Source organism: Ochotona princeps, chromosome 2, assembly GCF_030435755.1.
Source record: "Ochotona princeps isolate mOchPri1 chromosome 2, mOchPri1.hap1, whole genome shotgun sequence".
In the NCBI taxonomy this organism is placed as follows: Eukaryota; Metazoa; Chordata; class Mammalia; order Lagomorpha; family Ochotonidae; genus Ochotona; species Ochotona princeps.
Genome location: NC_080833.1, coordinates 42,721,933 through 42,984,601, shown reverse-complemented (window position 1 = coordinate 42,984,601; position 262,669 = coordinate 42,721,933). Strand labels below are relative to the sequence as shown.

The 262,669-nt window shown below is 50.8% G+C and overlaps 1 protein-coding gene across 1 annotated transcript; it reads left to right on the top strand.

Moving 5' to 3' along the window:
• The first annotated feature begins 20,495 nt into the window (after positions 1–20,495).
• Positions 20,496–231,373, top strand: GLIS1 (GLIS family zinc finger 1). The gene is made up of 11 exons (XM_058655511.1): positions 20,496–21,184; positions 22,112–22,371; positions 163,759–163,936; positions 167,448–168,330; positions 214,100–214,261; positions 216,707–216,817; positions 220,212–220,344; positions 224,417–224,573; positions 228,501–228,667; positions 229,172–229,339; positions 230,856–231,373. The coding sequence occupies exons 1-11, from the start codon at positions 20,850–20,852 to the stop codon at positions 231,011–231,013; spliced, it is 2,712 nt and encodes a 903-aa protein (XP_058511494.1). The 5' UTR covers positions 20,496–20,849; the 3' UTR covers positions 231,014–231,373.
• The last annotated feature ends 31,296 nt before the right edge of the window (positions 231,374–262,669 follow it).

The window sequence follows — 262,669 nt, the reverse complement described above, 5'->3', positions numbered from 1 at the left end:
AGTCAAAAATATTGACAGGTTAAGACACACATAATACGGGACTATTTATCTGGAGGTTATGACACTGATGTCCTGCTTCAGAGGGCTGAGGTTTAATTTCCAACTCCATTCTCACCTCCAGCTTCCTGCCTTGCGAGCCCTGGGAGATGGGGTGATGACTCAAGTAACTGGGTTGTTGCCACCCACATGGGAAAGCTGCAAAGCTTCTGGCTTCCAGCTGTTGTGTACATTTGGGAGCACTTTCAAAAAAGGATGATAAAATGAGGAAATTTATGAATGTAATTAGAATCCTGAAAGGAGAGGAAAATCCAATGAAGAGGTAATTTTGATGATTTAATAGAGAACTTAGAAAAACTGAGGTATAGATTTATAGTTCTGTGAACTTAAAACAGGTAAGTACAAGGAATGTATACTGACATATATCATAGTGAAATTGCAGAAAAACGAAGTCTTAAAAGTAGGTAGAGAGATTGATTCACAAAAGACCAAAATGAAAAAAAAAAAAACAATAATTAACCAACTTCTCAACAAAAACATTTGAATACAGTGGAGTGGAAAGTATGAATGTTCCCAAGTTTTGTTGTCTATTAACCTGGAATTCAGTATGAATCTTCAAAAGTGCAGGAAAATAAAGGCACTTTCAGACAAAAGCAAAGAGGTTTCATCACCAGGTCATGGTAAAATGAACTTAATTTTTAAAAAGATTTATTTTTTGGGCCTGGCGGTGTGGCCTAGTGGCTAAAGTCCTCGCCTTGAACACCCGGGATCCCATATGGGCGCCGGTTCTAATCCCGGCAGCTCTACTTCCCATCCAGCTCCCTGCTTGTGGCCTGGGAAAGCAGTCGAGGACGGCCCAAAGCCTTGGGACCCTGCACCCGCGTGGGAGACCCAGAAGAAGCTCCTGGCTCCTGACTTTGGATTGGAGCACCCCTGGCCATTGCAGCTGCTTGGGGAGTCAATCAACAGATGGAGGATCTTCCTCTCTGTTTCTCCTGCTTTCTGTATATCTGACTTTCCAATAAAAATAAATCTTTTTTTTAAAAGATTTATTAATTTTATTACAAAGTCAGATATACAGAGAAGGAGAGACAGAGAGGAAGATCTTCCATCCGATGATTCACTCCCCAAGCGACCGCAATGGCCGGTGCTGTGACGATCCGAAGCCGGGAGCCAGGAACCTCTTCTGGGTCTCCCACGCGGGTGCAGGGTCCTAAGGCTTTGGGCCGTCCTCGACTGCTTTCCCAGGCCACAAGCAGGCAGCTGGATGGGAAGTGGGGCTGGCAGAGTACGAACCAGCGCTCATATGGGATCTTGGGGCATGCAAGGTGAGGACTTTAGCCACTAGGCTTCCACCAGATCCAAAATGAGCTCAATTTTTTAAAAAGATTTATTTATTTTTATTGGAAAGGCAGATATACAGAGAGGAGGAGAGATGGAGAGGAAGAGCTTCCGTCTAATGATTTGCTCCCCAAGCGGCCGCACGCCTGGAGCTGAGCCAGTCTGAAGCCAGAAGCCACGAGCTCTTCCAGGTCTCCCACACAGGTGCAGGGTCCCAAGGCTTTGGGCCATCCTCGACTGCTTTCCCAGGCCACAAGCAGGGAGCTGGATGGGAAGCGGGGCCGTCGGGATTAGAACCGGCGCCCATATCTGCGTGCAAGGCAAGGACTTTCACCACTACACTATTGTGCCGGGCCCCCTGACTTAAACTTTAACAAGAGTTTTAAAAATAGAGTCGCATCTGCACCCGCATGGGAGACCCGGAAGAGCTTCTGGCTTCGCATTGGCTCAGCTCCAGCTGTTGCGGTCACTTGGGGAGTGAACCATTGGACGGAAGATCTTCCTCTCTGTCTCTTCTCTCTGTATATCTGCCTTTCCAATAAAAATAAATACATTCTTAAAAAAAATAGAATCCCATAGTACAACACAATAGTAGATAAATCAGGTTATTACTAAAAATGAGAAATATAAAACAAGACATAGTAAAATGTATATTTAAGGTAAAACATAACAGTAATTACATTAAACATAAATGTACAAAATGTCCCAACTTAAAAGCAAGGTTATCAAACAATAGAAAACAAAATCCAACTATTTGCTTTTTTCTTTTTTTTTTAAGATTCATGTATTTATTTGAAAGAGAGACATGCACACACAGTAGGAGAGAGAGATCTTCCATCTACTGGTTCACTCCCCAGATGGCCAGGCACAAGCCAGGAGCTGGGGGGTTCCTTCCACCTGGTCACCACCTATTGTTTCCCCAGGCCATTAACAGGGGGGTAGATTAAAGCAGAGCAGCTGGGACATGAACCAGCACCAGATGGAGTACCAGCATCACAGGTCGTGACTTAACTTGCTACACTACAGTGCTGGCCCATCAACTATTTGCTATTTACAAGAGATATGCCGAAAATAAATCAATAAGTAACAGCCTGATGTCGTGGCACAGTGGGTTGAGCCCCTACTTGGAATGCCAATATTCCGTATCAGAGTGCTAGTTCAAGTCCTGGCTCTCCCACTTCCAATCCACCTTTCTGCAGATAAGCATTGAAAGGCAGTGTATGATGGTCCAAATACTTGGATTCCTGCTATCAGTGTGGGAAACCCAGATGGCGATCCTTGTTCCTAATTTCATCCTGGTCCAGCTCTGGCTGCTGTGGACATTTGGAGAGTGACCCAGCAGATGGAAAATTTCTCTGTCTCTGTCACATTGCCTATCAAATGTGTGTGTGTGTGTGTGTGTGTGTGTGTGTGTGTGTATAGTCTCCCATGTGGGTAGCAGAGTCCCAAGCACTTGATCCATCTTCTGTTATCTTTCCCAGACTATTAGCAGGGTGCTATATCAAAAGTGGAACAGCTGGGACACAAACTGGCACCCATATGGGATGCCAGAGACAAGCCTTTCATTATTTTGAAGTGCCATTCTCCAGTAAGGCTTTATGCCTTTAAGGATACATATACTTTGTCAAAGTCTTACATAATTATAAAAGCTTTTTTTTTTTTTTTTTTTTTTTTTAGTACTTGTATGCTTATCATTTCCTGATGTTTTCCAGTAATACAGGCAGGGCTTAACCTATTGCAGCATAAATCTGATCCAATTTGTAAATTGATGTTTATGTTTTACTCTGCCTAATTTATGAACTAAAAATGTTCATGAATGAATAGGAATATTACATACTTGGGTTTCAGGCATCCGCAGGGGATTTTGCAATGTGTTCTCTCTCTGAACATACAAAGGTTCTGCTGCACCTTTTAGCATATATTAGAGAAAAAAAGAAAAGTTAAACACCAATGAATTAAGTATCACTTCGACAATCTAGAATGGGGTCTTTGCCATTTCTCTGCCCTCTCAAGACACGTGCCCCAGTGTCTGACCATCACCAGTTTGTTTGCTCTCTTTTTCCAGCAGTCCAGGAACTCTTTGGGTTCAGAAGTTAGATTTTATTCTTTACATAATCCCAGTGTGCAGCTGATATTTGAACAAGCTGAATTCATCAACAGCATCTTAGGGTTGTTGGAAACCAAGCGTCTAGGACTCAAGAGTTTGCTGAGCGAGGCAGGCAAGAAGCAGAGGGAGGCCAGCTGAGCTGGGATTGGTGCACAGCTCCGCTGCCGCTGCTGCTCCAACAGCCGCCAGGCTGCAGGGGGTGTCGTGGGCCAGGAGGCTGGCCCTCTCTGCTTAGGTGTCCCTGTTTGTTTACAAGAAAGTAGAAATTTGGATTTGATGTGAAATCTCCGTTTTGAAAGTAGTGGCAATGAATTAATTGAGAGTGAATGCCAAACTAAACGGCATGGTCCTCTGCCTGCCAGTGTGCAACCTTGCTTGGATTTCACACCTCAGGAGTAGGGAGGATGTTTTGTATCTCAATGTCCGGCTCAAGAGCAGCCTCTTCTGCCAAGCATATTTTTGCCTGAAAAAAAAAAAAAAGTTCCCGGCCGTTTTTCCTAATTAGATTTCTAGGTCCTATCTGTAAGGAGTTTGCAGGGCTTTTTCAAGCTTTTTTGTAGTCGGTTGTTTACCCCAGCTGAATCAGACATGTGCTCCCAGAGTTTTTTTTTTTTTCTTTTTTCTCCTCCTTTTGTTGTAACATTCTTAATGATGCATTCTGACTTTTTCACTCTATTTTCTACACATTTGTCACCACTTCTGCCTTTGGATCTTCATGCTGGAAAATCTGAGGCTTACATGGAAGATTGATTTTTAATGCCCCTTGCGTTGTTTTTCTGCTATAACATTTGCATGCAATTATGACATTTTAAAAATAGGAGACCAGGGGGTTTGCAAAAAGAATCTTCTGGGCGGATGAGCAAATGGAAAGGCCGGCCTTTAATTTTGTTAACATCCCAATTACATCGTGGTAACCCTTGTGAAGATTTCTGTCCCTTGTAATGCAACACCTGGTTTTTGTTCCAGGGACAGCGACCAAGCCTGGCTCACTCCACTGTTTCCCAATCATGGGAGTTGATTGGGAGGCTCATGGTTTCTGCTGGCCGGCAGAGGTCACTATTTCAAAGTTGTTAGAGGGAAAATTGTCTATAGTCCACAGCATCTCTTTTGTTAGGGGGTGGGTTCAGAGTTCTTAGTGCTGGTAGTTGTTTTTTGAATTTTCTGTACTTTCAAAATTTGCTACAAAATGAGCTATTTTTGTATATTGTAATGGACTGATGGCTTGGGTAGACTTAGTAGATAGTCACTTCAGGAATGTGAAGAGGCAGCATTTATCAAGCACCTACTGTGTGCTGGGCTCTGTGCTTCATACTCCATGTGTATTATTTTTAATAGGCATTTCCTGTTCAAGGTTGTTGTGAAGTTAACCAGAGGAGCCTTAGGGAAGGAAATGACCTGCCCAGGGTCACACCGTTGCTAGATATGAAGTCACCTATAGGTAGGTCAGGCTTTAAGACCAAGCTCTTAAGTTTCTTGAACATATTTTTTTTCCAAAGAAGGTATATTGTCAGAGAAGAATGTGTTTTTGGAGCAAAACCTTCTTTTTAAAAATGTTTTTAACTTATTGATTTTATTTGAAAGGCAGAGTTGCAAGGGAATGGGAACAGGGAGTGCAGAGACAGAGAGAAAGAGAGAAAGAGTTCCATCCACTGGTTCACTCCTCAGTTGGTCTCATTGACCAGGGCTGACCTGGGTTGAAGCCAGGATCAAGGAGCTTCTTCCAAATATCCCACTCTAGTGCAGGGGCTTGAGCACTTGGACCATCCTCTGTTACTTCCTCAGGTACATTAGCAGAGAGATGGATAGTAAATGGAGTAGCCAGGACTTGAACTTGTGCCCATATGGGATATTGGTGCTGCAGGTGACAACTTGATACACCATAACGCTGTGCCCTATCTTCATCTTTGAAATGGGAACTGTGGTGTTCTGTCAGCCTTTGCAGCTTGCTGCTTCTCCCATGAGACAAATGTCAGTATACAGTGTCTCCAAAAATACCCTGTCTAGTGAATAAAGTTTATAGAACTGACTGGAAGTCTCCTAACCTTGGAAAGAAATGGACTGTTTGTGAATGAAAAGATGAACAGATTTTAGTGGACTTTAATTCTGGGTAGATGTTTGGCATACACTCCCACATGCTCTTACAGGTGCCTGGTTCATGTCCTGGCTCCTCTGCTTCTGATCCAGCTTCCTGCATGTGTGCATCCTGGAAAGCAGTGGAAGATGGCCTGAGTGCTCAGACCCCTGACACTTCCATGGGAAACCCGGATGGAGCTCCTGGCTCCTGACTTTGATCTGGTACAGCCCTGGCTGTTGTGAACAATTTGGGGAATAAAATAGTGGATGGAAGATCTTCTCTCTCATTCTCTCTCCTTGCTTTCAAATAAAATGATCAACAACAAAAAAAGTTTTTAAATATTATATTTATTTTTATTGGAAAGTTAGATTTACAGAGAGAGAAAGATTTTCCGTCTCCTGGTTCACTCCCCAAGTGGTCGCAATGGCCAGAGCTGAGCTGATCTGAAGCCAGGAGACAGGAAACTCCTCCAGGTCCCCCATGCGGGTGCAGGTCGCAAGGCTTCGAGTCATCCTCCACCGCTTTCCCAGGCTACAGGCAGGGAGCTGGAAGAGAAGCAGAACAGCCAGGCCATGAAGTGGCACCCACGTGGGATCCTGGCGCATGCAAAGCGAGAACTTTAACCACGAGGCTATTGCACTAGGCCTAGCAAAAAAATATTTTCAAAAGAATCCCTAGGATTCTCCATGAATCTGGGAAACTCTGCCTGTGTCTATTCCTGGGTAGGAAGGGGTCACCTATCTAACATGAGAGCAGAAAGGAAAGGTTTTGTGGCTCTGGGCCTTCCACAGCACAATGTTGATTCTGAAGTCTCAAAGTTTGGCCTGGTGGACTTCTTCCCACTGTTATTTTTAAAAATGTGGGTGTTCTGTGAGTTAATGTTATCATGATGAAACTAGCTAATTTTTGTTGTTCACAAACTCAGAACATTCCCTAGGAACAGCAGTGGCTTCCATAGCAGTAGGGGTGCTGTGTGTGGAGCAGGTGACTATAAACCACTCCCTGTAGTTGGGTTTTCAAAGAGGCAATGCACTGTGGCTAAAAGGTTTCACAGTCAGGTGATGAGGCATTCGATCGGTGACTGCTTACTGAGCATCTTGTGTGTGCCATGCTGGGTGGTGTTGTGGGCCCAGGAGTAGCTGTCACCAAGGCAAATGAGTGTCCCATTCCAGCAAGTGGTGCTGGACCAGGACTCTGAGAGTACTGTGGGGATGGCAAGTGCTCCGAAGAACAGGTGCAGACGGAAGTGTGGACAATACCCTTGGGCAGCATAGTACCCCACATGAATGATGCTGGGTCAGAGGCCTGAATGCTGTAATGGAGAAAGGGTTGCAGCTCCCTGAAAGGAGAGAGTCCACAAGGCACAAGGACCACAGGGTAGACCTGAGACCTGCTAAGTTCAAGGGTATCAAGGTGTAGGTCAGCCAGGCACACAGGGGGAGGGGAAAGTACCATGAGGTCTAAGACATGGGCTGGGGTTTGGGGCTTGATCCATCAGGCCCGACAGGCAACTCCACTCACACTCTGAGTCAGCAATAGCCATTAGAAAGCCCTGAGCAACACGGGTTGACTGCTGTTACAAATTAAAGCTACCTGTTCCATAGGAAAGGGACTGGACGGTGGAGAGGGGGGAGCAGCAGACTGTGAGGAGGCTGCTACTGGTCACTGGCCCCTGGGTGAGACAGGGTGGCAGTTGAGACCCCAGCGGTAGCAGTGTGAGACATTGTACAAAGCATGTCAGAGATCAAATAACTCAAGACCAAGTTTTGAAAGATTCATTACCAGCTTATCCGTGAGCCTGGCTGTGCTCTTCCATTGCTGGGAACACTTCCTGTGTAGAGCTTCAGATGACTCAGTGTGTCTGAACAGCACTACACAGTTGACACGACGTTGGGTTGTATTGCAAGAGCTTATTTATTTTGTAAGAAACACTTCAATAAAGGTTGAATCATCAATGATTCCATTCCTTCTTCCACATATCCGGTGGCTTCAGCCTTGTTGACCTGTTTGTTTTTTGACCCATGAGATCAGTTCAGCCTAAGATCAAATCCACAGGCTACTTACTGAGCAGGTTGCACGCATTTGGGAAATGCTGCCTTTGAAGAGGTGACTAGGCAGCACAGAGGGGAATAAGGACTCTGAGGACCTTGTCTGCGGGCCGACCCAAGGAGCGGGAGCAGCAGGAGCCAAGCTGGAGTTTGGTTGGCAGGCCGCATGGGATGGAGGCTACTCAGAGACCCGGCATTCCTGGGGGAGGGGAGTGGCCAGCCAGGAAAGCACTCCAGGAGAAAGGGACAGTGTTAGGGCATGGCCCAGTTCAGCTGGAGTTGAAGTGAGGGGGCTCTGTGGAAAGACTGTGCTTGTTACGGTCAAGCAGACCTCCAGTTGAACCCCGCATCTGCCTGTGCTTAACTCTAAGCTCTGGAACCTCAGGTGAGTCCGTTGACTTCTGGCTCTCCTTTCTCTGGATCTGTAGGAGACAGCAATGCCCTCGTCATAGGATTACTGTCTAGACTGAATGTGTATAGCTGTGTGTTTCCTGCAGCGGTGGCACAGGGTGTGGCACTATGTGTCTCCGGGAGTCAGGGCCCCATCTCCAGCAGGTGTAACCAGGATTGTTCCTCACAATGCTTACAGTTCTCAAAACCTCACTGTCCTTACTGGCAGCAATTAATGTGCATTTTATATGAAGCCAATATGTTTTCCCAAGGACAGCAATTTGTGAAAACCAAGTGTGTGTAGAACAGCACTTGTGCAGTGATGAGCACAAGGAAGGTGTTATGTAGGGCCTGGTGATTGGGACTTCTCTGCTTCTGAAAGCCACCATTAAGGATGAGTGCCTTGGCCACCGGTGAGACATGCCAAACTCCAAAGCTCCCATCCTTTCAGACACCTGCTCTTGCTTCCCTGGACTCCTGTTGCCTGGGAGCCTCAGGTTTGTCTCCTAACTAAAGCTGCCTTCCAGCGTCCCAGCCACACCCATACTACCTGCCTTGGCAGCCAGTCCAGGCCCATGGGCACCTCCTTGAGACTTCTTTTTTTTTTTTTTTTAAGATTTATTTATTTTATTACAAAGTCAGATATACAGAGAAGGGGAGAGACAGAGAAGAAGATCCTCCGTGCGATGATTCACTCCCCAAGTGAGCACAACGGCTGGTGCTGCCCCGATCAGAAGCCAGGAACTAGGAACCTCTTCCGGGTCTCCCAGGAACCTCTTCCGGGTCTCCCACGTGAGTGCAGGGTCCCAAAGCTTTGGGCTGTCCTTGACTGCTTTCCCAGGCCACAAGCAGGGAGCTGGATGGGAAGTAGAGCTGCCACTTAGAATTAGAACCGACGCCCATATGGGATCCCAGGGTGTTCAAGGCGAGGACTTTAGCCATTAGGCCACGCGGCCGGGCCCCTCCTTGAGACTTCTACCTGTTCCTCTCCGGCACCTACTTTTGCCTCTTTCCTAGTCTGTTTTCTGCATGCTACCCAGATCGCTGCTTTCAGAACACATCTGATCATGTCAGTCTTGAACCTCAGCTCCTTGATTGCTATCAGGATTCAACCCTTTCCCCTCCCCACTGATGTGTGCCTTCCTCCCCACCCTCCCCTGGCAGGTATCTTGATTCCTGCAGTTTCAGAGCTCTTACATGTATGCTTCTTTGTAGCTGGAAAATGTTTCCTCAGCACCTCAGCCAGTACCTTCTCATGTCTTACATCCTAGCATAATCATCACCACCACCAGAAAGCCTTGCTTGACCCTGTAGATGGAGTCAGGACTGTAGTCCCCTCTCCACTTCACTTCCTCTCAAAGCACAGAGTGGGTCTCCCCTGATCTTACTTCTGTTTGCAGTAATGCCTGCACTTGTGCAGTGATGGAATACTCTGTGTCCACCACCAATGCGAGCTCCACAGGACTCTGCCGCCTGGGACAGTGCCCAGCATGTGATGGTATTCAGTCAGCTACAGTGGTCTGCAGACCTTTTAGGGACTGCTCCTTACATCTTAGCCACTGTCTGATGACTTCTGTGATTGTGGAGTTAGAGGAGAACTTGTCTTCCTTGCAGGAATCCTTTCATCTCCACTTTGTTAACCCATGCAGTCATTCATCAGTCATTTGCAGAGTAAGCACAGACACCAGGCCCTGTGCTCTTTACTGGGGCTACAGCAGGCAAGGATCAATTCCTGCTCAAGGGTACTCAGATGGCTGCAAGCAAAAGCAATGTGGTTGGGTCATTTAGGCCAGAAGTCTACTTGGGATGCATTGAGGAGAATGGGATGGATGGGCCACGCTTGAGGCAGGAGTGCTGGATGGGCAGCTGGTCCAGTGGTTCCGTCTGGACTTGAGGAGGCTTCCAGAAAGCTGTAGCTGTGACCGTGGACAGGAGCAGTGAGGCATATACTTAGGAGTGAGAATCAAAGGCCTGATATCTGATGGGGCAGGGCTAGGGAGAAAGGTATGTCATGTCACTTCTAAGGTCCAGGCAGGGCGGCATCATCACTCCTACCAGAAAATACATAGATTGAGTAGGGAAAAAGGAGGAGAGGCAGGGAATGAGCTTGACAGGTCTTGGCTTCCCTGGACATTTAACTTACCATTTCTAGAATGATTCTAACAACCTTTCTCTCTCTTGGTCTCTCTTTAAAACATATTTATCTATTTTTACTGGAAAATCAGATATACAGAGAGGAGCAAAGGCAGAGAGGAAGATCCTCTGTCTGCTGGTCCATCCCCCAGGCGACTGCAACAGCTGGAGCTGATCTGATCTGAAGTCAAGAGCCAGGAGCCTCCTCTGGGTCTCCCACGTGGCTGCAGGGTCCCAAGGTTTTGGGCTGTCTTCCATTGCTTCCCCAGGCCATAAGCAGGGCACCAAATGGGAAGCAGGGCTGCCGGGATACGAACGGATGCCCACATGGGATCTCGGTGCATGTAAGGCTAGGACCCTAACCACTAGGCTACTGCGCTGGGCTCTGACCAACCTCTTATGCAGAAGAGAATCCGTTGAGTTGACTCTTCTGTTTGTAGTGAGTGTACACACAATGACATTCACAATGTGTGTTAGGAGATACACACAGAGCCTTGTAAGTACACAAGTCCTTCATGCCTTGTAGTCAAACCCCACTTCCTGACCCTTCATCCCTGGCAGCCATGGACCAGTTTTCTCTGCAGTTTTGCCTGTTCTGAAACATTGTTAGTGGAATCATGCGGCAGGTAGGTTTTTGAGTCCAATTTCTATTCTTTATCACAATTTGAGATTTATCTGTGTTATTAATGTGTATCTGTAGGCAGTTTTTTTTCATTATTGATATCCCCTTGGGATTATCTTTGTTTACTCAGGCTGCCATGACAAAATACCATAGTTTGAATGGCTTAGACAACCAACGTTTATTTCTCGCAGTTCTGGAGCTAGGAAACCCGAGCTCAGGATGCTAGCTGACCTGGCATCCAGTGAGGACCCAGGTGGCCATCCTTTCACAGCAGGGAATGAGCAGCTGAATCTCCTCTCTGCCCTTGTAAGGAACCTGAGTCCTTGAGGGGCTCTGCCTTCAGGGCCCCCTCTAAAATCATCTGCCAAAAGCTCTGCTGCTTCATTCCACTGTTCTGAAGGCTCAGAATTTAGACGAACTACATAAACTGAATATGGGTCCTCTCAGAGAGATATTTGAATTTCCTATTTGAGGGGATTACACATAAAGCTGTTAAAAACTTTCACAAGCAGGTTCTTGCATAGATGTGGGTGTTAATTTCCATTGGGTGAATGCTGATATTGCTGGGTTGCCTGGTACTATGTTCAACTTTACAGAAAAAAAAAAAAGCAAATTCTTCCAAAGCACTTGTAACTTTTGACATTCGTACCAGATATGTTTCAGATTTTAAGTCGCTGCCCATCCTTGCCGACATTTGGTGTTGTAAGTATTCACTTAAGCTATTTTCTTAGGTGTTATATAGTGTCATTTCAGAATGCTTGCAATTTACTCTTTCTAGTGACTAACAATGTTGAGCATCTTCTCAAGTGCTTGTTTCCCATCTACATATTGTCTGTTCTAAAATGCTTCTTTATTTAGGGGCTGGCACTGTGGTGTAGTGGGTAAAGCTGTTGCCTGCAATGCCAGGATCGATATGGGTGCCAACTCATATCTCAGTTGCTCCACTTCCAATCCAGCTTCTTGCCAGTGGTCTGGGGAAGGCAGTGGAAGATCGTTCAAGTACTTAGGCCTTTGCCACCTACCTGGGAGATCAGAGAGAAGTTCCTGGCTCTTTGCTTTGGCCTTGTCCAGTCCCGACCATCATGGCCATTTGACGACTAAGCCAGCAGATGGAAGATTCTCTTTCTCATTTTGATGTTTAAATAAATAAGTAAATAAACAGGTTTTTTTTCCTTAAGGTTTGCTTTTTTACTTATGTTAGAAGGAGAGAGAGGGTCCATGTGCTGGTTCACTCCTCAGATTCCTACAACAGTGGCTGTGGTTGCACCCAGTCGAAGCCTAGAGAGTGGAACTCATCCAGTTTTCCCTTGTGGGTGGCAGGAACCCAAAGTCATCACTGCTGCTGCTGGAGTCTTCATTGGCAGGAAGTTGGATTCAGATCTCAAAGCTGGGAACTGAACCAGGAACTATTTTTTTCACTTTAAAATAATTTTGCTTATTATCTTCTTACTAAGTTGTAAGAGCTTTATGTATTCTGAATACAAGTCATCTATTGAGTATATTTGGGAGTTTTCAAAATTTTATGGAAATCGGGCCCGGCAGTGTGGCCTAGCGGCTAAAATTTTATGGAAATGTGTTATGGAAAATACACATAGATATGAAAAATTTTTGTGTGAAAATACACTTAGCTTTCAATTCTGTTTTTCCATGAAAATCTTAAAGCATCCTTGTATAACTGGAAAATATTATCCTCATGGTTTGCGGCTTGCCTTTTTATTTCTTAATAGTCAATGTTTTTGTAGAGCAAAACTAAAAATATTTTTGCTAAAGTCCAGTTTAGCAATTTTTAAAGTTTTATCAATTGTACTTTTGACAACATACTTAATTGTTCTTTGTCTTAGGTCTTAGATCATGAAGACTTTCTTCTAGAAGTTATGCTTTTTTTTTAAAGATTTATTTAATTTTGTTGGTAAGTCAGATATATATATAGAGAGAGAGAGGAGGAGAGACAGAGGAAGATCTTCCATCCGTTGATTCACCCCCTAAGCAGCCGCAATGGCCGGAGCTGCTCCAATCCAAAGTCAGGAGCCAGGAGCCTCTCCTGGGTCTCCCATGTGGGTACAGGGTCCTAAGACTTTGGGCCATTCTTGACTGCTTTCCCAGGCCACAAGCAGGGAGCTGGATGGGAAGTGGAGTAGCCGGGACATGAACTGGTGCCCATGTGAGATGCCAATTGAGCCACCGTGCTAGGCCCACCACACTGTCTTGATTGTTGTAGTTTCTTTTAAATTAATTTATTTTTATTGGAAAGGCCCTTAGTGAGAGAAGGAGACAGAAAGATCTGGAGGCATAGAAAGATCTTCCATCTTCTGGTTCACTCCCCAAGTGGCTGCGATGACTGGAGTTGAGCTTCTTCCAGGTCTCCCACACAGATGTAGGATCTCAAGGCTTTGGGCCTTCATCTACTGCTTTCTCAGGCCACAAACAGGGAGATGGATGAGAAAGTGGAGCAGCTGGGATACGAACCAGTGCCCATAGGGGATCCCAGCACATGCAAGGTGAGGGCTTTAGTCACTAGCCCACCACGTCATGCTCTTGGGAGCCATCTTCTGCTGTCTTCCCAAGTGAATTAGTAAAGAACTGTATCAGAAGACAGGCAGCCAGGATTCCAAATGGCACATGTGATATTCAAGTGGTAGCTTGACCTGAAGATTGATTTATTTCAAAGGGGTATGCTTGTGTTTAGGGGAGAGAGAGAGAGAGAGAGAGAGAGAGAGAGAGAGAGAGAGAAAGAGAGAGAGAATATTTATTGATATGTCACTTTCCAAATGGTTGCAACAGCAGGTCTGATTTAGCAAATTCATCACAGTCTCTCTGAAGGGTGATAGGGACCTAAGTATTCGGCCGTCATCTGATGCCTTCCCAGGAGCATTGTCAGGAAGTGGGGTAAGAAATGAAGTGGCTGAGACTGCATCCAGCACTCTAAAATGCCAATGTCCCAGGCTGTGGTTTAAACTGCCATATCATAGTGCTTTCCTCTCGAATGCTGTAGCTTGATAGTGAGTTTTAAAATCAGGTGATGAGTTCTCCAACTTCTTTCTTTCTCAGAATTGTTTTAGACATTCTAATTCTATTGTTTTTCAAAATAATTGGTAAAATTGGTCTGCTGAGTTCTATCAAAATTCCAGAATTTGGAGAAGACTGTGTGGAGGTAGTATGGCAGGAAGAGCCATCACCTGTGACACTGGCATTTCACATGGGCACTGGCTTAACTCGCAGTTGCTCCATGTCTGATCTAGCTCCCTGCTAATGTGCCTGAGAAGCAGCAGCAACTCTGCCTCTCAAACAAAGAAACAAATAAACTTTAAAAACAAAAGAATAAACTGGAATCTATAGATTAATTTGGAGTAAACCAACATCCTAACAATACGAAGTTTTCCAAACTATGAATATGGTATACCTTTTCACTTATTTAGGTCTTCTCTGATTTGCTGAATCATTTATATGTGGTTTTCAGTTTATAGACTCTGCAGATATTTTGTTTGATTTATATCCAAGTCGGTTATTTCTCAGGACTTTATAAATGATATTTAAAATTTTTAACTATTATTTATTGCTAAAGAGTACAATGAATTTTTGAATATTAAATGTGTGTCCTCTAAGCTCGATAAACTCATTCATTAGTCCTGGGAAATTTTTTGAGTGGATTCCACGAAATTTTCACATAGACAATCATATCATCAGACCATAAAGTTTTATTTCATCCTTTGCAGTCTGCATGCCTTTTATGTTATTTCTTGCCAGGACGTCCGTATGCTATCGAACATTCATGGTGCGAGTAGACATTCCTATCCTTAGAGAGGAAGCGTTCAGTCTGTGTTCTGAATTGGCAGTCCTCAAGGTTCTGTTTGTAAAGAAGCATGTTTGGTTTGTAAGATAGGTGTTTCATTAATAAATAGGCAATTAATTAATGATCTTCAGCATAGCTCACTATCTGGTTGATTTTACGTTTTCTACCCCTTCTTATTCCACTGTTTTACATGGCTGCCCCAAAAGCTTAAGTTTCTGAGAAACCAAACTCTTTTCCAGCAGCTGAGTCACGTTACATTCCCACAAACAATGTATGAACAATTCCAATTTCTTCACATCCTTTCCAACACTCATTTTTTTTCCTAATTACAGTCATCCTATTGGATCTGAAGTAAAATCTTACTGTGGTTTTGATTTGGATTTCCCTAATGACTAATAATGTTGAGCATCTTTTCATGTGCTTATTGGCCAGTTGTATATCTTTTTGGAAAAAAAAAGATTGTAATCCTTCTCTTTATAGGAACCATCATTCTTAATTTTTTTTTAGATTTATTTTATTTTTATTGGTAAGTCAGATAACAGAGAGGAGGCGAGACATACAGGAAGATCTTCTGTCCATTGATTCACTCCCCAGGTGGCTGTAATGGGTGGAGCTGCACCAATCCAAAGCCAGGAGCCTGGAGCCTCGTCTGGGTCTCCCATGTGAGTGCAGTGTCCCAAGGCTTTGGGCCAACCTTGACTGCCTTCCCAGGCCACAGACAGGGAGCTGGACGGAAAGTGGAGTACCTGGGATTAAAGTCGGTACCCATATGGAATCCTGGTGCATGCAAGGCGAGGACTTTAGCAGCTAGGCTACCACATCGGGCCCCATTCTTGATTTTTTTAAAGTATGTTTATTTTCATATATATGAAAAGTGGAGTGGCACAGACAGAGATCTTCCATTAGCGGCTTCACTCTCCCAAATGCTCACAGTAATCAGCACGTGGGTCAAAAGCAGAGGTCCAGAATTCTTCCTGGGTCTCCTGTATGGGTGGCAGGAGCTGAAGTCCTTGAATCATCATCTCTTCCTCCTAAGTGGCATTAGCAGAAAGCTGGATTAGAAGCACAGTGGCCTAGATTTGAACTGGCACTACAATATGGGATGATGGAACCTCCCACGCTGCAGCTTAAGACACTGTGCCACAATTCACACTTGCCCCCTTGTTAAAGAAGTGTGTTGGTTTGTGGTTTTGTTGTTGTTGTTGTTGAATCATAAGAATTTTTAATATAGTTTGCGTAGTAGACCTTTATTTGATATATTATTTTACATGTATTTCCTCCAGTTCTGAATGTTGTTGGATTACTCTCTTAATATGTTCCTTAATGCACAAAAGTTTTACCTTTTGATGAGGTCCAATTTAACTAGTTTTTTTGGTTGCTCATGCTTTATTCGTGTTGTTTTAAACATCTGCCAAGTCCAAGGTCGAGATAATTTTTCTTTATGTATTCTTGTAAGGGCTCAATGGTTCTGACTCTTACATTTAGGTTGTTAGTCTATTTTCAGTTGCTCTTTATATATGGTGTGAGACAGGGGCCTGCCCTGTCTTTTCCATCTCAGTACTATTTGTTGAAGAGATTATTCTTTATTCAATGACTGGACATGACATTCTTACTGAAAATAGGCCATAGGCATATGCGAGGCAAGATAATCCTGATTGTGGATAAGAAAGCTATGGTTCATCTACTCCATGGAATACTACTCAGCTATTAAAAAAAACAAAATGCAATTCTTTGTGGCCAAATGGGCCAAACTGGAAACCATAATGCTAAGGGAAATGAGCCAATCACAAAAGGTTAAATACCACATGTTTGCCTTAATTTAAGATGATATGATGTTATGTTTAACATGTTATATTTTGAATGTTATATGTTGTGTATAAACTAAAATTGAAGTGTAGGTGAGGTGGTCACAGAAGGTGGCTGGGAACTCGCATTTACTTTTAACATATTGGTTACTCATTACTATGTCAATTAATTCCATAATGATGTAAATTTTTGCTGATGGCATGTTGGAGCTTTCAATTGACTGGGATGATACTCTGCTAGCTCTGTCTTCAGACCAGAGAGGGTATACCTAAGAAGCCGTTGAACTTGACTGGACAATAAGATGCTGGACTCTATGTTTGGTATATGCTTGCAATGGGGGAATCTCAACTGAACTTGAGCTGTGGTTATGCAACAAGGTGGAGGAATCCACCATGGTGGGAGGGTTTGGGGAGGGGTGGGGGAGAACCCAAGTATCTATGTAACTGTGTCACATAATACAATGTAATTAATGAAGTTAAATAATAAATAATTAAAAAAAAAGATAATCCTGATTGTGAAAACTTTGAAAATAACTTAATTTTGAGCTTTTTTTTTTCAACTATAAAGTGAGCCTTATCACAGAGCTGTTATCAGGGTCACAGCCATGGTACCTGGCACAGCTTCCCCCAGTGATTGTCAACCCTTCCTCTGATGTGAGAAATAGAGGCTGTGAAGCATCCACCACCTCTACTCCCTCGTCATGTCTCCAAGAGAGGAGACAGAGATGGACATTTTTGTCTCAGCCATTTGCTGGGTGTATGCTTATATCCCTGCACAAAGATGGTAGGGAGGGGTCTTGTTGGGATAGGCAGCAACTTAGTTTAGAACTGCAGGCAAGCAAGTGAAGCTGTGGTCAATCTTTAATAATTCTCTATCAGTGCTTAGTAAACATTTACCAGTGTTGACTTTGGGTAAGACTCTAGTCTCTTCTGGGTCTGGGAGATACAAAGGAAGAGGCTGGCACTGCTTTCCAAGTGCTGTCAGTCTAGAGACGGAGAAGCAGTTCAACAGGCAGTTCCAGAATAGTGTAGGAATTCTGAGACAGAACGAAGCAGAGAGGGCTGTGAGAATGTACAGGAAGCCACTAATTCTAGCCCGAGGATTCAGAGAAGGCTTATGGAAAAAGTAACACTCAAACTGAATATTTATTATTCAGAGGAGAGAGCATGAGGAGGGAACAAGAGAGGAAAATGTGAGCATAGGAAACATATACGAAGCTACAAACGAATAATGTATGTTCTGGGTTCTAGATGAAAACTATTGAGTATGGCTGAGGGTGGGATGAGAAAGAATTGTTTGATGATGTAGGTGGGCACTGGGAGCTACTAAGGAGGGACATGCCATGTTCAGGTCTGTATTTCAGAGATTGACCAAAAAACTAATGTGGAAAATGGGTAACTGGGAAGCGAAGGAGGATGGTGGCATAGAAGAGAACTGAAAAGAAATGTGATGACGGGCAGAAAGGGTACTGCTAATTGGATTTTTAAAAAGATTTATTGTTTTTATTGGAAAGGCAGATTTACAGAGAGAAGGAAAGACAGAGGGAAAGATCCTCCATCTGCTGGTTTAGTCCCCAAGCGGCCACAACAGATGGAGCTGAGCCCATCTGAAGCCAGGAACTTCTTGCAGGTCTCCCACACGGGTGCAGAGTCCCAAGGCTTTGGGCCATCCTCCACTGCTTTCCCAGGCTGCAAGTGGGGAGCTAAATGGGAAGTGGAGCAGCTGGGACACAAACCAGCACCCATATGGGATCCTGGCGGATGCTAAGTGAGGATTTAGCCACTAGACTATTGCACTGGGCCTGCTGATTGGATTTATGACAAATCATATATGGGGGTGTGGGAGATAAGTCTCAGACTGGCTGACTTGGGGGACTTTGCCAAGGAGCCATTCACTCAGGTAAGGAGTAAGGAGAAACGTTAGAGAAGAAACAAATGGTGTTTGCTTTTGATGATGGATCCAGATAAGGTCACACAGTAGACAGACTGTATTTGGGTCTGGTGTGCAAAGGAGCATTTGAATTGTAATGTGGGTTACTCTGAAAGTACACAGCAGCATCTGGACTGGTAAAGGGACAAGAACGTTTGGTTTCACTTTGTCTTGTACTTAACAATTAAAACATGAGTGAATTTTGTGTAGAGACAAAGAAATATAATGAAAAAGTGGAGTCCATAATCCCACTGCTCCAATAACTTACCCTGCTGAAAGGCAGGGAAGATCATCCATAATGTTAAAAAAAAAAATACAAACAGTTCAGAAAAGGGTAAAAAAAGAAACTGCCAGACCTTCCCCTGGTCCTCTGCTCCCTTAACCACTGTTAACAATTCTTATTTCCTTCTAGGGATTCTGTTTATCCCCCAAAGGATGTGCCATCTGTAGTATTTAAGATGTCGACTAGGGCTGGCCATGTGGCACAATTTGCTAAACTTCTGCCTGTAATGCTGAAATTTGGACATGGGTCCAAATCTGAGTCTTGGCTGCTCTGCTTCTGATCCGACTCACTGCTAATGTGCCTGGGAAGGTAGTGGAAGATGACCCAGAGGCAGATGTGTCTACTCGGGAGACCCAGAGGAAGCTCTGGGCTCCTGGCTTTGGAGTCCTGGCTGCTGTGGCCATTTGAGGAATGAACTACTAGATGGAGGATGTCTCTCTGTCTTTTTTTCCTCTCTCTGCAACTCAGCCTTTCAAATAAGTAAGTAAGTAAATAAATAAATAAACAAATAAAAAAAGTCTATTAGATTGAGCAGACTAACCAACTGCCTTGCCAGCTTCATGAATCCATTGTCCTGGTGGGTAGACCTGTGCGCTCACTCAGGGAAAGCAGGGCTCTTGCAGCCCCAGGTCAGGTGTAAGTGCTGGCCCAGCAGTTGCTCAGCTGAAAGTCACTGGATGAGTTGTTGCTGCATTTGGAAATTTATAGAACCACCCCTGAAGGCCAAGGGCCTCATTCCACGACAATTTTCAGGGTCTGTACTACATGCTCAGTGCTCTCTCTCTTTCTCTCTCTCTCTCTCTCTCTCTCTCTCTCTCTCTCTCTCTCTCTCTCTCTCTCTCTCTGTTGCAGGAAGGCAAGGCAAGGAACTTGCCTTCTGGCCAAATATCTTATTTCTGGGGGGAGAAACAGGTGTGGAATGAGGTTATGATATGCCTCAAGTACATTGGCAGCAGAGTTAGCATTGGAACTACTGTGTGTGTGTGTGTGTGTGTGTGTGTGTGTGTGCTAGGGGGATGGGAATGTGGCACCTCGGTGTGTGTTGGAGGAGTGGGTGAGGTACTCTCACTCTTTACTATCTCTTCCTTACAGCCCTAGGAGTAGCACCCATCTGTACCTCCAAAGGCAAGACCTTCGGGATGTCTAGTGAGGTCCCTGGCGGAGCTAAGGCATGGTTGGTGGACTTGTGGCCTATTAAGAGGCAGCCAGGTTGGTACTGGAGGGACAGCCCTGGACCCGAGGCCAGGAAACCAGGTTCTGGTGCCAGCCTTGCGCCACCCCACCCCGCTGCTGCAGGCCAGTAACATCCTGTCTCCTCTGAATGTAAGCCAGCGTCTATGTGCAACTTCACTGGCCTTGCTAGCACGAAGGCTCTCTTATAAGACAGCATGTTTAATAAGTTATAGGAATAAGGTTGGATGTTTTTACTTCTAAAATGCTGTTTTCCCCTCCTTCCCCCTCCCCCAAGATTCAAGGCATGCCGCTTGGGTCTCTTTATTTGTGTAGAATCCTGTGTAGGAAGGGGCTTTGTATAGATTTTCAAAGCTGAGACCAAGGCCATAGAGCCCAGACCCCCGAGAGAAGCAGTCAGCAGGACCCTTTCCAGCCCAGCCCAGCAGCAAGCAGTACACGTGTGTGTGTGTGTGCACACGGGCGCAGATTCGGTGGTGCCAGGGCATCCTTCCCGAGCGCTGGGACCCCATTCCCACTGGACTCCTGAGGAAACAGGCTCAGACAGGGAAACTGGGCCGCTGGGCAGCCCTGCTGCCCTATGGGGTAGCACTGTGCTCAGGCCCCGCTGAGAACCCGCAGTCGGTGGCGTGGGTCCAGGCAGCAGAAGAACCGAGGACATGAGTAGTCTTCATGTCCCAGAGCTGTAAAGATCTCCGGGAGCTCGCTCAAAATCCAAGATGGTTGCCCCTTCTCCCCAGCCAGCTTTCGGCATCGAGTATCTGTCTTTCAGTTCAGGAGTTCTTGCGGCCCACTGGTCCTGGAACTTCGTCCGTGGAAGACACCTAGTACAAGAGCTAAATTCTACCTCAGAAATGGGCGGGCGGGGAGGCTCGGGCCCCTGCCCAGCGTTCCCGCCCATCCGCTAGGCAGCCCGTACGGGTCTCAGAGAGCGGAGCTGTACCGGCCGGCACACGTGCCCGCTGCCCCAGGCCTGCTCCCTCCGCGCCAACAGGAATATCGCCGCTTCGGGCTGACGGCGGAGAAACTTGGGAGTCCGCCACAGGGGACGGATCCCGCCTTGGACCGCTGGGGGAGGCCCTGGCGCCGCCGAGCTGAGCCCCGTTCGTGGGACATCCAGGAGAGCTCGCCCCGGCCGATGGTGGCCCGCGATTCGGGCCCGACGGTGGCTGGCAGCGCACGGCTCCGGCCGCCGGTCGCCTGTCAAATCCTCCGCGGGGCCCCGCGCAGGCCCCGCCCAGGTCCACTGCACGCGAGGAGGCCCCGCCCTCGCGCCGTGATTGGCCTCGGCGGGGCGGCCACAGGGAGCCAGTGGTCGGAGTCGCTGTCCGGCAGCCGTGGGCCCGCCCCGCCGCCCGGGGTGCTGCCCGCGGTACTCGGCTGTGGCGGCGGCGGCGCGGCGGGGGTTGCGGCGCCAGTGGAGGCGCGCCGGGCCGTGCGTCCCGCGAACTGTAGCGGCTGCGGCGAGGTGAGGTGAGAAGGGGCGCGGCTCGCGACTTGGGAGGGGGGACGGTGGCGCGCCGTGACCGAGGCGCGGGGCTGGCGTCCGTGGGACGCTCGTGTCGGGTTTGGACGGCGCTGGGCGCGCTGAAGGAGCTAGGCGAGTTTGGGGGTGGCGGGAGGCAGACTCTCGCTCCCTCAGAGGTGATGGAAGCCAGAGTTGCGGCGGAGGTGCGCGGGTGGCCGGCGCGGGGCTCGCGGGGTTCGCGCGGCCGAGCGGCGGGGCGGGTGAGTGGCGCGGCACGTGCGGCCGAGCGTCTGCGGGGGCGTGTGCCCTGCGTGGGAGCTGGCCTTTTCTGCGCCTCCCTGGACTTCTGCGGGTTGCGCGCGCCGGCGGGCTCCTTCGCTCGGATGTGCTGCGCTGGGCTTGTGAGTGTCTCGGGTGCGCGCCTTGCGTTCGCGTCTGGGAGTGAGCACGCATCTTCGGATTGCGGCTTTCGCGGTGTAGCGGTGTAGGGGAGTCGCAAGCCAATCTCGCCCGGGGTCCCCTGTATTACTATTCGGTCGGCGAGCTCAGCGTGCAGCCCGGCCCGTCGGGGGCCACCATCTCCGCGGCTTCGCCAGGGCCCTCCTTGCTCGGGGAACCCTCCTCACCGCCATCTCCCTGTCGCACTGGACGACGCTGGACAAGCGCCTTCCACGCTGCAGGCCTCAGTTTCGCTATTCGTCTGAAGAGGGCTAGGTCTGCGTTGGAGGACGCAGCGGCTTCGCGGGGATGTGCGGTGGCGGCGGCGGGTGACAGGGATTATCCGCGTGCCTGGGGAGGCAGGTGGGTTTGAACTGCTGTCGCAGTAGGCGCAGTGGTAGCTAAGCCCGGTCCAGGAGTCGTCGAGCGGGCGGTGACCTCCCCGGATCCGCTTCCCGCGTTCTGATGTGTCTGTGCTTGTCTCCCTGCCGCAGGAGCCCCGCGCGACCCCTCCGCTCCTGCGCCATGCATTGCGAGGTGGCCGAGGCACTCTCGGACAAGAGGCCCAAGGAGGCCCCCGGCGCGCACATGGCCTTTAGGGTGACCGCGAACGGCGGCGCCTGTGGGGATGGTGGCCCGCGGGATCTGTTGTCCCGGCAGCCTGCGCCACCGCCGCGTGCCCACGACCTCTTCCGGGCCCGGAGCCCCCGAGATTACGGCGCGTCCAAGGTCGCTGCCTCCACTGCCGGGAAGGGTGAGTCCGGCCCTGCCTGTGCGCCTGGCCTACGGGTGCAGGGAGATTCGGGCCGCAGGGCTTTGGGGGAAGTTGGTTCGGTGTTCATTTCTCTCTGGCCGTTTGGAACTTGCCTGTCAGTCTGCAACTGCCCTAGGAAGCAACTAATTTAAACTCAAGAAGCCTGTTCTGGGGAGAGGTGTGTGTGTATGGAGGGCTCAGATTACACAGTTTTGCTTCTGTATGTTTTTGATGAAAGTTGTGTCAAAATTTTATTACATATTCCAGTGAGTAACAACTCGTGTGTCAGGTCTCGCTTTCTGAGCTGCTGAAGGCCTACTTTGAAGTGTTTCAATCTTCTTAAATAACAAAAACCAGAGGTCCTTCCGCAGGAACTCCTATTACCTTTTGGGACCTTAGTTTCCCATTGTGTCAGGTGAGGAATTGATTATGACTATGGGATTCCTGATGGAACATTTTCTGACTCTGTCCCGCCTGGACCAAAGCTCTGACTTTAGAAATGAGTTTTCTGTTCTGGCTGCGGCATCTCAGGGGTTGGTCACCAGTTGTCTTGCGGAACCTACTTCTTCTACCCAGTGGGGCTGGAGCTCCGTTAGCCACAGGCCCCAGCACAGTTTAGGGGCGCAGGGTGGGCCATGCTGCAGGGGCTCTCATGAGTGTGTCCTCGTCCTGTTACTGTTAATGATTATGGAGTCATCATTTATACGTTCCATGCTGACAGATAATTAACCAGAAGGGGAGAAATTGTCAGGGTGCTACGCTTCTCGCTTTTCTCTCCTCTGGTAGAAACCAAGGCTTTTGGGGGGGTTAATTTACTCAGTTTTGGGAAGCTCTTGCTCCTCCCAGGCAGTTCTCAAGAAAATTTTTTGTTGTGTGGCTACCATTATTCCTTAGTGTTGGGCCAAGCTGTTGTTAGAAATGAGAAATGAGGATACCTTGTTGGTAGACAGCCCCCCGGCTCCCCAGTTCCAGCACTGGGGAGATGCAGAGAACCACAACGGTTTTTTTTCTTTGTTGTTGTTTTAAAGAAAACACCTGACTTTGTAAGATAGTTATTTCTTGTTGTTTTGTTTGAAATGTCATGCCTTTGTTCAAGAGATAGAGATCTTTTCAAGAAGCAAAGAAAGGACAGAAACTCCTGCAGTGTTCTTGCTGGGACACATGGTGGAAAGGATTGGCTGTGCCGCCTCCGCTGAGGCAGACCCGGTCCTGCCGTGCTCTGCGTTTAAGGCTGTCATTGTCCCCAGCAGACCTGATGAAGGACTCTCCCAAACACGGCCTTTGTTCCACGCTGCACCAGACCTGCGGAAGGGATGACTTTGGGGACTAGCTTCCCACTTCCCTTCCCCTGTACTGTAGTTATTTTTATCCCCATCTCCAACGCTCGTCTACAATAAGAGATCTTCAAAGTCAGGATTGTTTCTGGAGAAGGCAGAGAATAAAAGCATGGAACAAACCGCTGTTTCTTTGTATTTTAGCTGGGCTCCCTGGTTAAGCTGTTTTTTTCTTTTTTTGAAGATTTATTTATTTTTATTGGAAAGGCAGAAATACAGAGAGGAGGACAGAGAGAAAGATCTTCTGTCCACTGATTCACTCTCCAAGCAGCCACAATGGCTAGAGCTGCGCTGATCCAAAGACGGGGGCCAGGAGCCTCTTCCAGGTCTCCCACGCAGATGCAGGGTCCCAAAGCTTTGGGTTTTCCTCGACTGCTTCCCCAGGCCACAAGCAGGGAGCTGCCGGGATTGGAACCGGCGCTCATATTGTATCTTGGTGCATTCAAGGCGAGGACTTTAGCCACTAGGCTACCTTGCCGGGCCCCCTGGTTAAGCTTTGGCCAAGGGGTATTGAAACTGTTTCCTTCAGAATTGTGAGGCTGGCGATGAGGTGGGAGGGAGAAGTAAAGATGAGCAAACTAAGGCCTGAGAATGGGGAGGGTGGGATGTGTTGCAGGTCAGGGGTGCTGCAAAGCAGAGCTCTGGCATAAACTGCCTTGGGGAGAAGGCAATGGCTTAGGAACCTGGCTTGGCAAGGTCTCTGACCCAACCTTGATGTGACTGTGGATGGGGTCCTTGCAGTCAAGGCAGCGTGCACTGAGACAAAGCTGGTTTTCTCCTGCAGCGCTCTGAAAAATGGCACCTTCTTGCTGCTCTTGCCCCCACCAGACTGTTCCCTAAACTATGCAACCCTTTGAATGTTTGGTGTCTGACTCCGGGCTTATTGGAAACAGACAAATAGAAATACCAATTGAAAAATATTTATCGACTGTGCTGGATACTAGAAGACCTTGCCCACGATCATCCACAGGAACGTGGGTGGGGGAGGGAGTTAATTCATTCCTTTGGAGCCTGTGTTCCCTTGTTTGTCAGTTGATCCTAGACTTAGAAAGACCTCAAGAGCGTTGGGGATGAACAAGGGCGTTATGTGTGCCGTCAGTGCCTGGTGGTTCTTAGGATTGTTCTTGTCGGTGCTTGATGCCTTTGACCTGTGGTTTTTCATTTTCACAAGAGGTGTGGAAGGGTGACTGGAACAGGAGTTGGGGAGAATGCTTTAGATTCTAAAAAGACAGAAGGGGGTCACTTTGATTAACTTGTGGAAGGCACCACGTCAGGGTCAGTGATGCTTGCTTAGGGTTAGGAGAGAGAGGGAAAAAGGTTTGCTGTGTGGGATGTTGAAGGTGAAGGGAGTTGTTTGCGGTGCACTGGCAAGGGCAAGTTGAGAGGGGTGGCAGGTCAGGTCCTTTGTGGCTACCATTGGCCAGTGACCAGGGAGAAGTCAGTAGTGTTGTCTTACTTGGGGCCAGGTGGCAGATGATCTACCTCTGCCTTCTGCTTTTTAGATAGTCCCTGAACCGACGGAGTGAGTTCTTGAATCCAACAGTCTACCCGTGAATGTTTGGGCCCTGTGTGTTTCCAAACTGAAGTGAGAGGCACTGGGGATGGTTCGACGTCACGGACTAACATTGTCATCATTTACAATAAGAATCATGATCTGTTTATGGCAGGGGCCCATTTATCCAGATTCCAAACAGCTGGAAAGGCCAAATTGCCAGATGCTGCAGTTTTTTTTTTCCTTATTATTAAACACCCAACACTCTGCTTTTGTAAGTCCTGACAAGGAAAGAAGGTAAACATCTGGGCTTTATACGGGCCGGCAGCTCTGTGGCGATGGCCCCGCAACGCTTGCTCTACGCTCACAGGGTAGTGAGTGTGTGACCGTACACACCCAGCAACCGTGTCCTGCCCCCCTCGCGGGCTCCTCTGAGGAGGCGCCTAGAGACTGGCCGTGATGAGAGTGGTTCCTGTCGTATAGATCAAGGTGTGAAGGGTCAGGGATCTGCTCTGAGAGATGGATAGTAAATGGTAGTTTCCAAGGCTTCCGGCTCCAAGGACTTGGTACTGGCTCCACAATTTGTACCTTGCGCTTATAGCAGAGATCTTCTGAATATTCCCAGAGCGTTTAAAAACAGTTTTTCTGTTGGTGTTTTTCCTGTCCCAAACCTGTGGTAATTGGTAAATAGTATCTCTGCTGAAATCTTTGCCATTTGGCCAGTTGGTTCTGTTTGTCCTGAGTTCATAGACCAAGCCAGACAGTGACGTCACTGCTTCATTCACAGAGATTCACTGAATCCTTTCCATCATTTATCCCAAAGGTAGGTTGATCAGATAGGGTAAATAGGAACACTGCCATTCATAAAAGCAGTGGCTGTTTCGGTGGCTGTAGATACCAGAATATAGTCAAATCTTGTAACTGTTAAAAAAAAAAGCTGGTACTTCAACAACAACAACAACGGAAAGCAACTGTTGACTGTGTGGGCATCTGTCCACATGGAGAGTAAGGTGTGATGGTTTGGTGGTGTTACCTGGTACTGCTTCCCCTCAGGAAAAAGTCACAGTGATGTTCTAGAAGAGGCTTGGCAGAGGCCAGTGCATTTGTAATAGAAAGGTATGAGTTAGTTTTAAAGCATTTCCCTCCCTCCGGCTCTGGTGGGCAATTTGCTTGCATTTCATCCATTTTAAAGTGCTGGTCCTCTGATCCGGAAATAATCAGATCCAAATCTTTTTTTTTTTTTTTTTTTTTGTATTTGAGGTTTCCAATAAGGGGGAGAAAAACCTGCAGGCCAAATGCCGGGCTCCATGAAAGACAGACAAGTATGTGTGTGGCTATACAAATGAGACAGGAACATGTTGCATCTACACTCAGGAGAATTGTATATGAATCTGACACTTCTTTTATAGATGGGTAGCGGAAATATAATTCCCAAAGATTCCGTCAGAGGCTTGTGCGGCCAGAATGTCTCTTCTTTGCTGCCTCCTTAGCTCTCTAGAAGCTGCTGCAATTTGGGGGGTGACATGGAAAGGGGCAGCACATGCAATCGTCCCTTCATGGGGACCTTGTTGTTTTGCGGTAGCTTACCTGTGCTGTGCGGCTGGGTTCAGGCTCCAGGATCCTCTCAGCTGTGCAACCGTATGGATGGGCAGTGTTGCCTTGCCTGTGGTTTAAAAATGCAAATATCTTTAAATGCCATGGTTTTCTCACACTTCTCCTTCTGGAACAACCAGAGCCCACCCCATCTCGAGTTATTCATCTCCCTGCGTCTCATTTGCGTGAGAAGCTAAGTGAGCCAGCACACTTATTTTTACAGTGCGTTAAAATCCCATTACAAGCGTAAGTGCCCAATGAATCATTTAAAAAATATATTCTTATGTTCTTTGTTCTGAATGTTGCATAATTATCATCATTTTCTTTGGTTTTATTTCGTTAAGTTTGGCTAGCATCCTAGCAGACGGCAGGGGAAACCGAAGTCTGGAGGAGGGTTTTCAGTCCTTTTTTGGATAGAATTGAAAAAAAAAACCCAGCAAACAAATAAGCAAACTTTATTTGGAAGTTGACCAGCAACTATGGCTAACTGTGGCTTTTGCATAAAGAACATAATTTATTTCTCTTCCATCTCTCAGTTTTCTTGGAAGAGGATTCCTATTTTGAAGCTGTTTGTGGGGTATGTCAACAACCTCACCTTATGTAGATGATTATATTGAAAGTTAAATAGGAAGAATGTATGGTTTGTTATTTTCTTTTCCTAATATAGATTTGAGTCGCAATTAGTTTGGACCTAGAGGGTTGTGTTGTTTCTTTTGGTAGGTAGGGCACATTTTATTTTTGTGTTAAAAGAAACAAAGACATTTAGTTCCAGGGGGGAAGAAATGAAACAAACTCTGTCTTGGTCTTTGCAGCCTTCCCCCCCTGCACAGCTGTAATCCAGGGCTGCAGAAAGGACGGGCCTCCTGTCCTCAAAAAGTTGTGCTGCTGGGCTACACTGTGCTAATGACTCCAGCAGTTTAAAAAACAGACTTCTTGTTTATCAACAGTGTTGCCCAAATTAATAGTTTACAATGAAAAAAAAAAAAAAAAACCTGCTTGTAGCATTGGAAGCAAAGTCCGGGGACTGACAGCTGAGTTACTGAGTAAGGAAAGCAGAAAAGGGGGGGGAACGGCTTTGCGGCTGCTTTGGTCTCCCAAAGCCTTATTTATAAGAAACTGAAAGAAAACAGAGGGCTGGGCTGGGGGTGGAGAGAGCACAGCTTCACCCAGTGGGCTCGCAGTTGAAAGTCACTCAAAGCATCTGGTTTCTTCTTCCCCATCTTCTCCTTGAACTCCAAAGGGTTATTCCTTCAGAAGGTTTCCTGTGGATCGAGGCGGATTGTGCTAGCAATGCTGGCTGTGTTTTTCAAGTCAGCGTTTGAGTCAGATGTACCGAGAGAGAGGAGACCTTCAGTTTGTGCGCTGAATAACGCATTTCCTGTTCGGCCTGGATTTATTTGGTGGTTACAGCCGGGCCTGCCTGGAGCAAACATATGTGCCCACTGCAGGATTTTGATGCATGTGGACCATGCCTATTTGCTGGGAGCCTCGGTTTGCCATCTGTAAAGTGGGAAGCTGCTGGGTGGGCTGACCCTTCATCCCTTCCTGCTCTGAATCTCCAGGATTTCACACTCACTGAGCTGGGAAGGATCCAGGGTGTAGAAAGAGGCTGCCTTCGCCTCAGGCCATGTTATGGACTTGACCTTCCCCTTGGAATTGCCAAAGGTGAGCAGAAGGGATGGGAAGAGGGAGCCTCAGTGACCTTTGCAGACTACCACCTTCATGCCAGGCTGGACACTTGACTTCTGTCCAGTGGCCAGAGGAAGAAAGGAGGCATTATGCTGGTTGGGGGAACTGAGGCTTGGGGAGGGGGGCTGAGTGACTTGTACAGGATGGAGTGGGTTGTCTGAAGCAGAGCCTGCTGTTTGCTCGCAGGTCTGTTTGTTAGCTGAGGCAGGTTGGCCTGTGTAGACCATGTTGCTTTTGAAAGCCAGTCTCAAAATCCAAGCAACCGGGAGGGTATGAGTACAGCTCTGCCGGGCGCCGCCGGGTGGGCCTCAACCCCAGGGGAGGTGGCAGGGGTCACAGACAACCCAGACAGCTGTCTCCCGCAGCAGTCCCTCTTTCTGTCTTAGCTAACGGGACCAGCCGGCACTTTATGGGGAGGCTGCCTGGGTTCAGACCGTGTCCCCAGCTCTGCTGCTGAATTAGGGGAAGAGATTGGTTCTCAGCTTTGAGATGGAGCTTCGGGGAGCTGGCTAGAGGCAAGGGTCCTCCCCGGGCCCCACGCCAGGAGAAGCTGCTTCTCAGAAGCATGGCTCTCTGTCCTCACTGCTTACTGCAGGTTGTAGTCCCCCGCTTTGAACCTTCCTCCACGTTTGGGGAGATTCTTTGGCAAGGTCCAGGAGTGGCATCCTTTTTACTGCTTCTGAAGACCTCTGTAGGGTAAGAATGCCTCCTCTCCCCATCAGAATGCCCAGCTGTAAAATATATGCCTCCCCTGACCGCTAGCATGAGGGCTCTGGCTTCTACTTGACAGTTACTCGTTGTGAAGACCGTGGTGTAATGAAGAATGGTGGGAAGGGAGGATAGGCCAGGGTTCAGGTTGAACTTGAGAGTTTTGTGTCAAGTGGGTTTTTTGTGTTCAGTGATGATGAGCCAGATGACCCCTGAAGGAAACAAAGATATGCCCCTGGCCAGGTTGTGTCACACACATTTAGGAGAGCCTGTGTGTCCATGCTCAATGGAATCTTCCTCCTGCTGACCAGGAGGCTGCAGGAGTCTCTGCTCCAAGGTGTTTTTCCCATCGCGGGTGGACGCTGGGTCTGAGGAGACCCATGGCAAAGTGTGGAGGATGAGCCCCGTCGCAGCCTCTTCCTATTTGTGTCTTCTCAACAACCAGATTACTCTTTTGGATGTTGTTGCTTTTGTTTTTAAATAACAGGTTTGCTGGAAAAAAAGGTTTTAGCAAGAAACCAGGGAATACTATAAACCTGACTTTAAAAATACAGATCCCATTTGCTGTTGTAAGTCCTCCAGAGGGCCAGAGTTAGGGTTTATTTTGGAACGCTGCTGGACTCTATGAATTACTTCTCTGAGCGTTGGGTATTTAATACCTAGTAGAAGTTTGTAGAAGAGTTGATGATGTATTTTGCCGACTTTCCAACCCTGTAAATAAATTACACGTGCCGGCAGGGGCTGCCGGGATCCACTGTGTCAATTGAAGCTAAATTTTTATCCCAAACCACTTAATACTTTTGTCCAGCAAACAGAGAAAGTTCTTGAGTTTTGCTCAGCGGCTGGCACAGGAGCCAGCTGAGAGAGGCTGGGTTCGGGCCTCCGCGGATGCAGCGAGTTGTGTCACAGTTTTCGGTGCTTAAGTAGCTCCAGCCCTCTCAAGTGCAGCCTGCAAGGCAGAGAGTGATAATAGAATTTTAAGTGTATCGTAAAAATGAAACTCAATTGCTTGCACTCCCCAAACCTGTCTCACTACCCCCCCATCGCCCCATCTCTAGAGAAGACGGCTGTAATTGTGTGTTTAATCTTGAGACTGCCTGTGTATTTTATTTTATTTGAGTGCAAAGCCCAGGTAATAATGCTGGCATTTCCAGTGTGAAACAAAATAGGGTTTCTAATTTGGAGACGCTATTAAATATTTCATGGTTCAACCAAACTCAATTCTTTTTTCCTATAATAAGTTTAAATATTAATTCTCTGGAATGTCAGATGCCTAAAGCTAGGCATTTAGCGATGTGCAGTTTCAAGTATCTCGAAGAAGGTTTATGAAACAGGATATTTCACTGGGAGGGATGAGTAGTGTGTTTCAGAGATATCTGAATTCATAGCCATGTCTTCTGATTTACTTTTTAAAGGGAAAAGGTCATAAAATAAGTTGGTTTATGTGCTGAAGGATTAAGTGGCTTAGGCTGAAATAACAGCAGAGACTTAACTGTTTTTGCCCCCGTTATATTTTAACAATGCTTTTTGGGGAGGGAGGGAGGGTCATTTTCCCGCCTGCCTGTTTCCTCCCCCACAGTCCTACCCCCCCGAGCCAGATGGCTTTAATTCTAACCAAATCCCACGCTGAGGCCAATGATTGATCAAACAGTCATTTGTACTTACGTAGTACTCTTTGTGAGAGTATCTCAGCGCTGGAGCTCTTCGCTGGGACAGGCCCTTCATTGGGCCGTCAGATGCTTGATTTCAAACAGATCAAGGGGCTTGAGAGGCAGGGGTGCAAGGGTGTATGGAGAGCAAAACTCCAAGGCCTGAGTCCTCAGGGCGTCTTGTTTTATAACCACTCCGACAGCAGGCTGATTCAAGTTGGATGAATAGAATGACAAACATCTTTGCACAGTCCACAGTAGACGTTATACTTTCAGCGTGTGCTCCTGAAGGAGATAGCTGAATATGGTTGGGATCTGCTGCTTTTCAGGGCTGTTTTAGAGGGTCTTTGGTGTGGCAGTTAATGGGGAGATGCCTGCATCCCCATTTGGAGTGCCTGGGTTCAAGTCCCAGCTCTGCTTCTGGTTCCAGCTTCCTGCTGATGTATAACCTGGGAGGTGGCAGTAATGGTTGGAGCATTTGGGTCACTGTCACACACATGGGAGACATGAGAGTGAGTTCTGAGCTTCTGGCTTTGGCTTCATCAAGCCCCACTTTGTAGAAGTTTGTTTATTTATTTATTTATGTATTTATTTGTTTATTTATGTCAGTCAGATAGACAGGAGGAGAAACTGAGAGGAGGAGAGACAGAGAGAAAAATCTTCCGTCTGTTGATTCACTCTTGAAGTGGCTGTAACAGCCGGAGCCGAACCGATTCAAAGCCAGGAGCCTGGAGCCTCCTCCGGGTCTCCCACGCGGGTGCAGGTTCCCAAGGCTTTGGGCAGTCCTTCACTGCTTTTGTAGGCCACAGGCAGGGACACGAACCGGCGCCCATTTGGGATACCGTTGCATGCAAGTGAGGATTTTAGCTGCTAGGCTACTGTGCCGGGCCCATTTTAAAAAATTTATTTTGAAAGAGTGACAGGTGGTGGGGATATAGAGAGGAGGAAGATTGTCTGTTTGTTAGATTACTCCCTAAATGTCTTCATTTTTCAAGTCTGGGCCAAGTTGAAGCCTGGATCCAGGAATTCCACCCAGATCTTCCACATAGGCAGTAGGTGCCCAAGTACTTAGACCATCTTCTGCTGCTTTTCCAGGTGCAGTAGCAGGGAGCTGGATTGGAAATGGAGTGGCTGACTTAAACTGTGTTCATATGAAATGTGATTGTTGCAGGGGCAACTTAACCTCCTGTACCACAGCACTGACCCCCCTAATCCCAGCTGTTATGGACATTTGGGACATGATTAGAGCATGGGAGATCTCTATCTGTGTCTCTGTGACTTTCAGATAAATAACACTAAGTGCAGCTTGCAAAAACATACACTTTCCTGGAGACCCTGATTTATTTTATGGCTACCCCTGGGTACATGGTTTGAAATTCCTGAGAGGCTGGCATTGTGGCATAGCAGGTTAAGCTGGAGTCTGATGCTGGCATCCCATTTTCCTGCTGCTTCAAGTCTGTTGTTCCACTTCTGATCCAGCTCCTTGCTAATGCACTTGAGAAAGCAGTGCAAGATGGTACAAGTGCTTAGGTCCCTGCACCCACATGGGTGACCTTGATAAAGCTCTGGATCCTGGCTTTGGTCTGTCCCAACCCAAGCCTTTGTGGTCATCTGGGGAGTGAACCAGCAGATGAAAGATATGTGTGTGTGTGTGTGTGTGTGTGGGTCTCCCTCTGTAAGTCTGCCTTTCAAAAAACAAACAAACAAACAAACAAACAAAAAACCAAAAATCAACCGATAAAACTTTGCTGTAGTTTGTAGATTGACAACCAGCTGGCCAATGGGAGATACTTGAGTGATCTGCCTAGCGTTCAGGCTTTCGCTGCAAGTCTGCCTTACCTCTTGTTGGTGTTTACTTCGCTGCTTCTCTAGCAGCCACTGTTTCCTTTATTATATGCAACCTTAGACGAGGAGTTTTCTCGTTGTAAGTCTGTTTCTGGAAAGCTGTGAGCTTCTTGTTTGTCATTGTGCCTCCTTAAGTCTTTTTGGAACAAGGAAAGAAAATATATACATACTCAGATAATCCATCTTTGTCCTCTGGATTCCAGCAAAAGGTATGATGTGAAGTGTGTATGCAAGAGGCACCTTAGGGTGCTGACGGAAGCTGTGGACTCGGACCACCAGGTTTGAACTGTGGCTTCATGTACTGATGTAGGGTGAGTTATAGAGAGTTCTAGATTCTAATGTTTTTATTTCTTTTATTTTTTTTTAAAGAAGCACAGAGATGCTCACAGAGAAAAGAAAACTCTTCCACTCACTATTGTACTCCCCAGATACCCACAACAGCTGGGGCTATGCCAGGCTCAAGACAGGAGCCAGGAGCTGCTTCTGGGTCCCTGCTGTGAGCTGCAGGAATCTGAGTACTGCAGCCATCATCTTCTGCCTCCCAGAGTGTGTGTTAGCAGACAGCTGGATTGGAATTAGACCCAGGATTTGAGCGCAGATACTCCAGTATGGGATGGGATTGTCCCAAGTAGCATCTGAAATGCTGGGGCAAAAGTCTGCCCCTGGATCTGACTGTTCTTATCTGTAGAATGGGGATAATAAGAGTAATGATCTCAAAAGTCTATTATGAGGTTGGAATGAATTAAAACAAGTATGGATGAGGGTCTGGCATGGTAACCTAGCAGCTAAGGTCTTCGCCTTGCACACACCGGGATCCCATATGGGTGCCAGTTTGTGTTCTGGCGGTCCTGCTTCCCATCCAGCTCTCTGCTTGTGGCCTGGGAAAGCAGATGAGGATGGCCCAAAGCCTTGGGACTCTGCACCTGGACGCTCCTGGCTCCTGGCTTCAGATCACGTTGCAGCCATTTGAGGAGTGAATCAATGGATGGAGGATTTTCCTCTCTGTCTCTCCTCCTCTCTGTATCTCTTACTTTCATATATATATATATATATGGCAAGCATGGATGTTTAAAAAGAGAAAGGCACATGATAAGTGTGCAGTGTTGGAATTATAATAATGATTATTGTGACCACATGAACTTGGAGGGGTTTTCTCTCTCTCCACCATTCTGACTCTACTTGGTTGTTTTTTTTTTTTTTTTTTTTTTTTTATTACGTTGCATTATGTGACACAGTTTCATAGGCTCTGGGATTTCCCCATCCCCTCCCCGTGCCCTCCCCCTATGGTGGATTCCTCCGCCTTGTTGCAGTATTACAGTTCAAATTAAGTCGAGATTCTTTTGTTGCAAACATATACCAAGCATAGAGTCCAGCATCTTATTGTCCAGATAAATTCAACAGTTTCTTGGGGAGACCATCTCTGGTCTGAAGGCAGAGCTGGCAGAATATCGTCCCGATCAATTAGAAACCCCAGCACAGCATCAACAACAATTTACAGCATTATGGAATTAATTGACATGGTATTGAGTAATCAGTACGTTATAACAGTGCAAGTTCTTCACCACATCATGTGACTACTTCATTGACTCTACTTATTCTTTAAGAGGGTACTTACTTACCACCCTCCAGGAAGCCTTCTCTTTCTCTCCGTCCTTCCTTCTGCCATAGCACTGGTTGTACTATGGTGAATTTCTGTTTCCTTATGTATCTTTGAGTAAGGGGTAGGATGCCAGTCCCTGAACCCTGGCTCTTTGTGGATGTCCAACCAGATTGGGAATGGGGGCTAACCCAGGCCCTGCTCTCATGGAGCCTGGAACCTGGGAAGGAGGCACTGTTTGGTGGCCTTGTTTTCCCCATAAGATAGAGGTGATGGTGAGCTCTCGGTGTGTGGGGCACCGCAGTTAGTGCTTCTAGGGTCTTGCGTTCTGATACAGTCACATTCTATTGCTGTCACTGTCTTGGGGCTGTTCAAAATGAGGTCTTCTCATCTGTGTGGGCCTCCTTCCCCCCTGTCTTTCTGGGAAGAGCTAGCATTAGTTACAAATTTTTGGAGCGGCTGGAATGCAGACCAGGTAGAGGAGCCTGTAACTGCGCTGATGTGGCCAGCAGGTGGCCTCTTGACTGTGGTTTTAGGCGCTTTTTGCTTGAAACGCCTTTCAGGTGAAGCCCTAGGCTCTGTGGTGTCTCTCTCTCTCTCTCTCTCTCTTTCTTTTCCTCCTTCCCTCCCTCCCTCCCTTTCTCCCTTCCTTCCTTCCTTCTTTCCTCTCTTGTAAGATTATTTATTTTAATTGGACAGTAGATTCACAGAGAGAATGGCAAACAGAGAACGATCTTCCATCTGCTGCTTCACTCCCCAAGTGGCTGCAACAGCTAGAGCCGAGCTGATCTGAAGCTAGGAGACAGGAGCTTCCTCCATGTCTCCCACATGGATGCAGGATTCCAAGGCTTTGGGCTATCCTCTACTACTTTCCCAGGCCACAAGCAGGGAGTTGGGTGCGAAGTCGAGCAGCCAAGACATGAACTGGTGCCCGTATGGGATCCCAGCACATGCAAAGTGTGGACTTCAGCCACTAGGCTACTGCGCTAGGCCTTCTCTCTCTCCCTGTCTCTCTCTCTCTCTCTCTCTCTCTCTGTTTTAAGATCTGCCTATTTTTGTTTGAAAGGCAGAGCTACACAGAGAAAAGAAGAGACAAAGATCATCCATCTGCTGATTCACGCTGCAATGGCCAGAGCTGAGTCAATCTGAAACCAGGAGCCAGGAGCTTCTTCCGGGTCTCCTGTGGAGGTACAGGAGTCCAAGGACTTGGGCCATTCTCTGCTGCATTCCCAGGTCATAAGCAGGGAGCTGGATCATAGGTGGAGCAGCCAGGACTTGAACCAGCACCCATATGGTACACTGAGATTGCAGGTGGAGGATTAGCCAGTTATGCTGTCGCCTCCTTCATCTGTGGTTTTAAGAGCAGATAGTGTGTGTGTGTGTGTGTGTGTGATGAGCAGATGTATGATGGTCTACACATGTGACCCAGATTTCTCCAGATAGAGATGCTCGGACCATGCATTGGTTTGAGCTAGAGCCAGATGGTTGAGTGCTGGGGTAAAGATTAATGTCCATGTCTGAGATCTGCACTCTGGGACAGGCCAGTGCCTACGAACTATATGAGCTCCCTGGCCTCTCTGGATACTGACACGGGCTTTAAAACTATGAAGCTCTGCTCAAATCCTATTATTCCACCAAGCTCTATTTGGGCTGAGGAAAGAGTAAGGTTCTGAGAGGCTGTGTCACTTGTGCAGTGAGAACTGGATTTGGATTCTGGCTATAGCACTTGACCAGACCTTGGGCCAGTTCACTGAATTCTGAGTCTCTGTTTTCCTGGTTTGTGGAGACTAATCCTACTTTGGAGGGCTGGGACTGGGATTGAAATGAGAAAGCTATAGTGCATGCACAGCACAGGAATTAGCACAAAGTAAGGATGAAACAGATGCATGTTGGTGTTGGTTGATTTGGGTGGCAGAGCTGGGACTAAGTCCTAGAAATGATTGGCGGTTTCTGTTAGTGCCCTACACTGTGGTACCCTATTTTCCCATTCACGTTTCTTTCCTTTTTATTATAATTAGAGGAGTGAGAACTTTGGAGTCAGAAGAGGTTCACAATTCAGTGTTTGAAGTTACCGATCTGACTGGCTAGCATCTTGTTCTCACCAAAGGCTGGGGGATCGTGAGTAGTGGTTATTCCAGCGTGACCCAGAAGGGTCCTGAGCCTGCACAGCCCAAGCTGCTAGCATTTCTGTGTCCAGCCACATGGTGAGGAGGCCCAGACACACAGACCCTCCCGCCACCCTGGTTTGCTGGGTTGGGAGGTTCTCTGGCTTTTGTTGTCTTGCTGGATCACCTGGACTCTTCTGACGTTGCCTGGGGTGTGGTTCCTGCTGTGCTGCCCTCATTTCTGGTGCCTGTTTGTTGAGGGACAGGGGCTTCCCTGTGTAGCATGTTCTATGCATAGATGTCGTGTGAGGCCATTTAATTCTTTTTGAGAGGTGGACATTATTATCATCATTTTATCATGAGAAGCATCCAGCCCAACAGGCTCAGGGACCCAGCCAATGAGCTAGAGTTGACAGGTGGGAGCTGCGGGTCTGACTGCTCTTCTGCACATCTTACCACCTCCTAGTTGTTCCATCAGGGCCTGAGGTCAGACTGACTCCTTTGTCGCAGCTGAGAGTCTGCTTCCTCTGGACATATTTTTCATCGCCTTCCTCATCTTTTGGCTGCCCTGTTGCCCCTCTTTTCCCCCCAGGACTGTGGGCTCCTTGAAAGTAGGAATGTGATGAATGCATCTCTGAGTTGCTAATAGAGTATGGTGCAGCTGATGGAATGAGCGCAGGACCCCAGCAGGACTCATCTGTCCATTGCCAGCCAAAGGCACAGCTCCCTGGGGACAGTCTCCAGCATATTTTAGTCGAGTGACTCTCAATTTTGAGCCAGTTTCCCACTTGCAAAATGGTGAGCATGAACCTTTATGGACAATTGTTAGGAAAATATGGAATGAGAAGATGTCTGTGACAACTGTCCAGAAAGGTGAAAGGGCTGTACCCACGTTTGGTTGGTGGTTAGTTGGTTCTTCTGTTTATTAAATATCTGCTGTGTTCCAGGCATTGGGTTTTGACCCTGGGACTAACAGAGCCCTTGCTTGAACAAGTACCCTGGTGAGCAGGTGTTTGTGGGTTCCCTCCCAGGCTGACTGTGTCCCAGCCCTCCTCTGTGAGGTATCACCACCTTATCTTTGGCTCCTGACTCCTGCTGGACTCAGCCCAGGGACCTCAGACAGACTTCCTGAACTTTGGTCTGCTCCCTTGTAAGGCTAGGGGAAGATGAGGGACGTAGGGTTGGGAGAGGGCTCTGATGATGGACAGTTGTTGGGGCTCTGAGGATGGGGGGAGTGGCTCAGCACAGGACATTGGTGGTGGAGAATACAGGTGAGTTGGTCTGTGGCTGGGGACTGTCCTGGCCAGCCTCTTTCCTATACTTGTTGCCAGTTCCCACTTGTTTAATCTTTCTTCTTGGCGTTGATGTCCTCTCATTGTCTTGGGTGACATAAGACAAGAGCTAGTTCTCAGGATCTCTCCTTTCTATGCCTGTTCTGCCCATTCCCATTCTCTCATTGACTCTAGCTGCTGTATACTTAGAACGTTGAAATGGGGGCCCGGTGCAGTAGCCCAGTGACTAAATCCTTGCCTTGCATGCGCTGGTATCCCATATGGGCACTGGTTTGTGTCCTGGCTGCTCCACTTCACATCTGGCTTCCTGCCTGTGGCCTGGGAAAGTAGCAGTCAAGGACAGCCTAAAACTTTGGGACCCTGCACCCATGTGGGAGACCCCTGGGGAAGCTCCTAGCTCCTGGCTGCTGGCTTCAGATCGGCTTAGCTTTGGCTGTTGCAACCACTTGGGTAGTGAACCAGCAGACAGAAGATCTTTCTGTTTGTTCTTCTCTCTGTAAATCTACCTTTCCAATAAAAATAAATAAATCTTTAAAAAAGATAAGAACATTTAAGTGCTAATTTGCTAGGGAAATATGGGGCCAGTCTATGGGAAATTGTTTGATTTTGGGGGCCATGGGGCTGTTTGGGGGGGTTCTTCCTTTTCTCTTCTGTCTTGCAGCATCCTACAGCTAGCATTTTGGGAGCACTGCCAGGAACAGGGTCAGTCACCTTGCTTTTGTTTTTGAGGATCATCTTGTTCAACCTTAAAGCTACCCTGTGGATGTGGAAGTGTTCTTCCGTAAGTACACATAGGGCCATTTAAACAGAAATTTAACTGTAATTAAAGCTTAAAAATCCTGACTCTGAGTCTTACCAGCTGTGTTTCAAATGCAGACACCCAGGGCCAGTGACTGCCCCGTTGGAAAGAACCGACAGGGAACTGACATGATCTGTTGTTACGGGAAGTTGTACTGCACAGTGGTAGTCTAGAATATCCTCCTTTTTCTTCTCTTTTAAAGATTGATTTTATTTTTATTTGAAAGGCAAAGTTAAAGAGACAGGAGAGACAAAGAGATTTTCCACCTGCGGTTCACTCCCCAAATGGCTGCAACTGGTAGAGTTGGAAGTCAGGCGCTTCTTCTGGGTCTCCCATGTAGGTGAAAGGACTCGAGGACTAAGTCAACTCCATTGCCTTGGCCAGCAGGGAGCTGGATCGGGAGTAGAGCCACCAGTACTGAAACCAATGCTTATGTGGAATTTTAGCATCAGAGATGCTTAGCCGACTATGCCACCATGCCAGCTGTGAGAATGTCCTTTAAATGTAGTCATTTCTTCCTCCCATTTCCAGTGGCCCTGTCAGTTGCTCTATGTCTTGGGAAGCACGTGGTTGAGAGAGCAGGCATCTGGATGTATTAAGCTTTGAGGTGGGGCTGGCCTGGCAGTTGTCAGCCTGGCAGTCCTTTGGGGGATACAGATCTGAGCCCTAGGGTTTTGGTGTCAGGGGTTCTCAGGACTGCACTGATAAGAAGGGTCACAGCGGGCTTCCTTGAGAGGTTTTGTGTGGGTTCTACTTATCCCACAGGGAAGCAACCCAGGGCGTGTGGAGGGTTCCTGAAAACCCGTCCCTGGGGCCGGGAGCTCATGTGGGGCTTCCTGACTAATGGCTGAGTAGAGGCTTATTCTGCAGATTTCTGACTTCCAACAAATGACTTGGTCCTGCTTTCTTTGGGAGGTGATGAATCCTTTCAAGATAATTTAATTCATGGGCCCAGCACGGTAGCTTAGTAGCTAAATTCTCATGTTGCATGCTCCAGAATCCCATAGGGACACAGGTTTGTGTTGTGGCAGCCCCTCTTCCCATCCAGCTTGTGGCCTGGGAAAGAAGTTGAGGACAGCCCAAAGCCTTGGGACCCTGTGTCCATGTGGGAGACCAGCTCAGCTCTAGCTGTTGCAGTCACTTGGGGAGTGAATCAGTGGACAAATGATCTTCTTCTCTGTCTGTCCTCCTGTTTGTATATCTGACATTCCAATAAAAAAAAGATATTTCAGTCATTAATTTTTACCACTTAGGTAACGACTATAATACTACTTCCTGTAGAGCATTTGGAAAAGAACAGAAAGATTGAAGTAAAGTCCAGTGGTTACCACTGCTTCCATTTTGATATATTCATTCATTCTTTTTTTCTGTGCTTACCTGTATTATATATATATATATACACATATATATTTCTATTTATATATTATCTGTATATTTGTTTCCATACCATTGAGGTGGTTTTGAACATGAAGCATTTATGCATATTTTAAACCTGACATTCTAATGTAGTAAATCTTCTCCATGTTATTAAAATTCTTTGAAAATAGTGAAAAAAATCTTGAATTTGATCAAATTTGTTAAAATATTTTGATTCAGTGACATTCCGGTGAGTAGCTACCTGCAGCCGCCTGCATTTACATCTCTGACCAGACTGGAGAGCAGTAGCACTTACTACACATTGCACGCAGGTCTTTTGGAGTTGCATGCATTTTTATAGCCGTGGCATTTGTGAATCCCTTACCTAGTTTGAAAGTGAACCTGACATCTAGTTATCATCTTAGTTTACATTTCCTTGATGATGAGCATGGGGGAACCTGTATGGGATGTGTGAATTCACAGTTCTCATCTCCTCCTCTGCAAGTTGGGTGTTGATGTTGAGTTCTGAATATTTTACTTGTAGAATTGAAAAAATTGAGATCTTCACAAATGCTCTTGTTTATAGAGTATTGATTCTTTAAAACTCATCATATTTGTTGCTAATATTTTTATGAGTTTGCTGTTTGAACAAGGCTTGTGTGCCGAGTTCAAAATTAAAAATGAAAAGATTTTGCACGGTTGTATTTGCAAAGTTGTTCTTCATCACTTCCTTGGTTGTTTTTCTGTTTGTCATTCTCCAAGTCCCTCTGTTTGCTGTAATGGTTAGTGGCCTGTTTTCATTCATACTCTAGAATGTGGATTTAAAAGTCTAATGGGATAAGCTTTGACAGAGCCCTTTCCTGTCCCAGTGGCCTGGCCTCCTGAGGGGCAGCTGCTGAGACGCCCACCTCTAGGGGGCACCGTGGCTGTGGACTTGCTGCCTTCAGCTTGCTTAGTTGCTCTCTTTCTTGCATTTCCTTCATCCATTTCAAAATCAAATGTTTTTTACTTTGAAAAAAATGAAAGAAGTAGTAGCCACGCCTTCCACATGCTTCCTTCCATGGCCCAGTTCTACTGTCAGCGCGTCATAATTCCTTTAATTCTCCCAACAACTCCATAAAGGAGTCCCTGCTACTATCCCTGAGGAAGAGCCAGACTCCCGGGAGGAGAGTTATGTGTATCCTAGGTCACACAGCTGCTGTTCACAGCCTTGATTGGGCCTCTCTGGATGCCATGTCCATGGCTGCTTCTAGGGGAATGAATGGTCCTCACAGCTCCTGCCTGCTGATTAGGATGGATGAGGATTTAGTTCTTCAACTCTTTTCCTGCTCCTTTTAGCCACTTGCTTCACGCCTGCCTCCCTCCATCCCTCAGATCCTGGTCGCCCTGGAATCCCAGTTCTCAGGTTAAAACCAGTGCCCAGCTGGGGACTGTGTGCACCCGGTTGGCTGTGTGGGACTGGTTCTGGGTCCAGGCTGAGAGGCAGGAGCCCAGAGGGAGGCCTGCCTGGAGCAGGTTGCTCTGAGACATGCTGCTCATGCCTGGGTGGGGGGGGGGGGGGTTGAAATGCATCCTCCCTGCACAGTTCAAGTGTGAGAGCTTGCACTAATCTAAGAGGGCTTTTCAGAGAGCAGGCACAGCCCCTGTAGCTGCTGGAGGGAGCCACTGGAGATATGACAGTCAGAAGACCGGGTCAGAGCCCTTGCAGTAGACACAGCGAACTTCCTGCCAACTGTAGGGCAGAGCTTGTCTGCCAAGGGACTTGCAGGGCAGTGGCTTCCAGACCCACCTGGCCATAAGGGCTTCTTTCTCTGCTTGGGTGCATTGGGGGTAGGAAGTGCTGCCAGCCTAGCTGATTCTCCCCTCCCCGAGGAATTTACAGAATGGGGCCTGGAGAGCAGAGTGGGCACTGAGCATCCAAACCCCAGAACCCTGTTATGGCATGGATAGCAAGAGGGCACAGGGACCTTACCTTCACCTTGCTGCAGAGTTCCCCAGTCCTGGCAGGCCCCAGCTGCACGGAGGGAAGGAGCCTGAGTGTAAATGAAGCTTGGAGTTGAGATTATTAATCTGGATGGGACATCTTAATTACTACACTGAGACTGTTCTTGGGACTCCGAGTTCTTGGGACTAAAAGATGTTTTATGACCCAGGAATGATCCAGAGTTAAGAGAACTTCCAGACTTCAGGACACTGCCTGGGTGGGCAGTGGGGATAGTGAACAAATCTACAGATTGGTTTTTAAAAGGACCATAGGGGGTGGAGGGATGGTAAAGTGGTCTGGAGAGTCATTTTTGCAAAATAATGGTTATGCTGGAATTTGGTGTTGGACCAAGTCATGCATGATGGCAAAGTCTCCTTTTTGGTATGATTTTTTATTTTCCTGAGACTAAATATGATTGCTGCCCTCATGCACTTGTTTTTACAGTATGGGTGTCTCACTGTGGCTTCTAATTATGCCACCAGTGTGTTGAATGCCTTTCAGTCAATTTCCCAAATGCTGCCTTTCGATCTATTGGGAGTACTTCTGTGCACAGCTACCCCTGGGACCAACCTTTGAAACTATCCTATAGCCTGATTCACCTTGTTTCACAAGCAGTGAGTGGCTTCGGCGGAAAAGGATGCTGCCTTGTGGTTCTCAGAATTTTTTTTTCCAAAGGCTAGACAACTAGCAGTTCTGTAGCTAGGAACTGAAGCCCAGAGCCTGCCACTGGGCTGTCCAGGGCAGACCCCACCAGGCCTAGCCAACAGCTGGCCTGGCTGCTGCTACTGGGGCTGTGGCTGACTTCTCTGATTTGACTCATGCCAGAGTAGATCTGTACGATTCCCCCTGAAGTGGATACTTCTACTCAGCAGAGCCTAGGTCATGTGACTGCTCATGCCTTAGCTGCAGGAAAGGCTGGGGACAGGTACATTTTTATTGAGCACCTACTATGAGTCAGGCATTCCTCTAGATATTGGGGAAACAAGCAAATAGGCAAAAATATGTGTGTTCACAACCAAATGGTCCAGAGCAACGCAGGGAGGCAGGAACTCCATCCTGATCTCCCTACAGATGGCAGGTGCCCATGCTCTAAGCTCATTGTCTTCTGTTTTCCAGATACATTAGCAGAAAGCTGGATCAGCAGCACTTACACAGGCTGTCGACAGCGTGAGCTATGGCTTACTGCACTGCCTCACAGTCCTGGTTGATGTCTAATTTTCTTATTTTTTCTTGAATGTCTATCTCTTCATCTCTTCTGAAAATTTCCTTTGCTTTATCTCACATTTTATTTTTTATTCTAGATATTTTAGTTTGAAAAAGTACTTCGTTGGTGTCTAATTATTGTTTTTACTGCATTCTCCCTCAAAAACTTTTTTAAATTTATTTTTTTATTAAAAAGTCAGATTTACAGAGAGAAGGAGAGACAGGAAGATCTTCTGTCCACTGGTTCACTCTCCAAGTGGCTGCAACAGCTGGAGCTGAACTGATCCAAAGCCAGGAGCCTGGAGCCTCTTTCAGGTCTCCCACATGGATGCAGGGTCCCAAGGCTTTGGGATGTCCTCAACTTCTTTCCTAGGCCACAAGCAGGTATCTGGAAGGGAAGTGGAGTAGCAGATATGAACTGGTACTCATATGGGATCCTAGCACAAGCAAGACGAGGACTTTAGCCACTAAGCTACTGTGTTGGGCCCTCCTTAAAAAACTTTTTTTTGAGGGGTTTTATCTTTTATTTATTTAAAAGGCAGAAAAAGAGAAAGATTGCCTACCTGCTGGTTTATTCCATAAATGCCTGCCACAACCAGGGCTGAGTCAGGCTGAAGCCAGGAGTCAGGAATTCAATCCAGGTCTCCCTGGTGGGTGGCAGTGCCCCAAGTGCCTGAACCTTCATCTGCCGCTTCCCAGGGTGTGCACAGGGGAAAGCTGGAATTAGGAGTGGAGCCAGGGACTGTTCCGACTGGTGCAAGCAAAAATTAGAGTGGGTGAGGGTTGGTTGGGCTTTGCCGCAGCATCGGTTGGCAGAGGCTTAATCTGTCAATTAAACTCCAGACCCACCTGGAGAGTGCATAATCCGGGAGTGGGAGTGGCCTAGTAGGGAGATAGTGGGCACCTCCCTCTTGGGTTACCGCTCCCACTGGAGAGCACGAAAACCAGGACTGGGGCAGGGTTGCTAGACAGAAAGGCACATGTGTGTGTGTGGACTGGGTAGTAGGGTTGGTTGGATTGAACTAGGCTTCAATGCCCATTTACATGTATGAGAGCTCAATGGGATGTGGGACAGACTGAACAAGCTTGCGGTACATACTGGCAAGCATGGGAACCAGGATAGGGAGCAGGTCTGGTGGGAGTTGCCCCAACTAGGCTGCAGCTCCCACTGGCTTGTGGGAGAGCTGAGTATGAAGTGGGCAGGATCGAGCTGGACTACAACACCCATTGGTTTGTGTGGAAGACAGAGCTGGATAAAGAACTGACCCAGCAATTGCAACGACCGTCATGTGCATAAGCTGATTGGGGCGACGGACTGTACCGACCCTGTACTGGGCAAGCACACACAAGAATCAGGTCTGTGATCACCTTAGATGAAGTTTCTTTGGAGATCGCTCCAACTGAACTGGTGATCTCAGAACCCCAACTATAAAGAGACTGTGTCAGCTAGTGGATGCTGAATAGATTTCATCGTGCTTGGAATGGTGAGATTGGCAGCAGTTCAGGCTGTTGAACTATCAAAACTGCTTGAGCAGGACCCTCGCATCATGCCTTACATTGGGGACCTGGGATGGGTGGGAGGCTGGATGGGGCTTCTCCCTTTGTTTCTTTCCTGACCCCAGATACAGGGGAAAAAGGTGATGATATTAGTGTGGAAACAATGGTCTTACCCACTTTCCTGTAGCACTTGACCCTTTGTACCCTAATCAACTATGTAAGATTATAAAAAAAAAAAGTGGAGCCAGGGGCCCTGCCTATAGTCCAGTGGCTAAATCCTTGCCTTGTATCCATTAAGATTCCACATGGGCACTGGTGTGTATCTTGGCTGCTCCATTTCCCATCCAGCCCCCTGCTTGTGGCCTGCGAAGACTGTAGAAGACAGCCCAAAGCTTTGGGTCCCTGTGCCTGTGTGGGAGACCCAGAAGAAGCTCCCGGCTCCTAGCTTCAGATGAGCTCTGCTTCAGCCATTTCGGCCATTTAGGAAGTGATTCAGCAGACAGAATATCTTCCTCTCTGTATATCTACCTTTCTGATAAAAATAAATAAATCTCTTAAAAAAAAGATTCATTTATTTTTATTGCAAAGTCAGGTATACAGAGAGGAGGAGAGACAGAGAGGAAGATCTTCCGTCCGATGATTCACTCCCCAATGGCTGGAGCTGCACCTATCTGCAGCCAGGAGCCAGGAGCTTCTTCCGGGTCTCGCACATGGATGCAGGGTTCCAAGGCTTTGGGCTGTCCTCAGCTGCCCTCCAAGGTCCAAGGCAGAGAGCTGGATGGGAAGCAGGGCTGCCAGGATTAGAACCAGTGCCCATGTGGGATCCTGGCACGTTCAAGGCGAGGACTTCAGCTGCTGTCCCAGGCCAAATCTTTTTTTAAAAAGGAGTTTGCACCTAGGCACTCTGATGTAGGATGTAGTCATCCCAAGTGACCGCATCGCTCCTGTGCCCAGTGTCTGAAGCTTCTTTCCGTGTTCCAGTTGTGGTGTGAATGGCCTGACTTGTCTGACCTACCTGTGAAGATCATTAGAATTTTTAGCCAGAACTTTCCTTTCCCCTCTCCCTTTGCTTGTGTTTCCCTTTTTTGCCTCCTGTCTGCTGACACTCTGTGTTGCCCTTCCCAGCCAAGGGTTTTGTTCATGTGCGAGAAGTAGGTCTGTGACCTTATGAGGACTAGTCACCCTGCTTTCCCTTCTGCAGCCTGAAGTCCAACATTATAAGTACTTCCTTCCTCTGGACCCTTGGGCCCTGGCCCCCGCTGTTCTCTCTGTTGGGCCCTACCCTGGTGAAAGCCAAGCTGTTTGCACATGCCCATGGAGTGGAGCTGAAGGAAACACACTGTCCCCCTAATGGCCTGGTCTGCACCTGGGGTCTTGGAGCTCCAGAGGCACATGCCAGGCCTGGCCTCCCACTCTCCTGCCAGGTGTCAGCACAGGCCAACCTGTTAGCCTTGTCCTGGGACAGTTGGCTTCTTCAGTGACCTCCTGCAGTGTGCGTTTGGCCCTCTGCTGGGGGCATTCTCCTTCCGCAGCCTGCCAACAAAGCCAGCCTTCCTACCTCAGTCCCCCCCGCCCTACGACTGCTCCATGTCTCTGCTTCAGCATGCAGTCTCTCACCCCTGTTCTGTGCCCTCACCTGTCCACAGATAGTCTTGCCAAGGTAGCCTGTGGGCCTCCTAGCCTGTGTGGCTGCCTGCCTCTCCTCTGTCCTCATGGCAGCATTTGAGACAGCGCCCCCGCTTGGTCGCTCTGGCTGACCCCCTGCACTTTCCGCTTTATCCATGTGTCTGCCTCCTGGTGGCCTCTGGCAGCAGTCCTGACCCTGAACAGTTTGCATCTCCACTGCCACCTGGCTTATGCCAATCCTGCACCTCTCTTCTAGTCAGTGCAGGAGCCTCCTTGTTGGCCTTGCTTGCCTCTCTGCTCCAGTATGTACCCAGTAGCTGGTGTGAGTGCTATTTAAAATGTCAGTCAGGGTGTATGTGTGTGTGTAGCGGTTAAGGTGCTGTTTGGCATGTCTGTATCCCATATTAGAATTCCTGGAATTAAGTCCCAGCTCTGCTCCTGCTAATGTGCACCCTAGGAGGCAGCAAATAATGGCTCAAGTAGTTAGGTCCTTGCCACCCATGTGGAAGATCCAAATTGAGTTCTGGCATTTCGCTTTGGACTGGCCCAGTCCCCAGCTGTTGGCAGGGACTCGGGGAGTGAACCAGCAGTCCGAAGATCTGTCTGTCTGTCTCTCTACCTTTGAAATAAATAAACAGTGGCAGTTGTGCCACATTGTTTCTCCCTTTCTTGTCCCCTACCCTGTTCTGCAGGGCAGCTGGATGTCCACTCTTGTATGCTGCCTTCCCTACTGTCCCTGGGCCAAAGCTGACCCTCCGTGAGCTTAGTAAACCCATCCCCTTTGCACGGCCTGTTCCCTCGGCCTGGCATGATTGTCCAGCTCCCCTTCCCATGCTAGACTCAGTGTGGCCTTCCAGAGAGGCCCTTTCTAACCAAATGGCCCCTTGTATGATTTTGCTCTGTGGTTTTTTTTTTTAATCCCAGTGTTTGTTATTACTCAGAATTTCCTTGAGATTCACCCTTCACTCTCAAGAATGAAAACTCCATGAGCAGCAGCAGCTGGCTGTGACCCAACGCAGTGTCTGCAGCAGTCTGCTCTGTCCATAAGCTTTCGTTTTGCTGCTGTCCAAAGCTGGTACAGTAGAAATGGGGAGAGGGAGGGTGCAGAAGCCACAATCACTGTGGTCCTGGATTCTCACAGTATTCATGGCAGGGGCTGCTCCCGAGGCTCACTTGTTCTGTGAAGTAGGGATGGTAACCCATTCTGGGTTCCAGGGTGGCTCATGGGGCTGGGAAAGGACTTGAGCAAATTCTTCTAATGAAGAGTATGTTTGTGTAAGCCCTTTCGCCATGCAAATGTGGGGAAGCTACTGCGTGCTGCAATCTGCGTTGTTCTCACCTTTGCATGGCTGGCATAGTCTTCTCTCCAGTACTTGGGCGAGCCTTTTTGCCAGGCAGGTGATGTAGCTGAGTGCCGGAGACTTGCTCCGGCTGACTGAGAGCTTGCAAAGGATGCGTGGATCAGTGAGATGATAAGAAGAAGAGATAAGACACGGACCACTATGGCTTGATGCTCATAATGGACAACTCAGAAAAGCTGCCTTCTTTATTTATACACAAATCATCACAAGCTTTTGCACAATATCCAATTGTTTCATTTTTACATCATGATTAAGAGAATACAAAAAACAATCCTAAGGAAAACATTTTCAACAATCATTATTTATTGAAACCTGCAGTCACCTGGCTAAAGCCAGGAACTCCACAGATGGCAGTGCATGTGGTTACATAGTGACAAATGATTTACTTATACTTAAAATCAATTTTTACTAAACACAAGCAAACTAATATTGCTTAGAATATTAAGAGTACAGAATTAAAAGATCATAAAAGGATCTTATAAAAGCATATAACATAGATTCTTTGCTAAATCTTATAATCAAGTCATACATTAATTACCGTCACCTTCACCTAGTGCTGATTCAATTGTTTTTTGTTCTTTTGTTGAAGGGCAGTGAAAGGAATCAAGGCAGCTCAGCCAATCTACAGAGGGCCTTTACAAAAAACTTCCTTTTATCTATATAAACTGTTTTCTTTCCCTAAACAAAAGTGCTAATATAAGATTGAGATTTTAAGCCATTTTGAGGGGGTTCACATTTGTTTCCCTTTAGAAGATGCCCCATATACTTTTGCTTTCTGTGGTGAGAAACTAGAATGCGTCATATCATGTGTTGTAACAGTTCGAGGTATATGGTAAACAAACTCTTTGTACCTGCATGATTGCCATCAGTTGCAAGATATTATCAAGCAATTTCTTAAGGAAAATATTACTTATACTAGGGCAAATTCCAGGACAAAAGTGGGCACATAACAGGATATTTGGAAACATAGTGGGCTCAATTGTACCATTGTATACTTTAGCTGTGTGTCATAGCCTTACATCGCTAAAGATGTTTTTATCATAACATGATTGATCAATTTGAAGTGTCATACCAGTTATAGGAATCACTTCACATTAGCAGAAAAACAACAACAACACCCTCAGGAGAATTCTGTGAAACATCAGAGAGGTGATTGAGTGTCCATACAATGGGCTGAGGCAGCAATGAGGTGACCAGAGACGTTCCGCCGGGCCTTGCCTCGCTGCTAGAAACTCCTCGTAGCCTTGCTAACCAAGGAGCAGTGCTCATCACACACCCATGCCATCCGACCCAACTGCATGGCTCCCCACAGCTGAGTAAGGATTTTCTGCAGTTCTTGGAGCTGGTGCCACTTCTGGCTCAGTCTCCAGCTAGCTCCGGGGTCTCCTTTGTCTTTAGAGCAAGGGTGGTAAAGTAGAAGTTGCTGTTGCTGGTTTCTTGCTTTTATTTGGTAACTTTACGGGGGCGGGGAGGGCTGGATAGTGAAGGGAATGGGAAAAGGACTTAGGAACTGTCCTTGTTCATCACATACCCAAGCCTGGAGTGCAGCTGGTAGGCAGGGCATGAAGAGGCAGCAAGATATCAGGGGACAAGGTATCTTCTTTTTTAAAAGAGCTTGAAAAAACCCACTATTTCTCAAATGCCCTTGATGGTAAGAACTGACCCACAGCTGAACTGGGGGGGCAGGAACTTAATTCAGGTCCCCCACTGTCACCACTGCCTCCCAGAATCTGCATTAGCAGGCATTTGCAGCCAGGAGCCAGAGTAAAGACTCGAACCCAGATTCCTTGATGTGGAACATAGGCATCTTCACCACCAGGCCAACCTTGCAGGGTGTCCTTTTGTTGAATTCCCACTGAATCCACTAGAATCTTAGGAGGACTCGGTTGGTCTTAGGCATTATTTGATTAATTTGGAAGGTAGAGTTACAGAGAGAGGGGGAGATCTCTCATTCTTGTTCACAATAGTTGGGGCAGGACCAGGCCGAAGACAGGAACTTGGAGTCTCCCACTTGGGTGCAGCGGTCATCCCCCACTGCTTTCCCAGGTGCATTAGCAGGGAGCTGGATGGGAAGTGGAGCAGAGAGGAGTCAGCCCAGCTGCTCATATGGCAGGCTGGCATTGTAGGTGACAGTTCAGCTTGTTAGGCCAGAGCACCAGCGCCACTGCCTGTGACTTTTTACAATTGTGGGGTGTGGGAAGGGGGTCCTTTCACTCTGCTCTGTGTGCAGAGTCCTGTGCTGGACTGTTCTCTCCAGGGGCTTCTGGTCAGGGTATGGACTCAAGCTGCTCTCTGTGGCCAGTGCTGCAGTGGGTGCTGATCTGCTGTACATGGAGGCCCCAGGACCTCTGTGAATCGTGTTGTGAGCTCAGGCTACTCAGCAGTGGGGTGGCCAGGGGCCCTTGAGTAGATGGTGAACAGGAAGAAATGCCTTCAAGGGCGTGGTCCCTGGCTCAGCAGCATCTGTCACCCGGGAGCTTGTTAGGATTGCCCAATCTCAGCCTCACCCCAGACTAGCGGCCTCAGAGTCTGCGGTTTAACAAGACCCCCAGGTGATTGGTGTGCACATCAAAGGATGAGCAGCACTGCTCTAGGCAACGGACTGTTTATCCCAAGGCTGGTGGGGGTGGCGCGCTGCTGTGTTGGGTAACCAGGAGGAATTTGGTATTGCAGGAGCAGAGATGTGGCTGAAATGAGACTTGGAAGGAAGACTGGACTCAAAACTGTGCTGGGCTTTGAAGGATCTAGAGAGAATGAGAACGGGGCTGCTTTGTGGTACCTGCAACCTTGCGGGCTGCCAGATCTGCTGTGGCCCTTAGGGGTCCTCAGTCTGTCCCTTCCCAGTAGATGCACAGGGAAACTGAAGCCCAGAGACACTAGTTACTTGCTTAAGGCCACACAGCGTATCAAATGAAGGATGAAGCTTAAAATCGTAGCGCTCTGACTCCACAGTCGGTGCTCTTAGGGAACTGTTTGTGATAAGGAAGATTGCTAGTTTTGGGGAAGACATTTAGACTGGGCCTTTAAGATACCTGCATCCCCACCAGTGCTTGCTTCCTGCTTTTGTAGGAGGCAGCAGGTGGTCTCAAGTAACTGGGTGCCTGCCATCCACAGAGATCCTGGCTTCAGCCGGACCCTGCCCTCAGCGTTGCAGGCATTTGGAGGTGAACCGGCAGATGGGAACACTCTGTCTCAATAATAAAGGAAGAAAAAAGAACGACTGCTGCTTTTCAAGTGATTTCTGTTGGGCTAATGAGAGAGCTGATTTCCCCAGTGGTGATCTTCGTTTTACCAGACAAGAAACTAAGGTTTCAACAGGTAAAATCACCTGCCTAGGGAGCAAGGAGACATAGAGCTGGGCTCTGAATCATGTGTGACTGACTCTGGGTTCTCACCCGCCCCCTGGTCTCAGCCCACCTGCAGGAAAGGCAGACCGCAGTAATCTTTGACCTGGAGGCCGTGGGAAGCTACCAGAAGTCTGTGAGTGGGGAAGGACATGGCTAGGCCGGTTGGGGAGGGTCGTTCTGCTGCAGCCACCTTTCTCCTGTCTGTGTGGCCTTAGAGGAGCAGCTTGCTCCCCCTTCGCTGCCTCATCTGTTGGGGGTTCCCGCAGAGGCTCTTGAAGGTGCATTCCAAGTCTGACTTTGTGTATGCTGTGCTGTGACTAGGGAAGTACTGTTGGGTAGCTGGGCCCGTTTTTCTCTTGTCCAGAGATCAGGTGGGAGTAGTTTCAGGCCTGGGCTGGGGGCTAATGGCTGTGTGCAGTCAGAGAAAGGTAGCTTAAGGAAGTTAGAAGGGGTAGCAATTGTGTGTTAAGTTGGGGGGGGCACTGATTAACCTCTCCAGCTCGGCCACCAGGACTGGCTCCACCCCACATATGATTCTGATTAGGGGGCCCGTGTAAAAGTTACCTAAACACCACTCTAATTACTCTGTTTAGGAACATTCACATGCGTGGGAGGGTGCCTGGCACTGGCTTCCCACATGTGCTGGGAGTCTGTGGGAGGCATACATTTTGCTCGAGCGTAACAAGGAACTGTGTTGGGGCTGGGGGAGTTTGACTGTCCTCGGCGCCTGCTTGGGGAGGAGAGCGCTGGAAATCTGTACCCCCTGCGCAGTAGGTGTGATTGTCCCGTGAGGAGTGACACAGCCCCCAGAGGAGTTATCGATAGCATAGTGCACAGTCTGGCGTCAGCAAGACTGGTTCTGTCACCGTGTGACCTTGGGCAAGTCTCTTCACCTTCCTGAGCCTCGGCTTGCAGTGAAGACAAAATAAGCATCGTAGGCGACAATATGATGGGGGTGCCTAGGGCTGCTGGCTGCTGTCTCGCTCAGCCCAATTCTGTTGTGTGACATGGAAGAGGATGTGGGGCGGCTGCTTTGGTTTGCAGTCAGCAGGGAAGACACAGTCTGATGGGATGTATGGGATTCTGAGTCCCCCACTCCCTGCCACTTCCCAAGATGGAGAGGGATAGTGTTTGGGGGGCTTGGGAGGGCCTAGGGTAGCGCTTACTGTCCTTTGGAAGCTCTCATCCCAGCTGAATGGGTGGTCCTAATGGGGGATCTGCAGCTGGTGGATTGTGGTGTGTGGGCAGCATGTCATTTGCAGGAAGTTAGGGCATATGTAGAGGTCTCTAGTGACTTGTACTCCGCCCACCTGCTCTTCTGTCCCTGCCATCCTTGTGTATATCTGAGGGTGTGCCCATGTCCCTCCTGTCCACCCACCAGACTGGCCTCTTCAGCTGTAGAACTGTTCCCCATCCAGCCTCTTACCCATCAGACTGTCTTGTTTGTGTGAACGCCCACCTGTTTTCCCATCCATCCATCCAGGTACTCATTAGCCAGACGTTCACCAGCCCTACCTTGTGTCCTGCTCCTACACTGCAGTAGGACACATGGAAATGACTTGGAACTGCTCTCTCTGTGTGGGACCATTGGGTAGGGTGGCGTCCTATCTCTATGCCAAGGAGAGCCCCTCAATACCATGACCTTCCTTGAAAGATGAATTAGTTCTGAACGAGCCTGTCATTACCATCTGTCCAGCTACCTGTCCACTTACCCATCTGCCGTGCACCTGCCTATCTAACTCACGACTCATCTGTACAATCATAACCAGACACAGCACCATCGCACTCCCAGGAACCACTCAGTTGCCCTAGTACCCAGTCAGCTACCCAGCTAACCCCAGCTCATTCATTCATCTTCATCCCACCAACGGTTGTATTTTCCCTTCCAATTTTAGTATATGTGCTGCTGAAGTGAGACAGTGGTTGTATTTTTAAGGTTGCAGTGTATGAGGCTCTATTTCAGGTTTTGGCATACAAAATAGTCTTACAGATGATCTGATCAGTTAAGTCACTTGGACTTGATGTTTTCATAAAGGTTTATTGATTTATTTGAAAGGTGGAGTTATAGAGAAAAGGAGAAATGGAGGGAGAAAGATTTTCAAGTAGTGGTTCACCCTCTAGATGGCTGCAGTGACCAGTGCTGAGCCAGGTAGTCAGGAACTTCAGCTGGCTCTCCCGTGTGGGTCATCTGCTGTCTTTCCTAGGCCATCAGCAGGAAGCAGGATGGGAAGTGGAGTATCTGGGACTTGAGCTGGTGTTCATATGGGATGCCTCTGTCACAGGCAGAGGTTTTATTTGGTGTACCGTAACACTAGCCTCTGGACTTGATTTTACAAAGTCCCTTTCAGCATGCATGAGACAGGAGTCTTACTCTGACTTGTTCTCAACAAAGAGTTCCTGAGTACTTGTGGTGCACCTGATGCCTGTCTAGATGTGGGATGCTCTGATGAACAAGGCAGCTTGTGGAGTTTACATTTTAGTAGAGGAGACAGAAGAAAGTCAACAGATAAGTAAGACTGGGGGTGCCTCTGTATGCTGGATGTGAACTGGGCCCCCTGAGGGAGCTTCTGGTCTAGAGGGAGGCAAGACAGGTATGGGTCAAGATAAACTCCCAGGTTCTGTGCCTGTGTACTGTGACCCACACTGGATTTTTACTGATTAAAGGGCCAGCCATGGAGAACTTCGTGGAGAAGGGAACCAGGGTGGGCCTGGAAGAAAGCTGGCTCACAGAACTGGGGAGGCTACTGGGTTATATGGCAAAGGGACCTTCTGCTCCTGAGCTGCCTTCTCAGTGGTGGGGATTGAGTGCTGACCTCCTGCCAGTGTGCCCGCTCTGGGCCTCAGCTCCACAACCGCAAAATGAAGGGTTTGTGAAATCTAACACAGTGATGAATTGTGAAATCCCGTGGACCATGCCCTGATATCGGTGAACTTAATTAAGAGCATATTTTATAGTGGCATTCTTGAAAATTCCATTTTGAGTATAAATCTTTGTCACGATCCTGTGAGGAAGTGGCCCCATTTAACAGATGAGAAAACCGAGTCTTCTTTTTTTGAAATATATATATAAAGCAAAGTTACAGAGAAAGAAGGAGTGAGACGAAGAGGGAATGATATCTTCTGTAAGCTGGTTCAGTCCCCCCACATGGCTGCAAATGGCTGGGTCAGGCCCCCAAAAGGGGTCTGGCAGAAACTAGGAGCCAAGAGCTTCTTCCAGATCTCCCACATGGAGAGCACTTGGATCATCATCCATTGCTTTTCCAGGTATAGCAGTATAGAGATGGATTGGAAGTGGAGTGGCCAAGACTTGAACCGGTGCCTATATGGGATGCTGGTGCTGCAGACAGCAGCTTAACTCACTATGCTGGAGCACTAGTCCCATGAGTCTTCCTTCCTTTTCAAGCTGCTTGTCTCCTTTGCTTTTTTTTTCTGACTCCAGAGAGAGTCCCCTGGTGGGGGTGGGTCAATTTACTTGTCTAGAAGCACCAGCCAGAGAGGCACCGATGCCAGGGCTATGTCACCACTGTCTTTGTCTAGCTCCTCATTTAAGATGGTGAATGCTCATTTTGCCATGTCTTTTTTTAAAGGTTTAGTTTATTTTTATTAATTTGAAAGGCAGAATTAACAGAGAGAAAGAGGAAGAGGAAGAGAGATCTTCTGTGTTCACTCCCTAGATGACTGCAGAGGCCAGGGCTGGGCCAGGCTGAAGCCAGGAACCAGGAGCTTCTTCTAGGTCTCCTGTGTGGATTTAGGGGCTCAAACACTTGGTACATCTTCTGCTGCTTTTCCCAGGCCATTAGCAGGAAGTTGTACTAGAAGTGGAGCAGCTGGAGCACAAACTGAGGCCAGTACTGTAGCCAGTTGCCTTACCTGCTGCTATACCACAGTGCCAGCCCTCACTGATGTGTGTTTCTTTTTAAAAAACTAATTAATTTTTAAATTTATTTTTATGGTACTATTCCATAGGGTCTGGGATTGACCCCCTCAAATTCCCACCCCACTGACTGATTTTCCCCATCAGTCTGTTACTCAAGTGTGCCCTGACATTGCTGGTACAGACAATGTCAGACAATCTAGCAACCCATTGTTTAGATATGTCCAGCAGTTTCATTGGGCTGTTTTTCTTTTGTGGGAGAAAAATCAATACATGTTTAGTAGCAGAAACTCTGTAACAGAACATTCTGCCTTCCTGTTAAATGAGAGTCAAACCAGGTGATGGCAGCAGTGCTAAATGATGGAGCTGGGACACCAGATTGTCCCAGATTCCACCTCGTCTTTCCCCTGTTTATGTTTTAGGGCCCTGAAAGCAGCATGGGAGGGAAGAAGGGGGCTGTGGGGATTGGGGAAGGAGAGGAAGGGAAGAGGAGGCACCTATCATCCCACCCTCACCTGGGTCCCCCATCTGAGGACAAGGATTGTGGAGGGTGCCTCTTTTGCACAAGGAGCTGCATGGGTTTTGGGTTGTCTGCAGTAGGGCTGGCCGCCTGGACCAGCCAGGAGCGTGCTGTGATTGAGCAGGTGCTGCTGAGCAGACTTTTGTCGAAGGGGCTCCATGTGCACACTCGCACTTGTGCAGCGGCCGGGCCCCAGCCTCTCTATTCATTATGGGGATTCAGAAATGTTCCCGACTAGACCCCAAGTTCCCGCTCGTGAAACTCCACAGGTCAGAGGCCACACGTGTTTTGATTTTCTTATTTGAGGTATTATGTGTTCAAGGTAGATTTATGCTACAACCTTTGTTTATTGACTTGTACTTTTCCCTGTGAACCTGATGGAACATGACAGACGATATTTACAGGGCACGTGTTTCTGATTAAATCATGGGAGACATTAAAGCCTGAAAATGAAAGCTCCTTTGAAAGACCAGGTTCAGAGAGACGGAGGTAGTCCCTGGTGGGGCTGTGGCAGTGGAGTCACCCCCTCAGCTGGCAGCAGAAGATGCTGATGGTGACAGGCAGTCCCAGGCTGGGATGCGACCCCTGGTTACTTCTTCCCAGCCTGGGATTGAGTCTGTAAGGCATGTGAAAGTGAGAAGCGAGAGCTCTTCTTACTGTGAATCCTCTAGGGAAGAGGGAAGGCATCGCCCCCCCTTTTTTAGAGCACCTACTGTGTGCAGGGCTTTGACCTGAATGTTTTCATACAGAGCACCCCTGTGGACTGCTCCTGGAGGGGAAGTCACACTGGCATGGGGACAGGAAGTGACTGCAGGTCTGCAGGACACTGCTTGAATCCTTTCTCTGACCTTCACTGTTGATCTTTGCCAAGCTCCTGAGCCTCACTGAGGGACCTTGTCCCTTCATCTATAAAATGGGCTGAAAAACAACATCTCTGCCTTGAGGTGTACTCGGCTAGTGCTACTGTTATTAAACATGAACGAGGTCACTGCCTGAAAGAGGCTTGCAGCTAAATACAGACCTCCAGACTCTCAAGCCTTTCATACTCTTGCTTAGAATGCCCCCGTAGGTTGGAGCTCTGGCAGCTGATGGCCGGCAGGGGTGGCTTCCTTCAGACTTCCCGGGAGCAGAAATGGGAAAGCTCACTGGGCAGGATTAGCCTAATCGGGGGTCTTTCCGTAGAGGTCAATTAAAGGATTTGGAGAAATATAAAAAGTGGAAACAGCTTGGGATGGGTGGCTCCCCACCCCTCCTGCCCCTCCTTCCCTCTCTCCCTCCTTCTCCCTGTCTGCCTGCTGTTGCTGTAGAAGGAGTCGGGGGTGCTGCCCTTTCTGGACACATGGAGGCAGGTGACCTAAGAATTAATGAAAGCAAAAGTGGACCTTTTCATGTTTAAAATCTCTCTGTAGGGCTGTGAACTGACCTGTTGGCTGTTTTGTAGGAGCAGGGGTGGACAGTGGAGAGAGAAGCAGAGATTGTATCCCATTGCACTTCACAGATGGAAAAGCTTGTTTTTGGAAACATTAACTTCCTCTTGGAGAAGCTGGGGTGGGCATCACCTGCTGTTTCCCTGGAGACTTGACATTTGCTTTTTAAGCCAGGAACTTGTGGGGTGGTGGAGACAGAGTTAGCTAGGATTCATCCTTGAGCAGACTTCCCCCTCTGCCTGGGCATCAGGGCTCTCCTATGATACGTAGCCACTGTGGGTTTCAAGTGGGCCCAGTGGAGGTTTCAAACTGGGACCAAGACTAAGCTTCAGGTTTGGTGCTGCCCTGTATCTTGCTGACTGTGCTTACAGAGTGGTAAGGCCACTGAGCCTCTGAGGGTGTGATGAGCCCATTCAGCACCTCATTATACCAGTGGGGCTAGAATACCTTTGCAGTCTGGGCAGGCAGAATTCCTTCATTCCTTTTTCACCCAATGTCATGTGCTGGGAGAGAGGGTGAGTTGGACTCCCTCCGCCTCCAGCTACAAAATGGGGAGGGTAATCCCTCTGCTGCCTCCCCCGAGGCAGTACAAGTGGAAGCACTTACAAAGCACAGACTGCAAGATAACAGCAGTGGCCTCGGTGACCAAGGGTCACGGGGAAGTTTATAGACAACATGGGCCCTCCATAACCTCATGATACTCCGCTGGGCTGGGTGTTCTCCCACCACGAGGCGGTGCCCCAAGGGGAGGTGACTTGCTCAAGGGTTGGGAGCCACTGGGTCTGCAGAATCAGGTGCTAAATTGAGGTTTGTCCTGCTGCAGGTCAGGCATGCTCCAGGGTCAGGGAGACCTGGAACCACTGGAGACAGATGACTTACAAGGCAGGATACTCTTCAAGCTCCCTCTGTCCCATGTTGAGTTCCTTCTTCCCTGAAGTCTTTCTTTCTGCAGTTGCTTCCCCTTCCCACCTTCTTCACCGCAGTTTGTGCATTTGGACTTAAGGTGGCATGGCCATGTCCTGTGAGATTGAAAACTTTGCAAGAGCAAGGCAGGTGGGTATGCCTAATGTGTATGTACATGGACAAGGCATTTTCTCTGTGTGTGCCTTGACTTTCCCCATATGTAAAATGGAATTAATAATACTTGCTTTATTCCTGCCAAGAATTTGTTAAATAGGTTTAAAAATAGTGCTGATAGGGGATGCCATTGTGGCATAGCATGTCACCTAGCAGAGTGGCATCCCATATGGGTGCCAGTTTGTCTCAGCTGCTCCAGTTCTGATCCAGTCCATACTATTGGCCTGGGGAGAGCAGCAAAGGATGTCCCAAGTGTTTGGGCCTCTGTCACCCACCCTAGATGAAGCTCCTGACTCCTGGGTTTCAGCTGTCTGGGGCATGAACAAGCAGATGGAAAATCTCTCTCTCTCTGCCTCGCCCTCTCAAACTCTTTCAAATAAATCAGTGTATCTTAAAAAAAATTAGTGCTGATGGTAAATGGAAAGGAACCAGTTACAAGCACTCTTCTGCAGATCATTGCTGTTAAGTGTGGTCTTTGGGGTCCTGGATGCCACTGAGTGCACTGCAGCCTTGGCAGTGACAAGTCCTTTCTTCCCAGGAGGGAGTGGGCATTTTCTGAAGGCCTCTTGCTATTGTAAATGCACAAGTGACGCTGGGGGATAAGGTTGTTTCCTAAGTAGGTAATGCTGATTCTGAGAATACGCTAAATAAATCTCCCCGCCCCCCCCCCCATTGAAGAATGTTGCTCGGGGCTAGGCTTGATTAAAATCGGAAAATGTAAGAGGTTTAAATGTGTGCGGTTTTAGTTGTGGCAAGAGCAGGAGTGTTTTGCCCTGCTCTGCATCTCACTGACCAGACTTAGAGTCATGAGGTCCCTGAGGGTCCCAGGCAGCAGTAAGCACCTCCAGCACCGCGTGTCACTGGGAAAGGCCCTGGGGATCCCGGAGAGGCAGGATTCTGAGCTCCTTTCCCCATGCTTAGATTGCTGGGGAACTGTCTTTTACCCCCTCAGGATTCCTGAGTTCTGCCCCTCTATTCAGGGCGGAGCACTCAGGCTTTGGGTGCCAGGGCTGGAATGGGCAACCCTTTTTGTGTATCTCCTCCCTCCTCTCTGCTTCTCAGTCCTCATCTGTGGAATGGGGAGGAGTTGCTGCTTCAAAGGGTGGTGATTAAAAAGTGCATTAGTATAGTCAGAAGTGGTGTGGGCAGTGATGGGTATAGGACACATGGGTGGCCAGTGTTGGCTGCCATGAGGACATTGCCAGGAAAGGAGGTTACTTTTTTTTTTTAACCTGTGACACATACGCATCTTCGGAAAGTTACCTGCTTGTGCAGGTGAGGAGCACTGGGTGTGGGTGCAGGTCAGACCCCAGGTACGGCTGACTTTGAAGCAACAGTCTACTGGAACAGACAAGAGCTCTAAGGCAGCACTATGCAACAGGAGCACCCCAGAGAGGCGCTGCATGGTGGTGGTGCCATGGCCCCTGGGTAGGTGAGGACAGGATCTGAGGGCTGGGGAGGGGGTTGCAGGCTTCATCTTACGGCCCTGCAGACAGCATTAACCAGGGTTCTCCATCATTCAGTTCCCCAGGCAGATGGTCCCTTGCTGATACAGTTGTCCCTCATTCATTGGGCTGGTTTGAGTTTCAGGGCAGACTGCCAGCTGGCTGCAACTCCTGCCAGGAGAGCAGCACTCTGCACTCGGGCCTCACCAGGTGGGGTGACCACTGGGGATACCTGGGGCCTGGGTTGTGAGTGCAGGGCAGAGCTGTGAGAAGAAAGCACTGGCCCAGCAGCCAGAGGGCTTGAACTCTGCAGTCTGCCTCCCTGGTTGTTCTTCTGCAGCCAGGAAGCCCTGCCACACCCACCCCTGAGTCGGCCAGCAGCACGTAGCAGGGGAAGCCTGCTTCCTGGAAGCTGTGTGTCTGCCTTGCTCTCGGCATTCTGCGTATTAACTCCCACCCTGTTGAGTGTCTTCATCCCACCCTGCAGGCAAGGAGGGCAGCCTGGCGAGGGGAGCAGGGCTGAGCTTGGAGCCTGGCCTTGGACTCCTAGCCTCAGCCTTTCTCCACACTCCGGCACCTGCTGCCTTTGCTGGAGGGGAGCAGTGAGGCAGGGGGGATGCAGGTGGAGGTCAGCTGTGTGAGCAGGTGCAGGAAGGAAGGAACCTGGGCAGTCTGCCTTCCGAAAAGGCTTCTTCATCGCCAAGGAAGCCATACTTTCCAAGAGCAGTACTGGCTAAAGGTGGTGCAGTTCTTCACCTTTTCAAACACTGCATTTTCAGCAGCCTCCCTTCTGACCCAGGAGGCAGAACATCCTGATAGTTAAGAGCTAGGTCCCTGGAGCCAGACTCTAGTTTAAGATTGAGCCTTGATTATAGTGACTGCCTTTCTCTGTGCTTTCTTTTTCTTTCTTTCTTTTTTACAGTATTTATTTTTATGGAAAGGCAGATTTACAGAGAGGAGAGGAGAGGAGAGGAGAGGAGAGGAGAGGAGAGGAGAGGAGAGGAGAGGAGAGGAGAGGAGAGGAGAGGAGAGAGATGAGAGATGTTCTATCTGTGGTTCACTCCCCAAATGGCTGTAACAGCCAGAGCTGAGCCATTCTGAACCAGGAACTTCCTCTTGGTCTCCTATATGGGTACAAGGTCCCAAGGCTTTGGGCCATCCTTTGCTGCTTTCCCAGTCCATAAGCAGGGAGCTGGCTGGGAAGTGGAGCAGCTGGGTCACGAACCAGCACGCATATGGGATGTTGGTGCTTGTAGGACGAGGGTTAGCTAGTTGAACTATCTTCCTGGCCCCTCTGTGCTTTATTTCTGTATCCATAAAATGGGGCAATAGTGTGGCTTAAACACATCATGGTGCTGGCACATCACACTGTCTCAGTGAGATGGGAAGGAGGCAACTGAGATGGAAGCTGATCCTGGAAGCTCTCAGTTCTAGACTTCCTTTGCAAGGCAGAGACAAACTGACCTGAGTCAGGAGTTCTTGCTCTGCCTAACCCACATGAGATCCCACTCCACTGCAGTGGCTGTGATCCAAAAGGCAGACAGGAAGGGGAAGTGAGGCAGCTGCTGTGGAGAGTTGTCTCCTGGTTCCTCACAGTGGCAGCTGTCTAGTTACTCTTTGATCCGGCACCTGCATCCCAGGTGTGTGTCCACAAGAAATGAAAATGTGTCCACACAAAATCTGCACATGTTTATTAATAGCAGTATTCCTCATCATCGCCCTAAATTGAAAATCACCCCAGATGTCCATCAGCTGATAGACAAAATGTGGCATAGCCACTAAAATGAAACATTGTACAGCTATCAAAAGTAGCAAAATACTAACACATGGTGTTGAACCATAGGAACATAATACTATGTGAAAAAAGATAGTTACAGGGGCCTGGCATGCTAGCCTAGTGGCTAAAGTCTTCACCTTGCAGGCTCTGGGATCCTATATGGGTGCTGGTTTGTGTCCTGTCTGCTCCACTTCCCATCCAGCTCCCTGCTTGTGGGCTAGGAAATCAGTAGATGATGGCCAAAGCCTTGGGACCCTGCACCCGCGTGGGAGACCTGTAGGAGACTCCTGGCTTCGGATCGGCTCAGCTCTGGGTGTTGTGGCCATTTGGGGAGTGTATCAGTGGATGGAAGATCTTCCTCTCTGTTTCTCCTCCTCTTTGTATAACTAACTTTCCAATAAAAATAAATGTCTTTTAAAAAAGAAGAAGAGGGCCCGGCGGCGTGGCCTAGCGGCTAAAGTCCTCACCTTGAACGCGCCAGGATCCCATATGGGCGCCAGTTCTAATCCCGGCAGCTCCACTTCCCAACCAGCTCCCTGCTTGTGGCCTGGGAAAGCAGTCGAGGACAGCCCAAAGCTTTGGGACCCTGCACCCGCGTCGGAGACCCGGAAGAGGTTCTAGGTTCCTGGCTTCAGATCGGCACAGCACCGGCCTTTGCGGTCACTTGGGGAGTGAATCATCGGATGGAAGATCTTCCTCTCTGTCTCTCCTCCTCTCTGTATATCTGACTTTGTAATAAAATAGATAAATAAATATTAAAAAAAAGAAGACAATCACAGATAGTCACCTGTTCTGTGTTTTTATTTACATGTATTATCCTGAATAGGCAAATCTAGAGATCTACAGCAGATAAGCAGATCCCAGGGGCTGGAAATAGGTAGACAGGTGGAATGACTGTGATCAAGCATGGGGTTTTGGTAATAAAAAGTGTCCTGGAATTTCAGGAGTGGGAAACTCTTTTTTGGTCCAAGGGCTGTTTGAATATTTATGGTAGCATTTGCAGGCCTTACAGAGTTATCCACTTGAAAATTGACCTGCTATAGATTTATTAAATTTCAGGCCCTGCCTGCATTTGCCTCAGCAGGGCCCAACCAGATGATTTCATGGAGCTTCTGTGGATTGTGGCCTGAATGTTCCCCACCCCTGAATTAGATAATGGGGATGGGTATACAGCTTGTAGATGTGATAAAGCCACTATAAAGGCTATACTTCAAGAGGGTGAATTTTGAGGCAAATAGATGTATAAGAAAATCGTAAGTAAGAAAACAAAACTGGGCCTGGCAGCGTGGCCTAGCGGCTAGAGTCCTCGCCTTGAACGCGCCGGGATCCCATATGGGCGCCGGTTCTGATCCCGGCGGCTCCACTTCCCATCCAGCTCCCTGCTTGTGGCCTGGGAAAGCAGTCGAGGACGGCCCAGTGCATTGGGACCCTGCACCCACGTGGGAGACCTGGAAGAGGTTCCTGGTTCCCGGCATCGGATCGGCGCGCACTGGCCCATTGCGGCTCACTTGGGGGGTGAATCATTGGACGGAGGATCTTCCTCTCTGTCTCTCCTCCTCTCTGTATATCTGACTTTGTAATAAAATAAATCTTTAAAAAAAAAAGAAAACAGAACACCCCCAAAGCCCCTGCTTCTTCTGCCCCCTGCCCTTCCAGGACAGGCACCTTACCACTCTGCGTTCCGAGCCCTGGTAGGAGAGGCTGTCTCATCTTTGCTCAGGCTGGCTCTATCCCCTCCCATCCTGACTGCCTGTCTTGGGCTGGGATGTCAGCCAGCACTTGATAGGTGACATCATGGAAGAAACCCAGAGCTTCAGGGCCATAGAGCCTTGCCCTTCCATTCACACACCCTTCCCTCGGGTCTCTGCTTCCTTACCTGGAATGGGAGAGAGGATGAGGGGCATAGACTGTGGGGCAGGACTGATGGGGTCGGGGGAAATGAGGGCAGACAGTAACCCTGGGTAAGGGCCGGCAGTGTCATGAGCACAAGTACCTGACAGCTCTATGGTGCATGGCAGGTGTTCCAGAAGGTTGGGTCAGTGGGCAGGGCTAAGGCCCTGTCTGACCAGGTGGCTGGACTCTGTCATCCCCTGATAGAGGCAGATCAGGGTGGAATCCCAACTCTGGGTCAGGGACATCTGGGTGTGAATCTCAGCTCTCTTGCTTCTGGCTGAGCAATCTTTGCAGGTCACTCAACATCTCGGTGTTTTAGTGTCCTCTGTAGGAGGCAGCTGTAGTCGTCTTGCTGTGGGCTGAGCTATGTCCCTTCCCCAGTTCCCCTGTGGAAGCCCTAAACACAGTGATGGAGATGGACCCTTTGGGAGGTGATGAAGTCTAGATGATGTGAGGATGGGCGTTCCACCCCACCCCTTGATGGGATGCAGGTCCTCAAGAAGAGACACCGGAGAGCCTTCTCTATCCTCACCTCAGTCAGAAGGTGGTTGTTTACAAGCCGGGAAGGGTCCCCTCCTCCAGAACTCCACCCTGCTGGCACTTTGATCTTGGGCTTCCAGCCTTGGGCGCTAGGAGTGCTAAGGGAAAACACTTCTGTTGAAGCCGCCTAGTCTGTGGTATTCAACTGTGGCGGCCTGAGCAGACTGAGATAAGGCAACAGACTGCTGATGGGTGTGGCACAGGACACGGCCTGGGTCAGCACATCTGATGTCGCTACTGGTGTCTCCTTTGAACGTCATGATGCTCCACTTGAGCAAATCAGTTCACTTGCTGAGTCCATTTTGTCTTCAGCAAATGGGGCTCAGGTGCTACCCATGAAGGGATATGATGGGGGTCAGATGAGATCACATAGATCAGGAGGCTTGTGAACTGTGCAGTGGCGTGGTTGTGAAAGGGATGGAGCTGTCTGGGATGGAAGTGATGGCAGGAGATGAGGAACAGTGTGAGCAGCTCTGTGGTGGGCTATAGGTCCCCAGGGTACCCTGGCTGGGATGCTCTCTGCCTGGTTTCCTCAGGAAGTGGCTGTGTCCTGGCAGCAGCCATCAATCTACCTGTCCTCAGGTGGCAGAAACTGAATGGAGGTGCCTGACCCCACAGATGTCTCATACCAGGGTGTGTCAGCAGGCCAGGACCCCTGGTAGTGGTCCACGTACGAGGAAGAGAAGAGTGACTGTCTGAAGACAGCTCATTACCTATTGTTGAGGGTGGCCTGCTCACCTGGCCTTTCAACTTTAGCAGATCTTGAGAGCAGGAACCCTGGGTTATAGAGAAGCCTTATTGGCTGCAGCCAAAAGCTGCATCGGGACACTGACGTTAAAGTCTGACTCGGCTCCCACTGCAGCTGCCTGACATCAGGGCTGGCGGAAGTCTCTCTCCACACCTCTCCACCCCCAGGGAGATTGCTGCCGAGTGCTCCTTCTGTGTCACAGTCTGGAGTTGCTGCTGGGGGACCCTGCCCATTGCCACTGTTCCCAGCCTCAGTGCGGACATATTGTCCTGCAGCAGTGGGGAGGGATGTATTCCCCGGATGCATTTAAGGGATTTTGCTGGTCAGTTATTTAATTGTGACCTGTTTGTTTGCTGTCTGGTCTGGGCGGGTGGCGAGTCCTCGGAATGTCAGTCTGGGCGGTGTGGAAGGCTCCTCAGGACAGAAGGGGGTGGATGTTGGAAGTTGGGGAGGTTTCCAGCTGGCGTAGGGGATTTGTCCCCTCTCTGATAGGCCCTTGTAATCTTTATAGACAGGTGTTGGTTACAGGGGTTAGAACCTCTGGCTCTGAGCCCAGTCCCTTTGCTGGGGGGCTGTGAGACCTCAGCACATTGCTTCACCTCTCTGTGCTGCTGGGGCCTTGCCTATAAAGTTATAAATAGTGATGGCACTTACCGCGTCGTGCATGTTAGTGAGGACGCATGTAGAAGCATTGAGAGCAGTGCCTGGCAGAAACTGTGCTAAGTCCGTGGTAACTGCATGTGCCAGAGATGTGCCCGGTGGGTGGGGCCTCCCTACAGAGCAGTTTTTCCTTCCTCATCTGCTGTTGAGCTTCATCGGTGCATCCTGAGCCCTGAGCCTGGCCAAGCAGTTGGCTGAGGTAGAGCAGGTTCTGTGCCTGTTATAAGCCTTTGGTTAAGGCGTTCAGGACAGAAGAGGGTGGGATCTGGGTGGTGACACTGGACTGTGCTTTGGATGAAGAGAGGTCCCTTAGAGTGTGCAGCAACTAAGGAGGTGACACAGTACACAAGAAGTTAAAGTGGGGTCCTCAGGAGCTGTGAGTGCCGAACTTAGGTGGTCCCAACAGTCCCTGCTGGCGGGGGGAACCTTGGAAGGTTTTGGGGAATGTGAGCTGTCCCACTCCACACTGAAGCAAAGAAAAAAACTGCTTTCTTTAGCAAGATGCTCATGGTCTCACTCTGAGGATGTCTGCCACGAGACTGTTTCCCCACTGCCTGGGTGATGTCCTGCCTCCTCTGAGCTTCTTTCCCCATCTTAAGAAAGTTGTTGTGTTACAGTATGCGCTTGTTCACACAGTGAGTTTAGACTGTGAACACTAGGTCTGGTCAAAGGAGCATCCAGTTGAGTCTTCTGGGGATACCCTGTTGTGAATGTTCTGTTCCTGTCCGAAGAGGGGTATCCCAAGGTCAGAAGGGGAAACTTCTGGAGTTAGAGGGCTGGGGCTGTTGTTATGGCATAGTGGATAAAGCTACCACCCACAATGCTGGCATGCCATATGGGCACGGGTTTGAGACCTTGGTGCTGAGCTTCCGATCCAGCTTCCTGCTAATGCACCTGGTCAAGCAGTGAAAGATGGGCCAAATACTTGGGCCACTTCTCCCAGTGGGAGATCTGGAAGCAGCTCCAGTCTCTTGATTTCTGCCTGTTCCAGCTCTGGCCATTGCAGCTGTTTGGGAAGTGTACCAGCTGGTGGAAGACAGCTCTGTCTCTCTTCTTTTTGTGTAATGCTAACTTTCTTCTTCTTCCTTTTTAAAGATTTATTTATTTTTTATTGGAAAGGCAGATAAACAGGGAGGAGAGACAGAGAGGAAGATCTCCCATCCGATGACTCACTCCCCAAGTGAGCGCAACGGCCGGTTCTGTGCCGATCTGAAGCCAGGAGCCTCCTCTCGGTCTCCCACATGGGTGCAGGGTCCCAAAGTCTTGGGCTATCCCCGACTACATTCCCAGGCCACAAGCAGGGAGCTGGATGGGAAGCAGGGCTGCCGGGATTAGAACCAGCGCCCATATTTGATCCCAGCGCGTTCAAGGTGAGGACCTTAACCACTGTGCTATCATGCCAGGCCCATAATGCTAACTATCAAAAATGTATTTTAAATATTTATTTATTTGTGTTGAAAGTCAGATTTTTCAGAGAAGAGAGACAGAAAGATCTTCTGTCTGCTGGGTCACAATCCAAGTAGCTACTACAACCAGAGTTGAGTTGATCCAAAGCCAGGAGCCAGGAGCTTCTCCAGGGTCTCCCACGCGGGTGCAGGGTCCCAAAGCTTTGAGCCATCTTCTACTTCTTTCCCAGGCCACAAGCAGGGAGTTTGATGGAAAGTGGGGCAACTGGGGCGTGAATTCGCACCTATATGAGATCCTGGCATTTGCAAGATGATTTAGCCAGTAGGCTATTGTGCTAGGCCCAATATATGAGTTTTTAAAAGATTTATTAATATTTATTGGAAAGGCAGATTTATAGAAAGAGATAGCAATCTTCTGTGCACTGGCTCACTTCCCAAGTGGCTGCAATGGCCAGAACTGAGCCGATCCGAAGCCAGGAGCCAGGAGCTTCTTCCAGGTCACCCATGCAGGTGCAGGATTCCAAGGCTTTGGGCCGCCCTCTACTGCTTTCTCAGGTCACAAGCAAGAAGCTGGATGGAAAGTGAAGCAGCCAGGACACGAACTGGCACTCATATGGGATGTTGGTGCATAGAAGGTGAAGATTTAACTACTGATACATCATGCTGGGCCCATAAATGTATATATTTTTAAAAACACAGGATGGGGACCTGGTGTAGTAGCATAGTGGCTAAGGTCCTTACCTTGCTTGCGCCAGGATCTCATATGGCACCGGTTCCTATCCCAGCAGCCCTGCTTCCCATCTAGCTCCCTGCTTGTGGCCTGGGAAAGTAGTGGAGGACGGCCCAAAGCCTTGGGACTCTGCACTCGTTTGGGAGAACTGGAAGAGGCTCCTGGCTCTTGGCTCCTGGCTTCAGATCAGCTCAGCTCCAGCTGTTGACGGAAGATCTTCTCTGTCTCTTCTTCTTTCTGTAAATCTGACTTTTTAATCAAAATAAAATAAATCTTAAAAAAAAATGACAGGGTCAGGGAGTTCAGAGTGTTGCTCTGTTGCAGCTGTGGGAATCAGAGATGGATGAATGAAGGAGGGAGGCCTCAGGGCATCTGTCCAAAAGGGTGTCCAGGTGGCATGACCAGCTCTGATGATGACATTGAGGTGGGAAGACACCTAAACTGTATGAGGGGCAGCCCTGAGAGTTGCTGGCCAGACTGCAAGGCCACTGCAGGCAGGAGATAAAAAGAAGCTGGAAGGATTTGAATAGCAGCCCAAGACCTTGAAGTGTGGGAGGGGAACAGAGGAGGTGGGGTCTGGGTGATCTTGCAGTCTTAAAGCCTTTGCCACACTGTACAAAATGACACCTGATGTGCTACTACTGGAGTTCTTGATCTGTTAGCCTTCAGGTCTGAGGGCTACCGGGACCTATCTTGGGTGGAACCTGTAGGATACCACATTGTTGCAATTCACTGAGCCAGAAATGAGTTCACTCCCAGCTCAGTGCATGCGTAGTCTTGTCCCATAGCCTTTGTCTCCCTATACAAAATGGTGCCTAATTTGGCTTTAGTGGGTGGAGTGGGCTGTGAAATCCACCCTGTTCCTGCACTGCCCATCTGAGACCTGCTGCTCTATCTTTGCTCCTGTTCAAATCAAACAGACCAGCAGGACGGGCAGTTCTTTGGGTTCTCTCCTGAGCTCCAGGTGAACACATCTTCCTACCTTGTTGTTGGTGGAGTTCCAGCTGCTGGTGGAGTTCAAATTGCCATTCGCTGAACGCCACTGGGTATCAGTCACTGCTACAGCACACTGCTGTGTCTGCTGCTTTCCTGTGTCTGTCAGTCTCCAGGTGCCCCTGTGCTGTTGTTCTGTCCTCTCCTATTTCCTGGAATGCGTCCTCTCTGCTTCACACTGGCTAATGTTTCTCTGTTTAAATGTGTCGTTATCCCATTCCGCCATCTTGATTCTCTGGTCTGGGTGATCTTATTTCTCTGTAGACATAGGGGCCATGGATACTGTGTGGCTGAGGTTTAGTCAGGTCAATTTTTATACACTATGGCTCTTTGGAGAAGAGGGCAGAAAATCAAAGAGTCATCTTGGGAGAAGGGAATCTCGGAGGGGCCCAGGCCGGTGGGGGGAACTCCCTGCTTTTGCAGAAAGGTAACCTGTGATATGAAACCATCCTGAGAGACTGCTGCCTTAATGAAGGAGGCCTTATTTCTCCCCTGGTTTCTTTAAACCTTGGGTTTCAAGCAGCAATAGCTGCACATAATTTATTTCTCCTGGTGCTTGATCTGCGTTCCCAGGGGAAAGAGCAGGAAGGAATTAGTGAGCTCTATATTACAATTTAATTGCTTGAAGGAAAAATATTATTTTTTATTGTTAACCATTAGCTGCTTCTAGTTTTATTAAACTCAAGCCTGTGCCCAGCACTGCATTAGTCAGGGGAGCCTGCTGGCTCCCTGAGGGGAGGAAACCTGCTGGACTGTCCCACCTTGTAAATCCAGGCTGCCTGCTGGAATCCCAGCAGCCCCAGGGATTACTTGCATTTTCGGGTGCCTCTGTACTCAGAGTGCAGCCTGCAGGCCGTGGGTTCTCTGTCCGTTCTCTTGGTCAGAGGCCCAGGAGGGTGCAGGAGGACCCCTAGAGCAGAAAGGCTGGAGTCTCACAGATGAGTGACTTGGCTGCCTTCTCGGGTTTCTGTTTCACACATGGAGAGCTTTTGTTTCCAGGGATAGATGCTTGGGCTGCCCATGTATGTATGTCAACTGAGTATTCAGTTATCCAGCAGGTGCTCCATAAAGGTCAGTTTGTGGGTACCAGTGCTGAACACTTCCTCAGGGGCCATCTCCTCTTCGTTGTTTGGGTTCCAGGCTCTCAGCTTTTATCTACCAGAGCCTGACCTGGATTCACCCACATCCTGCCTACTTTGGGACCTCCAGGTACACAGGACCTGGGCAACAGGCCCAGGGATCCTGACCCATCTGCTGGGCTGGGCTGTCACTCCTTTAGTGTTTGATGCTTGTTGCATGCCTGGCACTTGACTGCAGGTAGCTTCCAACTTCATGAACTCTGCTGGGCAGGGCATCTGGGACGCCTCAGAGTGGGGCTCTGAGAGGACCGGTGGAGGGTGTGAGGCCATCCGCCTTGAGCTAGGTCTTCATCTGGGCCAGTCCTGAAGTGAGGTTCCTTGCCCTCTGCCCATCATGTATCTGGTCCTTTCCTTTCCGCCTGCAGTTGGTATCCCACATGTGCCCTTGGCCTAGTAGTCATCCTGTCCCTTTTACAGGTGGGAGCAGAGCTCATAGGGGACACGTGACCGTGACCCTTTCCCTCCAGTGGCTGCAGAGCTGAGAGCAGAGGAGCCTGGGGATGGGTACTCCCCTCCTTACCCTCGTAGACTGCTGGCTTGCATTGTTCCTTCATGTATGGAAGGCCTTTTATTTATTATTACTTTTATTCATTTGAGAGAAAGAGAATCAGAGAGCTCCCACCAACTAGTTCACTCCCCAAGTGCCCTGTAACTCAGAACTCAATCTGGGTTTCCCACATGGGTAGCATGGACCCAATTACCAGGGTAGGTACTGGAACCAGGCATAGAACTGGAACTCGAAGCCAAGCACTGCAGTATGGGATGTGGAATCTTCACTGAACTTAACTGTGACTCCAAACATGTGCCCCTGGAGGGCAGAAATGGGCCTGTTGTGGATTGTGATGTTTTTCTGGGCTGGACAGGGAAGTAATGAGTTGGCATGGTTTGGGGATGGCTTGCCCTGCAGCAGCTGCATCTCCCTTCCCCAGCGCCGCTGCATGTCCTTGGCTGCCTCTCTGCACCAGAACTATGTCTTGTACAGCACCTAACTTTCTGATGACCCTGCAGCCTCAGTTTACTGTGATTGTGAAATTTCACTCCTGCTGGTAAACACTTTGTGGTGTGTGCAGGTCTCTGCCCAGGGCCTGACTAACTCACTCCTTTCAACCCCAGGCACCTGTCTGAGCCCCTGAGGACCCACCCTGTGAGAGGCAGAACAGGGACTTGGTCAGCTCCTGCACAGCCTGGCTTTCCTCCTGGGTGATGCTGCTGCCTCATCAATGTCCCTGAACTGTGAACTTGTTATTGAGCCCAAGATGTCAGAATACTGAAGCTTTCTGGGCTGTCACCAATAAGAACACTGGGTCCCAGGCCACCCAGAAGGCAGAAGGGGAACAATCCAGGCTCATCTGGTATGTAGAGGTTTTTTTTTAAAGATTTATTTATTTATTTTTATTACAAAGTCAGATATACATAGAGGAGGAGAGACAGAGAGGAAGATCTTCCGCCTGATGATTCATTCCCCAAGTGACCACAACGGCTGCACTGATCCGAAGCCAGGAGCCAGGAACTTCTTTCTGGGTCTCCCATGCAGGTACAGGGTCCCAAGGCTTTGGGTCGTCCTCAACTGCTTTCCCAGGCCACAAGCAGAGAGCTGGTTGGGAAGTGGAGCTGCCGGGATTAGAACTGGTGCTCATATGGGATCCTGGTGTGTTCAAGGTGAGAACCTTAATCATTACACTTTTGCACCGGGCCCGAGTGTGAGTTTTAAATTGGAACCTGAGTCTAGAAGGCTAAGTGGGGAGGTGAGGAGAACAGCATGTTTAGAGCACCTACTGTGTATGGTCATCTCTCTGTGTCACCCCCTCCTCCCAGAACTCCTACCACACAACCTACAGGCACCCCACACTGTCTTTGTGCTGATACCCGGGCACTCTGCCCAGAGTGCCTGCTCCCTCCCTCTGGCTAACCTGTGCTAGTCTTTGAGACTCATTTCAAGGCTACCCTAGAAGCCCTACACTGACCTCCCCAGTCTGGCTCAGAGCCCCTTCTCCGAGTCCTGCCACACAGCACAGCTGGCCACCTGTATGTTAGTTGCCAGTTCAGCATCCTTCTCCCCCACCAGGCAGTATTTCTCAGGGCCTGGGAGCATGCTTGTTCTGTTATCAGGCCTGGCATGCGGCAGGTACTCCGGGAGGGCTTGCTTTGCTTGGTAGGTTATTACAGGTAAGACGGCGATGTGGTCTCCAGGTGAGGAGGCTGCCTGGCGTGAGAGTGGCTTCCTATGATGAGCTCCCTCCACTCCCCATGCCATGGATGACGCTGCTTTATGGTGCCCACACCCTTGGTGATCCTGATGTCTGGACTGATTGAGATCAGATTGCCTTCCTTCTCACTGAGCTCATGCTGCTGAGGAAATGGAAATTTAGATTTATGGGTGGGGGTGACAGGCTGGGTTGGGAAGGCTGATTCTGATGGGATGCTGTGGGACCAGCATTGGGTTGGGGAGGCTGAAGAAACATGCTAGAAGCAGACATAGTTGTTCTGGCCTCTGGCCCCAACACCTCGAATAGTTGGCAGATACTTGTCCCATGTCTGGGTGTCTAGAGGCTTTGCATGGTTCATGGCAGCAGGGAAGAGGGGTCAGCTTGGCCTGGCCTTTGGAGGCTAAGTTTTCCACAGTGGTTGCCTTTGGAGAAAGAGTCCCCAACCTACCCCTGTTACAGCCCAGGAAGCCTGAATTCAAGTCCTGGCTGGTCAGAAATGCCACTGCCCTGCTTGGCTTTGCTCCACTGTGAGAAGGGGCTTATAGGAGTCTGAGCAGGATTCCAGGGAGGATTCCATTGCTGAAGGGTTCCTGGAGCACACCATGAACCATGGTGGTCCCTGCTCTGCAAGTGGCACTGCACTCCTGGGGCTGCCATGTGGCCCAGGTGAAGCACTGTGCACACTAGTGTGCTGTGCACCTGGGAGGGGCTTGTCTGAGAAAAGAGGGAAGTGGACAGAGGGACAGAGATGGCTTTAGTGCTATTTCCTGGGGCAGGAGAAGAAAGGCCCTTGGCAGTTAACCCTGGGGCAGCCAGCCATAAGGGGCCAGTGAAGCCCAAGCACCTCCAAGCCAAGTCCAGGCGAGGAACTGGTGGGATCCAGGAACAGCTGCCAGGGGTTCTCTGGGTGGCAGTGCCTGTCCAGTGAGCTGCGTCTGCTTGGCTCTTGGGCAAAGGTATGGTTCTAGCCTGGCAGGGAGAAAGGAAGCACAAGGTGATATGATCATCAACTGAACCTGGAACCAAGGATAGTCCCAGGCAGGGTTGTCTGAGGGTTATTATCCTCTTGTGGGGGTGACGTGAATGTTACTGTCTGTAGGGCCTGTAGTAAGTGCTCTAATTGTTAGGTTGTTTTTACTGTTGTTGTAAGCTCTTTAAATGATAACTGCATTTTTTCCACACTCACCTCAAGCATTTTGCATCCTGCTTATTGTTTTACAGTGGGTACTTTTATCCTTCAGGCCGTGGGGAGCCATGAAGAGTTTTTAAGCATGAGTATGACATAGAACTGGTCTCCAGGATGATTAAACTGGCAATGGGCTTAAAGCCTCATATGTGGTGTGGTGAGCTCAGAAAAGAGTTTATTGTTTTATGGTATTTTTAAAAATAGCTTTTGCAAATCCTTTCCTCTTTAATTGGGGTAAAGAGAGGTTGGATAAGAATGACAACAGAGCTGTGTTAAGAATAAATGAGGCAGTTTGGGGTACCAGTTGTCTCCCAGGAAGAATTGCATAAGGGACTGCACTGGGGCCTAAGATTGCCAGACACCATCTCTAGGTCAGGCTGTGGGTGAGGAAACCCCCTTCTTCATGCCCCGTATCCCCACTCCGGCATGGGCCTTGAGAGCTGCTGCTGTGTTGGGACTGAAAGAACCAGCCTAGAAATCATTTTTGTGTCTTCAGAGAGGCAGGCACCTGGGGTGTCATGGATGTTGAATCCACCAATACTGTTGTGTGTGACTGGGATTGTGGTGGGGATAAAGATGGTTGGGTTGGCCATGAAAGGAATATAGAAGCCATTTAAAGAAAGGGAAGCCGTGCAGAGTTGAAGGGCTTTTGTTTAGCATGTGTAGAGCTCAGTGTATGTGGTTTGATGCTGGCTGCATGAATGCAGGGAGTGGCTGATGGAAAAGGCCTAGAAGTTCCTGGGAGGCCAGGAGACCCAGGCGTGAAGGGAATGGGAGTAGGGGGAGGATGGAAGAGGAGCTAGGTGTGGAGTGAAGTTCAGGGTTCTCAGCAGGGATCTCAGTTCCTCCCATGTGTTACAACTGGAATCCAGGGCCCAGGGGCTCTGAACTATCAGCAAAAGACTGGGTTTGGAACAGCACTGATTTGGACCTGTGCTGGTGGTAAAGGGGGCAATGAAACAGGCAGGGTTGGGCCATAACAGGAGTCTGTGGTGAGGGGCTGGGTCTAGGCCCTGGGAACATCATGTTGGATACAATTGGTGGACAGGGTCCTAATCTGGATGGAGGTGGGGAACCCTTGCCCAGGTAGGGGAGAGCTTTAGCAGAGTTTTGGAGAGCTTTGGGTAGAAGACAGTTGTGGGTAATGATAAAATTGAGGATGCATGGCAATCGTCTGCCTGGGCGGGGTCAGGAGAGGGAATGAGTCCGGGAACTAGACTGAAACTGAGAGGGTAGAAGCAGAAGTGCCCAGCCAGGAAAGCAGCGGGGGGCCAGTGTGAGTCTGACTACAGTGCATGGCAAGGGCCCTGTGGGAGCTTGCCTGGGGGCTGAGGTCAGAGCAGGACCAGGTGCGACCTTGCTGGCCTCTGCTGAGTTTCTTGAAAGCTTCGCTGGTGTGGGGACAGAGCCAGGCAGAGCCAGCATTATAGGTGGGGACAGAAAAGATGCCTGTTCCTTCACCCACTTGTCTGCTTATGAACTGCTAGGTAGGGTCAGGACTGGATAGGGCACGTTCACAGCTCCCTGCCTTGGCAGGCAGCAGACCTAAGCTAACAAACTTGGGACCATTTCTTCTTTTTTAAAAAATATTTATTTATTTATTTTTATTGGAAAGTCAGATATACAGAGAGGAGAGACAGAGAGGAAGATCTTCCGTCCAAGGATTCACTCCCCAAGCGACCGCAACGACCGGTGTTGCGCCGATCCGAAGCTGGGAACCAGGAACTTCTTCCGGATCTCCCACGCGGATGCAGGGTCCCAAAGCTTTGGGCCATCCTTGACTACATTCCCAGGCCACAGGAAGGGAGCGGGATGGGAAGCAGGGCTGCTGGGATTAGAACCGGCGCCCATATGAAATCCCGGCAATTCAAGGCGAGGACTTTAACCGCTAGGCTATTGCGCCAGGCCCAAACTTGGGGCCATTTCTTGATCTTTATGTTTCAATCACCCCAGCAGTCAGAGGGTGAACTAACCCACCCCAAGGGGTTGTCCTGAGGATTGAGTGTCTAAACATACGCAGAGCAGTTTGAGTGGCACCTGGTTTTTGTTATTCTTGTTTCAAGGTCCACACCCTTGGAGCATGTCCCTCTGCTAGTGCCTCTCCCTGCCTGGCAGGCCAGCTCAAATGAGTCCTCTTCTAACCCCTATATGTTTAGTTGTGAAAAGGGCCTGCAACTGGCCTTGTGGGTAGAGTGGGTTTTGCCATGGCCCATTAACCAGCATCCCATATCAGAGAGCTGGTTAGAGTTCCAGCTCCCTGGCTTCCCATCCACTCCCTGCTGATGCACCTGGGAAAGCAGCAGAGAATGGTCCAAGTACTGAGACACCCTGTTGGAATTAGAGGTTCCTGGCTTCAGCCTGGTCCCACTTTAGCCATTGTGGCCATTTACCTTCCCTCTGTCTGTCACCCTGCCTTTCAAATAAAGAAATATTTTACTTTAAAAGGGCTTAATGGGAGTGAAGGGGTGGCACAATGGCTTAATGGCTCAATCCTCACCTTGAAAGTGCCAGGATCCCATATGGGTACTGGTTTGTGTGCCGGCTGCTCTACTTCCTATCCTGCTCCCTACCCGTGGCCTGGGAGGGCAGTGGAAGATGGCCCAAACCTGTACCCACAAGGGACCCTGTACCCATGTGGGAGACCTGGAAGAAGCACCTAGCTGCTGGCTTCAGATAGGCTCTGTTCTGGCCATTGTGGTCATTTGTGGAGTGAACCAGTGGATGAAAGATTATTCTGTCTGTCTTTCTCTCCATAAATGTAATGTTTCTTTCCAAGAAAAATAAATAAATCTTAAATAAAAATAAAAGCCTTAATGGTCTCAGTCCCACCCACCTTGCTGGGTGACTAAGGGAAAGAGACCCTGAACAGAGCAGGATGCGTCAGCTGCCCTGCCGGTTCTCGCCTGTTCTGTCTTGTCCATCTCATGATGGAGAAGTCGAGGTTGGGAAATGCTTGCTGTGTTCGCGCCCTTCCTCTGTCAGGGGCCTGGCGGTCAGTGCAGGCAGAGGCCATTTGAGGTTTGGTTCTGGGAGGAGATTGCTATGTCTCCACAGGACTGACTGAATTTGTGTCCTGCAACGTGGGTCTTCAGAGAGGGAGGGACTTTGGGGAAGACCCCCTGTTCCCCTGGTGACATGGGTAATACTGGATCCCAGGAAGGTAAGTGTACCTGCTGTGGTTTTGTAGGTACGCCAGCCTGGTGTGCAGTGGGCGTTGGGGTAAGACCTCCCTTCCTGGTGCTTTCCTTTGCACACAGGCCGAGGTGGGGCTGTGCTATTTGAGTCCTGTCGTTCTGGACAGTGCTGGATGCCGGCAACTCTGTAATGAATCAGTTCAAGCCTCAGGGTCTCAAGGAGTGCTCAGCCGAGGCGCCTAGGCTGCGGGTATCAGATAACGGCCTCAGAGGCAATCGGGAGAGGAGCCAGTGCAGGCTGTGAGGAAGCTTCATCCTGGATGAGATGGGCTTGTGCTATCCTGGCAGGATGGGGACAGGTGTTTCATCCAGCAGGTGCAGCCCCCGGGTGCAAAGCAGTGGACAGATTGAGGCTCCTGGGCAAGGCTGAAGGGCATGTGTGTGTGTATGGGGGAGCAGACAAGCAGGTGAGGGCCAGGGCAGGACCCTGAATGCCGGGCTGAGCTCCTGGACTTCATCTGTAGGAGTTAGGAAATGCCTCCCAGTGCAGCCTGTGTGGCAGCACATCACTGACACCACCCACCTAGCCCGGTTGCCTTTCCTGGGAGCCCAGAGAGGTGCAAGTTTGTCCTCCATTATGTGGGAATTGGTGATGCTGGTGGCTAGGTGGTTTGAGGCTTCTCTTGGGCTTAATGCTGAGATTGAAGACTTGGGGAGCACTTGCCCTTCCAGTTTTCTCAGCCAGGAAGGTGAATGTGTAGTGCAGTTGTAGGGACAGCGTTACTGAGGATTCCCTACCTCTGTGACTACCAGCTTTGCATCCAGGACCACCACCCCTCCCAGCCAACCCCAGCCTGTGAAATATCTGCAGGGATGTAAGGGAGTGGCAGGAGGGGCAGGACTGCTAGCAGCTGCTCTCTTGTCCAGGCGAGTGGCCTTTGCTCCCCTCCTCTCTTGGTGGGAGTCCTTTCTCCTGTCCTATGCCCTCGGCAGATTGCCTGCCATGCTTTCCTATCACAGCCCTTCGCATCCACACCTTCCTTGGTCTGCCTTTTTCAGTTCCCTTTCCTGTACATTTCTTGGATCATCAGTCCCTGGCTTGCTGCTCCTGGTAGGATGAGATCAGGCTATGTATGGGAACCACCTCGGAACCGTATTTAGGATTTGCAGATCTTGGCTGTTACCAGGAACAAGCACACTTCTGAGACAAGAGGCTGTTCTCAGAGGGTGCAGGAACCCCCGTTTCCCTGCTCTAGGAGACCTGAGGGAAGTTTCCTCACGGTCTCTAGGGCATTTTTCTGGTGGAGTGTGGGGGAGCATGCTATGGGTGTGATGGCCCACCTACAGCACAGTAGGGCCTGCAGTGCCAGTGACGGGGTACTCTCTGAGCCCTGTGAACCGTGGGTCATGAGGATCCTTGGATGGATCCCGTGGCCCCAGGTCCTGTCACCACCTTCTTTGGAAAGGAGGTCATGCATTCACTGAGTCCAGCAGGTGTGTGCCAAGGTCTGCCAGCAAGCTACCGCCCCGCTCACTCACATCCCACCCCACAGAGGGTCTTTACTGCTGTCCTGGGTGGTGGGGGACCAACGGGTGCTGGGTTTATGGTGCCTGCAAACCAGCATCCTGCTTCTTCATGGACAGCCAGGAGCTCTGCTTGCTCTCCCCAGCTCCTCTTGGGTTTCCCTCTGTCCTCTCCCCATAAAAGTACAGATGCAGAGGACTTCCATGGGTCCACGTGGCTGGGTGTGCAGAGCCTTGATGCTCTGCCACGCTGCCTCTCCTACAGCAAGTGGGCACTCTATCCTATCCTTTGTCTATGCCCGTTCCCTCTGCCTTGGGTACCTCTCATTCTATTTTGCCTGAGTGCTTCCTACCAAGCTTTCACAATTCCGCTCAGATATTATCTCTATGAAGTCTGCCCTGAGGCTTCCTTTCCTCTGGTTGGGCCCGTGTGCTTACCAGGAAGGGAAATCCCACTTCTATGCCTTCCTCGTGTCTATCCGATGAGTGTTTACATGAATGGACCAGCTCTGAACTCGGGCTGGTCTCCGAGTGCGTCCTGCCTGCCCCGTGCAGGTGATCTCCAAGGAGGCAGAACAGAGTGCTTGGTTACCCTTACGTACACCAGCCGTGAAGCTGGCCTTGTCAGCTTGACCATCACCACTCTTATTTGGTCCCCCTGTGTGGCCTGCTGTGGGGTCTCACCTGGGAGGGAGCATGTAGCTGGTGCCTGTGCCATGCTCCTGCCAGCAGGTGCCTCTAGAGGCCTCAAGGTGCTCACAAAGTGAATTCTCAGTTGTTTGGCAAGACCAGTCACTCAGCAGAAATTTGAAAATGGCATTTCCTTGACACTCTGTGGGTGCTGTAGGCCTGCTTGTGAGGAACTTATGGTTACTGCAAGTGCAAGACCAGGACAGAGGAATGTGCTATGGAGGCTCGGGGAAGGAAGCTGTTGTCCCAGTCATGGGAAGCCTGTGAAGATTTCATGAAGGAGGGGGCACTTAACCTGGACGTTGAAGAAAAGGCACAGCTGGTGGTGAAAGGTAAGGAGAGCAGATAGGGTGGTGGGGGAGGTAGGTGCAGAAATGTGGAGCACACAGAGGCTGGTTTTGTGGTACAGCTGGTTGAACTGCAGCCTATGACACTGGTATTCCATATTGGATGGTTGGAATCCTGGCTGCTTCTCCTTCCCACTCTGTTCCTTGCTAGTGTGCCCCAGAAAGCAGTGGAAGATGTCCCAAGTGCTTGGATGCCTCTAACTGTGTGGGAGACCTAGATGGAGTTCCTGGGTCCTGGCTTCAGCCTTGCCCAGCCCCTGGGCCATTGTGGCCTTTTTGGGAGTGAACCAGCAGGTGAAGACCTCTATGTCTGTAATTCTGCCTTTAAGGTAAATGTGGAGCCCTGGGAACACCTGGCAGTCCCTGGTGAGGGCCCACTGACTGCCACCTAGCTGCCCAAGGCCCCTGAGCTCCTCCCTGCTCCCTGCCTTCTCTCCTCCCCTACCTCTGTGAAGTGCTTAGAGCCCTTTTGTAAGGACCAGCTGAAATAGGACTTGCATTCCTGGGCACAGAAGGGAGCAGAGGTAAAGAGGTATTTGCAGAGTCTGAGGAGAGTTTCCAGGAAAGCTTTCCTTGCCTGCTGCCCCTGACAGCTGGAGGGGGCTGGGGGACTGGCTCCATCCAGGCTGAGTGGTGGGGGGGCTTTGGCTGCTGCTAGAATAACCTCCCCACAGGGCTCTGTCTTCCTCTGTGACACAGCTGCCAACCCTCTGCCCCTACCCCTGCCCCTGTGCTCTGTTGTGGTGACAAACCTTTTCAAGGTAAAGCACCCACACTGGGGACCTCTATAATTGGAGCACTTACCTCCACTTACTGGGGACCTTGGGTCTGTGCTGACAACACCTGTGATTACTCCAGTGATCTGGGACTCCACTGGCCCCAACTTCTGCCTCCTTTGTGGCGAGGAGGTGCTGAGATGGTGCAGGGAGGACCCCAGGCAGGTGGGGGGTGATCCAGTGCCGGTACTTCTTAGCTGTGCTGAACACATCCTGAAGCTGGCAGAAAACACAAGGCTACTTCTGGGGCACCCTCTGGCAAGTTCCTTGACTCCAGGAAGTGTTGTGGGGGATCCAGCTCCAAAAGGACAGCCACAGGACTTTGGAGCTTCCAATTTTGGTGAAAACAGTGTTGGACGGCTGAGTCAGTGCTGGTTTCTCAGATTCTTCTTGAAATGGCTGGGAGTAAGTCATTCATTAAAGAACTTTGTGAGAAGGCCCCCGGTAGAGGTGGGAGGGAACCACTCCATACTCCCTGCTGCCCCCAGGGTTTGTCTGGGAGACCCAGGTGGGCAGGCATCCCCGTGCAGGGTGTGTAATGCCTTATGACTGGGAGCTGCTTCCTTTGCCCTTGCTGGTCTGGTTCTCCTGCCTGACTCTGGTTCCAGCTCCCCCTTTGCCTCTGTCCTAGGGAAATCTTCCCTTAGCTCCAGACAGTGCTCCAGGATTCCAGTCCAGGTTTTGTTCTTCACAGGCTGTGTGACCAACATCGACTCACTTGGCCTCTATGAGCCTGAGTGTCCTTACTGGAGTAGCTCTCGGGAGCTTCCTGCCCAAAGCTTTGGGATCCTTTGTGTGTAGAGGCCAGGAAAGCTTCTCATGCTCAGGAAATTTCGTCCTGTTGGCCTGCAGGATATGTTTGAGGCTCTCCAGCATGATGGAGGCTGTAGTGCACTCACTGCCTGGCCCTGCCTGCCACCAGGCCACCCTGAGCCTTTCCCATACCCAGCATGTTCTCCTGCTTCTGCTGTAGCACTCAGAACACAACACAGGGGTTCTCTCTTGGAACCCTTCGTAACTCTCTTTTAATTAATTTATTTGAAAAGGAGAGAGAGAGAGAGACAGACAGACAGAGAGAGGGAGAGGGAGGGAGGGAGGAAGGGAGGGAGAGAGAGAGAGAGAGAGAGAGAGAAAGAGAGAGAAAGAGAAAGAGAAAGAGAAAGAGAAAGAGAAAGAGAAACAAGGGAGAGAAAGATGTTCTATCTACTGGTTCATCCCCAGTGGCCTCTGCCATGGAACCTGTGTTCTTCAGGCATGGTAAGCTTCTTCCCCTCTGATCCTTCTAGGAGGGAAGAGACAATGTTGAGTGGATGAGAACGAAGCAGTGCCCTCCTCTGGGGGCCCGGGAGTCAGTGGAATGGGCAGCGCAGCTGAGCCAGGGAGGGCAGCAGCTGGACATGAGGAAGAGGCTGTGTGGTAACCCAGGAGTAGGCTGCCTCCAGAAGGGACTGCAAGCAAACCTGCCTGCCGAGCTTCCCCCTTCCCTGAGCCCCACAGTAAGCATTGCTGTCCTTCCTGGCCACACAGTGGGGAGAGACTGCCGGAAGGGGCTCCCAGTCTGGTGAGGGATGGAAGAATCAATGACCACAGGGGACAGCAGGCCACTACCTGGACCCTGGGAGTGAGAAAGCAAGGATGATGGGTGAGAGAAGGGAGTTAGGTGAGGGTGGGGCAGGGTGAGGCAGAGGGCAGGTTCTGACAGAACCCCAGCCCCAGGGTCCAGAGTGGGCGGGGCCTTGGATCTGTCTGGCAGGGGTCAGCAGGAGGCAGTTCCTGAGGCCCTAATCAGATCGAGCCTGTGGTGGGTGTGGAATTGGGAGGTGGGGTGAGAGGGAGGGTCCCCACAATCTGGGGTCCAGCCCCTGGGGAGGGAATGGGAAAGGACCTGCCTGTGTGAGAGTGGGTGATTGAACGTGAAGGAGGAGGACGAGCTGGAAGGGAAGTGACAGTTGTCTCAGGAAATAGCTTGTTGGAAGAAGGGGGAAGAAACACCAGGCCCTCAGCAGGGATCTCTGCAGCGCCGAGTAATTTTGGCTTCGGAGAGCTGGCCTGCTAATCAGATTGTAAAAATCAGGTACCGGGGTTTTTGCAGAAAATTAAGCAGATCAAAGCCAGGGTCGATTAGGCCCTGATTAAACATTGCCGAGAAGGGTCAGACTCATTACCGAAGAATGTACACAGGCCGGCAGCACTGACGGGGGATAATAACAGATCGCGCCGGCCGCGCAGACACCACGGCGCTCTGGGGACCCAGTGCTCCGCAGCGGCGGGCGGCCACAAGGAATGGCATGTCCGCGGGCCGCAATGGGAACGAAGGTGCGGGGGGCGGGGCAGCACGCGGGGTCAGCGGGGCTCTCGCCAGCTCTCCGCAAACTCCTGGGCGGGCAGCACAGCGCCCTGTCTATGACCCCTGCTCACACCTCCTTCAGCCCAGTCCAGGTCAGGTGTCTCCTCTGGGATGCTGCAGTTCCCATCTCTCAGGCTCCCAGCTGCAAGGCCTGGGAGGCAGGGAGCCTCTTCATGTCTTCTGGTTTCAGCTCAGGGACAGACATGGAGGTCAGGTGAAGTGGGGTTCCCATGAAGAGCAAGGTGGGACCAGACTCTAGTCCCCAGACTCAGTCCCCAGACTTCTGGGAGGTGATCCTGGGGGTGGAGACTGAAGTGCCAGGAGCCTGCAGGCCAGTCACCTCACCTACCTGCTGCCCAGCTGAGTAGGGACAGATGGCTCCACCAAGCTGGTACAGCGGCTGTGTGAAGGAGATTTGTGGGAGGGAAGAAGGGCCTTGACTTGACCTATGGGCACTGGGGAGCCACTGAAGGTTCTAGATTTGGGGAGGAGGAAGTAGCTACAGGAACTGAGCTGTGCTTCAGGAGGCAGGACAGGCACCTGCGTTTTCTCTAGTGAGAGCCAGTTGAGCATCAGCTGCCTTGACCTCTGCTTATCACTTCCCCTAGCAGTGTAAAATGCAACTTACCTGCAGAAGGCCCTAGAGAGGCCCTGACCGGCTCTGGCCACAGAGAGGCCACATCGGCTCAGGAGCCAGAGGGGACAGGGAGACCTCTAGAGGCCTTTGGGTTTTCCAGGCTTTCCTAGGGCGGGGCATGCTGAGATCTGAACTTGGTTTCTGCATTCCACAGCCATGCACATACACACACACACACACACATCCCTGTGTGGGTCCTGGGATGCTCTTAGGCTCTGGCTGACTGGGTCCCTCTAGTGAAGGGAGAAGGGGCTGGACCCCAGAGATATGGGAAGGGTCCACGCTGGCCCAGGAGGGTCCTGGGAGAGGATTGGGGATGCACAGGTTTGACTGGGAACTTTACTAAAGTTTAAAAGGAAGTAACTTAGAAGTCCTTAATTTCACGCTGGAGTGTGGCCCCTTTCTCTGCCCTGCTCCTCTCTCTTCCCCCAGGCTGTGGATGTTTAGTCTGGGGAGAGGGTTCTACTGTAAGTCCCAGCAGAGTGAGATGAATAAACTGAGCTTCCAGAAATTGCCCGTGCTCTGGCAGGGTCGTCCAGAGGGAACTGTGTACAAAGCTCCTGTCTAGTTCAAGTCTTCACAGGACCCAAGTCCCTTATGCAGCATCCCCGGCCAGTGAGCACGTGATGCGTGCTGCAGTGTCTCAGTCATAAGTGTTCACTGTCTCCCTGCCCCCACACCAGGTGCCACACTTTGGATTGTAGTACTCACTGCTGTCTCTGCTCCTGCCCTGTGTGTGCCCTGTGCATGCTGGAAACATGAGACACTAAGGATGGTTCTGGCGAGCAGTGTATTGGGATGGTGCTGAGTCGGGAGCATCTCATTGGATCTATGTGGTCAGTGGCACCCTCCTTATCCCATTCCCATGGCTAAGACCCGTTGAGGTAGAACACCCCATCCAGGTTCCCAGGGTGCTCTGCAGGAAGGCAGAGCAGCTGGGCCTGTACCTGAGACCCTTAGTTGCTCTGAGACCTGTGCTCCATGGCAAGTCAAGAGGCCTTGGCTAAGGGGTTTGGGCTCTGGTAAGTCTACCTGCATGGTTTATAATCACACCCACCTGATGGGAGGGCTCTCGTAAGAGTTCATGGGTGTTAGTGCTCAGATGGGTGCATAGCTGTGTGTGAATGTTCGTCACGTTTACCTGCAGCACAGGGAGGGGCGGGGAAGAGTGGGGAAGAGCAGTACCCTTCCACCTCGGTCTTTTTTAAGATTTTTTTTAAAGATGTATTTGTTTTTATTGGAAAGACAGATTTACAGAGAAAAGGAGAGAGAAGGTTCAGAAAGATCTTCTGTTGCTGATTCACTCCCCAAGTGGCCACAACAATTGGAGCTGAGCCAATCTGAAACCAAGGCCAAGAGTTTCTTTCAGGTCTCCCATGCAGGTGCAGGGTCCCAAGACCTTGAGCCATCCCTCCACTGCTTCACCAGGCAACAAACAGGGAGCTGGGTGGGAAGTGGAGCAGCCAGGACATGAGTTGGTGCCCATATGGGATCCTGGTGCATGCAAGATGAGGTCTTAGCCAATAGGCCATTATGTTGCCCTCATCCCCCTTTTTAAAGATCTATCTGTGGATCTCACAGAGAGAAGGAGGGATAGAGAAAGATCTTCCATTTGTTGGTTCACTTCCTTAATGGCACAGTGACTGGAGCTTAGCTGATCTGAAACCCGGAACCAAGAACTTCTTCTAGGTTTTCCACGTAGGCACAGGGTCCCAAGGACTTGGGTCATCCTCCTCTGCTTTCCCATGCCACAAGCAAGGAGCTGGATAGGAATTGGAGAGCCTGGACACAAATTGGCATCCACATGGGTCCTGGTACCTGTAGGGGGAAGATTAGCCAGTGCAGCCTTCGCCTCAGGGTCTTTGCAAGGCTTTTTCCTCAGCCCTGGAATGCTTTCATTCCCTCCATGCTCACCTAGTATTGTACTTCATGCCTCAGTCTGTGCCTGTCGGACAGCGGAGCCAACCCCGGCACTGGCATGTGCTCCCCAGGAACACCTCTTCATTCGCTTGTCAGTCTGATGCTAGCCCTCACTAAGTGCTAAGCACAGGCAGGTACTTCTGCTTTGCTCAGCACATTAGGTGCAGCTCTTTCTTTTTTCTCAGCCTCAGTCTTTCCATCTGTAAAGTGGCAGGGGATTTACTTCCTAGTTTGTGGTCTGATTTAGTGAGTTTTTGGTTAAACAACAGGTCTTCCTAGATTAACAGCAGGCCAAAGGGCCTCTGCTAATCAGTGTACCTCACCTCTGTCCCTGTGGTAACTGCTCAGGAAGAATCAGTTCAGGCGGGAGATAGACAAGTGATGCTAGCCACCTTGGGGAAGAGTTCCTGACTGCAGCCCCAGTGACGTGGGTTGCTGGGCCTTCTGCTTGTGTCCCAGCATCCCTTAGGCATCTATGTTGGAAGTAACCCAGGGGAGGAAGGCCCTGGGCTGGTGAGGGCCCTTCAAAGGGGACGTGGGACCTGTGCCAGAGTCGCCTTTCCTCATGCAGGGCAGCCCAGGGCCTGGTGCCAGGTGTCAGCTGTTGGTGCCTGTTGGGGCTCCCTGACCACCTGTGCAGGGCTGGTGGTGGCTCTGTCTGGAATGGTCCCTGCCGGCCACATGCTGGGAGTTTATTCCATGCAACCCAGTGATTTTAAGTGTCCTTTATTCTCCAAGAGCCCATGAATTAGTTGAAAGATTGAGAACACTTGCAAAATGTGCTAAGATGAAGTCTGCAAAGTGGGTATGGGAGGAAGGCCAGCAGAGAAGGGCCTGAGAGAAGGGACCAGTGACTGCCTGTGTCTATGTAGCTTATGCAGGAGGGAACGGTGTGGCATCAGAGCACAAGGTGTGGGTCCCAGCTGCTGCTTCTCCTGCCAGCAACAAGCCTGCTTTTGGGCCTGTTTGGGAGAATATGAGGTGGAGGTAACGTCCCTGGGGGCTGGTCGTCTCTGTACTTTAGGTCCCTGGAGCAGAGGGGAACCATGGCAAGGGTTTGTGGGATGAGTGGCCCCTACTACTGCCCTCCCTCATTAGTCTTAAAAAGGAAGCAACATCTGGAGCCAGGGAAGGTTCTGGAAGTCTATCCATTGCTTTGTTAACTCAGTGACTATGACAGTTCTTTCCTGGCTGCCTATGACTATACACATTCACCCAGCTGGCTATGTCCGTTTCGCTCAGTTTCTTGTGAATTTTCCCAATTCTCTGTCTTGGGCCCTCTGGCCAGCATATTCTACCCCATTTGGCATCATCCCTCAAGCCATGAGGCCAGAGGGGGCTGTTGCGACAGCCCAGATAGGAGATGGTTGGTCCTGAGGCTCTACCTCTAACTAGTTGTGCCTGCACGGGTTTTGCTGCCATCCTGGTTTTGCTGAGCAGTGCCAGAGAAGGGCTTGCCATGTGCCCCAACTCACATGCCTCACACTTGGAAGAGAACCCTGTCTCCTGGAGGTGTGTCACTCCCAAGGCAGTGGATGGGTACTGTCCCCCTCTTTAACTCAGTTTTACGTACTTGGAGGGTTGTGTGGGCACAAGGCTGGGAAGGGAATCTACATACTGACCTCTGACTCTGACGGGTCGTATAGGTTGAGAATTCCTTATCAGAAGTGGTTAGATCTAAAAGTATTTCAGCATTGAGGCTTTGGAATAGATGCATGTGCATAATGAGTTATCTTGGAATGGGGATCCAGGGTTAAACATGCAGTTCATGTAGGTTTCCCTTATACCTTATGCACTTAGCCTAAAGGTAATTTCATGTAATATCTGAAATGATTTTGTATGTGAAGCAAACCTTTCATGTTTGTGATGTCATGTCAGTGATTACTTGTGATTTGGATTTCAGGATTTTGGGTTAGAGACACTTGATGGGTGTTGGCAGTTAGACCTGAGGCCTAGGAAATGTTGATCCAGTCTGTCCAGGGTGGGGCACTCGGGCAGCAGCCACCGCAGGGTGGACGCATGGCATGTGACCGTGTTGGCGGATGTCTGCACCATCTTTTTTTTTGAAGATTTATTTATTTTTATTACGAAGTCAGATATACAGAGAGGAGGAGAGACAGAGAGGAAGATCTTTGTCTGATGATTCACTCCCCAAGTGACCGCAATGGCTGGTGCTGCGCCAATACGAAGCCAGGAACCAGGAACTTCTTTCTGGGTCTCCCACGTGGGTGTAGGGTCCCGAGGCTCTAGGCCGTCCTCGACTGCTTTCCCAGGCCACAAGCAGGGAGCTGGATGGGAAGTGGAGCTGCCGGGATTAGAACTGGCGCCTATATGGTATCCTGGTGCATTCAAGGCGAGGACTTTAGCTGCTGGGCCACGCCTCTGGGCCCAGTCTGCACCATGTTTAGAAATAGTTCTCCTGGGCTAAGCTCTGGTCCATAGTGTATGCCATCCCACCTGCTCATGTGGGCATAGCCTCTGATACTTCACTGCTGTTTAGGTTTTAGAGAGCACAGTAGCACCCAAGGGACTGATGGCTTTGGGTGTCACTTGCTCATCTCACTGCAGGTGTAGCAGGAGCAGTACACATAGACTCACCTGGACCTGCTCCCACCTGATTTTTCTTTTCTCTCCTTTTCATTTCTTCTTTTCCTATCCTATCTTCCTTCCTATCCTGTCTTCCTTCCTATCCTGTCTTCCTTCCTTCCTTCCTTCCTTCCTTCCTTCCTTCCTTCCTTCCTTCCTTCCTTCCTCTCCCCCATCTCTTTTAAAAAAGATATATTTATTTATTTGAAAGGCTGAGCCAGAGAAAGAGGAGAGGGAGAGATTTTCTAAGCACTTGGGTCATCTTTCATTGCATTCCAAGGCACGTTAGCAGGAAGCTGGATCCAAAGTGGAGCAGCCAGGACCAGAACTGGTTCTCAAATGGGATGATGGCTGAACAGGCAGAGGCTAAATGTGCTGTGCCATGGTGCTGGTCTGCCAGTTTGTTTTCTGATGTTAGCTTTAAAATCTCACCTGACGTTGCAGGATGGTAACCCCTCTGTGTCCATGTTGCTCATAGTTCGGGAGCACTTTATCTGCTGTTATTTCATTGAATGCTCTTAAAAGGGGATTTATTGTCTCTGTTTTGCCAGAGAATGAAGTGGCTCAGTGACATTCAGTGTCTTAGCCAAGGTGACCCAGAGTTGTCAGAGCAGAGGCCTGTGACTGGCCCCTCTTGCCTCAGTGTCCTTCTTGCCTCAGGCTGGCACTGGTGCTGTGGGTGGCAGGCTCCATGTTCAGGACATGAACAGCGTCTATTCTGTGCCAAAGAAAAGGGTTTGTGGAGGATGAGCTTTCTTTCTAAAATTTTGACATTAAAAAGTGTATCAGAAAGAGTGAGTCTTAACACTCTCGTAATACTGCCCAAATGCCCACAGTGGCTGGGTGGCAGGGACCAAAGCCAGCAGCCTGGAAGTCAGTCTCACAGGAGTAGCTGAGACCCAGTCTTCTTGAGCCATCACTGCTGCCTCCTGGGGGCCACATCAGCAGGAAGGCTGGAGGCTGGAGCTGCAGCTGGGGAGGAAACCCAGGACACAAACATCTCAACGGCTGGGCTCAATAGCATCTCATTAGTACTTACCTGGAGGTGGGGATCTACTTCATTTTGGTGGGCCCTGTGTGTTCTCTTCTGTGAAATCCCGAGGGATGGTGGTGGAGGTGCAAATCTCCCTCTTTGCCTGTTCTTCAAGTGCTGCATTTGATGTGAAAAAGGATTTGCCGCTTAGTAGCTGAGGCAGGAGAGATGAGCTGTGTCTGTGGAGTCTGTTTAGTAAGGCAAGGGGAGCCCTCTCTGAAGCTTTCACCCCGTGTGGAGGCTCAGTGTCCAGCGTGGGCCTGGGCACTGGACCCGGAGAATCCTGCCCTGTGGCTACTCTGGTCGTTCCTATGTACTCTAGGGTCTTGTCATCTTCTGTGTCTTACTCACTAAGTGAGAGTGCCCTGTGTCCAGTGAGTGGGGGCTCCTGTGTGATGGCTGATTAAGGACATAGAGTCACAACGGTGCAGAGGCTTGCCTAGGAGAACTGGCTTGGGTCTGGACTCTCATCATTGTGATGCAGCAGCTCGGCTCTGCCTCTCAGTAGCTGCCAGTGGGCTCCATGTTGATGCAGGAAGTGGTTTTCAGAGGCCAGATCTCTGCGAGGGGCTGGGCAACATGCTGGTGGGGACAGGATCTGGGTCTCTTGGGTCGTCACTGCCGCGTTCTTGGCCTGTCCTTTGGCCAAGCACGCCAGTGCTGCTACCCGGGCGGCAGGGGGCAGCGGGTCAGCCATTCAGCCTCACATCTGCTCTCGCTCCTGCTTTCATCTGAAACCAAACTCAGATCGTCCAGTAAACAAACAGTAAATCCAACAATACAGTCTTCTCCAAATGCCTTGTAGTTATTTTAAGGCTGTTGGGGGGTTTATTTTAATTGCAGGCCCAGCTCCCACAGTCATCCAAGCAGTTGCTGTGGGGGGGGGGAATGCTTGGCTACCATCACCCTCTTCTACCTCCTTGTGGACTCCTTCATCTCATCCCATGCCAGGAGCCCAGGTCTCCTGGGGGTACTGGAGGTTGAGAGGGAGACAGGAGGCTGCTTCCTCTTGTCCTGCACAGTTGGCATGAGCTCAGGGTGGGAGCTGGGCCCAGAGGGAAGGAGAAGCAGAAGGTGAGGGGTAATTTCTCAGGCTGTAGAGGGGTTGGGGCCTGGCTTTAGGTTTGCACCCTGAGAATTAGGACTGTGGGCTCACCCTGCTGGACAACAAAAATGGGCCAGTGGGCCTAGTGCGATAATTTAGTAGCTAAAGTCCTTGCCTTACACACACTGGGATCTCATATGGACACCGGTTCTAATCCTGGCAGCCCCGCTTCCCATCCAGCTCCCTACTTGTGGCCTGGGAAAGGAGTTAGAAGATGGCCCTAAGCCTTGGGACCCTGCACCCATGTGGGAGACTCAGAAGAGGTTCCTGGCTCCTGGCTCCTGACTTTGGATTGGCATAGCTCTGTCTATTCCTACCACTTGGGAAGTGAATCATTGGAAGATCTTCCTTTCTGTTTCTCCTCCTCTCTGTATATCTTTCTAATACAAATATAATAAGTATTTTTATAAAAAATGGATCAGAAAGTTGGATCTAAAGAAGCACAGATTGTGTGTAGGAAGGGACTCTGAGGACTATTTTATCCAGCTCTTCACTTTCCCAGGTAAGGAGACTTAGGCCCCAAGAGCGAGGAGTCTCTCCTCCCCACAATGGGTTTCTCTGCAGCTCTGCAGTCTCAGCCTTGGAGCTCCATGAAGGCAGGTGAGTGTTTATCCTCAGGCCACTGGCTGAGGTGCTGTGTCCTCAGCACATCTGTACAGCCCTCTCCTCAGTGGCATCTTATAGCTGCAGATGCCAGCCTTTCCTCCTATGTGTGAGTGCAGAAGGCTAGGGCTCAGCCCAGAGATCTAGCTTTCAGCATGGCACCAGGCATGTGCTCAAGCCTCACTACACCTCGGATTTTCTTTGGGTAGGATGCCCAGCTGTGCCCCTTTTGGAACAGTGCCTCCCAGCCTGCTTGAGAATGGAAGCCTCATCTTTGTTTTTGCAGCTGTTGGTGATACTGGGATCTCTCAGGGTCTGTGGCCTCCAGCAGGGCTGACAGAGTGAGGGAGCTGATGCGGAGTGCCTACTGACTGGGAAGTGTGGGCAAGACCAGGCTCACCTGCTCTGCACTGTCTGTACCCCATATGTTTTCCAAGATGATAGCAATGCCAAGAGAAGCCCTGTGCTTCAGGTCTACTTTCTATTATTGTTATTATTTTATAATACAGTTTCATATTCCCTTATCCCCTCCCCAGTTCCCTCCTCTCCAGTTCTTCTATATCATTACTAACATATAGTTCTTCATACTCAGTCATATGTCCATCATTGCGGGCATAGACAATGGCAGAGTCCAGAATCCTATTGTCAAGATATAGTAAACAGTTTCATTGTAAGTCCATCTTTGTCTGGAAGTAGAAATGCATACCACACTACATCCTCACATCTGAATGTTAGTCTCCATTTCGCAGCTACTGTACATCCCCTTAAATGAAAAGTCATGATTCAAAATCAACAATAGAAAGAAAAGAAGGAATTTACAATGCCATGAAGTTAAATGACATGTTCAGGTCTACTTTCTTTTCTTTTCCTTCTTTCTTTGTCTTCTTCCTTTCCTTCCCTTCCCCTTTCTCTTCTCCCCCCTTTTTTAAATTTTCCCCCTCCCTTCTTCCCTCTCTTCCTAACTTCCTTTTTTTTTTTTTTAATTGGAAAGACAGATTTACAGAGAGAAGAGACAGAAAGATCTTCTGTCCACTGGTTCATTTCCCAACTGACTGGAATGGCTGGAGCTGAACCAATCTAAAGCCAGGAGCCAGGAGCATCACATAGGTGCAGGGTCTTGAGACCTTGGGCTATCCGCCACTGCTTTCCCAGGCCACAAGCAGGGCTGGATGGAAAGTGGGGTAGCCAGGACACGAACTGGTGCCCATATGGGATCACGGCACGTGCAAGGTGAGGATTTTAGCCATTGGATTATCGTGCCAGACTCCAGGATGCTTTTTGAGTGACAGGAATTTAGGGGGTTTTGTTCTCACCATACCACTGGTGAGGCCGTCGTTATTTCTGTTTTGTATTTGAGATGAGGCTCAGGAGGGAGCATGAAGTGTGGTGGCCTCACAGCACGGAGTTGGGAGAAGGACTGGGTAGGCAGTTGCTGAGGTGGTGACAGTGACGCGAGAGGAGGCACAGCAGACCCCTGAGAGGACATGAGAGCCAGAGAGAACTGCGGGTGCCCACGCCCAGCCCGATGGAGTGGGGCCCAGGCCTTGGGAGGTGTCTCATCTGAGCCTCTCTATTTATTTGCACATCACTGATATTAACTAATTTGTTTAGCAGGAATGATCACGCTTTTCCTCCAGCTGTGCATTCCGAGGTGATGGCAGGCTGGAGCAGCGGTGATTTTAGAAACAGGCTTAGGTATCGGTGAGGCCAGGCTGCAGTCAGGCAGTCTCAGCCTGCCACTGCTGCTGTGTGGCTCTGGGGTGCCACCTGGGAGCACCACCCATTCTCCAGGGAGTCAGCCTGTTGGGCTTGGGCAGCTTTACTGGTTGGCAGTGCCCCAGCTCCTGCTATCAGTGATGGACCCATTTTAGTCTGCTGTGCAGGGGATAGCCTGGCGGGCATTTGCAGGGGTAGAGCTGGGTAAGGCAGGAGAACTGGGAAGACGAAAGCCAGTCTCTGCTTCTCAAATGTCATGACACATAGTCTTTGGGACCCTGCATAAAATATCTGACTGACATTCCCATTCTCCAGATAGGGCCCAGAGAGGCCAGAGGGTCTGCATGGCAGGTAATTGGGATTTGAAGGCACATCTGTCCAAAGCTTGACTCCTTCTGGTCTTTAGCAAGAGTGAGAGTTGTGATTTCAAGGGCGTATCTGACTGCCCCTGAAAGAGAGGGAGAGGGAGGAAAAGGGGCATTCTGGGAGGTCAAGGTGCAGACACAAGAAACTGGAAAATTGGGAAAACTGGGACACTTTCAGGGGGCAGGGCACAGACACAGGAAACTGGAAAATTGGGAGGCTTGGTTCAAGTGGAGTCACCTTGAGGAAGGCTGCTGTCACAAGGCTGGCAGTGGGTTTCTCACTGCATCCTTGCTGTGACCAGACCTTGCCAGGCACAGGGACCCACTGGACCCTCTGCTCAGGGCAGTAGAGAGGGCTGGGATCATCGGGAAGACTGGGACAGGGTTGGTGGGGCTGTGGTTACAGGTGCCCATGTGGGTTGCTGTGCCTGGGAGTGGGGGCAGGGCTGCAGTTATGCCCCAGTCAGGGAGGTTGGACAGGTGAAGGAGGATGCCCTTAGTCTGAAGGAGGGCGAGGACTCCATTGTGGGCATCTCTGCAGAGTCTCTCCTTGCTCCTCTTCCTCAAATGGAGCCATTGAGACCGACACCTTGGGGACCTGTGGAATGGGCTGTTGCCACTGCTAACTTCCCATAGACTTGACCGAAACCTCAAACCCCAAACCAGAGCAAATGGTGCTAATTTGCTGAATCCAAAACCTAGCTCAAGGATTTTTTTTCTTGAACCAAATCTGTGATTTTTTTTATTTGCCTTGAACATGAAGGACCATTCTGTTTAAGAAATCTGAAATCCTGCCCTACTTCCCTTTTTCCCTTCTCCTGGGTCTCCCCTGTCCTCCTCCATTTTGCTCCCCTCCCCTACCACTATGGCAGGAGACGTTTCCCTTGCTGTTTCCCACCCCCGTCCAGTTAATTAAAAAAAAAAAAAAAAGAAAAGAAACCTGAAATCCTAATTGTGCCTCTCCCCCCTCCTTCTACTCTGCCTGGGAATTCTTGGACAAGGTCCTGGTGGCTGCTGGCTCTAGACACGACTCTCTGGGCCAGGTAAAGAGAGGCAGTGATGATTAGGCATGGCTGTTTCATGGAGAGTCTATGGGAGGAGGTTTTGATGCAGAAGGTAGCAGGCCAGTAGGAGCCCTGATCAGAAGTAGCTAGAAGACCTGGGTGCGGATATGCACGTCAGCTATTCTATGTGTGTGTAAGAGCTGTGCCACTTTAAACCCTGCTAAAATAAGGAACAGCATTTCTCCTTGCCATTGAAGATGAGAAATCCCCTGGAAGTATCTCAGTGTGCCTCAGGACCAGATGATCCCAGCCTTCTGCACAGGGCCTGCTTTTCATCATCTCAGCCATTCCCCAGCAGACCTGGGATGGAGGTGGTACTCCCCCCAGCTGGTTTTGCTGAATCTGGGTTCGCTCCAAGTGGTACTGTGATTTACCCAGGTTGAGCCCTGTTTGGGGACTGAGCCTGGTACACACCCCAGCTTCAGGGTCAGAGAGGCAGTAAGGGCATGCGTGTGTGGAACCCTGACTTCAGCATCATCCCGTGCTACTTGGACTGTGTGTCCACAGGCAGGTCGCATAACCTCTCTTAGCTGCCCCTCTGAAAGCAGAGTAGGACTCCACGGGGTTGCGTTTCTTGTTATTTTTTCTTTTTAATGTTTGATAATGTTTACATAGATGACCAGGGTGGGAAGGGTCCAGGACTTGGGGAGTGTGAGTGAGATCATTGTTTCCAAATCTTCCCTCTCTTCCTCCTGTATCTGGGGGAAGGGGAGAAATTAGGGGGAAGCCATACCCAGCCTCCCCGCAGTCCCAGTACCTGGGAATGGGGAATGGCCACCTGATGCCATCGGGTTCCCGATGAGGGCTCTTCTCCGAGGGTTCTGCTCGAGTGGTTTAGGTAGTACTGAAATGGTGCTGATCTCGCTGATCCAAGGATGAGGAAACCCTTCCAAGGTCCATTGGCTGACATAATCCGCCTTAGAGTCACCATTCACCCAGATATTTGCTGTCAATGCTTGGCTGGGGTAGTTGACTAATTTCTTCAGTCTTCTTTCCTCTGCTGTGGTACTACATGTCCTCTGTAGGCCCTAATGGACTGCCTTATCCTCCATGTGCATCTGGGTATGCCGTCCACTGCTCCATCTGAGCCACTGAGGAGGCCCAGTTCTGACACATGTGTTCCACGGTCAGACCACAGCTCCTGCGATTCTCCCCATGGTTGGAGCTCTGAATCCAGTGGCTCAGCTGGGGGGGGTGCGGGGCAAGATCCTGAAAAAAGCCTCATCTTTAGTGATCCCAGACCTGGCTCTTAGTGTGCTTGCCAGTAGGGGGTCTGGCACTGTCCGTCACCCACTTCAACCTGTGCACACACTGGCAGTTGCAATTGCTGGGTCGGTTCTGTCTCCAATCCCATCTCTTACATAAATCAGTGGATATTGTGGCCTAGCCCAACCCTGCCCACCACACTCTCAACTCTCACATTCACTAGCGGGAACTGCATCCTAGTCGAGGCGACCTCCAGTAACCCCTGCCAGACCCACCCCTATCCTGGTTCCTATGCTTGCCAATATGTGCAGCAGACTGGCCCAGTCTGTCCCACATCCCATTCAGCTCTTGTATACATCATTGGGCATTGAAGCCTAGCTCAACCCAACCAACCCCACTATCCAGCCCACATTCATGCTGGTGAGTGCTCCTGTGTTTCTGGCCAGGCCTGCCCCAGCCCTGATTTTCATGCTCATTAGTGGGAGTTGCAGTCATCACAGAGGTGCCCACAGCTTCCCCAACAGGCCTAAAGTTTTCCTAATAGACCCTGGATCTTGCACTCATTAGATGATTCTGCAACCCTAGCATTTGTCAGCTAATGCTGTGGCAAACCTAAACTAGCCTACGTTTATTCTGGTTCATGCTTGCCCCAGTGGAAATAGTCGGTTAGTCCAGCTTGGCTCTCCCTTGAAACCAGCTCACATCCAGGCCAACTAGCAGGCCAACACCTGCAGGTGTTGTAGCTATGCCTGGCCTGGTCTGCTCCCAGTTCCAGTACTCGTGCTCACCAGTTGGAACAGAGGCCCAGCAGGAAAGCCCCCTGCAGCTCCCCATCTGGACTTACACTGCATCCGCCACCCCCCACCCCCCGGGTCTCATGTATGCTAATGGGTACTGCAGCCAAGTCTGACATGACCTGCCTCACTTCGGCATTAGCTGGCAGATGCCGTAGCCAGGCCCAGTCCAGCCTGCCCCCAGTTCTAGCTCATGCTGTTGGGTGTTGCAGCCCAACCAGCCCCCAGTGTGTGGCCTGATTCGGCCTATCATGCCAGTTGGTGTCATGGACTGGCCCAGACTGGCCTGCCCTGAGACCTGACCCATGCATATGCCAGTAGATACTATGACCTGGCCTAGTCTGGGTTGGTGCTAGCTGTGGTTCTTATGCCCTTCAGGGACTACATGATGACAAAGGAGTTCCCCAATCCCCTCTATCAGGTCAGGTCTCATTCTAATGACAGATCTCATGCACACCAGTGGGTCCTTGGCCCAGACTGACTTAGTCCACCTCCTTTCCTGGCAGGAACAGTGGCCCTGTCCAATTGGCTCATCCCGGTTCCAGTTCTTACTTTGGGTGTTATAGCCCAGCTACACCTGATCCAGCTCTCATGTGGTTCAGCAGGTGCCAAGACCTAGCCCAGCCTATCCTATACCCACTGGCTCTCATGAGCACCAGTGGGTTCTGGTATCTAGCCCAGTCTGGTGCATTCCAGACCCAGTTCACACTTGTGCCGAGGGGTATTGCAGTCATGTCCAGCCCAGAGCATCGCCCCTGTTCTGGCTGTTGCACTCACCAGTGGAAACCACAACACAGCCAGGACATCCCCTTAGCTCGCCTAATCAGTCCTGTTCCCAGCCACAGGTCTTGTGTGTGCTAGTGGTTGCTCTGACCCAACTTGGCATAGCCCACCACTTGTCTCAGTCTTTGGCATTGGATGCTGTATCCTGGCCTGACCTGTCCCGGCCCACCTCCAGTCCCAACTCTCATTGGCAGGTGCTGCAGCCTAGCCCTGCCCAGACTGCTCCCATCCTTGACTCATGCAAACCGTTAGGTGTAATAGCCTAGCCCAGCATGACTTGTGTTCTTGCCTGGCTCCTGCACATGCCAGAGAGGTAAGGTTGGTTTGGCCCTGCCCAGTCTGCCCCTCTCCAGAACCAACGTACACACTTGCCAACAAGTTTATCTACTTTGCCTGGTCTGACCAACACCCAGGCCTGAATCAAATGCTCAGCAAAGGGAAGTTTCCCAAGTTCCTCCACCATGCCCACTCTCAGACCCAGGTCTCACATGTGCTGGTGGGTACTAGGCTCTTATCCAGCATATTCTACACCCTCCATCCTGGCCTTTGTGAGGACGTTGTGGCCTGGCCCACCCCACACTGTTTTTTTTAGTGCATCTGGGGTGCTGCAGCCTGGACCTGCCCTGCCAGTTGCCACACCCAACACCCATGAGTGTTGGTGGGTTCCATGGTCATCCTGGCTCAGCCTGTCGCCACACCTCTCGCTGCCGCTGCTGCCCCCCCCCCCCCGCTGCCGCCCCAGCTCTTAAACAAACCAGTGGAAATTGAAGTTCCACAGGGGTGGACTCACATATCCCCCACAGAATCTGCCCCCAGACCTTTTTCTCTCGCATGCTGGTAGTATCATGGCCCAGCCTAACATTAACCTGTCCCCTGTTCCGATTCTCACTGGCAGGTGCTACAATCTAGCCCTGCTAGACAGTCCCCCAGCCCTAGTTTTAGTATGTGTCAGTTAGTGGTGGTTCACTGTGGTCTGTGCTAACTAGCCCAGCTGAGATCTCCCACGTGGGCAGGTACATTGGTCTGACCTATAAATGTCCTGCAGCTTCCCTGCTCCAAGCTGCTCGGTCTCAACCCCCTCACTTACTTGCAAGGCTTTGTCGATGGGATTCCCTCAGAAGTCATTCCTTACCTGCAGCATATTCCCTCAGTGGTCTGCCCTCCCATGCATCTTCTTACCCCCTTGCCTGATCAAACCATGCGCATGCACGTGGTCTGCCTGCCTGGACATGAGACCCTAGGTCTCCCTGCGCCCCCGCTGGAAGTATCCCCTAATTTCCTCTCAAGCCTGTATCCCCAGACTCCCACAAACAGGGCTGGGCCTTTGCACCCCATGGGCAGCCAGCTGCATTGTTTATTGCATTTCTTAGAATTAAAAAGTCTGGTATACCAGGGATACTCAGAGTCATTGATGAATGAGTGAAAGAACAAGCGCACACTGGAAAGTCAGGGCTGGGGAAGGAGGCTGTTTTGTGAGATTGTCCAGATCCTAACCTTGGACCCTAGTCAAGCAAAGCTGAGGGCCCAAGAGAACCAACTGTGTCAGGTGAAATGTGATGACTTCTAACCCTCACTTGAGGCCACTGGCTGAGAGTGGGTCAGGGATACTGACTAACTTAGCAGTACTGTAGAGGGTGGCCTGTGCCTGCTGTTCCTGGCTGGTGGGCAGGGAGGGTCCTGCAGGGTACTTCCTCTGGACATCTCCCTAGGAAACCGTGTGCCAGGCTTTGCTCTCCCCACACTGCTCAGGTGCCCAGGTGCCCTCTGGGCCTCTGTTTTTCTCTTCTGTGGAATGGAGTGTGTGGATTGCTGCCATCTCTCCTGAGGATAGCCAGCTCAACTTGAAGAGCATGAGCATTGACCCTGGTGTTTAACTGACATAATCACAGCCACACCACTGGGAGCTTTCTACATACCTACTGGGAGTCTCTTCATCCAGAGTGTGAGTGCTGAACAGTAGACCTGGGCTGTGTCTGTTACTGGATCCTTGCCAATGTCCTGCAGTGTGTGGAATGTGGGGCTCCTGGCTTGGGCTCTACTACCAACATCAACCAAGACTTGACAGGCCTGCAACTCACACATTTACATATATTCCTGTCCCTGTGGTAGACAAGTGGAGGCCAGGGCAGAGTCCTAGGGTAACCTGGACGGATGCAGGGACTCAGTCATTTCTGAAATGCTTCTGTGCAGGCCCACCTCCTGGGGTGTTGTTGTGCCCAGGGATTCTCTTTCTACTGAAACAGTTGATGTGAGACCTGAGTTTTTAGGTGCTACTTCTGCTGTTGAACTGTGTGCTGCCCTTGGGTGGTGCTGATCCCATCCTAATCTTAGCTGGTCTTAGCCACAGCTTCATGTATAGGAACTGGGCTGTGCCATCTTTCCTTTGTTCCTACCTTCATTCTCATGCTAGCCTTTACCATGTGCCGGGCACAATGTGCAAGTAGAGTTGGGGGGCATCTTTATTTGTATTCTAGAGAAAAATAGGCCTATGTGGTTCAACTCATCCATCATCCTTTTGTCCATCCAACAAATGCTCGCCAGTGGTTTTCATTCCCAGGCCCTGAGCTGAGTGCCTGAGAACAGGTTCTTTCCCTTGACTGGAAGACAGTCTCACTGTAGGAGGAGAAGTATGAGAAATTTGAGGAGTGGTGGGTGCCCAGAGGCAGGAGCTGTTGAGATGAGACTCAAGGAAGGCTCCCTGAAGGAGGTGACTTGCCTGAGACCACATGGCTGAAAATGTAAGAGTCAGAGCATGAAGCCAGGTCTTCCCTGCATGGGTCTGCCTCTCTGGAAAGCCCTTTGGCTCATTCTTTCAACACACCATAACTAAAAACATGAATTTATTTGTTTTTTCTCTCTCTGGGGTTGAGTTTTCCCTGGGCAAGTGGCTCCGATGTTAATCCAGGCTCTTTCAGAGCCATTTTATCATCATTATCTCTAAAGCATGCCAATGTTCCTCTAACAACAACAAAAGGCTATGGGGATGGTGTGGACAGGGGGTTAAGGACATATAGCACTTAGGGTCCCAAATTGAGTGTGAGCCCAGGGAGACAGGAGGCTCCTGAGGACCCAGACTGGAACGAGGTTTCCATGAGCACTGGCGCCACGATGGCCTTTATAGGCAGCAGACTGTGGGGAACAGGGAGTGCTTGCCAGCTCAGGGGATCACGCCCCTAACACTGCTGTGACCTGGCTGCGTGGGGGCTTGGGAGAACCTCGCCTTGTCTTGGCCTGGGTTCGGTGAGGAGCACTGAGAGCAGTCCCAGCAGAGAGCCTGTGCAGGGATTGCTTGCTGCCGTGGGCTGCTCGAGTGGGTGGTTATCATCCTGCCCGTGCAGCCAGCCACGAGCTGGATGCTGCAGAACTTAGAAAGTGGAGAGGAACCTGAGATTTGCATGGGGAGGTAGAAGGAGGGGGGCAGGTGGGACACCCTAAGGGCATGCCAGAGGAGTGCCAGAGGCCGCAGACAGACTTCACAGGGTTCTGCCAATGGCAAATCTCAAGGCCAAATTGAGCTTGACTGAGTAGAGAGGCCTTCATGATGGGCCAGCTCCTCCTTCTGTGGCTGGACACACACTTAGTTCCCTCCAAGGCTCGCAGTCCAATAATCTAACGTTAGGGGATGTTGTGACCACAGGAGAAGCACAGGGTAACAGCTCTGGACTCTGAGATAGGAGGAGATCAGGGAAGGCTTCATGAAGTTGGTGTTGTCAGAACCAGGCCTGCAAGGATGTGGAGGAGTTCATAGGAAGGTGAGAGGGCATTGCAGGCAGAGCTGGAGCAGGTAGATGGAATGGTTCTGTTTTGCAGGTTTTCAGGAGATAGTGTTAAGCTTGTTCAAGGCAGTGGTGGCCAGCCCTTTGCCTCATTCCTCCTTAGTGCTCCACATTCTAGGGATCACAGGGCCCCCAGGAAGGATTAGGGTGTGTCCTGGGCACCCTAATATGGTGGACATGTCTGGCCGGGTGGGTGCAGGGTAGCCTTGAGTTGGCTGCGGTCCCATTATACCTTGTACACGGGCCAGGTATAGCTGACCAGGCTGTAATTGACAGGAACCATTAGGAATTTCCTCTTACTGCGGTGGGGGGCAGTCTGAATAGACCCACATTTTGGTCTTGCTAAGGAGTGAGATATTTATTAAAGATCTGTTTGTTTTTATTTGAAAGGCAGGAGAAAGAGAGAGAGAGAGAGACAGATCTTGATCTTCCATCTTCTGGTTCATTCTGCAAAGGACCACAATGGCCAGAGCTGATCTGAAGCCAGGACCCTGGAGCTTCTTCCAGGTTTCATATGTGAGTGTAGGGGCTCAAGGACTTGGGCCATCTTTTGCTGCTTTCCTAGACACATTATCAGGGAGCTGGATCAGAAGTGGAGCAGCCAGAACTTAAACTGGAGCCCAAGTGGGATGCTGGCATGGCAGGTAGAGACCTAACCTACTAGGCCATGGCTTTGATAGCCTTGGAGCGAGATATGTAAAAAGCTAGAAGCTGAGAGGCAGGAGAAGGAGCTTGGGGGCTGAGTGGATCTTGCTTCAAATCTCTTGCCTTTGCCTCAGCAGGCTTTGCAAAGTGAAGCAAACCATTTCACTTTCCCAAGCCTCAATTTCCTCATCTCTAAAGATTTGTGAAGATGCATTATATTTAAAGTACATGCATTATATTTATTTATGTTTAAACATAAATGCATTCTAGTTTACATAGTTATAGAATAAAGATATATTCCATTTCCTACACCACACATGAAATTCTGTCTGTCTGCCTAAATGTTCCCCATGGAAGGTCTCCAGGCTGTCTCAGAATTCCTCTCTTGATAGGGCACTTGCTATTGTCAAAGATTGTTCTTTTTCTTCTTAATTAAAAATTTAAGGGAGCCAGCATAGTGGTGCAGTAGATTAAATCACAACCTGTAACACCAGCATCCATATGTATGTATGTATATATATACACACATATACATATATATACACACACACATATATATACACACATACACACACACACACACACACACACATATATATATATATATAGTTGTTGTTATTTAATTGGAAAGGCAGATTTGCAGAGAAAAGGAGAGGCACAGAGAAAGATCTTCCATCTACTACTTCACTCCTTGGCTGGAGCTGAAGTCAATCCGAAGCCAGGAGCCAGGAGCTTCTTCTGGGTCTCCCACATGGGTGCAGGGTCCCAAGAACTTGGGCCATCCTCTGGTGCTTTCCCAGGCCATAAGCAGAGAGCTGGATTGGAGGTAGAGCAGCTGGGACATGAACTGGCACCCATATGGGATGCTATCACTTGCAGGTGGAGGATTAGCCTGTGAGCCACCATACTGGCGTCTGAACTTTTACATTTAACAAAGAACCGGTAAACGCCTCCTATGGGTCAGGTGATATCCTGGGCGCTGAAGAGCATGGATGGAGCAGACCCTCTGGGAGGAACATGGCTGGGAGACAGACGTGTGAGCAAGTGCTATGGCTGTATCTGAAACCCTGCCCACAGGAGTTTACACACCTGCTGGAGTGCTGCTGGGAGATCACAGAGGCCCAGCCAGAGCAGTCTGAACCTCATCACAGAACTCTACATTTACTACGTTGGGACTTCTGGCTGGTGTCTGCAAGGGCTGAAGAAGGCATTCCCAGGGAAAGAACTGCTAAGATGTGGAATCTATATGTTGAATGAAGCACTTCCTGCACTCTAGGATTTGAAGCAGGAAGAGATGTGGGCCTCATCTCTGAATCAGTCACAGTCCTGTGGGGAAAGCCGCAAAGACATCTAGGATGACTTGTTAATAAATCAGTGGGATCCAGAAAGGTGGTATCTAGTTGAGGTTTGTGGGAGCAGCCTTGGTTTCTGGGGACATATTGTCCAAAAGGTTGTTGTTTGGAAGCCTCACACAGTCTGAGTTAGTCTGCTGGCCAGTGCTGTGTGACTTGGGGAAGTTGTCTGCCAGGGCTGGACCTTGCTTGGGGAACACTTGGGTTCCTGCCAGCTGAGCTGCTCTGGGCCCAAGCTGGTTTAATAGTGAATCCAGTGGATTGTTCAGCACTGCAATAGGAATCCTGCCTGGGCTATGGGTGCAGAACCACTTTTGTTTTATGCTTTGGGTCATTTAGATAAAGGCTGATAAAAAATCAGACCAGGAATCTGTGTGTGTTGCCATGGAGTCTATAGAGCTTCACCCACAACTAGTCTGACAAGATAGGGCTGGCTGGCCTTGGCTCGCTGCACCCTACCATGTCTGAACAATCTTCCAGAAGGTTGTCTTTGGACATGTGATCCATTCAGTAGATGATCCACTCCAGGGCCAGACTCGTGCTGGGAGGACATAGTGAGGAGTCCAAGCTGGCCCCTACTTTCAGGGAGCTCCTGGTATGTGGGGGGTTGGATGCATAACCAGGCAGTGACTCGGGTTGGAAGGCTGGGCCTGAGGAAGGCATGAGGGCTGTAGCACCAGCCACCCTGGCAATCTGTGAGGACTGTGTGGCCAGGAGTGGGTCTGGCGTGTTCTTTGTAGCACCACAGCACCTATTTATAAAGTGGTGTCTAGTCAGTGTTTGCTTGAGTTGTATCATTATAATTGAAACACCTGAAACAGACCACTTATGAATGAAGAGAGTTTAGTGTGATTCAAGGCTTTGGAAGTTGCCAGTCTAAGATCCAGTGGCCCTGTTGTCCTACACATGATGAAGTTTTAGGTGGAGGGGACATGCACAGAGGAAGCATTGCAGGGCTGACCTGGAAGTATAAGGCGGGGGAGCATGCTCACCTGTCTCCATGTGGGCTCTCTTTAGAGAGTCACCTTGATTCTATCATGGGGTTCTGCCCCCAACAAGCCTGCTCTGTCCCCAAGGGTACCACCTGCAGACACTGTAATAGGATCAAACTTCTTTACCTTGTAAGTACCACCATTGCATGACTTTGGGACTTAATGTCTGCATGTGTGAGAGCCAATTCCTGTTCAGACTGAAGCAGCATTTGTGAAATGAAAGGCTAGGAAGTGTTTAACCTAGTCTCAGTGTGCAGGTGGAGGGGGTCAAGTCATCCTTCAGCCTTACCTGGTGGGAAGAACTCTTTCCTCCCTCCTTCTCTCCCTGCCTTTCCCCCCTTCACTCGTTTCCCACCTCTTCTCTCACAGCACCTGCTGGGATCCAGGCCCTGTGCTGGTGGCTGGATCTACAAAGGGTGGTTCATGCCCACAAGGAGAACAACCCTTTCTTGCACCTCTGTGTCCATGCTGCTCACCTGCAAGCCCCTTCAGTCCGCCGCCAGGTCAAGAGGACATGCTCAGAGGAGGTGTAAAAAAGGGCTGAAGAAAGGGCTGCTTTAGGGCATAGCAAGTAGAGCTATAGCCTGTGATGCTGGCATCCCATGGGTGCCAGTTCATGTCCTGCTGTACTTCTGATTCAGCCCCCGGAAGATGGCTGGGGTGTTTGGGCCTGTGCCACCCATGTGGGAGACCTGGAAAAAGCTCCTGACTCCTGGCTGTGGCTTGGCACAGTGCTGGTTGTTGCAGCCATCTGAGAGAATGATCCAACAGATGGAAGATTCTCTCTCCCTTTCTCTAACTCTGAGGGCTGCAGAAACCCCGAGAAAGACCGAGTTTGTCATGGGAGATCCCTGGGTTATGCAGCCAGCTAAGTGACTTCCTCTGACCCATGCCACAGTTTCCTCATTCCTTTTTTTCACAATTTGTTTATTTGTATTGAAAAAGCAAATTCATAGAAAGAGGGAGAGGGCCTGACACGGTGGCCCAGCAGCTGAAGTCCTCGCCTTGAACATGCCGGGATCCCATATGGTCGCTGGTTCTAATTCCGGCAGCTCAATTTCTCATCTACCTCCCTGCTTGTGGCCTGGGAAAGCAGTTGAGGACGACCCAAAGCATTGGGACCCTGCACCTGTGTGGGAGACCTGGAAGAGGTTCCTGGCCCCTGGCTTTGGATTGGTGCAGCTCTGCCTGTTGCAGTTACTTGGGGAGTGAATCATCGGATGGAAGATCTTCCTCTCTGTCTCTCCTCTTCTCTGTATAGCTGACTTTACAGTAAAAATAAATAAACCTTAAAAAAAAAAAAGAAAGAGGGAGAGACAGAAAGATCCTAGCCACTGGTTATCTCCCCAAATAGCTACAATGGTCAGAGCTTAGCCACTCCAAAGCTAGGAACCAGGAGCTTCTTCCGGGTGTCCCACATGGGTACAGGATTCAAGGGTTTTGGGCTATTCTCCTTTGTTTTCCCAGGCCATAAGTAGGGAGCTGGATGGGAAGTGGAGCAGCTGAGAGAGGGACTGGTAGCCATATGGGATCCTGGCGCTTGGAAGCAGAGGATTAGCTTGTTGAGCCTCAGTGCTGGCCCCAGTTTCCTCATTGTTAATGAGGGGTGCCTCAGGGGCTTTTGGGAGGGTCAGAGGAGAGAGCAGGTAGGAGAATCCCTTGGAAAATAAGTGCAGTGTGCCTTTTGAAAGCTAGTGGGACCCTTTACTGGTCCTATTTTTATAATTGAGGGATCCCTAGAGCATTCATGGAATTCGCATATATGAAAAAACATGCATGGGTTACACAGTGTCTGCCCCCACATAACCTTTTCTTTTTTTTTTTTTAAGATTTATTCATTTTATTACAGCCAGATATACACAGAGGAGGAGAGACAGAGAGGAAGATCTTCCGTCCGATGATTCACTGCCCAAGTGAGCCGCAATGGGCCGATGCGCGCTGATCTGAAGCCGGGAACCTGGAACCTCTTCCGGGTCTCCCACGGGGGTGCAGGGTCCCAATGCATTGGGCCATCCTCAACTGCTTTCCCAGGCCACAAGCAGGGAGCTGGATGGGAAGTGGAGCTGCCGGGACTAGAACCGGTGCCCATATGGGATCCCGGCATGTTCAAGGCGAGGACTTTAGCCGCTAGGCCACGCTGCCGGGCCCATAACCTTATCTTTTCATTCCATTCTCCAGAAACTTTTGATGTGCCCTCATGTGTAGGGTGAGCAGTACAGTAAATGTTCCTCAGGTGTGTGAGGGGAAGGTGACATTTTTTGTGGATGAAGGCAGAACTGCCATGTGGGCCGAGACTGCAGAGGGGTGAGGTTACTGAGAATGGAGGTGTTGGATGAGTGGCAGGGTCTGATTTAATCTCTTCTGCCCTGCAGGTCTCCACACTGGCATGGACATCATCCAGTGGGGAGGCATGGGTTAACCAAATATTGAATCTCCAAGGTACCACTATATTGCTGTGAAGGGCTCAGAGTGTGCAATGATTTCCTTCATCCAGGACCTACTGGGCTTCAGCGCCTCTTTGTGCTGTTGTCTGGCAGTTTTGAAGAAAGGTTGAGCTTTTAAGTCTGCTGCATTTGGGTTTGGATCCTCAGAAGTGACTAGGATGAAGGGGGAAGGTGGGAGGAAAAGATGGGGTTGGAGAGGAGGCAGGCCTGTTTTTTTTTTAGCAATGGGTTATTCATTGTTTTAGTTTTCTTTCGTCATTTTATTGTGACATTCTCCGGTTTGCCTTTGGTTTCAGTAAGTGTTATTCCTCTTCTCTGTCAGCAGGACATCTTACAGTAACATTTGTAGGGCAAGTCTGGTAGAGACAAAGTCTACCTGTGTCACCTACTAGAATGCCAGCTCTGGGATTGCAGGGGCTATCTATTCTCAGGGTATAGTATGGTTCCTGGCACCTGGTAGATGCTTAATAACTTTGTGTTGAATGAATGTGAGTATAAAATGTGAGTATAAACTGCTTAGACCTTGGCCTGCAGGTAGAGAATGCTCAGGTGACTGCCCTTGGTATGTGCATGACATTGATGTGCAAGGGCTGTTGTCAGCTTCCCAAATCTGGAGAATCCATTTGTCCTTTTGGTAAATTGTTAAATGAGCACCACCGTATGTTAGGTATTGGACAACAGTCAGTAGCACACCACACTCCGACCCTGTCCTTCGGAGAGGAACCACCAGACAGGCTTCCAGAAGGAGGTGTGGAGGGACACTCCAGGCTTGGAGCCAGCAGGAACGGTGGGGTGTGAATAGTCACTATGGTAGATGGAGGGTGTGACTTGGCCTCTGCTGGTGCAGGGTTTAGGGTGTGGCCAATACACACTGCCTTCCCTTGGAATGGGTGCTGGGCAGACTCCTGACCTCTCTGGCCGGACACAGTGAAGAGCAGGTTCCAGCTGCCTCCCGGATCAGCTGGACTAGGAGCAGCTGGGGAAGGCGGCCTGCGTGGGGGCCGCCCAGCTCTTGTGCTGTTCCCCTCACTTCTTCAAGAGTTGTCTGGAGCCACATCAGAGGAGCCTTTCCCAATGTGCAAGCCATAAATCCTGGCTCCTTGTAAAGGCACCGCCTGGGGCCGCCTGGACCAGAGGGAGCCACAGCTCAGCCTCCCAGTGTGTTGTCCCTCTGACCCTGAGAGTCCTCCGTGGAGCTGGGGCAGCTGGTGCTTCTTGAGTTAGCCCTGTGCCAGAAATGGGCCAGTGACACTCATGTTTCCAGTGGTTCCATCAGCATTCCAGGAAGCAGCTGCTTGCCCTGCAGGACAGATGAGAAAACTGAGGCATATAGCAGTGAAGGCCGGAGGGGTGGAGACACATCATGCCGATGGCTCACCTCTGGACTAGAGAGGGACATTCCCAGCTAGTGGAGCAGGCAGAACCTGAGCTGTCCAGTGGCACTGTTGTCCTTGGGCTCTGTGTGTGTGTGTGTGTGTATGAGAGAGAGAGAGAGAGATTTGACAGTATATGAAAAGTCAAAGGGCACTGTCCGGTGCCAAGCAACCAGGAACCATCACTTGCTGCCTGTGCCCCTTCCCTGGTCCTAGAAGCTCCTAAGCCCCCACACGGGGTTTGATTAGGTTTGCTATAACCCGTGCTCACTGATGCCTTCCTATTAGAGACCTAGAGAAAAAACAGACAGGTCCCAGCCTTGAGTTACCTGACTGTGGGAGGCAGGTTAAGGAAACAGGCAAGATGTGTGGTGTTGTGACTTGCACACATACAGTGGTGGTAGGTTGTGGAGCAGAGTGGAGAGAGGGGAGAGGCATTTGGGAGGTGAAGAGGCAGTTTCTTGGCCCTGGGTTACCAGTGAATCAACGTTCAGACCCTGGTTCTGATATTTACCAGCTGTGTGACCTTGAACAGGTGCTTGCTTTTTCCGTTCCTCAGTTTTCCTCATCTGTAAAATGATAGGGTCCTGTGATATTTGCTTTACAGAGCAAGTGGAGATAGGTTCTGAAAGGGCTTAGAACAGCCTCAGCACATACAGGGTTATTCCAAATAGCTTGCAGAAAAATGGAATTAAGAGATAAATTTATTCTGGTTCAAAAACATTTGTAAATCTGAAGTGGATGTTTCATATAGCAGTTAAGACCAGTGACTCATATTGGAGTGTCTATGTTTGATACCTGGCTCTAATTTTGACTTCAGCTCCCTGCTAATGCACATCCTAGGAGGCAGTGGTGATGGCTCAAGTACCTGAGACCTTGGCAAGTAGGGGAAGCCCTGGATTGAGTTTCCAGCAGCTGGTCTGGGCCAACGATGGCTGGGGTGAATATTTGTGGAGTGAGCCATGGTTCGGAATGCTCTCTTTCTCTCTGTCTCTCAAATAAATTGTTTATCTAAAAATCCATGCATAGGTTTTCCATAATATACATTTTCCACAGACTGAAACCCCGTGTGTGCATGGATTTCAAAATCTGTTTGCATCAAAATGAATGTCTTTTAATTCCATCCTCTGCAAACTGAATCCCCCTCGTCATAGTGCTAGGGGAACCTTGACTCTGTCAGGGTTGGTGATTGATGATATGGGCGAGTGGAACTGGGGTGGAGTGCTCTGAGGGTGGGGAGGGGGACAGCTGTGGGGTGGTTGTGGAAGAATGACCAGTTCAGCCCGGCTGGGGTCTGAGGCACCCATGTGGCGTGTGGCAGCCGATGGAGTTGTAGAAGCCAGGGTTGGCCAGGCATCCCAGCCACCTCCATAGCAGAGGCTGATGGTCCCACACGTGATAGGTCAGTCTTCAGAATCCACAGGTTGATTCCTCTGGCCGCTTCGTGTCCCATGGCAGGAATTGGGCGCACAGTGTTCATCATCATCATGATAATGGCAGTGATAACAACTACCATTTGTGCCGGGGTTTACATGCTGCAGAGCGCGTTCCCATCCATTACCTCATTGAGAACACATGGTTCCAATAGGCGGCGGAGGATGCCTCTCTCTGGGGTCCTGTGGGGCCTGTCTCTGCAAGTCTGTTTCAAATAATAATGACGCTGCGCATTTTTATAGCGCTTTGTACTCTGCAGTGTGCCCTCCTGGCTGCACACTCGCTTGGCCCTTGCCCGGACTCCTGACGTGGCAATGCAACCAGGAGGGAGTGTGTATCCCTTTTCATCAGTGGAGATCGGAGATTGCCTGAGAAGCCCAGCACCTTGCCTGTATCTCCCTGTCCCTGAGGCTGAGATTGAGGGGGTTTTCATTGTTAAACTCAGCTTCATGATTACACACTTCCCTGGACAGGAAGCTCACTATCTGTGTTGAGTGGAGGCCTGTCATCCCCATCCACCACTCTCTGTCCCTCCCTACACTGGTGCTGACTCTGGCCTGGAGACTTTGGGACAGCATGTCGTCTCCCCTGTGTGCACCGGGCTGTCATGCATGTGATCAAGTGGTACCCAACTTATCCGCATCTTCAGTGTTTGTTCCACTGTCCCGTGTTCAGGTACATCCCTCAGGCTGCCCCAGAGAGCAGGCAGCCCAGAGACGACCAGTCATCAGCAGAAGGGGCCTTGGCGGCTGTCTGGAGGTCTGGGTTCTGCTTAACCCTAGCAAGCAGCCCCTTCTCTAGGCCTACTGGAAACATGGGTTTAAAGGTCCCTGGGAAGGCCAGCAAGCCAATCATTTCTTTCCCAGCCCCTCCCCTTTAAGACGATTGCAGTTACCTGGGCCTGCGTGGAATGGTCTAGAGAAGCCTGGTAAACTGGGTATTTGGGAGGGCCTCTATATTGGGCAGGTGTTCCTAATGAAAGTGCTTTAGGCCCTTTAGAAGATTTTGTTCAAAATGCACAACTGGGTGAACATGCTTGGCCTGCTTGTCTTGCGCTCTGCTTGTCATTCTACTCTGTACATGCTGCCCACCTCTGGAACCCCCAAAGAGCTGCGAACATGTCTCACTCACACCTTCTGTTGCTTGTGTCCTGTGACCCAAGTGGTGCACCTATGTATTCACATTGTTTAATCTGGCAGCCTTGTTGGGGGTCATTGCCCAAGCACCATTTAAGGGATGGACGGGGGAGGGACTCAAACCAGTGTCTACCCTTGCAGAGACTCCAGCTAATGGAGAGGCCTCAGCTGGGGGATGGTGCTGTGATTTGCAGAAATCCATTGCTCTCTTTGTAGTGTCTACTCTTCATTTCTATTAACCTGAGCCCCTTTGCAGTCCAGCTGGCCAAGATGAGAGGGAGGAATGTCCTTGCTGAGCTCTGACTCAGGAGTTCCAGTCTCCATGCAGCCTCTGGGCAACCCTTCCTTTCTTATCCAGGCCCACCAAGGTCTCCCTGTTCCCCATCCCAGGCCAGTCATGGAACTTTCTCCTTCCTCTATCCATGCTCAGCTTGGCGGTCCCTGCACATATGCTTGAGTGGGGTGTGGACCTTGGGCTGTAGTTTCTTTTCTGATACTTACTTGGGCATTTTTGGACAGTTACTGGGATAGTTGGGGAAGCTTCTGAAGGTGAAAGGCCTAGCACGCGGTCAGTGCAAAATGGACAACTGCTCCTTACTATACCCAAGAGAAACCAGCTGCTGCCTTGCTGGGAAGAGAGGATGGCTGGGGTTTGGGATGAAGTGAGCTCCAAAGACCTTGCCAGAGTTTTGCAAGATGCAGATGAGGCAGGTCATCCTTGGCATTTCCTAAGCAAGGCTGTACTGCCTTCTGGGATGTCCCCTGAGCTTGGGGTACTGAAAGAGGGGTGAAGTTTCTTGTGTGTTGGTGAAATAGCTCCTTGGCTTAGAGAATGTCTGGGAAGGGCTTGCCAATGTGGTGAGCTTTTAAGCCTATCTGGACCTTTGTGGTCAGATCACTGAAGTCCTCACTTTAAATAGAGAGGAGAGCCACCGCCACCGAGGGAGGGAGGTATCCCATGGCCATGGGGCAGAAGGACACAGGGCTGGGGCCTTTGTGTTTCGGGTGCCTGAATGGTTAAAGGTCAGTAGCTGACCTGGCCTCAGCCCTGATTCCATCCTGGGCTCTTTTGAGCGCTTGTTCTTAGGCATCCCCACGGAAACCTTTAAAGCTGGACCTTCTGACAGTGCGCTCCACAGGGGAATGGAGAGCTTAGGGCTCCAAGGGGGAGTGCTGCCTGTGGTGGTTGGAGGAGTGAGGCATGCCTCTGGAGACTTGGAACAAATCAGTGCAGAAGGCTGAGCATGTCCAGAGCCTCAGCTCAGCAGTACCCCTGGAGGTTGGAGGGGGCATGGCTCCTAGGGACCCAGAATGCCACCAGGGTGATCCTCCAGGTTGAGAGATATGGCAAGAGGAGGGTCCTGAATGGCTCAGGAGGGGTGTGGATGGAGGGTCCATGAAAGGAGCAGCCTAAAGCAGTAGCTACTTCACTGCATTAGGAAGTTGGAGCCAGGTTCTCCTGGGTACTTTGTATGGAAAGAGATAGGAGACAGGCTCCCAGGGTGTCTCAAACGAGGCAGACAGCCCCTCTTATGAGGGGTTAAGGACTGCAGCAGATAGGGAGGCTGCCAGGCTTCATGATGAGGCCCAGCACTGACTGATATTGGAGCAGTCACTGCCAGGCCAGATTCAAGAGATGGGGACATTTGTCAAGATAGGGGCAGTCTTCAAGCCACTTCCTTACATCCCATATCCTCACTGTCACTTGGAGGGCTCCGAGTGCTTCTGAGGACTGCGAGGTGGAATTGTACAGGTGTTGGATGTCAGCTCCTTGGGCAAGAACTGACACTGTGTAGCACAGCTTCAACTTTCTGACCTAATAGCACACATTTCAACTATTGGCCAATTACTCAAACCCAAGCTCTAGGATGTTCATGTACATCAAGGCCATCAAGAATTTAGGTACTGCATGTTCAAATCCTGTGTACATGCTGTGGTCCAGCCACCAGCCCATTCCAGTGTGTCCACCCAGGCTTCTGTTCTTCACCCAGCGTTGGCCACATGCTTGTGCTGGGTGCAGGATGGTGTTGGGAAGGTACTTGAGTTCAGCAGAGGAGAAGGATCCAGGAGCTATGTCTGCTGTGTCTCAGGTGTGGCAGGATAGCACCACCGTCCCTCGTCCCTCGTCCCTCGTCCCTCGTCCCTCTTTCTTCCAGCACCTCCCAGGTCCCTGCTGTTCTTGGGCTCCATGCACAGCTCTAGTCAGTCACATAAACCCAGAGCACAGGTAGATAGGTGGGCATGCACCTGCTGTTCCAGAAGTCTGCTCATGTGTCCTGCCCGCTAAGCCAGTCCACACAGCTGGACCTCCAGCCCCTTGGTGGGTTGGGTTTCAGGTGGGCATGCTCTCTGACCTTTCAGCAATGGCCGTACCTGTGCCAGGTTCACACCTTCTCTCCGAGTGCCAATACCAGCCGTTATCAGCCTCACACCCCATTCCTCGCCTTCACCGTCTCCCGCTAGCCCCCTCCGACCTCGTTCTCAACCACTGAAGGTTTAATTGTTGCAAATGGAATCCGTGTTCTACAGAAGTCCAATAAATCTGCAGTCTGTCTTCCTGGTAATCCATCACAGATTGCAAATCGCACGAGGAGAAGTCTGTAAGATATGTTCTTCATGTCTAGTATGTTGGGTTATTTTCATGTCTTGTGGTTTGAATTTGGCCACTGTCATTTTAGAGGAATTTCCTGCCATCTGCATCCAATTGAATTTTCTCACAGATTTGTGCTTGCTTGTAAATACTAGGGGCTGGCAGAAAGGGGAGCTTTGTTCCTGGTGACATCCCAGAAAACCTTACTGCGGCCTCACTGGCAGGGCCTGGCTGCAGAGGAGGTGCAGCTTCTTAGGCATTCTATTCTTCCCTGAAGGGGTGGTGTGGCCTTGTGTGCTCACACCGGCACTGCTTCCCTCTGCCTCTCATGAGGCATGTGTGTGTGCCTTTGCCCAGCTCTGGCTCTTTCTCTTGCTAGGAGCAAGAGGACAGTCAAGCTGAGAGCCAGCCTCTGTCCCCTGCATGTTCAGGGGCCAGGGATATATTCTGGGCTGATGTCTCTGGAGTGATGGAGCAAGGCACCCACTGGCCCTGGGCTTAGGTCTTACTCCCACTGTGACTCACTGTGTGATCTCAGACAAAGCCACTTGCTTCAGGGTGTCTGTGTCTGAAAGGAAATCCTGGGACTCCTGGTCCCCTGTCAGCAGCAGCCATGAGGACTATGCTAGGCGGCCAACAACTGGACTGCAATCATGAGGTTCCTGTGATCTGTTTGCTCTGCCAGGTCCTCTGCTGGACATGGGGACCAACAGGATGATACCTTCATCCCTGAGGACCTCGGAGCTGTGACCCAGTGTCACTAGGGATGGGGTCCATGGCCACCAGTGGCATGGGAGAAGAGGCATCTCTGGGGTAATGAAAATTCTATATGCTGGGAACTGTTCTATATGCTGTATTTGGTTTAATTTTGATTTTTATTATTTTTAGAGATTTACTTATATGAAAAAGCAGAGCCAAAGAGAGAGTAAAGGAGATCTTTCAATTGCTGGTTTATTCCCTAAATGCCTACAACAGCCAGGACTGGGGCAGGTCAAAGCCAGGAGCTAGGAACTTCATCTGGGTCTGCATGTGGCAGAGGCCCAGGTAATTGGACATCTTCCTCTGCTTTTCCAGGGATAGGACAGGTAGCTATATGAGAAGTGGTTCAGTTGAGGCATGAGCTGGCATTCCCATATGGGATACTGGATGAAAATATAGGTTTAACTCACTGTGCCATGTGCTGGCCCCACACTGCTTTTTAATGCATCAGTCCTCCCAAGGGGACCATTATGGAATATGTGCTCCTATTATCCCTCAGTGTATGGATGAGGAAAGTGAGGCACAGTGAGGTTCCTTGGGCAGTTAAGCTTATGAATAAGTACATTTTTCTTGATAGGAGATGAAAAAATGAATTGAATGCTGCTGGTCTAGAGCTGTAGTGGGCAAACTTCAGTGTGGAAAGGGTTAACATACAGGTGCCTACCCTACCCTTTCCTTGTGGGGCTAGAGGAAGTTTCAAACCAGGTGACTGGTGAGGAGAAAATGCCAGGCTACACTGCTCTGGAGGTTCAGGTGAGCCAGTTTTGACCTCATATTCTGCAACTGAAAAATGAGGACAGCTCCTTTGCCCAGTCAGCCTTTGGAGTGTGTGAGTGGCACACTGGGCCCTGCCTGTTCGGCTCACGGGCATGGCACCTGCTATCCACCTGCTTCTGCCTCGCGTTCTGCTGACTCATTCCCACGCCCACATAAGCAAGCCAGACTAGAAGCCAAAACAAACGTCTCACCCACGTCCCCTTCCGGAGACCGCCTCTTTCCCATCCCTTGAGTCAGAGTCGACTGTGATCTTTGTCCCACTTCTCTCTGCTGTTCTTCTCTAGACGTGCTTGGCTCTCACGCCCATGGCTGTGCTGATGGTGTCCCTGAGAGGGTGGTCTCCAAGGCCAGGGCTGTCTCTACTTCTCTGAGTGCCAGTGCCTTTGCACCAGGCTCACCCCGCTCCTGGGGGATACAGCCTCATCACTCTGTTCTCCCAACATCACACCTGTGTTTCTTCCCGGACCCCCCCCCCCCACTTCCTGTTTCTGCCTGCTCACTGACGTTTCTCACCCTCCTGACCATGCCCTCCAGCCTGAATCTCAGCCCCGTATGTCCAGCCAGGTGTTCCTGGGGGCTCAGGCATGTCCCTGTATGCACATGCCCAACTAGTAACCCCAGAGAGCAGGTGTTCAGAGCCAAGCTGAAGTTTCTGGCCCCAGTCCTGCTCCTCCCACCGTAACTGGCAGGATCATTTTGCTGTCCCCTCTTCTCTAACTGCGTCAGTTGCTTGTTGTCTCCCTTGGAAGACAGTGCTCCACAAAGCAGGCACTTTTTCTGTATAGTTCACTGCTCCATCTCCAGTACTTAGAACCCTGCCTGGCACGAAGGAGTAAGTGGAATGGAAGATGAGCGAGTGGATGGATGGATGGATGAGCATGCTAGGGTCTTTGGAGTATAGATGCCAGGCTCTCCTGTGCAGGTGACTGGCATTGTGGTTGTGCTGAGGGGTCTTGTGTGTGTGTTGATCTCAGACCCAAGCCAGGTGGCTTTGGCTCTGTCCTTCATGGAATGCCTCTTTTATCTGCCTCATGACAGTGCCCTGATGGGGGCCCCCTGGTGTACTTTAAATCCAGTGATCCCATCGCTCTCTGTTTCACAGAGCCTGTTCCTGGTGGAGAGCTTACCCCTAGGACTTTCCTTTCTTGCCTTGGCTGCTATTAGCAGGTAGGCAGGCTAGAGGCAGGGCTGGAGAGGGGTGAGGTGCATGGGATGGAGGGTAAAGCATGGTAGAAGGCCCAGGCTCCCCCCTGCCCACTCATGAACGGGTCACAGCTGGCTTCAGACCACACCTCCTTTCAACAGGGATGTCTTTTTCACCCTGCTGCTCTTGCTGGTTACAACTGTGTCTCCCTGGATAGAACATCTGCAGACACACCTGTGCCTGCGGGAAGCGAAGCATGCACAGGGGATTGGGGAGACAGACAGGCAGTGGGGCCAGGGGAAGGAAAGGGGTAAGGAGCAGTGGAGAAAGACAAGTCTGCAAAAAGCAAGTGATCAGATGGAGAGATGAGAGATGAGAGATGAGAGATGAGAGAGAGAGAGAGAGAGAGAGAAAGAGAAAGAGAAAGAGAAAGAGAAAGAGAAAGAGAAAGAGAAAGAGAAGGTGACAGAGCAGGGAGGATAGAGCCTTAGACAGAGGTCGCTGAGCTGTGATGCAGCTTGGTTTACAGACAATGCATTCAGGGGTCGTGAGAAGAGTGTGGGACTCTTGGGGCCAAAGCCACAAGCCACCTCCTTGGGAGGGGGAGGGCCTACCACCTCCAGATTTGGATTTTCATTCGCTCATTTGCCATTATCCATGTGTCCACCTGCCTGTCCTTCTTCTCTGGCCAGCATTTGCTGAGCTTCCATTCATGCTAAGCCCTGTGTCCCCAGCTGCCTTTCTTTTGCTCTCTGCTCCATTCAGCCCTGGTGGTGCAGAGGACCCACACTTGCCTGAGCCCTTGGGTCCACAGGCCTGCCTAGGGTGGGTAGGAGTAGCATCATGACATGTTGAGAGGCAGGAATGGAGAAGGAAATTGCAAGCTACCTGGTGTCTGGCACATCTCATTCTCTTTGTCAGTCTTGTCTGCAACCCAAGGAGACAGGAATTGCTTTTTTCTTGTCTACCTGCAGAAGAGGAAACAGAAACACCATGACAGTTAGTAACTTGCTGAGAGCTACTGCCAAGAGCTAAGAGCTGTCATGCCCCTGTTCCTCTTTGGTAGCTTTAGTTGTCATCCTAGAACTGGCCCGAGACTGTGGATCCCTGTGTGCCACCATGGACCTTAGTGTTAAGAGGGGGAGATGTGAGAGGCTTGTGTAGCCTGAGGAGCCAAATGGATGAGATCGGTAATGTCTCATTTATGAACGAGCTGAGTTCTGAGCTTGGCTCAGCCTAGCTGCCTCTGTGGACTCTGGGCCCTAGGCCTGGGGACAAGCACAGATAAAATGTGCATCCTGGGATGCATTGGGGGCTTCCACAGAGCCCTTGGCCATGTTGGCACAGCCTGGCCTGCCTAACTGCCCCTGTTACTTCTTTTCCTGGTAAATATCTGTTAGCCAGCCTAGGGTACCCCTCAGGAATGATAGGGGCTCTATCCAGGCCTCAATTTCCAACCTTTCCCTCCTGAGGTCCCACAGCCTGGGCACCTCCTGCTCTGAGAAACTGCTTTTCCACTGACGAGAGGGAGTGCCCCAGGGCAGAGCAGGCCCAACCTTGATGACTGCTGTCCCACAGGAACATACCAGGTTTCTATCTGCAGGGACACAGCAAATTCACGAACCATGCTATGGATGAAGACACTGAGATCCTCTATTAGGAAGTGGCCTGAGATTTAAACCAGCTCTGCCTGACTCCTACCCCTGCAGTCTTTTTCCTGGGCTAGCTGTCCCCCAGTGGAGATATCACCAATTGTTGCTGACCTCTTTTCTGGGAACCTTGATGCTTTGCCACTGTCGGATTCATGCTGCACCATCCCAGCTCTCAGGCGTCAGGTGGAGCCCAGGGCCTGTGTGGCCTGCTTGTCAACTGACTGTAGAATAATCCGAGGACAGTTCCTCACTCAGCAGTCCCTTGGTACCCCACAGCCCGCTGCCCCACCAGGACCCACTGAAGACGACATCACAGGGCTTCGGGTCTCATGTTTTACTGGGTCTGCATGCACCTCCTAGTTAGGTGTTTCTGGAGAGCAACATGGGAAGAATGTTTTTGGAAATGTTGTGGTTAACTTTGTATTTTTGTTGAGGGAGAGCTGGGAATAGGAACCCTTTTTAGTATCAGTTTGGAAAAAAAAAATACAGAGGCCTTCACGGCCAACTGCTTAATAGTTTTCATTGAATTAATTTTAAAATGAGAACCTTGTTTCCCTTATTTAATAGTAGAAAACGACTTCCACATTCTGCCCAATAACAGCCCCGGTTATGGGCCCTGCACAAACAATGCACACATTAAAGGCAACACTCTGCCCATATGTGGAATGAATAATTTTGTGCAAACTATTTATTATAAGCGCACGATGCACTTAAAACTTTTTTTAATTTTTATTTTTTACTGTCGTGGTGACAGATCCAGCCCAGAACTGGACTGTTAAATAGCTCAGACTTGGGCTCTTTCAGGCTATGAAAAAAGACTATGATTTCAGAAACACCACAGGACTGGAAGGAAATTGTTAACTCATTTGGTCCACCATCTCCAGTTCCCTGGGCCAGTGTTTGGATGCTTGAGAGAGGACAGCACAGTAGTTTTGGTAGAGGCTGTGTGAACTAGGCAGATACCAGCTCAAAAATAATTCTTAGGGGCCCAGCATGGTAGCCTAGTGGCTACTGTCTTTGCCTTGAACATGCCAGGATCCCATATGGGTGCCAGTTCTAATCCTGGCAGCCCTGTTTCCCCTTCCAGCTCCATGCTTGTGGCTTGGGAAAGCAGTCAAGGATGACCCAAAGCCTTGGGACCCTGCACCAGCACAGGAGACCCGAAAGAGGATCCTGGCTCCTGGCTCCTGGCTCCTGGCTTCAGATCGGCTCAGCACTGGCCGTTGCGGTCACTTGGGGAGTGAATCATCGGATGGAAAATCTTCCTCTCTGCCTCTCCTTCCCTCTGTATATCTGACTTTACAATAAAAATAAATAAATCTTTTTGAAAAATCATCTTTAGTAAGGGGATGCCAGTGGTGCGCAGGGTAGGATGCCAGCACCCGAGCACATCCTAGGTCTCCTGTGTGCTCATCTGTCCACTTCTCCATTCAGGACTCACCTGTCAGAGAGGATGGCTCCTTGTTCCAGATGTTAAAAAAAGTCAAGAAATCAGTAACTTATGCCAGCTGTAAACAAACAGTGCAGTATTTTTTTGTCTCCTAATCCCATGAGGTGGGCTGTGGTGTTCTGATCCTAGTGATCTCTTCCTGGAAGATTAGTCTTTTTAATGTATTTGTGTTTTTTAACTGGAATGCACAGAATTGGGTTGAATGCAGTTATGGTTTTGTGTCTTTGGTTCATTAATAAGCCTGTCATGTCTGTGTCTATCATCTCCAGCCCCCACTCGCTACTCAGTGTCAATGCAGTGACCCACCCAAAGCATGACTTTGAACTAGCGCCATGCATTTGCTCTCCCTTAGGTTGTCTCCTGGCCTATGTCTGGAGGTAACCACTTCACTGAATATTCTGGTTATTCTTTTTTTTTTTTCAGCTATCTCATCTTGAAAGTAAATACTTAAAAGGCAGAGAGAGAGAGAGAGAGAGTGCTAATGCCCATTTGCTGGCTTACTGCCCAAATGTTCACAGCAGCCAGGGCTGGGCCAGACTTAAACAAGGAGCCCTGAACTCCACTGGGTCTCCTGTGTGGGCTATCACCTGCTGCCTCTCAGAATACGTTAGCAGGAAACTGGATCTAAAGCAGAGCAGATAGAACTTGATACAGTACGTCAGAATCATAAGCAGCAAGTTGACCTACTGTGCTACCCACATCTGTCGCTGTCACTCTACTCTTAATTACACTTTATACTGAAGTACATCATGTATGTAAGCACGTGTGTAAGTTGCAAGTATACAGTTGATGAATATCACAGGTGAATGTAACTGTGAAACTAATACTTAGGTCAAGAAGTAGAATATGGGGGCTGATGTTGAACCACAACAGGTTAAGCCGCTACTTTGCAATGCTGGTATCCTATGTGGGTGCCAATTTGAGTCCTGGCTGTTATTACACTTCCAATCCACCTCCATGCTAATGGCCTGGGAAAACAACAGAAGATGACTCAAGTCTTTGGGCCCCTGTCAGCCTTGTGGGAAACCTAGAAAAAGCTCCTGGCTCCTGGTTTCAACCTGGCCCAGCTCCAACCACTGTAGCCATTTTGTAGTGACCTTGCAAATGCAATAGTTTACACACTCTCTTTCTGTAACTGTGCTTTTCAAATAAATAAATATATTTTTAAAAATAAGTAGAATATTGCCATCTTCCCAAAGAGACCCATTCTGTGTCTTCCTCCCCGGGGTAAGCAAGGTCTGTTTCCTTACACCACAGGTTGTGCAGTTTATATAGCTGGGATCATACAGAACAAGCTCTCTCATGTAGTACTGGTACCTACTCTATGATTATACAGTACTAAGTACTAGATCATACAGTACTGGACACTCTCAGTGCAGTGCCTAGCATGTTATGTAGCTGTGGTTCTTCCATTTCTACTGATGTACACCTTTAGCAATATTTCATTTTTCTGTGCCTCATTTTCTGTAGCCCTAATATAGGAATAGTAATAATAACTCCTTTGTGAGATTATGGGTAAAATGAAATGATAGAATTTAAAGTAACACCTGATGTATAAGAGAGCTGTTAACTATTACAGCTATCATTGATAGCTTTAGCAAAAGTTATAAATCTTTTCAGTAAAACAGCATAATTTCTTAAACATTAAACTGGTTGATCATATCACTTCCAGAGGATATTTAAACATCAATTTGGATTTTCAATGTGAAGAGTAGTTTGGTATTAAATTTTTCATTTCTGAAAATGTATTTCTTGTAGGTCTGTACACTTTTAGGGTTTGTCTTTTCCATGCTGGTGAACGGTGCTTTGTTTCCAGTTTTTGGTGGTTTTGGGCACTGTGACTGTGACACACACATACATCCTAGATATATATGTAGGAATCCCATTGCTGTAGGGCAAGGGAGTGCTCTCTTTCAGTGTGTGATGCCAAACACTTGTCCAAAGTGGTCCCATCGCTTTAGCTCCCACCTGTCAAGTTGGCAGAGTTGCCCTTGCTCACTGTCCTTGCTGCTTGGTTTAAATTTTGGCCATTTTGATGAGGTCTTCCTGTGGTTTCAGTTTGTACTTTTCTGATGACCAGTAATATTGAGCACTGTTTAAGTGGCTTTTTAAAAAAAATCTCAGTATTCTTGTTGAAGTACGCATTCAAGGCTTTAGAAAAAAAAAGTTGCATTGTCTGTCATTTCATGAGTAGAAGAGCTTTCTGGTTTCTTGCTCAATGCTTTTTGCTAGTTGGGCTACAGGGATCTCCCACCCTGTGACCATCTTGTCTTTTGGGGAGTAGAAGTTCTGAATTTTAAATCTTCACTTTTATGGTTAGTACCCTATGTCCTATTTAAGCAATCTTTGTCCACCTCGGGTTGGGATAATTGTCTCCTTATTTACTTCTTGAAACTCAGTTTTAAATTTCAGTTTTGGATCTGTAACTCATCTGGATTTGACTTTTATGCCAATTTATTTGGATTTGAGTTTTTGTAGGGATCAAACTTTTGTAGTACAGAAATTGGACTGAAGCAGCACCTTCTGTTGAAGGCTCTATCTTTTCTCTGTTTTTTGAAGGATCACTTCTGCCACAAATAATATAAATGAAGATGTTCATTTCTGAATTTTCTCTTCTGTTCCACCAGTTTATTTGTCCTGAAGTCTGTGGTTTTGAGACAGGGTCGGAACCTTGGTGTGACGGTCCCATCCTGTTCCTCAGGATCACCCCAGCTATTCTTGACTGTTTTCATTTTAATATAACATTTAGAAGCAGCCTGATAATTTCCACATACAAAAAGAACCTTCCGGGATTTAATGTGGAATAAACACAAAGATAATTTGGAGAGAGACATTTGAAACTTCCAAATCCTAGATGGGTTTGGAATTTTTGAATTCATCCTTAGCATCTTTTGACCTATGAATGTGATTTATTCCTTAGCCCACTGAGATTTCAAATTCTTCTCAGTAATGGTTTGTCCTGTGTGGGGCTTTCCCCACGTCTTATATTACGTTCATCCCTAGATGTTTCAAGTTATTCTGTTATACTAAAAATCTTCTCCTCTGTTTATTTCAGATAGATATACAGATGGTTTTTGAGTATTCACTTATTAATGGTAATCATTTGTTTCTGTATTCTCTTTGATTTCTGATGACCCTGTAAACCATAGCAGGTTTTTCTGTAATTTTTACTTATCTTGTTTTTGTAATCCGTATTTATGTACTAGGCCTAATTTTATTCTTACTTTACATCTTTTCTTTTTGAAATTATTTAAGAGACTGTGAGATAGAGACAAAGACAGGCCTGAACTCCCATCTCTGGTTAACTCCCCAAATGCTTACAACAGCTGGGTCTGGGCCAGGCCAGAGCCAGGAGCTGGGAACTTAATCTGGGTCTCCCTTGTGGATGGCAGGGACTCAGCCGCTTGAACCATCACCTGCTGTTTCCTAGGGTGCATATTATCAGTAAGATGAAATTGGGACAGAGCTGGGACTTGGACACAGTAATGTGATGTGGAATATGATCATCTTAACCTCCTTCTTAACTATAATGCCAGCTGTCCACCCCTTGGTTTATTTTTTTTTTAAGATCTATTTATTTTTATTGGAAAGGTGGATATACAGAGAGGAGGAGAGACAGAGAGGAAGATCTTCTGTCCGATGGTTCACTACCCAAGCAGCTACAACAGCTGGAGCTGAGCCAATCTGAAGTCAGGAGCCTCTTCCAGCTCTCCTGCGTGGGTGCAGGGTCCCAAAGCTTTGGGCTGTCTTCGACTGCTTCCCCAGGCCACAGGCAGGGAGCTGGATAGGAAGTGGGACTGCCGGGATTAGAACCGGCGCCCATATGGGATCCTGGTGCGTTCAAGGTGAGGACCTTAATCACTATGCTATCGCACCAGGCCCACCCCTTGGTATATAATTGTTTTAATCAAGTAAATGAAAGTAGTTTTCATCCTAAATATGCATGCCTAAACAATAAGTTGTTTGGTTTTAATTGACAGTGGACTTTCTTGCTTTCTTGCTTTGAGAGTCGTGTCCAGTTCATGCATTTTCCGTGCAGTGTCCATTGTGTGACTGTTGGCCAGTGTTTCCTAGTGCCATGGTGTATATACTTGCATGCATGTCCTGGTACACAGGTGCAAGGCTTTCCCTAGGATGTGGTTCTTGAATGTTGCCAGAGTATCCTGGGTACTCTCAAAATCGCTGAGAACTTCCAAAGACGTTTGCGCCTGAGGTGTGTTCAGGTTCCAAGTTCTTGGACCTTCCTCTCCTGTCTTTCCAGGCACACCAGCAGGGAGCTGGATCAGAAGCAGAGCAGCCAGGACTTGAACTATGTGTGATGCTGGTGTCTTAGGCAGCTCCCTCATGTACTGCTGATTTGCTCAGGACTAAGATGCAATGGGATCAAAAAACTTTTGATTGAATAAGAACTGAGTAAGAATCTGGAGAATTTGGGTCAGACAGATCCAGATTCAGATCCCTGCTCTGCTGCCTCCCGGATTCTGTGATCTGGGAAAGTTACTTAGCTGCTCCAGGCTTCATTTCTTTGAGTGCAGCGGTGTGAGCCACTTCCTTGGGGCCATCTCCATGACTCACAGTGAGGCAGCTCTGTCCCTCCTGCTGTTCCTGCTTGCTGCTGTGAAATGGCCTCTCAGACCCATCTTTACTTCTTTCCTCCTTATTTCCTTGCACTGCAGCCCAGCACACTGCTTCCTCACAGCTCCTGCCCCGTCCATTCCCTCTGCCTGGAATGCCACTCCCATGTGTCTGCCAGACCAGTTCTTCCCCTGTGGTCCATGATGTTCACCCCCAACACCCTATTCCAGGGTGCCACCCTGCCCCAGCCAGCACCTCTGAGCTCCGTGCTGTGCTAGAGTTTTTTCATAGGCCTTTCCACAATCTGATGCGGTATGTATTGTACTGGCTGATGGTGTTGGTTCTTTGTGACTTGTTTCCTGGCTGCCACATGCGCTGCAGGAAGCCAGGAATCTCACCTATTTTCTTTACTCTCTTCTCCCAAATGTGCACAGTGGCCTCTAGACCAGTGTAGGTGCTCAGCACAAGCTTCATTGCAGTCGGATGTGGGGATGTGATAAATGGGGATTTAGTCCGAAGCAAGGGGAGAGACTGGAGAGAGACAGAACAGGTGATGCCTTCTTAGCTGGGAGCTGCAGGGTTCTAGAATGATGACATCTGAGCAAAGACTGTATAGGGACGGTGCTGTGGAACAGGAGTCCAGGCAGCATCACTGCGGTGATACAGTAGAGCAGGACAGGGAGAAATAGATCAGCTGGCCATCATTGGGGTATTCTGGAGACATTTTCCAGTGTGTGTGAGTTGACTCCAAGACAGACCATTGGGCCCGGCAGCGTGGCCTAGCATCTAAAGTCCTCGTCTTGAACATGCCGGGATTCCATATGGGCCCTGGTTCTAATCCCCGCAGCTCCACTTCCCATCCAGCTCCCTGCTTGTGGCCTGGGAAAGCAGTGGAGGACGGCCCAAAGCCTTGGGACCCTGCACCCATGTGGGAGACCTGGAGGAAATTCCTGGCTCCTGTCTTCGCATTGGTGCAGCACCGGCCATTGCGGTCACTTGGGGAGTGAACCATTGGACAGAGGATTTGCCTCTCTGTCTCTCCTCTCTGTATATCTGACTGTGCAATAAAAAAAATAATTCTTAAAAAAAAAGACCACCATCCTCTCTCCCACCTTGTCCTTTCTTTTCAAGCATGTTAGCTTGGATAATTTTGCAATGGACAAGAAAAAGGGGCTTGTGATGGGAGTCTAGGGCTGGCTTCCAGCCACTGGATTACCAGCTGAGTATTCTCCCTCCAAGCCTCACTTTCCTCATCTGTGAGATGGGGACAGCATTTGTCCTTCCAGGCTTGTCTAAGGGCAACTATTTTTTTTAAATGAGGGTTTTTTAAAAATTATATTTTCTCTTTTTCTTTTTTAATCTTTTTAAATTTAAAAATCACAGTGGGGTGGACACACAGAGATCTTCCATCAGCTGCTTCACTTCCCAAATGCTCCCAAACAGCCAGGGCTGGGCCAGGCTGAAGCTAGAAGCTTGGAACTTAGCCCAAATCTTTTACCTGGGTGTCAGGGACCCAAGTACTTCGGCCCTCACCTGCTGCCTCCCAGGTTATGCATTAACAGGAAGCTGGAATCCAGAATGGAGCTGGGCCTGGAACCCAGGCCCTCTGGTACAGGATGTTCGCGACCCAAGGAGTGTCTTAACAGACACGCTTAATGCCTGCCTGCCCCTGGGGTGGGTTTGGAAGGTCCTTGTTCTACTTAGTGACAGCATCTGACAACTGAGGCAGGTGGGAGATCACTGGAGCAACCTGCCCCAGGGGTAGAGTAGTTCATAGTGCTGAGAACTGATCCATGCCTCATTGACGCCCTGTGTGACAGATCCTCAGTGACAGGTGTCATCTTTATGTTATCCATCATATTCACAGTGTGGAAAATGAAACAGGGAGTGAGGAGCTTGCCCAAGCCTTGTGGCTAGGAAGACTCAAACCCGCAGTCATTGTGTTATGCTGTACCCATGCACATTGGCACTGGACCTTCCTCACCCCTCTGTCCCTGTGAGGTCCGGACAGGGAACAGCTTGTCCAGACCATCCCGTCTATATGTCATGAAGTCTGGACTTGAACCCAAGTCTCCAGGTCCTTGTCCTTCAGGTCATATTCAGGGGCCTTGGCCACAGGGTTACTCAGAGGTCAAGAGCATCTGGACCCAGCCCTAGTCTTAATGGACAACTTCCTGTTGCTTCCAGGGTCTGTTCCCAGGGCTGCTGGAACACTGATGAAAGCTTGCAGGAAAGAAGAAACCTGAGCGTAAATCAGGTTTACAGCCGAGATAATGAACCATTTGCTGAGGCTGACTTCTTGTTTCTCTGGGTTCTTTACACATGAAGCCCTTTACCTTTGGTTCATGGCAGACTTTGGTGGCATCATATATCTGTCTGGGTTCCAGACAGGGCAAACAGGACCTGTAGGTCTGGGCTGGTCCTAGCACCCTTAGCTATCTAGTGACAATGATAGCACAAATTTCTAAACAGATTTGCTGGGCCCCTCTCCACTGCCAGGGCTGTGATGGACAGGTCACAGGTGTGTAAGCCACAGTTCCAGTGCCAGGGACTGGGGACAGGGCCCTGGTGGACCTGGTAGGATGTCAGAAGAGATGACACAGCATGTGAGATAAAAGAAGTGAGTGGGAGTAAAGCTTACAGGGCAAGGATGTTCCAGGCAGAAGGAATGGCATATGCAGACCGGAGAAAATGGGATGGGGACTTAGCTCATGTGAGGCTGGAGGAAGTGTTTTGCTGTATTGCATGCTGAGAAGGCTTTCTGAAAGAGATGGCATTTGACCTGGGTGTTATAAGATGGATAAGAATTCATCAGCACTGGGGGTGGGAAGAGTGATCTTTGCAAAGATCTGGGAGTGTGGACTCGTGGGGGTGAGTGTGGGTGAGGAGGAGCCATCCTAGCAGGGAGTTAGGAGGGGTGGATTGGGTCAGTGGCAGGGGTAGAAGGCCTCCCAGTGCGCTGCTGGCAGAGTCCTGCAGGGAGGGGACCCTCTTGCTGTCGCCTGGTATGTCCAGAGCAGTGTCTCTGCCACTCCCCCTCCGTCAAAGTGACACGGCTCCCCGATCCCAGCCTGCTGCATTGCTGGTGTTGGCAATGCCAGGGGCCCCTTGTCACCTCCCTTGCTCATTTGACTGCATTTACCTGCTTCATTTGAAAGGCACCAGGCCTGGGATGGGGAAGAGAAGCAGGGTAGTGTGTTGCTTGGTGATTGTGGAAGGACTGAGTGGACATGGCCTTGCCCTGAGATGGTCCCAACCCCAGTGGCAGACCTGAGTTGAGCCCCTGGCCCCTGGGCCTGGGTGGCTGCCTGGTGAGATGATCGGATGTGACTGGTCTCCCTGCTCAGAGCACTCAGGCTTGTTCACCACCTTACTTTGTCTGGTTCAGCTGGGCAGATGGTCTGCTCTTTCTCAAGAAGCTGGAGGAGAGGTGCACATAGGCCAGGAGGGATGGTAGAAGCATCAGCCTTACTCTACGACCATCCTGGCTTCATCCAGCACTTTATGGTCTTCACCACCCTGTTCATGTGCTGGCATTGCTGTTCATACGTCACTAAGCACCTTCATGCTCTCAGCCGGTACTCGGGCTCTTTGACATTGTAGGACCCCTAGGGTATTGTCCCCTGAAAGGCTGTCACTTCCCCTGAAGAGCTCCATGCCTGTGAAAGCACTGGTGCAGTCATCTACACTTGCCCAGCAGAAACATAAGGACAACATAACGGTGCTGAAGAGTGGTCAGGGAGGGTTTCCTGGAGGAGGTGAGCACTGGAGCAAACTTGCCTGCATGAGTGTTCCAAGGGAATAACTTTCAGACAGAGGGACTTGGCCTGGGCTAGGCTGGGAGGGCAGCCTTTGCGGCAGGACAGAGGTGGCATTATTTGTGGAAGGACAGTAAGAGTTTCCCAGGGCACTCCTGTTTTGTTGCTCACAGATCCCTTTTGGGCAAGGACTTGGGAGAGCAAGGCTTGCTCTTTTTTTAGCTGGATGGGCTGGACTGGGGACAAAAGCCTGGGCCTCCTCCCATCAGGTCTGGGTTGAGATCGCTGGGTTGATATCTCATCCTGCAAGTGAGAAGTGAGGTGGGAAAGCCCTGCAAAGGTGGGACCTGGGTTTGGGCTGCCATCAGGGGAGGTCTCTGGAGGTTCCCAAGGCAGGATTGCTGGGATTCTTGGGCTTGTGGGTTTAGACTTCCCTGAGTGCCAAGCAGAAGTAGGAACACTAGTGTCTGAGCTGCTCCAAAGAGAAACTGTTGACCAAATGCACTGGGGCCAGGGGAGCAAGAGAATGAGCAGGGCTTGAGTTGGGAGGTGTTTCTGATTGTCAAGAGGAGAGAAATGGAACGCTGAGGGTAGTTCCTGGGCAGAGAGGGCACTTAACCCCTTTAGGATGTTTGCTAGGAGCCCAAGCATGCTGGGTCACAGAGTTTGCTTCTCTTCTCAGAAAGCCTGCTTCCCCTCAGGTCTGTGCTTAAACACACTGTGGCTCCTGGGCTGCCTCCCACAGCACCAAGCACGGCATTGGGGTCAGACAGTTAGGGGTTTGAGTGTTGCACTGATACCTGCTGTGGAAGCTCCCCACACAGGAGCTGGATCCATGGGTGCGCCTGAGAATCCCAGTGCCTGGCCTTTCCATTTGTCCATCTGCTGGATGTTCTGTCACCGGAGCCTGTGCAGCCCAAGACTCCGTGGAGCCAGGAGGCCTGGATACTGTGGTTATGGAGTCCCAGCTGGGCTGCTGATTGTTCAGAAGAGCTGGGGGCTTCTTCAAAGGAGACTGCAGTCAATTAATGCAGAGTGGAATTCGAAAGGCCCAAATCCCTTTCTTCCCCCAAACTTCAAATCTGGTTTTCGTCAGTGGCTTTGAAAGCAAATACCAAGAGAACCCTTTTTTTCTTATTATTATTTTTTCCTTCTCTTTTCTCCCTTCCCTTCCTCTCATGCTCTTGTTTCTTAAGCTTTTATCCCTCTGCGGAGTCAGCTCTGCAGCCTGGGTTTGTGGTAACGAAGCAGGTGCCTGTTGGGATGTCACAGGCCACTGCTTTACCAGCACATCCCTGAGCCTCTCCGATTCTCCTGGTGGCTGCTGGGAAACCCAGTGGGACACTTTACCCTGGGGTTTCAAGTACCTATAGTGAGCCCCTTTGGTTCATTCTGTGGCCTCTGATGTCTGTGAAGGTGCCCTGCAGGAGACAGATGGGGAAACGCCGTCAGGCTCAGAGCTGTGTCTCTCGGTGCTCCCTGGTCACCAGTGTCTGCACCATCCTTCTGTTGAGTCACTGGCTCCTTCTTGCCACCCACACTTTGGGCCAGAGCCTGTGCAGGGTGAGCCTACATAGCAGTCCCCAGAGTAGACCACAAGTTTGCCAACCACAGGGAGAGTGACTGGGACTAAGAGAGTCCGGCAGCAGTAGGAGCTGGGTGAGGCCTCGATCTGGCCTTCAGACAAGCTGCCTGGAGGAGGTAGCAGTTGAACTACAAAATGGCAAGCAGAGGGGATGAGGAAAAGGTTCAGAGGGCAGAGAAAGGTTTAAGAGAGCAGAGGGCAGAGGCAGCCCAGACAGACTGTCCCAGTAGCAGTTGGCTGTGACTATGTCCTGAGTGTAGGACATGCTGTGTCCTGTGTGATGAGGAGTGGTCAGACACCAGGCTCTGTGTCTGTCTCTGTGTCCTGGTTCCTAAAGGGGAGTGTGGCCAGGCTATCTAGTGTGGTTTGGTCCCCAGGACAAGCTTGTTAGTGGTTTTTCTCATTTCCAATTTACACGTGAGGAAAAGACTCAGCAAGAGAAAAGACTTGCCCAAGGCCCGGCCCAGGTGCCTCTAGGGGCATGAGCACCTTCCATGAGCACACCCTGGGCTGGGTGCCCTGGTGGCTCCAAGAAGAGTCAGCAGTGAGAGTGCTCCAAACACCTGGGGACCCTCTGCACAGAGGTGTCTGCTACAGGCACTTGGGTAGGTCTCCAGCGTGCTTTCTCTGCAGGCTCAGGTCTGAAGACCCTTTGTCACCCCAGTGGGTCTCTCTGTGGCTTTGAAGACCTTTCTCTGCCTCCTAGCAGCTCTTGTCATTTGTAACATAGTTATCCTGCACTGCTGCCCAGGCCAGCTCAGACCTGGAGCTGCCTCTGTGTGGGTATGAGTGGTGTGTGTATGCATATGTGTGCATGAGAATGCTGTGTGTTTGTGGGATGTATACGTGTGTAGTGTGGTGAATGTATATGCACAAATGTGTGTGGTCTGAGTATATGGTGAATGTGAGTATATGAATGTAGTGTATGTGAGCATGTGTGTTTATGGAGTGTGTGGTCTGTGTATTTATGGTGTGTATATGAACATGTCCGGTGGGCTGTGTTATCAGTGTGTGTGTATGTGAGAGAGAGAGCATATATGTATGTGTGAGACTGTAGTGAAAGTGTATGTGGGAGCGTGTTTCTGATAAGTGTATGTAGTATATAGTCTATGGGAACGTAGACTGTGTGTGTGATGCGAACATGTGTTAAGAACATGCGTATGGTGAGAGTGTGCAAAAGCATGTTTATATGAATATGTGGTGAGTCTGTGTGTGAGAACACGTGTTTGTGTGGTAAGTATATAGTATGTGTGTGACTATGTGAATATGAGTGTATAGTGTGTGTGTGTATGAGTGTGTGTGTATACGACAAAAGTAAGATTGTGTCTGAATGCATATTTGAGTGTGCATGTGAGTGGAGTGTGAGTGTGAGTGTGTGAGTGATGCAGTCAGGTTAGGAGCAGCAGAGTGCCTCAGGGCAGAGGCTGGCGTTCAAAGCCTGGGTTGACTTTTTCAATTGCTTTGGGTGTGTTACTTATCTCTCCTTGCCTGTTTAATGGGCAGTAACGGGTCTCTTGCTCTGTGACTGGCTATTTTGGTCACAGGTTCAGTCTTCCCCAGCAGAGTGGAGGGACAGAGGCTCCAGAACTTCAGCCTTTCAGCTGCCAGCTGTCAGGTGAGAAGTGGAGACCCAGTAGGGAGCAGGTCAGGACATGAATCATGAAAGTGTGGAGAGACTGACCTGCTTGAGGCCTGGACTTGTGGCCTTTTATGGCCTTCCTATTTTTATATAATTGCTGCTCGGTTACAAAAAAAGGAGCCAGATCACTAGCATCCTTACTGGGTGTTCTTCTCGAAGGGTATTTGTGGATCCTTGGAAAGACGAGCTGGTATTTGTCCTGCCTTAGCCTGGCTGCCTGGGGAGCTGACTGAAGGAGGCTGACTTTGTGATGTTACCTCCTGCTTCCCAGGGAGTCTCAGGGCCACAGACTGCTTTGTGATTACGGCTTGCTCTTAGCAATCAGAGCAGTCAGTATTAACAGTGACAAGTTTATGGAGCAACTGAAATGTGCCGTGTAAGACCCATAGAGGTAGGGGGCCTGCAAAGAATTCCTGGGAAACACTGTTGTCTTTTGTTAATTAAAAAAAATGTTTATTTTCATTTGATTTGAAAGGCAGAGTGATAGAGGGTAAGAAGACACACACAGATAGAGAGAGCGTCTTCCTTCATTGGTTCGCTTCCCAGATGCCTGCAAGACCCAGGGCTGGGCCAGGCTGGATCAGGGAGCCAGGAACTCTATCTAGATCTCTCATATTGGTGGCAGGAACCCAGGTGCTTGAGCCATCACTGCTGCTTCCCAAGGCCTGTATCAGCAGGAATCTGGATGAAGCAGAACCAGAGCTTGAATAAGCCATTCTGACATGGGTTGCAGTGTTCTAAACGTTGTTCTTAGCTGCCAGGTCAGATGCCTGCCTTTCACATGGTCTTTTTTGGGGAAAAAATTTATTTTATTTGTTTGAAAGGCAGAGTTGCAGAGAGAGAACCAATTCACTCCCTAAATGTAGCTGCAAGGGGGTCTGAGCATTTGGTCCACCTTCAGCTGCTTTCCCAGGCACATTAGCAGAGAGCTGGGTCAGAAGTGGAACAGCTAGGATTTGAACAGGTAATCATATGGGATGTTGGCCTGCAGGTGGTGTCTTAACATACAATGCCACAGTGCTAGCCCCTGACGATGTCTTTTGATTCCATATTCCAAAAATGTTTTGCAGCCCCTCATGTGTTTTCATTTCACTTTCCCACATTGTGTTTGTTCAGCTGGTTGTCCCTGTTTCTGTTGAGGTACAAAGTGAAGATCAGGCAAGGTCGTACTTGGGATTTGAACCCAGGACCATTGGCAGCAAAACCTGGGTTTCTAACTACATCCCTACACCATAGTGTTCTCTATGGTGTAGCTGTGGGGACAGCAGGGCCCTGTGGGGAAAGGCAGCTGCAAGGACATAGTGCCTGCCCGCCGTGCTCATTCCTGGCGTCCCCAAACCCAGGGGTCTATAAATATTCACTGAGTAAACCTGGGGTTGCTGGCAGCCTGGGGTACAGGGCTGGAAAAAGAACCCCACCCTGTCTCGGAGGTAAGACAGGAAAGAAAATATTATCGTCACCCTCTGGTGGATCCAGCTCCAGGCGTCTGTCCGTCAAACTGTGAATCACCTGCGAGTCTGGTTTCACCGCAGCCGCAGAGGAGGACCAGGCTTCCAACCAAAATAACCGTCGCGCATCTGCTTGGAATTTATTGATTGATTTATGGGGCGCCTGTTGCCAGCCTGGGGAGATGGACAGGCCTCTGTTGAGATGGCTGCTGCCACCCTGTGGGCAGCAGGAGGGGGGACAGCTCTCGGGGTGGAAGTGGAGGCCCAAGGAGAGCACCTCGCATGAGGCTGGGACACTGTGGCCTGACCTGATGGCATCAGATTTAGTGCAACTGAGAGAGGCAGCTATGTAGCAAGGCCGCTGTGCCTGCTCCCTGCCAGCTCCTTCTGGATATGTCTTCCATGGGGCTCCCTCAGCCTGCTGCTGCAGAATGCAGCTACTAGTGGGTACATGCTGTGAGCTGCCTGGTACAGTTGGTCTCTAGAACAGCCCTGAGGAGGTGAGGTTTGACTTGCATTATCCCCATTTTACAGGTGTGTAAACTGAGGCTTTCAGGGACCAAGGACTTGCTCAAGGTCACACAATTACTCAGTGACAGATCCTGGGGCCTTGGATTCTCAGGCTTGTGCTGCCAATAACTGTGAAGCTGAAAGACTCAGGAAATCACCTGGCCCTGTCCAGCCCCTCTTCTATATTCCCTGCCCTGCAGCTGTGGATCTGAACGTCCAGGCCCTGAGAGGAGCAGTGATCTCCCTGAGACCTTCCAGACAGATGAGGCAGATGGAGACCTCAGCAGCCCTCTTCCCACTGTGATTTTCTGGCCTTACAGTCAGGCCCCACCTCTTTCTGTAGTCTCTGGCCACTCAGTTCCATTTCATGCCCACCTTTGGTTTCTGGTTTCATGCCTCCTCCTTCGGCTTCTGGGTGTGTGTGATGTAGGGTTGGGAAGGGGCTTGTTGATGGTGAGGGGAGCTGGTGGATGGGACAAGGACACAGGGCCCCTGCTTCCGGACTTGGGGGCCCCTCCCTTTCCCAAGAGACACCTTCCCTGCCCTTGCCTCCTTCTCTTCTCACAAGCACATGTGACCTCTGAGGATGAGACTTCATCCTCAGCACAGCATGGACCCTGTGCTGCTGCTGCTGCGTGGCAGTCGCCACCAGGCTATGCCTCCTTCTGCAGTCCTGGCTCTCTCCCTCAGGAGAGCGTATAGACTCTGGAAGCTGGCCCACAAGCCTGCAGTCTCCTGGACATGCCCAGCCAGGCCCCAAGCACTGGCTTCTCCAGCCAGCCAGGCCTGGGAAGGCATGCTGTTTCTCTGCTGTGTCCTCTGCACACACATACCTCTTCCAGGAGCACCTTTCTCTCCCTTACCACCTTACCGGGTGGTATATCCCACACAGTGGAGGCTCAGTGCAAGGTCTCTGCCAGGCATGCTGTGCTCACTTCCCCTAACTTGGATTGGCAGGATCCTTGCCACATTGGATGGGGAGTGTTGTTCTAGCACATCAGCCATGAGCCTGGGGATATTGAGGCTTGGCCAAAGCTATATATGAAAGCAGACAGTAAATGAAGCTCAATTTCACTCGGTTTCCCACGGAATCCACATGGTTTGATTTTTGCCATCCTCAAGATACTGTTCTGATTCTTGAACCCAGGGTTCTACAGGTGGGCTTTAAGGCAGGGGCAGTTTTATGAGTGTGTTCCAGGTTCCAGGTTCCAGGGGGAAGTGTCCACAGTTTCCAGGGCTGTAGCAGCAGCTTCTCTGATGTCATTGCTCTCTGTTGACCCTCACATTTCTGTACTGTACATCTTCTTAGCTGTTCATTTATTCACATCCTAACACATCACCCATTGTTGATGGCTCCAGTTAGGGACTCCCTACTCTTGGGCACTCCTCTCGTTGCAGGCTAGACAGATAGACACCTGTTTGCTCCAAGACCTCCTTAAGTCTCTCACAGTGTTGGGTCACCAGCGAGGGACTGACTCGCAGTGCCCACTGTGGAGCCAACACAGGAAAGCTACTGAGCTGCCCCAGAGACAGCATCTACCATCACTCAGCAACTGCCCTCTGGGCTTGGAGCTGAATTGGACACAAGGAGCTGAAGGAGGAACAGTGCAGCTCACAGGCTCACAGAGCAATCCAGGAGTGGTTGGTTCACCAGGAGCACAGCCTGTCAGGCAAGGAGTCAGAAACACTGTGGGTGGAGAGAGGCATTGGGCAGGCAGTACTAGGGCAGTCAATGAGTGGCTCCTAGGAGGCCTGGGAAGTGTCTGCTGAGTGACTGAGTGAGGGAGCAGGTGGGTTGGTGGACTGAGGACAGCTGAGACGGAGGTCAGGGTCTGACATAGGAGTGCCTGAGTGGGCAGGAATCAACAACCTGGGTGTTGCTATCAGCTTGTTTCAGTGCATTTTCTATTGCAGGAACAGAGTACCTGAGTCTGGGTGGTTTGTAGAGATTGGTTTTTGGCTCCTGGTTCTAAGTGGCCAAGTTTGGATGTCACATTTCATGAGGTTCTTTGTGCTGCTTCCAGGCATACGGAAGAAAGGGGGTTAAGCCCTGGAGAGAGCTTGCCTGCTCCCTCTGTTTGGGGAGCTCATTCCCCGAGACTCAGACACAGCCTGTAGGTCCCGCCTCCCACACGCTGTCCTTGTGAGAAAGTAGGGGAACAACCCTTGTTGTAAGTCCTTAATCTTGTGATTTCTTAGCTTTTCCATGCTGGCTAGCTCCTGCAGGAAAAGACCCAGTAGCAGTGACTTCCAGGGTTGAAGGGAAAGTTTGTAAAGTCTACCATCAACCAGGATGTGTGCTGTCAGTTCTTTCTGAGTATTCCGTACCACATTAAGGAAGTCTCTTTCTTTTCCAGGGTGACTAGCAGTTTTCTCAAATGCGGAGTGGGTGTTGAATTTTTATTTTTTAAAAAAGATTTATTTATTTTTATTGGAAAAGTAGATTTTGCAAAGAGAAGGAGAGACAAAGATCTTCCATCTGCTGATTCACTGTACAACAGCCTGAGCTGAGCCAATTTGAAGCCAGGAGCTTCCTCCAGGCATCCCTTGTGGGTGCAGGGTCCCAAGGCTTTGGGCCGTCCTCCACTGATTTACCAGAGAACCACAAAGAGGTGACCTGGACTGAAAGTGGAGCAGCCAGGGCACAAACTGGCACCCATGTGGGATGTTGGCACTTGCAGATGGAGGATTAGCCAGTTGAGACATTGTGCAAGTCTCTGAATTTTTATCAGATTTTTTTTTCTGTAGTTGTTGAGATGACCATATTACAATTGTTTGAAATTTAAGGTGGTGATTGCAATAAGTGGTTTTATAATGTTAAACCAACTTGAAATTCCTTGGATATTCCCAATCTGCTTGTGATGTAATTTTGCTGCTTACATACCACTGGATTCAATTTGTTAGTGTTTTATTTAGAATTTCATTATCTATGTTCATGAATGAAATAATTTGTCCCCTGTGAGGTTTAATATCACTGTTTTCCTAACCTTACATAAGTTAGGAAGTATTTCTTTTCCTAGAATCTGAAAGAATAGGTTTAAGATCAGAATTATTTATTCCTTAAATCTTACGTAGAAATCACTGGAAAAGTCTCCTGGACCTAGAGTATTATTTGTGGGAAAATTTTAAGCCATTGATTCAGTTATGTCTGTGGAGTAACTATTTGGGTTTTCTATTTCTTCTTTAATCTGTATTGGTAATTTCTATTTTTCCCCAAATATTTGCCCATTCTTTTCACTGTCCCAAAATCATTGGCACAGATTCTGACAAATTGCCTATGTTATCAAGTATCACCTCATTTTTCATTCCTGATACAGATTATTTGCACCTCTTCATGTTTTCCTGTGATCTTTCTTGTCAGTTTTTTACTTTTGCTTATGTTCTCAAAGCACCAACTTTAGACGGATTTATTGTGTTCTGCATAGTACATGTAGATTTCCTGTATTACTGGTTTGCATGTGCATCTTTGTAGTTTTTCTTTTCCTCTTAGTTTCTAAGATGAAATATCCCAAATAGAGTTTTAGATCCTAAATTTTTAATCCTTTTCTAACACATCCAAGACATTAAAGGCTGTGTGTTTTTCTCTAAATACCACTTTGGTGGTATCCAGTAAATTTTGATATCAGTTCAGAATATTTTCTGATTTCCATTGGTGCATGATGGGTTGGCTTTCTGTCGCTTAGCAAACACCAGAGAGAAGCTGCTCATGAAGGAAGGTTTTATTTCAGTTCATGGTTTTAAAGGCTCATAGTCCAAGAAAGGAGGGCCCTGCTGGTCTGGCATCTGACATGGGCAGTGAGTGGCACAGCAGGTGTGCACAGGGAGAACCCGAAGGAGCAGGATACGGAGACCCCACAGTGCCTTTCCTCCACATTTGTCGATCTCTCCAAATAAAGCCCCAGCTGATCACTTCTCTGAGGCCCCACCTTCAGACACCACCATTAGATTATATCTCCTTTTAATCCATTTACCATTAATACACATAAGACTGGTGGACCAAGCCCCTGAACTGTGGGCCTCTGGAGGACCCCAAAACAATACTCACACTGTGTAGCATGTGGTTAAGAGGTTTGTTTTTTGATTTTCAAACATGTAAGATCTGTAATGATCTTTTAAAAAATACATTAAAAATATTCATTTATTTTGGTTGACAGAGAAAGATGGAGAGACCCTCCATCCACTGGTTCACCCCAAAATGGCTACCCTGAAGTAGAGAGCCATGAGCTTCTTCTGAATCTCCCCCACAGGTGCAGGGGTCCAAGCACTTGAGCCATCCTCTCCTGCTTTCCCAGGCCATTGGCAAGGAGCTGGATTGAAAGTGGAGAAGCCAGGACCCAAACTGGTGACCCTATAAGATGCTGGTGCTGCAGGCAGAGGATTAGCTATCTATCCCTCCACACCAGCCCCTCTGACGATCTTTTTGATGTTATAGACATGATTTGGTCTATGTATTTCCTTCCTTTGCTGTGTGGTCCAGTAGGTGCTTTGGGCCCTTGTCTCATTTGCCCCAGGACACACTTGTTTCAGTGAGTCTCCGCTTTTCCTTGCTTCCGATTTTTGCACTCACCTGGATTCCTGCCACCAGCACACAGACCTGCTGTTGTCTCTGGCATCTCAGGAAGAATAAAGACCACCTCTCTGGATTCAGCATGCCCCTTTAGTCTTCTTCCCATTCGTCATAGCCTGGCTTTACCTGACAGCAGAGATTTTCATGGTCAGGTGTGGGTGGTTTCTTTAGGAGATGATCCCATGAGCAGGAAAGAGATGGAGAAGTGAGTGAAGAAGGGCAGGGGCAGTCAGTGCCTTCGACAGCTGCTGTGCCTCTGGAGGGGCCTTTGGGAAGTGCATCACAGAGCACTTTCCTCTTCCCCATGGGTCACAGGTGATTCCGTTGGAGACATCAAGCCCCACCCACTTTGGGCTTGGCCATGTGAGCTGAGTGGTGGGCAATGGTGTTGCAGTTGTCATGACCTGAGCACCTGAGGGAAGCCCATGGGAGCTGCCTGCAGCTGCAGCCGCAGGGATGGGAAAGGGCCACAAGAGGAATTCTTTCACTGTTGCCAGGTGAGAGAGCAAGCAGCCTGCGCTCAGGGGCTCAGGTTTCTCTCCTTCGACTTCCTAAAGACTGAGTTGCAAGCCCGAGCTCGTCCCTCACAGAGACTACTGTCATTGTCAGCAGCTGTGAGCACAGGTAATCATTGTCCACTCCCTCAAACTCTTCCTTCTGGCAGTTGCAAGATGCTTGCCATACTTAGCTTTCCTTCTTGCCTTGCTCCCTGGCCTCGAAGCATTGCCGAGCCCAAAGTTTAGTCCTTGGACCACGTTCTGTTAGTACTCTTTCATGGGCTTATCCTGAGTTACTGATGCCTCCATACTCATGGTACCTCCAGAATTCAGCCACTTCATCCTAGCTAGGTCTGCCTTTACCTCTTCTTGGTGCATCACTGTGACCTGTTAACCCACCATTCTCTGGCTCTGCCTCACCACCATCTGCTCAGTAGTCAGAGTGGTCCTATTGGGACCCTGTGCCATATCTGGAAGCATTTTGATGACAGTGCCTGGGGTTGTGTGCAGTACGGCCAGAGATGCTGCTGTCCATCTTCACTGTATGGGACAGCCCCCAGGACAAAGAACCACCCAGCCCCAAATGCAGTAGTGCTGAAGTCGGCAGACCCTGGGATGAAACAAAAATATGCTTTTTCCCCCCTTTAAAATTCACCCAGACTCTTTACTCTCTCAGATGTAGTAGTAAAGCAAAATCCATCCAGAGACCTGTCGCACCCTGCATGATACATGCCACCCCCTCTCTTAGTTCTCTGTAGCTCCTTCCTGTCCTCTGGTTCTCTCTACTCCACCTTGGTGGTTTCTTGTTGATCAAGAACATGAAGTAGACCTGCTGCTGCCTCAAGGTCTTGGTAGCTAGCCATCCCCTAGCTACTCCTCGGATACCTGGATGACTCAGTCCCACGGCTGCTTTAGGTGCTTGCCCTAGTGACACTTCTCCGTGGGGCCTTCCAGAACAGCCTATCTAAAAGTGCGTCCTTCCCTGAAAACTTCTCCCTCCCCTCATTTCACTTGTTCTCCTTTCTTGAGATTTTGTGTCATTCTTAAGTTCCCCCATTAGACGGTGAATTCCATCCAAGTAGAGATGATTCTTTTCTGGTTACCCCTCTGTTCCCTGTACCTAGAATAGTTCCTGGCACATAGATGCTCAGCCAAGGCATGGCGAATGAAGGATGTTGTATGAAGTGTTGAGTGCATACATGTGATGTATGTGATCATCGTTACTCTGTGCTGCTACTCAGAGAGGCAGTAGAAGCTCTGTCGTAAGAACCTAAAAAGAGTAACACAGATGGGGATAATTGTTTAGCTGGGAGAGAAAAAAAATAAAGCCAAGTCCTTACCTATGCTATCTTGCAAAATACATTCCAGATGGATTAAGGAGTTAAGTGTGAAAAATGAAGCCGTGCAAAAAATTAGAAGGTGTTATAGGGAAATGTTTATCTGCTGTCAGGCTGGAAGAGGACTAGCTTTATATAAAGGCCGTGGGAGTGATTGTAGCTGAAAGGGACTTGCTAGATGAAACTACTTGAGGACTTGGAATGTTTTTACCTATAAAATTTATAAATAACAAAAAGGCAGTAAAAAATTGGGATGAGTATTTACTATAAAGAGAGAATATGATATCCTTAATATATTTTTTGAAAGCTCCCACAAAATAACAAAAAAAAAATGCATAAAGGACAGGAACAGGCAGATGGCAGGAGCAGAACTGCAGATAGCCAAAAAAGTGTTTTCAAATATTTGTCTGCACGAGTAATGAAGTCTAAATAAGAACGAAGAATCATTGCCATCTCGCAGATGAGCTAGGATAAAGGAAATCCTCTCACTCATTGTTGGCCTGGCCAGCGAAGTTGGCTGTCGCAGTTGCTGGTGGGCGTGACTTCCAGGCCTCTCTTTCTGGAGGGCAGTTTGACAGTGTGTTCCCTGAGCCTGGAAAATATTCACCCCTTTGGCCCAGGAATTCATCTTCTTGGAAGTTGTCCTGGGGAAGCATTTGGAGATGCAGACAGTGATTTATGTGTAAGGCTGCGCATCCCAGCATTATTTATAGCAGCAAACACTTGGAGACAACTGAAGTCTGACAACAGGGAATAGCTAAGTAAATTATGGTGTAATTTGTGACAGAATACGACGCATCCATTCAAAAGAGTGTTTGGAGACTTCTGGTGATAGGGAAGTGCTTACAATTTGATCTTCAGTTTAACAAATGGGAAACAAATGTCAGAGTGGAGTAAGGAGCCAAATGTGTGTGTGCATACACAGGCTCAATCACATGCACAGGTGCAATAAAATAGATCAAAACCTAAGCAGTGTGGAAGATGGGATTCTGGCATTTTCTTTCCTGTGATCTTTGAAGCTTTTTCTTTGCTCCTCCCAGTTCTCCCTCCACAAATGGATGTGCATGGTTAGCCATGTCTCCCAGAAAGGAAAAGCCAAGGTGCACCTGTCAGGTCTTGCATGGCTTCCTTGAGGCTAATTGTGTGTGTGTGTGTATGTACCCGCAGGAATGATCCAGAAGCTTCTATAGGCTTTCCAGAACCCACTCATTCTGCAAATACTGAGTCCAGGGTGTGTACCCACCCACCCAAAGCTCAAGTTGCAATGTGGCAGACAAATAGTGAGCAGGTCTGAGAAGATGGAGGTGGCATGTGATTGATGCCTGTGCTGAGAGGAGAGTAAGGCAGACCCAGAACGGAAGGACAGGGTGTGGGAGGGCAGGGCCTCTTGCAGCAAGGGCAAGCTGGTGATAAAAGTGCCACCTTTGGAATGCCCAGGCATTGGACATTGGCAATGGCTGATTTATTGGCCATAACCAAGAAGGAGGTGATGTACAGTGGGTTGAAGAAGTGAAAATAGGCCAGTGTAACTGTATGTGGCAGAGGAAGGCAGAACTAGGTGCCCAGCACTGCCCTCTCCTTGCCTGCCTTTGTCTTTGGACCAAAGCCTATTCTCCAGATCATATCATACCATGCTTGCTCCTAGGGCACTATTCTGAGTCAGGCGGTGAGCTAGATGGACAGCTGGAGACAGGCTCAGGGACAGCTGGGGCCATCCAAGCTGCAGAGCAAGGCTGCTTCCTGTGGGGACCTGCTGCGGAGCTGGGAAGCATGAAGGAGATCTGGGAAGGCTTCCTGGAGAAAACGTTGGAATGGGCCTTGAAGGATGAGACTTGAATTAATCAGGTACAAGTGGGTAGAAAGGCATTTCAGGAACAGGAATAGCATAAAGCATGGGATGGGGAAGGGCCTCCATGCTGAGGTGTCATTAAGAAATTGGTTAATAGTGGTTGCCCTGGACCATGTGGTGATGGGCTTTGTGTGATTGTATTTATATACATGTGCATGTATATAGGCAGGAAGTCTGAGAGATCAGACCTAAGAGTCGGTTTGGCTAAGTTGTCTAGGACCTTGAGTGTACCAGGCTGAAGAGGTAGGACTTTATTTTGAAGAGTGGTGCTGGCCAAAGGCTGGGTGGAACTGGCACCAGGCTGGCAGCAGCAGGGTTCTCAAGGGCACTCAGGAAAGCCCATCTCAAACGGAGACACTGATTAGGGCATAAACTCATTTCTGTCATCTCGAGCATGTTTTTAAGAGTACACCGAGATCCAGTCCTGGTGTTAGTGAGCTCAGGAAATGACCACTAAAGACGTCCTAGCGGGAGAGCAGAGCAAGGCTGGAGGCCTGGTGGTAGGCAAGTGCACGGGTTGGTTAAGGGACTGGCTCTGCAGGGGCTTAGAGACTGGTCCAGCTTAGGGGCCCCTGCTGTCCTTGTTGCTCTGTGCTGTCAGGTAAATTATCCCTTTTTCCTAGTCCTCATGGGTGGAAAGAGCAAGGGCTTCAGAGTTATGGCCTGGGAGATACTGGAGTCCTCATCCATAAAATGGGCACAGTGTTGTAGTCATCTTCATCTGCGGCATTAAGATTTAAAGTGGGACAGGTCCTGTTAAGCCTGGTACCTGACACACAGCAGGTGCATACTTGGTGTTTGTTCTTAGGTCCCTTCTCCCCCACGTCCCTCCTGTTCTCTGGCTGATAACTCAGCTTCAGAAAGTCTCAGTGGATTTCCTAGTCAGGCGCACCGGCCTTGCATTCTGCTATCTCTTTGAGATAATAAATATGAACAAAACCGAAATCTATTATTAACTTCTTCTAGACTGTCTGTATGATTTATGGCTTCAAAGTGTCTCTAGTTAATCTGTCGAAAGGGATTTTAAATTTCATCTGTCTTCCCTGCTGGCAGCCTATCTACCTTGAATTCAGCTGTTTGACATGTCTAGTACCGGGGTCCCATTTAAAAAACATTTACAGTGGGCCCAAGGAAAAAAGCTTGGAGCCGGAGCGGCAAGCTGGAGGCTCAATTTGGCACATCTGCTTTGAATTCTATGCATCTCCACAAGTGCAAATAACTTGAAAGTTCGCCCAGGGAAGTGGTCTGCCGTGCCCACGAGGGCTGCCTTAGGTGACTTTAAAGGAGAAAGGGATAATTATTGAAAATGAATTGTCACTGAAATAGAAACCTCCCGATGGCTGGCCCAGCCATCTGCTGCTCACATGTGCACACCGCTTGGCCCCTCCCCCTCCCAAGTGGGGCCCCCAGCTCCAGGGTTTTTTTAACCTCTGCCTCCCAAGCTGTTCAGGTAAGGAATTGCCCAAGACTTAGGTCTGCTGGCGTGCAGACTGCACAGTCCCAGCTTATGGCTGTGGTTGTGGGCATAGACAGGCATAAACTGTGTAGTGCTCCTATCAGCAGACCACGTGGTAAGGGACTCTGCCTGTCAGGCCCTACAGAGAGAAACAGAGAGAGAATGAAAGTATGACTAGTGCTTTCAATGCCTTCCACAGTTGTCAAGGTGGAGAATCAGAGTGCATCACTTGTTTATTCAGGGAAGATGCCTTGACTCTGCATGTGAACTGGCTGCTGGTTAGGTGCTACACGCTAGGGTGTGTCTGTCTGGGCCCTTCGTCCAGCGTGGGAGAGATGCAGTGGGAGGGACTGCGGCGTGTGCACTTCCAGGGAGTGGGCAGTTCAGGAAGGTGGTATTGCATGTGTACCTGAAGCTGAGCCTCGCAGGGTTCATGCAGTGACAGGTTCGGTGGGCTCTTAATAGAAGCCACTAACCAGTCTGAGTTCCCGCATCTGGGAGGTGACCAAAACAGAGCAGGCTGAGCAGGAAACAGGGCTATCAGTGAAGAACAAGATGGTTGTGAGGCTTTGCGGAACTCTGAGGGAAGGGCCCGGGGGACACTGCAAGGGAGGGAGCACCAGCCCTGGACGTGAGTGCCACAGCAGGGGGTTCCCGAGGCAAGGGGCAGGGTGGGAAGTTGGGGCTGTCGAGGACAGGCCTGGCAGGAACTCCAGGGCAGGGTGCTGGGTGAAGGGGAGGCTGCCTCTTGGGGTAGTCCTGGGTTGTGCCTGCTGTTTGTTTATTTGACTTGTCTCTAACTGGATTAACGACCCCACTGGCTGCAGTAATGGGAACTTCAATATTTGGCCAGCATCTGGTCACGCTAAAAAGTGTGGGCTTGGAGTGGAGGAGGTTGGAACCTTGGCACCAAGCCCTGCTCCCCCTCCGCTGCCATCTCCAAGAGCAGCCCCAATTCCAGGCCTCGTGGTTCTAGGGGATAGTGCAGTTGTTTCTGGTGAGTGGTCCGAAGGCTCAGTCAGCGAGACGAAGTCAGTGCTCTGGCAATTCCTGGGCTGCTCAGCTGCAGCAGCAGGGGGCTGTTCCACCTAATGCAGGGGGCAGACACTAGCAGACCAGGGTGTGCTTCTCCAGGCAGTGTCCTGGTTGTGGTGTCCTGTGCTCATCATGGGATCAGCCCTCAGCCTGCACAGAGGGTTGGACCAGTGTGAATAGCAGTTTGGGAATCAAGCTGGGGTTTGACTTTTTTTTTTTTTGCACTGAGTTTTTCATTTTCTTATCTGCCAAGTAGAGGAAGCAACATTTAATGAGATTATGTCTCTAGCGTCAGGCCTAGATCCTGGCACATAATTAGAGATCACTTCACAGAGGCTGCATACTCCAGAGAAGGAGCCGTGAGTGGGATGGGTAGTGCCTTCTTGGATGGGAACTCAAGAATGTCAGCAGTAGATGGTGTAGCCAGCATTTGTTGAATGAGTCCTTGAGTCAGCTAACACATGAATGAATGAATGAATGTGTTCACTGGGATTTGGTTTATTTGAGGCCAGGTCATACAGTCTATGGTTTCATCTGGACAAAGAATGAAATCCAAGGTTATGGCTATAGCCCTTAGGCTCCTGATGCTCCAATTCCTGCTTCCTGGACTTGAAATGTTCAAAGCCCCCAGTGTCTCCTGCTGTTGCGTATTTCTGGGTGCTGGTCTTGCACTTGGGATGCTCTTCTTGCCCTGTTTTCTTGGCAAATAATCTTTCAGATTTAGTTCACTAATCATCATAAACTAAATGATTAAACCACTGCTTGGGATGACTGCATCCTACTTTGGAGTGCTGATTGGAGTTCCAGCTGCTCTACTTCCCATCCAGCTTCTTGCTAATGCCTCTGGGGAACAGCAGATGATTGCTCAAGTGTCTGAGTAGCTACCACCCACATGGGAGAGCTGACTTCTCACTCTCTTCCTGACTTCAGCCTGGCCCAGCCTTGTCTTTTGTAGGCATTGGGAAGATAGAGTGTGTGTGAGGGAGATGGGGGGGGGAAGGTGTGGCTAACTAGTAGATGGAACGTCTCTCTGTCACTCTGCCTTTCAAACAAATAAACAAATGCATAGTGATTTTCTTTCTGGAAAAAGAGATAATCTTCTCTGGGTTTGTTTTTATCTCTTTCCTGCCTCGAAGCAAGTAAAGAAGGTCAATATTAATGCAGCCAGGCCTGCCTACAGAGGGAGCTTCCAGGAGCTGGACTTGTGTTTTGTTTTACCTTTGGAGCTAGCTGCCAGGAATAGCGCCTTGCAGTGGGAGTTTGGTTTTGGAGGTTCAGGAGAGCTGAGGTGAGCATTTTTGCACCTTCTCGTGCACTGCACATCATCAGCATGTGCACACCTTCTTTGGAGATACGTCTGTTTGATTTTATAAATTCTGGTGAGAGTCTTGCTAGGTGTATATATAATGGAAATATTTCACCCATTCTCTGTTTTAACTTTTCAGTTTCTTAACAGTGTTTTTCAGTGGACAACAGTTTTTAATTTTGGCTCAGTCCAATTTTTTTTTTCTGTCTGAGAAATCTTTTCCTGTTTTAAGCTGTGCTCTCTTTGAGAAATTTTCTGTTTTTTGATTTTCAGTTTAGATCCATGATGTATATATGGTGTAAGAAAGGGATCAAGTTCAACTTTTGCATGTAGTCATTTAGTTTTTCCAAAATAATTTGTTGAAAAGATTTCTTTTTCTCATTTGATTGCCTTGGCACCATGTTAGGGTGGATTGATTTGTAGATTTCTTGTTTGCCCCATTGATTTATATGACTGTCCCTGCACCAACGTCAAGCTGTCTTGATTACTGAGCTCTCTAGAAAGTTCTTGAAATTAGTTATGAGTCCTCCTGCTTCCTCCTTTTCAATATTTTTGCTATTCCAGGTCCTTAATATTTTCACACATACTTTAGAATAAACCTACTAAACTTCACAGAAAAGGCTGCTGGTTTTTTTTTTTTTTGAGATTTTGTTCATTTACAGATAAATTTGAGTAGATATGCCTTCTTAACAACATGGAATTCCCTATCCACAAATGTGGGGTCTCTCCCTAATTAAATAGGACATCTTTATTTTTTCCTCAATAGTATTTACTATTTTGGGTGGGAGGTAAAGGTCTTGCATATTTTTTTTTTGTTAACTTCATTTCTTTTTTTTTTTTTTAAGATTTACTTTATTTTTATTACAAAGTCAGATATACTGAGAGGAGGAGAGATAGAGAGGAAGTGGAGCTGCCGGGATTAGAACCAGCGGCCATATGGGATCAAGGCAAGGACCTTAGCCACCAGGCCACGCCGCCAAGCCCGTTAACTTCATTTCTAAACATTTTATGTTTTTTTGCTGATGTTGTATGTTGCATTGCTTGTAAATTCTTGTCATTTCCTCTACTCTGTACAGCTATCATGGGTTTTTATAGATTGACCTTGTGTCCTATGACATTGCCCATTATTTGCTCTGTTTTGTCTCTGGAGGTTCCTTAGGACTTTCTGGGTAAGCAGGTGCAGCATCTGAGCCCAGAGTTTTCTTGCATCTTTTTCTAATCTCATTTCCTTTCCTACCCATTTACACTAGCTAGGACTTTCCATATAATCTTGAAGAGAAGTTGTGTGTGTGTGTGTGTGTGTGTGTGTGTGTGTGTGAGAGAGAGAGAGAGAGAGAGAGAGAGAGAGAGAGATTTTTACTTTGTTCCCAATCTTGTAGAAGAGCATCTGGCTTTTTGGCATTAAGCACAATATTGTAGTTTATTAATATGCTTCATAACATTGAAGATAACCCTTTGTTTTTCATATGTTGTGTCTGCATCCTTGAAACTGCTTAGAAGGTTCTTGCTTCTCATTATTTTTACTTTGTGAATGAACCTTATATTCAGAGCAAACTGCTTCAGACTCTTTTTATATATTCCTGGATTTTGTAAATATTTTTTAAAGGAAGATATCAAATGTGATACACATTAGCGCTCAATATGAAATTATCAAGAAAGAATTTTAAAAGCTGGTTTTAATCATAGAAAGTTCTGAAAAATGGATAAAGTCAGAAACAAAGGAAGAAGTAGCATAAGCACCATATCAGAGCTGCATGCTAATGGACAGGAATATGGTTAGTAACATTCTTGAGAAATTAACAGCGAAGTCCTTAGAAAAATTGGAAAAACAGAAAATGGCAAAAAAAAAAATAATAATGGTTTTTAAAGTGCATATTAATTCCCAGAGACTCTTCTGACAGATCGTCACAAATTTAGCCAGTTACAGCATAGAAACTTTAAAACAACTGATATTTATTCTCTGGAGGGCGAATGTCCTGAATCAAGGTGTTGGCAGTGCCATACTCCCTGGGGAGCCCTGGTGGAGCATCCGTTTCTGGCCTCTTCCCAGCCGCTGGTGAATGCAGACTTTCCTGAACTTGTGGCTGTGAAGCCCAGGCTCTTACTCCTCCTGGTTCTCATTGGGTATTGGGCCACTTCATGGTCCAGGGTAATCTTCTTTCAGAATCCTTAACTTCATCACACCTCCAAATAAGATTGTCTTCATGGCCTCTGGAGACCAGATGAGGATGTACTTTTTAGGGACCACTGTTTAACCTGCTACTCTATACAACTTCAAAATTTGCTATATGAAACATCAACATTTGATTACTGGACCAAATGAAATAAAATAAATAGTAAACACTGAATAAGAAGGCTAAGCCAACCCTTGATCCCTGATTTTGAGCAATTTAGTCTTTCTTAAAATGATGCCATGAACACAATGAAATGAACAACGTATTAACTAAACTAAAACCCTCTCCTCCAACATAAATTGTTGTCATCTTAATAAATGGTTAAAATAAACAAATTTTGGGTAACTGTTTATTTGGAAAATTTGGGAATGTAGCCATTTGGCACAGCAGTTTGTGGCTAATTGGCTTTTGATGAATTGGTCATTTGACATATTGAGTTTTGGCCAGCTGGCTCTTGGAGAATCGGTGTTCGTCAAGTTGGATTGCTTCCCACACGGGACTGGGGCTTGATGTCCGGGCTGGGTTCTGAGGCCCACATGGGCGCCAGGCAGACTGAGTGCTTGGTCTGAGATCCAGAGATCACTTTAGACCAGGCAGCAGATCCCAGAGGAGTTGGCCAACCCCCAGCCTTGGCCAACATGCATCCTCCTGAAAGCCTGCTCTCAGTAAGGCTGTGGGACACGAACAAGGACAGAAAGGAGAGTGACCCTTAAGTGACTGTGTGCCAGGCCCTGAGCCAGGTGCCCTCTGGGGGCATTATCTCATTGAATTTTCACATTGAGCTCACGTAACAAGGAGGGCAGTGGGGGCCCAGAAAGGTTAAGTTACCTGGCTAAGACCATACTAGTAGGTGAGAAGCAAAGTTCAGATTCCATGCCTGACCATCTCCCCCAGAAGCCTGTGCCCTTTGGTCAGAGGTTGTTTGCATCTTCCAGCACCTATTGGCCCTGTCTGCCATTCCTGCATCATTTCTAGGGGTCTGCATGCAATCTGATGGTGGTGTCCATTCCTACTTGTCCAGAGGAGGAAACTGGGTCAGCATCAGCTAGAGCAGAGACCAGGCAGGGCCTATTCCTCCCTGCTATGGTTCCATCCACCTCCAGCCTGGCTCCGGGATTTCTGTTCCTTTGGGTTCTTGTCTCTGTGAGTGGGGGGACAGCGCCTCCAGCCTCCCGCCGCCCATCCCCCAGCCTTCGTTGTTTATGTCCACATTAATGGGCCTTTGCAGGCTGGCCCAGCTGTGGAACAAGAGCCAGTGAGCCACCTGGAGCTGTGACTGCCGCAGAATGTTTACAGCGTGTGGAGCCGAAACGAAACAACATCCATCTTGTTGACTGGTCCCAAACACTGCGCTCATTCATGGCCAGGCTGCTGATGGGGTCCCCGTGCTTGGCATGGCGCTGCCACAGCTTAGCAGCCGCACACTGACAGCAAGATGAGGAGAAGAAGCATGCAAGTCTGGGAGAAGTCATGTCCTGTGCCCGGGTGGCCTGGTGGCCTTTATGTGGACATTGTTCCCCAGCCAGTGCGTGGTGGAGGTGCAGCGGCAGGCCTGTCTGAGGAAATGGTGCCACGGAAGTACAGGGACAGCCCTGGCCACGGGCCTTGGTGGGGACTGGGTGAGATCATCCATGTCAAGGTGAAGTGCCACATCATGGAGAATAGTGGCCTGGTAATCAGAGAGAGCTTTTCAACGGCCAGGCCTGGCTCGGATTTTGGCATGGCCCTCATCACTCCCTCCCTGTCCAGAAGGGTTAATGCTAACCTCTGCCCAGCAGAACTGACGGGACATACTTGGCACCCAAGTTGTCCCTGGAAATATCTGCCTCTCCCCCAGTGTCATAAGAATAGTGTGTGCTCTGGCCGCCTCTAGGAGACAGCAGTGAGGCACTGTGGTGTGACTGCCTGATGGGACTCTGTGGCTGGTGTGGCCTTGGACTCCTGCTCATGTGGTCTTGTCCCTGGGCCACTCTTGTGTGTGTAAACAAGAAGCTGAGATGAGATTGTTGTATGGCTGTTCATAGTCCTGATGATGGAAGGTGCTCCTCAGGCTGAGGGCAGGTCCTTTAGGCTGGCTTGGGTCCATGACCTGGAATGACCATCTCTGGCATTGGTCAGGAGATGGCATTTCAGCCTCCTGGGCTTTGCTCTCCCCATCTGTAAAGTGGGCCAGTTAAAGCCTATCTGGCAAGACTGTTCAGGGGCCTGGGTAAAACATTAAGTGCAGTGCTCTGCTCCCTGGGGGCAGACAATAACACCTGAACTACCTGGTAAGGGTGGCAGGAGAGGGCTTCCCAGCATTTCACAGAAGCAGCTAGCCACAAAGGAGAAGGTGGCAGGTCAGGGAGGGCCTCATGGCAGCAGTGACCATACTGGAGGAGGGACAAAGGAAGGCATGTTGTGCCCTCACCCATGGTGGTCCTGATGCATCACAGGCTCACTTTCTGTTGAGGAGTATGTGTTGCTTCTACAGACTGGGAGCCTCTGAGGACAGTGGTGCAGTGTGTGACTCACCTGTGTGTCCTGGTGCCCAGTCAGGGCTGGGATTACGGTAAGAACAGCTCAGGGGATTGCACAGTGCATGCTGTGGCCCATTCTGGTGAAAGTTGTGCAAAGGGGTATTTAGGCTAAGTCACACCATGAGAAATCCCAAGGGTTAAGGCCTGGAGCAGGGAGAGTGGGAGGCCCAGGACCAGCCCCTCTTCTGGGCAGGGAGCTCTTTGGCTGAGGACTTCTCAGTGCTGTCTGAGATTAGAAGAGAACTTGAACATGTGGAGACACCCCAGCATATCTCCTTTGTTTTACAGAAAAGGAAACCATGGCTCAGGGCTGAAATGCTGGGCTCTGCTTGCTGTCCGTGGGTCCTCTCCCTGACATCTTGACCTTAAGCTGGAGGAACAGGGCTGGGAGTGAATGTGGGTGCTGCTCATTTGCCTAGGCAGCTGGCTCCCTCCATGATGGAGGTGAAGTGTGGCCTCATTTGCAGGCTTCTCCTTGGTGGCAGTGACAGCAGTGGTGCCCCTGAAAGCACCACCCCTCATCAGGTGGCCTTGTTTGGAGTGTGGCCCTGCACAGAGCTGTGGGCTGGGCTGGGCTCCTGCCAACACAGAACCTCAGTCTTCCTTGGAATGAAGACTCTGCTGGATGCCAGGCATGTTTTTCGAAACATATTTTTGGAAATGTTCATTGTGTCGCTATTCACCATCTCTCAGGGGAAATTAGTGGGGTTCAACCAAGAAAGCTGTAACAGCTGGAGCAGGGTCTGTGGCCAGGCCAACCCACCCTAGAGGGCTGCATCGCAGAGAAAGGGCTTCTTGTCTCGCCTGCTTTTCGGGCTTGGTCTTGGCTGGCAGCAAAGGCGCAGATGTTGTTGAAGGCCCAGTCCATCTTCTGTCTCTGTCTCTGATTTCTGCATTTGTCCTTCAAATTGGCATATGAGCTGGAGTGAGGAGAGTGTGAGGGGAAGAGAGTGCCCACAGGCTTTGTGGCTCAGAGGGCAGAGCGAGGACACACCAGGTATTGCACAGAGAGCATGGGTAGGGCGATGGAGTGGGAAGCAGAGGGCAGGGCCAGAGAGCTGTGCTTGTTTGGGGGTATGTAGGAACTATCAGGAGATGGGCTAAGCAGCGGAGACAAACGGAAGGCATAGGGTCTTGTGGCCTGGCTGGGGTGTTTAGAAGTCATTCCTGGGGAAAGCCAGTGAGGATCTCCCTGGCTGGGATAGGGTCATGGGTCACATTCAGGGCGGCGAGGGTTGCCTGGGTGAAAGGTGATGGTTTTAACTGAGGCAGGGATGGGGAGCAGAGGAGAGGCTGGGCAGAGAGGAGGGTGAAAGAGCTGAGATGGAGATTTGTTGTGGCCAGTGCCCATAGGCTACCTCTCTTTGAATTTCTGGGGTCTGCCTGAACACAGCATGGAACATTCCCCAACCTCATACCCCTTGCATAGGACCTTGCAGACTCCTCCCTGGGGAGTCTGCATGGAACCATATGCCTGCCTTCTCTGCCTTCTCCGGTCTCTGAATCCTGTCACTGAATCCTGAAGCAAAGAAATCAAGACACAGTCCTGCCTTCAGTGTGGCTGGCACCAGCAGAAATCAATACTAACCCTGTGAGCCCCGGCTGAGTGGTGGGATGACCTCGCTTTCTCCATCTGAGGAACGAGAAGCTGGCCTGGGCCATCTTTAGCCTCCTGAAAGGAATGTTACCTATAGTGTAAGCTGACTGCATCTAATCAATAGTCACACACACACACACACACACACACACACACACACACGAGAAGGAAATACCTTGTAAGTGATGTTTGCTTCCAGAGACACAGGCTGAGGTGAGACTGTGCTGGAAGATGGGTTGAGGTTGTTAGGACTCAGTATACAGCACCCCTAAACCCATGTCACAGTGAAGTGGCCGAGGGTGACGTGATTTTTTGAAATGGTTCAAAAAGCTGGTCCAGCTCCAAACAAAACACAGTCGTCTCCCTCAATTTACAGGGTAGTTCCATACATGGAAAATCCAGTGTGTGCTTAAAACTGTGAAAAAAGTCCTTTGTGTTTATGCATGAAGTGAATCTATGTTCTAGGCCTAGTTGACTGGGTTGCTTGTTTGCAGATATTTTGCATATCTGGCAAGATACTAGAAAGTGAGTGTAGGGCTGACCCGTTCTTGGCTCATGGGGCAACAGCAGTGGCTCCCAGTCATTGTGACCACCAGATATGCCCTCTGTGATTCTCTACGAGCCTCCTGAGAGCTGGCATGGGGATGTCTGAGGGTCCTTGATGCCTGAGGCTGAGGGAGGGCCAAGGAAGACAGCAGAATGCCCCATCAGGTTAGGACCATAGTTAGGGAGGGCTTCCTGGAGGAGAGGCTTTTGGGAGCTGGCTGGCTTCAGATTTGGGATGGAAGTAGAGGGTGTTTCCCCCCACCCCCAGAAGGGTTTTGCCAGCATTTCTGGCCGCTCTGGAATAAGTACCTTGGGAAGTTGAAGTCTCTTTGAGACATAGGACCTTTTCTTTTCCCATAGTTCCATGTCTTTCCTGGAGCCAGGAGGTTTCTGAGTCTCCCCGGGGCATGCTCTCTGGCTTGTGGTTGGCTATATGTCCCCAGAAACCCATCATGAGTCAGAAATGCATTTACCACCACTGACCAATCCAACAGCATCCAACATTGGCAACACGTGACTGTGGAGTGACCTTGGCTGCTCTCATGGTCGTGGGTAGAGTTGCCATTTTCTGCACAACTCGCACAGCAGGAGAGGACTGTGCCATGTACAGACAGTATAGCAGCCTGCAAAGACCAGAGCTCAAAATCCAGTGTGTATCGCTTTTTGCTGTCATTAGTCGAAACATCCAGCTGAACCCTCATCAGTCAGGAACACTCTGCATTTTCTCAGATCTGCATGTCCTTCTCATGGGCACCAGAAGTGGCACCAGAAGGGGCTTTTCAGAGATGTTGGTGTCACTGCCCACCCATTGCTAATGCTGTCAGGACTTTCTTTTTGGGTTTTATGTACCTTTGAACCATTTGAAGAAATATTTCATCAAGTAGGGTAAAGAAAACCCACATGCGCCATTGGCGTTAGCTAATTAGCTTGATTTAAGGGGATGAGGGTAGAAGAGGAAAAAAAAAGACCAAACATGAAATCATAAATACAGACCTGACACAGTATTTATGGCCCTTTATTTCCTGAAAAAACACAGATGGAATATGTTTGTGTTTGAGAAGGTTTTTTGAAGGTTTTTTATGGATTTCAGCAGCCAGTTCCTTTGGATTTCTTGTCATCTCATTACTGTCCTGGTTACTTTTGGCATTGGGTTGAAAGGAAGGGTTTGGAGGCCCCTTCACTGTTGCTCCTTGATGAGTCTGGCAGGGGCTCCTGTGCAGCTCCAGGGCGTGCCAGGAAGTGGCAGGCCAAGGGACTTCACAGCCTCTTGTCTTGTGGCTGTGGTCGTAGACTCCGAGTCCTGTAGTAATTGAGATGCTTTTTAACGCTATAAAATTATATCATCTTAGAAGGAAAGAATTTGGGAGTCTTGAGAACCCTAGAGGCACAGACATTCTGAGCCTTGGAACTGTGGTGGCTCTGTGAGTTTAGGGCAGATTCTGAGGGTCGGGTGGGTGTCAGTGTCGGTTTGCCCCCTGACTCAGGGAAACAGGGCAGTGTGCTCAGCCCATGCCATCTTTCCCCTTTGTCATGGGCCCCTGCCCTGCCCCTTCTCCAGCTGACCCTATCGCTGACTGTCTATACCTGGACGCAGTGCAGGTGAGACAGGCGGAGGCGACAGAGGGCAGAGGCTGCCGTGGACCCACCCCAAGGAAGAAGAGGCCTTGGACAGCACTTCCATCCTGTCATCTGCCTATCTCACAGGAACATTGTCAACCATGGAAGGCAAGGATGCCCAGGGCGGTGCCCTCACCTGGGCTGGGAGGGATGGTGCCCAGAAGGTGGTCAGTGCCAAGTGAGGGGCAGTGGTGTAGTCCAGCTATACCTTTGTTTTTCCTCAAAGATCATCTTTTCTGTAGCTATTTATAATAATATGAAATATGTAGAAATCTCTAAAATAGAAATTGTTGGCTTTAAGTGCACGTGTGTGGAGACTCACTGTGTATGAGCGGCTCTGAGATCTGACAAATGCATCGCATTGTGTTACCACACCAGGCCCTCTGGTTTTTGTTTTTTTTTTTAAACATACAACTCAGCTGACATTTCACACCCCAGGTCAGGTCTGATCACCTGTCTCCTGCCTCCCTCACCTGGCTTCCTCAGCTCCTGACATACCTGGCCTTCATGGGTTTCTGTCTTGGTCTCAGGAACCTTGTCCTTGCCCATCCCTCTGCCTTTCTAGGGGTGCTCCCTGCCGGGTCAGTCCAGGCTCCTTCCCTCCCTTCAGCAATCACTTGGCTCAGTTGTGCCTCCAGGGAGAGACTGTCCCTGTGTATCCCCATCTCTCTTCACTTCTAGCTCTAATTCACACCCATTTCACTCTCTGAGAAGATAGTATGTATTTGCTTGCTTTTAGAATTTTGTTCCCTGGCCCAGCATGGTAGCCTAGTGGCTAAAGTCCTAGCCTTAAACACACCAGGTTCCCATATGGGCGCTGGAGCTAATCCCAGCAGCCCTGCTTCCCATCCAGCTCTCTGCTTGTGGCCTGGGAAAGCAGTCAAGGATGGCCCAAAGCCTTGGGAACTTGCATGGGAGATCTGGGAGAAACTCCTGGCTCCTGGCTTTGGATCAGTTCAGCACCGGCCGTTGCAGCTACTTGGGGAGTGAATCAATGGACGGGAGATCTTGCTCTTCCTCTGTCTTCCTCTATATATCTGCCTTTCCAATAAAAATAAATAGATCTTTAGAAATAAAAAGAAATTTTCTTCCCTGTCCTTGGAAAGCTAACATCATGAGAGAAGAAATTTGCCTTTGTCATTCACTGTAGCACCTCCCGATGCTTGGCAGCTGAGCATTACATCTCGTGGCACATAGCCAGGACTCAGTGTACACATGTTATATGAATGAACTATTAACACTTTGATGTATTAAACTTCCATTCAGGTAGTTTTTAATGCATGTGGAATTGTGGAGCCCGCCTTTTTCATCTATTTTTTATTGTTATTTGTTTTGTTATTCTTGTGATGTGGCACGGTTGTCCATTGGCGGTTGCAGCTTAGGCAGGGCCAGTTCCTTTGCTCCATGAAGGTAGGTAGGACAGATGGGTGGGATGGGATGTGATTGCTTTCTAGTCATCTGTGGTTTTTCACTTCCATGTGTACTCTGTGCTTTGTGGTAAGTTGCTGTTTCTTACCGTTTTCCCTCATCTTTTTAAAGAGCTGTTATATTATTTGAAAGGCAGAGTTTACAAAGAGAGGTTTTCCATCTGCTGGTTCACTCCCCAAAAGGCTGCAATGGCCAGGGTGAGGTCAGGCCAAAGCCAGGAACCAAGAGCTTTTCTTTTTTTAAATCTCCTACGTGGGTAGCAGGGACCTGGAGACTTGGGCATCTTCTGCTGCTTTCCTGGGTGCATCAGCAGGGAGTTTGATAAAAGAAAAGTAGCTATGACATGGGATGCTGGTGTTGCAGGCAGCAGCTTTATCCATATGGCATAACTCTGGCCCCTATTTCTCATCTTTCCAAATACATGAAAAATATTTTTTCCTGCTGAATAACTAGATAATCCACCAAAAATGTGATTTTTTTTTACTTGACTGCATAATAATATAACTCTGCATTTTTAAGTAATTGAAATTATTGAATCACATATAATGCACAATAGCAAGGTTATATTGCATTTTTAAAAAGATTTATTTGAAAGGCAAAGTTACAGAGGTGGGAGGGGAGGCAGAGAGATCCTCCATCTGCTGGTTTCACTCCCTGAGTGACCACTTGGGCCAGACCAAAGCCAGGAGCCATGAGTTCCAGTGTAGTCTCCAATGTTGGTGGTAGAGGCCCAAATGCTTAAACTGCCTTCTGCTGCTTTCCTGATGCATCAACAGGGAACTGGGTTGAAGAGGAGTAGGTGTCACACAACACCAACCCCAAATTTTGCATGGCCTTGGACACCATTCTATGTTTGAGAAGACATGAAGATAGCATTATAGGAATATGTATTGTATGGTTCCTTCTGGGTTTTCACCCCTGTAAATAAACTTATATCCAACTGTGCAGAATATGTAAAATAAAGAACATACAGTCATGAAATGTAAATTATAAATATTGTTTAAAAGGACTTTTTGCATCCAACTCTGGCCAATTGGATTTTCTTTTGTTTTAATCGGTAACTTAGGCCTGTTCGCACTGCTGTTATGTACCGACTTCATAGGCTGCTCAGTTCTGGAGGGTCAGGGGCCAGCCCTTGATGGAGGACCCTCTTGGAGCAGCATCCTATGACAGAGGGCATCAAGTCAACAGTCCAAACAGGGCAAGAGGAAGAACAAACAAAGCTAGCCCACTCCTGTGGTCCCAGCATTCAGGAGGGCCTCAGCAGGAATTTTTATTTCAGATCTTGCATGTGGGTGTCAGGGCCTAAACACCTGGACCATCTTCCATCGGTTTCCCCAAGCTGTTAGCAGGGATTCAGATGAGAAGTAGACCAGCCAGCACACCAGCCAACAGTCATGGGATGTCGGCATTGCGGACATTGGCTTTATTACTGAACCAGATCAGCCCTAAAACTGTTTTATTGAAATGACTTATTTATTTGCAAGAAGATGTGTTTGAAAAGGCCACAGCTTGAAGAGAGGTTTTTGAACCTTCTTAACAGCCAGTTGAAACAGACAATCTTATTTGATATTACTGGCAGCCTAGTGTAAGATTTTTCTTTAAAGCATTTTCTGTGGGGCCAGTGTTGTGGTGCAGTAGTTGGAGCACCACCTGTGATGCTGACATCTCACAGGCTGCCGGTTCCTGTCCTGATGTTCCACTTTCACTCTACTTCCCTGCTAGTGTACCTGGCAGAGCAATGGGGGGAATGGCCCAAGTACTTGGGTCCCTGCCACCCAGGTGGTAGACACTGATGAAGCTCTTGGATCCTGTCTTCAACCTGGCTCAGCTGGTCCTGGCCGTTTTGGCATTTGGGGAATGGAACGGTGGATGGAGTATCTTCCCCTCCAAAGCCCTCCCCCGCCTCCTGCCTCTTTCTGTTTCACTCCTCACTTCTCCCCATTCTATAACTCTGCCTTGCAAATAAACAGATCTTAAGAAAACATTTCCATTTCATAAACTAAGGAAAACAAAGCTATTGTCTTTGGAAATCACTGGAAGCCTGAAGTTTCCACGAGGCACAGTTGTGGGAGCATGTGGGGTGACTTCTTTTATGGGTCTGTTGGATGAACGTGGATTTCACAGTTCTCCAGAGGGGCATTCAAGTCTTGTTAAGCTGGAGAAACAGAGAGATCGGAAACGCCATGCTTGGAGAAAAGAAAACCGAACAAGGTGTGAGTATGAGAAGTCCAATTCTAAAAGAGTATCCCAAACAGAAGAATAATAATTTTCCCATTAAGAGCCCGGATTCACTTTCTAGCTTTTGTAACAGATGTATTCATCTTTGTGTAGCAGATAAGAGTCCCAGGGGGAGAGGTGGCCTTGCATGTGTTTGTATACATACATGCGCATATGCATACCTGTAGCCGCAAGTGTGCCAGCCCTAGCTGCCCACCTCCTGGCCCTGGCTGGGACAGAGCTGTGGCTTGCTTGAGGTTTCCTTTGTGGCGCCGTCCTGAAGTGAGCCTGCTCAGATTTTACTGGCCCAAGTCCCTGTAAATCTAGCTTAGCTTTAAAGGGGATTTATGAGGTTCTTGCGTTTTGGGATAAGAGACGGCAAGCAGCCATCAGCCTGGCATGAGATCTTAAGCATCAAGTGCTACCTAGTGCTTTGGAGACCCTGCGGAGGTTACAACCCCCGCTCCCATGGCCTTGAGTGCCTGAGACCTTGGCTAACTTGTCCCGTCAGGCTGTGGAGAGCAGAGAGAAAGCCCAGGTGCCTAGCTTGCCACTTCTCCTCTTTGAGAATCCCCTGCTGCTCCTTGGCCTTTGGGAATGTGAAGAGGGACAGTCCAGTGAGATGGAAGGACTGTGGAAGGCGGATGCAGCCCCGGCTCCACCTCTACTGGGTGTGCTTATATGAACCACTACCCACTCTGGGCCTGAGCGGCAGGAAGCACCATGTCTGCTGTGGTCTCTGGCCTCTTGGGTGTCTCCTAACAGCATCTGGCAGGCAGAAAGCCTAGCCCCAGCACACCCACTGCTCAGCATGGGAAACTGAGGCTCATCCAGAGGGCCCCACCTTTGTTTTGCTCTGCCTTGCCCTGACTAAGCCTGCAGAGCCTGTGCTCAGACCCTTGGTGACCAGTGGTGGCCATTCTGTGGCTATGAGTACACACATTAGTGAGACAGTGAACTCAGGACAGTTCTAGCCACATGTACCCACCTGGAGCTTTCAAACACTTCCTATGGGCCTAACTGCCAGAGAGGATAGCTCCAGTGGGCCCAGGGGCCTGAAAAAACAATTCAGCTGTACCCCTGTTTTTCCCTGTGTGTTTGAAGGAAGTTGGACAAGATCACATCCTGGAGCATGCTAGCATCAGCAGCTCTGTGGCTGTAGGCTGCTTTTCCAAGGCTTTCACAGCAGAGCAAGTGCAGAGGGTCATGATCCAGCTGCACAGGGCCAGTGTGAATACTTGGAGATAGAGCATTCCAAATATCTGGCATGTGTGGAGTACACAGCAGTTATGTACAGGAAATCCTATGTGCTGTGAGAGCGGGAAAGCAGGGAAATTGCTCCAGATGCACTTCCACTGAACACCAAGGGCCAGGAGAGTGTGAGATGTCGAGTACTCTGATTGGATAACAAGGACAGGCAACATCAAGGCATAATGGGAGTGCAAGGGACTGCCTAATGGATGGATGAGCCTGGGCTCTGAAGCACCCAGAGCCAACACTTGTGTGTCTTCTTCCAGGTCTCCCATGTGGGTGCAGGGTCCCAAGGCTTTATATGGGATGCTGGTGCTTCAGGGCTAAGGATTGGCCAATTCAACTATCATTCTGGCCCCCAGTAATGTGTTTTTCTAAGTAAAATTATATCAGAACACAATGCCACATATTTATTTCTATATTTTAATACATTTTTAAAACATTTGTTTTTTTTAAATTATTTTTTAATAATCTTACTTTGTTGATTAGGGTACAAAGGGTCAAGGGCTACAGGGTGAAAGTGGGTAATACCATTGTTTCCACACTAATATTATCATTTTTCCCTGTATCTGGGGTTAGGGGAATAACAAAGGGAAAAGCCCCAACCTCCCACCCATTCCAGATCCCCAACGTGAGGCGCATTCCGAGGGTCCTGCTCAGACAGTTTTGATAGTTCATCAGTTCTGGATTGCTACCAATCTCATAGTTTGAATCGCAATGAAACCTATTCACAGTCCGCTGGCTGACAGTCTCTTCATGGTTGGGGTTCTAAGATCGGCAGTTCAGTTGGAGGGATCTCCAAAGAAACTTTATCCAAGATGAACCCAGACCTGATTCTTGCATGAGTTTGCTAGTACAGAGTCCAACACCGTCCGTCACACCAATCAGCTTATGCACACGCTGGTCATTGCGATTGCTGGGTCCAGCCCTGTCTTCCTCGTGAACCAACGGGTGTTGTAGTCCAGCTCGATCCTACGCACTTCATACTCGGTCCTCACGCAAACCAGTTGGAGCTGCAGCCTAGTTGGGGCGACTCCCCATAACCCCCACCAGGCCTGCCCCCTACCCTGGTTCCCATGCTTGCCAGTATGTACCGCAGGCTTGTCCAGTCTGTCCCACATCCCATTTAGCTCACACACATGTCAGTGGGCATTGAAGCCTAGTTCAACCCAACCAACCTACTATCCAGCCCATATACCTACAGGCAGGTGCCTTTCTGTCTAGCCACCCCTGCCCCTGTCCTGGTTTTCGTGCTGTCCAGTGAGAGTGGTAACCCCGAGGGAGGTGCCCACTATTTCCCTTCTAGGCCACACCCACTCCCGGATTATGCACTCTGCAGGTGGTTCTGGTATTTGACTTGACAGAATTAGTTCCCAGTGTCAGCCTCTGCCAGCTAATGCTGCGGCTAAGCCCAACCAACCCTCACCCACTCTAATTTTTGCTTGCACAAGTCAGAACAGTAAGCCCACCCTGGCCCTTCCCTTATCTAGTTCACATGAAGCCCACAGGTGTTACAGCTCTGCCTAGTCTGATCTGCCCCCATCCCGACTCAGGCTTTCCAATGAAAGTAGTTGTCCAGCAGGGGAGCCCACATTTCCCTGTTGGCTTTGCCTCCTCCCCCTGTTTATCACATGTGCTGTTTGGGTGCTGCAACCACATCTGGTACGGCTCATCTCACCTTGGCATTCCTTAATGTGTACTGGTATGTGTCACGATCGAACCTGGGTCGACCCACACTCTGTTTTGGTGCTCGGATTCGCCAGCGGGTGATGTGAACAGGTTCAGCCTGGTCTGCCCCCAACCCATGCCATGTGTATGCCAGTGGGATAATTTCCATAGCCTGTTCTGGGCTGTTTCCTATTGTGCTTCTTGCGCTTACCTGCAGGGACTGTGTCCTGCCAGAGAAGTTGTCCAGGCTCCTCCATCAGAAACTCTCCCAGTGCCAGATTTCATGCATGCCATTTGGTCCATGAGCCAGCCCTACTCAGTTCACCTCCTGTCCTACCAGGAACAGTGGCTTCTCCTGACTGGCCTTCAACCCAATCTTGTTCTTACTGTTGGATGTTGCAGCCCAGCCACGGCTATTCCATGCCCCCATACAGCTCACACATGGTTCAGTAAGGGCTGAGACCTAGCCTAGTCTGTCACACATCTCCCCTGATCCTCCAGAGCACCAGACAGTGTTGGAGTCTGGCCTGGCTCGGTGCCTCCAGACCCAGTCCACACTTGTGCCAAGTGGGATTACAGTCTATCCTGATCAGAACGCAGCGTCAATTCCAGCACATGCACTCCTTGGTGGAAAACTCAACCCAGCCAGGGTATCCCCTTAGCTCCCCAACCGGTCCTGTTCCCAGCCGTAGATCACGTGCAGGCCAGTGGGTGCTCTGACTCAGCCTGGCAGAGCCTCTCACTTGTCCTGGCCCCTTAGATGCTGTGGCTTAGCATCCCTGTCTCACGCAGATCAGTAGGTGCAAGGACCTACTTGGTGTGACCTGTGCTCCAACTTGATTTCTGTTGTTTCTTGTGAGTTAAGGTTTGTTCAGCCCTGCCCATTCTGCCCCCTTCCAGTGGCAGCCCGGCCCACCCCACATCCTGTTTCAGGACGCACATTCAGGTGCTGCTGCCTTGACCTGCCCTAACTGTTGTGGGTTCCCTACCTGTAAGTGATGGCAGGTGGCATGGTCACACCTAGCTTAGTCCACCGCAACCCCAGCTTGCAAGCTAACTATGGCGACTTGTATTTCTACAGGGTTGGGCCCATACAACCCCATAGAGTCTACCCCCAGAACAAGTTCTCTTGTGTACTGGATAGTGTCTTGACCCTGCCAAATGTGACCACTCCACCAATCAGTCGGGTAACATTTATTTGTTTTAAAAGAAGAGGTAAGAGATACAAACAGAGATCTCCCATCTGGTGTTTCACAAATAGGCAGGCCTAGACCAGGAATCCAGAACTCAAGCTGGGGTCTTCCATGGGAGTGGTAGAGACCCAAGTATCTGAACCATCCCTCACTGCTTCCTAGGGTGAGCATTAGCAGGAGGCTGGAGTAAAGAGTGGAGGTGGGACTCCAACATGAGATGTGGGCAACCTGAGTGGGGTTTTAACTCCTGCACCAAACACCCCCACCCCGGTTCGCACACTGCTTGCGGCTATCTTTCACAGTGCGGCTCGTGGCTGAATTGAGCGATGGTGGCAGAGACTATGTGGCCCACCAAGGCCTGGTCCACTAAATCTTTGTCTCATCATTTATACAAAGTTTTGCAAGTAAAATGGTTGAACCAGGCAGCCCAGGCTGAGCTCCATGCTTGTTGTGTAAACAACAATCACTTGCAGCCTCTGGGTCTGCCCAGCAACTGCCAAGGGATACGCCAAAGCCCACAGGTGATTAAGCTGTGAAGTCTGGTCCTCTCTCACGAGCCTGGCATCTGGGGACACCACGAGCCTGCTTGCTGGGGAACAAGAAGAAGGCAGTCATGCTGTAGGCCTCCCCTCATCCAGATGCTGACTGCTCCCGAGGCTGAAGGAGGCGCATCTGCGCCCGAGATGCTGAATGCATCATTGTCCATTCTCATGCAGACTTGGCAGGTTTCAGCATGAATTAAAATTCTTGCGGGGAGTCACCTTATATGTGGTGTGGCTTTATGGCCAAGTCATTACGGTAATTTGCAAAGCTCTCTGGTGTGTAACTGGAGCCATTCGTTTTGGGTTTGCCGGCTGTGACTTCACTCAGGCTGCCCCATATACATTTTAGGCAAACCCCAAGGCTTGGAGGTTTGTCTTCCTAGGTCTGGCCTCAAAGGCGTCCAAATATGACCCTTCTCGGGAGTGACTGGTTGTCACACGAGCCTTGCCTCTCTGCCATGAGCTGGAGAGGAAATAATGACCATCACATTGCTTTTCTTTTTTGTGTGTCTATCATGGGAATTTAAGATTCTTAAATCTGTTTTTGTTTTTACTTAAAAGGCAGAGAGATAGGGAAAAACAGAGATCTTTCATCTGCTGGTGGTTCACTTCCTAGAAACCTGCAACATCTGGCGTTGGTCCAGGCTAAAGCCAGGAGCCTGAAACTCAGTTTGGATCTCCAGCACAGGTGGCAGAGACCCAAATGGTGGGGACATTACCTGCTGCCTCCCAGTGTGCATGTTAGCAGGGAGCAAAAAATTGGACATAGAATGGAGACTTGAACCTAGGCACTCTGATTAGGATGTGCATATCCCAGATGGAGGTTCAGACACTGCTTTAGAACCCACCCCTGGGCCCGGTATGATAGCCTAGCAGCTAAAGTCCTTGTCTTGCATGCACCAAGATCCCATGTGGGCACTGGTTCTAATCCTGGCGGCCCCACTTCCCATCCTGCTCTCTGCTTGTGGCCTGGGAAGGCAGTCAAGCACAGCCCAAAGCCTTAGGACCCTGCACCCATGTGGGAGACCTGGAATAAGCTCCTGGCTTCTGACTTCAGATTGGCTCAGCTCCAGCTGTTGTGATCTCTTGGAGAGTGAACCATCAGATGGAAGATTTTCCTCTCTCTCTTCTCTGTATATCTGCCTTTCCAATAAAAATGAATAGATCTTTAAAAAAAAAGAGCTCATCCCCCCTCATGACTTTTTAAATGCTTACTGTGCCAAATGCATTGTGGTCATAACCTCACTTCTCACCACGACCTGATGAGAAAGGTGTTAGCACCATTTTATAGATGAGAAAACTGAGATCTGGCAAGGAAATAAAATCACATTTTTACTTGTCTTTAAAAATGCCCATCCAGGCTCTGCCTTGGATTTGCTGTGCAAGTGGGTCAGGCCCTCGGCCTTGGTGAGCTTCACTTTCATCTGCCAATGAATCAGATGATCTGTCAGTCACAGCCCTGACAGGCCTAGGTTTCTCACCCACTTTGGACACAGCACACAGACCCCAGCACTCTGCAAGTCTCCCAAAGAGTTTCCTTTGTGTGAGGGAGATCCAGGTCTCAGGTTTCCTTCTTGGCTGCCCTGGCACAGCAGGGAAATGTGGCTGCTGGCTATCAACCCTTTGCAAGAAACTGCTGCACCTGCCTCAGGACAGCAGAGTGAAGTGAGCAGGAGTGGGCTTTCCCATCTTGGTCTTGCAATGCACTTGGGAACAAAGAGGCCAGACTCTAACAGGCAAGAGGCAGTACCCTGGCCGACTTTGGCTCAGGCTGGGCAGCAGCAGTGGTGCCCATGTCTTTCAGGTAGCATCGTTGTCATGAGATGTACATAACAGTCTCTGAGAAAGCAGGCAGCCTGTGGGGCAGAGCCTGGCATGGACGTTAGGAGACCCCAGTTAGGAACGTCAGCAGTTGCTGTGAGACCTAGAGGAGCTATCTGCCAGCTCTGGTGCTCAAGTGTCCTTTGAGGAGGCTGGAGGTCAAAGCTCTTGCAGGATGCTGTGAGGGTCAGCCGACAGAGGCTTAAATGGGTTTAGAATGCAACACTTGCGCCTGGCATGGTAGGTAGCCTAGCAACTAAAGTCCTCTCCTTTCATGTGCTGGGATTCCATATGGGCACCAGTTCTAATCCCAGCAGCCCCGCTTCCCCTCCAGCTTACTGCTTGTGGCCTGGGAAAGCAGTCAAGGATGGCACAAAGCCTTGGGACCCTGCACCCACATGGGAGACCTGGAAGAGGCTCTAGGCTGCTGGCTTCATATATGCTCAGCTCTGGCAGTTGCTGCCACTTGGGGAGTGAATCAGCGGACAGAAGATCTTCCTCTCTGTCTCCTCCTCTCTATCTGACTTTCCAATAAAAATAAATAAATCTTAAAAAGAAAAAAGAATGCAAGACTTTCAGATCCTGTCTTCCCAGACCAGTGTGGGCTGTTTATTACATGAAAATCTCTGCTGTGTCTATGGGGAAGAAGCTGACAGGCCCCAGTCATTATTTGAGCGATCACTCTTTTCACAGAGGTGATGGGCTTGATCTTAGCTCAGCCCATCACTCCCTGTCTGATCTTCTTTGAAGATCCTCAGTTTGCTTGAGATGCCTCAGGATATCTTTGAAGTCCAAGAGAGCTGGGTTGAAGTTTGGGTTGTGGCCCTGCTTTTTACAGACCCCTGAACTTGGTCGGAGACACCTGATGTTTCTGAACCTTGATTGTTTTCATCTGTATTATTGCTGTACTTGGCCTGCCTCGGCAGTGGACTCTCAGAGGGCTTGGTGGATGCTCGGTTCCCCTCCTGTTCCCAGAAGGGTTCTGAAGAAAGCTCAGACCTGTGTCCACCCTGCCGACTCCGGGAAAAAGACCCTGGCGAAACGGTCCTGCGTGATGATTAAGTGCTCTCTGTTCCAAATGCTATTAATGGTCATAAAATTATCCACAGTTTTCTGAGGCCCAGTCCCAGGGTCTGCCTCAATGGGACAATAAAATTGCATGCAGAAACGATTTGGAGAAGGCGAGGCCAGCCAAGTAGAGACGGAGTCAAATGAGCTGCAGCCTGCTCTCATTAACTTGGGCCATTCACATTTGTTACCAGGGATTTCTTTTTAATTAAAAAACAACCACGTTATTAAAAAATAAGCCTGTGAGGGATTGGCCAGGCAGCCTCTGAGGCCAGTGCAGCAAGCATTTCTTGCAGCAGGATGGACGGGGCTCTGGTGGGGTAGTGGTGGGGAGCAAATGTTCATGTGAGCCCTCTCACCTGGGCCTGGCAACCTGGAGACTGCTGAACCTCTCACCTGCCCCAGGACCTTGAGAGCGTTACATGTACTCAGGCAAACTGGTGTTCCCAGCAGGTGAATGCCTGGCACCTGTCCAGGCTGAGGCTATGTGACTGCTTAGCACTGAGTGGCCTCAGCATGGGGTAATCTAGCAGAGGAGCTGAGCTAGAATCAAGGCTAGAGGGGGTGGCTCCTTAGGGGTGGGCTCTCTCATAGGCCACCTATGATTACATAGGAATTAAGACATGGGATTTCGGTTGTCAGATCTGGGTCAGAAATCTGGATCAGGAGCTCACTAGTTGTGTATTCTCGGGTGAGTTGTGTAACTTTCCCCAGCCTCTGCTTCTTGTCTGTCAGATGGGGATATTGGTACTCACCCCGAGCCCCAAGGGCAGTGGGGAAGTTCACGTGGAACAGCCTGCCTGTCCTGCTCAGTATGAGCAGCTTCAGTTGCTGCTATCCTTACATTGACGTAATTGATGTGTTCTGGTGTCAGCCATGCCTGCATCTTCAGGGTTTCTCCTGCTCCACATTGACAGCTCTTGGGTAATACTTGGGCCTGTTAATGACACTCAATTACATTGTTAGGTCATTATGTAGGTTTTGATGTGCAGTTTGACAGTAAGAACAGTTCCTAGTCCTGGTGCACCTGCCATGTGCCAGCACCAGGCAAGGGCTGTGTTCCACTTCCCCCAGTTCTCTGGAGAACTGGTGTGACTGGCCCATTTACACAGAGAACCAAGGGACTCATCTGTATGACAGGCCCAACTCAGGGCTGAGTCAGGCCTCATACCGACGTCCAAAGCCTGTGTCCTTTGTTAGCATCACCCTGTGAGCTGGCAGGGCAGAAAGCTTCAGAACAGAATTCCCAGATTAATGGTTCTCGTCTGTAGATGAGAAAACTGGGGCCCAAAGAGGTTAGGAAGCTAATAGCAACCATGCTTAGCATTCCTGTTGCATTTCATACAGTTTTTTAAGGCCTTTCACATCTACTTCTTCAACCACTCTTTATCAGATAACCTGTAGTTAGGCAAGGCAATGCCGCTTGATAGTTGCGTGGCTGCAGATCCATGGAAGGTACAGGGATGTAAATAGCCATGCTCTCCATTCTGTAGTGTCATACAACTTGGAAAGCAATGTGGGATGAGCAATGTAGCGATGACAGATGCTAGTTGGTGAGTCCCTATTTGCGATATGCCTCAGTGTGCACAGTAGCTGCAGCTCTGTGTCCACCCACCCCAGCCTGGGGCTAGCATGCTGTCTGGTGGCCAAGCATGAGTGGCATGCGGGTGACAGATTGAGTTTATTTACCAGGGTTTCCCACATGGCACACAGTGAGCATCATATGCTGTGATCACTCTGAGAGCCCTAACTTCTGTCTCCAAGAGCTGAGTTTCAATACCGATCTAGCCGAGTGGTTATGGGAATCCTGCGAGGTCTCTTGGTGCCTCTGGGGTGTTGCTAGCCTAGAGTGCCATACCCCAAGATCCCCCTACTTACTGTCCCCAACTCACTTTGTGTCCTCTGTGCTCCTTTCTCTCTTTGCCCAGTGAACGGGAGCTTCAGCCACTGCACCCCAGCCTCAGAGAAGAGCCTACTGGACCTGGACCTTGCCGAGGGCCCTGGCCCTACCTGCCGCCAGGGCCTTTTTCTCCCTACGGGGTCACCCCCATCCCGAGGCCACCCCCCTGCCTGTGAGAGGCTGCTGCATTTCCCCAACCCCAACAGGTATGTGCCTGCCCCAGTCCCAACCGTTTCCTATGTACAGAGGCCAAAGACCAAGGAACCCACCACCACACCAAATTTGCCTCCTGAGGAAGACACTCAGAGAAATGGAGGCAGCTGAAGGCCAGGGCCTGGTCACAGCCTGGTAACACACCGATGGCTTCCAATGCAGGTCTAGGCCTGCATTGCCAGCACTTTCTGAGGACACAGGGAGTTTTCACCGAGGTGCTTCTCCTGTTGTGCATCTGAGGAACTTTTCAGCATACAGTCAGTATGGGTCAAGTATCCCTACTCTGAAAGCCGGAAATCTGAGATACTCTAAAGCCAAAACTCCTGTGGCATGGTGCAGTCAGAACACAGAAAACATGGTATAAAATTATCCTCAGGCTGTGTGTACAAGAAAGATGTGAAAATCTCATTGCCTTCCTATTTCAACTTGGGCCCTTTCCCCAAGGTATCTCATGCATTAAATCTAAATACCCCCAAATTCAAAAACACCAGAAGTCCAAAATGCTTCTCTTCCAAGCACTCTCCTAGCAAGCTGACCACCTGCCATCTTCTGCACCATCTGTCAACACTATCAGCCTGGGCACCCAGCCTTCGGCTTGGGAACCCTTGGGGGCAGATGACATAGAAACCGCAGGAGGATACCTTAGTGCGCTCAAAGTGCTGTCATCAAAAACCCACCAGCTTGGGACTTCAACAGAACTATTCCATTAGAAATCCAAGACCAAGGGCCAGCAGATTTGATTTCTTCTGAGGCCTCTCTCTCTTTGACTTGCTGTGTCCTCATATGGTCATTAGTTGTTGTCATACACCCTGATGTAATTTTTTTTAAAATCTTCCATCCACTGGTGCTCTCCCCAGATGGCTGCAATAGTCAGAATTGGGCCGGTCCAGAGCTGGGAGCTAGGAGCTTCTTCCGGATCACCCACATGGGTGCAGGGACCCAAGGCATTGGGCCATCTCCAACTGCCTTCCTAGGCCATAGTCAGAGAGCTGGATCAAAAGTGGAGGAATGGGGACTCAAACTGGCACTTATGTGGGTTCTGATCTCCTCTTCTTCTAGGAACCAGTCATATGTCTTACATTAGGACCCACTTGTAACCCCATTTAACCTTACTACCTTCTAAGCTCCATCTCCAAGCAGAGTCACCTTGGGGTAGGAGTTCAGCTTCAGAATGTCACAGTGCACAGTTCGGCCTCTGAGGAGGAGCAGCATCTTTAGAGCTCAGGCCAGACACTGAGAGGTGACTTCACATACACCAGTTAGCATGGCCATTGACTGAGGGGCCAGCAGTCCCAGATCCTCCAGGGAAATCTGTTTGATCTCAGGGTAAAAGCTGTGTGGATTCAAGAAAATCCATCTTCGTAGCCTTATTTTTGCTGGAGACTATCAGAAAAATCACGTGTCATTTCAAATGTCACATTGACAACGTAATACATAGGAGTCTGCATCTAGAATCCTACACCGGTGTCCATTTAAACCGCTGGTGCCCTAAAGTGGCTAAACTTTCATACACCTTAATTTCCCTAAAGAGAAGGCCACAGCCCCTACCCCACATTGAGTCTGAATCCTGCCCCCTCGCCCAGGATTACCTTGTGTTTGGGGGTCCCTCCTCTGGCTTCTGGAGTCCTCTCCTGATCTCAGGCTCTTTGGTCCACACTCTGGGTCCTACCTATAGTGGCTGCCTCCCAAGGCTCCTTTCTTCAAACCCAACTCTAACATTTGTAATAAAGCCAGCTCCCACAACCAAGGGCCACAGACCCAGGAGGCCCGGTCCTGCCACCAGTGGGCCACAGTGTTGGCTAGGCTCTTTTCAGGAGCTGAGGCTCTTAACCTGCATCTGTCATGAGGAGGAGGAGCTTAGGCCAGAGGGACCATGTGGCCAACCCACAGACATCCAGAAGCTGGCAAGAAGCTTTAAGTGTCCTCAGCAATGTCCTGATGCTATCCTTTCTGTGTGTATAGTGGCTGTCCACCCATCACTGTGGTTAGTAGAATGTATTCAGTAAGGGCAGTTCACATCCTAACCCTCTGGGTGACCTTAAGCCAGATGCCAAACCTGCCCAGGCCTCGTTTCCATCCATGTAAACTGACCACAGATACAGAGTGAGCAGGCTCCTGACAGTATTGGCAGTGGGGAGGAGGGGCGTGATCTGACCTCCAGCAGCTGCCCAGTCTAACCTCTCAACCTTTGGATATTACCTGTTTTATTTTATTCCCTGTCCTCCAACCTCTTCCCCACCTGTGGCTAGAGCTGGGGATGCCACAATTGCAGGGAGCCAGCAAGGAAGAGGCAAGTGCTGCAAGGTCACCTTGGACCCAGAGGGGCAGGCAGCTGCTATCACAGCTCTGGTTGCAAAGGCCCCAGAAAGTGTGGCTATAGCCATTACCCTGCTGTCCCCTTCCACTAGGCTGTCATGAGGCCTTCTCCCACTGAGGCAGAGAGGCAGGGTCCTTATTTCATAGGTGAGGAAACCAAGGCTCAGGTGGGCTGAGACTATGTGGGCTGACCTGATCAGACTTTGGCCATGCAACCCAGAGTCCCTTCAGCCCAGCCAGCTAGAGGGGGCTATCTCTGGCTTGACCCATTGTCACCTACCTGGCCTCTCTAGTGATGGGCAGGCCCTGATGATCTCTTTCTGCACCTAACCCAGGATGCTGCATGATTCTGTGCAGGAGTCCTTGTCTCCAAGAAACCTGGCCTCTGGAAAGCAGGAGGCAGAGGTTGCTTTCAAGCATTCTGTGTGCCGAGTACATGTTGAAGGCTGCCCTTGGGAAAACCCCAAGCTGCCCTTGGGAGGACCCCTGTGAGTGTACACAGTGTGGATGAGGCTGAGCTGGCCTCACATCCAGGCTGCCTACCCAGTAAGCTGTCCTACTGAGCCTGCCCTATAACCTTTTTCCCACATTGTAGTTCTGTGTCTGGGCCTGCTATTCTGTCCTTTCCCCACCACCTTCCACCCATGACCCAGTGCTTCAAACCCCAACCCACTGGTATTGGCCATGGAAGAGAAGGCTGGTTTGACACTTTTAGAAGTGAAGGAAGGTCACAGGGAGCTTAAGGAGAATTTGCAACACACTGGACATGGGTATTCTCCCTTATGGCAACCCCAACTATCCTCCTTTAGAACTTGCTAGAAGATTACTGGAGAAGGGCATACCTAGGAGATTCTAGGAGGCAGGGCAGGATAGCACCAGGGCTGGAGGGTGGGGCTGGGTTTTGGTAAAAGAATGAGACAGTTCTTCCATGGCGACCCACGGAACTCCTGTCACTTCCTGTCGCTCTTGAGTCTTTGCCCAGCCCTGCTTCTTATTCCCTCCCCCTGCCCCCTCTCTATACAGGCTTCTCTGTTTTCCAGATAGCCTGTCTCTCTTTCTTGTTCTCTGCTTCCAGCCACCAGCCTCCCTCCAGAACCCTGTTTTGGACCTCGCCATTCCTCTTTCTTCACCTGCCCTGTAAGCCCTGCCTGACCCTCACTCAGAACCTCTCTGACTACTGTCTTGCAGGTCTCCTGGATCCCAGGCTGCATATGTGAATGGTGGCCTCCCAGCCGCACAACGCATCAAGCAGGAGTCCCTGCCTGACTACCAGGCCATGGCTGAAACCCACATACCGCTGTCCCCCCACTGCCGGGCCCCGCCAGCCACTGGCCTGCACACAGACCTGAGCCTTCAAGGCCAAGGCCTCACCAATCCCACACCTTCCTGCTACCTTTTGGGCAGCGAATCCAACTCTGGTCTTGGTCCCCAGCCTGAGACCCCACTTCCCGAGGGCCCCTCAAAGCGCTGCTGCCTCTTGGGCCTGCCCTCCTCCTCCTTGGCCTCCTCTTCATCCTGTGTCTCCCCCGATAGCACCCCCATCATCTGCTCCTCCCAAACGGCCTTGGTCACCTGTGTCAATGGACTTCGGAGCCCCCCACTGCCAGTAGACCTGGGGGGCCCTCCTAAGCGGGCCCGGCCAGGCCTTGTGTCCACTGAAAGCCACGAGGGCAGCTTGCAGCTCGAAGCCTGCCGGAAACAAGGCTTTTTGAAGCAGGAGCCTACGGACGAGTTCTCAGAGCTGCTCAGGCCTCAGCAGCAGGGCTTGCCACCACCTTACCCGCTGACCCAGTTGCCACCAGGCCCAGGCCTTGGGGGACTGGGGCTGAGCCTGGCAGGCAGGATGGTGGCCGGGCGGCAGGCATGCCGCTGGGTGGACTGCTGTGCAGCATATGAGCAGCAGGAGGAGCTGGTACGGCACATCGAGAAGAGCCACATAGATCAGCGCAAGGGCGAAGATTTCACCTGCTTCTGGGCCGGCTGCGTACGCCGCTACAAGCCCTTCAATGCCCGTTACAAGCTGCTCATCCACATGAGGGTGCACTCGGGTGAGAAGCCCAACAAATGCATGGTGAGTCCCTGACAGCTGCTAGGCCTCACCGCGGCCTGATCTTGCACAGCAACACCTATTTTGCAGTCCCCAGGGAACTGGGATCCACTGGGTTGAGGAGGGAAGGTCTGATGCTGTGCATGTGGCCACTGGTCAACAAGGGTAGTGCTCCCATTTCTGTAATCTGTGGTAATGGCGCAGGGCATCATCCTCCAGGTGCCCTGTTCCCTGTGCCAGGCCTTGGACATTTGAGCCTCATCATGTCACATACCCTGGTGCCATGTATACACAGGTTCTGAGGTCCAGCAGGCTTGGCTGGTCGTCTCGCTGATGCACATATACTCTGTGTCCCCTTGCAGTGGACAGGTGAAGCTGGAGAGGCTGCTCCCTAGCATTGCACCTGTACCTAACATCCTTCCCAGGGGACTCCCTGGGCCTTTTCCTGGACCTGCCTGCTGTGTGGACTTCCATAGAGAGCAATGGTACCTTATGTGTATCCAGCATGAGATCCCTCTCCAGGGCAGGCTTTGAGTTAAAGTCAAGGGCTAGTAGCTGACACCTTGCTTAGTGCCAGGAATGTTTTGTGGCATGAAAGAGATAGACCCACACATATGCACATAAAAAGACATATGTGTACACACACATGAAATGACTGGTTCTTTCTCTGTTGAGCTCTTGTGGGTGGAAGTCTCTGTCACAGTATGGGAGTTTGTTCTGATTCCTGATATCCTTGGCCTACTGCTATGGCCTTAGGCCAGCTGACCCACCAGGAGAGGAACTGCTTGGATGTGGCCAGGCAGGGTCTCACACTTTGTTCCATGAAACAAAGAGCGTAGGTTGCCTTGCCACAGCTCAGTCTCCCCAGCTGCAGAAATAACAGCACGGTGCGTGTGCAGGGGCCAGTGTTGTAGATCAGGTCCAGTCCTACCACACTTGTCTGCTGCCACCATCGCTGGGTGCTTTGTTATGGAATAGTCTGGGAAGGGGTGTAGTGTCACTGCTGAAGGCTCTGGTGGCATTTTTGGGAGCTGGGTAGTAAGTATTGACAAGGAGCCAGCAGCAGATTCCATCCTCCTTGGCCAGGGGTGGACCCTGGGGTTCCAAGGAGCTGTGAGCTGGGCATCCGGTGTCATCGGCTTGGAAGAGGTTGGGTCTTGAAGGATGAGGAGCATGCTTGCTAGGTGAGTGAGCAGCAGGGATAGGAAGGAGCAGGGAGCCTGGGGTTAGTGATCTGGGGTATGAAGGAGTGATTGGGAGAGGCTAAATAGAACAGGCTAAGAATTTGACTTTGTCATGTTCCTGTGTGTTTAATGTGCTGCAGGAAGGGTTGGTGGCTGGCCCAGTCCCTGGGATGCCCCAATTCATTTGGGCTCTTATTGACATGTGGCATGTTGGAAGATATGCCTAGAAGGAAATGACCCATAGGCAGTGTCCGTGGGCCAAGGCTGCTGGAAGACAGATGGGCCTCTGTCTCGGCCTGAGACGCTGGAGTCGCAGTTCTGCTTCCTGTCCTCTCTCTTGTGGGTGAACCCACTGGGGCCTAGCTGGATGGAGGCTGTGTGACTAGAACAAATGTCATGATGTGGTCTATGTCCCTGTCATGGTAAGGCATCCCAGGTGGAATCATAGCACCCAGGAGTATCCATTGGAACTTTGGAGATGATCTTGACCTTCTGGCCCAATTTGCAGCTTGGGAAATGGGGGCCCAATGAGGACGCCAAGGGATTTGGGTTACTCAGTGTCATTCCCTGATGCCTGTTTGGGGCCTGCCACCAGTATCATTTGAGTCATTCCTAGAGGCTCCAAAGGACTTGGGCTCAAGCCTAACTCATGCTGGACTGGGGGACTTGTTGTATCCTTGTGCTGGATGAACACTTGTGCCAGGGATGGATCCTTGAACTAATTGGGGTCAGCATGAATAATGAGTCTGGAATGGGATTTACATAGACCCTGGGAAAGGAGGCCCAGAGGGGCTTCCTGGAGGGAATTAAATCTGAGCCATGTCTACAGTCATCTTGCAAATGTCCTGTGAAACCAAGGGAAGAAGCATAGGCTCAACAGGGTCTACTTGACCTTCCCTTTGCTCCTAGGACAAAACCAGAGGTTTAGAACTGTGGTGCTGACTGAGTGCTTCTGAGTGCTGACTGTGCACAGATGCTATTCTCAGTGGAAACTCTATGCCGTCCTCACCGCAGCACTATCAGGTAGATGCTGGTAACTCCCACTTTACAGATGAGGAAACTGAGGCCCAGAAACACTGCCTAATTTGCCTCAGAGCACACAGCTAGCTAGAGGCAAACAATAACAGCTGCAACAAGAATGAAAGAGAACGACACTCACAATCAAGGTAACTTGCCCAAAGCTACACAGCTAGTAGCTTTTTGAGTAGATTTTGAATCCACATCTTACTAACCTGTAAAGCTCAGGTTTGTATAGACCTTTGGATAAGGGATTCTCGTCCAGGGCTGGTCCTACCCTGCTGGATACTACCATCTGGAGCCAGCAGCCTCTCCTCCATCTCCTTGGCTTTCTGAGGTCTTCCCAGTCTCCTGGGGCCTCCTCCTGCCCCCTGGGGCCTGGGATGCACCCCCCGCCATTGCTGGCATGGTCTCAGTAACCAGGGGAAAGGGTGGCCCCAACCTGCACCCAGATAAATAAAATTTCCCTTCTCGGTAGAATTATTAATTTCTCATGACAGCCTTGTGCTACCATACGCCATAATAGACAAAGGAATTTTGGACCCAGAGCCTCTGGAGAACAGGAAATAGATGAGACATTTTGATGGAAGAGTAAATGGCCCACTAAAATAGCAGTTAATCCTTTTATTATCTTTCCAGCAGCCGTTTCCACAGTTCTTTCATGAGGTAAGCCTCCCCCAGCCCATCCAACTGGAACACTCCCATCCCCGCAGCTGGTTCAAATTTATCCTGAGCAGCCTCGCTCCAGCATGGGCCAGCTTCATTGGGCCGGCCTCATTGTGCCCGCAGGAGCAGCTCACTCCGGCCCGTGTGGTCATCTTCAAGCCCAGCCAGGGCCTGGGATGCGCTGGCTCTGGGCAAAGCTGTACCCTCCACCCCTCCCCACACCCTGCGCATCCTGGCCCTGCTGTTCGCAGGAAGCAGCCTAATCTCTGTGCAATATCCTGTTATGTTTCTTACGTTGCTGAGTTGTCTTAGCCTTATTAAATTTGGGGCTTCATCTGCGTTACGATAACAAGGTTACATCCAACCCAAATACTGACGCGACGCCTCGAAAACGTTAACTTTGGGGAGATTAATTTCATGCTTTCTTAGGTTGGTTCTCCCAGACGGGCGGAATGCTGATTGTCTGGGTCCGCAGAGGAGAGCAGACAATGTAGCCTCCTAACAACGCCCGGTCCTCCTTGGGTTTTGTGCACAAGGCATTAGGGAAGAACTCCGGAGTGGGAAAGAGCTTCACCAAAGCTTTATGTTTATGTGTGTGTGCAGGTGTAAAATCCCAGACCCAAAGTCCCATACACCTGGGTCCTAGCGTGGCCTGCCCCTCACTGGCTGTGTGACTCAACCCAGGTGATTCTCCCTTTTGGAACTGTAGAATATTCAGTTGTGAAATGGGGCAATAACAGAACTTGCTTTGTGGGGTGATGGTTGCTAGGGTGGAAAGGAATGGCACACCCCTGTCACATGCTTTCACATCAGTCAATTCAGGAAATTTGTACAGGAACCCCTAGAGATGAGATGGGATCATATGTAATTATGTTACACATAAAGGAATCAATGCTCAAAAGAGCCAGCTGTCAGGGAGCTTGGACTTGCCACCAGCAATGTGGGCTGCAGGTTTCATGCAGGTGCCCCCATGGAGCAGTTTATCAGCCTCAGCCCCCAGCATCTACTAGGCAGCCACAATTCTCTGCATCTTGTTAACACTCTCAGTTTCTTGCAGGCAACCTGCTACCAGTCTGTGTCTGCACAGGTGCCTGGAGCCAGAATGGGGCAGTTAGGCTGTTGACATGGGGATTGGAGGAGGCTCTAGTCCATGTCCCTCTTCCCTATTGCAGCACCCCCCCACCGGCCTGCTGGGCAGCTGAAGTCTCAGGGTTGGGTTTCTATCCTAGGCTGGTCCACTGGCCACTGGGCTCTAACCCTTGTGTCCCTCTCCTCTGCTTCCAGGTGTGTCCCTGTTGTCTTTGAACCAGGGACCAAGGAAATGCATCTAGTTTAGAGTGAACATAGCCTTTACTAGACTGAACAACAGCCACTTGGCTGAACCTCAATCTGGCCACCTCCTAACCTGGCCAAACTTAATCTCACTATCTGTATGAGTCAGCTTCTTATTACTGCAAAAAATGTTTGCAAGAAGCTACTTTTGGTTTGGAAGATTCACTGTTCAAGATTTCACAGGCTCCATTGAGCTTCTGGTGGAGGCTTTCCCACAGGCAGTTTGAGGGGCAGCCCAGGGCATCACAAAGCAAGGGGGAGCGCCCACATCTGAACGTGCTTCTCCCTATCCAGCTGATAGAGACCATCATGGAGGCCCCATCTGTGGGAGCTAATCCAATCCACTCAGTTCCCAAAGGCCAGTGCCATTCATAGAAGACGTAGGGGACCAAGACTTGATCCAAACCATGGCATGTTCTGTAATCTTGGAGCTCTGGCTTCTAATGCTGTACCCCTTTAGAAATGAAACTGGGTTCAAGGAGAGGTGGGTGGGATGAAGGGGTGCTGTCCTTTGAGGAGGCAGTAGTGGGACAATACTTGTTGCCCAGGAAAAAAAGACTCTGTTTATTGCAACCTAAGTCCTTTGCTTCAGGCTATATGAGATTCATGAAGTTGTGACATTTTTTACACCTCAAAGATGGTCATGTCCACCCCCTAATCTGGTGCTTGAAGTTCTTCTCCAAGAGAGCTCAAATCTGAACTCTGACTTTGCTACCTGTCGGCCAATGACTGTGTGTAGGTGTAACTTGATTTCCATAAGTGTCATTGATCTCTCCTGTATGAGGGGGAGGTCTGGTGGAGCTCCCGGACAGTGGACACAGGGAGTTTATGACAAAATGGTTCTGGACAACTGGCACGAGCAGAAAAGAAAAGGGAGAGTGAATAAATAATAGCTGACCAAACATGTGTAGAAAAGGCTGCTAGAAGTCCTAACTCTACCCTGGACTGGCTCTGTGACCTTGGACAGGTCATGGGGCTGTGCGAAACCTCAGTTCCCTGAACTTGAGATGGGCTGATGTCCAGCACTCAGGGTTGCAGTTGACTGTGTTCAGGAGGGGCCCACTTCATGCTAATGCCCTTTCCAGTCTCAGCCTTAAGGTTCCAGCTCCCCAGCTAAGTGACTAACACTGTGAGGCTGTCCTCCTGACTTTTTAAGTCTTAACAACCAAGGTCAGGGTGTTTTATAAGGAGAGGCTCCCTAGAAGGCAGCATCCTTCCACTTCTTTAGCTGTGTGGTCAGCTCAGAGCCCTGGCAGCCCTGTTCTGGCCACAGCTTGATGCAGATTGGCAGAGGAACTGGAGACAGATGGAGTGAGCGATCACAAGGCACTTGACCCCAAAGGGTCTCTGTGAGGGGTACAGGGCCATGCTCCCGGGGTGACCCTGGGCCCCAGCTGAGCCCCTGACCCCTGTTGTACTCCTGTAGTCCAAGGGGTCAGCCTCATAGGTGTGCTCCTCCAGTTAGGTTCCCCAAAAGAACCTAAAAGCACTTCCTTCAGGCCCCAGCCTCCAACCCTTCTAATCCTCACCTATCCTGCTTCACAGCCTTGTTCTCCAACTCGCTTCCATCCTCACTCTAACCCTACCTTAGTTTTCCCTTGATCCCTTTTTCCATGTTGTTTAAATTCTGAGCCAGAGATTGGTCAGCCAAGGTGGACGCAGGGCTGAGGTGACCACAAGGGTTCAGGTCCAAGCTTTGCCCTGAACCAGTCACATCACATGGCTGTGCCCGTCTCCGGGCCTGAGCCCTGGGGCCCTGTGTGAGTGTGTGAGTAGGGAGAATGTGGTGAGAGCTCAGTGAGGATCTGGAGTGCTTACCTGGTGCCTGGTGCGTAGTAAGTATGTGCAGACAGCAGCAGGAGTCCTTGTTCGTTTTAAGTCTTCAAATCCAAGCTGTCACTGAGTTGTGGATTCTTGGGAACACCAAACTTGAGGGAACAGGAATGCTGGCCAAGTTTTGTGAGCTCAGCGCAGCTTTATGGAATATGAAAAAAATTAAGGATAAAAAGACAACCCTCTGAATTGAATTTAAAATAATAAAAAAAAGCTTTGAATTCAATGTCATTGAAATTGAAACAGTTTTTTTTATTGGAATGAGAAAGTCAGATAAAATCAACAGTGCTGCTAAGAAAGGATCCAGACTATGTCTCAGGTGGACCCCCTGGAACTAGCCTGCTGTGTGCTTGAGCAGGGCTGGGCTTTCCCTCCCTGAATGGCAGGCAGGTGGTTTAGCAGGGTCTGACATGTGCGGACAGTGGTGATGACAGACCTCAGCACTCTGCCCTCATCTCTTCAAGGGGTGATGGACCAGCCTGTGGTCATGGCCATGTGAACTAGATCCCCTGGGATGCAGAGTGGGTGGAGGGTTTTTCACAGGTAATGATGCAGGTAGGGACTTTACAGGAAAGCCTCTCAAGGCAAGAGATGAGCACTGGCAAACACTTTGAGATGCGACAGTCTTGACATATGGGAATGGGGCTAGGTATCCTCTTAGATGTGCATTGCAGACACGGAACTGAGGGCTGGAGTTGGGCCTCCAAGGGCCTGACAGTCCAGCATGATGAGCTTGGGCTCTATCCTAAGGCAGCAGAGAGTCCCAGCAGAATCCTATGCAGAAGAGTAGCATGTTCAGAGACATTTAATCATGTCACAGGGACACAGGAGGGCTGCAACATGCACAGAGGAGGACACAGGGTCCAGGAAGGAAGATCTGTCCCCATCTGGAGCTGTCCTCAGCCAGAGCCCCTGGAGTAGCCAGAGTCACAGGGCCCTGGATGGTACACTTTGGCTGCCAGCCTGCATCTGGGTATCTTGGGATCCAGGCCCAGTGAGGCCAGGGAACTGTGCCAGGGCATGGCACCTGCACCCTTTTGGGAAATGGAGCCCAATCCTTCCTTGGAACTGATGTCCGGCTCACTGGCCACTGGGAGATGGGAGCATCCTTTCCCATAGTGTGGCTCTGTAAAGTTTGCAAAGCTGTTCTTTGTTTTCCATCAGTCCCCACGATGAGTATTCCACTGTTGCCAGGACTGTGTGGTCTGTAAGTGATTAGGGCGCTGATGGGCGTAAACCCGCCTCCTCGCCATGCGTTTTTCCTGACATCAAGGGCAATGATAAAACGAGAGGCCATCTCTGAGACTCCATTGCCTTGTGAATAGCAATTTCCCCTGGCTGGTAGGTGGCCACCTGCTCTTCTCCCTCCACATAACCACCACCAGTACCCCTTAGTGAGCCTGTGGGGTGCAACCTCTGCACAGAGGTACCCTGTGCTACACTGTGGTACCCTCTGCTGGACAGGGAGCAGGGATGCACCCAGTGTTTGGTGGGTGAGCCATCTATGTGCTCCTTTGTAATCTGATTTTGAGCTGCAAGTAACATTTGTGTCTTCCTGGGCAGTACCCTGGAATGCAAGAATCACATTTCCTGTGTTTGAGGACTGCACAGGCAGGGTCTCTCCCTTTTTTATGGCTGTCACTAAAATCCAAAGAGGTCACACCTGGGACTCCACGTCCTTGGCCTCAGCCCCTTCCCATTGCCCACACCTGTGTGTTTTAGCATCTGCCGAACCCCACAACTTGGGAATCAGTTTGACCCCTTGTGGTGTGAGGTACATTTCCAATCAGACTCAGTGACCAGTGACCCTGATAGTGATGGAAGCGCAAGAGTTTGACCTCAGGCAGAAAACATCAGTCTGTTGTACTTCAGAGACTTCTGAGACCCCCACGCCCTCACTACCCACTCCCATACCCCCTGCCCGTGGGCACCCAGGGCAAGGGAAGGTGACTTGTCCAGGCCACACAGTGTCTCCAGGCCTGCATTTATACTTTTGTTGTTTGCAGATGTGGAGAGGATATGGCTCTTAAAAGGTGGCAAAGCTGAGAGCTGGGGTCCCACATCCTGTCTTCCCATCCGGTGTCCTGCCTATTGAACAGAGCTACTGCCCTGTAGAGTGCCTGTGTGCCTAGTCAAATGCCGAAGAGCACAGGCTCAGCTCAGGCGCTGCAGCCTGGGGAAGGAGCTCCAGGGCTTATGCCCCTCCCTGCCTGCCACATGGGGTTGCAGGGCTGGGGTGGGAAGGAGCCTGCTGGGAGCCTGTGCAGTGCACACGTAACAGAACCACCTTCCCTGGCGGCAGGGTCTAGTTCCTGAATCATTGTCTTGCAGGCTCCAAGGGCACCATACATAGCAGTGGGTTTCAGACATCACAGCCTCTTATGGGTATTAGACAAGCATGGTGATTGGTTGCTGTGGGTGTGAGGCTGGAGCTTTCTGATTACCTGGCTTATCCCCACTTCCTCTCTTCAGGCAGATAGAACCGTGCTCCATGTGGCATCGTTCCCGTGGGTGATGAGGACTTTGATTAAAGTTCACAACCCTCTTAGGCCTTAGGACCCTGATTCCATCAGTCTAGGTTGAAATCTCAAGTCAAGGGTTTGGCCCCTCAAACTGCCTATGGTTCTGGACTTTAGTGGTCTCATCTGTGAAGTGAAAGACTTGAACTCAGGGTCTCTGAGATCTTTTGAGCTCAGCCATTCAGATGCTGGTTTTTTTCCTTCTGCCTTCCTGGCATGGCACAGGGGTAGAGTCATTTCTGGTTTTGCTGGGTGGGACCATCTGGCCTAGGAGCCCAGCCTGGTATCTGGACCATGGTAGGTGCTCAGCATTCCCACCATCTGTGGTCCTGTCTCCCTCGCCCTAGTCCACACATTCCTGCAGTGGCAGACCCAGACAAACACGTGGACTCCAATCAGCACTATATCATTTCCAGATCTGGAAATTGAGATCCAAGGATCTGGGCTCCTATCTGTGCACTTGGGAGGAGAGGTCCTACGAACTCCTCCGTGGGGCTTACATGCAGTCAAGGAGCTGTTGCCGCTGCAGCTGGTCATCATTACTTCCTCACAGTGGATTGGCTCTTATGGCCCTGGGCATAGAGGTGGGGCAGGGGTACCACTGTGCGCTAATTGGTGACAAAAGGGCTGACACAGCCAAGAATGCGGCAGGGGAAACGATTAACCCATTCCAGAGTAGCTGCTTTATTAAAGTGTCAGGGAGGAGGGAAAGTGGCATTGATAGTGACAGGCTGGCTTCCAGGTGCCGGGCTGAGCCCAAGTTGCATGTTGTCTCAGTAAATCTTGTGATGTTGGCATTGCTGTCCCATTTTGTGGACAAGGAAACTGAGACTCCTGGAACTGGGACTTCAGCCCCTAGCCTCACTTGCTCCACTTGATCAGCATGATTTCTGAAATCATGCATGAGCTTCTTAGTCTTTGTCACCTCACTTCCAAAGGACCCCTCACAACACATCTTCATCTGTTACTGCAGCTCCTCAAAAGCAATCACATGAAGTTTGCACTTCTCATGAACCTGGAGCCAGTTCCACTACTTAGCTTGTGCCATGGAGGTTTTGCTGTTTCAAGACAGCATCAAGCCCCCAACATCTTCACTGGATGAAAGGAGCTGGAAGGGACTCGGGGTCAGTTGAGAGTGAGCGAGGGAAGCAGGTCAGGAGGGGAGCAGCTGCAGCGCATGGCTGCCTTGGTTGGCACGGGGACAGATGGGCAGGAGGCAGAGCCAGGACTTGATGTGAGGTGAGGCTGCAAGTGCCGGCCACTTCCTGGGAACACCAGGCTCTGCCCTCAGGCTCCTGGAATCTGGGTTCTGCCTCCAAGGCCTTGCATGACCCACTGTTCATCATGATCTGAGCAAGGCTTGCCGTTTGTTTGTTCGGGGTCTCCGTTCACCTCTCCGTTCAGTGAGAATGATAAATCTGCTGTACCTGCCATGGGTTAGCACCTTTGCCCTCACATTAGCACCTTTGCCCTCACGTGATCACCTTTGTCCTCACATGATCACCTTTGCCCTCATGCTATCTTCATGACAGCCTCACGTCTTTGGGAGCATTACCTCACCGAATGAGGATGGAGAGGTGGAAAGCTGGTGTGTATGCTGTGGCAGGGAGGAGTGGAGGTGGACCAGGAGGGGAAACCCAGGGCAGTCACCCCTGGGTGGTGGTGTCCATGCCTCTTTGTGCGTGCTGCTCTGCCTACAGTGGAGCCTGACTCGTGTGTTGGGAAAGACGAGGTGTGGTCCTGGGGGGGCGAGGGCTGCTCCTGACTCCAATTGGTAGGAACAGAGGGTGTGCCGCCTGCAGTCAACACCTCTGCCGGGAGCTGGCGGCCTGCGCCTTCAAAGTGCCGGCTGTTAATCATCTCCACATTGTGAGCCCAGCAAGGTTTGTCCTGACAAGTGCTTGGCGAGGTCAGCCAGGGGCTCCCCTCCCAGCACCGTGGCGGGCTGAGTCTTTCAAGAGCTGTCTGGGGTGGTTCTGCAGGGGAGAAATAAGATTCACCTGGCCACGCTCCACTTCTGGCAGGTTCTGAAAATGCGGAACTCTACTTGCCTTGGACCCTGCTGGAGAGAGCAGTGTAGGGTGGGCAGAGCCCCCAGGAGCCAGCAGGTGACAGGGAGGAGCGTCTGGTCTGCATTGGCCACAGGGGCAGATTGGGCAGGGCCACTCTGTGAGGTCCTTGGGGCCCTGGTCCTTAGGCCAGCAGACCTTTTTTGAACAGTACTAAATGTTCTATTTAACCACAGCATTGCTATGAAGATAGTGTTAGCTATTAAAATATATTCAATCCTTCTGAACTAAGAGTTCATCCCCATACCCACCCAATCTTGTCAAAAATGTTGTCAAGGGTCTTCAAAGTATTGTGGACTCTGGGTATCACAGACACTGTGTCCATTGATATCAACCCTGAAAGCAAGGCCTGTGGAGGACAGAAGGACTCATGGTACAGTCCATGCCTTGCTGTGCCTCTTCCCTTCTCTGGGGACTCAGTCCCATCCTCTTTGGAAAGGGTAGGTAGAGGAAATGCCAAGAAGTCCTATTGTGATAATATCTTGTGTTCCCTTCTGTTCCAGTCCATTTTGTTCCTTATCATTGAGTTCTTGTCTTCCTTTAAGAACTCCAGAGTTCTTCTAATGATCTGTGTACCTTGAAATTTGACATTGATGAGAGAGAAAAAAAAAAAGATACAATTACAACAAGCTCACTTAGTTATCATGATTGAACTGGTGGTTTCCTGGATCTTCCTGGTAGCCAAGACAAAGAGGGAAACTTGTTAAGTTGCAGGATTCTTTTTGTCTGGGAAAGGGGCCTGTTTTGTGTGGATACTAAATCTCTATGGAACCCTGGTGAGAGTCATGGAAGCCGATGGCTGGAGGAAGCTGCACAATTTAGAACTCTTAGCCCGTGCTTGCTTCGGCTGCACATATACTAGAACTCTTAGCCCATTGCTATGTCAGTCTTCTAAGGTGGGTGTTGCTATCTTTATTTCACAGATGAAGCCATTGAGTGCCAGAGAATTAAAGTAGCTTGACCTCCCCCCCACCTACCACCACTCCACTGGGACTGACTTCAGGCTGCTAGAGCAAGCAGCCTGTGCTTATAGACCTGAGGGTTCAGCCAGTTACTGGAGCTGATGCAGTCCCTTCCTCCATAGCCTGGGGGGACCCTCTGAGTCCTAGACAGGAGGGGCAGCCTTGTGTGCCAGGCTCTCAGAGTGCTTGGGAGAGGAGGGGACCTGGGCCAGTGGAGTTTGGAGCAGCATCCAGGAGGGCGTGAAGCCGGGTGTGCCAAGAGGAGGCAGGACCTTTAGTCTTCCCAGACACACGGGAGTGCCTCCCTGCCTCTACCCTGTGCTTTCCTTCCAGGCTAGGGCTGCAGTGGGGCATCCCATGGGCCAGGCTTGTAGCCATTCCCCAAATTGAAGGGGCCTGGGGACCCATCTTTCTGCGGGGCTTGGGAAGCAGGGTTCTTCCTTCTTCTTACACAGAGGCATTAATGCTTTAAGCAAACCAGGCAGCCTGCGAAATGGGTGCATTTGTCAGATATGGCTAGGGGGAGACCAGGCCAGGGATCCTGCTGTCTCTAGGCTGGCTTCATAAGGAGATGCACACACAGACTCCGTGGCATGTGGCAGGCGGGTGTGTGAGTTGTTTTTGGGTTTGCTGGGTAGGAAGGTGGCAGCCACAAGACCCAAGAGAGCTAAGGCTGTGCAAGGTTGGGGCTCGCAAGGTAGAAGAGGGGTGTTGTCAGTCTCAGGGTAGACTTCAAAATATAAGAGCTGGAGGAGCTGCTCTGTTGAGGGGGGTGCAGTGTAGAGAACCCACAGGGGGCTTAAGCCTTTATTGCAGGCCGGGGAGGGACAGATGGAGGGAGGGAGGCAGTGAACTGTGCTCATGTGGTTGGGTGGTCATGGCAGGACTCTGGGAATGCTGGGTGAGTGGCTGAGGAGTGGAGTGATGAGTGAGAGCAGCTGGAATGAGAGAGGGTTCTGTTTTGAGTAGAAAGGGTCTTGGGTTGAAAATCCACATGAGAAGGGCTCGGGGAGGTATTGAAATTCTGAAGTGGTCAAGGGCCAATCTTGGGCAAGGTGATCACATGCAGATCAGGGTGGGTTGTGTGGAAGAGGATGGGGTCCCAGTAGAGCTCTTGAGCCAGTGCTGGCCCAGGGTGTGTGTGTATGGGACTGTATATGTGCCACATGCTTGTCTAGGTACATGTGTTTATGCATATATAGGTGCACTGTGTGTATGTGTACACGCATGTAAGGGCATATGCAAGTTTGTGGGCACGCTGTGGTCCTTCACCCTCTTGGCAGCTGGGATCCTCACGGGCACAGCTCAGAGCATAGGATTGTAATAGGCAGCAGTGGGGAAGGCCAAGAGGACAGGGAGAGCTCTCTGAGCTGGGCAGGGAGGGAGGCTGAGGCTGAAGAGGCCCAGCAGGTGGGAGATGGGAGGTGGGTAAGTGAGCCTACCGAAGGAGAGCTCACTGGTCAGAGCGATGTGCTGGCCAAACTTCCAGAGCTGCTGGACCATTTCACACAGATCATCTCAAGCTGTTAGCTGGGAATTGTTCTCTCTTTTGTGAATAAGGAGACCGAGGCTCCAAGAAGTTAAGTAACTTACCCATAATCACACAGCTTATGTTGGAGCCAAGCTTTATTCCCACAGCTTGACACACTATAGGATGTGTGAATTGGTAGCAGTAGGGAGTTGCGGAGGGTAGAGGAGGGAGGCCGATGTGGCAGTCACCAGGTGGAGGCTGGCCCCAGGCTGGGGAGGAAGCCCAGATCTGGAAACAGCATAAGGTAGCGGGGGAGTAGGAGGTGTGTCCAGGAGCTGTGAAAACCAGGACTGTGCATGAGGATACAGAGGAAGCTGGGCTGCAGCCTGTGCTGGTGCTTAGAAGCCCTAGGGTACTATGCAGTGCCAATAGATGGGTTGTCCATGTCCCCTGGGCCTTCTGGGAGCTCTCCCCACTCTCCCACTGACTGTGTCTTGCCTGTGGCATCCGAACAGGTGGTAGCACGCAGGCAGATGGCAGGAAATCTCCTCAGTGTGGGTGTGCTGCAGGTCATCACAAAGTCCCCTGGGAGTGGTCCCTCTGGCTGCCATCCCTGGCTCTGAGCAGCTTCTGTGTGTGCATCCCTGCATGTGCGTGTGTTCATCCACTCTTGTGTGCATTCATTGTCACAACACCTGCACCATGTCCTGCCCTCGGTGATTAGTTTGTGGGGTGCAGGGCTGTAGGCAAGTGTGAGTGGGTCAGAGCTAGGCTTGATGTGTGGGAACATGGATGCTCCTGTGTGTACTGTGCCTCACTAGGCCCAGCACAGGCACAGTCAGGCCAGGGTGTTTGGTGAAAACAGGTGCTAACATAACTGAGAAGCTTTACCAGGAGCACAGTGTCTCTGGTTGCCATGTCCAGACTCCTTCATACAGGCTGCTGGGAAGCCCTGTGTGCAAAAGCAGCTGCCAACCTGGCCCCAGAATCTTCTGTGCTGAACCAAGGTGTCTAGGAGCTCATGAGACTGCACACTCAGCCCTAGGAGTGACAGTGTGCTGACCACACTCCCAGGAGTGACAGGGAATGTGATCGTGAAGGAGCTGGGCATCCTCCCTCCAGGGCTCAGACCCTGGAATATAAACACCTTCTCTGCACACAGGCTGCTGCCTGCAGTACCTCCTGGGACAGGGCCAGCGCCACCCCCACTGCAGCCCACAGGAAGACTGGTGTCATGTCAAGAGCACTGGATCTGGCGGAAGGGGTGGCCTGGGTCATTGTCCTGCTGCTGACCATGCTGATTGCTACCTATAGTGGTAATCCAGGAGCAATCATCTGCTAGTTTTTAATGCATGTCAGTTACTGTGTTAAATTGGGATTAGCTCCCTACACCTGTGAAAGAGGGGGAGCAGCTCGTAAGGCCACTCCCTAGGAAGTTTAGACCCCCCAGATGTGACATGTACTGTTCAGTGTCAGAGCTTTTGCTCTTGCTGAATTTTGTTCATCATGTCATACTTGATACATTCAGAAAAATACATGGACATCTATGTGAGTAACGAAGCGTAACCAAGTGAACATGCATGAATTCCTGGAACCACTATCCATTTTCTGTTTAGCATTCTCTGCTCTTGGTAACATGGTTCCACCACAGACACACCCTTCAACAATGCATGGTTTAGTTTTGCTTCATTTAAAGTGTCATAAAAATAGTATACTCTATGTGGGCTCTGTATTTTTTTTCATTTAATATTATGTTTTCGGTATTTTACCCACATGATTGTTTGTAGCTATAATTCATTCATTTTTCCTGCTGTGCAGATTGTAGCTATAATTCATTCATTTTCCCTGCTGTGTACTGTTATGTTCTGTGAATAACCCATTCTCTTGTTGATAGACTTGTGGGTGTTTCAGTTCTCTGAAACAACAAGCTATGCTGCTGTGAAAATTCTTGCTCATGCTTCTTTCTGGACTTCTGGAACAGTTTTCCTAGAATGTGTGCCTAGGAGTGAAATTCGCTGGGCTAGGGAATACAGGATAATACCTAATTGTTTTCCAGAATGGTGGCTCCAATTTATATTCCCGCCTACAATATATGGCACATATGTAAGTGTCAGCGTTGTGGCATAACCAGTGAAGCTGCTGCCTGCATTGCTGGCATCCCATATGGGTGTCAGTTTGAGACCCAGCTGCTCCACTTCCAATTCAGCTCCTTGATAATATGCTGAGAAAGCAGTGAAAGATGTCCCAAGTGCTTGGAATCCTGCCACCCACATGGGAGACCCAGAGGACTCTTTGAGCTCCTGGCTTCAGCTTGTCACGGCTCTGGCTGCTATGACCATCTGGGGTGTGAACAGGAAGATGGAAGATCTCTGTCTCTCTCCTTTTCTCCCTCTCTCCCTCTCATTCTGTAACTCTGCCTTTCAAGTAAATAAATAAATCTTTAAATATAGTATTGTTTCACATCCTCAAAAACACGGTTACACAAATTTGTCAGTCTTGTAGATGTCAAAATGTATCTTATGGGGGCTTGTATAGTGACATGGCAAGCTAAGCCTTTGGCACTGGCATCCCATAAATAAAAATAAATAAATCTTTCTCAAAAATGGGTGTGTTGTTGTCTTAATTTTCATTTAATGATTACTAATGAGAGAGCACTTTTTCAGAGTTTTTAAGCCATTCATGTTTACTTTTATGCAAAATCTCTCTCTCCTTAAACATCTGTTTTTTACTTGAAAGAGTTTCAGAGAGAGATGGAGAAACAGAGAGATCTTTACTCCCCAAATGGTCACAACAACCTGAATTGAGTTGGTCTTTAGCTGGGAGCCAGGAGCTTCCTCCAGGTATCTCGCAAAAGTGTAGGGACCCAAAGCTTTGGACCATCCTCCACTGCTTTCCCAGGCCATTAGCAGGGAGCTGTATGGTAAGCTGAGCAACTGGGACTCGAGCCAGTGCCTGTATGGTATGCTGGCACCGCAGGCAGAGGATTAGTTGGCTACACCACTGCATCAGCCCCTTTGAAAGAGTTATGCAGAGAGGAATTGGCAGGGAAAGGGAGAAGGGGGAAGGAGAGAGAGAGAGGGAGAGAGAGAGAGAGAGAGAGAGAGAGAGATCCATGTATTTCCCAAATGGCATGAACAGTGGGGCTGGGTCAGGCTGGAATCAAGAGCCAGGAACTTCTCCCAAATCTCCCACATAGGTGCAGTGGTCCCTACACTTAGGCTCTCTTTTGCTGCTTTTCCAGTTGTATTAGCAGAGAGCTGGATCAGAAATGGAGCAGTCAGGTCTCAAACTGGGATCCACAGGGGATGCAGGCATTGTACTACCAGCCCACAACCCCACAGTGCCAGCACCTCTGAACAGTCTTATACAGCCTTTGCTCACTTTTGTATAGGTTGCCTTTCTCTTGCTATTTATAGGATTTTTTAAAAAAATCTTCTGCCAGTTTTTGACTTACAGTTTCAATTTCTTAGAAGACTTACATTTTAGAGTCAAACTTAAGCTTTCCTTTATATTTTTGTATTTAGGGAATCATTCTCTATGTTGATGTTATAAATAAATCCTCTTGTATCATAGTGTAGAATCTAATTTAACTTTTATTCTCACACTTAAAATTTGAATCTGTTGGTAGTAGAGTGTATGGTGTGAGGTAGGAAGCCAATTTATTTTTTCCATTTGGCTATCCAGTTATTCTGGATACCATTCATTGAATTTTCCATTCTTTGTCCAACAATTTGTAATACTACCCTATCTCTATGTCTGTGAATCCATTTTAACGTGTTCATGTTCCATTGGTTAGTTCTCTATTACTGTGCCAATGCTATGGTAGTTTTATATGTATGTATAACCTATGCCTTTTGTAAACATTTTCTCCTATCCTGTTGGTCTGTCTTTTCATTCTCTTAGCATTGTCGTTTGCAGAAAGACTTTTTTAAAATTTTAATGAAATTCAGCTTATGAAATATTTTTCATGGATCATATAACTTTTATGTCTAAAAAATCATCAACCAAACCCAGAGAGATTTTCTCCTGTGTTACCCTCTGGAGTTCTGTAATTTTGTGTTTTACATCCATTGTCTAGAATCTGTGTTTTGGTATATGACTCTATAGTTGTATTGGAAAGATTGTCTTGCCTCCCTTGTGATGCCTTTCCTTCCTTGCCATGGACCAGTGGACTGCAATTGTGTGGGTTTGTTTCTGGGGACTCCATTCTGTTCCACCGCATACTGTGCCATTCGACTATTTTGTGCCTTTGTAGGAAGTCCTAAAAATGAGTAGGCTCAGTGCCTAAGACTTCATTTTTTTTCTGTCAGTTTTGTGCGGGGATTATAGACCTTTTGCTTCTCCATGTAAACTTTAGAGTCAGTTGATTAATGCCCACAAAACAACTCGCTGGGGTTTCATTAGGATTACATGGAGCAAATCAAATTGGGAAGAGCTGACAGATATTGAGTCTTCCTGTTAATGAAAATAGAACATGTTTTATTTGATTCTTCTTTGATTTCTTTCATCAGATCTTTGTAGTTTCCCTTATTTAGCTTTGTATAGATGCATCTCAGCCAGTAGTGGGGTTATATGGTCCAATAAATCCATCATAAAATTGAAAAGATTCTAACTTGAAGATTGTATTTTGCTAAATATATACCTATGTGCTTAATTAATATTGAATGTTCTTTTTAAATTTATTGTGGTTGTCACATATGTGTTTAAGTATTTCAGTTGTAAATGTGTAGTTAAATATAGAATTCAGTTTGCAGATATTTCTGATGTTAAATCATTCTGAGGATCACCCATTTTGATTATAGTGTGGTTTTTGCTCATAACTCAATGCATGATTTTTATATCTTTTCTCCCAAGTGCTATTTGCCTATAGCTGTTGTCTCCCCAACTTTTTTTTTTCCTGATTTTGAGTCATATTGGTATCCTAGAATGAGTTAAGGCATATTCTCTTTTTTTCTTATTCCTTGAAAAATGTGTGTAAGGTTGGGTGATGTATACTTTCAACATTTGGTAAAACTTGCCTGTAAAACTGTCTTTGGTCTGATGCTATCTTTGTGGAAAGACTTTAAACTCCTGTTCTAATTACTTTAATAGACATAGAACCACCAAGGCTGTTTCTTCTGAAGTTAGTCCCCTCCCCCTGGAATTTGTCATTTTGTATGTGTTTTTGAGTTTATTGGCATCAAAATCAATCATAGTGTTCTCTTAATTTTTAAAAATTTTTGGTGGCTCTATAGTTGTGCTTCACTTTTTATTCCTAATATTATCCCCTTTTATGTCTCCTTTTTTTCTTAATTCACTTAACTTATTATTAAATAATAAGGCTAATCTCTTACTAGTCTTAGAATTAATTCCTGGCTTTGTTATTTCTTGCTATTGTATCTTTGCTTCCACTGCCTTAATTTCTGCTTTTATCTTTATCTCCTTGCTTTTACATTGCTAATTTATTTTGCTGTCTTTTTTTTTCTAGTACAGTCACTAACAGTAAATTCCCTTTGGTTCTGCCTTGTACTGTGTTTCACAATTTTAGTATGCAGAACTTAGTTCAGTTCTACATATCATAAACATCCATTATCATACTTTGATTGATGAAGTATATCATATTCCAAACATGGAGATATTCTTCCCCTTTTGTCATTGAATTTTAATTTAATTTCACTCTTGTTGAAGAACTTTATGTGATGTGTGCCTTTTGCCTTGGTATGTGACAGGCTTTTTTGACCATGTTTCATGTGGACTTGAGAAGAATGAGTGTGGACTTTACTCCCTGTAGATCAGTAGTCTTGTTGTGTTCACATTTTCTGTAACAGTAATGTTTTTTTTTTTTTCTGCATTTTATCGGATCACAACTGAGACAAAAGTGTTGAACTCCCCATCAACATCAGTAGGTTTCATTGCAACATCATGAGGTTTCCAGAAGCTTAATAGTTTTTCATTAGAGGACCCTAGCAGCTGAAGTCCTTGCCTTGCATACTCCAGGATCCCATATGGGCACCAATTCATAACCCCGCTTCCCATCCAACTCCCTGCTTGTGACCTGGGAAAGCAGTGGAGGATGGCCCAAAGCCTTGTGTTTCTGCACCCACATGAAAGACCCGGAAGAGGCTCCAAGCTCCTGGATTTGGATCGGCTCAGTTCCAGCCATTGTGACCGCTTGGGGAGTGAATCATCAGATGAAAGATCTTTCTCTCTGTATCTCCTTCTCTCTGTATATCTGACTTTCCAATAAAAATAAGTCTAAAACTTTTTTTCATTAGATAGTAACTCTATTGCTGATCATTTTTGGCCCAAATGCTGTTTCATCTATTATTGACATGGCTATGCCAACTTATTTAGCATAACGTTTACATGACATATCATTCCCTATAACTTAACTTTCAGCTTTTTTCATGGCCTCGTGTTTTAGTTGTGTTTGGTGTAATTGGCAAAGAGGGAGTGATTCGTTTTGTTTTGTTTCAGTGTTTCATTCCAGTGTACTCTCTTAATTTCACTTTATTGTATTTTCAGTTAGTGTGGTTACTGATGGATTTTGGATATTTTTGTGATAGTTTACATCTTCTTTTAAGATTTATTTGTTTGGAAAGCAGAGTGACAGAGTTCTGTGCACTGGTTTACTGTCCTAGCGGTTACCCCAGCCAGAGCTGAACCAGGCTGTAACTATGCCTGAAGCTGTGTCTAAGGCTCCCACTGGAGTGCCAGGGTCACCTTGCATTGCTTTCCAGGCTTGTTTAACATGATGGCAGGGAACTGGATTAGAAGCAGAGCAGCTGGGACTCCAGCTGGTGTTCTGATGCAGAGTGTCTACATCACAGGTGACGTCTTAACATGCTGAGCCACAACGTGGGCTTCTCCATCTTATTTTCTACTTCTGCTGTTTTTTGTCTTTTTGTTTATTTGTTTGTTTTTGTTTTTCATCTGGCTTTGTTAAGAAAAAATTAGAATCCTTTCCCACTTTTGTTGCTTCCTTTCCTTCCTCTGTTGATTTGGAAGTTGTAGACCTAATTCCATTTTCTCAATGATAACTTCTGAATTTTTACCACATGTTTTTAACCTAAAAGAGCCTACAGTTAATATCCTGACCCCCCTTTCTGAAAGCCTTAGGGCCTGTCATCCTCAGTTGTCCAGATTGCTGGTTCTGGTCTGTTTTCAAGGCCACCTGTAGAAGTGCAACATCGTTTTCATAGAACAGTATTTGTTCAGTTCTCCCTTCATGTTTAGAAAGCCAGCTGCTGCTCATTGATATTTCATGCTTTCTTATGGTTCCTGACATTCGTCTTTGAAAAAGGCACCCTCATCATGGAGCATGGCCGTGGGGGTACCCACTTGCAGGAAGACAGCTCCTCAGTGCACAGAGACATTGCCTCAGCCCCCCGGCCCCATGTAGCAGAGATGCCTGGCCATCATGCTTGTGGTTCACTCATTTGCTTGCTGTGGCTCCTGCTTGGTGGTGTTCTGAGTGTGCCTTGCTCTGTAAGTTGATGTGAATTCCGTTTCTTCCTGTCCCCCAGCCACTCTGGAAAGTGCTGGACTGTTACCTTTCACCTGTACTTCTTTCTGTGCCCTCTTCTCTCCTCCCCAGACTTTGGCCCAAGATGTGTTGCCAGACACAAGACTGTGCCCCTCATCTGCCTTTTTGTCCCTCGTCTGAGGTTTCTGACAATTGTTCTGTCATTTTTTCAAGTTCCACCATGTCACATTTACTCTTTAACCCATCTTGTTCAAATATTTGAAAAATTCTTAATTAGGGGCCCAGCGTGGTAGCCTGGCAGCTAAAGTCCTCGCCTTGCATGTGCCAGGATCCCATATAGACGCTAGTTCATATTGTAGTAACCCAGCTTCCCTTCCAGCTCCCTGCTTGTAGCCTAGGAAGGCAGTAGAGGACAACCCAAAGCCTTGGGACCCTGTACTCGTGTGGGAGACCTGGAAGAAGCTCCTGGCTCCTGGCTTCGGATCGGCTCAACTCTGGCCATTGTGGCCACTTGGGGAGTGAACCAGCGAATGGAAGAGCTTTCTCTGTCTCTCTGCTCTGACTTTCCAATCAAAATAAAATATTTTTTAAAATTCTCTTATTTTATAGAAGTTGTTATATTTCCTTTTTCTTTTTTAAAAGCTTCTTCCAGGTCTCCCACGTGAGTGCAGGATCCCAAGGCTTTGGGCCATCCTCCACTGCTTTCTTAGGCCACAAGCAGGGAGATGGATGGGAAGCTGGGTTACCGGGATATGAACCGCCATCCTTGTGGGTTCCTGGTACATCCAAGGTGAGGACTCTAGGCTACCATACTAGGCCCAATATTTCCTTTTTCATTTCCGGAAATTCTGCTTGCTCCTTTCCATGCTCCTTTCTACCAGTTTGGTTTAATAAGTGCCTGTCACTTGCTTCTGTTCTGTTGCTTTGAAATGGATGAGTTTATATGCCAAGTCTGATCATTTTAAACTTGAAGCCTTTGAGGTATCTGATTCCATGTTCATCGTTTCCTCAGAACCCCCTTTGTTTGCATACTCATGTGTTTGAAGTCTGAGAGTATAAGCACAGGGCTGGCCTTGCCACTAGACACACTGTTGCTCAAGGCGAGGGTCCTCTTGTGGAAGAGTATAGTCCTCTGCTTGTGTCCATGGGGATTGGTCCATGGCCTTCCACAAAGCCAGGCCAAAGCCAGGAGCTTCTTTCAGGCCTTCTAGATGGGTACCAGGGAGCCAAGCTCTTGGGATAGCCACTGCTGCTTCTCTCAAACCATTAGTAGGGAGCTGGATCAAAAGTGAAGCAACTGGGACATGAACTGGCCAGTCCTGTGGGCTGCTGTCATTGCAGGAGGTGGCTACACCACAACACAATCTCTGCTCTTGGATTTCTGTTTTGGTTTTGCCCCTGGTCGCTATGACTTTCTCTGGCTCCTGTAACCCAAGCCGCACAGCAAAGTGTGTGATGCAAGGGCCCAGAAGCAAAACTTCAGTGTCCACATCTGTGAAATGGTCACCAGGAAAAATAAGGATCACAGGAAATTGTAGGTGACAGAGTCCTGTGAAAGTGCGGTTTAGGATAATTACCATCTAAGGATCCTTTACAATGTGAGGTCTGCACACCGCACAATTTTTCATGTTGCCCTTGGCAGGTTGGTCCTGTTATCATCTCCCGTTTTACAGATGAGGAAGTGCAGGTTCAAGTAATTAGGGTTCATCTTTATCACTGTTGTCATTATGTTGCTAATGTTGTGGACTGGAGAAGTGAAATATCTGTGGGTACTAGGGTACATGATGTAAGGGATCCAGGGGCAATGTGGACTGGGATTCAGGACAAAGGGCAGAGCTGCAGCCCTAGAAGGTTCTTGATCGAGTTCTTGGGCAAGCTCAATTTGCAGTCTGAGATGCTGGCTGCAATTAGCCCTGCCTGCTGACCACTTTGGAGCAGAAGAGTGAACTGCGGGGCCAGGAGCATGTCCCTATACCAGAGTCACCACAGAGCTATGGTTCCTGAGGTTGCAGCAGGAGGGCTGCTCCTATATGGAGTCTCTGGTTTGTTCTGTGCCTTGTCTCTGTCCCTTCAGCCAGGAGTTGCACCTGCCACTGGGCTCCTTGAAGGTAGACAGTGATTGTTACCTTGTTCCCCTGGCAAGGACCAGGTGCTCCACAGGTGCTCAGCAGCCGCTGATTGAGAAGAACTCCTGCTGGATCTGCCCCACCACCTCCTCCCAGGCCCCCCAGGTAGCATCTGTGTGAGCTGAGGTCCCCTGGCCTCTGCTCACTCTTCCTAGGAAGCTCCCTCCTCCCCCAAGTGTCCTGTTCTGGCCTCCTCCCAAGTTCAGATGCTCCGTCCAGCCACCCATTGCTGGTAGACAGGATGCAGGTTTGGTGAAGATGATCTCTGAGACCTTCTCGGTCCCAGGTCCTCGTTTTGTATGTGACATGGAAAGAGACTTTAGGTTCAAGCTGTAGCTTCACAGCTTGCTGATTCTCAGGAGACAAATGGTGTCATCTATGTAAGCCTGTCTCCCTATCTTCGCAATGGGGGTACGGGGCTGCCACTCAGGAGTGTGGGGAGAATTACATGCTGGGAGTTCACGGTTTCTCTAGCCACCGGCTGAACCTGCTCCATCTGCCAATATGTTCCCTCCACCACCCCCAGCCAGCACACCTTGGCTCCCCTGGGCCTAAGTTTCCTTGGTATCACACCTTAGGATGACTCTCCCTAAGCTGCTGCCCTCTACGCCCTTCCCCCGGCCACTATTGCTGCCAACCTCTACCAAGCCCAGCATGTTCTGAGGCTTCCTGAGAGTGCCGTCCCCACCCCAGGTCCACTGCTTGCATGGCCAGGAGGCAGCTGCCAGCCCAACTGTTTACGCTGGGAACACCGTCTCCTCTCCTGCAGTGTTTGCCAGCCACAGAGCGAGGGCAGATTTATGAACTGGGTTACACTGAAATTATTTAAGTTCCCGTTCGGCCAACAATAATGTAAAGACACACAGTGCCTGTTTGAAAAAAGATTGCATTTAGGTGCCCACACTTCGGTCTGATTTACTGCGCAGGCTAAGGATCCAATTAGCAATCAGAGCGGTCTTTTAGCTGAAGCCCAGTGCCTTCCAGGATTATGCAGACTTTCCAAGTCCTGGGCGATGATGAAATTATAGCTGGAGGCTTGTAAAGTCTCGCACCATTTATAAATGCAGTGTATTCTTAACTGCTCTACTGCTCTTGCTTACCTGAGAGGCCTGAGCCCCACAGGGCCAGCTGCTTGTTAAAAGCATCCCTAGGAGATGACTGCTGAGGAGGACCTGGTTTCAATCCTGGCTCTCCTGTACTTCCCATGTGAGCTTGTGCAGGGGCTTGGCTTCTCACAGCCTGGTTTTCTTCATCTGTGATTTGGCTATCGAATAGGACTTGGGAAGACTAGTAGAGCCTGCCTCGTGGGAACCAAATAAGTCAGGTGATGACAGCAGAGAACCCATCACAGTGCTGAGCACATAGTAGATGTTCAGTAATAGGGTACACGTTAGAGATCCTCCAAAGGGCAAATACCCAGACTGTGATTGACATGCTCTCTGTGGCCCCACCTGGTTGAGGGGCAACAGAGGCTAGGGGACATGATGGAATAGGGTAGAGTGATGTAGTGTGGTATTCAGGCAGCAGGGCCTGGAGCTGCTCCCATCCTGGAGTGAGCCCAAGGACTCAACGCCATCATCATGGACTGCTTCTAAGGAGTTCACTGAGCAGACTGTGGTCATAGCCTTCTTAAAGCACCTACTGTGTGCACAGCCACCCAGTGCTTAGCACAGTGCTTGACGCTTAGCTCTCCACAACTGAAAGCATGTTAAAGTTGACTAGGCTGTTAGACCCTTTAGCCAAGCACGCAAGCGTGGATGCTGTCTGCAGGTGTCCCGTGCCCTACCTTGTCCTCCCCACTTCAGCTCCCACTCATAGTGGAAGGTGGGACAGGCTAGCAGCTGGGTACTGCAGGAAGATAGATGCCACGCTAGCATATCTCCAATCAGAGCTGCCCTCTGCACACAGGGAGGGAACTCTTGCCCTGAAGTGAGGGGAGGAGGACAGGCTTGACTGGCTCTGGGTATCCTCTTTCTCCAGATGGATTGTGGTTGCTACCCCAGGGACAGCACAGAGTGGACTCTCCTTTGTGTGGCTTCTTTGGTGAACTGTGAACTCCAGCTGCATGCTGGGTTTATTTGCATGTTCCTATCAAGGAGGCACTCCCTGCACACAGGAAGGCCCCAGTTATCACATTCATGGCACTACTGTGTATGCATATGTTGGGAACACAGCAGTGAGAATCCAGAGTGCCCCTGGAGGAGGAAGCAATTGCACTGGACCTTGAAGGATGAGGAGAAGGGCTGGTATGGGTGTGTGTGTTATGTGTGAATGCGTAGGAGTGTTTAAGTATATGTGGGTAAGCATGTGTATGGATGAATATGTAAGTGCATGTATGGATGAGCATGTGAAGGGGTTTGCATGTTGGGCTCTATAGGTGTCAAAAAAGGTCATTCTGAGAGTGAGGGACTTGAGGACTGACCCCAAGGGGCTGATGTTGAGCAGGATCCTGGACTGCCTTGCAAAATGACTGGTCACCTCTCTGCATTAGGTCCTTTGACCATGGTCCCTGCCTCCCTCACCCACCTGTGCTGCTGCACCGCCCAGGAACAGACTGTCCTTTGCATGGCTTGTACATGGTATGCATTTGATGGTGGCACTTCTGGCCTGACAGGCAGTGTCCACTGCTGGGCTGCTGCTGCCAGCTCCACCCGATCCCATCCTTCATTATCCAGAGCCTGGGTCCTGATCTGATTAGTGCTCCATTCTGCTTTGATTTGGAGCTCGTCTAATGACATCTGATTGGCAGTAACTGGAGCCAACCCCAAACTCATGCAAAAGGGAAGATCATTTGTTCCATTCCATTCGTAGTGACTTCAGAGGCACACATGGAGTAGATAAAGGATTATTTGGAAATCAAAAAATTTTCAAGAGACTGGAGACAGCTTGATAAAAACCACTTAGGTACTATAATATGCTTCATTTAAAAAAAGATGTATATTTACCTAGTCTGTCTGATTTTGCAGGAAGTAAATTAGCAGAGGTATTCAGAAATGTAATTGGGGTGACAAGATCAGCAAATGAAGAGGTCCCACAAGAGCCAATGAAGGGAAGGGATACAGCCCATAGCCCTGCTGTGGGGTGGCCTTCAGCCCAGGCCGGAGTCCTGGAGCAAGACTCTGGGGGAGCCCCTCTGTCCTCTTTCCTGTTTAGGTACACCTAGGAGCATGTCAGGTGACTGCTACTACATCTCAGGGGGCTACATGTCCAGCACGGCTGGCAAGCGCTCTTGAGCTGTAGCACCTGCCCTGGTCACACTCTCTTCTTGATTCTGTCTCTTTTTCTGCCTCAGGGCCTTAAGCACTGGCTATTCTCCTCCTCTAGAACTTTCTGTTCCCAGAACTTAAACATGGGTGGTTCCTACGAAACAGTGAGTTCTCAGCTCACACGCCACCACTTCCTCCACGGTAGCTTCTCAATTACATGGTATAGCATTACCTTATTTATTTTGCTGTCACTGGAGTGTGAGCTGCACAAGGGCAGACTGTGTACCCTGTTCATTACCTGTCATTGGTGGCGGCAGTGAGTGGGTGGATGGAAGGGAAGTGCTGCCCCAGCAGGCGTGTGAACCAAGGCAGGGGGACATGGTGTGGATTTCTGACCTAGAGGAAGATAAAGAGAGGTAACCCCATAAGTCCCTGTAGCCCCAAGGTTGTGCCTGGCCTAGTTCTGTGTCTACCAGGGCCCACAGGGTGGGCTTGGCTTGTAACTTCCAGATGAGCTTTCTGACGAGGATGCATGAGGACAGGGTGGCTTGAGGAACTTGAGGATCCCACAGCCTGAGCTGTGCATTGCTCTGCCTGTGCCTGGTTGAGTCAGCCTGTCAGTGATTGCCTGGGACTCAATGTCTTTCACATGGAATGTAGAGAACACCAACTAGGGCCTCCCTCCTGGAGTTGATGCATGTTGGGAAGGGCTGACTTTAGGGAGATCTGCTAGTCTTGACCTGGGGTGAGGATAAAAATATACAAAATGGAAAAGTGCTTGACAAAATCTCCAGAGGCCTCAGGGGCTGCTGGCCCAGGCCTCACAGTGGACCAAGGGTTCTGGGGAGGCAGTCTTGGAGGGGACGGCTGGTGAGGGCTGCTTCTATGAGGCCATGGGAATGCTGGCATTTCTCCTCTAGCACATCACGCAGAGGAAACCAAAGGGTCTCCAAACACATCTGCTTGGTTTATTTTAAAACAGGAAAGAAAGACAAAGACAACAATCTTTGTGGTTGGCTGAAAAGTATTTCAGTCATCAGTGAACAAGGAAGGAATAAAACCCTGGAGCAGACAGGCAGGGGAGCTGAGAAAGAAAATTGGAATTGTAGCAGAGTGGGGTGGGAATACCTGCCTGGGCCCTCACCGTTAAGGAGGTGCTCTCCACACATACAAGTGTGAGGTTAGGATGTGGTGAGGACTGGGGACTTGGTGGGGAGAGTCTAGCGGGCTCTGTGTGGGGTTGAGGTTGTCTGGGGGGTATGTCAAGCTTTGGGGTGACGAGATCTGTAAAAGTGTGTGGGGGTTGCAGTCATGTGCCTGGTTACAGAGGATTATTTGGGCTGGGAATGACTAAGATACAAAAATGTGGTTGGGTGAACCTGGATTTTCATGTGGGACAGGTGGTATAGTTACATGAATGTCTGTTGAGTGGGGTTGGGAGAGTGTATGATGGATGTACACCAAGTGTAGTCCTATATGTCAGCACCCAAAGCACACCTGACCACACCTAGCACCTTGCATGTACCCTCTATAACAACACATATTCCCACAACACACACATACCAACCAGTATATGTACATGTGTGTACAGCTGGATTGAATGAGTGTGTGTGGGTTTCTGTTGGAGTACATGTTGGGTGTGTAATGGGGGAGGATGTGATCATGAGAGGTGCTTATGTTGGAAGAGGGTGGTTTGAGAGTGTAGCATGTACAAGCTTTGGATGTGTGTATATGGTCCAGGCATGCATGTTTGGAAGTGTTGGGTGGATGTATTAAGTGTAGGAATGTGAGCTGGTGTTGGACATTGTGTGTGTGTGTGTGTGTGTGTGTGTGTGTGTGTGTGCAGTCGTGTGGTGGGATGTGTGTGTATGCACTGGGCCTGTGTGTAGTGGGTATAGGCCTCATGCCAACTGAGAAAAGGAATCCTCTGGCAGACCCAGGCTACAGCTCAAACCCAGGAACTGATGATTCCAGCTATTTCCTCCTCAAATTGAGACTTGGAGGGGGCATCTAGAAAGACTCGGAGAGATGTTATTGTGCAATACCTGGAGAGGTCGTTCCAGACAAGGCACAGGTCTTTGCTGAGCCTGGAGACAGGAGTTCACACACTTCCAGGGAGGACAATGGGCATGGAGGGGGTTGGGGATCCTACTGTGTGGGACTTGACAAAAGGGTTTGGAAGGCTAGGCAGAGAGAGACAGCTAGTACAGGGCACAGCACAAATGCCCAGCAAGGGCCAGCTTCCGGGTGACTGCTACCCAGATTCTAGAATGAGAAGGAGCTAAACTTCAGTCACCTCCATCTTGTTGGATGAGGCGGAGGTGCCCCTGTCTCCATGCGTTGTGTTCCCAACGTGGTTGGCAAGAGGATTGGCAATGATGATTAGGATGCAACCATCACCTCAGAGCAGTGTTGTGGGCCATCATGTAGATTGTGTTGCGGTTTCCCCCACCTTTTGAAAATGTTTTTTACTGAGCTTCTCTTGTCATAAAGAGAAAATTTCATTGACTGTCTTCCTGCCTAAGGTGTGTCCCATCTCCAGCTCTACCCTTGGGCAGGTACCCCAGAACCACAGTTCCAAATGGTAGTTTGGGCCTCTTGTTTTGAATCTGTGTTCACACCGGGCATGGTCACAGCAAACTCTTGTCTCCTGAGAACAGGGCTCCCTGTGCTCTGTCCTCACCAACACGACCTGCTTGCAGCCCAGGCCAACTGCAGAGAAAGACCAAGCATGCACACTTGCTAATGTGTTAATGGGCTAAGCCCTCTCTGGTGCTGACATCGTCATCCGGAAACATCATCATCCATGATTTGCAGTGGGTTGGTTCCCGAGCTAGAGTCTGGAATCCCTTGTGGGAGAAAATTCCTTTTCCACCCAATTTGAGTATGCACGTCTATAAGAAACCAATGCTTTTCTGAAAAAAAATCTAATCCAGACTCCTGAGAGGTTGGCAAGGGAGAGAGAAACATGATGAGGCAGTCTCCACCTGGTGGCCCTGCCCCTGGTCCCTTTCTGCTGGCCCATAGCAGCCTCTAGAAGCACCCCCTCTTCCCAGGTAGTGTATCAATTTAGGGACAGGTCATGACCTTCCCTAATGTCCCAGCTTCCTCTCTGGCACTTCCTAGGTGAGTGATTGGACAGGGACTGATCAGGGACTCTCTTTGCCCATCTGTAATATAGGGATGATATTAGTAGCAATAATAGCAGTAACAATGCTCTCTCTCAGAGTTGCTGTGGGACTAACTCAATTTGTGTAAAGTGCCTGACATGGAGCCCAGCATGTAGTAAGTACTGTATCAATGTTTGCTGTTGCTTTAATTCAGTTCTTTTTTTTTTTTTGCTTTTTCAGTTATCTATCAGTAACTTAGCCCTAGGCTACTTTAACTACCGTATAACTTAATAGTAAAACACAGCCATAAGAGATGGGATACAGGGCTCGGCAGCGTGGCCTGGTGGCTAAGGTCCTCGCCTTGATCCCATATGGCTGCTGGTTCTAATCCCGGCAGCTCTACTTCCTCTCTCTCTCTCCTGCTCTCAGTATATCTGACTTTGTAATGAAAATAAAATAAATCTAAAAAAAAAAAAAAAAAAAAAAAAAAAAAAAAAAAAAAAAGAGATGGGATACAAAGCACTGGGATAGCCAGCCCAAGATGGGTGGCTAAGGGCACATCAAAGGGGTACATCAGCAGGATAGCATAGGCAGAACTCCCATGAGATACCACGCACACCAATCTGTGTGGCTGCAGTCCCAGTGGGAATCAAGCACTAGAAAAAACTGGGACCCACACCTGTTAATGACTGTGAAACAGTGTAGTAACTTAGCAAAAAGGGCAGATCCCTGAGTAATTAAATACACAGTTTCCATATGATTGGTCAGCTCCATTCCTAGGTGCAGAGGGGTATGGGTAGATGCCCATACCAAAACCAACAGGGCGATGTTCCTGGAAGTATTGGTCCTCACAGCCAATAGGTGGAACCAATCTGTTGTCCCTGCGGGATGGCAGGACAGATGAAGGGCAGGCCATCCATACAGTGACTTAGCAATGAAAAGGAATGAGACACTGAGTCAGCTGCCACACAGTGAGCTCTAACCTGCGGCTGAGTGAAGGAAGCCAAGCCCTCATATTATGTGATTCAGCATACATGAGGTTTCAGGAATAGAAAGCTTATAGAGAAGGAAAGTAGATTAGTGGTTTCTAGGCGTTGTAGAGAAGGAGGAATTGGGAGTGAATGAATAACTGCTGGTAGGTACAGTTTCTTTTTGGGGTGATGAAGATGTTCTAAGATCAGTTGTGGCAATGACTGCAAGAAGCCAGATATCCTCAAAACCACTGGATTGTGTACCTTAAATGGTTGGGTTGTATGGTATGCGAATTACAACTCAACAGACTGTGAGGGGGGAAAAAAGGCTTTATACCAATGGCATATGCATGACCACAGGGAGAAATACTCATTGTAAAATCAGTCAGAAAAATCTGGCCCCACCCTTGACCTTTCTTCCATTCACAGAGCAAAAGCTGTCTACATGCAACGCTTCCCTAACCAAAGTGCCTGTACAAAGCCAGTCCCCAAAAACCCGGCCCAGGGTCTAGTCATAGCAACAGTCAGAGTGTTACAGTGATAAAAGCTTAAGTTGGGATAGCACTGGTATGCCACAAGGTGAGTCAAGGTCAAGGATGGGGTCTCCTCCAGAAAGGCATCCATTTCCCCTTTCTGGTTCTTCTCCCCTTCTTGCCATAAGGTGTTCCTGACCTCACCCATGACACAAGGCAGTGAGAGTAGCAGCCTGCTGAAAAGCTGCAGAGAAATACTTAGGCTGCCAGCAGACCATCTGCTCCTGAGATGCACAGAGGAAGGTCTCCTGTTGGGCAGGTCACATGCCAGGATTGGTATGACAAAGAGGCCACAACTCACACATCTGAGCCCTGATTTCAGGTTTCCTGGGACATGCATTGCCTGGGACGAGCCAGAACCATCCTTATTTTACAAATGGAGCAACAGAGGCCCAGAGAGCGGTTTTGGTGTAGTGGAAAAGAGGACATACAGATAGTTCAGGCCGACTTGGATTCAGGTGCAAGTTTCCAGGGCCTCCTGGGCTGGTCTCAGCCAAGTCATCCTTTCAGTGTGGAGTTGCTGAGCACTTTAAGTGAGTGCATCCTGGGATCGATAAAGTTTGGTGGCTGGAACTGAGTCCAAGCCTGTATTCATCAGAAATTGCCCCTGTACCAAAGCAGAGTCACGAGGAGGCAAGCCAGCAGGGAGGAGGAAGCGAACAGAGGGGTCAGCACTTGAATTTTGAAATTGAATAGGTGTGATCGCTTCTCGACCTTTTGGCTAAGATCAAGTGAAATTGAATAGGTGTGAAAATTTGACATGCATGTTGCAGAGAACAGACATTCAGGGAAACGTAAAAGAGAGACAAGAGTCCTTGTTGCCAGTACCCTCTCAAACAGTCTCAGCTGGGCCTTTCTGACTGCTGCTGGCTGCTGGAATAAGACAGTGGTAGAAAAATTACGGCCTTCTGCCCTGGCCATCTCTGAGAGCAAGGCTTGACCCAGCAGGAAAAGAAGTTGGGAAGTAGGATCTGTGAAACCCAATCCAAGCCAAATCAGGGCATGTAATCATTCCATGGGTGGTAACAACCCAGGATATGTTTTAAAGCAGCTATCCTAACCCTTCAGGATTCAGTGGGCCTGTGGGGTGCACAGGGGAGCTGTGAGTGCTAGAGAAGTCCAGGGGGAGGGGCTTGCTAGGTGTACCAGATAGGGAGCTTCCCTAGATGAGATCAAGGAATAGAACCCCACAGAGAGGAATAAGAACACACCAGCACCAGATTCCTCCCTGAAGATGTAGTTTTGACAGAGCTACCTTCCACCTGGGGCTGGTCAGGTTGGAAGGTTCAAAGCTCAGAGTGCAGGTGGCAGACTGGGTGACACTGCCCACTGCCCTCTGTTCTTCACCTTCAACACAGTAGGTATAGGAAGTAATAAGTGGGAAGTAAATAGAAAGTAAAAAGCAGACAACAGGAAGTCACCCCAACTGTATTACTCCTGTATTACTGTGAAACAACAGCTGAGTTTGGAATCAGCTTTCCAGACTTTTCACTGAGCTCTGCAGCATCATAGAACCATGTTAAACTAACTGACAGCTCTGCTATGCCAGGGGACACCCAGAACTGTGAACTCTGCGGGCCCAGAGCCCGTGTCCCTGTGCTGTCACACTTTGTGTTCCTGTGAAGCCAGGGCCCCCGGTGTCTCTGTCTGCACAGGACATGCAGGTGCTGGTGAGCTGTGTTCCTGCAGTGTATGAAGTGCCATCCACAGCCCTGACACTGTTGTTGGCATCCTCACAATGTAACAAGGACAGTGACTCCCAGAAACGTCAGGTGGCTGTGCCCCTCCCAAGTGTGGAGGGGAGTCAGGCTCTGGGTCATTGGGTCCAAGCACACCAAGACCTGCTCCAAGCCTCCAGAGGCCTGCACTCTGCCAAAGCTGGGATTGCAGGCAGAGCTTGTGGCTTTGGCAACTTTGCCTTCTCTGAGAGGCCTTGGTGTCCCTACCTATCACACAGGACCTCATAGGCCCTGCTAGTCCTGACATGGTGTGACTCTCAGGTGTCCGTGCAACCCAGCCTAGCTGGGCAGACCAGGGAGGAGCCCGCTTAGGACTTGCCTCAGAACCCACATCTCTACGAAGGAGCCAGCCTGGAAGCCAAACTCTGACACTATAGGCAATGCCAGGCTGAGGGACTAGCATATGTGGAGGTACCGAGATAGGCAGTTCCAGGAGCCCAATTTGTCGGCATAGAGTGAGGAACCAGCCACACTGGAAAGCCCACAGAGGTCAGGTGACCTGAGACTGAAACTGCCCCGCTGAGGGGCTTGTGTTGTAGCTGAAGGCAGTAGGGAGCCATGCTTAGGTCTGAAGCTGTGACAGGGGCAGACTTGCTATACAGCATTCTCTCTGGTTAAAAGGATGACGATGAATTTGGGCAGCAATGACTAGAGACAGAAAAGCAGTGAAAAGGGTGGCAGATGGGTATATACCTGGCACTGCCTTGGCCTACAGAAGGCCTCATCCAACCTGCTTCCCCCTAGATGGAGCTGTAGTCTCTTCTCTTGGTCCTTTAGCCTCTCTCTGGCAGTGCCAGGTCCCAGCTGGGCCCAAGTGCAAAGCAGCAGTTTATTTTCTGTAAGTTATTGGTGGTGCCCAAGTCATAGCTGAGTGGTTCAGCACAATGGCATCTTTTTCCTTTCTTTTGTCTTCCTTAATTTTAGAAGCCAGAGCTAAATGTTTTAATTTTACATTATTCATGACATCACACTGATGAGTTCCAGGTGTCGCCCTGAGCCAGGCGGTGCAGCCCTGCTGGGCCAGGCTCCCCGGAAGGAGCCCTCAGTTCTCAGCAAAGAGCCTCAGTGCACTTTTCCTTCAGGATCCCTGCCTGCTTTGCCCCCTGGATGTAGCTGTTATTAGGTGAACATGGGTTTGTGGGTCTTTGGGGGAGGAGAGTTGTTAGTCATGGAGTGTTTCTCCCTGGCCTGAGACAGGGAGGCTAGCAGCTGAAGGCACCCTCGCCTGGCAGACCCCTGGGAAATCTCAGGCACAAGTGCAGCAGGGGAAGCCTCCTCCAGAGCCTTTCCACCCTGAGCTGGGCTGTGAGCTGGAACTTGGGGAGCTTGAGGCTCCCAGGGAAAGTGGTGCTTGGCTTGATTTCTTCTTACTGTTCCTGTGGTTTCTAGTGATGTGAAACTCTGGGCTCCTTGTTGACATTCTGCCCCCATAGCCTGGTGTGTCTTAAGTGTAGGTCAGATGCAATATGGGAATATAGGCGAGGTCCTTCCTGATGCCACAACTGTCCCTGGGTGCTGCCATCGGAGTGCCCAGAGAGGCCATTTTCCTCTCTCCTCTCTTGTCCACGTCCCGATGAAGGGCCACCTATGGTCTTTATTTGACCGGTGCCAGGTCTGACCTGGAAGTCTATGTGCTTGGATGTGAGCTTGAGAAAAGAAATGTACCTTTAAGTTTTTCTTGAATTCACTTTCTGTCCTGAGTTCAAGTGTTGGAGCCAAATCTTGGGTGGTTCAAATACCACTGCCTGTCTTTTCCCTTAGTTAAACGTAAGTACTTGAGTAGTGGGAGAGGGATTACATGGAGCTGGGGCAGGGGGTCCTCAGAGTCATTTTTCACACTGACACCTGCTGAGGCCAGGGTCCTGCATCCAGTCCCTAAAAGACTTCTTGGGGTCAGCCAGACTCAGGGACAGGTCCTCCCTCAGAAGAGACCTCTGCTCTCCCCAGGGGGTGCCTCAGGAAGTGGGGGCTGAGCTCTGCCTTTGGGGAAATCTGCTTCAAGTCCTACACGCCTACCAGGGAATCACTGTCAGCCTACTCCCTCGCCAGGACTGGCCCCAGCCCAAGGCCTAAGAAGACTCAGTTCAGAGCCCAGTGTAGGGTCCACCCCCACCCCTTCTCCATGCATCTTCCTACCCCTCCAGTCCCTGTTGCAGGCCATGCATGGTCTGGGGTCAGGGAGCATAGGAAGCTTCACTCTGTTTCCCACAGGGTTTCTCCTGCCTGCTCATTTGAGGGTGCTTCTGGTACCCTGCTGCCTCCCTGTCCTGCTCCCGATCCCTGCATTGATAGTGTCTCAAGGACATCTGCCCTGTGCTGGCCCCATGTTGGGGTGGTGGACGGGGCCGTGGCAGACGTTTTGTTGGAAATATTAAGTGCATGTGACTCACCCCCCTCTCCCCCCCATCAGCAACGTTCTTTCCATGCAGCCCTGAGGCCTGGGATTTTGAAACCCACAAGCCAGGAAGTCACTCTTGTCCACTCTGCTAAGTCATCGCCTCCCCCAGGCCGTTGAGTCAAGGCTCATTGCAGTCCTTCATATTCCCATTCAACAAAAGACAACCCGACCTGACTTCCCAGGGTTGCCTGGCTCCCAGGGGCCAGCCTGCTAGTCAGCAAATGTCATTGTGGATAGTGAGGGTGTGAGGGAAGAGCTGTTGGCAGCAGCCATCAGCACTGGCCGGCCTCTGAACCCATGACTTTGGGCCTTCCCCCTGCCTCAGCCTCCACAGGTAACCAACAGGCCACTCCGCTGGCACCAGCTGTGTGAGGAGCCGCCAGACCTACTGTGTGTCAGGCACTTTGCCATCACTCATGGCCAGATGATGCTCTGACTCCCCAGATGCTCCCCTTCCCCATTTGGTGCCTCAGTTTCCCATCTTAGAACCAGTGACCCAGCCCTTTCTCCCCCCAGATTGCTGTGATGCCTGTGGGGCCTTGAAAGGGAGGCATCTTGCCTACTGGGCTGCTGAGCAGTTGGAAGGGCTGACCCTTACCTGACCCAGCTTCTGTTTCCCTCCATGGATGAAGTGCCTCAGTTGGTTTGTGTGTTGTTGGCTCCTGAGTGTCACTAGCTCAAGCAGACACACGAGGTGACTCTCCAGGTCTAGGTTATCAACCATTCCCTCATTCTGCCTTACCAGGCATCCTCCTAGGATTCAGGCCCTGGGTTCCGCTGCAGGTAGGAAAGTGTGATGCAAGGCCACTTGCCCCTTTGCAAGGTGTGGCCTGAGTTGCCAGCACAGGGCTGGCCCACCCTGGGGCCTCTCAGTTGATTTGCAGCAAGCACTGTGTGGGTATGTGATGACAAGGTTGAGACAAGTAACACTAGCCCCAGGTGGCAAGTGCAACCCCATGTGGACCCATTGGACTTCCCCTGAAGGTATCTTCAGGAATCTCTGCACACCCTCCCATGCCCTTGGTGCACTGGTCTGGGGCCATGAGTGTCACTCCACTTTGTGGTGAGAATGCTGAGGTTCCCAGCAGCAGAGAAGAGGAAACAGGACATGACTCCCAAACTGTCTGGCCAGGAGGAGTATATCCTGCCCAGGCCCCTGGACATGTGTGCAGGGAGGCTGGAGACTGACAGTTCCTCTTCTCCAGGAAGGGCGTCTGGTCGGGTACCAGCACACACATGCACAGGTGTCCACCTCAGCTAACAGGAGCAGGCTGCAGCCCCACAGTTTAGCTGTGCAGGTAGGGTAGGCTGCAGTGTGCCTGCCTGTCAAAGTGAATCCCTGCAGGCCACTGAATGCCCGCAAGGAGTGTACAGTGCATGAGCAGTGAGATAGGCAGTTCTGGCCCCTGTGACAGCAGTGCAGGACGAGGTCCATAGGCATCTGGAGAAGGGTGCACAGGAGGGCTAGAGGAGGCCTCAGGGTAGGGCTGAGGCTTCATCCATGCATAGAGGGACAGAGAAGAATGGACAGCAGAGGGAGAGACACTGTGAGCAGAAGATGTAGCATGGACAAGGGCCTGCAAAGAGAATGGTCAGGCTGAACACTAGAGGTGGCATTGGACCAGTGAAGAAAGCAGGGCTGGAGGGCGGCCTGAGGCCTTCTCAGAGCATTCTCTCAGGCCATGGTGTCTTCCCCAAAGCAAGGCCTGTCTTGGGCAGTCAAGAAGTTCCCTGGGTCCCTCCCCTACAGTTGTGTGGAGCAACAGAGGGCAGCGTGGGGGAGTGTGGCTGTTGAGGAATCTGGCTCTGCTGGGGGCACAGGAGGTGTGCTGACCTCCTGGAAGCCTCATCTGGATGTTGACTCTGGGTGCATTGTCTCTTCCTGGCTGGCACACACCAACCCCTGTGAGGCCACCACACACCAATTCTAGGCATGGGCCAATCTGTGTGTCCTGTGTTGGGAAATGGGATGTGTGGGTGGGTGTCATTGAATATAATTGTTAGTTTGTGTCTCAGTGATGTGAGAGTGGCTCTGGTGTGTGGAGCTGGGTAAGGTGTCTTGGATCTCTGTCTCTTACTCAGGGCTATTTGGGAGAAGAGGTGCAGCTGGGATTTGGTGCAGTGTGGTTCTGTGCTATCTGCTAGTAGCCTAGCCTCTCTCTGTATCCCATGCATGTTTAGCACCAACTCAGTGTAGGAACCGCAGTTGGACCCCAGTGGAAGCAGATTCAACTGTTCAGTGCACCTCTTATTTTTCAAAAATTTATTTATTTGAAAGGCAGAGTTACAGAAACAGAGACAAGGAGAAATTGAGATCATCCATCTACTGGTTCACGTGCCAAATGGCTACAAGGGCTGGAGCTGGGCCAGTCCCAGGCCAGGAGCCAGAAGCTAGGAGCTTTATCCGGGTTTCTCGTGTAGCTACAGAAGCCCAAGTACTTGGGGGCTATTTTCCACTCCTTTCCCAGGCTATTAACAGGAAGCTGGATCAGAATAGGAGCAAATATCAGAACCTGATCTGGCTTGCTACATTACAACACTGACCCCTTCAATGATTTTTTGTAGTATTTATTTTATTTATCACACCTGCTACGTTCAGAAGCTCCACCCACCACATACTCTTGGAGGCTATCTCTGTGGCTGGCCACCATCACAGGCCTCCCTCAACTGCTGAGAACAGGAACCCACTGCTCGCTCACACAACAATTCCAGAGAGAGGCCTGGCACGGAGCCATGAGTGGACTGCTGTAAGCAAGGGTCAAGGATCTGCAGCCCCTGCCCACCAGCCTTGGAACCCTCTCCAGAGGAACAGTGACCCTTAGGCAGTTCAGAGTGGGAGGCATGTGGCCCCTCTGTCCTGACATCTTTGTTCTGCTTCCCAAGCCTCCTCCACCTGCAGCTTTTCTACAGTTCACCAAGGCATAGTGAACGTGCAGAACGGATGATGGGAGATGCCTATGGTGGACTGCCTGACAGAACACTGCACTGTAGGCCTGGGAACTGAGCTCAGTGCTGAGCAAACCCAGGCTGCGTTTCTCAGGAACCCTGGGACACTCATGTGTAATCTGGATTCCCTGGGCCTTAGCTCTCGCCTCTGTAACCACAGGGTTGAAATATACCCACCTGGTGGGACTGAAGAGATGGTGTTTAAGGAGAGGTTGACCCAGTCCATGACACAGTCTCCCTCCTGCACACATATGTGTGGATGGCAGTGTGAGCCCAAAGCTTAGGCCCAGCCCTCAGGGATCTCACAGTTCCAAGCATAGACCTGTCCCTTCTCCCACCACACTGCTCTCCCCCCCGCCGGATTCTGTTCCACATCTACCGCTTCCCTTCTTGCCTCAATACCCCACTAAGAACTGATGAAGCCTGAAGCAACCCCACAGGAGCTCCAAGGGGACTCAAGGGCAATAACTGTAGGGCCAGCCAGCATGCCCCTCTCATTGTATGGGGCTGAGGAATGGGCCTCAGTGCCCGGTCGGCTGGCCTTTAAAACTGGCAAAACACACAGCTCTGTGGCATCTTGGAGAAAGATCTGGCCCCGCACATTTCTCCCATCCAAATTATTATTGTAAATAACTGAAAAGTTTGTACCAAAATGAGAAGTCGATCCTTAGTGGCCTGCCAGACTGCTGTAACCCAATATATTTTACCCTTAAACCAGAAATGTGTTTGTTTAGAAGCAAGTCAATGACAAATGCCAAAACTGGAGGCATTTCCTTCCCTGGCTCGCCTCGTGTCCCATTCTCCCAAACCCACTCTGTACTCCCTGTGTCCACATTGGCCGTGAGAGCCTGGGAAACGGGGTCCGCCCTCCTCCCAGAGCCATGACAGCCTCAGGGACCATCCTTGCCATGCATCAGGCACCAGCTGTGGGCCAGTGCCTGTGTTGGCATTTCCTTTGATTTGCTTCTCACAGCTGCTTGCAGAGGCCCCATTTTAGAGAGGAGAAAAATGAGGACCCAGATGCGAATGCGACTTTTCCCAGTGCTCGTGGTGTGTGACTTCCTGCCTTTCAGCTTGCAGCTCCGGGTCACGGGATTTGTCCAGAAGATAGCAGTTGCTTCCCCATGCAGCTGTGTGCCAGGCCCTTGCAGGCCTGATCTGCAGGATCTGAGCCCAGAATGGGCAACCTGCGGGATGCCCTGCAGCCGCTGATGTCCCACTCCATGTCCAGCTCATCCTGGGCTTCGCCCCCCGCCCCAGCAGAACACTGCAGGGTCCCTGGGCTTGGCCTGGGGAGCAAACTGCCACCCCCTCCCCAGCTCCCATGATGGCTGCCCTCTTTCATCTCCTGCCCTGCATCATGAAGCTGCACACAGCAGTAATGGATTGCAGTGGACTTTTTTCAATTAGGCTCTGATTTTCCCCCGCCTGTTACTATAAAACTCCAGATGGTCTGGGCCTTCACGGTTCCTGGGGTATTTTCCCGCGTTATTTTCATCTTCTCTCTTAACGTGCTCCACATGTGGGGACCGCACTCCGTGGATCCACTGGGCTTTTTTCTGCTTGGTGCCGCCTGCTGTTCCCCTGTGTGTCTCATCACCAAGGGTACCCACTTCCCCAGCTTCAGTCCCACATCCACACAGGACTTGTCCCCAGCTCAGGAATGGCACCCATGAGGGCCAAGTTGGAAGTCTCAGCTCACAGTCATCACTCTTAAGGGACAGCTTGCTGAGGCTGCTTTAGATGGGATTTGCTTACAACAGTGCTGAAGGTCGCATAGCCACATCTACCAGACCCAAGGTCAGATCCTAACTCTGCCACCAGCCATGTGACCTGTGCCAGTGATGTCACCTTTGCAAACCTCAGTTTTATCATCTGCAGAAGGGGCTGGAAAGCAGCTTCACGGATGTGGCACGTTGTCTTGACTCAGTGATGCATCCTTGGTGCCCAACCTTGGCAGGTGTCTGAGGGCGATCTCTGCCACTTAGATTCTGAGTTCACTCCAGTTTCATCTTTGGATGTATTTTAATATGTGTGCCCTTTAAAGGTAAAGAAGGAAAACCTGACCACCTCTTCAGTTTTCAAGGCCAAACTTGTCTCTATGTTGGCCTCTCCCCTCCAACCTCCCCTTGCCCACTCTCCGTGGTATGAACATCTTTCCTTGGGCCAATGGTATGTGTCAGGGCTTGGTTACATGAGCCTGAGTATTCCAGATTCACCCTGAGCAGGAGATGTCTGCATGATACGGTGGGTGGGCATAGGTGGTCACAGGATGCTACCTGCACACCGAGATTTACAGAGAGTGCCCAGGTGTGCCTCTTTGTATGTGAGCAGTATGTGGACCCTGACAAGTAAAGTGAACTCATATGAAGTTGTACAGATGGGAAGTGTGGCAGCCAGACTAGCACCAAGGCCACTCTGATGCTGAAAGGCAGTGGTGTGGTTATAGGGGTGGCATACAGATGCTGCCATGCCAGAGTATTGGGTCAGGATTTATACCCGGGGAAGCCATATGAGGTTTGAGCAGGGAGATATCGGGTCTTTTTTTGGACACTCATGGGAATAGCTGGGAGGGGTGGAGAAAGGCTCCAGTCTGGCAACCGGGACCAGGACAGTGGACCCAATGAGAAAGTAAAGAAAGCAAAAGGTAGCATTTCCCTGCCGCAGGGTCCGAGAGAAGGGCATGGGTCCTGGCCCAAGTATCCAGATGGAGGGTGTGAGTCAGAGACCCAGGTAGTCTAACAGGTAGACAGGGCTCCAGAGTCTACCTGTGAATAGCCTGCATGCTCTCTTCTCTGGGCCATACCAGTCACTACACAGACTGGGGTCTCAGTCACTGCTCTTCGCACAAATGGAGGAGCCCAGACTCCCTGCTTGTCTTCACTCTTGCTCAGCAGCTTATTCCAGGGTGTTCTGTGCTTCTAGAATAATGACCTCCCAGCAGTCTCACTGCTCCTACTTCATCCTCCACCTGAAATGCCTATGACTCTGCTGGTACCTTCAGTCCATGTCCCCACTAGGCACCAGGCTCCTGCATCCCCCAGAGGACCTCCTGAAGCTGCCCCTTCCCAGGGCTCTGGGAACTCTCTGCTTCAAGGCTACATTCCTTCTGTGTCTGCACTAAGCATGCCACAGGCACTCAGAAGGCAGCAGAGGGAGGCAGGAAGATCAGACCCAGGGCGCCAAGAGCACAGGAGAAGCAGGGAACCCGGAGGTGTGTGGATGTAAAGGTGGGCAGATGTCCAATGGGAGAGATGGGGTAGAGGGAAGCAGCTGGCTGTGCTGCAAGTGAGCAGTCCAGTGGCTTCCTAGAAGAGATGGAAGGACTCACTGTGGGTTAGCCCAGATTCTGTCCTTGGTGCTGTGGAAGCAGTTGAGCTCCCTGACTCCTACATATAGGTACCCAACCGTTATGCAAGGCTGGATATCCAGACATTGGCCATAGGAGGCAGGTGTCTGTCCAGGACAAAACCTCCCCTAAAGCACGAAGGGCCTGTGGAAGGGGAAGAGAATGTTGAGTAAACTGCTGCGTAGGAAGCTGGGGTGGAGGGCAGGGCCTCCAGCTCCCTGACTTCCATCCAGTTCCAAGTTCCTAGACTGGGCAGAGGCTGGTACCCTTCTCTCACCTTGTAAGCCAGAATGTAGAAAAGATATTGTTCCAGGCAGCAGGCACACAGAGAGGGGCGAGGGGTGAGGGAGAGGGAGGTCGCACACGCATTATACATGGCTCCCACCTCTGCAGTGGGGCAGTGGCCAAGGTAGCCATCTCCAGTGGAATGCAACACCACAGCTTCCCTGCTGTGTCCTCAGGTGATCCCTACCATGATGGGAGCTGGCTGCTAGGATCAGCACTTACCATGCCTATGTCTTTCAATCTTTACAACCACCTTCCATGGTAGATGGCATTCATCCCATTTTACAGATGGGGCACTGAGGCTCAGAAAATTGACTGGGCATGGGCCATTCAGTAAGTGGTACAGTTAAGACATAGGCTCCTAGTCAGCCTAGGTCTGTCACCACTGAGCCACCTCTGACAGTGGAGACAGTCATACCTGCCCAGGGGGTCAGTGGAGAGGAGGTCATGACGTCTGTGACAGCGCTGGGCCCAGCAGAGCTGAGCACACAGTAGATATTGACCCAGTGAAGGCTCCCATCCTCTGCTCCATGTTAATGTAGAGGAGGAGCCCATGGCTGGTCCTGGTGGGGACATGCCTGTGCCTGGAATGCCTGCAATGGGCTCATCCTAGTCTTGTCTTAAAGGGGAAGGGCCAGTACCACTTCACCAGGGTAGCCTGGCCAGCTGCACATGACAGTCGAGCCTGCAGCCCAGCTCTAGGAAGTTCAGAAGCTGGGGGCTGTAGGGTACAGCTGGACTGAGATCCTTGGATGCATGGTCCTTTGGCATCCAAGTGCACACACGTGTTGCAATACTTTAAGGAACACTAGAGTGAGGAACTCTACACTGGTGTGCATGACCCCTCATGCCCAGCAGTACTCATTATTACTCCCTCTGAAGTGCATCACACCTCTTCATTGCTCCTATAATTAGATAGAGATGCCTATAGTGGCCAGGACTGGACTGCTCCAAGGCCGGGGACTCTTTCCAGGCATCCCACATGGGTGGCAGAACCTCAGCTACCTGGGCCATCCCAGGGTGCACATTAGTGCTATAGTCAAGGGCCAGGGACAGGAATCAAACCTAGACCTGCCAGTGGTGGGACACAGGCATCTTACCTGTTAGGCTAAACACCTGCTCCCTGGGCTGAACCCCATCCTGCCCTCTGCCTTGCGATTGAGATGTCAACCCTGCCCTCAGAGAACTACCAAATTCAGCGTGGAATGTGGAGAGGAGGGGTGACTGTGCCTTGAAAACCTACCACACAAACTCAGAGGAGGGGATGGAGATGGTATGTTGAGGCAGGTGGTGCTTCATCGATGCTGGCTGAATGAGAGGATGAGGGAAATGCATTCCAGGCCAGGGAACAGCCCTAGCAAAGGCCTGAGCGCATGGGAATTCCTGGCAGGTACAGCAATGGCCTTGACTGCTTGCTGCCACCACATCTATGGTATGATTTGGAGAGGGGGCACAGACAGGAGAGACAGGCCATGTTGAAGACCACGAACACAGAGCCATGGATTCTGGATTTCTGGGAGATGTGGGAGAGTCAGAAGAGAAGGTGTCCCAGGAGGAGCACAGGACAAACAAGCCTGGGGCAAGAGCAGCTGGGCTGAGATGGGAGAGTTGGCCCCAGGAGTTCCTACTGGGGGAGTAGATGATGCACCTGTCTCCAGGGCCTGGCACATTCTCGGTCAGGAAGAACACGCAGCTCAGGAGGAGTCTCTGCCCTCTGCCACAGTCTCTCCACACTGTGCAGCACCAGAGGAGCAGTGGGGTGAGCTAACTGCTGAAAGGAAGCCCTCTTCTCTTGTCCAGATCCTTCCATGGCACAAGACACATATCAGGCAGGCAAGTAGGCTTGAGCCCTCTCTGCGTTCTGAACAGGATTTTCTTTGAGTTTAGATGCATGGAAAAGGCATAACATCTGGAAATGGGAAGTGAAACAGCCTCTATAACCCAGCTGCCAGTGGCTGGCCTTGGACCAGCCCCAGCAGTCACAGCCCACAGTGTGGCTGGGCCTCCAAGGAGAGGCAAGGAGGAAGTTCGCCTGGGGCCTGATTCCTGTTCCTGGGCCCTTGTCTTCACATTTGGACAGTCCACCTTGTCCTCCACTGCATTCACTGCCCTAGCCCTGGACTGGGCCTTGGTGATCCTCATCTTCCTGGCACAGCTACATTCTGCTTGTCCCTCTGCCAGCCCACACCTGCTGCCAGCAGCCAGAGGGGGCTTATCTGTCTCTTTCCCCTCTTTTCAAGCCCTTCCATGGTCCCTGCTGTGGCCAAGATAGTGTGAGCCTGGAGTTTGAGCCTGACTGTCTGGATCCTGACCTCTCTGCAGGCTCCTCGCCCACTGCAGCCTGACCTCTCTGAGTTTCATGGGTCCATTTTGCCCTATGGTCATCTTTGGATAAACCACATGGGTCCTAGTTCCAGACTCAGGCAAGCCAGTGATTGAATAACCCAGATGCTTCAGTGTTGGGTAACTGACTGCCGTGTTCTCCACACCTCCCACCCCACCCTGGTGCAGTCATCCGTCCCCCCAAAGCTTCCTGCAGCCCCTGTGCTGGCTGAGATGTCTCAGCCCTTGTGTGTGCCTCCATGATGCTGTGTGCTGGGGGTGGTCTGGCCATGGTGTGTGTCACCCTTGTGGGCTCTCAGCCGGAGGGAAGACCTTGTGTCTGTGTCCTCCTCTCACATCTTGGTTCACCCCGCAGGCTGGAGTCATTCTGTCCAAATGAACGAGCCTGCACCACAAATTACCTCAGGGTTTGAGAGCCCTAGTCTAGGGCACTGACCTCGCAGGTGAATGGCAGGACCTGAATGCTGCCAGTGCTCTTCTCCAGCTGCTGTCCGCACCCTACTCACGAGCAGATAAGGTGGTTCTGAAGCTGGGGAGGGTAACAGAATGTGGTGCCCAGCTCTGAAAAGAGGGAGATCAAGGAGGTTCTAAAAGTGGATGTGGAGAGGAGCCTGTCATTCCTTCCTCTCCATGCAGATGAACCCTCTAGAGAAAGGGTGTGCAAGGGCAGGCTTGTGGAAGCTCTAGGTACTGGAACGTGAGACTGCGTTCTCTTCATTCCAGGCCATCTGCTGTTGGAAGCCCAGACTGGCCCTGGTTCAGAGGGCTGGTGGCAGTGTTCCTAATATGTACCGATAACTCCACCCTGGGCCCTGGCTTGGAGGAAGGGCCTGCCCCTGCTGGTGTCTTCTTCAGGGGTCACCTGCCCCTACCCAATCACTCCTGGGAAGGTGGTGGGAAAGCACAGCCACCTAGGCTTTGAAATGAGACTTGGCCTGAATCCTGTTTTTGTCATGTCATAACCCTGTGAACTCAGACAGGTCACTGTACCTGAGAGAGGGTGTTGAGGCACACATTTCAGGATTGTTGTGTGGTTAAACACCTGTAACACTCCTGGGAGCTACAGGTGCCTGCATGCAGCCAAAACATCAGCCTGGGAACAGACAGCGGCAGGCTTGCAAAGTGTGGCGAGGTGGGAAGAGGCAGCCACCTTGCTCACACAGCAGTCTGCTGCCTCCTCTGGCCAGCACTGAAGCTGCACTTTGACAGCTGGGGGAGGGAATGCAATGGATTATTCGGAGACAGAAAATTCTTTGCGAACAAAGGCTCGAAATTGTCTGGCTGGGTCCTGATGTTCTCAGATACGGTTGGCCAAGGAGAGAGGCAGGAAAGCAGTATGAGTACCAGGCCAGAAGCACTTTAGACAGAACCATAGGATCCCATTGCTACATCTTCTGAGTCCATCAAAAGAAGAGAACAGCAGGAGGCAGGGAGGAGTTAGAAGTTAGGGAACTCCTAGGAGAGGGCAGAGCTGGGTAGAGGCTGTAGGGATAGGCGTCCTGGAGGAGGGTCTGGATGGACAGAGCATCCCCTACAACCCTCTACCCCCGCCCCCCTGACACACACACTGCTCTTTCCTTTCCTTTCCTAAGAGTCATTTATTGCTGCATCCACCCCCCCACTACCCTCTGACAGGGGGCAGGCAGTGACACAGTTGTGCTTGTGCCTTATTGCCCAGTTCATTGCTAGGCATAGGTGTGCACTGGACAGCTAGGTGACCAGATGATAAATGGAAGATGCCTCAGAAATGAGAGTGTTGGTGATTCTCAGAGCAGTTGGTATTGATGCAGGTTGTGCCCTGCATGTGGACAAGCCCCTTGACATTTAGCATCCCATACCACTGGGTTCCACACAGGATGGAGGCTGCACAGCCCCAGATGTGGATAAAAGGAAATGGGTTGAACGGTGAAAGCTTTGCTGGACAGAGCTTGGCACAGCTCCATGCCTCAGGCTGTAGATGCCAAGACTGCTTGGGCTTCATTGGGCACCTACCCCCGGAGGCCTGAGTGGGGCTTCCCATGGCCATGGCAGCATGTGGTTTGCAGGTGGTCCTGGGAAGGGGTTCTCCCAGGGGTACAAGGGGGAAGAGCTGTGTTCTCCCTGGCCCTGGCTGACCCATACGCTTTCTATCGAGTCCTGAGCACTTCTGAGGGAGCTGAACCAGTGCTCCTGGGGCCTGGGATAGGAGGAAAGGGGCCAAGTGGGTGGCGAGAAGGGCCTAGGGGAGGGCCTGTAGGCCTAGATCCCTCCTCACCAGCTGCTCCTGCAGTTTGAAGGCTGCACCAAAGCCTTTTCACGGCTGGAAAACCTCAAGATCCACCTGCGGAGCCACACGGGCGAGAAGCCATACCTGTGCCAGCACCCGGGCTGCCAGAAGGCGTTCAGCAACTCCAGCGACCGCGCCAAGCATCAGCGTACCCACCTCGACACGGTAGGCCCCCACATGTCCTGGGAGAACCAGTGGCCCTGCACAGACCCTGCCTTTGTCCTCTAGCCACATTGACAGCTGGAGCAGGAGAAGTATCTTCAGCAGGGAGGGTCCTGTGAGCTATTGAATGTTGGCAGTTACCTATCTACTATCCTCTAGACAGAGAGGAGACAACTTCCCATCTCCTAGGGACAAGAACCCATCATGTCCCTGGCCATTGCCAAATGTCCTGGTTGTGGGGGCGGCACATTCATCTCCAGTTGAGAACCGTTGTGTTGGCCCATGGTACTAGCAAGTGCACCCTATGGGGAAAGTAGGCTTCCTAGCCCCTGCCTTGCTCGTCCCCTCCATAGTCTCCTGTCCTTTGAGCACTGTAAGTGAGGAGTCACAGCAGGCAGCCCTCAGAACTCTAGGCTGCTGCCACTGTGACCTCAGATGCCCATTCTTTCCATTCCTTCCCTTTGTGCCAGACCAGGGAAGCCGGCAGCTGTGTGCGAACGAGGGGCCAAGCCCCACCATGTGCATAAAGATGGCAGTACTGGACAGGCTGTTCCCTAAAACAGTATGCCAATGCTGTTGGGGGCCTGAGGAGGCCAGTGCCTGCTCACAAGTACACACAGACTGCACCCTGGACCAGCACTGATCTCAGAAGAGCTGGGGCATCCTGCTGGCTTACTCGCTATGGCAAGGCTGATTCTCGTGGGGTAGGAGCAGTACTCCAAATGGTCATGGATGGCCAGTGCTTGGCAAAGTGCCCACATGAGTGAGCTGCCCTGACCCCAGGGCTTTGTGAGCCACAGTGGACCATTCACGCAGTGCCTGGCTAAGCAGCCTTGTCATTAGCAAGAGACCTTGTAGCCTTATGGGGACTGCAGCCTGAGGTTTGGCTCCTGGCTTGGGGCAGCTATGGGTATCCTGAGGGCACCCTGGGGAGCTGGGCCTGAGGAATGTTCTGCACACGCCGGGCCTGGAAAGACAAACACAGGGATAGACCTTGCTGCCCTGTTCCAGGCGAGCAGGCCTGCATCTGCCGAACTGTTTATTTGGTTTTTGAAAAATCTGTGTAGATGGGTATCAGCTTCTCCACAGGACAGAGCAAGAGGCTGGCTCCAGGACAGGACCCTGAGAAAAGAGAGAGAGTGAATCTGTGTGTTAAGTGGGGTCAGGCCTCAAAGAGGGGCCGTGTGTGGGGCTGGAGGCAGCAAGTGGGCAGTTCTCGGCTAGCCCTCCCCACCTCTGCCTGTGTCCTCCCATCAGCCTCAGGGCTTCTCACTGCTCTGTCTCTCTCTTTTTGCTCTCCTCCATTTCTTTACCTGGCAACCCTCCAACGGCAGCATCAAGGTACGAACATCTCCTTGGCTTTCCCCTTCCTACCCACAGCAGGGTCCCTGGGTCCAAGGTCAGAGCGGCCTCTCCTTAGTCTGGCAGGGTTGAGGGCAGATCCATGCCAGCCCCAAAGTCCCTAACACCTATTGCAAACATAATGGCATCCCTTGCAGCCTTGGGAGGGAGAGGGTACTGTGGGGCCATAGCCTCCGCAAGCCCAGGAGCAGCTGGAGGCTCCAGGCAGGGCCTTGTAGAAGCCCCTTAGGAAAGAATGGGAGCCACGAGCCCCAGCTGTGCCTGGGATACTGTGGAGCCCAGTGGGGAGGAACATCACTGCACACAGAGCATGCACAGGCCTGGGAGTGGTCAGGGTGGGCAGTCCTGTGGTGGCTGAGTGGACATGGGGGCAAGAGGAGGAGCAGGGGCTTGCAGGGAGGTGCTGGGAGGTGGAGAGCATGGAGTAGCATGGCCTACTCCAAAGGGCCTGCTGCCAGCAGTGGGGAGGGGCACAGAGACCTGCGGGCAGGAAGTCAGCTGAGGCAGTGGGATAGTTTTAGGGTTGCTCTTATATGTTCTGGTGGTGGATAATAGGGGTCCATGAGCAATGGACTTGACCTCCAAGGGGTCCAAGGCCTGTGCTTTTCTGAAGACCAGCTCCCTTCTGGCCTAGTTGTTGGGAGGTGGGGCTGTGTTTCTTATTGCCCAGAGAGCAGTCTGAGGACTCTGGTCCCCTAGAGCCTGGCCACGGCTCTGAACCTTGCCCCACTCTTCCCTCCTCCCCCGCCCCTGCTCCTCCTCTTCCCCCACTGCCAGATGCCTGCCTCACTTTACTCCCTGGGCATTCACTGCTGCTTTTCAGGTATGGGCTATAACAGCAATAATGTCCTCAGACATTAGCCCCAAATTGCAGGGAGAAAAGTGAGAAAGAAGGCAGCCCACCGAGGACCCAGCACCCTGGTAGAGTAAGGGCACAAGCCCCGTCCCCTCACCAACCCATTCTGCCAGCCCTTATGGAATGCCACCTGTCTTCGCCCCTCATCCTCTGCACAGCATGCCACACTGCAGGACCTTGGCCCTAAAAGGGGCCCCTCACGGCTCCTCCTGTGCCCTCTGATATTACAGAAGCCGTATGCCTGCCAGATCCCTGGCTGTTCCAAGCGCTACACAGACCCCAGCTCCCTCCGCAAGCATGTGAAGGCCCACTCGGCCAAGGAGCAGCAGGTGCGTGAGAAGGTAAGACGGCCTCTGTGCCAGGCCCTGCTCAACAGATGGCCACAGGGCCTCGCGGTCACCAGTCATGTCATGTCAGGTACCCGCGCTCCCTGACTGCACTCACCAGTCCTTTCCCTGGGAATACGACCACCCTTCTGTCCATCTGCCTCTCACCAGAACCCAGGTGTGTCTGGCCCACAGCCCACCCTTCCTTATCTACCGACACCCAGGGGCTCCCCGCTCTGTCCTCCTTCCATTTACCACAACTTGCATCATAAATGTGTTGCGCAGCCCTGTGTTAGGCACTGGGAGTATGAAAGGGAGATGGCGGGGTCCCAGCATTCAGTGCCTGGAGGGTGGGACAGACATAATGTGATGAGACAGTATATTAGGATAGCACAGCAGTGAGCAGGAATAGTCAGGCACACTGCTTCCTGGTAGAAACAGGAGGCTCTATGGAAGAAATGGCCCGAGGGCTGAGCGCTCTGAGCTCTGGAGCTAGCCAAGGAACCCTGCACTGCTGGCTCAGAGTTGGCACCTGGCTGCTTCTTATTCCTCCGCGTCATGGTGGGAAGCAGTTTAGAACCAGAGATTGAAAAGCTCAGGATGGGAGGGGTGCAGGTTCTCACATCATTGAGCAGGGCAGTGGAGGTACGAAGTGCATGCCCCAGAGAGAGACCAGCATCGAGTTCAAACTGGAGCCCAAACCCTGTGGTGTGTAGAGGACCAGCAGGCACTGGCTGGGCAGTGCAGGGAGGAAGAGGAGTAGCCCAGACTATGTGCCCTTGAGGAGTCTTAGGCAGAGAAGGGGCCCTGTCACCTGAACAGATGGCCGTGAGGCCTGGGGGAGAAAGGGTTGCGATGATTGGAGGGAAATCTGAGGCAGGGAAGCCAATGCTTAGAGAGCTGAGAGAGATGGTGGGGACCAGCCTGGGACAGGGTAGGGAGTTTCAGAGGGGTGGGCTGGGCAGGATAGGGAGCACAACAGGAGTCCCAGGGCCAGGCTTTGGGAGACAGGAAGGGCAGTGTGGTACCTTTCCATCTGCTCAAGATGGAAAATCTGTAAGAGGAGCAGGTTTGCAAGAACAAACAACAGCTTCCATTTGAGATGAGCACTGTGCAAGCTTCTAAGGCAGCCTGGCCTCAGGTAGACAGCAGCAGCTTGTGGCAGAGCCTACAGCCTGGGCTTAGTGCAGTCTCTGGAGGACCACACGAGTGGAGGTGCTTGAATGTCAGGGAGGTTGTGGGGTAAAGCAAAGCACCAGCGACCCAGGTTGGTAAGGGAACGGGACACTAGCAGGACACAGAAACAGAAAACAAGAGCTCAGTTGTTGCTCAGCAAGATCTTTGGAGCACCTTCTGTTTGCAAGCAACATTGCAAGCACCGTGAATCTGGTAAGGGATGAAGCAGCAAGTCCTGCAGGCTGCTGTCATCACGTGGCATGGGGCAGGCAGAAGTGGGTGCTGAGAGTGCTCAGACATGGGTGAAAAGGTGATGGGGTGAGGGCAGCCAGCTCAGGACTTTGTCTCCTACAAGCAGAGGAGGTCAGCACCTGTGCGGTGAGTTCTCTGTTGAAATGCCACCTGCCTGGCCATGCTGGAAAAGGAGGCTGAGCACTTGCCGCGGGTGTGCCTCCATAGCTCAGACACTTCCATGCTGTAGCTCATTTGCATCCTGTTGTAAGCTGAGCAGTAGCCACCATTCTTGTCCGCATTTTGTAAGTGTGGAGACTAAGGCTGAGAGTGTCAGAGCTTGAGCCCCATTGGCTCCAGGGCCTGAGCTTTTCCCACTGCTGTCAGGTTGAGGAGCTGCAGTAAGGGGCAAGGAGTGGCCAAGCCTCACTAGGCTGGGGCTTCCAGGCCAGCAAAGCTGGTGTCCCAAGCCAGCAAACCTGTGCCCCAGGACCAGAATCCTGCCCTGGTTTTCCCAGGCCCTGTACTTGGCACACACACAGCCCCTGGAGGCTCGAGGCCACAGATATGTAAGCTTCCCAATGCTAAGCGTCCATTAGGAGCCCTCAGGATGATGTATCTTTCTGGGTAAAGCGACCCTTATATTATGACAAGTCCTTGGCAGCCCTGCTGCGTTTCAGAGAGAATTAGAAATGCTTTTCTTCCTTAATTCTCCTCTCCTGCTGCTCCTAATCCAATCGACATTGCGGTCTGCAAGAACATGCTTTGGCTCTCTCTTGCCAGAAACTTAATTTACATGGAAAACAGCTGCTGGGTCAGGGAGCCGAGTGCCACGGCCAGGCTGGCCATGCCTTCCCCACGCCCGCAACCTGGCCCTCTGCTGGGAAAGTGGAAAAACCCTCGGGGCTAACTCTCAGCTGTGGAGTGGCTTGGGACAAGGCCCTCACCTTCTCTGGGTCTCTTGTGTCTGGGGGGATTTGGGGCAACCAGTCCCCAGGACACCTGGCTGTAGTAGTTGAGCAGTGGGATTTCCCTGGGAGGAAAAGGACCCCTCCCATGCAAGTGTCTGGCCGCCCTCCACCCCGTTCCTCACCCAACATCCTGAAGATCCCACCTATCCCCTACACTGGTCCCACCAGGGAGGGAGGGAGGGAGGTGGTGAAGGCCACCCAGGCTCACTGTCACTGGGAATCTCCCAGAGTTCTTGGCTGGGGACTGTTCAGGTTCCTGGGCACATCCTAACCTGCACTTGCCCTAAGTCAAATGGTCTTGAGTCCATAGTTCCATCCACAGGGGCCAGCAGCATGCCACCCCTATGTTGTTCCTCTCTAGCAACCCGGGGCAGGGTGGCGATACCCAAAGAGAGTCGGTCCTTTGTTCAGTGTCCCTCAGGGAATAAGAGGTGGAGAAGACTTTGAACCCAGTTCTGGGCAATAACTGCCCTTTGTACTACAAAGGAAAGAGGTTGGAGGGAGGAACTTGGGGGGAGGATCAGACCCTCACTGCCTGCCTACTGTGTCTCCCTCCCCGATCTGTTTACACTAGGACAGCCATGCCTCACAGCTTACTATGGGGAGCCCCATTCATGCCCTGAGACCATGCCTCCCACAGGTGCTCCCAGCTAGTGCCTCAGAGTGCAGGCTCCTAAGAGTCCCATGACCCTTACCCCTGCCGCTGGCTCCCTGTGAACTTCCTGACATCCCATCCAGGAAGACTCTATCCACCCCTTCTTTTCTCCCTGCTTCCTTGGGGTCCCTTCCTGGCTGGCCCCCGTGTCTTCACACACAGCACTTTCTCTGAAAATCCTTACACATCTTGGTGTCTGTGCTTTTCAGATGACCCAGACCAGCATGATCTTCACAGTGGGCACGGTTAACCCCATTTCACAGAAGAGGAAATGGAGGCACAGTGACCAGGAACACTGTTCCTTCCTGTCCTGCCCCCTAAGCCAACAGACAGGTGGTCTCATGTCAGCACCCCTCCCCCTTTGCTTGCTCCCTAGCTGCACACGGGCCCCAATGCCGAGGCCAACGTCCTGACAGAATGCCTGGCCCTGCCACCACTCCAGGCATGTACACAGCTGACTGCCAGTGACGGGAAGGGTGGCCGAGCCTTGGGCCAGGAGCTGCTGCCAGGTATGTGTGTGGGGAGGCAGGGTCAGGGCACCACCTGGGAGGGACCCTTCTCTGCCAGCCCTTCCCGTGGGAGAGCCATGAGGCTCCATGGGGCACTCTAGGTAGGATACCCACTCCTCTGGGTATGATTGCCTCCCTGTTGCCAGCTCCAGGCTTCTCCATCATCTTCTCCCAGGGACTCTTGTCATGAGTCAGCATTCCTCCACACTCCTCCTTGCCTGGCCCTTGGCCTCCTGAGGGCCTCTTGTCCCAGCCTCAGGGTGCTGGCCCCTAAACACTCAGCTCCCTTTGCATTCTCAGGCCACAGCCCGCTAAGACAGTTCTTGTCCTTCCTTTAAGTCCTGCCTGCTTGTCTCCTCCTACAGGAAGTCTTCCTCTAGGGTGTCAACCTGTTTGCTGTCTGGCTGCTCAGGCCCTCACTACAGTATGGGTCATGGGCAGAGTCAGGCAGGGAGAGGCACTGCTCCTGGGGTTTGCACTCCGGACCCTTCCTCATGGCCCATGTTGCTCAAGGCACCCCCAATAAGGAACTGCCTTCCAGAAAGGTCTGTGTGCCTCAGCCTGAAATCTACTTAATCCCCACTGAGAAGCAAACCCCTTCCAGCTCACTGTGAGGCTCTGAGGCTCTGCAGGGTCCTCTGCCAGCCCTGCAAAGCCTCTGGTATAGCCAAGGCAGGCAGCAGTTGCAGGGCCATGGGTCAGGCCTTGGGCCACAGCAGGAATCCAGCCCAGATAAGGGCAGCCTAGCCGTTGGATTCCAGCTGCTGGTCCTTGTGCTCTACCCCCCACTGCCCCTAAAGAAACCGCAGCATCCCAGCAGAAAGCTCTGCCCACCCTCTGGGAGTTCTTGAATTACTCCAATGATTTTCAACTTTGTAAAAAATTTTCTGATGTTTTATTCTTTCCCCCTCCGCATTGAAGCAGCAGCAGATTTTAAAATATTGTCAGAGCACTCAGCAGACAGCCCTTGGATGAGGTTTTTAACTCTTTCTCATGGACCCCTCTCTCCAGAGTCAGTGCTCAGGCATGAGTGAGGACTCACCCAGGAAGAAGGGGCCTGAAGGAGGGACAGCCCCCCACAGCACCCCCCATTGCAGGCTGCCTCTTGCAGTGTCAGAATTCCGAAGTAGCAGGGCCAAAAGTCATCGTTGAGAAGCTCAGCCCAATCTCCCAGCATCTGGCACTGACTGCCTGGGGAGCAGTGTTGAAAAGGAGCCTGAAGCTGCTTTCTGACTCAGCAGGGAAGACAGCTGCAGCTGACCCATGGGCAGAGGTTATAGCTTGGGAGAACTCAGGCCTAGGCTGGGAAAAGTCTTGATCCCAGGTCATCCAAAGAGGTTGAAAGCCTGTCCCCCAGGTGCCTTCTAGGGAGAGGGACAAGGCCCACAGCACCTGTGTCTGGGACATGTGCCTGGGCAGTCACTTCACCCATAACATCTTGTCCAGTCCCTAGCTAGGACGCCTTGCCAGCACCTGCTGCTCCTGCTCTGGGACAGCCAGGAAGCCATGTCTTCCTCTCTCTGGGCCTCAGTCTCCCTCCATGACCTGCTGAGAGGACAGCTGCAAGGACGTGTAGCAGGAGCCCATATGTGGGCATTGCTGTGATCCCCACAGCAGCCTCGTGGGGCACACACTGCCCTGAGCCAGCAAGTAGTAGAAGCAGGATTTGAACTCAGTCCATCTGCCTACTGACTGTGTTCCTTGCCAGTCTGCTGTCCTCTTGCTGTTTACTGAGCATGTACTGTATCCCAAGCCCTGTGCTGGAGCTACTTCCAGTGCTGTGGTGAGAGACGAACCAACCAGGCACAACAGGAGTCTGGGCCCTCACCCCACCCTGCCCAACTCAGGGCCAGCCAGGTTCCTCCGAGTGCTGCATAGCAGACGCCTGCAGCTCAGTTGGGAACAGATGTTGGGGCCAGAGGTTAAGCACTCATGGCTGATGATTGATGACACTGCTCCACGTCCCTAAGTGGTGCATCCCAGAGCAAAGTTGGACAGGCCCGAGGCATGCCCACACCCACGGTCCCCTGCAGTCAGTGAATCTTTCCCATCCATGCAGTGCCATCCACAGGTTCAGTACCCTCCCTGCACCTTCCAAGGCCTGCATGGGCACGGGTGGAAGCAGAGGCCAGAGAGGGGAGACTGGTGCAGGAGAGATGGCCCCTGGTAGACTGTATGGAGCTCCTGTACCGCACGCTCACCTCCCACCTGCCTGGGAAACCTCAGGCACTTACCTGCCAGCGCATGTGAAGCAGATCTAGGGCAGTGGGACTGATAGCCAGTGAGGATGTGCAAGGCGTGAGGTCAGCATGGCAGAGGGAGAAGGGCAGGACTGATCAGGATTGCAGAACTTCCCAGCTGTCAGGCCTCAAAATTGATTCAGGATGGCTGGAAAGAAGGTGCTGGGGAGAATGAGGGGGTCTGAGCCAGGCTCCCTCCCACGTGCCCCTCCAGGTACCTTCCTGCTCCCCCACCCCAGGCCCCAGCAAGGGGAGGGGTGTGTGGCCAAGGAAGGCTGCAGAAGAGGGCCCTGGGGTGGGCAGTGCTGACTCCAGGAGCAGAGAGAAGGCTGGGGGCTGTGGGCTGAAGGAGAGAGTGGGCAGATGCCTGGGAGGCCACCCCAGCAGCCAGCCAGCCATAAGAGCCATGGCCAATGTATGGCCCCAAGCCACACACCCACACACCCGGTCCCAGCAGCAGTCCCAGGCCATTTCACTTGGGAGACAGGCCAGGAAGCTGCCCACTGTGGAACTTGGGACAGGCGGTTCATTTTGGTAAAATTTAGTCTCTTCATCTTAAAATGGGATCACTTTGCTTCCCCCATTCATCCTGGTTGAGATGGTTGGAATAAATAGCAGAGAGCGAGAGCTTGGACGATGCTACATCAATTAACAGGAGCTTTTGTCTTCAGAGTAGTCTCTCCTAATGCAGCCCAGCCACAGGGAGCTGCTGCTGCAGCTCCAGCCAAGGGCCTATGATCTGTTTGGTCTCAGCTGCACAGTGGTGGTGGTGGTTGTCTTCAGGGAGCATTCTCTCCACTTTGCCACAGTCCTCACTGCTCCCTATGATAAGCTCTTGGAGTTGCACTGTTTTGCACCCTGCCATGCAACTGAAGGCATTTGGGCTTGCTGTCCCTGTCGCAGCCCTACTGGCAGACCAGGGCTGGGGGTGGGGAGACATTGAAATCAGAATGGCTCAATGAAATGGGCCCCTGTTTTCAGATAAAATCAGGAGCTTCATGACTTACAGCCTTGCAGTGCCCCTGTCAGATGGAAGTTCATTTTCCCCCAATAGGAGATCCTTAGTGAAAACATCTAGAAATCTTTGAAACTCCCAGCCTGCACTAGGCACCCTGGACCATCGTCTGACTCTGGCCTTGTGCCTAAGCCTGCCTGGTTAGCCTGCCTATCTTGATGGGGCAAAGGTGACAAAAGGGATGTCACCTTCAGGGTTAGAAGCTGAGACTAGGGCGTGGCTGAAAGTTTGCGTATGTGAAGCCCGTGCACCCATCCCTTGCAGCCTTGCTGCCCCGTCTGCTGCCCAGCACTGCAGTCATCGTCTCTGTGGGAGCCTGCCTGGGGCTCCCAAATTGGGCTCCCATACCTCTGGGGGTGGCGAGTGTGTTCTGCTTGGGGCAGCAGCGCAGCCTGTTGGGAGGTCCCACTACACTCAAGGTTGGTTTCTGCCTCTCTCTATTGCTCTCTCTCATCTGCCTCCAGGACTATCCAGAGCAAGCCTCTTATTATCTATTTACTACTTTTTTTTTTTCTGAAATGTTCCCATAGAAATTTGAGGCAACTGCTCCTTACAGGTCCCCAATATAGACCTGGGGCCTAGCCACACCATGTCAGTCCACATGCTTGATCAGGGTAGGTCCCAGCCACAGATACTGCCCTTAGCCAGAATAGGGCCATCATCTCCTTCAGGGGATCCCTGAACTTCTGTTAATGCAGTCTTGCTTGTTTTCTTTTTGTCTTTCTCCCCCTAGGTAGGCACACACAGCTGCTGGGCCAGCCATGGCCATCTCTTGGGAATGGCCCAAGCCCAGCTACATTTGTTTGATTCCTTACAGGTGTGTATCCTGGCACCATCACTCCCCATAACGGGCTTGCATCGGGCATCCTGTCCCCCACTCATGAGGGCCCTTCCAGGCATCACTCACTGGACGCCACTGCCAGTTCGCACCACCACCTGTCCCCTCTGCCCGCAGCTGAGAGCACCAGGGACGGGTATGTACCTCCTGTCAGGTGCCCGGCACACTGTTTGGCTGTCACTGGTGATACAGAGAGCCACTGTGTATGCAGCATCACCAGGGTCTCCCAGCAGCCCCCTGAGTCAGGTGGTCTGGATGTTCACTCAAAGCTGCGCTTAACTCATGCACCTGTCTCTCCCCCACTCAGGGACCTTGAGGGGCTGCCGTACCTCCCACCCTACCCTACCTTCTGAGTTGCCTCCCCTGACCTCAGGAGATGCACTCTGTGTTCTCCACAGTGCCCCATTGCATTAGATAAATAGCCCGCCCACTGTGGCACCCACCTGGGCCTGTAGCCCTGACAGTAGCCAGGCTGCTGGGGCTGATTGGGAGCCCTTAACTGTGGGAGCACTGCAGAGAGGGGCAGCCTCTTGTGCAATATGGTTCTCATTGCTGCTTAATTGGCTGGGAATGACATATGTGTTAATTGCTGGCCCTGGTGCAGCTGAAATCTGTTTTTCCTGCAAATGAGCAGGGGGAGGGCTCAGCTCCGCCCACCTGTCCTCCAGATCATCACTGCTTATCACCAACAGAGACTTCGCCTGATTTGTCCCTGGTGTCGTCCTCCCTTCCTGCTCTTCCTCCCCAAGGCTACTCAAAGCCTTGGCCTTGGTTCACTTACACCTAGGGTCAGTGTGGCCTGGTCTCTGAAGTAGTGGTCGGTCCTAACTGGGTTCCCCCAGCCATTGATTCCATGGGTGGCATGGGGTTGCCAGTGACTCCCATCCTGAAGCAGCTTAGTGTGAGGACAGAGAGACAGACAAACCTGCACAGGCTGACCACCTGGGGCAAGGACCTGGCAAGAGGAAGCAGATGGAGCTGTGGAAGCTCAGAGGAGAGCCCAGTAGGAAATGGGGGGAGCACGTTGGCAGGAGGGACTTGGGGAGGAAGAGGATTCCCAGGAAGGAGATGAGAGAAGAAACTGAAAGAGAGGAGCAGGCGTGGTAAAATCTTCGGGTGTTCTGGGGAATGTAACCCGTCACATGGGGCTATGGGCTTCGGTGAAAGGCCACCACTAGGCCAGGTCCCAAAGCCCAAGAGGGGACTGATTTTTGAGGGTTGCTGAGCAGTGGTATGGGCAGCCTGCAGTATGGGGTGGGTTGCAGTGTGCAGGATGAGAGCCAGTACCAGGGCCGCACCCAGGGTGGGGAGGAACAGGAGTGGTGGGTAGCACGAAAAGCCCCAGTGTGCAGAAAGGTTGTTGGTAGAGCATGGTGAGACGGTGCGCATGGAGAGCACAGGGAGATCTTGAGAATGGGGCGCTGCTTCACACCCTCCCTCTGCCAGAAGCAGGGAAACGGTCTCTGCTGAGACAGCACCGAGGAGCAGCAACGCACGCCAGGCTCCTCTGTGCTACCTGGGGTTCAAAGCCCCACCCTGCTCAAGCCACCTGCTCACCCACCTACCAGCCTGTGAACACCTCCTACCCAAGGAAAATAAACACAGAGCCCTTTTCTTTGCGGCCTGCATGCCCTGTACTGCCTCATTCATCATCTGCTGCCACCTGTGAGAGGCAGAGTGATGACAAGATGGGGCCCCTGTGTGCCCCCCACCCTTGCCTGCCATGGCGAGGGGGCTCAGCTGCACCAGCTCCTCCGGCTGCCCGCCCTAAGAAGGGCCCTCACACCTGCTTGGAAGGGTTTGGAGGCTTTGTGGGGTTTTTTCTCCTTCCCTGAAAAGACAGTGGGAGGCAAGACCTGCTGCTTCCCCAGCCTGCCAAAGTCAACAGGGACCGGCCCCGGGGCTCCCCGGTGGCTTGCCTGACAGCATTATCTGATTCTGTCAGAAATAGGCTAAGAGGGCCTGACTTCAAGACCAAATGTATTTACCCTGGCCCAGAGCAAACGCCACATGCCCACAGGGTGGGTTTTTTCCTTCCCTCAACCCTGTGTAAGGTATTAAGTCCATCGAGTTCTTTCAGTCCAGTAAGGTTTTACCCTGACTTTTATAGGATGCCATTGGTGCAAAATATTTGAATTGGGGATCATTTGCATCACTCAAGTGAGGCACTACACACAGGCCATCTTCTTGCCCTGGAGCATTCAGGTAGAGCAACAGGACTTTGTGGCTGCTGCAACAGAATGCTGGCGGTGGTGTATGGCCAGCTGTGAGAAGGGCAGCAGTGGTTATTTCCAGCAGAGTTGAGGCAGCAAAAGCAAACTGTGGAAATGCATGTGTGCTCCCTGCCAGACCTGGTTCTCTTTTTCTTTTGCAACACTAAGAGCACTGGCTTCAGAGCAGAATGATCCAGAAGTCCCTGTTTGTTAGCACTATCAGTTGTCTGCCGTGTGGCAGGCCCGGCACTGGCCCCAGGTGACCGAGGGGGCTGTGAGCCAGCTGGAGAGAGTAGAGCTGTGTCCAAATGAGGAGGGGAGACGGCAGGCACTGGGTGCACTGGCCTGCAGGAAGGAGGCTCCATGCTGTTGGCTGCGCCCCATGCCGAGAACACTGAGTTCCACCCGGCTGTCCACTATTTATAGCACACAAGATGGCCCTGGGAGACAGGCCTGCAAGGACAGTGGTAATGAACTCATGGAAACCTGGCAAGGATGCAGCTCATGACCTTTCAAAGGAGACGTGTACCTAGAGAGCATCCCTGCCCTGCTGAGTCCCCGTCCTCAGTGAGCTCATGGTGAGCTGCAGGACTGAAGCTGCCATCCTTCTGACTCTGTCTGCTCCCCTTTCCTCTGAGAGAGGCACTGAGCTGTCCCATCAATGCCTCGAGTCTCCAAGGCAGGCTAGACTAGTGGGCCTAGTGAGGTCACCTGGGTCCGGCTGAATACTGAAGTGTATTCTGATGCAGATAGACCAACAAACCCAAAATTCCAAACTATGAGCTCCCACTGCAAAACACGTAAATGCCTCCTCAGCCTAGTGCCCAGATCCCCCAAGCCCAGCTGACCCCCATCATCATGGCGGTCCCTGAGAATGGGCCCAAAGGCTTGGGAAGACAGTGCCAGGGGGCTGCAGGGCTGTAGCTCCCAGTTCCCAACCCCCTGTTCTCCACAGCGTTTTGTTCTTCCCTGAGTTTCTAGGGATCAGTCTTGGGCCTGAATCCTACAGGCTGTACATGATGGACAGTAGTGAGCCCCCTGTCACAGGAGTTAGGCAAGTGGAGGAGAGGTGACCCCAAGAGACGGGAGAAGGTCCCTGACATACACTAAGAAAGGCCAGCCTGGACATTAGACCATCCCTTATGTTGACAGCAGTGATGGTTGGAGGAAACGCTCAGACCACATTGTCATTCCAAGTGTGTTATCTGTGGTCATGTTACCTGGGAGGTCAGTGCTCTGGGGCCAGGGGTGTCTTGGCAACCTCTCTGGACTTCAGGTCTTTGATCTACAAAAAAGACATAAGGACTCTGGCTTCTCGGGGCCGGGGTAAGGTAGGGACCAGTGTGCGGTGATGGGGCATGCATGGGCTGGAGCCAGTGTTCTCGGGGTCAGGAATGGGGGCAGTGACGAGCCACTGCCATAGTCCCTTTCCCAGGTGGTCTGAGTATCCTGGACAGAGCTGGAGTGCCAGGCACCCCGCGTGGATGGCTGCTATTTAGCCCTGAGTGGTGAGAGCTGCCACATGCCGATGGCAAACACAATGCCAGGCAGGGAAGCCCATGCCCAGAGATGCCCCACAGCCTGCCACAGGGGAGCAGTGTGGGTTTGGCACATGGTTCTGTCCACCTTGCCCTGCCTGTAATCTCTGAACCTCACTGCCTGTTCACGCTTCCCTCCATTGATCCTGCTAGATTCTTAACAGGCTGTGAAATACCCTACATGAACCTACTCACCAGTAAAAAGCTTCTTCTCCCTCCTGCACCCCTGTGGGTCAGGCTGGGGCAGCGGAGGTCCCCTGGCCCCATACCCTGAGCCCTCGCTGCTGACGGTCTACTCTGCTCTCTCTCCAGCTTGGGACCCAGCCTCCTCTCACCCATGGTGAGCCCACTGAAGGGGCTCGGGCCTCCGTCCTCCCAGAGCCATTCTCCAGGGGGCCAGTCCTTCTCTGCGCTACCCAGCACATCGACCTACCCACCCTTCCAGAGTCCTCCACCCCCACCTCTGCCCAGCCCACAAGGTAAGCCCTGGCTTGGGCCTTCCAGGTGGCGTGCGTCACCTCCTGCTCTGGTAGCTGCCTGCAGAGGCTGGTAGGCACCAGAGAATGACAAGCCAGGAACCAAAGGGGTGTGTGTACGTGGTGGGGGTTGGGGTGGGGTCTGGCATTGAGGGAGACATTGGGAGACAGGTGGCTTGAAGGTCCAGGCAGGGGCACCTCTGGAGGAGAGGCAGGTGTGCTGCATCCCGAGGGAGGGAGCAGCGTTGGCAGTGGCAGGTGCAAAGAGGGATGGAGTATGTAGAGGGTGAGTGCTCCCTCTGAGCACTGCTTCAGTCACGGATGGTTCAGCTGCAGCCCGCCCCTCCTCGGCCTTCCCCCTGGTACAGCAGGGAGACTTCTGGCATCTTCCGTGCCCTGGCATAGCCCTTTCTCATTCCCACCCTACATACCCACACCCTGCCCCTCCCCCTGATGTCCAAGTGCTTCTTGTTCTTTGGCTGACAGCCCCTGCTTCCTTCCCCACAGGCTACCAGGGCAGCTTCCACTCCATCCAGAATTGCTTCCCCTATGGTGACTGCTACCGGACGACTGAGCCAGCAACCAGTGGGGACGGACTCTCTGGGGAGGCCCACAGTTTCCCCCCATTGCGGCCAAATGGGTACCACAGCCTCAGCACACCTTTCTCTACCACAGGTGAGCCCTGTCTCTTTGCCTGGGCACCTGCTAAAGCCCCACACTGTGCTGGGTGCTTGATGCACCTTGTTCCACAACGTTGGACAGCCCTTTGTGGGAAGGTTCATCCCCACTCTATAGAACAGGAAGTAAAGGCTCAGAAAGGTCCCCAGATGCTATGGATCTGCAACCTGCTTGGCTATAGTTCCTGTTCCTTCCACAAGCCTCCCGTGGGTTTCTGAAGACACAGGGAGGTATCAGCTGGCAGGTTGTGCCCTCACTGATGCTTTCCTCTGAGTGTTTAACAGGCTAACCCAAGCTCCACCCCAAATTAGCCTCAGGGTCTAGCTGGGGACCCCAAAGGCTGCCTTGGAGGCCCCCATGTGTGCTTAGAGTATGTGCAGCCAGGGGTAGAGGGCCCAGGACATGGGGCTAGGTACTGAGGCCACAGCCGAACTCACATAGACCTCAGGTCTCCCTGTGAACAGGTCCACGTGTGCAAATGTAAGACCCCGTCCTGTGTCTGTGAATGTGACTGGCACATTCTGTCTCCCCATGCTTGGGGACACATCTTAACGTGCATGAGCATGTGTGGCTGTGCGAGTGCAATGTGCACCCACACCTGAGGGTAAACGCATGCCACATGTGTGCATAGTCCACCTGCACAGGAAGTGATCCGTGCACATTCTGATGACACCTCACTGCTGGCACCCGCCATCAACCTCCCCAGCTCCCGCCCAGCACAGACTGGGGTTCTCAGAAGCAAAGCCCGAATCAGGCGGCTCCCAGGGGAGTAAAAAGTGACTTCCGCACCCCTGCCGCTCCACCAGAGAGACACATAGTGGCCTTACTGCCAGCCACCCACACCTGCGTGTTAAGACGAAAGTCAACACACAGCACTGTATCTACACTGGCAAGTTGCTAGGGCCACAAGACACTCAGTCCAACCCATTGCATAAATGGGAAGACTGAGGCCCACTTGTCTTAAGCCACACAGATTCACAACGGCAGATGAGGGACACGCTGAAGGTCTCTGAGCAGTGACCACAGCCTGGAGACAGCACGTCCACTTCCCTGACTTACCAGCCCTGTGTCCTTAGACAGAGCCCAGCTTCCCAGCCAGAAAGTGGGAAGATAACCGAGGTCTCGTGGGCGGGCTGTGCAGCGGGGGAGAAGGAAGCTGAGATTGCAGGTGGGGAGGTGGAGAGGGAGAGGGAGCCCACCTCTAAAAGCAGGAGCTGCAGGCAAGAAGCCCCACACGGCCAACCCTGGGTGACTGACTGCATCCCGCCAGCCTGCCCATCTCAGCTGCCCTGGCCCTGGGGCTCCACCCACAGCCACCCCCACACCCCTGTCCACAGTCGTTACTCACCTTCCCCTTCTGTAAGAGTAGAGACCTCAGAGCAGGACCATCAGGCAAGGGGCTGCTGGGAGAAGGGCCCCCCACCCGTCAGGCAGGGCTAGGAATGAAAGCTGGGCAAAGACCAAAAGGCACTGTCCATAGCCCTGCAGCCTGACCCTCTCCTCCTACCCACAGGCTACGAGGCCCTGGCCGAGACACCATGTCCCACCGTGCTGCCACCACAACCATCTGAAGACGTGGTGTCTGGTGGCCCCGAGGACTGCAGCTTCTTTCCCAATGGGGCCTTTGACCACTGCCTGAGTCACATCCCCTCAATCTACACAGACACCTGAGGGAAGTCCCGGCCACCTGCCCTTGCCTGCCCTCCCTGCTCATCTGCTTACTGCCCACCCCTGCCCTCCATTTGCCAGGTTCAGAGCAGTTGGGCAGAGGCTTGGTGGTGCTGGGCGCTGCAGCCACTGCCTAGCGCTGCCAGGGCAGCCAAGTTGAGCCCAAGCCAGGTGTTCAGGTGCCCACTAGGGTCCATGACCCTGTGCCCCTCCCTGGAGTGTGTCTTCCTGTTGTTCTTCCCCTACCACAGTTTTGCAATCACAGACCTCGTGTATATAAAATGTACAGAATGTGTTTTCCATTCTCCTACCAGTTTTATATTTTTGGTTTTACAAGAAAAACATTAAAAACTGGAAACAAGACTCGGGCCTGGCCCTGCCTTGTGTTTCGGCATGGAGGTGATGACCAAGGGCAGCCTCCGAAGAGGGGGAGCCCGTACCATGGGGCTTGGGGCCACATATGAACAATGGGCTGAGGGCAGAGCGTCCCAGGGCCCCCACCATGCACCATGGACCCAGGATGTCCCCAGGGGGTGGGCTTCCCTTGGTAGACACAGGAGGGGAGGCATTTAGTGGGCAGCTCCGGGCTCCACAGTCAGACAGAAATCCATGCAGCTCAGATCTCAGAAGGCGGGGCACAAGGGAGCATACGTGACCAACAAGGGCGTTACTCCACCCTGACGAGCTAAGGCCCAAGGGAGAGAGATGAGCCAGTTCTGAGGGCACACACACACACACACACACACACACACACTGCCTGTCCCTCTCCCTCCAGAAACCACCTGTGCAGGTCACCAGAAGGTCACCTGGTAAAAATATCCAAGGAAATGCCTGCCTTCATCACAGCTGGGCCGGAGCGCAGTGAAGGGAGGCCATGTTTCCTGTACCCGCCAGCCCTCCCCTTTCTGGACACATTCCTAGAGAGGGTCTCCTCCTTCCCCACCAGAGCTGGGGAGGAGCAACCAGCACCCAGTTCAAGCCCTGAACTGCACAGCTGGCTGCAGAAAGCAAAATAAGGCAGAAAGAGCCAGTCTGCCCCTTCTTCACAGAGGGAGGAAGGTGGGCTGCAGAGAAGCCCCTGGGCCAAGAAGACAGACCTGTGCAACAAGCCCATCCCCTGTCCCAGCCCCTGTCTCACACCCCTGTTCCCTGGCTCATCCCCAAACCCCACACCCCCAAAAGGCCTGCCCCACCCACTGTGTCCAGGGCTGCCCTGAGTGTGTGGTATCCAGGTTTGTGGCAGGTGGCAGCCCATGAGAGGGAAGGTGACAGGGAGTGTCCCCTGGGTGTCTGCGTCCTCCCCTGCGGGTCTAGGCTCTGCTCAGGCCACCCTCCCCACAGCCCTCCATCCCGGATGGGAAAGGCCAGACACTATGCTTTCTGTCATGTTTCTGCCCTGACTGACTGTGGCTCAGCCCAAGTGCTCACGTCTGTGGGAGAAAAGATCCAAGGAAGAGACGTAGAAAACAGGTGAGCAGGGAGGCCGGGTTTGCAAACAGGGAAGGACACACGCGGAGGGAGAAAGGCATTCACAAAGTAGGGGCTCTGTCCTCTCAGGGGAGAGGGAGTGCTGCCCATCCCTGTGCCCCTTTTTTGGAAGTATCATGGAGTCAAGGTGCATGATAGGAGTTTGTGTCCCAACAAAGAAGTTTTAAATAATTACAGTATAGTGACCTAAAGATCACCCAGGAGCTCGATCTGCTGTTGTGTGGGATGTTTCTAGCAGGAATACACAGAGGGGGTTGGGCTGCCCCTGATAGCATCACTGCGCTTGTTGCTTCCATTCCTGCATCAATGCTTACTGCACTTTATAAATGGTGGATTGACAGCTTGCTTATGGTACCCAGCCAGCAAGTGACAGAGGTGAGGTCCACCCCCAGGCCCAAGGCTCCAGTGCCCACACTCATCCTCTGTACCTGCTTGCCCCTGGCAGATGTGCCAAGGCTGGGTTCTCACTTGTCCCTGAGCCCCAGCCTTTGCCATAGTGGAGAGGGAGCAGCATCCCTCAGCCCACTGTGGCTCCTGCCTCCTGCCCCGTCTGCTCTGTGGGCACCAAGAATGCTGCAGCCGCGTTCTGCTCACAGGGTGGCTCAGGAGCAGATCCTGCCTGCCCCTGTGCCCACTGAGTACACAGCAGAGAAATGGGCAGCGAGAACTCATCTCTGTCAGGAACAGAAGGGCTGTGCTGCAAGCAGACCCCACAGGGAGCTGGTGGTTGGATCCCATTTAACTGAGAGAGCAGGAGAGGCAGAAAAGAAGACCAAACCAGATCTCTCAGGGAACAAAGAGGGGCTTCAAAACAAGACAGGACGGTGGGGGCTGCAGAGGAGGAGGTGAGGAGGAGGGAGCACCTCCAAAGCCTGTGCAGTACACTGTGCGACTGCCATGGTGACCTCATCGTCTCCCCTCCAAGCCCTGGCTCCTCTTGGCACACTCAGGACCCTACACTGAGGCCTGCAGGATCTTGGGCCTCATCTCCAGTGCTCAGGCCACAGGAACCACTCCGCTGTGTTGCCTCTTCTCCTTAGTTAGAAACCCCCATGGATCACCGCCCCTTGGAGCTCTGTGGCTGTGCGGGCCCCTGGGCTTGCAGGTTCCCATAACTGGCAGGGAGGCCATTGTCACAGGCCCTACCTCAACCCAGAGTCAGGCCCAGGATCCCTTCCCACTGTTGGTCCTGTCCTCCAGGGACCACTCTTTATTTAAAGAACAAGGTTCTATTTATTTGAGAGTAGAGTGACAAATATTGCATCTGCTGGTTCACTCCTCAACAGGCCATAACAGCCAGGGCTGAGCCTGGCCAAAGCCAGAACCCAGAACTCCATCCTGATCTCCTACATGGGTGGCAGGGGCCCAAGCACCTGAGGCATCTTCTGTTGCCTTTCCAAGCACAGGAACAGGGAGCTGGGTTGGAAGCAGAGCAGCAGGGACTTGAACCAGTGCTCCAACTTAGTATGCTGGCATCACAAGCAGTGGCTTTATCTACTGTGCCACAATGCCAGCCCTGAGGGATGATTGCTGTTCTGGCAGGTCCTGGAGGTTGGTGATCCTCAACCTCTCCCCTGTACAGGCCCACAGAGATTGCCACCCCAGCCTCACCTTCTAGTGTGCCCCCATGGAGAACAGGGACTCAAGAGGTAACCAGGGGTGCCAAGTCAGGTTCACACCTTGGGTTGCCCAGGGAATAGGCCAGCGAAGCCCCCACTGGCATTGTAGCCCTGATGGCTGACTGCTGCTCAGCTCCTACAACAGCTCCTGGCACACAGCAGGTACCCAATGCCTGCTGCTTAGGAATCAAAGGCCTACCTCTGCAGAACACTGCACAGTAGGGAGGCAACATGTGGCTGTGCACTTGGATGTCCCATGACATGTGCCCAGAGAGAGCAGGCAGTGGCGGGTGATGGAGAAGCCAGGCCCCAGCCCCATCCTGCCTGCCTCATCCTTTCCATCCAAAAACAAACAAACAAACAAACAAAAACCCCACAATGCAGTCCTCACTCGCTGCCTCCTGAGGGGCCTGTGTGCTGTCACGTAGTTCTGCAGCATGCAGTCACCCTGTCTTAGCTGACAGCTGCCCTGACAGGAGCAACTCGCTTGAGACCAAGGCAGAGACCATACAGAGTTGCAATCCTGGGGCAGACCCAGGCACCAGCGCCAGCCACCCTGTGCTGCTGATGTGCGGCCCACACTGGGTTGTGGTGCCCAGGGAGCCGCCCCCGAGGATTCCTGGCACACGCCCCTGGGCTCCGTCCAGAATGGACCATTACGCTTTTATGAGTCCCGGTTTATATACTCGCCTGGGCCGCTAGCCCTGCCAGGGATTTATAGGTTCCTAAGTGGCCCTGTCTCTGGGGGAGGTGCAGATGGAGCGTCAGTTGGGAGAACCCGCCAGCCCTGGCAGCCTGCACTGCTGCCCAGGCACTATGCATTGCTTCCTGGGCTCTGGGCTAGCCCCACCATGGGGTGAGTCCTGTCCAGTCCAAAGACAAGACCGTTGTTGCTCACAGGCACAGGGTGGACAAAACCAGGAGCCCCAGCAAGCCACAATACAGTGTGATTTGGAGGGGTCGAGGGCAGGGAGGAAATGGAAATGACTGTTTCCATGAGGTCCCTTGGAATATTCCCTAGGGTTCCTACCCTATTCTCTCTATTATTGCGTATGCTTCAAATGTTCCAGAAAGGAATGTAAGTGGTGTGGCTGGGCTGGGGGGAGGCAGGGTGATGAGTCTCCTCACTTGCTTGGCAGCTTGGGCAGGTGCAAGGGGCTCAGTTCAGCATATCCAGTCTGGGACTTCAGTGAGGCAACATCTGGGGCTTCCAGGGGTGGGAGTCACCTCCTGAGTGTAGGGTTCTCCTGGTAACATGAGCTGAGGTTTCCTCTCTTAGGCAGCACTGGGAAGGGGCAGCAGAGTAAGGGCCTCTTAGACAGCAGGTGCTGAACTATTGGCCCTACTGCAACGTCCATCCCAGGGCTGCCCCTGCAGACACATGCCCTGCGTGCCCCTGTGACCACACCAAACCCTGGGTTCCAGGTGGGGAGGCAGCCAGGAGCTGATCTGACATGCCTGGGGCCATGTGGCCATTCAGTGGTGGCCTGTGACCTCCAGACCCCCAGGGTAGTGTTCTCACCATTCCCACACTCTCCTGAACAGAGGCCTCCCTGGCCAGCACAGCCCAGCCTGGTCACACAGGGTCTGGGACTTTGATTCAAATTGGGTTGTGAAGCCATAGACAAGTTACACACCCTCTCTGGGCTTTAGCTGGGGAAAAAAATGGAAAGCCACAGTTACACATAGGTGCTGAAACCACACGTTGGCAACTGCAAAGACATGGACAGAGCAGGACAAGGACCAGCCTCTGTCTGGATTCAGCAGTAGAGCCATTCGTTATGCCCTCAGTGGATCTGGACTGCCTGGGCATTGTCACCCTGGCCACCAGGGTCAGGTCCTGCAAATGGGGCTTATGGCTTGGCACACTGAAGTATCCCCGTGCTGACCTCCCCTGCTGGAGCTTGCAAATCTGGTCTCTTTCTCTGTGCATTTCATGTGTTTTTGACACAGATGTCCCTCCGTGAAGTTCTCTTCAACAACCCCAGGACAGCATTGCTTTTAGCATGTTCCTCAAGGGGGTGAATGTGCAAATGCTGTTGTGGGCAGAAGTGGACACGGCACCCTGCCCCACCCACGGGCAGACCAACACACTGACTGCAACCCACCCAGCCTACTCCCTTCCCATGGCCATGACCCACCCTTGTCACTCCAACTTTCAAGCCCTGCTGGGGACACCAGGAGTGCCTTCAGCCACTCTGCCAAGCACCTGATGCAGGTTAACTCATTCAGTCTTCCAGAGAAAGGTCAGGGGAGATGCTGTGCAGGTTCAGGGGCCCTGAGATGGCTCTTGCTTCTCTAAGCGCAAGCTGCCTCCAGCTTGGTGGAGGGAGCACCTCCCAGCATCCTCTCCACTGACGTCCAACATCAGTTCAGCCCTACAGCTCCCAGCACTCAGGACAGCACCATTCACCAGCACCACGTCAAGGGGTCTGGAGCAGCTCACAGGGCCCTGGGGGGCTCAGAACCCAGAGTCGAGGTGAAGAGAGTTGCCTTCCAAGACGCTCGGACGGTGGGTGGGTGACAGAGGCTGGACTTCTGGACTCCAGGACTCCTGCATCCCACCCTGAGCTGGCCAGTTTTCTATGCCCTTTCTCTTGGGCCATCCCTCTCTCGGGGCCAGGCCACCAAGCCTGCTTTCTATACAGATGCCATATGACCTGAATCCCCACAGGATGGCTGGTGACCCTTTGTGGCTGATGGGGCCCACCCTGGGAAATGGCTCCAACTCCAAAGTCCCAGGGTCCCCAAATTTCTCAGTCATCAAGGCTCAGAGATGTATCCAGGCCATCTCAGAAGGGCCTGCAGGAGACATAACTCCACCCTGCAACATGGCTAGGCAGGTGCATGCCTGGGGAAGAAAAACAGACTTACCCACTGAGTGTGGGACCTGGGCCAGGACACTCCTGTGACAATTCCTTGGGCAAAGGTTCCAGTCCCAGGAGACACTGTGGATTCAGCTCTTCATTTCCCTTTCAGGTCCCGTGGCTCACGGTGACCCATTCAGCAAATTGTCTCAGAATCTTTTTGGAGCTGAGCACAGGAAAGCAAGGTGGCTCAGGCTGGTCCCAGCCTTGGGGCACCTTCCAGTCCCTGGAGAGCCTGGGGCACATCCAGTCCCAGGAGAGACCACACCACGTTACATGCACACAGAACTGTGCCCACACGCCCCTGACTAGACACCTACGACCACTACAGTAGCCTTTCTCATCTTTGTTCAGCAGAATGACAGGAAGAGACAGATTTTTCACATGCTAGATCATTCTCCAGATGGCGACAGTGGCTGGAGCTGGATCAGGCTGGAGCCAAGAGTCTGGCACTTCTTCTGGGTTTCCCACTTGGACCATCTTCTGCTACTTTCTCAGGCACATGAACAGGGAGCTGGATCAGAAGTGGAGCAGCCAAGACTCAAACCAGTGCCCATATAGAATATTGGCACTGCAGGGGGCAGCTTAACCCCTGTATGCCACAGTTTCGGCCCTCTCACAACTCAATTTTAAAAGTAGTGAAAGATCTGGATCAATATTACTCCAAAGAAGACCTCAAAGTGACCCAGCAGCACATAAAAAGATATTGAGTATTGTAAACACAAACTGAACACAATGGGATCCCATCGCACAGCCAGCAGGAAGTTGGCATCCAAACATCAGCTTCTGAGAAGGGCTGGGGAGGCTGTGCAGCAATGGGAACCCTGACACCTTGCTGGCAGGCATGCAAGATGGGACCTCTGCTGGACAGGCTGCTCCAGGAACCCCTGAATAGATGACCTAACCATTGCACTCTGGGCTGGGATAAAGACCAGGAGGAATCCCAGCATGCCCAAAGGAAACCCCACTCACAGAAACCCACAGCCGCATTCTCTGCCACAGTCAAGAAAGGGGACGCGCCCCAGTGCACATCCACGATGCGTGCATATGCCCAATGGGGTACACTCACACAAAGGAGCATTACCTGGCAATATAAGGAAATCAAGTACTCACAGAAGGGGTCTTCGGAAAGTTCATGTAAAGGTGCATTTTAGTGCTGATGGTATGAGGCAGTGGGTTTAGCTGCCATGTGGAACCCCAGCACCCCATATTGGAGCACTGGTTCAAGCTGTGGTTGCTCTAGTTCCTGCAAGCTCCCTGCTAATGCACTGGGGAAAGCTTGGGCCCCTGCCACCCATGTGGGAGACCCAAATGGCACTCTGGGCTCTTAGCTTCAGCCTGGCCCACCCAGATCACTGTGGCCATTTGGGGTGTGAGCCAGTGGATGGAAGATACCTCACTCTCTATCTTCCCTCTGTTGACTCTGCTGATCAAATAACGTAAATCTTTTTTTTAAATTAAGATGGGGCAGCACTATGGCACAGTGGTTTAAGCCACCACCTGCAGTGCCAGTGTCCCAGTTGCTTCACTCCTGATCCAGCTCCCTGACAATGGCCTGGGATAAGCAGCAGAAAGGCAACTCAAGTGCTAGGGTCCCTGCGACTCATATGGGAGACCAGGAGGAAGTGCCTGGTTTCCAGCTGGCACAGCCCTGGCTGTAATCATTTGCACAGTGAACCAACAGATAGCAAATATTCTGTCTCTCTTTCACCTTCTCTCCATGTTTCAAATAAAGAAATAAAATTAATCTTTAAAACAAAAGAAAATGTTTACTCCCAAGAAAACGTACATGAATTTCAAAATAATTTTGTGCTAACATAAACTTATCCTTCTTAAATGTTTATTTACTTTTTTGATATATAAATAGGCAAAAAGAGAGACAGATATATAGAGCCTCATCCACTGACTCAATCCTTCAATGCCTCCAGTGCTCCATCCTGGCCAGGTGGAGCTGGCCAGGATCTTCCCAGGTGAGGTCAAGGCAGGATCCCTGCCTGGGATGGTGATGAGATCACCCCACCCTGAGAATGTGCGACCTGTACACTGTCCGTGGTGTAGATTGCACCATGATGAAGCCATAGTTTTCAAGAAAGACTGTGCACTGTTCACAGCATCTGTACACTGATAAGGCGGCCATGCGCAATGCCAAATGCCCACTCACATGCCTGGCACTGCCTTCTTCCCTGTCCCTAGCTTGTTAGCTGGTTCACCCAAAAGACAGAAAAACCAGCAGGTCAGGCGCTGACTGCAGGAAAGCAGCTTGTCCACGCCAGCCAGGGCAGAGCCGGAAAGCCCACCAGGCACCTGCTCAGGCTCTGCCAGCTTCCTTCTCGGAGACACCCCGAGATACTCCGGAGAGCAGCTCGTTATTCCAGACACACACACACAAGGCTGGTCAGCAAGCAGCGTTGGCTGGTAGTGAGTGCCACACCCTGACACCTGCCAGGGACCATCAGGAAAAAAGTTGGTGGAAGCTGACCAGGTGATCGTCAGAGTAAAATGAAACGTACTAGTAAGACAGTGGAGGGAAACCGCTAGTGTGGAACTCGGAAGGTGAGCAAGCACCCGGACAGGAAAATAACAAGCAATCAGGGGCGGGGTGATTGGAGTACCCTTCTGGGAAGTCAGCAGTTGACCATTAATAGTTCTGCAAACAGAGAAGTGAAAGCAGGGTAGGAGATGGCTGGTAAGTGACAACTGGAGAGAAGTTGCCCACACAGCAGGCCGGGAACTTCCAGCTTGCTGGGACTCACTGTGGGCAGGCAGGGAGTGTGCTGATGTGGCCACTAGCTGCCAGGATGCTCTGAGCCTTGACTGCCTCCTGTTGCCGCCCCTTCAGGAATAATGGAGGCTGCATGTTGGTCCAAGCCAGCAACGTGGAGCCAGGACCCAGCCCTGCTCCTCCTTGGAGCGGACCCTTGGCACAGCAGTTAAGATGTCACGTGGGATACCTACATTCCATGGAATAGTGTCTAGGTCCCAGCCTGGTTTCAATTGCAGCTTCCTGTTTGTGTTCACCCTGGGAGGCAGCAGGTGACGGCTCAAGTGCGTGGGTCCCTGTCACCCATGGGGGACACCTGGATTGAGCTCCAGGCTCCTGGATTCAGCCTGGCCCACCCCTGGCTGCTGCGCAGATCTCTGCCCCTTCATGTCTCTGTGCGTATATGTGTGAGTGTTTGTACCTGTCTGCCTTTCAAAAATAAAAGTATGTATATGGGGCCCAGCACAGTGGCTCAACTGGCTAATCTTTGCCTTGCAAGTGCCAGGATCCCATATGGGCACCAGTTCATGTCCCAGCTGTTGCACTTCCCTTCCAGCTCCTTCCTTATGACCTAGAAAACAGTGGAGGATGGCCCAAAGCCTTGGGACCCTGCACCCATGTGGGAGACCTGGAAGAAGCTCCTGACTCCGGCTTCCGATCGGCTCTGCTCTGGCCATTGCATTCACTTGAGGAATGAACCAGTGGATGGAAGATCTTTGTCTCTCCTCTTTGTGAATCTTCCTTTGCAATAAAAAAAAAAAAGAAAGAAATATTTAAAAAATAGAACAACTTGACTGCTAGATTGAGATGCTCTTGCGGGGGGAGTTAGTGCGTTAGTAACTGTGCTGGACCCCTTGTGCTCAGCGTTGTTGTTGTGTAGCACATTACGCCGCTGCTTTTGACCAGACCTTTTATTTCAGAGTCTGATTTGAGTTCCAGCTGCTCTGCTTCCCACCCAGCTCTCCACTCTCAGGCCTGGGAAAGCAGAAAATGGCCCAAGTGCTTGAGCCCCAGCTGTGGGAGACCCAGATGGAATTTCTGGGTCCTGGTTTTGGCCTGGCTCAACCTGGGTTGTTGCCACCACCTGCGGAATGAATCAGTGGAGAGAAGGTCTCTCTGTCTCTCCACCACCTCACCCCATAACTTTTTCAAATCATAAATATATTTTTCAAGCCCCATGTCAAGGTATATCATGGAGTGTCTCAGAGCAAATCTTGAATACAGAAAAACTCTAGAACTAAGGCCTTAGAAGTCTTGAATGAAAACAGTTTGAACCTGGGATTCTGGGCCCAGCTCAACTGTTTACCAAGGTAAATATTGTATAAGCATATTTTTGGACATGTGAAAACACTCCCACCCCAAAAGTACTTTTATTTTGCTCCATTTTAAAAGTTCCCCAGGACAAGCTCTACCACGCTGAGGGGCTGGCCTGAGAGATACTCCAGTGCCCATTGAGGCCTTAAAGCAGAATGAGAGGACACCTGCAGGCTGAGGGCAGAGCTGTCCCAGGACGGAGCCAGTTCACAGCTCCCTGGACAGTTGAGAAATGCCGCAGAGATGTGTCATACATGGCTGTCAGAGGGTTTGGGAAGAATTAGCATATAAACAAATAAGAAAACAGGGCAATTGCAAACTCCAGGAAAGAGGAAAGGCAAGAGCAAGGGAATAATGCAAAAGGAGAACCATCAATAATGCCTGGGTCAACAGGTGCAGCGTGGCTGAAAGGACCCAGGTGTGGACCATGGCCAGGGGAAAGCCTGGGAGGTGGAGTTGGGCAAAGTGGAATGCAGAAGAGAGACAGTGAGCAGTGGCCGCCCCTCCGGGACAGTAGAAGGTGCTAGCTGCTGGCAGGAAGGAGTCTGAGAGGAACAGTGGTCCAGTTTCATGGCAGCAGCATTGGCAAGAAGTCTGACTGAGACTGGTATCATAACAGAGCCACTGGCTTGCTATCTCAGCCATGATACCAGCTTCTTACTGAAACAGTGTGTTTCTATTTCTTTGGAAAAAAGCACAAATTCGTGATCAAATGTCATGAGGCTCTCTCAGCAGTGGAGATACTGATCAGCAAGACTCAGGGTGGCCCCAGACCCTGGTGTGGCTGAGTCAGACATTAGCCAGGTCCCCGAGCCCTTGTAGACCGCCTGTCCACTAGCAGGCAGTGCTAGTGCCCGCAAGAGAAGAAGACAGATAGGTGTTGGGCACAGCCGCTTAAGCTGCTACTTGGGGAGTCCACATCCCCATTCTGGAGTGCCTGGGTTCAAGTCCTAACTCTGCTCCAGATTGCTGACACCTGTTGTGTGCCCTGGGAGTCAGCAGGTGCTAGCTCGAGTCCTTGGGTCCCTGTGACCCTCAGGCGAGTGCTGGTTGCAGTTCTGGGATCCTGCCTTTGGCCTGGCCCAGCCCGCACTGTTGCAAGCACTTGGGGATTGAACAAATAGAAGAGCTTTGTCTCTCTCTTTCTCTCTTTGAAAATAAACAATTTAAAGGTTTTTTTTTTACATTTCTTTTTATTTATTTTATTTAATTGCATTGTATTATGTGACACAGTTTCATAGGTGCTGGGATACCCCCCACCCCTCCCCACACCCTCCCTCCATGTTGGATTCCTCCACCTTGTTACATAACCACAGTTCAAGCTCAGTTGAGATTCCCTCACTGCAAGCATCTACCAAACATAGAGTCCAGCATCTTACTGTTCGGCCTAGTTCAACGGCTTCTTAGGGAGACCCTTCCAATATACCATCAGCAAAAATTTACATCATTATGGAATTAGTTGGCATTTACAGAGAGAAGAGACAGAAAGATCTTCTGTATGCTGCTTCATTCCCCAAGTGCCCACAATGGCCAGAGTTAAGCTGATCCGAAGCCAGGAAGCAGGAGTTTCTCTCAGGTCTCCCACAAAGGTGCAGGGTCTGAAGGCTTTGGGCCGTCCTCTACTGCTTTTCCCAGGCCTCAAGCAGGGAGCTGGAAGGGAAATGGAGCAGCCGGGACATGAACTGGCACCATATGGGATCCCGGAGGATGTAAGGTGAGGATTTAGTCACTAGACTACTGCGCCAGGCCCTCTTTTCTTTCTTTTCTTCTTCTTTTTTTTTTATGGAGAGATGAAAACTGTGTCACCAGCACCCACCGGAATCTCGAGGGGCAGGACTGTGGTCCCTCCCCCATGGGAAGGGCAGCTGAGAAGTGACCAGGGCTGGCAGTTGAACTCAACTGCATTTGTTTGATCCCAAAGCTTCCCTTTCAAAAAGAAGGAGAAATATGGGACCAGGGGAAATTCCTCTCAGTGACCGTGAACTCCCAGGCCACCAATTTCCATACGACTCCACCTGATTCACTCCACGTTTTCCAGCAGCCTTTGATGTCTCCATGGAGAAAGTAGCCCCCAGCTAAAGCTAATCAGCTGCTCCCTGTCCACTTCCTCCCATCCCCCTTCCTATCCCCCTCTTCTGCAGCCCCTCTCCCCTCACCCCACTCCCCTGTTCTCTTCCAGCCTGCGTTCCAGCAGGGGCAGTTCATCCCCCAGCTGTGGGGTTAAAGGGCCCCGAGCTCTTGCCAGAAGTGGGCACGCAGCGTTGCTCTGCCGCAAGGGCCCCATGAATGGGATGATGGAGGCAGAGCCGTGATGGAGCCTCCCAGGCTGGGACTCAAGTTCAAAGGGCTTGGGCATCCTCTGGTCTCCTGTCCGAGCCTTGGGGCTCTGGCCCACCACTGCACACACTCCTGCTTCCCCAGGCTGGTGCCTTTGAATTTCCTTTGGCTTCCAAGCCACCATCTGTGCCATTCTCTCTGCTAAGGACACCATTCCTTGGAACTCCCAGTCACTGGAGGCTGAACTTTGCATGCTGCTGTCCCGTAGTAGGACAGCATCTCTCCACCTAGCCTGTGAGCCTCTCAAAACAGGACGCCGGCCAAGTGTCAGGGACAAGGGACTAAGACGCTTGCCTCCCACACTGAAGGGCCTGGCTCCGAGTCCTGGCTCCTCTGCCCCTGATCCCACTTCTCACTGATGCACACACTGGGCTGCAGTAGGTGATGGCCCCTGCGGCCATGTGGGAGACCCCGCAGGGTTCCAACCTCCCGGCTTCAGCCTGGCCCAGCCCTGGCTATTGTAGGCATCTGGGACATGAACCAGCAGATGGAAGATCTGTTTCTCTCTCAATACGGAAACACCTTTCTATAAGAAAGTAACAAGCCTGGGCCAGCTACACAGGGAAGCTGTGAACAAATCTGCATATGGGCCACCAAGGGCTTATTTGACAAGTGGCGAAAGACTTCTAGAGGTTTCCTCGGACCAGGTCTGTGGGGAACGTGGAGGACATGCCTGGGTCAGGCCAAGGCACTGGTCCGTGCACGAGAGCTGGGCCGGGCTAGATCACATCACGTACAGGTGAATGTGAAAACCTGGGCTGGGGGAGAGGATGGGCAGGGCTAGGCTTCAGCATCCACCACTGGGGCTGGGAGTGGGACTAACCAAGCTGCTGCACCCACCGGCATGTGCACTGGCTGGCACAGAAGGCCTAAGCCTGACCCTGCCCTAACCAGCTCATGTAAGAGTCACGTCTGAGGACTTGGCAGGTGAGCTTTCTTAGTGCGCTCCCAGCTAGACTGCAAGCACATGTGGTCCAACCCTGGAGCGCGAGTTGCAGCACTGGGCCTCTTCAGTTGCTGGTGCCCATTCAACAGAAAATACCAAATGCACATGAAAGGCATGGCAGCCAACTCATTGAAGCACATAGAAGACACCGAGTACCTCACCAAATGACGGCAAGCAGAACAGGAGGACAGCTTTCCTGGCCAGGCCTTGGAGTGAATGCCAAGGTCTGTGGATACACTGAAGTATACCTGGTCAGCCAGTAGGCGTTAGAAGTATTCTCAACCCTGTTCCCAGTGTAGTAACCTAGCGGCTAAAGTCCTCGTCTTTTACGTACCAGCATCCCATATGGGCGCCAGTTCTAATCCCAGCAGCCCCGCTTCCCAGCCAGCTCCCTGCTTGTGGCCTGGGAAAGCAGTCAAGGACAACCCAAAGCCTTAGGACCCTGCACCCGCGTGGGAGACTCAAAAAAGGCTCCTGACTCCTGGCTCCTGGCTTCGGATCAGCACAGCTCCGGCCATTGCGGCCACTTAGGAAGTGAATGATTGGGCAGAAGATCTTCCTCTCTGTATATCTGACTTTCCAATAAAAATTTTTAAAAATAAATCTTTAAAAAATTAGAAATACTCTCAACCCTGGTACAATGATACTGACAACGTCTCAGAATCATCAAGGTCACTCAAGTAACTTTTGGAACATCCTTCCCCACATCGAGTGTCTAAGGTCATCAAATGACCATCCCCTGTCCCTAGTGCTGATGTAGTTTGACAGTAATACGTGGCCCTCTTCCCTACTCTGTCTGCAGACACAGGAAAAAGAAAGGAATCATTTGTCCCACCCACCTTCCTCCATACCCTCACCCTCCTACCCTAAATCAGAGCCCCATATGGGTATGCAATTCTCTCACCTATGTGAGCAATATTACAAACAAAATAAGATTGCAGCCAGAACCATGGCTAAATAGCTAAATCCTCCCATTGCATGAGCTGGGTTCCCCTACGGATGCCAGTTCATGTTCTAGCTGCTCAACTTCCCATCTAGCTCCCTGCTTGTGGCCTGGGAAGGTAGCTGGGAGACAGCCCAAAGCCTTCAGACCCTGCACCTGTGTGGGAGACTTGGAAGAAACTCTTGGCTCCTGGCTATTGGCTTAGCTCTGGCTGTTGCAGCTACTTGGCAAGTGAATCAGCATATGGAAGATCTTTCTCTTGTTTCTGATATTTCCAATAAAAATAAATAAATGTTAGAAACAAAAAAATATATATATTTCTTAGAAAGAGAAAGGGAGGATCCAGCGGCGTGGCCTAGCGGCTTAAGTCCTCGCCTTGAATGCGCTGGGATCCCATATGGGTGCCAGTTCTAATCCCGGCAGCTCCACTTCCCATCCAGCTCCCTGCTTGTGGCCTGGGAAAGCAGTTGAGGACGGTCCAGAGCACTGGGACCCTGCACCTGCATGGGAGACCTGGAAGAGGCTCCTGGTTCCTGGCTTCGGATCGGCACAGCACCGGCTGTTGCGCTCACTTGGGGAGTGAATCATCGGACGGAAGATCTTCCTCTCTGTCTCTCCTCCTCTCTGTATATCTGACTTTGTAATAAAAGTAAATAAATCTTTAAAAAAGAAGAAGAAGAAAAAGAGAAAGGGAAAAGCCATAACTTTGGGGTTGGTGGTAGGGGTCCAGCCCAAGCAGCTGCCTTCACCTCCGGAGTTGTTCTCACAGCGTCCCTGGCAACCCCATGGGATGACTGCCACACATTCAGAGACCCCTCCTTGAAGGCCCTCGAGCAGGGACAGCACCTGTTCCAGGACTGTGCCTGCCCTCACCTGATGATAGCCTGCTGCCAGCCCCTGCCCTGGGTGACAGGTGGTTGCCTGCCCCCACATCCCAGGCGGTGACTTGAGGGTGCTTCATATCCCGTTCCTCCAGGTCCCCACCAGAATCATCGGAGCTCCCACCCTGACTGCCAGGGGACCCTGAGGGCTAGGCCAGTGTGGAGAGGCCACCAGTGGCTGTGTAGGCCCCAGGGAGAGGGAGGCAGGCAGACCCCAGTGAGCCTGCTTCTAGCTGACCCTCCTGTGTCTACTGCCTGTACCCATCCAGTTAAGGAGGGCACCATCACCATAGATCAGTGGGGGAAACTGAGGCAGAGACAGAGCTGGGGCTCGATCTGGAGCCTCCGGCTGCCTCTCCAGTTCTGAAGAGCCGCTGCTCTCCTGCTAACCTCCAACTCCCCTTGCATCTAATTCCTCCTTCCGAAGACTAAGGGAAGAGCTCTGAGCGCAGCCTGCCGATTAGGCTGTGTCCTGCCGCCCTCTGGTGGTCATTTATGGGACTTTCCCCGCTGGACACTGCTGGGCTGGCTGGAGACGCAGGCACAGGAGGCCAGGCTGCAAGGGGGCAGTCCTTGGGGGGAGGGTGAGGCTGACCTGTTACACACACACACACGGATTTACCAAGTGACCTTGAACAAGCCCATGGCAGCAGGCAAATCTAACTGTCAAGGAAGATACAAGCAGAAGGAACTGGGGTGGGAAAGAGGGGGACCTACAGACCCCAGGCAGGGGGATCCCTGCCTCCGGAGCCGCTGGGGAGGGCACAGCGAGGGCCAGGGATTCCTGCCCTCCCTGGCTCTCACCGCACCTGACCGAGTCCGTGGTCAGCCGCTGTCCTCTCGCCGTTTGCAGCCTTTCTTCACAGCCCTGGGGAAATCCAGGGGATACTTTGAGTCCCACTCTCAGCCCCACTGGGACCTCTCCCGCTCTCCGGGGCTCTGGGGCCCCCACTCCCACCACAGGCCGGGGACCTGGAGGTCTCCTTGCCTTTTGGCTTATGCTACCCTAAGGAGAAAGCTAGACACTCTCTAACCAGCATGGCGGCCCCAGAGTCCACGCAGCACATGGCTCGTCCCATTACCTTCAATCTGGCTCCTTGGGCGGTGCCTGTGGTCTCTTCCTGGAGGCTGGGGAGGGTGTGGGGATACCTGGAGCCCCCTCTTGACGATGGACAGAGTGGGAGGTAAGCCCGGGTGGGGGGTACTTCTCTGCACACCAAGCCCACCCCACTCCCTGCACTCTGTGCTCCAGGCCTTAGCAGATGCTCTTCCAGCGGCCCAGCACACCCTTCCTCACAACACCAATGTCTCCTCATGTCTTCCCACTAGCCTGCAGGCCTGGCTGTCCACCCTGTCCCCTCACTAGCCAGGAAGCCGTATCTGTCTCTTCAGCCGGCCTGGGGTCTCATGAAGTCATTCCTGGGTCCCAGGCTCCCAAGGGGACAGGGCTGCTCCTGGAGGTCACAGTCCCCTGCAGGAACAGTTCAGCCCCTGCCAGCATGGCTCTAGTGGGCTGTGAACAGGCACTTGGCTGCAGCCACCCTGGGCCGTGGGTGGCGACCCTCGTCAGCCCTGCTGTGCAGATGGGGGAGCTGGGCCCCGCTATCTCCCACCCACCCCCAGACCCAAAGCTCAACAAGAACCATGCTGCCTCCCACCCCACCTCCCAGCTCTGAGTCTGTTCCGACTTGAAAGCAGCCGGAGACCAGGGTGCTGGCAGCCGCCCCCTTGGTGCTGTGAGTACTTTTGAACCATTTCTAAGTTTCGCAAGACACTCAAGGCCCAGGGCGATGTAAACATGCTTCCATGGGGAGAGACCCGCGGGGCTCTGCTGCCCTGCCCGCGTGTGCAGCTGGTCCTGTGCCCGGCGGCGTCTCTGCTGCCCTGCCACATGTGCAGCTGGTCCCCCGTGCCCAGCGGCGTCTCTGCTGCCCTGCCGCGTGTGCAGCTGGTCCCCTGTGCCCGGTGGCGACTCTGTTGCCCTGTCGCTTGTGCAGCTGGCTGTGGGGAAGCTGAGCAGTCCCATGCAGGCCTCCTGGCTCCAGGCTGCTTCCTGCGCTCCTTGTCACCCCTGACCGCCTCCTGCCTGCCGTCAGGACCAGGAGAGCAGGAAGATTCCGTGTCCCCTGTCCCTGGCACACTGCCCTGTGTCTACACCAGCCTGGGGGCTCTGGGAGGGCGGGGCATTCTGGGGAAGTCAGTTCTCAGACCTCAGTGTCCCTTCTCTGAAGAGCAAGACCAGGCCCCATTCTCGCGCCAGGACACAGGCTGGAGCAGGTGTCCACGCCCCCACGAGGCTGCACTGCTCTGTCGTGGAGGGGGGCTGTGAGAGTCAAGAGCCTGCATGCTCTCTTCCAGCCACGCCTCAGGTGGCCTTGTGGAAGCCTCCAGAACTGAGGCTGCCTCGGCCTAACGTGCCTTCCGCAAGCAGAACTCTCAGAGTTGAGCACCGCGGTCTAGATGGTGACCCTCCTCTCTGAGGGGAGAGTCAGGGACCTGCCTTCCCCAGGCACCCACACAGGACTGGCCCTCTGCCTAGGCCCAGGAGGAGCGTGTCTTCTCCCTCCCCCGACATCCTGCCACTCTGCACAGCATTCAAGGCCTTCCCGCACCTGCTCTCAAACTGCTGACCGTTCCCCTCCTCCCCCTGCAGCCCCTCCCGGAGCCCTCCAGGGAGACGAGGGGCTTTAGGGAGGGGCTGCAGGGGGAGGAGGGGAGGGCTGCAGAGCCCAGTAAGAAAGTGACAGAGCCAACCCTGGAGGAAGAGGAGGGTGGGGGTGGTAGGCAGCCAAGGAGCAGGGCTAAGGAACTGACCTAAAGGCCAGAGGGGCGCAGCTGGTGCCCGCTGGGACTCTCACGGCGCCCGCGACAGCAGCAGCAGCAGCAGCAGCAGCAGGGGCAGGGGCAGGCTGACCAGTGTGGTGATGAGCCATCAGTCGAGCCCGGAGACCCAGCCTCTGACTCCTTTGGAAACTCTTGTGGGATAACACGGGATTTAATGGATGGTGAAGAGAGGAGGGGGGCATTTGAGGTGCTGGGCCCCCTTTGATCAGCAACAGTGGACTCAGGTGCTAACCACATTACTGAAAACAGAAGAATGGCAGTGAGCCAGCCATGACCAATGACCAGGGCGTCTCATGTGCCACCTGGGTCGGGGCTGGGTGGGCCAACCACCACACTGTGGCATTGCTTGGTTAACTGAAGATCTATAGGTGCCACTGGAGGGTCTGCCACGGAAAGGATATTCTCACAGCTCCCTGGTTGCCCGAAGCTTTGCTAGGAAGAGACGAGGCCTGCTCTCTTTACCTCGCCCTTGGCTCTGTGCTCTGGGGGTCTTGGGGTGTCACCCTGGCGCTGAGGAGGCAGGAGCGCCACCTGCTGGCACCTGGATGAAGGCAGGCGAGTGAGGCAGGGGAGGCTGGGAAGGAGCCTGCTGCGATGGCTCCCAGCTTGGGGAGCTCCCTGACAGGTGTGCCAAGCAAGGGGCTGAGCGCTGTCCCACCCTTCTCCCTGCCCATCCTCCCGGCGGCTGCTCGAGGCAGCTGCCAGCACCTTACCTTAGCCAGGCTGTATGAGGCAGAGCTGGGCTGAAGGTGAAGAGCTGGGTTCCTGTGCACACGCACCCTTGGACTCTGGCAGAACCCAGTGTGAGTCTGGGGAGTCGTGGTGCCCCTCAGGGTGCTGCCCAACTTGAGGCCGCCCTGCCTGGCCGGGTTCCAGTGCTGTGGACCGATCCAGTACAAACAGCAGCCAGTGCGGGTCTTGTGCGGGGACTGAGCTCACTTGTAAACTCTGCATCTGTTCTGAAGAGTAATCAAAGAACCATGGAATTGCTCTTAAAATTATTGTATCAGGGCCCGGCGGCGTGGCCTAGCGGCTAAAGTCCTCGCCTTGAACGCCCCGGGATCCCATATGGGCGCCAGTTCTAATCCCGGCAGCTCCACTTCCCATCCAGCTTCCTGCTTGTGGCCTGGGAAAGCAGTCGAGGACGGCCCAAAGCTTTGTGACCCTGCACCCGCGTGGGAGACCTGGAGGAGGTTCCTGGGTCCTGGCTTCGGATCGGCACAGCACTGGCCCGTTGCGGCTCACTTGGGGAGTGAATCATGGGACGGAAGATCTTCCTCTCTGTCTCTCCTCCTCTCTGTATATCTGACTGCAATAAAAATAAATCTTTTAAAAAATTATTGTATCAATTTATATAAAAAGAACAGATTTCACCTTTTTCATGATACATATTCAGAAGCGGTCCACTGTCCTCCTCCCCTCCTCCCATTATCTTCTTCCAATTATTACAGTAGCGATGCATTCACCTCGTGATAGCAGGCTTAATTCTCTGATATTTAAAGGTATCATGACACAACAAGTAGAGGAAGGAGAAAAAAGGAAAAAAATAAGATTAGCTGTAATAGAAGTAAGCTAAACTGAAAGCCCTGCTGTTCCTCGGGCATAGAGCCTCTCGCAGCACACGGAGGTTATTTTCAGGTGTTCGTCTGGCTCACAGACATCACATTCTCTGAAAATCACCGGCCCCTTCACGGATCAACATGTCCTCCTTGCCCAGGGCCATGCTCATCTTCGTCTCGCTCCAGTGTCAGTGTCTGCGCTGCCAGCGTGAGCACGTGACAGTTTTTAAAATAAGTATGAATCATTCTGCTAAGTCTAAACCCTTTCCTATTTTCAGTATTTGTGCTTTTAACTCAAATATACCCCAGAAGGCAATTTCTCTTCATGACACTGTTTTTCTTTCTTCAGTTTGTTTGTTCTTTAATAATTCATGGTGAGAACCAGGATCCCATATGGGTACTGGTTCATGTCCCGGTTGCTCCACTTCCCATCCAGCTCCCTGCTTGTGGCCTGGGGAAGCAGTTGAGGATGGTCCAAGGCCTTGGGACCCTGCACCCGCATGGGAGACCTGGAGGAGGCTCCTGGCTTCAGATTGGCTTAGCTCCAATCATTGCGGCTACTTGGGGAATGAACCAGCAGGTGGAAGATCTTTGTTTCTCCTTCTCTCTATAAATCTGCCTTTCCAATAAAAACAAGCAAAAAAACCCTTTACAAATATGATTTATAATAAGTCAAAATAATGCATAAAGGTGTGACCCATTTCTGAGTGTGAGCCAGGAGTGGCTTTCTCCACCTCTTTCACCCAAATCCTCCCTCCCTCCTCCTCAGACTGCCCCTCTGCTTATGTCTCCTTCCGCACAAGACCTCTACAAATACATGTTTTGTTTTGTTTTGTTTGTAAAGATTTATTTATTATTTTTATTACAAAGTCAGATATACACAGAGAGGAGAGACAGAGAGGAAGATCTTCTGTCCGATGTTTTCACTCCCCAAGTGAGCCGCAACGGGCCGGTGCGCACCGATCTGAAGCCAGGAAGCAGGAACCTCTTCCAGGTCTCCCACGCGGGTGCAGGGTCACAAAGCTTTGGGCCGTCCTCGACTGCTTTCCCAGGCCACAAGCAGGGAGCTGGATGGGAAGTGGAGCTGCCGGGATTAGAACTAGCGCCCATATGGGACCCCGGGGCGTTCAAGGCGAGGACTTTAGCCGCTAGGCCACGCCGCCGGGCCTACAAATACATGTTTTAATTAAACTGTGAGACAATTATGTATTTGTGTGCAACTGTGAAGAATAATAATCACACGTATACGTCCACCCAGCTTCCCACAGGTAGCATTGCTCAAGACCATTGTCCCCTCCCGCAGCCAGGCCACTGCTGGTGCCCGGGCCACCCAGACCATTGTCCCCTCCCGCAGCCAGGCCACTGCTGGTGCCCGGGCCACCCAGCTTAGCCAGGGGCAGCTCCACACATTCCCACTGGAGCTCACTTTGTATTCAGTGTGGGAGTGGGCTCAGCCTCACTAGACACCTGACCCTGGGTGTCTAGTGGCTCCAACAGCACACGCATAGCCCTCTATTATTTTTGTCAAAAAAAAAAAAAAAGGAAAAAGAAAGAGAGAGAGAGAAAGAAAGAAAGAGAGAGAGAGAGAGAAAGACAGACAGACATATACTTCAGGGGGTCTAGTTATGGGTCCTCTGTCCCGTTGCCTCTGTTTCTGTGGGAGCACAATGCACTCATGTTACTGTGCTCCTTCATTCTGGGTCAGGACTTTGGAGCCCGTGTGTGTGTGCGTGTGTGTGTGTGTGTGTGTGTGTGTACTGCACATCCCTCTGTTGGCCAGGAAGCCCCTGGAGCTGGATAGCACGTGTCATAGTGGAGACACACTGTGCTTCCGCTCTACTTGTCCTCTCCGACACATTCACTCAGTCACAAGACCCAGCAGGGGGTCTGCTGTGGGCAGTGGCTAGAGGAGCACCAGAACCGACCCTTCATGATGCTTGCACTGACTGTCAGGTGACACATGAAGAGCTATGATTGTTAGTGTGGTAGTGGGGACCAAGTTGCAACTCGTCCCACCGGGTGCATGGCCTGCATTGGCCATTCAGGCAATGCTGAGTTGTAGTTAGAAGTTGATGAAAATTAGGTGTGTTCCCCACCTACCCTACCTACCCCATCCAAGTTCAGACCCTTCTTTCTTTCCAGGGTCCCCATGGCAGAGCTTGGAAATCCACTTAGCACCTTCGTTCTTGGGGCAGCCGTGTAGTATTTCATTGAACTGCTACAACCAAATGCACTTAGCCAGTGTCCTGCTAAGAACATTTTGGTTCCCAATCTTGCTGTTACCACTGACTTAATTACCTTCTTCCTTTCCTCTTCTCTTCCCTTCTTTCTCTTCCTTCCTTTCTTTTCTCTTTCTTTTTCCTTCCCTCTGTCCTCCTCCTTTCTTTTCTTTCCTTCCTTTTCTTTCTCTTTTTTCCTTCTTTCTTTCCTTCCTTCCTACACTTACCACACAGAGAGAGAACACTCCTCCATCCACTGGTTCCCATTCCACATGGCTGTAATAGCTATGTCTGGGCCAGGCTGAAGCCAGGAGCTAAGAAAACTATTTTGTTCTCTACATGGGCTGCAGGGACTCAAGCACTTGGGCCATCTTCCATTATCTTCTCACACACATTTGCAGGGAGCTGGATTGGAAGCAGAGCAGCAGCTGGGACTCAAACCCACAGTATGGGATGGTTGCATCACAGGTGGCCGCTTAACCTGCTCCACCACTATGCTGGCCCCTGACTGACTGACTGACTTACAAGCTTCTCCTGTAAGATTCCCTTCTCCGGTAGGGCCTTCAGAGGGACCCCTGGCTCTGCAGAGGGTACCTTGCCGAACAGGCTGTGCAGCCCCTTCCTAGAAATGGCCATCATCCATGCCAGGGAACGCTTTTCCTCTCCCCTCATACCTACAACCAGTCCCAGAGAGTGATGGGTCAGGTAGGCAGGCTGCATTGGGCTCCCCAGGCAGGGTGGCATCTGCGGAGCAGAACCCAAAAGGTCCTGGGCACGTGGTGCCTGTTTGACGACCAGCATCACAGATGACTCCAGTGTCAGCTCTCTTGTGAGCGAGAGCAGGCACAGCCTGTGAGGAATTAGCTGCCGGGTGGTGTCTTCATCTTTTTTTTTTTTTTTAATTGAACTCAGAAAATCTGTTCTTTCTTCTTGGTAGTAGATGCAGTCCTAGAACCTTCTGTACGGACTTGGCTGTCTTTCCAAGTTCATGGGCAGTTAAGTTCCAGCTATAATAATCCACTTACCCAGCAGACACTGAGTTGCTGCCCAGTGCTGTCACCCACGTTTTGGAGCAGTTGCTCCCCACCACACCCTCACCCCTCCAGAGAAAGCCCGAGATCCTGGCGTGTGGTCCCAATGTGTGAACTGTACCTGGTTTTGAAATCCTGGCTGATGCCATTGTTCGGCTTTAATTAAGGCAGGGTTCTGCTACATCTGGCTCTTGGGTTTTCTTTTCCAATTTGGAGTGCATGTTTTGCCACCACAGCGACTCAGCTCAGCCATGGAGTGATGTCAGCAGCCATCTCCGACATCAGACGCGGCTGTGACCATGCCAGCAGCAGCAGCAGCGTTAATTGGGTGCCTACAATGTGTCAGGCCTGGTGCTGGGCTGTTGCGATGAAATAGCAATTTCCTTTATGCATCTTGGCGTGAGTTCTAACACCCACATCCGAGCGCTGCCCCACATAAATCTCTCCCACCTCCTCACTACTCTAGAACAAAGTCCCAGCTCCCCAGGCAGGCCTGCACAGCATCTGTCAGCCCCCAGCCCAGCAGAACATTATCGAGTCGTCTCTGCCCCTCTGTCCCAGGCCGGCTTGAGCAGGACCCTCTGCCTGTGTCACTTCCCCTTGGACCTTGGCCCAGCTTCCCCCAGTGTGGCCTTGCTTTTCTTCGCTGCCCGGTGTCTCCTGCACCTGTCTCCCCAGGACCTCACTGCACTTGCTCCCCACAGGTAAAACCCATCTCTGACTCAGCCCCCTGTCTCACCAGCAAGGCCCTTGTGGCTGGCTCTGGGGCGCAATTATCTATTCTTGACACCCTTGGTTGGCCCCCCACATTTCCCACATTCTTCTCTGCACTTCCCAGACAGCCCCCTCTCTGCTTCCTGCCCCCAGGGCCACTCCTTCTGCCTTCTGCACTTTCGCTGCTCCCCCTCCTCTGCCTGTTCTCTCCCTTTTTGATTAAGATTTATTTATTTGGAAGGCAGAGTTACAGAGAGAGCCTGGGTGGGGAGTAGAGATCTTCCATTTTTTGGTTCATTCCCTAAATAGCCACAACAACCAGGGTGGGGCCACGCTGAAGCCAGGAGCCAGGAGCTTCCTCTGGGGCTTCCACATGGGTGGCAGGGGCCCAAGGACCTGGGACCATCTTTTGCTGCCTTCCCAGGCCACAAGCAGGGAGCTGAATCAGAAGTGGAGCTTCTGGGACTGGAACCAGCACCCAAAGGGGATGCTGGCATGCAGGCAGGGGTTTAACCAGATGGCTCCCCCTGTCGGATCTGCGGATGTGGCCATCCCAGGTATATCTGTCCGTACTCTCTCCCTGGGGCTCCTCCGCCAGATCCATGTTTTATGTTGCATCTGGTCTGCAAGCAGGGCTAGCCTCGGCCTCACCTGGACTCTCTAGGGAGGGTTGGCTTTGACTCTGGGTGTGCATCCCTTTGTGGACTCAACTTCTCTGCGTGTAAAACGTGTCCTGTAGTGGAGGTTCTGGTGGGAAACAGAAATTGATTATGAAGGAAGTCAGCCTGGGGTTCCTGAACCGGAAGTCACAAGCCCTAATTGTCAATCAAAACACCCCCTTTTCCTGGCTGCTTCTGATTCCTCCAGGACCTGAGGGTAAGACAACTCTGAACACAGGGACATGGAGCTCCACCTGCACCTCCCCCCAGAGAGGAGGGCAGCACTAGGAGGGGACCACACGCGAAGGGGTTACCGGACGCCCCTCTGCCTCCTTCAGCTATGGAAATGGACCACCAGGGACCCCTCCAGAAAGGAACAACCTTTAGGTACTGCAGGGGGTCCAACTGGGATGCGCCCAGAATGGCCAGCCCCAGTGGACTACGCTCCTGAGACAAGAGAGAGCAGTTGCCTGAGCTCTTCACGCCGGTGGGGGCAAGTGAGTGGTGCTGCTGAGGCAAGCTCAGCTGGGCTGTCGCAATCCTGGGAACTTCCTGAGTTGTTACAGCAGCCAACCCTTCCTTATCTCCTTTCTTATCCTCGGCCCTCTTATCTCTACCTGACTGGCTGCTCCTGGGAACCTGGTTTCCTGCTACGTGACCACCGCCATGTCCTGCAGGTGAGCTTGGCTTTAACTCACATCCAGGCCACTCTCCACTTCGCCCTCTCCCGGTCCTTCCCTCGGGCACATCTACCCAGGGCCCACTCACAGTGCATAGCTCCCACACTCAACCTATGTGTACTCCTTTTTCTCACCTTCTGAATAAAATTTATTATCACTTCATGCACTTTGTGCTTGTCTGCCTGCAGGATGCCTCTGGGGAGGAGGAGCTGGCATGGTAGTGTAGTATGCTAGTCCTCTACCTGTGGTGCTGGCATCCCATATGGGTGCCAGCTCATTTCCCTGCTGCTCCACTTCCCATCCAGCCCCTTGCCTGTGACCTGGGAAACTAGCAAAAGGCAGCCGAAAGCTGTCCCTTCACCCCTTGGGAGACCAGGAAGGAGCTCCTGGCTTTGGGTCAGCTCAGCTCTGGCCATTATGGCCATTTGGGGAGTGTACCAGCAGATGGAAGATCTTTCGTACTCTTTCTGTAACTCAAGTAAAATAAATCTAAGAAAAAATAACCCTTGTGAGGCCCTCATCACTCAGAGGGAGTCAACAGGGGCATGCGGCAGGAGAAGCCCATTCACACCCCTTGGGCTGAAGGGGAACAGCGGTCACCCAGAGCCAGGGCAGCCACCCCAGGCGTGCAGGAGGGAGGACTGCCTGGGGGAGGAGCTGTACCTGCAGCCCCACCCCAGTAGGCCTGGAAACAGAGGGGCAGAAACAGCTGCCTACACTCTCCTCCCACCTCCCGTTGGTGCCTCCAATTGGCCAAACCCCAAAGGAAGCTGGACACACTCAACAGCCCTCCAGAGGTGGGGGAAGCCCGGACAACACAGAGAGTGCTGGGCTGGCGGGAGGGCAACCGACCCCAGAACAGTCCACCCTGGCTCCTGGCTTTGGCTTATCCCAACCCTGGCTGTTGCAACCAACTGGAAAGCCAGTCTACAGATCCGTGATATCTCTTACTCTTCCCTTCAGAGAGGTGTCAGAGACCTATCTAGCCAGCACTTGGATTGGGACTGCCAGCTCCCAGGTGTGTAACACACACCTGCTGTTTAAGCCTCCCAGCTGCAGTGGCCTGTGGGGTCCTCCGGAGCAGTCCAGGACACCTGCTCTCACAGAGTCATAGGATAGGACCAACTGGGGAGAGAGAGGACTGATGTCCACAGGATGGGCCATCCCAAGAGCATCCACAACAGGGGTTACTCCCTGGTGGGTGTTTATGAGAGGCCCGAGTACCTTCCCACACTGCATCTGCTTTGAGAAGATCTCATACGTACTGATTTGTGCCCAGCTTTCCAGGCCCCTGAACATGCTTGGGTCCTGCCTACGAGGCAGTGTGAATCCACAGCTCAGGCTGTCTCTCCTTCCCCAGAAGTGGGTAGTCCTGGAATTGCTAACAGAGGCATCTTTCACAGCCTCCACACAGGGTGGCCAGGGCTGTGCTAACGCAGCCTCCCTCACGCTCCGGCTGGCAGGTGCTGTGCAACATGTAGCTGCCAGTGTGTGTCCACCGGCTCGTGCCAGCTGCCTCTCTGCCAGGACCCACAGAACACAAGGGCAGGTTCCAGGGAACTCAGTGTCCAACCTTCAGATAAGTGACTTGTGGCTTCTAGACCCACTTCTATCTAGAGGATTAAAAAACAAACAAACAAACAAAAATACCAACAAAAACACAAAAACCTTGTTTGGGCACGGCTTGGTGGTATAATAAGTTAAGCTGCTGCTGTCAGCATCCCATATGGGGACTGCTCCTAGTCCTGTCCCAGCTGCTTTACTTCCAATCCAGTTTCCTAGGAAAGGAAGCTAGGAAGGGCTAAGTCATTGGGCCTGTGCACCCACATGGGAGATCCGGATGACGTTCCAGGTTCCTGGTTCCTGGCTTTAGGTTGTCATGGCCCTGCTACCGTGGCTATGTGCATGGAAGATTTGTCTCTCTGTTGCTCTGCTTTTTAAATAAATAAATATTCCTAAAAAAGGATAATATATCGGTTTAAAAATAAAACCTGGGCCCAAGCACAATAGCTCAGTGGCCAAAATCTTCACCTTGCACAGGCCGACATCCTATATAGGTGCTGGTTTATGTCCCAGCTGCCCCATTCTCATCCAGCTCCCTGCTTGTGGCTTGGGAAAGCAGCAGAGGATAACCCAAAGCCTTGGAACCCTGTGTCCACGTGGGAGACCTGGAAGAAGCTCCTGGCTTTAGATCGGCTTGGTTCTGGCCATTGTGGCCGCTTGCGGAGTGAGCCAGTGGATGGAAGATCTTTATTTCTGTCTCTCCTTCTTTCTGTAAATTTGACTTTCCAACAAAAATAAATAAATAAATTGAAGGTGAAGCCCATGGTGGCAGAGCATGTACATAAGTTCTCGAGGGAAAAAAAAGTGTGATCCATGTCCTAATTCATGGGAAGCGATTATGAACAGCAGAAATGGAGGACAATACTGCAGACCTCTTTAATCAGTTAAGATCACGCAAACTTGACCCAAACTTGGAAGTGGAGAATACTTAGTGTTTAAAGGGAGGCAAAACTGATGCCAGAGCCAAGTTTCCAGTGGAAATTTGAAACAAGTGGGATAAAGATCCTGACTCCACATTTCTAGAAAGTACTAGAACAGCTTTACCTGGCTTTACCACTATGATACGTAAGACAAGGCACAATCAAAGCAACGGCTATCAAGGCTGGACATGGTCCAATTCTGCAAACCCATACTGTTGGTGATAGCAGCGTTTTAGGACACTCAAGGCATTCTGCTGGCTTTCTGGAAGGTCCAAGAATGACAACGTTGCCTTATTGTGGCAGTGTTTGGAGAGTTAACCAGTACTGTAGTAGAAAACTGTCAGAGAAAGCTTCTCCTGAGAGTCCTTGCCCATTGGAACACTCTCCCTCATTCTTCTCATCAAGAAAGTGCAATTTTGCATGGGTTCTAGCAGGAAATCGTTGGGTACCACCTTGCATTCCTGGTTCTTTGTGACTTCTGTTTTGTCTTCAAGGGGAACCATATTTTTTCCAGTTAATAATGTAAGAAGGACTGCACCGACATAGCTACATTCCTGGGACCCTCAGGAATGTCGGGAAGTGTCTTGAACTTCATAGTCTATTGAGGAGCAAGGCTTATATCTCTAATTCTTTTAATTTCATTTTTTAAAAGATTTATTTATTTATTTTATTGGAAAGTCAGATATAGATAGAAGAGGAGAGACAGAGAGGAAGATCTTCCATCCGATGATTCACTCCCCAAGTGGCTGCAATGGCCAGAGCTGAGCCAATCCGAAGCCAGGAGCCTGGAGCCTCTTCCGGTCTCCCACGTGGGCACAGGGTCCCAAGGCTTTGGGCTGTCCTCGACTGTTTTCCCAGGCCACAAGCAGAGAAGCGGGGCTGCCGGGATTAGAACCGATGTCCATATGGGATCCTGGCGTGTGCAAAGTAAGGACTTTAGCTGTTAGGACACTGCACTGAGTCCAGTTCCTTTTACATTTGCATTTTTGAAATGTAGAGCAGCAGAGACGCAGAGGGATCCCTCAGCCTCTCCTTATTCCTCAAAGGTGCACAGAAGACAGGCCTGGGTCTGGCTGGAAACACCACCCTGGGTCTCCCAGGATGGCAGGGACCCAGGTACTTGAAGCATCACCCACTGCCGCCAAGAGCATGCATCCTCAAGAAACTGGATGGCAAGTGGAGGAGCTGCAAGTTGCAAAGGCTCTCTGATCTGGGATGTGCAATGCCTGCTCCTCCATGAACCTGTCCTCCTGGCTTCGCTCATCTCAGCTCTGGTCATCACAGCCATTTGGGGAATGATCTGTCTCCTTTTCTTTGTAAATCTGCTTCTTGAATAAAAAAAAGTAATAAATCAATCTTAAAACAAAACCTCCTACTGGCGCCCAGAGGTGCAGTGACACTGGGACGCATCCTGGGTCACACTCCTGCCTTGGTCTCTGTCTCTCACAAACTGGCTGTGGGCAGATCACCGCCACGCAGAGGACACTGTCCTTGAGGAGAGGGCTGAAGGACCAGAGGGCCGCGCAGTGTCACACTCCAGGGAGGCACACCGAGGAGGGCACAGGAGCCAGGGCAAAAACGTGTGGCAAAAGTCACAGTAGTGCGTGACCCGCCACCCCTGGTCTACAAGATGCCCGAAAACCCTTCCATGTGTTCCCAACAGGCCCTGCACTGCTGCCGGCTCCCCCTGTGCCTACCATGTCGGAAGCAGGCTACAGCAGCAGCAAGGTCCTGCCATGCGTCAAGGGCGCGGGAGGGGGGCAGAGGGCCAGGCCTTTGGAGCCTCCTGCGAGCAGCTCTGAAACGACCAAGGGATGCGGGAAGGCGTGCAGGCGGCCTCCGTGCGGCCAAGCGCCCAGAAGAAAGCGGCAGGAGGCCACGCCAGGCCAGCAAGGCTCTCACAGGCAGCGCCGCACAGGAAGGCGCTGAGGCGGCTCCTGCGTGGGCCCAGGCTCCTAAGAGTGGCTTCCCGGGGAGACCCCACCACTCCAGCGAGAGCCGCACGCTCGACCTCGCAGCGTGCGACCATCCTCCAGCCCCGCGTTCCCGCAGGCCCGGTGTCTAGGCAACAGGCCCCGCCCATGCCCAGCCCAGGTGTCTAGGCAACAGACCCCCGCCCACGCCCAGCCCGGTGTCTAGGCAACAGGCCCCGCCCTACCGGGGTGGCGGGAGGGGTCCCTGGCTCTCCCTTCCGGCGGCGCCGTGCCAGTGCATTCGAGGTAGGCGAACATTAACTGGCCACCTTCTAGATCATTCTTTTTGGTTCGAGTGCTTTCTGGCGGGATTTGGCCGACTCAGCCCTTTCCGGGCCCTGTTTGTTCTTGTTTGCTGGTGTTAATGTTGGGGAACAGAACTCCCTGACCCACAGGCTAAGTGACCCTTGGCTAGCCCTGGGCACTGGAAAAGCCAGTGAGCAGCGTAGGGTAGTGTAGTACCCCCCGCTGGTCTCTTGGGGACTCACGGAAGGCACTGTCCAACCTGCAGAGACCGGCCAGAGGCCAGGTCCACAGACCTGAGTTCTCCCCTTGCTGGGGTCCCGGGGAGCCCTGCAGCAGGGCTGTGCTCCTCCCAGCAGGCCGCAGCCTCCCAATGGCAAAACCTTATGAAGGGACTGAGCTGGCTTCCTTGGAGTGGTGTGGGCCAGCCACAAAGCCAGGCTCTTATTTCTATGTCTGGCACACTAGACGTGGGCTGGCAGCCCATGGGTTTATGAAATTTGCCTGAAGAAAGAAAGAAAGTCTTTGAAAAGGTAGAGTCTGATGAGAAAGCCAGCCGTGGCCCCAGCGCTCCATTCAGGCGGGGTTTGGGCAATGAGCTGCAATGAGCAGCGTCTTCTCGCACCCCACTGCAGTGCCTCAGCTTCTGTCCGGAGCCACCAGTCACCTCGCCAGTTCTGGGCTGCAACTAACACCGACTGCAGGCCTCGGGCCTCAGTGGGCCTCGGGCCTCAGTGGGCCTCATTCTGCTCTGCTGTAGTTGGTAACTTCTCTGACAGCGCCTGCCTGGGCACCTACCAGTTGGCTCCACACCACCAGCCTGGTGTCAGACTTCGGATGAACCTCCTAGCTAGCTGTCCTAGGACCTATGAACTCACCTGGTCACAGGCAAGACAGGTCCTGGCTTCTCATCCCTTCCTGGCCAGAGAATCGATGCTGCCTCACCCCAGGTCCCAACCCCTCCGTGCACCCGGACCGAGAGTACCCACTGCTCTCTTTACCTAACACATGCTTGCCCTTTAAGATGCAGCCATCCGCACTGCAGGCAATGGCTCAGGTTGCCTTGTACCCAGGCAAGTGCTCCACTGCTGAGAGAAAAGCAGCCAATAGCTGGCAGGCATTCTGGGCTTGGTTCATGCCAATTCTGTGTTAACTCTATCAGTGTGCCAGCATAGTTGCCTATTAGACTTTTATCTTTTTAAAGGTCCAGGGGGGAAGGGGTCATGCCACTGTGGGTGCGTGCCAGCCAGGGTCACTCCATCACCATGACTGATGTCACAAGTGCATGGGGAGGGTGTGCACTAAAGGAGTGGGGCTGGGTCACTCCATCACCATGACTGATGTCACAAGTGCATGGGGAGGGTGTGCACTAAAGGAGTGGGGCTGGGTCACTCCATCACCATGACTGATGTCACAAGTGCATGGGGAGGGTGTGTATTACTAAAGGAGTGGGGCTGGGTCACTCCATCACCATGACTGATGTCACAAGTGCATGGGGAGGGTGTGTATTACTAAAGGAGTGGGGCTGGGTCACTCCATCACCATGACTGATGTCACAAGTGCATGGGGAGGGTGTGCATTACTAAAGGAGTGGGGCTGGGTCACTCCATCACCATGACTGATGTCACAAGTGCATGGGGAGGGTGTGCATTACTAAAGGAGTGGGGCTGGGTCACTCCATCACCATGACTGATGTCACAAGTGCATGGGGAGGGTGTGCATTACTAAAGGAGTGGGGCTGGGTCACTCCATCACCATGACTGATGTCACAAGTGCATGGGGAGGGTGTGCATTACTAAAGGAGTGGGGCTGGGGACGGGATGGAATGGCAGCCGCTGAGGGCTTGCTTGACATTTATAGGATGATTTCTGGAGGTTCACATGGACTTGACCACTGCACCCACAGGTAACTGAGGGAGCTCAGATGGGGTGGATCAGAAGGGGGAATCCAGAGGGCCTCAGTGGATCAGGCCAAAGCACCTGCCCACATGTACAAATTGAAAAAAAATTATAGGAAAAAAAAAAGATGCAGCTGAGAGTGTTGTCTGACCACCCCAGCCTTTACAGCTTTGATCCAGCCCCGTCTCATCAGATGATCA

Coding starts and splice junctions, on each gene's coding strand:
- GLIS1 (XM_058655511.1), top strand. CDS start 20,850: ATGGTGGCCCGCGATTCGGGCCCGACGGTGGCTGGCAGCGCACGGCTC. Junction 168,331..214,099: donor AGAAGCCCAACAAATGCATG/GTGAGTCCCTGA, acceptor CTGCTCCTGCAG/TTTGAAGGCTGCACCAAAGC. Junction 228,668..229,171: donor ACCTCTGCCCAGCCCACAAG/GTAAGCCCTGGC, acceptor CCTTCCCCACAG/GCTACCAGGGCAGCTTCCAC.